Below are 288,358 nucleotides of genomic sequence, written 5' to 3'. Positions count from 1 at the left end.
GTTTGTTTCTTTTGATCTCAACAGGATGGAGGTTGCCATCGGGGAAACTCACAATCTCTAATTGGCTGTCAGATTACATTTCTTTCACTTATTGCCAGGCTGGGCTGACCCTGGAGGGTCATATCAAGGCTCACAATGTGAGATCCATGGCAGTGTTGGTAGACCACTTGCAGTCAGTCTCCATTGAAGAAATTTGCAAGGCTGCATCATGGTCTTCAGTCCACGCATTCACATTGCACTACTGCATTCAGCAGGATACCAGATGCAGCAGTTGGTTTGGACAGACAATACTGCAGAATCTCTTTGGGGTCTAGAATCCAACTGCACCCTCCTAGGCCCGTTTTATTTTGTTCCAGGCTGCACTGTCACTCAGGTTGGTCTATGTTATGTACTCACCATTTCAAGGCCCAGTTGACCAATGCTTGTTTTCGGTGAGCCTGAATGCTAGGGATTCCCCACTTGAGAATTGTGACCTGCTTCCAGGAGAAAGCAAAGATACTTACCTGTAGCAGAAATTATGCAAGGACAGCAGGCCTCATGTTCTCGCAAACCCTCCTGCTTCCCATTGAAGTTACACAGTTGAGTATGGTTCACACTCCACAAAGCTCTTTTAAACTTATCATAAACTACAGACTGGGCAAAGCAGGTCACATTATCCACTTGTGAGACTGCAAGGCCTGCTGTCCTCGGAGAATACCTGCTACAGATAAGTATCTTCACTTTACCAGGTGTACAACAGAATTCACAGATCTGTAAGAATCTGGCAGGTTGTAATGTGAATGCTTCTCATTGTGGCCTCTGGATCTGTACTGAGACCATCAACTCATTTTATGTAGGCCACATTTTCAAGTCCTTAGTGGCCTGTAATATTGTAAGCAGCACATAAGAAGGGACCAAAATACTTAAGAGACTGACTATTTTCCAAGAAAGCAACTTTGCACTTGCCAGGATATTTCTATATATTCATGCATTATCAGAGGTTAAATTGGCAGAGAGTCCCGTACGCAGAATGCCATTCCTAAAGAACTGAAATTAACTGATGACTGATGTTCAGGTAAACTGCAAGATATGGCTCTAAGAAATTTGCTTTTGGATAGGGACACTCTTAATATGCTTAAGAAATGTGTAATCTTAGGTTCTGGTTGACTTCTAGCATTTACACGTCATTGATGGTCTGGCAGTAAATATGAGTCTATTGTTTGCATTCTAGCTTAGTTTGTGTTTTCAGACCAAAAACGTCAGGTTTTTTCGAAGATTGTTCACTACCTGTATCTCCGTATACTGTTTGCCAAGACAAAGTAGAGGTTTTATGTATGTGGAACAAAGATGAAGCAAGTGTGCACCTGAGTTTGCAAACTCTGTTGAATGTATTTTTTTTTATCTATGCTGTTTTTGTTTTGTTTTTTTAATTTTGGTTTTTCCTTGAGTGTTTAAGGGTCATGAGGGGCATCATAAAAATATTAAAACTTATGGGTACCAAAATGGAACCTCTGGGTACTCCACAGACTAGTTGGTAGAAAATAGTTCTGAAATTCAGCCATTGAAATTAACAAATATGCACTATTAGCCAAATATGAGCAAAACCATTTCAAAGCCATATCTTTAATGATGATAGCTTGTAGTTGCTGGAGCAGAATAGAGTGATCCACTAGATCAAAAGTGGTAGACAGGTCCAAGGAAAGAAGTAATACAGAGAGCAGTCCAGAAAAGATTGAACAAAAGTAGAGACATCAAGTAAGGTGGACTCTGTACCACAGTCATCACTACAGAGTGGCAGTGGGAGGCATTCTTCTTTTGCAAGTCCAGCATCACCTCCTTCCCTCCTCATGATTACAACAGACTCTCTCTAGATTTCCTTGGAGTCTTCCCTTTTGTCACAACTTCCTGTTGCCATGTGGGAATGGTGCAGCAAAGGGAAAGCCTCGAGCCACAGGACAGAGCCTGTTGTAATCACTGCTGGCAAACTCTTTTATAGAGCAGGAAGGGAGAGAAGACAGAGGAAGGTAAGGCGGTGGTGCCAGACCTGCAGGGGAAGGGGGAGGAAAAAACTGCCCATGGATCTAGGGAGAGGAGAGGGGGACATGCCCATGGATAGAAGGGGACAAGCTGCACATGGATAGAAGGGAATGGAAGGCAGATGAGAGGGGGACATGCTGCTTATGGACAGAAGTGAGAGGAGACAAGCTGCATATGGACGTAGGGAAAGGAGAGGGGGACATGCCTTTCCATGGAAGGGAGAGGAGAAGGGACAAAGCTGCCCATGGATGTATGGAAGGGAGAGGAGAGGGAGACATGCTGCATTTGGATAGAAGGGAGAGGGGACAAGTTTGTGGTGGTTTATCCTGTATTTGAACAGGGGCTGTCTGTGTTCTGCATATGTGAGCGAGACTAGGATGGGGTACTGTGGAAGAGTATCAGAAAGGAAGGAGATAGGTCCAAAGGGGTAGAATGAGAGTGGAAATTGCGTTAATGTTGTCAAAGAGAAGCAATAGGAAATGGGGTAGAAGGTAAGAGACAATGGCCTGGAGACGGGAAGGAAGAGAGGCTGGGATGGAGCTGGAGGATAGATGAGGATGAGTATAGAGGATGGAAATGGGGGACTAGAGAGTGGGTGAAAGAGGGATTAGCAGAAAAATGTATTGAATGACGCTATCAATTATGCTAATTTAAAGTGTGTGTTGTGGGGGGGGGGGGGGGAAGATTGGTATGATGTGCAAAAATGTCATTGCAACTTGTCCCCCTCCCTGTACCTAGTTTCCACCCCAACCCACCCACGGTGCGACCCCAAATATTTCTCTCTAGAGACACCACTGCTCTATACAATGGCGTCGGCAAAAGCCAGTTTGGTTTGGGTGAAACATATCGGTGCTTTCCATAAAGTCCTTGAGTTGCAAAAGGACAGTATTCTCAGTGAGTTTGGCGCAAATTGGCTATTGGGTGTAGTTCAATGAGAAGGTACTAGAGCCTCTTAGCCTCCATTTGTCCGAAGCTCAAGGATCCATCTTCCAGGCATGAGAGACAAGACCTTGAGAAAGACTAACAGTGACCATGGCATGAAGGTAGGAGCCTAGTATATCAATGTGACACATAAGAACAATAGTGGGGATTGGATCAAAAGTTGCAGTGGTCTGCCTCATACCTTTTAGGGCTGTAACTATTGTGGAGAGAGCTGGAGTAGTGAAACCGCTCAATGAGCTAGTAGATGGACTGTGTGTAGCAGAAGGTAGGATGGGGTAGTTGTATGACTGGAAGGTAAAGAATATCAACGAATAGCTATTTTAGATTTTAAAAAATAGGTGGCTAATGTAAGGGTAGATGGAGGAGAGGTTGAAGCAGTGACTGAGATAGGAATGATAATCCCACTTGGTCTGCATGAATAACATTCAGAAGAAAGGCATTCATTCTCTTTGCCATTATGTTCGCTAATAGCTTCACATCTTGGTGGAGTAGTGATATGGGACTGAACGACCCCACTTGCGACGGGTCATTCCCTGGTTTAGGTAATAGTATAATGTGTACAGCATTTTGGTGAAGTCCCGCCCCCCTCCCTTGCCAAGCTATTATACATGTTAGCCAGCGGGGTTGCTACTATATCTGACAGGATTTTGTAATATTCGAGCCCGTACCCATCTGGTCCTGGGGCTTTTGTCAACTTAAGTGCCTTTATGCCCTGTCTAACCTTCAGGCACAGGCAGCTCCTTGTGACTCTCGGCAAGTCACTTAACCCTCCATTGCCCCAGGTACAAATAAGTACCTGTATACAATATGTAAGCCGCATTGAGCCTGCCATGAGTGGGAAAACGCGGGGTACAAATGGAACTAAAATAAAAAAAATAAAATAGTGTAAAGGGCAGCAGTATTGGGAACCTTATCAATTCGCCCAGAGAAATAATCTGAGTCTGTCTCCTTTCACCTTCGTCCTATGCCCCCTCATTTCAGAGCTCTCACCTCTTGTGCATTTATGCCATGGAGGTATTTCAGTGTCTATCTGATCTCCCCTCTCCTGCCTTTCTTCCAAAGGGGGCCTTATTCTACAAAGTTTATGCGCCTCAATTTACACTACTAATTTTATGAGCATAATTTATGCTTCTAAATGTATGCTAAATCTATGATCGTAATAGGCCATAAATTAGGAGCATAAATTACGCTTGTAAATTAGAATTCTAAATTTAAGAATTTAAATTTAGGAGCATAACATTTACACAATAAGGCCCGTGATGTGATTTTATAAAGGAATCATATCCCTTATATAATCGTGATAAGCGCGATTTCTTTCTGCACCAATTTTATAGATATCCAATATAGAATTTGTCCTTTAGCCACTTCAAATAATACAGTGGGTTTGTGCTGGCAGGGATATAAACTTTATAGGTACATATGAACATCATTGGTGGGATTGTGTGAAAAGTAAGACACTTGGGGATTCAGTTAGGGATAATATAATAAAGTGGACTGGCATATTTTGGCCTAGTGTTTGCTTATTAGGATGCTTCCCATTAGGTCTGGAAAAGGACACTTGAAGCTCCTTAATTATGACATTGCTGTTGGCTGCAAAGATGATAGTATGAGCCTGGAAATCTAAGCAGGGTGTTTGTGAAGAACTTTGCATATAAAACTACCAACAATTCAGAAAAAACCTGACAACACATCTTTTCAAGAAGTCTTTCCCCCCTGGATCTGCCTAATCCCACACCACCATACATCATGAAAAGTTCAGAAATGGAAAACAATATTAACTTCTCTCACAATATACTAATATACAGTGCGTTTTTTACTAGCAAAAAAGATGCTGGTACTCAAATGCTAGGCCAACCTTTCAGGCGTGGGTTGATCATTGAGGGACCCACCCCACGATTCCAGGTCCCCTTGCAACCAGTCACAGAATCTATGACAAGGCAGAATTGGTGTGTAGAGCCTGAGATCTTGTATTAAAACTTGGGGTCCATGGGTCAGTTGTAGCAGACAGTGGGAAAGGTGCTAGTACTCAGTACCCCCTCAAAAAAAGCACTGTTAATATATCAACCTAAGTGTTTATTGTACTTCTGTATTATGTACTAGACTTCTAAAAATCTAAATTTTGTAACCGCCTTTTTAGCAATATGTAAGCCACTTTGAACCTGTCATACGGGGGGAAAATGTGGGCTACAAATGCAATAAATAAAAATATATGAGAAAATTACAGCAGTGCTGCAGGGTAAGAAAGAGAAATATGAGCAGAAAAGGCTCTTGGTTACTTGGTAAATGTTTTACTCTCTTTTCTACAATTTTGGTTCTAATGTCTTTTTTTTTTTTTTTGTAATCTCGGGAATACCAGTTTCCGATATTCATAATTTATAGGGTGAAATATTATAATTATGAGAGAAGATAGCAGTAACCTTCTCTAGGCATTGATTATTGTTTATTAATGTGGAGATGCTCATTTTGGATAGAAATGTCAGACTCCAGTGTTATTTTTATTTTATTTTACTTTATTTTCTTTTCATATTGTTGTCTTTGATCTTTTGATGTATTGGGTGAATTTCTCAAAGGAGTATATGTGGGATGGGGTGAAGGCGTGGCTTATTGGATTTTAAGTTATTTGTTTTTTTTGTTAGAAAGTTATTTAAAATGTACATTCTGGGAACTGTGCCAGCTTGGTATCTTCTAGGTGTGCATTTCTTTTTTTGAATTATGAGGTTTTAATAAAGATTGAATAATAAAAAAACAAATAAAACGTATTTTATTTTATTAGTTTTTTATTATTCAATCTTTATTAAACACCTTGTATTTTAAGATATATAAGTGAAAGAAAAAAGAAAGAACTGGAGATATAACCACAGGAAATAGCAAGAGAATCAAGCAACAGCCAATGGGTGCTTGTACTGCTCTGTGAATTCGACACCTCTAAATGACATTTTCATTTATAATGACCAATCAGAATGCAGTGCCAGCCTTGGCGACCAATCAATAAGCTGTGTGAGCAAGATTTGGCATTTTTATATACTGGCAAGTAGAGAAAAGAAATTAAACTAATGCTTGGGGTTTTGTTTTTTGTTTTTTTTTACTGCTTTTCCATTCTTTTCCCTATAAGTTTTTTTTTGTTTGTTTTTTTTAGCCTTTTTGCTCAAACAAAAGGCATGGAGTTAACATATGATACACATTCTGGCAGTGTGAACTAGATGTTTACAGGATTGCCTGCCAGCTACTGCATGTGAGCAGGTGCTCTGAGAACCCTCTTTGATTCTAAGGTTTTGCTTTCATTTTGTGCCATCCAGGAGATGAAAGCTTTTCTGATGAAGCTTTTATTGGCCAAAACAATTTGAAACTGATTAATGCAAATCCTCCAACATCTAATTTTAATGATGGCTTGCTCCTTCCTTGGTTTAGGTTCATTTAGAAAAACTCTTTCAAATACTCTGCATCTCCTTTCTCTCCTGAAGCTTGATGGTAAGGCACAAAAGGCTCAATGATAGCTGTCAATTTACCCAGTTCAATGAGGGCCATTCCTGGATTTCTAACAACCCTATCTTGGCGCCTTGTGGATTCTGCAGGATTGATTACAATGGGTATAGTCAAGGACTACAAAGACCACAATGCTTTAGAGATATAAGTTCAAAAGCAGGACTAATCAAAACATTTCCCTCCTGGCAACTCTAAGTGAGAGAAGAAAATAACTGAACTTACATATAAAAGTCTCATAGAGTAGACCACAGTTTAGAAACAAATTGTTGAAGTTTCAGTAGGCTAAGCAGGTTTTTGTTTTCATTTAAACATTAAAACAAATTGAAAATATTACAGTTCCATTTTTTGCTGACAGGCAATCTCCCATTCTCTCAACCTTGCCATCCATCCCATGGATGCTCCCCCAAGTGCTCTGGGTGCTAGTACTAAATCAGTTCCTCTTTTCCCACTAATATGATCTGCCTCCCGCCTTGCCCACCCAAATTGAGGCAAACTAGGTCTATGGTTCCCTTCATCAACTTTTACAAACACACCCTCCTTCACCTCCTGTCACTTGATAGTAGGACATGGTTTATTCCAGTTTATAGAAGAGTTATACAAAGACAGACAAATCAACGAACAGGACATAGACACTGATTGTTCTTTCTTTCCTTTTGAGAAAAGAATGCCTGAATAGGAACTATAGTTACTAATATATAAAGAAGCCTGTTATTAAACATTCAAATGCAGAGAGATTTTCTGATGGACCATTAGATAGTAGCATAAACTTCCTTTGGGGATGTATGTTGGGGGTGCCTTCCCCCAGTCGCTCTGGTATTGAACCAGTCCATCTCATCAATATAACCTCCTTACCCCTCGCTCTCCCAAATTAAGCAGGCAAACTAGTCCTATGACCATGGAGTGTGATGTGCTCAGCCTAGCAGGTGTCATTTGTCAAGGCCGGTGCAATGATATTTAGCACCCTAGGTGAATGTTCAGCCTTGTATCCCACTTAGTTAACTATCAGAGTCCTAGAGATTACTACTACTACTACTATTTAGCATTTCTATAGCGCTACAAGGCATACGCAGCGCTGCACAAACATAGAAGAAAGACAGTCCCTGCTCAAAGAGCTTACACTCTAATAGACAAAAAATAAATAAAGTAAGCAAATCAAATCAATGTGAACGGGAAGGAAGAGAGGAGGGTAGGTGGAGGCGAGTGGTTACAAGTGGTTACGAGTCAAAAGCAATGTTAAAGAGGTGGGCTTTCAGTCTAGATTTAAAAGTGGCCAAGGATGGGGCAAGACGTAGGGGCTCAGGAAGTTTATTCCAGGCGTAGGGTGCAGCGAGACAGAAGGCGCGAAGTCTGGAGTTGGCAGTAGTGGAGAAGGGAACAGATAAGAAGGATTTATCCATGGAGCGGAGTGCACGATCCCTGCTTCTTCCTTCAGAGGTTTTCAGGAAAGCCTAGGAAGGGGTGGATGAGTGAAGTTAGTTAATGGAATGGAAGAGGGTTTTAACTTACAGGCTTATTTTTGAAAGTGATCGCCGGCCATCTTCCGACATAAATCGGGAGATGGCCGGTGATCTCGCAAAAGCGGCGAAATCTGTATAATCGAAAGCGGCGTTTTTGACAGCATCGCCGCTTTCCCGTTGCCGTGCCGGCAAAAGTTCAAGGGGGCATGTCAGCGGCTAAGCGAAGGCGGGACATGGGTGGGCATGGACGTGGCTACTAGATGGCCGGCTTTTGCGAATAATGGAAAACAAGCGGCGTTAATCAGTATTTCGCCGGGTTTACTTGGTCCTTTAATTTTCACGACCAAGCCTCAAAAAGGTGCCCCGATTGACCAGATGACCACCGGAGGGAATGGGGGATGACCTCCCCATACTCCCCAAGTGGTCACCAACCCCCTCCCACACTAAACAAATAAAAATAAAACACTTTCTCCGAGGACAAGCAGGCTGCTTGTTCTCACGACTGGGTTGACGTCCATGGCAGCCCCCTTCAACCGGAAGAAAACTTCGCGGGAGGTCCCGCACGTAGGGCACGCCCATCGTGCATGTGCTTGCGCCCCCGGCGCCGTTGATGGAGGCGCCGGTGGGCTCTGGCCCAATGATGAGGCCTCCAACGCCGACGCCGCTTGTGGCACCGGTGTCGACCGCCACTCAGGTGGAGTCCCTGTCGACGTCGATGGAGGGAGCTTCGTCCCCGCCGGCGCGGGAGTCCACCGTCAATGCCATCACCGAGGACGTGGTTCCTCGCAGTCGAGATGGGCCCGGTTGCGGTCTGAGCTGAGAGAACTCATGTCCGACACCGAGGAGGAGGCCTCATAGGGGGAGGAGGAGGACCCCAGATATTTCTCCTCAGAGGAGTCTGTGGGCCTTCCCTCCGACCCCACTCCTTCACCGGAGAGGAAGCTCTCGCCTCCTGAGAGCCTCTCCTTTGCCAGGGATATGTCTATCAGCATTCCCTTCCCAGTGGTTACTGTGGATGAGCCGAGGGCGGAGATGCTTGAAGTCCTCGACTATCCTCGCCACCTAGAGAATCTTCCACGGTACCGCTGCACAATGTCCTTAAGGAGACACTGCTTCAGAACTGGTTGAAGCCACTATCTAATCCCACCATCCCCAAGAAAGCGGAGTCCCAATACAGAATCCACTCAGACCCAGAGTTGATGCGGCCTAAATTGCCTCATGACTCGGCGGTCGTGGACTTGCTCTCAAGAGAGCACGGAGTTTGAGGGATACCCTCGGCGCCCCCTGGGAGGAAGTCTCGCACTCTGGACTCGTTTGGGAGGAAGGCCTACCAATCTTCCATGCTCGTGACCCGCATCCAATCATACCAGCTCTACTCGAGCATCCACATGCGGAATAATGTGTGGCAACTGGCGGACCTGGTCGACAAGCTCCCTCCGGAGCAGTCCAGGCCATTTCAGGAGGTGGTCAGGCAGCTGAAGGCGTGCAGAAAGTTCCTGTCCAGGGGTATCTATGACACCTGTGATGTGGCATCTCGAGCTGCGGCCCAAGGTATAGTGATGCGCAGACTTTCCTGGCTGCGTGCCTCTGACCTGGACAACCATACCCAGCAGCGGCTGGCGGATGTCCCATGCTGGGGGGATAACATTTTCGGCGAGAAGGTCGAGCAGTTGGTGGACCAGCTACACCAGCGGGAAACCGCTCTCGACAAGCTCTCCCACCGGGCGCCTTCAGCATCCACCTCAGCAGGTGGACATTTTTCCTGAGCCCGGCAGGCTACACCCTACGCCTACAGCAAGCGTAGGTACACCCAGCTGGCCCGAAGGCCTCCTCAGGCACAGGGACAGTCCCAGCGCGCTCGTTCCCGTCAACAGTGTGCGCCTAAGCAGCCCCCTGCACCTCCACAGCAAAAGCAGGGGACGAGCTTTTGACTGGATCCATGGGAACATAGCCGCCATCAAAGTATCCGTGCCGGATGGCCTGCCGGTCGGGGGGAGGTTGAAAGTTTTTTTCACCAAAGGTGGCCTCTTATAACCTCCGACCAGTGGGTTCTCCAAATAGTGCGGTGCGGATACACCCTGAATTTGGTCTCCACTCCACCAAATTGCCCACCGGGAGCCCAATCCTTCAGCTCCCATCACAAGCAGGTACTTGCAGAGGAACTCTCCGCCCTTCTCAGCGCCAATGCGGTCGAGCCCGTGCCACCCGGGCAGGAGGGGCAGGGATTCTATTCCAGGTACTTCCTTGTGGAAAAGAAAACGGGGATGCGCCCCATCCTAGACCTGAGAGGCCTGAACAAGTTTCTGGTGCGAGAAAAGTTCAGGATGCTTTCCTTGGGCACCCTTCTCCCCATGATTCAGAAAGACAATTGGCTTTGTTCCCTGGATTTAAAGGATTCTTATACTTGCATCCCGATACTGCCAGCCCACAGACAGTATCTCCGATTCCGTCTGGGGACACGTCACTTTCAGTATTGTGTGCTACCCTTTGGGCTCGCCTCTGCACCACAGGTGTTCACGAAGTGTCTCGTGGTGGTTGCAGCGTACCTACTCAAGCTGGGGGTGCACGTGTTCCCGTATCTCGACGATTGGCTGGTGAGGAGCACCTCAGAGGCGGGAGCTCTTCGGTCCATGCAGTGTACTATTCACCTTCTGGAGCTGCTGGGGTTTGTGATAAATTACCCGAAGTCCCATCTCCAGCCAGTTCAATCTCTGGAATTCATAGGAGCTCTGCTGAATTCACAGACGGCTCAGGCCTATCTTTCCGAGGCGAGGGCTCAGAATCTCCTGTCCCTCACTTCCCAGACCAGAGCGTCTCAGCAGATCACAGCTCGGCAGATGTTGAGACTCCAGGGCCATATGGCCTCTACGGTCCATGTGACTCCTGTATATATATATATATGGCCACCCTTGCTCTCAGTAAAATGCAGGTCAATGGCTCAGGCTAAAGAGCTAGGCCTCTACAAGCAAATGGCTCATAATAAGAGCTAGGCTTCTCTTAAAAATCCACAGTCATCTCTGATGCAAAATACACTTATCTGCAGCACAAGCTGAACTGAGTTCTCAGGGAGCTGGCACGGGAGGGGGTCTTTTGCTCTTATAAAAAAGCCTGGGACTGGCATCGGTGAAGAGTCATGAAAGATGTTTTGGGCTAATGAAAGTAGATAAAGGGGTAGATGTACGTAGTTAGAGAGTACTCAGAGGGAGGGGGAGCTGAGAATAGCTGAGAAGAGCAGAGTGACCGATGAAGTCATCTCGCCAGCTGTGCTTTGCACCCCTTTTGTGTATAGTTAGAACCTGGGACCTAATGAAGTCACCCTTATCGGTTCCTTATCAACTGATAAGGGATAGCAAGTTCTGCTGACAAAGCTGGATCCCATTGGAATCCATTGGGTTGAGACAGTATAAAGGTAGCACCCCGAGAGGTGTAAGATGCCGATGGAGGAGAGAGACAGAGTACCACCAAGAGCTGATGTGTCGTGTGATTCTGTTCCACTGTATGATTGACTGAATTGCTGGTATCCTCATTATTGGGTAATGTATCAATGCTAATTAATACTAATAAACTATATCTCTTTAACTAATTAAAACTGGGTTCCTCTTTAATTACAGACTTAGCTACGGCTGAGCCTGTACCGAACTGCCATGAGCAGATTCAAGGTTGGGAAAGCTAGATATTTGAAGGGCATATGTAACTTTGCCCAGAGAGATGAGATGGGCCACTGCTTCCGCTGCCTGATTAGCAAAGGCAGATTCTGAGAAAATAAACACTCCCATGGCTCGTTTTCACATGATATCTGCTCAATGGACCCTAGCTTCCCAGTGGTGCCAAGCCACCGGGAATCTAGAAGATGCCATCCGCCTGTCCATCAGTTGCCGTGCTTCGCTGCACTGGTGGACAAATCGGACCAATTTGACCCTGGGACGTCCATTCCAAATTCCGCAGCCCACGAAGGTGCTGACAACGGATGCATCCCGCCTGGTGTGGGGAGCTCATGTCGATGGGCTCCACACCCAGGGGGTGTGGTCCCACCAGGAACAAGATCTTCAGATCAATCTCCTGGAGCTCCGAGCGGTCTGGAATGCACTGAAGGCCTTCAGGGATTGGCTGTCCTACTAAATCATCCAAATTCGGACAGACAATCAGGTTGCAATGTATTACATCAACAAGCAGGGGGGCACCGGATCTCGCCCTCTGTGTCAGGAAGCCGTCAGGATGTGGCGTTGGGCCTGCCAGTTTGGCATGCTTCTCCAAGCCACATACCTGGCAGGCGTAAACAACAGTCTGGCCAACAGGCTGAGCAGAGTCATGCAACCGCACGAGTGGTCGCTCCATTCCAGAGTGGTACGCAAGATCTTCCGAGAGTGGGGCACCCCCTTGGTGGACCTTTTCGCCTCTCAGACCAATCTCAAGCTGCCTCTGTTCTGTTCCAGACTACAGGCACACGGCAGACTGGCGTTGGATGCCTTTCTCCTCCATTGGGGGAAAGGCCTCCTGTATGCTTATCCTCCCATACCTTTGGTGGGGAAGACCTTGCTGAAGCTCAAGCAAGACCACGGCACCATGATTCTGATAGCGCCTTTTTGGCCCCGTCAGATCTGGTTCCCTCTTCTTCTGGAGTTGTCCTCCGAAGAACCGTGGAGATTGGAGTGCTTTCCAACTCTCATTTCGCAGAACGAAGGAGCGCTTCTGCACCTCAACCTTCAGTCTCTGGCTCTCATGGCCTGGATGTTGAGGGCGTAGATTTTGCTTCGTTGGGTCTGTCTGAGGGAGTCTCCCATGTCTTGCTTGCTTCTCGAAAGGATTCCACTAAAAAGAGTTACTTCTTCAAGTGGAGGAGGTTTGTCGTTTTGTGTGAGAGCAAGGCCCTAGAACCTCGTTCTTGTCCTGCACAGAACCTGCTTGAATACCTTCTGCACTTATCAGAGTCTGGTCTCAAGACCAACTCAGTAAGGAATCACCTTAGTGCAATTAGTTCTTACCATTATTGTGTAGAGGGTAAAGCCATCTCTGGAGAGCCTTTAGTCGTTCGATTCATGAGAGGCTTGCTTTTGTCAAAGCCCCCTTTCAAGCCTCCTGCAGTGTCATGGGATCTCAACGTCGTCCTCACCCAGCTGATGAAACCTCCTTTTGAGCCACTGAATTCATGCCATCTGAAGTACTTGACCTGGAAGGTCATTTTCTTGGTGGCAGTTACTTCAGCTCGTAGAGTCAGTGAGCTTCAAGCCCTGGTAGCTTATGCTCCTTATACTAAATTTCATCATAACAGAGTAGTACTCCGCACTCACCCTAAGTTCCTGCCAAAGGTGGTGTCGGAGTTCCATCTTAACCAGTCAATTGTCTTGCTAACATTCTTTCCCAGATCGCATACCTGCCCTGCTGAATGTCAGTTGCACACATTGGACTGCAAGCGAGCGTTGGCCTTCTATCTGGAGCGGACACAGCCCCACAGACAGTCCGCCCAATTGTTTATTTCTTTTGACCCCAATAGGAAGGGGGTCACTGTCGGGAAACGCATCATCTCCAATTGGCTAGCAGATTGCATTTCCTTCACTTACGCCCAGGCTGGGCTGACTCTTGAGGGTCATGTCATGGCTCATAGTGTTAGAGCCATGGCAGCGTCAGTGGCCCACTTGAAGTCAGCCACTATTGAAGAGATTTGCAAGGCTGCGACGTGGTCATCGGTCCACACATTCACATCACATTACTGCCTCCAGCAGGATATCCGACGCGCCAGTCGGTTCGGGCAGTCGGTGCTGCAGAATCTGTATGGGGTTTGAATCCAACTCCACCCTCCAGGACCCAATTTATTCTGGTCAGGCTGCACTCTCAGTTAGTTGTTCTTCGTAGGTCAATTTCTGTTATGGCCTCGCCGTTGCGAGGTTCAATTGACCTGGGTTCTTGTTTTGAGTGAGCCTGAGAGCTAGGGATACCCCAGTCGTGAGAACAAGCAGCCTGCTTGTCCTCGGAGAAAGCGAATGATACATACCTGTAGCAGGTGTTCTCAGAGGACAGCAGGCTGATTGTTCTCACCTACCCTCCCTCCTCCCCTTTGGAGTTGCGTTTTTCCTCATTCCTTTGCTTGTCATTCAACTGAGCGGGAACGGTCACGCACGGGCGGGAAGATGGCCGCGCATGCGCGGTGGGCGTGCCCTGCGTGCGGGACCTCCCGCAAAGTTTTCTTCCGGTTGGAGGGGGCTGCCGTGGACGTCAATCCAGTCGTGAGAACAATCAGCCTGCTGTCCTCGGAGAACACCTGCTACAGGTATGTATCATTCGCTTTTTTGCCAGCCTGTATGCCAGCCTCAAATGTCATACCCAGCTCCCTGACAGCAGTATGCAGGTCCCTGGAGCAGTTTTTAATGGGTGCAGTGTACTTCAGGCAGGCAGACCCAGGTCCATCCCCCCCCCCCCACCTGTTACACTTGTGGTGCTAAGTGTTGAGCCCTACAAACCCCCCCCCCAAAAAAACCCACTGTACCCACATGTAGGTGCCCCCCTTCGCTCATAAGGACTGTGGCAATGGTGTAGAGTTGTGGGGAGTGGGTTTTGGGGGGCTCAGCACCCAAGGTAAGGGAGCTGTGGACATGGGAGTTATTTGTATATATTTTTTTAATTTTTAGAAGTGCCCCCTAGGGTATCCGGTTGGTTTCCTGGCATGTCAGGGGGACCAGTGCACTACAAATGCTGGCTCCTCCCATGACCAAATGCTTTGGATTTCGCCGGGTTTGAGATGGCCGGCATTTTTTTCCATTATCGCTGAAAAACAAAACCGGCCATCTCAAACCCGGCGAACTGTGGCATTTGGCCCGGGCTAAACCGTATTATAGAAAAAAAAAGATGGCTGGCCATCTTTTTCGAAAATACGGTTCTGGCCAGCTGTTGTGCCGCCGCCAAAATAGATTGCTGGCGACCTAGTTCACCGGCGACGTTCGATTATGCCCCTCTTAGTAACATAGCAGATGGTGGCAGATAAACACCTGAATGGCCCATCCAGTCTGCCCAACAGTCACTTGAACCTGATCTCTCTGCCATTTTCAGGACACAGACCATATAAGTCTACTTGGCATTGTCCTTATATTCAAACTACTGGAGTTGTCATCAAAGCCCTCTTGTTTTATGGGTTGGTTGATTGGGTTACTGGCTTAATGTGAAGTAAATGTATGTGTTTTTGTTTGTAAATTGTCTTGGGTCAATTGAGAGAGGAAAATCCATAAATTTGTTTAATAATAATAATAATAATAAAACCTCAACAATCATGCTCACCCTGGATCCATCCTATAAAACCACATAATTGGGCATCATACTTTTAAATATTACACTTGTTTCATAGATATATACTATACATGAGAGGAATTTTTGAAACTATTATATATAGGTAAGTGGCTTAATTGGAAACTGCCCATTACACCTGTGGGTAAAAGTACTAACTAATGGTTCTTTGATTTTATGAGTTTGTCAGGACCTTTCATTTTGCTTTGACTGCAGCTGCTGATTGCCATCCCAAAGATGCTACCACCCAAGGCGACTGGCTAGTCTGCCCAATGTATAAGCGGCCCTGACATTTTCTCCCTGCTGATGGTCACACATGTATTCTATGAAGAGCAATATTACACTTCTCTGCAAGCAGGTGGCACCGTTGTACAGAAAAGGTTGCATTGGCACTGATCCTTTTCAAAATCAAAATTGCATAGGGTCACCAAAATTTATCCAGCTCTTTTCAGACATATTGCCAGCAAATTGTACCTTGTATATTAGTTAACCTTCTCATAATGTTATTTTAAAGGTTACTGTGATTTAGTGGTAACACTGACCTATGAGCTTGCAAAATTCTTGGGATATGAGTTTGTATCCTCCTCTCTGACACTGATCTTAGATAAATGAGGTTGTTCCCTCCTGTCTCCGATGCATAAAAGCTCTATTCATTACCCCCTTTGGAAGCTTTAGAACAGTCTGAAGATTTGGGAAGGGGGTGAGGGTTTGTCTGGTTTCTCCTGTACAGCCTGTAACTTTTTTTTTTAACTGTATGAACTGTAAAGATATACCCAAAAATCAAACTCAGATTTTTTGCTTAGAAAAAAGTTATTGATTGGCATCAATTTATTTTTCTCTCCCCACCCCCACCCCTCTCTTTTCTTGCTCAATATTTTTCTGTCTTGTCATGGAAAGTTCTCAGTAATTTTCCTCTGACTTAGGCAATAAAGCAGCCAAAAGAGAAGGCAGCTTCCAGTCTATGGGCCAGCCCTCCTATCCTCTCTGGCCATGGACATATGCACACTACCCTCTCTCACTAAAGAAATCATTGTGCAGGGCAGGATGCCTTTTGTTTCCATCTGTCTTTGAGCACAAAGATAGCACAGGTGAAAGAAACTGCCTGCCTACTTTGCATAGTAAATAGCCATTGAAAAATGACACTTTATGCAGAGCTCACAGATGCAGGTACAATATATAACTTAGATTGTGAGCTCATTAAGGACACTGCAAAGTACCTGTAATATAGCTAGTTGCCTCAGAGATCACTTGTGGTATATTAAGTGCTGAGAAATAAAATAAATAAACAAAATGTTAGTTATCATATTGTTACTGGATAAAATTGAATCCTTGGGCTGGCTTGTTGGTTCAGTGGCCATGTTGTTCCCTGTGGAGGAGTGGCCTAGTAGTTAGGGTGGTGGACTTTGGTCCTGAGGAACTGAGTTCGATTCCCACTTCAGGCACAGGCAGCTCCTTGTGACTCTGGGCAAGTCACTTAACCCTCCATTGCCCCATGTAAGCTGCATTGAGCCTGCCATGAGTGGGAAAGTGTGGGGTACAAATGTAACAAAACAACAACAAAAAAAGGTTCCTGACTGGATGCTTGAGGCAGGCCTTCCTCTGCCCAGGTAGGCTGGGGATGCTGCAGAGATAAAAGGCAAACCTATAAGCTGGAGCCTAGTTTAGTAGCACTTATTTGTGTGATTAGTGGCAGTTATATGCACAAAAGCTAGGTACCATTCTATAAACAGTGTACCTAAGTTGTTTGGGCATACTCATGGGTGGAGCACAGGCATGTCATAGATGTGTCGCCAAGTGATGTGCATAACTTATAGAACACTATCACTGTACAGATTGCATGGTGCACTTAGGTGTGCCAACTTACACCAGCCACTGACTTTGCCGTAAGTAGGCATGCCTACATTTTGGCATGCCAATGCAGCTCTGCTATAGTATTCTACAATGGCTAAGGTGTGCTCTTAAGCTGTTATAGAACTGGCACTAACCCCCAGATTCTATATAGCATGCCTAGAGATTTGCGCTGAAATCCAAGCAAATTCTGTAACAGCGCACATAAACTAATTGACTTAACAAGCAATAATGAGCACTAATTGGCAGTAAAGCGAAGTTACTTACCTGTAGCAGGTATTCTCCGAGGACAGCAGGCTGATTGTTCTCACGTTTGGGTGACGTCCGACGGCAGACCCAGATCAGAAGATCTTCCTAGCAACAAAGTTTGCTAGCCCCCGCATGGACATGCGCGATCCGTGCATGCGCGACCGTCTTCCCACCCGTAGCGCGAGCGTGCTCCTCAGTCACTTTTTTCCGCAGCTCAGGACGGCTGTTTTACGGTGGTTCTGTATCCCAGAGAGGCCCCCGTTGCGTTTTCGCCGCTTTATTTTGTCTTTTCGCCAAGTTTCGGTGCCTTTATCGAGTTCACTCGTGTTCTCCGTTAAAAAAAAAAAGTTTCCTCTTTCTTTAGTTTTTCCCCGTGTTTCCTTTCTTTGTTGTGAGTGGCCATTTTGGCCGCCCGTGCGGGTTTTTCCCCTTTTTTTGGTGTCTTGTTTTTGGCACCATCGCGAATTTTGACCTCGCCGGCGCAATTTTTCCGCCCATGTCCTCAAAGCCTGCCAGCGGCTTCATGAAGTGCACGCGCTGCAGCTGGATGATCTCGCTCACTGATAGGCACGTCTCGTGTCTTCAGTGTTTGGGGGCTGGTCATCGTCCCAACGCCTGCACGCTGTATCTTCAGCTGAAAAAGAGGACCCAGGCGGCGAGATTGGCTCAGTGGAACCTGTTGTTCGGAGCCCAGTCCAGTCCTTCGACGTTGACTGAGCCAGCGGTACCGAGGTCATCGCCGATATCGATGTCCGGAGCGCAGGTGATGGCTGTCCAGAGATCCCACGCTGATAGCAGTGAGCCATTGAGTGGGTCTCCACCTGCCTCGAGGGCTCCTGCGGTACAGACCCCCTGGGACCGTCCTTCAGACCCGGCCCCGAGGCGACTTGTGGATTCCATATCCTCGTCGCTGACGTGCTTTGAGTGAAGGTGAAGAAGCACCGTCATCGGTCACCTTCCCGTCACGGTACCAAGATCTCCGGGGCACTGAGGGAATCGGCACCTGGAAAGTGTTGACGCCGGGAGGACCGCTGACCCTCCATTCAGGAGCTGTCGATGCGCACTTCTCCGGACAGCCCAGTACCACCTCCGTGCCCCAGACAGATTCTGTCCTCGTCGCTGATACCGGCCCCGCAGCCTTGCTTGATGGTCACTCTACACGAGCGCCTCTGAGCCATACTTCCAGGGATTCTGGAAGGACTGCTGCGACCTTCTGCTCCGGTACTGCCAGTGCTTGCGCCATCAGTACCGTCAAGAGATGCGGCGGCTGGTTCCCCGCCTGTGGTGAGGCCTTCGACGTCGGTGCCGGGGGGCCTGTATAGCAGGAGCCTTCGAGGCAGGTGGAGACCCATTCGATGGCTCACTGCTACCAGCGTGGCATCTCTGGACAGCCATCACCTGCGCTCCGGATGTCGATGCACCCTCTGATGCTGACATCGATACCGGCGATGACCTCGGTACCGCTGGCTCGATCGACGTTGAAGGACCGGACTGGGCTCCGAACAACAGGTTCCACTGAGCTGATCTCGCCGCCTGGGTCCTCTTTTTCAGCTGAAGACACAGCGTGCAGGCGTTGGGATGATGACCAGCCCCCAAACACTGAAGATGTGCCTATCAGTGAGCGAGGTCATCCAGCTGCACCGCGTGCACTTCTTGAAGCCACTGGCAGGCTTCGAGGACAAGGGCGGAAAAATCGCACTGGCGAGGTCAAAATTCGTGATGGTGCCGAAAATAAGACACCAAAAAAAGGGGAAAAACCCGCACGGGTGGCCACAATGGCCGCTCACAACAAAGAAAGGAAACTTACAGGGGAAAAGTAAAGAAATAGAGGAAACTTTTTTTTTTTTTAACGGAGAACACGAGCGAACTCAATAAAGACACCGAAACTCGGCGAAAAGGCAAAATAAAGTGGCGAAAACACACGAGGGCCTCTTCCGATCTGGGTCTGCCATCGGACATCACCCAATCATGAGAACAAGCAGCCTGCTTGTCCTCGGAGAATTAGAAATTACGTGCACAACTCTCTAAGCATATTCTATAACACACTGTGCCTAAATTTTAATGTGTGCAGGCAAAAAGGGGCATGGTTATGGGCAGGGAAATGGGTGTTTCTTGAGCGTTTCAAAATGTACACACATTGTTACAGAATATGGCCCTCTAAGCCTAAATCTACACATTGGGATTTATACCACATTTTCGTTGGTGTAAATGGGCATGTAGTTTTAGGCGCTGTAATATCAACTAAGCGTATTCTATATAGTGCGCCTAAATCTAGGTGCTGCTTATGGAATATGCTTAGGTGGAAATGTTTTCAATGTGGATTTTCATGGCACCATATATAGAATGTAGTCCTAAGTGTGCCGCTTTGTGGCACTTAAAATTGCTACCATAGTGTTCACAGTCTGCAGAGGGGGCTGGGGGAATCATGGTCATCACTTAAGAGTAACACCTAGTGGCTGGAGTCAGGGGCCATGCTTACAGAGTTTTGAACAGAGCTCTAGTGCATGGTCTATGACCAGAGACAGTTCCTGCAATGACCATATTAGGTACATTGGTTGGGGTGGAGGGGGCGGGAGTCTAACATAGTTGAAGATCCTTATGTAGTTGGAAATGTAGGCTCACAGTGAAAGGATTCCAGTCTTGGGTCTGATCAAGCTGGAGGCCCAAAAGAGCAGGAAATAAATATAAGGCCACCCCCCCCCCCAAAAAAAAAAAAACCAATGAACTGAGATCCCCATGTTCCAAAACCCAGCTAAGTTATCCTGAGAAGCTTATCTGCATAAATCTACATCAGAATATATTCAGCTAAAGTTATCTGGATAATTTTAAGATAGTATTTTTTGTTGACTATACTGGCCTGCATGATAGCAGCTGGCCATGAGTTCTGAATTCATAGCAGGTTGTAATACTCTTTTTTTGGATCAAAAGATGATACTGTATATAAGATTTCAGTTCCCTATTCAGATGTAATTTTCCAATAAAAATAAATAATGCAGGCCACCAAGTTCGCTTCCCCCAAACACTTCTCTCATGTCTGCGCTCTGCTGTCAGATTTAGTCACGGTAGTCCGCAGTGGAATCATCTGAGACAGGTTAATCCTAAGAAATTGTTTATCTAAACCTCATTATTGTATTTTGGGGCTCACAGTCCTGTTTCTCAATAGGCAAAATCCAAAAATCAGTCTTTTGTTATTCTTATAAGGGCTTTAATTATGAAAGAGTTCTTCCATTACTCCTTCCCATTCATTGTTCATGAGACAGTCAGTAGGGTTGGACTAAAGCATTGTACATACCTAAAATCCAAAATGATGAGAGAACCATAGACCTGTTAGATCTCTGGTGATTGGTGGGAGTCTCCTATACAACAGAGGGAAACTCTTTCCATATAAGGGGACAAAAGAAGAGTTGCCAACTGGTGGTTTTTAATTAAGGGAGGCTGGTGGCTGGCACAATCTTTAAAATGGCAATAAAATTGCTACTTGTCCACTGATCATCTGCCTGCTTCCCAGTATCAGTATCAGTCACCGGCAGGACTAGAACTAGGAGATGTTTGGGGAACCCTTAACCACTGACTTAGTCAGCAACACTAGGTAGACTCAGGATCTAGATAGATGAGTCATGCTTCTCAAAAGGAGTTGATTGGTTATGGCAACAATTACAAGGGTAGGGTGAACTTACAATGTCCGTTTAGGATTTTGCACCTATAGAACTTACTTAGTTTAACACTTGCTATTTCTTTCTTCACTGCATTTTGCTGCCATAATTGTGAAGAGGAAGAAAAAAAAAAGACATTTACCACCTCCCATCCTCAAAGCAGACCATAGCATTTTTTGTCAGTTGTTTTTCTGGGGCTGTAGGGGTTGAGAGTCCCATTGTTGGGTTTGGTATTGGAGCAACATCCCAGCTAGACTTGCATATTTTTGTTAGTCTCCAGAAGCAAGAATCTGCACCTCAGAGTCAATGGGACGATAGCATCTAGCTGATCATCGTTTTCCAGTGATGTGAGTGACAGTTTTAGCTCAGTGTACACCCTGTACCAGTGGTCTTTACTAATTTTTAAGTTGAGGCCACTTTGGATTCAAATGAACAGAAGGAGTGCCATCATGTGGGGCCATGACCCTGCTGAAGAGTGTGTGTAAATGATATCTATCCCTTCCAGGGGGTATGCATTTTTTTCTTCTATTGAGAAATGCCTTATCCTTCAGACATATGGCTATTTCCCCCATTCATTTCCCCCTTTCTGGCACAAGCTTGCGCAAAGCAAAAGCAAAATGATAATGGGGGCCACTCCACAAGTCTCCAGGAGTCACCACTATCCCTTGCATCTTGCATTGAAGAACACTGCTGTATGTAATGCTCTAACTGACCATAGGATTCCACAGGGGGTCTCAACCCAGTCCATAGGGCACACCAAGTCAGTCTGGTTTTCAAGATATCCATAATGAATGTGCATGAGAGAGATGTGCATATAATGTAGGCAGTGCATGCTAATGACTTTGAAAAGTGCAGACGCTGAAAATCTATGTATAATTTTAAAAAGACTCTTTAATCCTTTAAAGTTAGACCTGGGGTTTGGGTGTCAACATTTGAACACAAAGTTATAAAGAGAGCTGCATTTTTTGCTCTCTGTGTAATTTTGCATACCACCTCTGGCCTATCACAAATCAGAGGTCAGAGGCTTGCCTGGAATTATTTAAAGAGTATGCTTTCTGGACCAGCTAGAGGCACAATGATGTGATCAATGCATGCCTGATTTGAAAAGCTAAAAGTTCTGGGAATTAAAGATAGCCTAACTACATCATAAAATTGAGAGTCTGGACAATCAGAATAGAGCAAAAAATAATCTTTATTTGTTTAATTTTTATTTATTTATTTTATTTGTTACATTTGTATCCCACCTTGTGGTAGGCTCAATGTGGCTTACATACCGGTAGTTCCGGAGAGGTTGTTTCTGAGTCCGGTGTGATCAAATACAAAAAGTGGATAGTACAAATTAAAGATTAGGCAGTTTGCTCCATGTGGGTTGCGAGGGTGGAATTGATTTGGCGAGGGATTGGGTGGTATTCATTACTTGGTTAATTGTTATGTTTCATAGTTCGGAGTTTATGTTGGTTTAGTGGGGTATGCCTTTCTGAAAAGGTGACTTTTTAGTTTGTTTTTCGATAATTTAGGTGGTTACTCATGGTTTTCAAGACTTTTGGTAATGTGTTCCAGAGCTGTGTGCCTATGTAGGAGAAACTGGACGCATATGTTGATTTATTCTTCAGTCCTTTGCATCTTGGGAAGTGAAGGTTTAGATACGTTCGTACATATTCAAGTGTGTTTCTGTTTGGTAGGTATATTGATTTTGAGGCTATCTTGAAAGATGAACTGGCCAGGGCATTGGTTTTAAAATTAGTCTTTGGGTCCTTTTTGCCAGTCTGATTTGTAGGCTATTTTAAATGAAGATGCATAAGATACATTTGCATATAGTCAGGTTCTTTGAGGAAAGGAGGGTCTCAAAGTCTGGTTTGCAAATGACTGACCAATAGCGATTTCAGTGACCTGAGGTGAGAAACTCTGCTGCAGAATCTGCTCATTTTGCTTCTATCCAGTTGACAGTTGTGACCAGTTTTGCAGTTCTCAGCACCCACACACCCTCTAGAGTTGATCATCCTGTCTCCCCCCTTCCATTTCCAGTCCATGAAGAAAGAGTCAACAATTTATTCTGATGTACAGATGGTGGAGCCATCAATGCAGTCAATATTCCCAACACCCATTTTCTGTGACTATATTTAGTAGCAGCCATTTACACCAATGAAAACCTGGTATAGATGCTAACACCTAAATTACACGCAGAACGGGCATATTCTATAACAGTGCATATAAATTCTAGGAATGCCCATAACCCACCCATTGCCTCCCATGGCCACACCCTGTTTTCAGATCCACATCTTAGAATTTATTCACGTAAATTCTAATTAATGCCAATTAGTGTCAATAATTGATTGTTAAGTTCAATTATTGGTGCTGATTGGCTTGTTAAGCTAATTAAATTGCATGCACAAATCCAGAAAACGACTGGAATTGCATGTGCAACTCAAGTTGCACTATATAGAATCCAGGGTTTTATGTGCAACATTAAGCTACCAGGTTCTAAGGGGAACAGGTTCCTCTATTTTTTTCTCTTTGAATCACCTTATTAAAGGACTTTTTGTTCACATTTAACCTGTGGTCTGGATGTGTTTGTGAAGGCTTCTCAGCCCACATTTGCTAATATGGAAAATAATGCCAGAATTCATCATATTTTGAAGCAACATTACAAGCAATCTTTGAGGCTTTTTATTTGCTTTGGGGAATTAGACTCAGACAGCTATTGTTGAAAAGCACCCAAAGGCTGAGGAGTGTGATACTCCTGTTTGCTTGTTTTTCCAGCATAGGTAGCTGAGATGTTATTTGCACTATAGAAATACAAATAATGCTGCTGGAAATACATAACACCATTGCAAAAGGGAAAGGATTTGATATACAACCTTTCTATGGTACAATCAAAATGGTTTTCATATTATATACAGGTACTTTTTCTGTCCCTATTGGGCTCATAATCTTATTTTTTTGTACCTGGGGCAATGGAGGGTTAAGGGCTTCTTTTACAAAACCACGCTAGCAATTCCTGTTCAGTAAAAGAGAGGAAGCCCATTCAATTCCTATGGGCTTCCTCTCATTTGCTGTGAGGGAATTGCTAGCACGGCTTTGTAAAAGAAGTCCTAAGTGACTTGCCTGACCTCACAAGGAGTTGCAGTGAGAACTGAACTCAGTTCGCCTGGACCTAAGACCACTGCACTAATCATTAGGTTACTCCTCCAAGTAACAAGTTGACACACTTGTGGTTAAAATACATGTGCATCCATTATTTATATTTTTGGGAATAGCATATTGAAGGTTAGGGCATTACATGTCAAGTCACTGAAGTCACTTGCTATATGGTGAAGTTAGGAAGCAATTACACAAGTGGTTGTAGACCCAGAAAGGTGTAGAAGATACTTAAGAATGTTTGTGTAGGACAAGGGAGAGGATCTAGAGCCTTGCCAGACAGCAAATCTCTTCCACTTAAAAGTATAACACTTCTTGGTAGAATCTTTCCTGAAAACCAGCAGGATCCTGGAGTCACCCTCAGGCAGTTGAAATGATGCAAATTCTATGCTCTCAACATCCAGGCTGTGACGGCCAGGGACTGGAGGTTGAGATGCAGAAGAGACCCCTCATTCTGCATGATGAGGGTGGAAAATGGGTCCAATCTCAACGGTTCTGTGGAGGACAACTCCAGAAGAAGGGGGAACCAGATCTGTCTTGGCAGTAATGAGAATCATGGTTCCCCGTAAGTTTTAGCAAAGTTTTCCATATCAGAGAAATTGGAGGATATGCATACAGAAGGCCCCCCCCCCCAATCCAAGAGGAAGGCATTTGACTCTAGTCTATCATGTGATCTGAGCCTGAGGTAGTACTGAGAGACCTTGTTACTGAGATGAGTGGCAAAAAGATCCACTGAGGGGGTGCCCCACTCTCAAAAGATCTTGTGAGCAATGCCCATGCTAAGAGACCACATGTGCGGTAACATCAGCCTGCTCACTCTCTCCGCAAGACTGTTTTCTCTCCTTAGCAGGTATGTGACTCAGAATACCAAGCCATGGTTGGTAGCCCACTTCCACATTCTGACTTCTCCCTGACACAAGAGGTAGGAAACCGTACTCCTCTGCCTGTTGACATAGTACATAGCAACTTGATTATCAGTTTGGATGAGAACAATTTGGTTCATTAGCCAATCTCTGAAAGCCTAAAGTATTCCAGACTGCCTGAAGCTCTAAGAGATTGATGGAAAGATTAGTCTCCTGAGCAGACCAGTACCCCTGGGTGGGAAGCTCTTGCACATGAGCTCTCCAGCCCAGATAGGATGAATCTGTGGTCAGAATCTGCTGGGGTGGTGGAATTTGGAATGGGAGTCCCATAGTCAAATTGGACCAAATTGTCAACTAGAGAAGTGACTGCCCTAACTCCAGTATGATTGAGATGACATCCACAAGGTTCCCCGTGGCTTGACACCACTGGGAAGAAAGGGTTAATTGAATTACTCTCAAATGGACCCAAGCCATGGGTGTGGCATGCACCTTGGAGGCCATGCGGCTTAACAACCGCAACATCTGCTGAGCTGTGACCTGCTGGCTGTGCTGGATCTGAGTGGCAATGTGAATTACAGCATTTAGTGCACCTCAGGCAGGTAGGCCCAAGCCTCAACCATGTCAAGCAGGGCTCTAATGTACTCCAATCATTGTACAGGGAGTAAGTGGGACTTCGGGTTGATAACAGACTCTCAAATAATTATTCGTATTGATTCTGAAGCACCTTCCTATGAAATGCTCTTGACCAGCCAATCATAAAGGAAGGGAAACACATGAACTCCCAGTCTGCCTAGTGATGCTGTGATTATGGCTAGATATTTTGTGAACATCCTGGGATTGGACACGAGGCCAAACGGCAGGACACAATACTGGTAGTAGCGTGTCCCCACCCAAAATCTGAGATGTTTTCTGTGACTGGGAAGTATCTATGTGGGTGAAAGCATCCCTTAAGTCCAGATAGCATAGCCATTCATTTGCCTGAATCATGGGAAACAGGGTGCCCAGGAAAACCATCCTGAACTTTTCTTTGACCGGGTATTTGTTCAGGATCTTTAGAATTAAGATGGGTTGAAACACCCTCCCCCCCCCCCCCCCCCCCGTCTTTTGGTCATTAAGAAATACTTGGAAATCCTTTCCCTTCTTCCCCTGGTGGAACAGGTTCAATCGCATGGGCCTGTAGAAGGAAGAAGAGTTCCTCTGTAAGCACTGTCTGGTCCTGAGAGCTGTAAAAGGATGCCCTTCTTGATGGACAATTTGAAGGAATCTGATGCCAATTGAAGGTGTAAACCCCTCCCCCTGGACTATTTTGAGAACCCACTGGTCTGCGGTTATAAGGGACCACCTTTCATAGAAAAAGTTGATCCTCTTTCCACTGGTAGGCCATCTAGAATGGTTACTTTTACTGCAGCTATGGTCTCATAGAGCTAGTCAAAAGTTCGACCTCTGCTTCGACTGGGGAGTTGGCTGAGACTTCTGGGGCGTCTGCTGCCAAAGTCAGGAGTCAGCCCCCTAGGACTGCTGGGCAGGTTGGGCCGTAGGAGCATATCTACACCTTTGAGAGTAGTAGGGTCACCTCTGGTTTCAGCCTGAATACCTCTGAGAAGAGCAGGCCACAGAAGGAGTGGGCCGAGAGAGTTTTTTTAATGCTGTCAGTTCTCTTTTTGATAAAGTCAGCAACCTTCTCTATCTTGTCCACAGCAAGGGAAGTATGTCAGCTTTTCCTGAACAGCAGGTTCTAGGTCCAACACACGTAGCCTGGCAAGTCTGCGTATACCAATACCCAATGTGGAAAGCCTGGATTCCACATCAAAGCCATGATAGGTTGCCCGGGCCCGGTGCTTTCAGCACTCCGTCTTCTTGGCTACAAGCTTGTGGAGTTCTGCAGCTTTATCTGCAAACTCCAACACACTGTACACCAAGTCCTCCTGCAAGTAAATGCTCATGTAGAGCTGGAAGGCTTCTATGTGGGACACAAGCATAGAGGCTTGATAACCCTTCCTCCCAAAAGATTCCAAGGTCCTAATATCTCATTCTGGGGGTGCCCAGTGTGAGTCAAACTCTTTGCTCTTTTGAGAACAGATTTGACCACCATAGGAGCCTTCTGGACTCTATACGTGGAGTCTGGCTTCTTGGGAACCGGCTGCACACAGAGAGGGATCTCCAAATTCTTCATCTGTGCTTGCCAAAGGATGTCACGATCATGACCTTCTTAAGGCAATCCTCATAGTCAAGGACTTCCAATAAGCAACCCTGGGCCGATGCACCCCCAGTGTCCAATGCAGCTCCTCCAGCCATGGGGACCGATGCCTCCAATGCCAATGTCGATGTATTGGTCTTAGAAGTGCCAAAACGTTTCTCATGCAGGGCCTCACTGCTTTTTTGAGTTTGTTTCTGTATTTTTAAACAGAGAACACAGAGGCCTCATGGTCAGGGCCTAGGCATGACAGACATCAGTTATTGGGGTCAGTCCCAGAACTGATACTGTTGCACCCACTGGGGATTTTCTGTGACATTGAGGGAAAAACAGCCAATGCAAAAATCAAACAGCTCAATTGTAAGAGATGAAAAGAATCTCACTAAAAAAAATAGAAAAGTTCCCCAACTTGTGCTCGGGCGTATTTAGGCCTCAGGAGCCGTGAAAAAAAAAGAGAAAACGTAAACTTGCCAAAAACTAAAATAAACTAAGGAGCAAGGGAAGAACAAAAAGGTAAGATATTATAAGAAAAAAATTATGTACTGCAAGGGAAGGCAGTCTGAAAAAGAAGAATAAAATTTGATGTACTGAGGAGAGCTCACTAAACCTGAACTCTGTGCTCCACAAAAAAAATGAAGACTGCTGGTCCCACACATTCACTTCAGGCAGGAAGGCACTCATGCATGTGAGGCTTCTTAAAATGATAGAATGCAGGGTAGTGTTCACACCAGGCTCCATTAGATGATGTCATCCATATGCAAGAAACAATGTCCTGCTTGTCCTCCGAGAAAGTAAATTACAGTCAGAGAAATTTTACCTGTCTCTATCTACAAACTCCAAATTATAAAAGACAGATGAACAAAGATAAAATCCCAAAAGCAACAGGATTTGCAGGAAAATATTAGAGAGACCAATTCACTTACAAATCTGCAGAAACAAGAGGCTGAATAGAAAATGTCATCAGTCCGCTTGCACATCCTGATATAAAACTCTTTTTGCCTGCAACAACAGGAAATATAATAAATCCACAGGAAAAACTGGGCAAGCAAAAGACGTAAATATGTACAACTTCCTTATTAATGATGTGTGACACCCCATGTGTTAAAACAAAACTTAAAGAGACTTATAAGCATCAGATACTTTATGTTTCAGTTGTTCCTTTACCTTTCTAGAGTCTGAGCCAGGTGTGACTAAAATAAAGTGCAGAAATAAAGAGATGCTAGCAACTATGTCCCAGAAGGAAGAGAGTAGATGACACCACTTGTTGAGATTATTAAATAGTGCTAGGTGTTTGAGAACTGCATCTTGAGTACTATGGACAGTTCTGGTCACCTCATCTCAAACACAATATAGCAGAATTAGAAACAGTACAGAGAAGGGCAAGAAAAATGATAAAGGGGATTGAATGACTCTCCTATGGCTAAAGAGCTTAGGGCTCTTCAGTTTGGAGAAGATTATAGGGAGATATAACACAGGTCTATAAAATCCTGAGTGGAATGGAACGCAAATTGATAGTTTACTGTTTCAAAAATACAAAGACAGGGGGGCATGTCATGTAGTACATTTACAACAAATAGGAGAAAATACTTTTTTTACTAAGCAGGTTTGGACAAGTTTCTGTAGGTAAGTCTATAAACATTATTAAGGTAGAGCTCAGGAAAGCCAGGGCTTATCCCTGGGGGTAAGTAGCATGGAATCTTGCTACTTTACAATCCTGCCAGGGACTTGTGACCTGGATTTGGCCACTGTTAGAAACAGGATACTGGGCTTCATCGACCTTTGGTCTGACCCAGTATGGTGATCTTAGGTATTGCAGGACTGGTTGAACTGATTCTGATTTTTTCCTCTTAGAAATTAGGGACTTACAGAACCTGCTTTTCGAGAAGAAATCAGAACTACAAGCTCTGGCATGCAATACAACAAATCTCGGCCTGACTCATCCGGTTCTTATAAAATGGCTTGGAGCCATCTGGTAACCCTAATTCCAGCTGGCTGGCCGGCTGGAGATCTAGACTGAAAAAGCTTCAAAGTGAAGTGAGCTCTGTCTTGCACATTCCACACTCTTAGCCCCAGGAAGCCAAGGAGGTGCTTAGCATGACAGCTGTTAAGAAGGAGAGGGGGATGGTAGATTGAAGAAGGCTGGGGAAAGAATCCCCTAGCCTAGGCCATGAATGATGGTTCTGTGCTGCAGTGATTTCAAACTCACCTCCCTTATTGCAAGCTAGTAGCCATCCCTACAGGACTGAAAAGCAGAAGAACCAGGCAGGCTAGAAATGGCCAGAGCAGCAATGTATGGGGTCAGCTGGAGAGATAGTGACCATCACATGGATTTAATTAGAGCAATGAAATAGTGGAAATAAATAGAGGTAAATATATGGAGGGCAATTAAGTGTCCACCTATAAGTAGGTGCATGGAGGGTGCCTGGTAGGAGCCTATTCTATAAGGGGAGACTACTTTCCTTTATAGAATACCGGCGTTTACATATTAGATGACAGCAGATGAAGACTTATACAGTCCATCCAGTCTGCTCAACAAGATAAACTCATAGTGTAAGATATGATGTGAAACGTATACTTGATCTTGATTCGTCCTTGCCAGTTTTGGGGCACAGACCGAAGAAGTCTGCCTGGCAATGGCCTTGTTTTTCAATTACTGAAGCTGAATATGTCCAGCCACAATCAGAGCACAGACTGTAGAAGTCTGGCTTTGCTTCCCAATTACTGGTATTGCCATCTAATCACTGCTAAGCTTGTTTGTTTCCACGCTTTCTATACAGGATTCCTTTGTGTTCCTTACGCCAGCCATATAGCTAATTGCCATACACAAGTAGCATAGTGGAGTACAAGAGTGGCCTAATGGTTAGAGCACTGGTCTGTCTTGAAATCCAGAGGTGGCCGGTTCAATTCCCACTGCTGCCCCTTGTGATCTTGGGCATGTCACTTAACCCTCCATTGCCTCAGGTACAAACTTAGATTGTGAGCCCTCCTGGGACCGAGAAATATCCAGTGTACCTGAATGTAACTCACCTTGAGCTACTACTGAAAAACGTGTGAGCAAAATCCAAATAAATAAATAAATAAATAATAAAGTAAATAGTATTTCCACTCATATGTATGCACTATCCCTCTCATTGTATAACTTGGGCCTACTATTAGGCACCAAGGGCCCAATTCAAGAAAGGGCGCTGGGAGAGATAGCAGCACATGTTGAACGCTGAAGCAGCACATGGTGCCTGACTGTGCCATTAGTCTGCCATGCCCAAACACGTGCGCATTGATATGGGCGCATTGTGCACGATGATGTAATACAAGCGGAGACAGTGTACAAAAAGTCAGCAGCCAAATTTCACTGGTGATGACACTCTGCTGTTGACCAAATTAATGATCAGTCTTGCATCAAAAAAACTGTTCAAGATCCAAGGCCACAAAAGGAGCTATCTGGCCTATAGGAGGGTATGGCACAGGCACCATAAGAGATATAATGAAAAAGCATCCTTCCCAAGGGAGGCAGGTGCAAACAGAAGGGTGCACAGTACAGATTGCATATGCCAGAAAACACAGAGAAAGGAATAGAGGGAGACAGCTCAGAATCTTTGCACAAGACACATGTGATATCAGTACATAAAAGCACTGCTCATGCATTGGTCATCTCACAACTACATAAATTATTTTAATATCTGAATAAAGCCCAAACCTTTGTTAGTAGCCCAAGGTCAGTGACAATCTGGTATATAAATAATTTCCCTGTCCCTGAAGGGCTCACAGTCTAATTTTGTACTAATTGTGAATCAAAAAATGTAGTGTATGTATTTATTGGTCCTTGTGATAATTATATGTGGGACACACTACACGGATGTTTAAAACAAGAGTAATTGAACATTGTGTAACAAAAGGAAAAACTGAAACACCAATAATTCTTCATTTTCAATAGTCGGGACATGCATTTGAACAATTGCGCTGTATGGTCATTAACCAGGTCACGTTGGGTATGGGGGGGGGGGGGGGGGATAATATTAAAAACTGCTTTGGCGTAAAAAACAAGAATGGATTTTCCGGCTCAATACTATTGAGCCTAATGGTATGAATAAGAACATTGAGTAGAATGCATTTTTTTTTAATGTCGGGCCTCTTTAAATCAGGTGGTTAATTTGATTGGTGGATATATAAATTGGCGTCTTTTTAATCCCGCAACCATTTGGGGATTAGTGGTAGAGATTATGTAGTTCATTTGTTGGACTCTTCCTGAAGCAGCAAGCTCCAGCGAAACAGGGCACTCTTGTTGAAGAACATAAGGGCAGCTGGTTTGAGCAGTGCACTGTCGTCTGTGGATCGCTGATTGAATATCGTGGCAGCAACGGACTTTTCTACATAAAGACTTTACTGGAGGGAATCAGAAGGAATCGTGGACTCTGATAAGTATTTGGTTACAAACTATTAGCTCTGTTGTGTTTGGGGGGGATCTGTTGTGGTGACATTTGCCTTCAGCTGAAGTCTCGCAAGGCCGCTGCTGGAAGTCTTGGCAGCCATTTTTAAAGAGCGATGCGGCAACAGGGGGGGGTTAGCACTGGCAGCAGGCATGCCCTAAAGACTCCACTAGACCACCAGTGTGGCTTTGGGTATGTGCCGGGAGAGCACCCTGTGGCTTGGGGGAGGAGAGGCAAGGAGTCAGATCGCGGCGATGGCAGGGAGTGGGAGGGAGCACGCGGGGACCCTGGAGGCGCGGAGCACTGTATGACCTCTCCTGTTGCCCCTGTCTAAGTTCAGCCCTGCATCCCTGTCTCCACATAGATTGAAGATCTGAGGAAACGCGGCCAGTACCTATAAGTACAAAGCTGACTATTTGCAGGGGTGATTATACATAGTAACATAGTAGATGACAGCAGATAAAGACCTGTACAGTCCATCCAGTCTGCCCAACAAGATAAACTTATTACATATGGTATGTGATACTTCATATGTGTACTTGATCTTGGTTTGTCCTTGCCATTTCAGTGCGTAGGCTGTAGATGTCTGCCCAGCACTGTCCTTGTTCTAAAATTTCTGAAGTTAAAGTCGAAGTCCCTGAAAATCTACACTCCAGCCCATCCAGATCTATTCAGCCATGATCAGGGCACAGACTGTAGAAGTCTGCCCAGCACTGGCCTTACTTCCCAACTACCGGTGTTGCCACCGAATCTCCACTAAGCTTCTGTGGATCCATTCTTTCTAAACAGGATTCCTATGTGACTATCCCATGCATTTTTTAATTCCATTCCCTCCTGCGGGAGGGCATTCTAGGTATCTACCATCTTTTCTGCCTCTCTGGGAAAAAGTACTTCCTGATGTTATTCCTGAGTTTGTCCCCTTTCAACCTCAATTCATGTCCTCTAGTTCTACCGACTTCCCATCTCTGGAAAAGGTTTGTTTGCGGATTAATACCTTTCAAATATTTGAATGTCTGTATCATATCACCCCTGTTTCTCCTTTCCTCCATGGTATACATATTTAGGTCAGCAAGTCTCTCCTCGTATGTCTTGCAATGCAAATCTCATACCATTTTCGTCACTTTTCTTTGAACCGCTTCAAGTCTTTTTACATCCTTAGAAATATGTGGCCTCCAAAACTGAACACAATACTCCAAGTGGGGCCTTACCAATGACTTATAGAGGGGACACAACACCTCCTTTCTTCTACTGGTTATACCCCTCTCTATGCAGCCTAGCATCCTTCTTGCTATGGCCAGCACCTTGTTGCATTGTTTATCACTTTCAGAACCTTGGACACCATCACCCCAAGGTCCCTCTCCTGAGCCGAGCTTATCAATCTCTCCCCTCCTATCTGGTATATTTCTTTTGGATTTCTGCACCCCAAGTGCATCAATCTACACTTCTTGTCATTAATTTTTTAACTGCCAGACTCTTGATCATCCGCAAAAAGTCAAAGTTTTCCTTCTAACCCTACATCAATGTCTCTCACAAATATGTTAAACAGAACCAGCCCCAGCACCAACCCCTGAGGCACCCCACTACTCACCTTCCTTTCCTCCAAGTGGATTCCATTTACCACCACCCTCCGTTGCCTGATGCAACAGCTGCTGTAAGAGGCAGGGGAATAAGACTGAAGTATCAATTGCTTACACATTAGCTTCCTCTTCACTTCTCTGTCACTGCTATGGCAGCCACTTGATGGGGTAGTCAGTCATCCATAGTGCCACAATGGTGCCACATGGTGGTCAATAAGGTCCTCTAAAATGGTAAAGGTCCCCGGGCTAGGTGTTGCATAGACAGTACCACAGGTGATTAGTAGGAATAAGGCTTACACTATGGAGGAAGGTATTTTCTGAATGATCTGTTGTTACCATACCTGAACAGTCTGACAGGGTTACCGGAAACAGCAGGTGAAAAGGATATCCAATAGCCAAGGGTCAGTCTCATACCTGCATATAACAAGTGAACACCTAAATTACAACACACTGCTAAGAATGTGTAATGTCCAAATGCACAGATGAAGGAGTACATGAATATAACCTATGTCTATGTTTGCCAGTGAGCAGCTGCAGCACCCCCTGGATGTACTGGCACAGAACATGTCCAGTGACAACAGAGGAGATGGAGGAGAGTGAGAAGGAGGAAGAGGATGAGGAAGATGAGGGAGAGGAACCTGACATGGAGGTGGGCCAGGTGAAGGCCCAGATGGAGGAGGTGGAAGAGCCTCCAAGAAACAGTGTTTTGTCCCCTCCTCACCAAACCCCAGCACAACCTGCCCACTCCAGACCCTGTGAGTCAGATATTCAAAGCGATTTAAGTGGGCAGGAGCCTCTCCTGCCAGCTTAAATTGCTTTCTGCTGCCTAAGTGGGGATATTCAGCAGCACTTAACCAGAGAGTGCCACTGAATATCTTCTCAGACCCCCAACTAAAAAGTGGGCAGGTCAGGGGTGTTGCTGGTGGCAGCACTGGGGAGGAGCTCCAGGTTATGCAGGTGACAGCAGTATTCAGTGCCGGCACCCACACAGCTAAGCAGCTTAATTTAGGACAGCTCCTTAGCTGTGCGGATACTCGACAGAAACAGCACTCTCTAAAGTCTGTAATGACCTGTTCCTTGCCAAATCCAGAGGCCACTACTCCATCCTCATCCTCCTTGATCTATCCGCCGCTTTTGACACTGTCAATCATGACTTCTTGCCACACTGTCCTCATTTGGGTTCCAGGGCTCTGTCCTCTCCTGGTTCTCCTCCTATCTCTCCCACCACACCTTCAGAGTTCACTCTCATGGATCTTCCTCCACCCCTATCCCCCTATCTGTTGGTGTTCCCCAGGGATCGGTCCTTGGACCCCTTCTCGTCTCTATCTACACCTCTTCCCTGGGCGCCCTGATCTCATCTCATGGTTTCCAGTATCATCTCTATGCTGATGATACCAAGCTATATCTGTCCACACCAGACATCACCGCAGAGACCCAGGCAAAGGTATCAGCCTGCCTATCCAACATTGCTGCCTGGATGTCCAACCGCCACCTGAAACTGAACATGTCCAAGACCGAGCTCATCGTCTTTCCACCAAAACCCACATCTCCTCTTCCTCCACTTTCTATCTCAGTTGATAACACCCTCATCCTCTCAGTCTCATCTGCCTGCAACCTCGGAGTCATCTTTGACTCCTCCCTCTCCTTCTCTGCGCATATCCAGCAGACTGCCAAGACCTGCCGCTTCTTCCTCTTTAACATCAGCAAAATTCGCCCTTTCCTCTCTGAACACACCACCCGAACTCTCGTCCATGCTCTCATTACCTCTCGCCTTGACTACTGCAACTTACTCCTCACTGGCCTCCCACTTAGCCATCTATCCCCCCTTCAATCTGTTCAGAACTCTGCGGCACGTCTCATATTCCGCCAAAACCGATTTACTCATATCACCCCTCTCCTCAGGTCACTTCACTGGCTTCCAATCAGATACCGCATTCAATTCAAGCTTCTCCTTCTTACCTACAAATGCATTCAGTCTGCTGCCCCTCACTACCTCTTCTCCCTCATCTCCCCCTATGTTCCCGCCCATAACCTCCGTTCACAGGACAAATCCCTCCTCTCTGTACCCTTCTCCAACACCGCCAACTCCAGGCTCCGCTCATTCTGCTTCGCCTCACCCTATGCTTGGAACAACCTTCCTGAGCCCTTACGCCAAGCCCCCTCCCTGCCCATCTTCAAGTCTTTGCTTAAAACCCACCTCTTCAATGCTGCATTCGGCACCTAACTCTTACCGTTCACTAAATCCAGACTGCCCCAATTTGACCACCCCTATCGGACTGTCCATTCACTTGTCTCTTAGATTGTAAGCTCCTTGAGCAGGGACCGTCCCTCCATGTTAAATTGTACAGCGCTGCGTAACCCTAGTAGCGCTTTAGAAATGTTAAGTAGTAGTAGTAGGTAGGCACAGGGAGAAGGCCTACTTGCATAGCTGTGGGAGCAGGGGTGTTCCAGGGGGTTCTTGATGCGGGATGGGGGTAGGGGGAAGGAAAGAGGGGACATTGGCAGGGGTGACGAGAGGGGGCTTGGGGGCTTTTTTTTAACACAAAAAAAGTTATGCGGGCCTGGCCTGATATTCAGTCAGGGCCACATTACTCTTATGTGGCCCTGCATAAATGCTGGCACCCAGCCTACCAAACATTATCCCCTGATGTTCAGTGCTGGTACTTGGACATGTCCCAGCATTGAATATCGGGAGATACTTTAGCCAGCGACATCAGCATTTTAAAAAATGTTGACCGCTGCTGGCAGGATATCAGAGGGTGTGTGCCACCCCAGAAGTAGCAGGATCAACATCAGGAGGCGACTGTCATCTCCAATGGGGAGGACAATGGCATCCAGCAATGTTCCCTATCTCTCTCACCACAGAGAGCTGAAGCTCACCCATTTCCACAGGCAGGTATAGGTGCAGCCCTACCTTGACCTGCAGATGCCCCTGAAGATGGACTAATTGAAGCAATGCTGGATAATGTGGGATGCCATTGCCCACAAACTGAGGGTCATCGAAGAGGGTCAGGAGAGAATAGGACAAATGTTTGGTACCCTTGTCAACATAACATTTACCCTAGAACATGCTAGGATCCTAGGACCCCACCCCTTCCAGCACCTTTAGTCTGCCCAACCTCCTGATGCAACTCCTGTAGCTCATGGACTCCGTCCCTCTCCTCTGCCCTAACTCTTTCTATTTTTATATAGATGTATGATGAAATATTTTATTTTCATATTGATGATATGTTAGTATATTTATTTATATCCTATATAATAATTCTCACCTCCAACATTCTAATCTTGCTGCCTCAGACCATGGCTCCTTCGGAGTTGGTCTGCTAGGTTCCGTAGATTGCTGATGTCACCGGAAAGGAGACAAAAGGAGAAGAAGCAGGAGGGGTACGTCACCCGCAACACTGACCAACCGCAAGATAGGAGCAAGAGGCCCCGCCTTCGCCGTAACACCACGTCCCCCCCAGGTCTCCCTCCCAGATCCCCAAGTTTCAGGGTCTCCCTCCCACTACCAGGATCCTCCCTCCATCCCAGTTCCAGGATCGTCATAGCCTCCCTCCCTCCCGTCCACTGCCAGCCCTCCTCACGAATTTTTGAAGTCTCACCCAGTCGGAGTTACGGCGTACGGCGGCAGCAGCAGCATCGGTAAACAGCGTACAGGCTCGGGCTGTCTCTGTCTCTCAGCTCTGGTCCTGCCCTCATTTCCTGTTTCCGCAAGGGCGGGACCAGAGCTGAGAGACAGAGATGGCCCGAGCCTGTACGCCGTTTACCGATGCTGCTGCTGCCGGCGTACGCCGTAACCCCGACTGGGTGAGACTTCAAAAATTCGTAAGGAGGGGGGCTGGCAGTGGACAGGAGGAAGGGAAGCTACGACGATCCTGGAACTGTGAGCGAGGGGGGATCCTGGAACTGGGTGGGTGGGATGGAGGGAGGATCCTGGTAGTGGGAGGGGGACCCTGACACTCAGAGGGAGGGAGATACTGGGAAGGTGTGTGAAATATGCATGAGGCAGTTTGGGGGGGAGGGCTGTTGGATCACCTCGGGGGGGTGGAGGGGGGAGTGGTGACGACTTCGGGGGGTGGAGGGGGGAGTGGCAGCGACCTGGGGGAAAACCTTGCTAGCGCCCATTTCATTGTGTTCAGAAACGGGCCTTTTTTACTAGTTTTTTATAATTCGCACTTATCTTTTCAAGGTTGTAAATAGAAGAGTTCAAAGTTTCCCTGGATGTCCTGCTTTAATAATTCAATGGTCATGGTTGCCCTATTCGAAATCCAGATTCTTAAACCACTACACTGACCTCTAGCTCCCTATGAGGAGAAGAAGGGAGAGATAAGGAGCGCTGTCACAGTACCCTGAATGATGCACTATTCACCTGCAGAGTTACCAAGTGGGTACAGATTTTAACCACATGGTGGTTTCAGGACTGGTGTGAACCCATGTCATGTTTCATTTACATTTCCCTTGTCACAGCTAATCTATTAACCATGTCTGGCACCTGGACAGGATCCAGCATTAATTTATTTATTTAGATTTTGCTCACACCTTTTTCAGTAGTACCCCAGGTACACTGGATACTTCTCTGTCCCAGGAGGGCTCACAATCTAAGTTTGTACCCGAGGCAATGTAGGGTCAAGTGGCTTGCCCAAGATCACAAGGAGCAGCAGTGGGATTACTTCCTGTTCCGGGGCAGAGGGAGCTGCAGTGAACGAAGTTTAGCGAACTCGGAGGAGCAGGCACGTGCCGCGGTACCCCCCCCCCCAGCGGCGTGCACCCGGGGGGGTGTCATTTCGCCGGAGGGGGGGAGGTGTCATCTAGTGGGGGGGGGGGGGGGGGGCGCATCGGCGCTCAGCCCCTGGTGCCATCCAGGCCAGGAGCGCCACTGCACACAGTCACTCTCACACACTCTCTCTCAAACATATACACTCCGAGCAAAAACCTTGCTAGCGCCCATTTCATTTGTGTCTGAAACGGGCCTTTTCTACTAGTAAATAAATAAATCAGGCACACTCTAAATAATGAACAAGTATGTTTTTCAAGGAAAACCTTACGTTTAGTTGAAACTTAGAGCTGTTTTCTTAGGTACTGTACTGTATGTAATTTTTAAAATGTTTTTATTATATGTATTGTTTTATGTTTGATGTTTGGTTGATAGTTTATTTTGGGGCTCATTTTCAAAAGAGGAAAAGTCTAAAAAATGAGATAAAGTAGCATTTGGAGTTTTTCTCTGCAAAATGTCCAAATTGCAATTTTCAAAATTCAGATTTGAATGTTTTTCTCTGCAGTGCATACAAATCCCAAGGGGGCGTATTGGGGGTGGGATATGGGCGTTCCCAAAACTTGGACTTTTTTCTGCCATAATGGAACAAAGCAAAAATGTCCAGGACTAAAGGTTAGACGTTTCGGTCTAGACCCGTTTCAATCATGACTAAGTCACAAAAAGGTACCCTAAATGACCAGATGGCCACTGGAGAGATTAAGGCATGACCTCCCTTACTCCCCCAGTGGTCACTGACCCCCTCCCATTCCCCAAAGATGTGAAAGAAACAGTTCATACCAGGTTCTATGACAGCTTCAGATGTTATAGCCAATCCTATTACAGCAGCAAGCAGGTCCCTGGAGTAGCCTAATGGTCAGTGCAGTGCACTGTAGAGAAGGGGACCCAGGCCCATATCCCACTTTAACTGGTACACTTGTGGTGGAACGTGTGAGCCCTCCAAAACCCACCAGAAACCTACTGTATCTACACATAGGTGACACCTGCAGGTATAAGGGCTATTGTAGTAGTGTATAGTTGGGTACAGTAGGTTTTTGGTGAGTTTTGGAGGGCTTCCAAAATTGGATTTAGATGTCATATCAAAAATGCCCTTCTTTATATTAATTATGTTACTTAAGGATGGGTGGGTTATAAGTGAATACATGAAAAAAATATAAATGAGCTAAGAATTTTGATGAAGCTCTCAAGAAAGATGTTTTTTATGCATTGTTGACACAGCTCTAGCTTTAATGAAGTGTTGCTTTAAGCAAATACTTTGGATTCTCAAACAATATAAACCTGCTCAAAGAAATACCATTAGATGATCTCAAGAGATACCTCATGAATCTGGAATGAAATCTTCAGGATAATGGTTCTCCAAATCTAGTTTTCTTTGGGAATGGCCAGTTCTTCTTATTCTAAAGAATTCGAGAGCAACCCAGACTCTTCACCACGGCTGCTCCTTCATAAACATCTCCATTAACCTTTGATGTCTACTTAAAAGTCCAATGTTAGTAGTAGCTAGTCCTGAAAGAAGCTGTTCAAGGCTGAAATGAATGAAGATATACTATGTCTTTGAAACAGCTATATGATAAAGAGCAACTCAATAGTTTGGCCATTCTAGAAATTGTTTTATCTCTGAACTTGAATGGACTCAAACATTTTACATCACAAAAGGAAAGAAAGGTGTCTTTATTTAAATAACACATAAATTATTAGATAGGCCTGGAGGTTATGTAAGTTATGATAGCAGCTAAAGGAGCCATAACAAATTTTGTAATTCATGAGCTTATGAGACCACACTGACTGTTTGACAAACATTATATAGCTTGACATCTTTTTTGGTGGGTCTTTAAACACAATTGATACCATTTTGAAATTCATTTAGAGATACTTTATTCTTTCCAACCCAACAGAATATTGGAATGAAATTATTCATAAGGGCTCAAGAATGTCTGTCTATAGACAAAATAAATCTCCAAAAGATTTAATGAAAGGGACCAAATTTGACACGGAGCAAAAACCAAGGAAAGACACATTGAGTTTCAAAATTGACCATATTAGACTGGAGTATCCAGAGAAGTAAAGTTCCCCAAAAATTAGCCCAATGCATTCCTATGGCAGAAGCAGCTCCAGCTGGGATTGGAAATAATTCCATGAAACACACTCTACATGCTCCCCCCACTACTACATTCCTATCCTGCTGGCCTGGCTCTTAAGCGTCTACAGTTGCCCAACTCACGCCAAAATGGAGTTACTGCCTGGCTACCACATGGCTTTTGCGATAATTTCATTTTTGGTGCGCATTCAATATGCGCATCCAAAAAATATGTTTGTATGTGCATATCGGACATGTGCCAAGTGGCATTTCTGCCCGGTTACCGTCTGAGTCTTTATCACTAGGTCAATGGCTGGCGGTAAGGTCTCAGACCCAAAATGGACGCTCGGCAATTTTGTTGTTGCCACACGTCCACTTTTGGCAAAAATTTTAAAAAGGCCTTTTTTACAGGCACGCTGAAAAATGGATTGGCACGCACCCCAAACCCGCACCTACACTACCGCAAGCCATTTTTCAGCGTACCTTAATAAAAGGACCCTTATTTATTTCATTTTCTTTGTTGTAAATTCTACCCTGAAGCCCAGTGACTGAACCAAATAGATTTCTTAATGGTTGCTATGCATTGTGACACGTAGAGGGTTAATTTTTTATGCCTCCTAAATGCACTGTTTGATTTTATAAAGAAAAGTAAGTACCTACTTTTCTTTATAAATTACTAGCACATGTGCACAAGTGACCAAAAAATGTGCCTTAAATTAGGGAACAGTCACTTATATGTGCCCTATAGCTGAAATGCCCACACCTAGATGTGAGCCAGAATGCACATAAATTAAAGTATTTTATAATTCATGCATATACTTGTGCACTCTGCCCTATGCACCATCATATCATGGCACATATTTTTCCACTAGTTGGTATTATATAAATGGTCATTTATGCGTGAAAGTGGCCACACACACCTAAATGACTAAAATACTGGAATTTATGCATATTCTTTGCACCTAACATTGGGTGCATCCTTATAAAATACTCATCTTTGGAAAAAAACGCTTTGAAAGCGCAAAACCCCTCCTAAGAAGCTTACATTGGCTTCCTATTAACGCTCGCATAACATTCAAAATATGCACAATAGTCCACAGAATCATCTACGGACTCGCACCAGATTACACGACGGAACTTATCGATCTACCATTAAGAAACGTGACGAGAACAACAAAAACCTACCTAACCCTTCACTACCCCAATTGCAAAGGTATAAAATACAAAAGTTCACATGCCACCAGCCTCTCCTTTATAGGCACACAACTTTGGAACTCACTACTCAAAGACCTGAAACTCACAGAAAACTACCTACAATTCAGAAAAAAACCTGAAAACACATCTTTTCAAGAAGTCCTTCCCCCCTGGATCTGCCTAATCCCACACCACCATACATCATGAAAAGTTCAGAAATGGAAAACAATAATATTAACCTCTCTCACAATATGCTAATATATCAACCTAAGCATTTATTGTACTTCTGTATTATGTACTAGACTTCTACAAATCTAAATTTTGTATCCGCCTTTTTAGCAACATGTAAGCCACATTGAACCTGCCATACGGTGGGAAAAATGTGGGATACAAATACAATAAATAAATAAAATTACATCCCTAGTGACTGTACTCTATAGTTTGCTACTGGTTGCTATGCATATTGCCAACTAGTGTTAGAGGTGTTTGTACCTGTTGCCAGAGACAATGGCATTATGTTTTTAAACTGTAAAATCCATCCTTTGAAATCTGACAGTGGCATTTAACAGTTTAATATATTATCACACTTTGTTTCATTTTATTGTTCTTTCCAAACCAAGGGAATGTTTGCATACCGTTTCATTCAAAACACCCTATCCTTCTCTCCTCTAGGTCAGTGGTGTATGTAACACACACACACTCACACACAGCCACATATACACACAGAAGAAAGTTCAGAAGAATTCCATGAGCCATGCTTATTTATTTATTTATTTATTTGTTGCATTTATATCCCACATTTTCCCACCTATTTGCAGGCTCAATGTGGCTTACATAATGCTGTAGTGACAATCGCCACTTCCGGATCTGAGAAATACAAAGTATAGCATGTAAATGATAGAGTATATTACAAAGTGGTATTGCATTAATGTTCATGGATGATAGAGTAAATTACATTATGCCGTAGTGGCAATCACCATTTCCAGATCTGAGAAATACAAAGTGGTACAGCATTGTAATTCGTAGATGATAGAGTAAATTATAGGGTAGTTAGACAGTCAAATATAGAAAGTTCATTTCTGGTATGGGAAATAAGGTGGTGGTGCATAACGCGTTACGCGTGTGCGAGTAAGTGAGGTAGTCCGGTGTAGGGAGTTCGGCTTTGTTTAGTTTTGTTGAATTTTTGTTGTCTGGTATTCAGGATGAATCATTGTGGTATGCCTTTTTGAACAGGTTGGTTTTCAGAAGATTGTTAGGTCGTGCATTGTTTTTATGACATTAGGCAGTGTGTTCCATAGTTGTGCGCTTTTGTAGGAGAAGCTGGATGCATAGATTGATTTATATTTGAGTCTTTTGCAACTGGGGTAATGGAGGTTCAAAAATGTGCATGCTGACCTTTTTGTGTTCCTGGTTGGCAAATCTACGAGGTCTGACATGTAGATCGGGGCTGCACCGTGAATGATTTTGTGGACCAAGGTGCAGACTTTGAACGCAATACGTTCTTTTAGTGGGAGCCTGTGTAGTTTTCCCCACTTGTTTGAATTTATAAAGCCGATATTCAAATAAAGACATACATTCACTGGTGGATGGTGAAAGTACCTGGGACCTTTCAAGTGATATTTGTATGATATTTTCAAATCTTACATGGATAGAATCAGGCTGAAAATTTTTTCAGAGTAGTTTGATACCATCCATATAAGAAGGGGCTAGGTTTGTGGCAGAATAAGGGTGGGCTGGAATTATCCAGATAGCAGTAGTTTAACTGCTGCTGAATAGCAATGAGATTTCTGCGTATTCCATAACAATGGAAATCAAAGCGTATTCCATAACAATGCGTATGTCTTAATTAGTTAATAATCTAATCAGCACTGATATTTGGGTGTTAAGCAATTATTAGCACTAATTGGCATTAATTAGAATTTACATGCACTACTTGCTAAGCGTATTCTGTAATGTGGTGAATGTAAAAGTCGCATAGTGGAAAAGTGGCTGTGGTTATGGGTGTGGATTGGGTAGATCATGGGCGTGCCCTAAAATCTATGCATATTGGGGGAGATTCTATATATGGTGCCTAAAAATCAGCATGGAAATCAATGCCAACTAAACGTATTCTATAAGCAGCGTCTAGATTTAGCTGTGGTATATAGAATATGTTTAGTTGATATATCAGAGCCTAAAACTACGTGCCTCCATTTACACAAACAAAACATAGCGTAAATCCCAGTTCATAGATTTAGGCACACTGTGCCATATTCTATAACTACATGCATAAATTTCAGAACACCAACAAAATGCCCATTTCCCCGCCCATAACTATGCCCCTTTTTGCCTGTGAGTGTTAGAACTTCGGTGCACTGTATTACAGAATGTGCTTAGCAAGTTGTTTGAATAAATTCTATTTATCGCCAACTAGTGCTCATTATTGCTTGTTAAGAGCTGTTATCAACACTGATTAGCTGGTTAGGGCAATTAAGTTATGCATGTTGTTATAGAATATGCATTGATTTTGGCATGGATCTCTAGGCGCACTACATAGAATCTGAGGGATCGTTATAGAATAATCCCACTCCATGCCTAATTTAGGCATCGGGATTTACACAAGATTTTAGTTGGCCGTGACTACATTTAGCCATGTGGACCAGCACTCGGCGTATTCTATAAAGTACGCCTAAATTAAAGCATACTTTATAGAATACGCTTCAATTTCCATGTGGAAATATCGGCGTGATATATAGAATCTAGTCCATAGTGTCACTGATTATATTATAGAGGCTTGATTTGATCTGATATACTGCTTAATACATTAAGGGCCCTGTTTACTAAGGCGCACTAGCATTTTTAGCACACACGCTAAACACTAAAATTGCTAGTGCGCCTTTAGCGCACCTTATTAAACAAAGACCCAAGTTTTAAAGCGGTTTACAACAAAAAGAACAACATACAAAAGCATATTGTGTTACATCTTATAGCTTATCATAAATTCAAATATCTAGGAAAATGTGGGAGAGAGGTTCTGGAAGCTAAATTTAGGCTTTTAGGAAGGAGGCTCAAATCCAGATCCTCTAGGGTAGCATTTTCTGAAATACTACCTGTTCCACGCGCAGGGCCCAAGCGACAGGCAGAGATCCGGAGTCTCAATGCGTGGATGAGACGATGGTTTGGGGAGGAGGGTTTTAGATTTATCAGGAACTGGTCAGCATTCTGGGGAAGGGAGAGCCTATTCCGATCTGATGGGCTTCACCTTAACCAGGGTGGGACCAGGCTGCTGGCGTCAACTTTTAAAAAGGAAATAGAGCAGCTTTTAAACTAGAAACGGGGGGAAGGCTGACAGTCGCTCAAAAGTGCATGGTTCGGGAGAAGGTATCTTCTGAGGATATCACCTAGATAGGGAAAATAGGGTTACTTGTGAGTAAGGATAACAAAGAAATCATAGAGGATCAGATAGCCTTAAATAAAATTAATAATGACCAGACAGAAGACAACATATTAATAATGCCATGTATTAAACGTAATAAAATACAGAACAACACGCATACATTGAAATGTCTACACGCAAATGCCAGGAGCCTGAGGCATAAGATGGGAGAGCTGGAGTACATTGCACACAATTATAGGCATCTCTGAGACCTGGTGGAAGGAAGATAACCAATGGGACACAGTCATACAGGGCTACAAATTATATCGTAGCGATAGGGTGGATAGGATTGGAGGAGGGGTAGCACTGTATGTAAATGAGAACCTTGACTCAGATAGTCTGCAAATATTGCAGGAGACAAAACATCTATTGGAATCCTTGTGGATTGAAATTCCACGTGAAAAGGGGAAAAGGACGGTGATAGGAGTGTACTACCGTCCGCCTGGCCAAGACGAGCAGACAGACGCAGCAATGACAAGGGAAATTAAGGAAGCGAATAAAAAGGGAAATGTAATATTAATGGGTGACTTCAATTATCCAGATATAGACTGGGTGAATGAAACATCGGTACACGCAAGGGAGGTGAAATTTCTTGATGAAATCAAGGACGGCTTCATGGAACAGCTGGTTCAGGAGCCGACAAGAGAAGGAAAAATACTAGACTTAATCATTAGTGGAGCTCATGATCTGGTGCAGGGGGTAAAGGTGCGAGGGCCGCTTGATAACAGTGATCATAATATGATTAGTTTTGATATTGGCTGCGAAGTAAGTGAACTCAGGAAATCAAATACACTAGCGATTAACTTTAGAAAAGGAGATAACGATAAAATGAGAAGAACGGTGAAAAAAAGTCTGAAGGGAGCAGCTGAAAGGGTAAAAAACTTGAATCAGGCGTGGATGCTGTTCAAAAACAACATCCTAGAAGTACAGGACAAACATATTTCGCGTATTAGAAAAAGAGGAAAAAAGACCAAACGTCAGTCGGCGTGGCTAAACGGTAAGGTAAAGGAAGCTATTAGAGCTGAAAAACAATCCTTCAGAAAATGGAGAAGGGAACAGACTGAAGACAATAAGATAAAACATAAGGAATGTCAAACCGAATGCAAAAAGGAGATAAGGAGGGCTAAGAAGGACTTTGAAAAAAAGTTAGCGTTAGAAGTGAAAACATATAACAAAATTTTTTTAGGTATATTAAAAGCAGGAAGCCGGCTAAAGAATTGGTAGGGCCGCTGTACGACTGTGGTGTTAAAGGGGCGATCAGGGAAGACAAAGCTGTAGCGGAGAAATTGAATGAATTCTTTGCTTCGGTCTTCACCGAGGAGGATTTGGGAGGGATACCGGTGCCGGAAAAGGTATTTGAAGCGGATGAGTCAGAAAGACTAAATGATTTCACTGTAAACTTGGAGGATGTAATGGGGCAGTTCTGCAAACTGAAAAGTAGTAAATCACCGGGACCGGATGGTATTCATCCCAGAGTATTAATAGAGCTGAAAAATGAACTTGGGGAGCTACTGTTAGTAATATGCAATTTATCCCTTAAAACAGGTGTGGTACCGGAAGATTGGAGGGTGGCCAATGTAACGCTGATTTTTAAAAAGTGTTCCAGAGGCGATCCGGGAAATTATAGACCAGTGAGTCTGACGTCGGTGCCGGGAAAAATGGTGGAGGCTATTATTAAGAATAAAATTACAGAGCATATACAAAAGCATGGGCTACTGAGACAAAGTCAGCACGGTTTTAGTGAAGGGAAGGCTTGCCTCACAAATCCACTGCATTTTTTCGAGGGGGTGAACAAACATGTGGACAAAGGGGAGCCGGTGCATATTGTATATCTAGATTTTCAGAAGGCGTTTGACAAAGTGCCGCATGAAAGATTCCAAAGGAAAGTGGAGAGTCATGGGATCGGAGGCAGTGTATTATTATGGATTAAGAGCTGGTTAAAGGATAGGAAGCAGAGAGTAGGGTTTAATGGCCATTATTCTCGATGGAGAAGGGTGGTTAGTGGGGTCCCTCAGGGGTCTGTGCTGGGACCGCTGCTTTTTAACATATTTATAAATGACCTCGAGATGGGAGTAACTAGTGAGGTAATTAAATTCGCAGATGACACAAAATTATCCAGGGTCGTCTCGTCGCGGGAGGAGTGTGAAAAATTACAAGAAGACCTCGTGAGACTGGGGGATTGGGCGTCCAAATGGCAGATGAAGTTCAACGTTGACAAGTGCAAAGTGATGCATGTGGGAAGGAGGAACCCGAATTACAGCTATGTTATGTAAGGTTCCGCGTTAGGAGTTACGGACCGAGAAAGGGATCTGGGAGTCATCGTGGATAGGACGTTGAAATCTTTATTTCAATGTGCTGCGGCGGCTAAGAAGGCGGACAGAATGTTGAGTATTATTAGAAAAAGGATGGAAACCAAGCATGAGGATGTTATAATGCCATTATATCGCTCCATGGTGCGACCACACCTGGAGTATTGTGTTCAGTTCTGGTCGCCTCATCTCAAAAAAGATATAAAGGAATTGGAGAAGGTGCAGAGAAGGGCGACAAAAATGATAAAAGGGATGGGACGACTACCCTATGAGGAGAGGTTAAGATGGCTAGGACTCTTTAGCCTGGAGAGAAGGTGGTTGAGAGGTGATATGATAGAGGTTTACAAAATAATGAGCGGGATAGAGTGGACAGATGTGAAGCATTTGTTTACGCTTTCTAACAATAATAGAACCAGGGGACACAAGATGAAATTAGAATGTGGTAGGTTTAAAACAAATCGGAGAAAGTTTTTCTTTACTCAGCGCGTAGTTAGACTCTGGAACTCATTGCCGGAGAAGGTAGTGACGGCAGCTGGCCTTGCTGAGTTTAAAGGGGGTCTGGACAGCTTTCTGAAGGAAAAGTCCATTGATCGTTATTAAATTTTAGGTTTTTTGCCAGGTTCTTGGGGCCTGGATTGGCCGCTGTCGGAGACAGAGTGCTGGGCTTGATGGACCTTTGGTCTTTTCCCAGCGTGGCAGTGCTTATGTGCTTATGTGCTAACTCTTGATACAATCAAGTATGCATCAGTCTTTGGTGAGGGTGACATGCTGTAGAACTTCATTTTATGATTTGATTTTGTATCGTAAACCTCTTTGAATTATTGTCAGGTATATTGGTATAAACATTTTTATAAATAAATACATACATTAGAAAGATCAAATTAGATCTGTAATTTAAGTGATAGTAACAATACTTAAATTACTATGGTCACCACACCAGCTGAATATTGCCACCTGTTTTTTTTTTTTTGAGAATTTTCTAACTTATTCAAACAGATCCGTTATTAGATTTTGTATTTTGTGCTAGTGATCCATTGTTTGGCAAACTGTTATTGCCCTTGCATGTTTTCACTGATAATAGAGAAGGTTGTTTTTATGTTTACTATGATGTCAGCAGAATTTTTTTTGTATAATGAATAGTAAGGAGAAATGTCCTTTGTTCACTGAGTTTCTGTGAACACAGAGGGTTTATTCATAGACTGGCTAATGGGATAGCAAGTGCTTCTTGCACTAGGGAAACAGAAGATTGTGGGATTTAGAACAAGATCAAAAGTTGGCATGCTGCTTCACTGAAGCCCATTTTTGCAGGAAACAGAATATGCCTAGATCACAATATGTACTTTTTCCTTAAAGCAATTGCTGTTGTTAATTCTTTGTATTGTGTTATATGTTCCCAACCCTCATGAGTTATGGCAACAGTGAACAATATTAGAATCTGACATTATTGTTACATAAGTGCTCCATAATTCTATTTGGGATTGGTCTGAGGACTGCTGAATTCCTCAGCCTCCACCAGTTCCTATCATGTGTTCTGAGTACTATTGTGATTTAAGGGCACTGCTAGTTTTGAAGTAAAAAAACACGCCTTACCTCATGTAGAGAATAGCTGCAGTTTGTTCTTGCAGTTTGTTTCAGTATCTGCAGCTGCAAACCTCAAAAAAAATATTTTAATGTAGCTCCAGGGGGCCTAGCACATGGTTTTGGGATCAGATGATTAAATGACTTCATATTCTTTGTAGCAACACCATGCCTCATCGCATGACACAAAGCAAACAGAGTTTTAGAATACAGTTTAAAGCTTCAGATCAGAGAAATTCTATTCTGTATATCCCACCAGTTCATATGCTCAACAAATGGACCCATAACCAGATTTGTGAAACAGAAATTCATCATTTCTCATGAAATGCTGCAATGATTTATTAACTATGGAAATGTTGCACAGCCCATGTACAAACGTGTTCTGAGACAGGGTTTGAGCTGAGCAGAGGTGTTGGTGTGATTTCTGTTCTTTAGTAAACATGCCCCTATATCTTTTAAATGTAAAAGTTCCAAGTTTTTAGGGAGTCCAATCAGTATTGCTCCAAGAGCTCCAACCAGAGTTGGTATTACCATTGATTTCTTTTTCCTCCAAAGTCTTTCTATTTCAATTTGTAAATCACAGTATTTTTTTTCCAGCTGGTTTTCATTAATTCTATTACCAGGTATTGTGACATCTATAAGCCACACATTTTTCTTTTCTCTGGCCATGTGTTCCAAGTCCCTGTCAGTTTGTATTTTAAAATCCCACAAGATCTTGACCTGCTCATTTTCGATGACCTTTTTAATGGTATGATCCCAATAGTTATTTGCTACAGTAAAACTATTTTTTTGTTGCAAAGAGTCCAATGGACTATTTTAGCCACTCAATCATGGCAATGTTTATGGTCAATTTGGGCTGTTTTGCTACAGGCAGTGCTTAGATAGTCTACAGTTTCATGTTTGGTTTTTGTCCACTTATTTAAGATCTTTGAGCCTGTGATCAGTGGGAAAATGTGGGATATAAATGTAATAAATAAATAAATAAATAAATCTGTATTCAGCTAATATGAAGAGGTTTTTTTAATCGTTGTATTCTTGTATTAATATTAAGTGTCTTGTAATGCTTCTTCTTAATTTGTTATGTAAGCTGCATTGAACCCGAGCTTTCTTGGGGAAAAACAGGGTAGAAATGTGATAATAAAATAAATCCAATACTCACTAAGAATAGATTTTTTGAATTTTATTATATTTTATACTAATTGCTACTTCATAGCTTTATGTTACAAGTCTCTTATACATATCAACACTATTACTGGAATAATTGAGTGGCTAATCAACATTAAATCGACCAGATGTCTCTAATTAATCAACATCCCTCGTAATTAGATGATATTGTAATATGGGCCAGAACTCGTGAATAATAGATTGAATCTGAAGAGCATCCAAAGAATATGGTATGACACAAAGTAAACTACACCCAAAAGTAGAAGGAGATGATTTAGGTAGCAGCAACCAGTCCTGGTGCACATATAACGCCCACTTGTATGCTCATTCATTGACTGTGCTTGTTGTTTAAATTTATGAACAGTAGTACATAAATGTCACAAACGTAAAAACTGTCCAGTGAGAATGTTATCCCGCAAGTGTCTCGGATGGAAACTGCGATAATGTAAATTATTACAATCTGCAGGTTTGCTAAAAACTGAAGTAGAGAACACATCAGAATGGAGAAATATATTAATATCCAAAAAAATAAATATTAGTTGTCCTCTTCTCCATGGAAAATTTAATACGTGAATCACAGTTTATTTATTTATTAGGATGTATTTACCACCTTTTTGAAAGAATTAACTCAAGGCAGTGTACAGTAAGAATAAATCAAACATAAGCAATAGACAATTACAGCAGTAAAAATATTCAAATAGCAATGCAAACAAAGTATGGCATAGTACACTACTTACAATATAATAAATGTTTCATTCTTCTATTGAGATTAACCCAGTGCCACATCTTTACCTTATAAGCCATGGAATTCTGTTGCTTTAATGTTATTTGTTTTATATAGCACCACTTCTGCTCTCCTCTGTTTCTTCCTGTTGTCGTTTACATATGTAAAAATTTCTGTTAACTGTAAATCAACTCCCATCCAGATTTTTTTTTTAAATCATCATCAATATAGCATTTCCACACAAAAATTTGTTGATAAAATCTGGAGGGGTAGATGTATTTCCACTCAGATTTATCCATATATAGGCACCCAGTAGATGGAGCAACCGTTTAACCTATTGCCGTGCCCTGTATCTGGAGAAAAAATTCACTCAAATTAAAAATAGTTCTTACTCAAAACCAGCCGAGCAAGTTGTACCAGAAACTGGATTTTGGCCGAAGACAAAGATAATTGTTCCAAATATAATTGTACAATACAGATGGCATCCTTCTGAGGGATACTGGTATACAACAAGGTCACAACCATGGTAACCTGTGAAAGAAAGATGACATCCTTGTAAATATAACAGTAAATCAGTTGAATCACGAACACATGAAGATATAATAGTTTTAATAGGTCTCAAGTATATATCTAGGTATTGTGAGAGTGGCTCTTTTTTTAGAACCTATCTCTGGGATTAAAAAAACATCATCAATATAGTGTATGTTTTTCTGTGTGGAAACACTATATTGCTGCTGTTTTTTTAATCCCTGAGCTTGGCTTTCTATGAGATGGACAATTTAAGTGTGATGATTGAGATAAGGGTGCCTCTATGTGATTGAGCACTTACCACTATTTTTATAATTTATCACTATTGTATATTGGCTAGTAAGTCTGTATTAATTTTCTCACCACAGAGGTTCCCAGCTTCCTTTTTATTTCCACTTTTGTGGAGAATGACTCCTGCCCATCTCTAGTTCTTCAGGACCACTCCTGCCTCTAAAGAAACACTGAATAGAGTTGTTGGAATTTCCTTAAAGTTCCTTCAATACCTTCAGATGTGCTGTTCATCAACTATTCCTGCCACCTGGAGGACAATGCAAGCTTCAGTTTCCATTGTACTCTATAGGATAACCATATATAATGATAGAACAATGTTCGTATGTTTAAAAAACAGAGGGGCATTTTCAAAAGAAATTCTGAGTTGCGATTTGGACATCCTTGCAAAACGGCAAAATCCAGGGGTGGGGAAACCCGTATTTTCGAAACAAGATGGATGTCCATCTTTCATTTTGAAAATACCGTCAGAGACGTCCAAATCCTTAAATTTGGACGTCCCTAGACATAGACGTTTCTGACTGTTGGCGATTTTCGAAACCAAGGACATCCATGTCAAAAACGTCCAAATGCAAGCCATTTGGGCATGGGAGGAGCCAGCATTTGTAGTGCACTGGTCCCCCTGACATGCCAGGACACCAACCGGGCACCCTAGGGGACACAGCAGTGCAGTTCTAAAATGCTCCCAGGAACATAGCTCCCTTACCTTGTGTGCTGACCCCCACAAAACCCACTACCTACAACTGTACACCACTACCATAGCCCTTACAAGTGAAGAGGGGCACCTATATATGGGTACAGTGGGTTTTGGAGAGCTCGCTGTTTCCTCCACAAATGTAACAGATAGGGGGGTTTGGGCCTGGGTCCGCCTGTCTGAAGTGCACTGCAGTACCCACTAAAACTGCTCCTGGGACTTTCATGCGCTGTCATGGACCCGAATATGACATCTTAGGCTGGCACGACATATTTTTAAACATGTTTTTTGAGGGTGGGAGGGGGTTAGTGACCACTGGGGGAGTAACGGGAGGCCATCCCCGATTCTCTCCGGTGGTCATCTGGTCATGTCAGGCACCTTTTTGTGCCTTATTCGTTAAAAAAACACGTCCAGGTGAAAACATAACATACAAAGTAACATAGTAGGTGACGGCAGAAAAAGACCTGTATGGTTCATCCAGTCTACCCAACAAGATATCCTTGTTTTTTTTCGATTATGGGTCAAAGACGTCCAAGTGTTAGGCACACCCAAGTCCTGCCTTCGCTATGCCCCGACATACCCCCTTGAAATTTGGACGTCCTTGCGACGGACTGCAGTTGGAGACGTCCAAAATCGGGTTTCGATTATACCGATTTGGACGTCTCTGGGAGAAGGATGTCCATCTTCCAATTTGTGTCGAAAGATGGATTTCCTTTTTCGAAAATGAGCCCGATGGGTGAACTAGGGGCACAGTTAACCCTTTGGTGGGCCCTAGGCAAATAAGCACACTGGGACCCTCATTAGCTCCCACAACTGGGGTCCTATGTGGTTCTGACTACAGAGGAAGACCAGTAGAATATGAAGCAGAAGGTAAGAAACATACAAACAGAAAATGACTGCAGATAGAAACCATACAGCCTATCCAGTATGCCCATCCATATCAACTACTAAGCTCTACAATTCTTTTCAATTCTTCTCAGATCCTCTGTGCTTGTTCCATGACCCTCCCCCTCCCCCACATACTCTTCTTTCTGCCAGCAGCTGATTTAACAAAGCAAAAATCTGTCTTTTGACAGTCACTGAATTAGTACATCTGAGAAGGTCCCTCCTAAACATTCGGACCTTAGGCATGTATCTACTTTGTCTATGCTTTAATCCTGCCATGGGGAGAGCTATAAAAGCGCAGAGAGACCTAAGATAAAAATGGAAAGCATAAAAGATAATTGTAGTTCTTTTCTTTTAATTTTTTAGTTTGGTTTTTAGAGTGTTCACCGCTGTGATCTGCTAGTTAGCTAATAACAGTATACCAAATTTTAATAAACCATAAACTACCAGTTTGACCACATTACCAGACTCCGGAAGAGGTGAAAATGCACTTTTCAACACTCTAACACTGAGACAGATTTCTGCATGAAAGAGAACATTATTATTGAAAAAGAAAGCAATGTCACTATTAAAAGCTATTAGGATAAAAATCTTGAACTAACTAAAAATGACGTAATCTTATTGTGGCCTTCTGTATAGAATCACCCATGCCATACATCGGAAAAAAGGGAACTAGCACCCATTCGTCTCCTGTTTAAAAAGCCTTGAATTTTCTGCACATTGGTCTTGATTGACAGTATTGGTTTGGTGTCCTTAAACTGTGACTTTTACAAGAATTTGTATGGCTAGTTTATATATTCAAAAACTTTGCAACTTAATCAGTATTGTACCACAGGGCTACTAGTACATTATAAATTTGAAAGACCTTTCTTGCCAGGCAGTTGCACAAAATTGCCCAAACCTGTGTATTAATATAAAAATTCATTTGGCCCAATACAAAGCACTTATCCGCAAAGAGTCAGCTGCTATATGGATAAGTGCCCTATTTGCCAATTCTCAGCAGCATTATCCGGATATTTATGGTGGTGATGATGATGATAATGATGATCCAGCTTATTTTCGAAGGAGATCGCCAGCCATCTTCAAACACAAATCAGGAGATGGCTGGCGATCTCCTGAACCCGGCCAAATCGATATAATCGAAAGCCGATTTTGGCTGGTGCCAACTGCTTTCCGTCGCAGAGCCAGCCAAACTTCAAGGCAGGGTACAGAAGGCGGGATGGGGGCGGGACAGGGGTGGGGCGGGGGCATGGTTACGAGATGGCGGCTTCGCCTGATAATGGAAAAAAGATGGCCGGCTCTGACAAGCATTTCGCTGGCTGCACTTGGTCCATTTATTTTTAGGACCAAGTCTCAAAAAGGTGCCCCCAATTGACCAGATGACCACCGGAGGGAAATAGGGATGACCTCCCCATACTCCCCCAGTGGTCACCAATCCCCTCCCACCCCAAAAAAAAAAAAAAAAAAAATTGGCCAGTCTGAAATGTCATACCCAGCTCCCTGACAGCAGTATGCAAGTCCCTGGAGCAGTATTTAGTGGGTGCAGTGCACTTCAGGCAGGTGGACCCAGGCCCATCTCCCCCTACCTGTTACACTTGTGGTGATAAATGTTGAGCCCTCCAAAAACCCCCAAAACCCACTGTACCCACATCTAGGTGCCCTCCCTTCAGCCCTAAGGGCTATGGTAGTGGTGTAGAGTTGTGGGGAGTGGGTTTTGGGGGGGGATTTGGGGGGCTTAGCACACAAGGTAAGGGCGGTATGCACCTGGGAGCAATTTTTGAAATCCACTGCAATGCCCCCTAGGGTGCCCGGTTGGTGTCCTGGCATGTCAGGGGGACCAGTGCACTACAAATGCTGGCTCCTCCCTCGACCAAAGGGCTTGCATTTCGCCGGGTTTGAGATGGCCGGGCCCAGTTTCCATTGTGGCTGAAAACCGAAGCCGGCCATCTCTAAACCCAGCGATCTCAACATTTGACCTAAATGTTGAGGTTTAGCCGGCCCCAGCCGTATTATCGAAAGAAAAGATGGCCGGCCATCTTTTTCGAAAATACAGTTGGCTCTGCCCCTTTGTGGAGCTGGCCCCGAAGATGGCCACATCTCTTTGAGCTAGTTAGCACATACAGATTATCTTCTGCACTTGTCGGGCTTGAGATCGAGCTCAGTGAGGTCCTTTTTCACTATTTGTTGCCATGTCTGTCTTGGTCTTCCTAGACAGTGCTGACTCGAGGGATAGTGGTGCATCTCCCCCCCCCCCCCCCAACCTCCACCCCTGCTGTGGTTTTGGCATCTCTCCCCCTCCTGTTTCTTTTTGCCCCTCCTCTGTCCTCCTCCCTGTGGTTCCAACATAGGAGGTTGAAGAAAACAGGAGATGAGGTGTTCCTATCTAGTCCATTATACGGGCTGAAGCCAGTAGGCGAAGCTTCAGTGCCGTAGCGGGGGCGGCTGGCACCCGGGGTGGGTCACCGCCGCGCACCCCCCCGGGTGCAGCATGGCGCCACCCCCCCCCCCTCGGCGTGCACCCTCCCCCCCTCGGAGCGCATTTTACCTTACTTTGGCAGCGAGGGGCGGGTGGGAGGACTGATCCGCCCACGTCGCTGGGAGCTGTGTCGGCTCCATTGGTTCCTTGTTCTCTCTGCCCTGGAACAGGAAGTAATCTGTTCCGGGCAGAGGGAGCAAGGAACCAACGGAGACGACACCTCCCCAGCGGCGTGCACCCGGGGCGGACCGCCCCACCGCCCCCCCTTCCTACGCCACTGCGAAGCTTGCCAGTAGGTGGAGCTTGCTGCCGTTTTAGTTCACCCAAAACAATAGCAAATGCTATTGAACAAAATAACAAAAGATTATTAGAAATAACAGACTGCTTATGCATGGTCCATCTGTAAGATGTCTAAACCGATCCAATTGGATAGGCAGTGCCTTAAAAGGTGGAGGACTAAATAATTTTTTTTCTTTTACTTATTTGACACCTTTTTAATTTATTTGAAAGCTTCCCATATGTAGATATAAATATTGTGGAATTAAAAATTGAATATACATATAGTAACATAGTAGATGACGGCAGAAAAAAGACCTGCACGGTCCATCTAGTCTGCCCAACAAGATAAACTCATATGTGCTACTTCTTGTGTATACCTTACCTTGATTTGCATCTGCCATTTTCAGGACACAGACCGTAGAAGTCTTGCCCAGAACTAGCCCCACCACCCAAACACCAGCCCCGCCTCCCAATCTCGGCTAAGCTTCTGAGGATCCATTCCTTCTGCACAGGATTCCTTTATGTTTATCCCACGCATGCTTGAATTCCGCTACCGTTTTCATCTCCACCACCTCCCGCGGGAAGGCATTCACTAGAACAGCTTTAAAAATTATTGTGGCTGGTGGAAACAGTAGTTAGAAACTCTGTATTTTGTGCTCATTTTTCTTCACTGTTCTATACAAATACAGATGGCCAAATTTCAGTGAAAATATCCTCTTCCCTGACTGGTTCATCTTAAATGTTGTTGTAATCTGCATTGGGAAGCCTTGTGTTATAAAGATGGAATAGACTGCAACTAAATGGAAGTAACATTAAACTCTCCTTTCATTTGGACATGGAATCACATCTTCACCTCATCTGTTATGTAGAAGTTTACATTTTAGATAAACAAATGGATTATTCTGTTTTTAGGCATGTTTCAGGGACAAATGGTTTTATAAGTCAAAATAAAAATAAATATTTTGTTTCATGCAGATCTCTTTTGTTTAAACATATCTAAATGGGCTGGCTATCCCTAATGCAGTCTATTGGTTTTCTTATATTTTGTTCTTGTGATGACTTATACTGTGCCAAAACTGAAAACTCTTACCTCTTCTATGTGGTCAATAATAAAAGCAGCTCATTGTGAACACTATCTACCCTAAAAGGTTGTTTTGTGGCTGTACATGAGGAATTGTGATATTGAATAAATAAGTGTATGTTTGTGTCCCTAGTCATGCATCCAAAGGTTATAGAATCCTTTCAAGATTGCCAGTTAATCGTTTAACTTATTAGTAGAAGATAACCACAGAGGCATGGTATGGTCGCATTTTCAATATGGTAATACTAGGGCCCAGCTAAGGAACAGGTTATTTTGAGTTAGTCTCTACTGGATAAATTAAATAAAACAAAGTTTACAGCAAATGCCTTTAATACGTAATACTTGTTATCGATAATGAAACAGTGATGGAATATTCACTTAGCTAGCAGCCTGAGCCAACAGATTTATTTTCCATTGACCATAATTAACTTTGTATGAACATGGCTGTTAATAGTGTGCTGAAATGGACAATGTTGGCACATTTAGACTGCCTCTGGAGAGAACTTCTGCATGAAGGAAGCCCCTACCTCATTATTCAATACATATCTATGAAATTATAGTAAGTAAAAAGAAAAAGCAAGTGCATTTGCATAATATACCACTGCATTCCACAAAACAAAAAGGAGCAAATTTCCACATGCCATCTTTTTCTTGTGATATAGGCACAGGAAAAAAAGATGTTAAATTCTCCCAGTTTCAACCTAATTAATTTGTTTTATTGTAAATAGTAAGTCTGATTGTTAAGTACCTGATTCTCATAACGCAAGCACTTAGACTAGCTAAAGGGCTGGTGTAAATGCTCAGGCCTAAAGCCCATAATGTTTGACAGCACCTCATTGCCACCATGAGCACTGACCTGTGGATTGTTACTGTCACCTGTTCAATATCTACCTCAAGTCACTAGCTGAGATGATTTAGTCGATGGACACTCAGTTCTACATCTACGCGGATGATGTGCAGCTACTCATACCCCTTGAACCTGACTTACCTACAGCCCTGGATAAGCTGATTACCTAACATCAATTCAAGAATGGGCTAAACACAACAAGCTTTGCCTGAACCCAAGTAAAACCAACCTTCTCTGGGTCCCTAACACAAGTGGATACATAACTGACATCAAAATCCCTTTTGGGAAGTATAAACTCCCCCTCAAATCACAAGTCAGGAACCTTGACATCAGGGCTTTTTTTGAGGGGGTACTGAGTACCGGCACCTTTCCATTGCCTGATAAAATTGAGCCATGGTCCCCAAGTTTTAATGAAAGAGCTCAGGCTGTACACACCAATTCTGCCTTGTCATAGATTCTGTGACTGGTTGTAGGGGGCCTGGCTATTGTGGGGTGGGTCCCTCCGTGATCACCCCACCCCTGAAGGGTGGCCTGGCATTTGAGTATCTTTGAGTACCAGCCAGGGGCGTAGCTACGGGTGGGCCCACCCAATTTGGGGTCAGGCCCGCCCAGCAGCACAGCGATACCGGAGGCTCCGGTCCCCATCATCATCCATTCCCCCGTGGCGTGCCGCAACTTTCATCCCCATCTTCCCTCACCCTCACCCTCGCAGACCCGCCCAGCAGCGATTCCGATTGCAGGCAGCTCCTTCGGCTCGCACACGCTGCCTGCCGCTCAAATCTCCTTGCAGCTACTAGCAGCGCTAACCCGGAAGCCTCTCCTCTGAGCTTCCGGGTTAGCGCTGCTAGTAGCTGCAAGGAGATTTGATCGGCAGCCGGCAGGCAGCGTGTGCGAGCCGAAGGAGCTGCCTGCGATCGGAATCGCTGCTGGGCGGGCCTGCGAGGGTGAGGGAAGATGGGGGTGAAAGTTGTGGCACGCAACGGGGCAAGGGATGATGGGGAAAAGATGTTGGAATGGGGGAGGGAAGACGGGGACAGCAGCTGCACGGGGGGGGGGGGGGGGGAGGGAAGAAGATGGAAGGAAAGATGCTGCACAGGGAGGAGGGAAGATGGAATGATGAGGCATGGTGGGTGGGGGAGAAGCTGCATGGGGAAGAAGGGAGAGATCCAGTAAAGGGGTGGAGAGGTCAGGAAGGGAGAAGTCTTGGCTGCATATGAGGTGGAGCAGAGGGAGACATGCTGCATAGAGAGGGGATAGGTGGTGAGAGGGGGAGAAATGTTAAACATAGGGGTGGAGAGGAGGGAAAAATGGTGGGCATAGGGGTGGAGGGAAGGGAGAAATGTTAGACATGCTGGTAGAGGGGAGGAAGGTAGATATGCTGTATGGGAAGGGGAGAGAGACGTTGGACAGTGGGAATGAGAGGGGGAGATAGACATGGAGGTGGATGAGAGGTACACAGTAGGTGGTGAGGGGGAAAATGCTGGGCCATGGGGGAAAGGACTACTACTATTACTATTTAACAGGAATGAAGAGAGAAGGGGCAGGAAAATATAAGGCTACCATGGTGGGGTGGGGAGGGGATCAGATGCTGGTTAGAAGGGTGGAGGGAGAAGATGATGGGAATGGTGGAACCCTGTGGGAGAGGGCAAGAGGGGGAGGAGGGGGTGGCAAGGAAATGAATGAGAGATAGTGATTACAGAGGGTAGAAATATGGTAATGGGGAGTAGATTAAAGATAAAAGAGAAAGTAGGGATGGGGAGGAGTAAGATGGGGAATGGGAGAGCTAGTGGGTGAAAGAAGAAGATGGAAATTTGATAGGTAGTTGAAAAGTAAAAAGGAGACAAAGAAGGGTGAGAGAGAGGCAAAAAAGAGCTACAAAGGAATGACCAACATGTCAGAGGCAGGAATATTGAGGGAACAGACAGGAGAGAGGAGAAAAGACAAATGGACTACAGCCGCTTGAAGAAGAATTAGCAGACGGCAGAGAGTAAAGCAGAAAAGAGAAATTGGAACCAGCAAGATGGAAAAATAAAATGTCCAGACAACAAAGGTAGAAACAAAGCATTTTATTTCAAATGTTTTAAATGGAATATGTTAGCTTTTGGAAATGTGCATAGGAAATGTCTTTGTATTGTGTTCTGTAGAAAAGGAAATGCATGTTTTGTGTCTCCAGTGTTGCAGTAATGCTACGTTTAACTTCTTGGGGTTCCTTTTCAATTTTTGTCTAAATATTTTTTTTTCTAATTTGTGATCCCTTGTTCTGTGTTTGGTGAGGTTCTGTTGGTGTGATAGTAATGGCAGGTGGAAAATTGGAAGGGAGGCAAAGAGGAGAGGGAATCGGGGAGGGGAGCCCTCCTTTATTTTCTGACCTGGGCCAAGTAGGTCTTACAACAGTCCTAACCCTTGCTGTATAGCTGGTGAGGATTCCCAGGCATCCCCAGCTAAGGACCTCCTCCAAAGGCGGCCAGAACTCCCTTCTACCAAGCTCTGGCAACAGCATCCTTGAGCCATCGACAGCTAAGCATGTGTGGGGTGCTGGCATCAGTGGCTTAGGGTCATTGCTGCTGCCTGCCAAGCTTGGTAAAAGAGAGTTCTGGCCATCTTCAGAGAAAGTCTTCAGCTGACTGAGCTTGAGGATCCTCATTAGCTAAAGTATTTATATTTTGAGGTGGAGGTAGGGCGGAGCAGAGAAAATTTTGTGCCCACCCACTTTGGGCTCAGGCCCACCCAAAACTGGCTGTCTGGCTACGCCACTGGTACCAGCACCTTTTTCGTTAGAAAAAACGCACTGCTTGACATACAGTTAGATTCAACACTTACTCTGAAAACCCCAAATCCAAGCAACCTTCAAGAGCTGCTTCTACTATTTGCAACAACTATGCTGCCTCTCTCCTTACACTGAGAAGCCAAATCTTATCCCAGTTGTGCATGCCATAACATCTAAACTAAATTACTGTGTTGCACGCTACACTGGTCTGACTACAAAGGGTCTGCACCAGCTCCAATTGATTCAGAATGCTGCAGCGAGACTAATAGAAAGTTGCAAGCGACCTAAACACATCACACCATTTTTGCAAAAACTTCACTGGCTACCAGTACAATAAATTTAAAACACTATAATAGTCTGATCTTCAAGGCCCTTAAAGGAAATGGCCTCTAGTACTTGAACAGGATCACCCTCTACACACTTCCAAGGACACTAAGGTCCTCCCAAGGAATATCTCTAACCACGCCCTCTCAAAAAGACCTTACACAATATGATACCCACAAGCGAGCTTTCTCCAGAGTAGCACCCACACTTTGGAATGCACTCCCTGAAAGGCTCCGCTTAACATAAGACTATCTCTACTTCAGGAAGCAGGTGAAAGCTTGGCTCTTCAACCAGGCCTTTAATGGAAGAAGTAACTAACATGAGTCTCACACACACACACACACACATACAAGCAGTGACATGGGCTGCACATACTGCAGCAGGACATGATTATCCACTCCTACCCTAGCTGAGATAATATTTAATCACCTCTCTGACCTCATGTGCAACTTTCTTTTAAATTAGTTCCCTTATTTTTTTAACTCCTCTTACTCTCGTGCCTATTTATATGCTTCTTCTTTGCTTATACCCTACGCTGTCTATTAAAATGTTCTATTACGTATTGTGTTGACGTAAGTAGTATACAATGCCATACTTTGTATTGTAATTTGAATATTTTTACTGCTGTGTCAATTGCTTATGTTTGAGTTATTCTTACTGTTCACTGCCTTGAGTGAATTCCTTCAAAAAGGCAGTAAATAAATAAATAACTGCAGGCAATTAAGGGTGTAGCTGAGAGCATTCTAGAACTCACACGTGTAGTGTAGGCATGCTCCTGATCCATTCATGCCCCTCCCAGCTACACACTATGGGTTTTGCATGTACAAGTTTTAGAATTCCAACTATGGGTAGTTATGCACATAACTGCTAAGTATCAGTTAGTACCATTTATAGCTGATTTTGCTTGTTAACACCAATTAGCAACTCATTAAGGGAAAAGGAATGGGACTTGATATACTGCCTTTCTGTGTTTTTTTTGCAACTACATTCAAAGTGGTTTATATAGTATGTAGAGTTACTTATAGGGAGGAGTGGCCTAGTGGTTAGGGTGGTGGACTTTGGTCCTGAGGAACTGAGTTCGATTCCCGGCACAGGCACCTCCTTGTGACTCTGGGCAAGTCACTTAACCCTCCATTGCCTGCCGCATTGAGCCTGCCATGAGTGGGAAAGCATGGGGTACAAATGTAACTAAAATAAATAAATACCTGGGGCAATGGAGGGTTAAGTGACTTGCCCAGAGTCACAGGGACCTACAGTGGGAATCAAACCCAGTTCTCCAGGATCAAAGTCCACTGTACTAACCACTAGGCCACTCCTCCACCTCCATGCATAACTGCTACTGTTCTATAACTTATGTGAACAACTTTATAGAATCATGGCGATAATGGATGATATTCAGCTGCTATCTGGATAGCTATGAGGGTTAATTTAAGTCAGTAAAAAGGCAGTCCTAACTTAAATTGCATAGCTGTATGGACAGTAGCTGAGTATCATTGTTATCCGTAGAGGCTGCAGCGCAGCGGTAACCACTCTCCATGTATATTCACTGCTGCTTGCTCTCCAGATGGTAAATATATAGAATATATTTAAATGCTGCAGCTAGCATTTAAAAAAATGTTGACCATGTTTTTTGAATGTTGACTTAATTGTATTAATTAATTGACTCAATTGTATTAATATTAAAAAATGTTTTGTTTAAACTTTTAAAAGTAATCAATAGAAATAAAACAAAATAAAACATGGAAAAGAAAATAAGATGATACCTTTTTTTATTGGACATAACTTAATACATTTTTTGATTAGCTTTCGAAGGTACCCTTCTTCGTCAGATCGGAAAGAAGCAAATGTTGATCGATGACAGTATATATAAGTGAAACATCAAAGCATTTCAGTGACAGTCTAACAGAATCAGCTACTTGTTAATACAAATTTAGAAGGATTCTTTTTTATTCAATTTCTGATGAGAACTTAGGTGTCAATTCAAGAAAGGTCACCTTCAGCTGGGCTCCAAACTATTTCATGCTAAGTGTGCATTCTAGAACTGCAAGTACGTGTGTACTTACCATTCTAGAATACTACACTAGCGAAAGTTAGCATTTATGCACCAACATTCAGGCGTGAGTGTTTACATCATATCAATAGTAGGTTTCAATACTTATGCCTAAACAAGGTACCATGTGAGTGTAACTGACATGATTCTATAAGTTAACATGTAAGTGATAAGCATGCCTCAGCCCTGCCCATGCCCCTCCCATATGCATGCTCCCCTGCAATTGTGCATGATAGAAATTGCATGCTAACATTACAGAATAGGGACTAAGGGGTCCTTTTACAAAGCTGCGATAAAAGGGGGCTGCACGAGTGCAGCGGCGTACCAAGGACGGGACGGTGGGGGCGGTCCGCCCCAGGTGCACGCCGCTGGAGGGGTGCAGAGAGCAGCCGCGCGCCTGTCGGCTCCGCTGGTTCCCTGCTCCCTCTGCCCTGGAACAGGTTACTTCCTGTTCCGGGGCAGAGGGAGCAGGAAGCTAGCGGAGCCGAGAGCCGCGTGCAGCTGCTCCCAGCAGCTAAGAATGCACCCCAGGGGGGGGAAGGTTTGATGCACCGGGGGGGTGCGCATCGTCACTGCGCTAGTGTCAGCATGTTTTTGACGCATGCTGAGGCCCCCTTTTACCACAGTAGGTAAAAAGCTGGCCATTTTTGGGGAAAAGAAAAGGCCATACGGTTAATGAACCACTTACTGCATGCCCATTTCAGTGGGGAACCCTCACTACCACCCATTGAGATGGCAGTAAGGGCTCCTGCCCTTACCGCATAGCGTGCGGCACTGCCCAACTACCGCTAGTTACATTCCGGTGCTACAAAAATAAAAAAAAATTAATGAAGCAACAGAAATGGCACACGCTAGGGGTGGGAATTACCCCTGGGCTCATGCAATAGCCCAGCGGTAGTTCCAGATTGGCGAGGGCTCCTAAATGCAGTTATGCATGCTTAAGTGTAAATTAGTGTCAATTTAAACCAATCAACAGCAATCAATGCCAATTACTGATTATTAGTGCCAATTATGGCCTAATTAATGGCACCATTTATAGGCATAGCTCCTAGTATTCTATAATCTATGCGTGCAAAATCACGCACAAGGTGCATAAATTTGCACACAAAATTAAAAAATGAGGGGGTTAATGTTTAAAGAGTCCACGATTGTCAGTCTTAGTAAATGGGGACATTGATGTGCCAACTCTGGCTCTTTCTTACAACCTCACTGAGCTGCCACACTTAACATGTGAGCTGATGGGTGGATGCAGAGAAGGGGATTACACAGTAACATTAGAACTGATGGCAGAAAAAGGCCAATGTTTCCCATCCAGTCTGCCCAGTAAGGTGGTTAGGGTTGTACCAGCTGTTCTGTGCCAGTCCCCTCCTTTATGCCTTTGGTTTTAGCATTGTACCTGCTGTTCCATGGGCGTGGCCTAATAAAAGATGTGCCCTTTGTAGTTCAAAAACTGTGCAAAATTATATGACATTTATATATTTATGAAGGTAAAAACAAATCTGGGAATAAATTCACACAAAGATGTAATGAAGTCCAAAAAAAAAAAAAAGAGGGCAAAATGTTCTTCGGAGCAATCCCAGTGGTAGAATGTCCAAATCCAAAATATATATATCTTCACAGACCTTTGAAATGCCATTTGGAACTCTTAAGTCAACTGTGTTGCACAACCATATTGAATCAGATCAAAAGGTTTCTGTATATCTCAGACACAGGGCCCGCCCAACCGTTAGGCAAGACTAGATGGTTGCCTGTTAGGGGCAGTAAACAGCAGCTACAATCAAAACAATAGTTCTTTGAATTAGTGCGACTGTTAGGATATATCTATGCATACTTTAACCTGCTTATTTTTAAGTTGATGCTTATAAATGTTGAGTTTAATTATCAAAGCCTTGGGGGTGCTGCAAGCTAGGGACCTGAAAGTTAATTGAAAGAGGGTGTAAGGCTGACGGTTCTTCTAGGAAGCACACTGTCCTTGCCCTGATTCTGCTTGGACAAACCTTATGGCGCTCACTTTCAAAAGAGAAAAATGTTTCAAAGGTGGTACAAAGTGCAAGGTGAATGTTTTTCTTGTTCAAACATCTATATCGCAATTTCAAAAAGGCAAAATTGGGATTTTTTTCACCAAATTCATCCAAATAGCAAGGGAGCATGTTGGAGGCGTATTTTGCATGGGGCATGGCAGGACTTTGGTGGGCTTACAATCTGGATGAGTTTCTGCTATAATGGAACAGAAAAAAAAGGTCCAGGGCAGAAAAGAAGTACACCTTTATCTAAAACCTGTTTCAGTCACAACTAAGTCAGAAAAAGGTTCCCTAACTGACCAGCTGACCACTGAAGGGATGAAGGTATGACCCCCCCCTTAATCCTCTAGTGGTCACTGACTCCTTCCCACCCCCTAAAGATGTGACAGTGAGAGTAGATACCTGGCTCTATGGGGGTCAGTGACCACTGGGGGATTAAGGGGGAGGGTCATGCCTTTAATGCTTTCATCCCTCCAGAGGTCAGCTGGACAGTTAGGGCACCTTTTTCTGGAGTGGACGAGTAGCCTAGTGATGAGTGCAGTGGACTTTGATCCTGGGGAACTGGGTTCAGTTCCTTCTACAGCTCCTTATGATTCTGGGCAAGTCACTTAACCCTCCATTGCCCTAGGTACAAAATAAGTATTTGTATATAATTTGCAAACTGCTTTGATTGTAACCACAGAAAGGTGGTATATCAAGTCCTATCCCCTTTCCTTTCCCTATGACAGCTCCAGATATGGTCATTCCTAAGAAAGCAGCAAGTAGATGAAGTAAAGTAGACTAGTGGACGTTGAACAATGGGACCCAGGTTCAAATCCCACTATATCTCTTTCATTTCAGTACAAATATGTGAGCCTTCCTAGAACATAGAAGTCCTGTACCTAAATATATAAGTGACCTGAAAGCCTGAGGTCTATTGTAGTGGTTGGCAGTAAGTTTTCTCTGTTCCTGGAGGGCTCACCACACAATCTGAAGGGGTTTACTACTACTACTACTTAACATTTCTAGAGCGCTACTAGGGTTATGCAGCACTGTACAAAATAAAGAAAAAGGACGGTCCCTGCTCAAAGGAGCTTACAATCTAAAAACGAAATGTCAAGTTGGGGCAGTCTAGATTTCTTGGGTAGAGGTGTAGAAGTTAGGTGCCGAAGGCGACCTTGAAGAAGTGGGCTTTAAGCAGAGATTTGAAGATGGGCAGGGAGGGGGCCTGGCGTATGGGCTTGGGGAGTTTGTTCCATGCGTGGGGTGAGGCGAGGCAGAAAGGGCGGAGCCTGGAGTTGGCGGTGGTGGAGAAGGGTACTGAAAGGAGGGATTTGTCTTGAGAGCGGAGGTTACGGGTAGGAACATAAGGGGAGATGAGGGTTGAGAGGTAAGGAGGGGCTGCAGATCCAGTACATTTGTAAGTTAGTAGCAGAAGCTTGAATTGAATGCGGTAACTGATCGGAAGCCAATGAAGTGACTTGAGGAGAGGGGTGATATGAGTGTATCGGTTCAGGCGGAAGATAAGACGTGCAGCAGAGTTCTGAACGAACTGAAGGGGGGATAGGTGGCTAAGTGGGAGACCAGTGAGGAGTAGGTTGCAGTAGTCAAAGCGAGAGGTAACGAGAGAGTGGATGAGAGTTCGGGTGGTGTGCTCAGAGAGGAAAGGGTGGATTTTGCTAATGTTATAGAGGAAGAAGCGACAGGTCTTGGCTATCTGCTGGATATGCACAGAGAAGGAGAGGGAGGAGTCGAAGATGACACCGAGGTTGCAGGCAGAAGAGACGGGGACAATGAGGGTGTTATCAACTGAAATAGAGAGTGGAGATAGAGGAGAAGTGGGTTTGGGTGGGAAGACAAGAAGTTCGGTCTTGGCCATGTTCAGTTTCAGGTGGCGGTTGGACATCCAGGCAGCAATGTCGGATAAGCAGGCCGATACTTTGGCCTGGGTGTCTGCAGTGATGTTAGGTGTGGAGAGATAAAGCTGGGTGTCGTCAGCATAGAGATGATACTGGAAAGCCATGAGACGAGATCAGGGAGCCCAGGGAAGAGGTGTAGATAGAGAAAAGAAGGGGTCCAAGGACAGAACCCTGAGGGACTCCAACAGAGAGTGGGTGGAGGAAGACCATGAGAGTGTACTCTGAAGGTACGATGGGAGAGATAAGAGGAGAACCAGGAGAGAACAGAGCCCTGGAACCCAAAAGAGGACAGTGTGTCAAGAAGTAAGTTGTGATTGACAGTGTCAAAAGCGGCGGATAGGTCGAGGAGAATGAGGATGGAGTAATAACCTTTGGATTTAGCAAGGAACAGGTCATTACAGACTTTGGATAGTGCCGTTTCTGTCGAGTGAAGTGGGCGAAAGCCAGATTGAAGCGGATCGAGGATGGTATGAGAGGCGAGAAAATCAATGCAACGGCTGTGAACGGCGCATTCAAGTATTTTGGAGAGGAAGGGTAGGAGGGAGATGGGGTGGTAGTTGGAGGGACAGATAGGGTCAAGTGAAGGTTTTTTGAGGAGAGGTGTGACAACAGCATGCTTGAAGGTGTCAGGGACAGTTGCGGTGGAGAGAGAGAGGTTGAGGATATGACAGATGGGGGGGGGTGATAGTAGGAGAGATGGTGATAAGTAAGTTGGTGGGGATGGGGTCTGAGGAACAGGTGGTGCATTTCAAGGAGGAGAGAAGATGGGCGGTTTCCTCTTCGGTGATATCAGGAAAAGAGAAGGAGGCCTGGGTTGATTGGATGAGGGAGTGGGTGATAGGATGAAGAGGAGGAGAAGGTTTAGGTGGACTTTGTACCTGGGTCCCTTTATGTGAAGTCCATTGCGTTAACCACTAGGCTGCCACTCTGCACTGCTGGGATGTCTGTTTGGCTAGTTGACTAAGAATGATACTTGTCCTTCTACGTTTTCCCCTGGGACTTTTTTTTCTGAAAATGTTACTTATAGATGGACACGTTTAGCCTGAAAAAGTCTAGCTCAAGCCATAATTGAACCGGAAATGTAGATTTCTTTTCTGGTTTGATTATGGCTGTGTGCTAGATGTTGAAACAAGATGTTTTCTGCAAAACGTCTCAATTCGGCTTTAGATGACATATTGAAAATGTCCCTCCACATTTTCTTTAAAAAAAACCCCCACACACAATACACCCTCAATCCTGGAACAATTACATGAATTGTATCTGAGATTTGGTGGTGGTGGTGGTGGTGGGGGGGGGGGGGGGGTGGGTTGAGTATACCATTGTTTTATTAGAGTTTGGAATAATATCAGAGAGTTGAAGAAGACCACATGGAAGTGTCCCATTCAAAGCTTTTATAAAAATATAATTTGAAGAACACTCAGCAATTCCTGTAGTGACTCTAAACATTGCTGCAAGCAGAACAGCTGTCTTCTGTCCCCTGAAAATGATTTCTCAATGAGACAAACAAACCTCTTTCATCTATTTTGAGTTGCACAAGATAAATCTGGAAAAATGTGGAGGATGCGACCTTCATAGATCGCCAACAGCAGCTTCTTAAACGAAAAGGTCATTATATAAACTTATATCACCTTCTGTCAAGACAGAAAGATAGACAACTTCTCACAAACTTCCAGAACCCATGATCTCTTACAGGAAGTACTTTAATCATTTTTTTTAAACTCTGCCTGACTGCGAAAGGAACATCTTTTCTTAAAAGTGTATCAAAATTTGGTATCCACAATCCCATAGGATTTGTCTACCCCAGACATTTGTTTGAGGGCCTCTTGCAGTGTTTAACCTAAGATATTAGTTCAATTCTCGACTAACCCAACTTCCCCTCCTTTTACAAAGTTGGGCTAGCGTCTGCCTTGCGGCAATACCGACACAGCCCATTCACTTTGAGTGGGCCTTTTACTAAGCCTCAGTAGCATTTTTGACACATGCTAAAAATAAGCTTAGTAAAATACCCCCTGAATGAGCTGTATGGGGGGGGGGGGGGGGGGGGGGGGGGGAGCTAATAAATTGTCTTCAAACCCTCCTTCAGGTCATTCATTTTAATGATTTTGCTTCTAATTTTATTAGCCAGGTTTTTGTTTTGGCTCTGGAATGTGGCATTTGCTGTATAATGTGAAATGATCACAATACTTTTTATAGTCAACTTCTTTATTCTGGAGATGGGAGCATGAAGATGACAAAAATACAAGAAAAGACAGGATGGATAATAAGAAGTGGAGATGAAAACTACAGAAAGAGAGATGTCGAGAAAAAAGAGAAGTAACAAGTCAGATCAAGAAATTATCTCTGTAAGGTCTTAATTGCCCCTTGGACTGTAGCCAGATTTGCCTATGCAGTTCAATGGATTTCCTCAGTGGGATACTCATTGTCATTTATTTTTCAAGCTCATCAAGTAGCTTTTCTGTTCCAAAAGTGGAATGATTCTTAAGTGGAAAGCAGCCAGGCCAGTGCTTTTCTTCTGCCACAGCTGCTTGGGTGAAGTGCATAACGTTGTTACAGCATTCCCAAGAGCTCTGATCGGTCAGGCAGGTTTAGAAATACAAACCAATTTTTCTGACTGCACAGCCCTGAGCTGTCAGCTGACAAATGTTCCAGTTCAATCTGTAAACTCTGACGCATATGAAACCTTTTTGGGAAGGGCTGAGCCCCAGCACAAATATATAGGTGTGTCTCAACCTCCAGCTCACCTGTGGAGCCCAAATAGGTTCTGTCACCATAGATACAGGGTGATCCCCCCTCTAGATCTGTCTGCAAAGTGGCCAAGTCAAAGACAAGAAAAAAAAAAAAAACAACTTCACATATGTTTTCTCTCTTCTGTTTAGATACTGTTTTCTCTGCTTTTTTCCAAGCTGCAGTGTAGTATGGAAGTTATGGAAAGTTTTAAAACGAGCATGCCTGGAACACGGTTCTTGCCTCCAGGGAGATGACTGGGCTCCACACATACCTGTATAAGGAAGGATTACTATGCCAAGGCACTGGCCCAAATTGTGGATAGATTTACATAAAATGTGCTGTCATGTTAGCATGAGTAAGCATGCATTAACGCTTGTTATTTACCACAGACCCCATTTCTGCAAGGAGATCTATTTACCTAATGACATGTTAATAGCATGCGACAAATACAGAAGAGCAAAAACCTCCGCACAGGTAAAAACAAAGCAAACAGTCACAGCGAAGAAGATGAGATAGATGATGACAAAAAACTTCTACTGCACTCAAACAGTTCACGGCAAAAGTTTATTGCTAAAACCTGGACTCGACACGAGTCGTGTTTCGGCCATTCCGGCCTGCCTCAGGAGTCCCTATATTTTATTTCTATGGTGATTTCTGGAAGAAGAAATGGTCCTCAAAAATGTGTAACAGAATGAAACGACAATTCAAAAATCACCTTGCCTCGAAAGTACGTTGTCACAAAATGACGAACACTATCACAAAACGTCCAAAACGTCATTTTGTGACGACATACATTCCACCCCACCATGACAGCTAGGGCTACGGTAAGGCATCTACCAAATCTGAGTCACCTGACCCATCTTCTCTTATTTCTACTTATACACTCATCACCTCATGAGCTGACGCCTGTAGCTTGGGTGTCCTCCCTCCCCAGCTGCAACATTTACAATGTCATCTCCAACCCAAAATCAGGGCAGGCAAAGCCACCTCCAAGGAGGAGGCAGGTGCTATATAAATAGCCCCTCACAAGCCCCCCCCCCCGGGCTATACCGCCTCCAATCCCAATGGAGAACCCCAGCGGAAAAAGGCTTTTCCAAAATAAACCCTGCATCCTGGGGGGTTTTCCTCCCTCCTGCTCCTACCCTTCCCTCCCCCCCCCCCCCCCCCATCCTCATCTGGGACCTTTCGCTTTACTCCAGGAGATGCCGGCCCAGCCCAAGGTTAGGGCTGACAGGCTCTTGAGCTTGTAATTACTGAGCAATAACATGGTAGCACACTTTAGGAAATCCAGCCCTGGGAGGGGAGAGGGTGTGTGTAGTGGTTACTGCATTAATTTACACATTAACTCTGGAGTGGAGAGTAGCCTAATGGTTAGTGCAGTGCCCTGAGAAACTGGGGAGCCCGGTTTGATTCTCGCTGCAGCTTCTTGTGCCTCTGGGCAAGTCACTTTACTTTCCATTGGCCCAGGCACAAAATAAATACCTGTATATGATATGTAAACTGGTTTGATTGTAATCACAGAAAGGTGGTACTGTATATCAAAACCCATCTCCTTTCCTTTTCGTAAAAGACCCTCTATCCAGCTTATTTTCAAAAGAGAAAGACGCCCATATTTCAACCCAAATCGGGAGATGGGCATCTTTCTCCCATGGGCGCCCAAATCGGTATAATCGAAAGCCGATTTTGGGCGTCTCAAACTGCAATCTGTCGCGGGAATGGACAAAGTTGACGGGGGCGTGTCGGAGGCGTGATGAAGGCGGGACTGGGGCGTGTTTATCGGCTGAGGAGAGATGGGCGCGCTCGGCCGATAATGGAAAAAAGGACACCAGAAGCGAGAATTTGGGTCACTTTTTCTGGACCCTTTTTTTTTTCAAGAACAAGTCCCCCAAAAGTGCCCCAACTGCCCAGATGACCACCGGAGGGAATCGGGGATGACCTCCACTGACTCCCCCAGGGCTCACTAACCCCCTCCCACCTAAAAAAAAAAAAGAACTTACAAAATTTTTTTTCCCAGCCTGTATGCTACCCTCAAATGTCATACCTAGCTCCATCACAGCAGTATGCAGGTCCCTGGAGCAGTTTTAGTGGGTGCAGTGGACTTCAGCCAGGTGGACCCAGGCCCATCCCCCCCTACCTGTTACACTTGTGCTGGTAAATGGGAGCGCTTCAAACCGCCCCCAAAACCCACTGTACCCACATCTAGGTGCCCCCCTTCAGCCCTAAGTGTTATGGTAATGGTGTAGATTTGTGGGCAGTGGGTTTTGGGGGGGGGATTTGGCGGGCTCAGCACCCAAGGGAAGGGCGCTATGGACTTGGGAGGTATTTTAATTTTTTTTTGTTACAAGTGCCCCCTAGGGTGCCCGGTTGGTGTCCTGGCATGGCAGGGGGACTAGTGCACTATGAATCCTGGCCCCTCCCATGACCAAATGCCTTGGATTTGTTCGTTTTTGAGCTGGGCGCCTTCGGTTTCCATTATCGCTGAAAAACGATACTGCCCAGCTCAAATCCGCACAAATCCGATGCATTTGCCCGGCACAAACCGTATTATCGACAAAAATGATGGACGCCCATCTTTTTCGAAAATATTGTCTGTCCCGCTCCTTCACGTACCCGTTCTCGGAGATAGGCGCCCATGGAGATGTGCATTCGCGTTCGATTATGCCCCTCTGTGTGTCCTGCAGTGATTTTGGTGGCTAGATCAATCTATGACAAAGTAGTATTCTTTCTCCATCTGTGGCCCACTAACACTCAGTTTTCCATGGGGGGGGGGGGGGGGTCTATGTACAATTTAGAGCACAAATTCTAAATCCCAGTGCTCTGGACATACCCAGCCAGTCAGGTTTTCAAGATACCCAAAATGCATGAGACAGATTTGCATATAATGGAGGTTAGTGCATGCAACTTTATCTCATACATATTCATTATGAACTTCCTCAAAGCGTGTCTGACTGAGTGTGTCCTGAGAACTAATTTAGAGTATTTTGCAGGCCTCCGAACAAGGATCATACTATTCAATATGATTATTGTTTATTTATTTGGGATAACGCTTATGCCTTTTTCAGTAGTAGCTCAAGGTGAATTACATTCAGGCACAGGTGTATTTTCAAAGCACTTAGCCTTACAAAGTTGCATAGTAACCTATGGAACTTTGTAAGTCTAAGTACGTTGAAAATGAGCCCCTAAGTGTTTCCCTGTCCCCAGAGGGCTCACAGTCTACATTTGTATCTGAGGTAATGGAAGATTAAGTGACATACCCAAGATCACAAGGAACAGGAGCAGGATTTGAACTAGGCTTCCCTAGTTGTCAGCCTGATGTTTTAATCACTAGGCTATTCCTCCATAACACTAACAGATATACCATCCTACATGCCCTAGGTTTTGCTGCTAGGGCACCTGTGCACCCTGGATGAGACTGAGATGTCCAATGATCCTTCTGGGGTATAGGACAAAATACGGCATCTCTCAGAAGTCAGGAGTCCCTTAAGCAGCTTCAGGAATGGGAAGTTATGGAGGTTTCCTCTGTAATTCCTTATGAGAGAATCATTCACCACATTTAGAAGGTTAGTAGGTGCTTTGATTTGTTTCCACTTAATGTTTTATTATGATAATGGAATTTTGCATGTTTTGTTTTAGGTGATTTTTATAATTGCAGCTTTTTTTATAGTAAGGCATTTTATTCAGTTGTAACCTACTTGGAAAGGCAGACTATAAATGTATAATAAAAGAAAGAAATCTATAGCCACACCAGGTTAATCAGACCTTTCCTTATTCAAATGTCATGCTGTTCAAAGATACTTGTCTAACATTGACCCTGGGCATTAAGCTTGTCATTTCGTTAACAATACAGTTGCTGGGTGACCTTTCTTTTACTGCAAGCATGCTGTTACTTCTGTTTTAGGCATGTATAGTTTGTGCCAAAGTTTGTGACAGTACAGACTGCTAATGATAGCAATAACAAATGCATTGTGCAGTAGCCATCTACATCAGCCATGGACAAGGGGAGGAGTTTTACAGGCTGGTTGCATGACCATTAGAGGGTACACAAGAGGAGAATTTTCTGAATTTGTCTGCATAAAAAATATTTCAGAGGTCAGCCCGGCAGCGGTAAAAAGACTGAAAAAAAAGAAATGGCCATGCAGTAAGATTGCACTTACCATATGGTCATGTGGGGGGAGCATTTACCACCCACTAGGATGGCGATAAGGGCTCCAAGGTTAACCAAAATATTTTTCAAATATTTCCACTAATGCCAGAAATACCACATGCTGGGGGTGGAATTACCACCAGCACCCGCGTTAGGCCAGCGGTAGTTCCGGATTGCCGCGCAGTAAACCTGCATTGGGCTTACTGCTGCTTAGTAAAAGGACTCCTAAATCTTGGCACTTGTGCACACAACTTACACTATTCTATACATTTTACATGTAATTGTGCAACCCACCGGTGACCCATCCATGCCCCTTTTGCAGTTATGCGCTTACAGCACTTAGGGCCGGATTCAGTACATAGTGTCAAAAAATCCACGCTCAGCGCTATTCTATGAAGAGCACACTGCGCTGAGGGCTCTTTATAAAATAACACTTAGTGTAGATTCCTGTACCCAACTGGGGGTGTGAGGACTTACACAGTAACATACATAGTAGATGACGGCAGATAAAGACCTATACGGTCCATCCAGTCTGCCCAACAAGATAAACTCATTACATATGGTATGATGTGATACATCTTATGTATACCTGATCTTGATTTATCCTTGCCATTTTTAGGGTATGGACCATAGAAGTCTGCCCAGCACTGGTCTTGTTCTAAAATTTTTGAAGTTAATGTCAAAGCCCATCCAAATCTATTCCGCCTCGATCAGGGCACAGACCATCGAAGTCTGCCCAGTACTGGCTTTCCTATCTAATCTCCTCTAAGCATCTTTGGATCCATTCCTTCTAAACAGGATTCCTTTGAATTCCATTACCGTCTGCATCTCTACCACCTCCCATGGGAGGACATTCCAGGTATCTACTGCCCTCTCGGTGAAAAAAATACTACCTGACATTATTCCTGAGTCATTCCCCTTTCAACCTCAATTCATATCCTCTTGAATTGACTTACACCAACCGAAACCTGGTGTAAATCCTGGCGCACACGTTTGGCAGGCATCCTCCCATATTCTACAATACTACACCCAGATATTTGAAACGCCCTGCCCCCTTTTGGATTTCATGCTATGAAAGTTGGGTGCCCATCATATAGAGTTGCTTGCAGGCAGATGCCACACAAACCCTAATTGGTGCCAATTAACAATAATTGGTCTTTCGCACCCAATTGAGTGATAATGGCTTGTTAACCGACTAAGTTGTGTGCACATCTCTGGATTGCGCTCAAATTTGGGCAACCTCTATAGAATCTGAGGGTTAGGCACTACCTTACAGAACAGCACCTTGCCTGGTATTGTTCTTTACCTTTTCTGGAGATGGGAAGAAGGTAGAACGAGAGGACATGAAAGGAGATTGAAGGGGGGCAGACTCAGGAAAAATGTCAGGAAGTATTTTTTCATGGAGAGAGTGGTAGATACTTGGAATGCCCTCCCACGGGAGGTGGTGGAGATGAAAACGGAATTCAAACATGCATGGGATAAACATAAAGGAATCCTGTTCAGAAGGAAGGGATCCTCAGAAGCTTAGCCGAGATTGGGTGGCAGTATAGCGCTGCGTGAGTCTGGTAGCGCTTTGAAAATGTTGAGTAGTAGTAGTAGAGCCGGTGGGGGGAGGCGGGGCTAGTGCTGGGCAGACGTATGGTCTTTGCCCTGACAATGGCAGATACAAATCAAGGTAAGGTATACACAAAACGTAGCACATATGAGTTTATCTTGTTGGGCAGACTGGATGGACCGTGCAGGTCTTTTTCTGCCATCATCTACTATGCAAGTGCAGTTTCACATGTAACTGCTGTTTACCCCTGGTTTGGTGCTTAACTGCCAAAAGTTGTGTGTTGAATTGGTGCCTACTTTGTAGTGCACTAAATAGAATTAGGGGCCATGTACTTACAGTCCTTCTAAAACTGCAGCCTTGCCTATCTCCTGGGTACTCTTCCAAAGGGAATGTGAACATTTGATGACTGCTGCTTCATAGTCTGGTTGTTACATACCCTCCAGGACTCTCTCCTCACGTAAGAAGCAAGTTACAGCTTCCTCCATCCTTTTTAAGCCATAGCAAGTCGCTTCGATTGGTTTCCTTTGATAGGTCTCATGTGTGTGATCTGGGTATTCTATTACTTTTGTTTGTCTTCTGTTACCAACCTTTGCTTGTCCAACCATATGCCTAATCTTTGATCCTGTACTTCTCCAGCATCCTATCATCTGGTGACTGGTGTCTTACCGCTAAAGGAACATCTTGAACTACTACTACTACTTATCATTTCTATAGCGCTACAAGGCATACACAGCGCTGTACACCATACATAAAAGATGCTTAAGTCCCAGTAAGGTCTGCATACTGGAGGTCTCACCCTGAAGGGAAAGGCAGCTTTTATACGTGGTCATGCACAATCTAGGACTAGGGCCCCTTGATGTTCATGGTGCATGGACAATTGCATACATTTAAGAAGTTTGGCAAGTGCAGTATGGCTGGTATAGAGTGCACCTTCAGATACTAATATCAAAAAATCCTTCAGTCTCTGGTACAATAATTGACACTAAATATCCAAACCAGGACACAAGTTGCCCTATCCAAAATTGTTCAAACACAAATTCACAGCAATGGTTTACCAAAAATAATATATACTTTTTTTCAAAAGATTTTTTTGTGACTACCCTCAGACATTCCACCTATCGCTGCATATGATAACAATCGCTGCTTGGTGGGTCAGCACTTCTTTCATCGGGAGATTACCTGATGAAAGAAGTGCTGACCCACCAAGCAGCGATGTTATCATATGCAGCGATAGGTGGAATGTCTGAGGGTAGTCACAAAAAAATCTTTTGAAAAAAAGTATATATTTTGGTAAACCATTGCTGTGAATTTGTGTTTGAACAATTTTGGATAGGGCAACTTGTGTCCTGGTTTGGATATTTAGTGGTATAGAGTGCAGCATCAGTAGCAGTAAAGATCCAGGAAAGGGCAGATTCTGAAATTGGCTGAGATGGCTAAAAACCAAACTGTAGATGCATTGAGGCGGCAACACATCAAGCTCTGGGGAGAATGAGAAGAGGGACCTGCAGGGTATCTCTGTTATCTGAGCATGCTCACTTTGGCAGACATCTGGCAAAAGGAACATGGAGGTGGAGGGAATAAGTTTCAGAAGACTGTATATGGTGAAAAGATTTAAAATTGATCCTCATTAATTAAACTTGACATAGACTTATTAATTCAGAATTTTTTTTATATAGTACATAATATTTGTTCCCTTCAGTGTCCTCAGTGCACAAAGTATAGCAAAGAATGCCACAGCCTGATAGAATGTTACGTAAGTACATAAACATTGCAGTATTGGGACAGACCAAAGGTCTATCAAGCCCCGTAGCCTGTTTTTTTCAACAGTGGTCAATCCAGGTCACAAGTATCTGGCAGGTTCCCAAGAGAACAGTAGATTCAAAGCTGCATACACTAGGAATAAGCAGTGGCTTTTCCCAATTCCACCTTAATAATGGTTTATGAACTTTTCCAAACCGTTTTTAAACCCTTCTATGCTAACCGCTTTTACCACATTCTCTGGTAATGAATTCTGGTGCTTAATTATACATTGAGTGAAGAAATATTTTCTCCGATTGTAAGGAATGAGATCACACCACACCATTCCTGCAAAAACTGCACTGGCTACCAGTACAATACAGGGCTAAATTTAAAACTCTGTCTAATCTTCAAATTCCTTAAAGGAATTGGGACAGAGTACTTGAAGAACAGGACCTCTCTCTATACACCTTCAAGGTCACAGAGAAACTCCCTAACCACACCTTCATCACACAAGGTGACACCCAGCAATGATCCTTCTATACAGTAGCCCCCACACTTTGGAATGCAATCCCAGAAAGGCTTTGCTTAACATCAGACTCTCTCTACTTCAGGGAGCAAGCAAAAACTTGGCTCTTCTCCCAATCCATTACTGGAAAAAGCAACTAATTAGCTAGTCAAAACATAAGAACTAACACCAGCTGCACATACTGTACTGTAGCAGGACTTGCTTATTCAAGCCTGCTCTAGCAGAGATAATTGTCCTGAGCGTTTTCTGACCTCATGTGCAACTTTTTCTTACGTTAATCACTCTTACTTTTCTCTAACTCTTGTTACTCTATCTTATCTGTCTATATATTTCACCAACCACCCTATGCTGTCTATTAAGATGTTCTATTATGTATTATATATGCAATAATGTGTACGTTATTTCAATATGTTTACTGCTGTAATTTTCTATTGCCTATGTCCGGCTTATTCTTGCTGTACACTGCCTTCATAGATTTCTTCAAAAAGGTGCTAAAAAAATCCAAACAAATAAATAAATACTACAGACCTACTAAGATTTCTTAAAGGGGGTATACACTGCTGCATGCACTTCTTATAAAACCAAAACAATTAGGCAATGTAGTTTTAACCCTGGGTGAATACTAGCCACAAACCAGGATGTCTAATATATTTCATAGACTTCCCAACAAACCCAGGTAATCAACACCAATGAAGAGTCGGTCAGTGAACCTCAGTCGTAATGCACTGTGAAAGATGTCCTTACCCATAGAGACTTACATACTTAAATCCTCACTGGTTCTTCGACTGCCTCCTTCCTGTGTTATTTTTTTTTTTTCAAAATCTTATATTGTATAATAAAATGTCTTATTAAATTTTCTTTCATTATTTATATCAAATATCTTCAGATATCTTATAAAACCTTCATTTCGGTGGATGCTGGAAATGATTTCTTGAGGTTCATGCAGCGGGACTATAACTAGAGGTGAGCAAGGGGCAGCCACCCAGTGCACAAAATCCTTAGGATAAAAATAAAAGAATGAAATCCAAGCATAAGCTGGCAGCAGCTGGAAAATAATAGGAAGAGAATTGCTTTACTAATACCACCTTTGTCAAGGAGGGAAAGGATCAGAGAATGGAGGGACAAAGGAACAGGGGCCGACTTTGTTGTGGTGGATGGTGGTGCCCTCCTGCCCCAACTGGTCCTTGCCTCAGTTCTGGGATTGGTTTAATGGAGAAGTGAAAGAAATATATGTAGGTAAGACCTGGACAAACTTTTGGGATACTTTACAACCAGCAGCGAGAAGTAGAATTTTAAATTAGGTGTACATGTGACAAATGACTCAATGATCAGAAAACCTGTGCTTTAGGACAGGAAGGGACGGGGAAGGAGAGGGAGGGAGGGGAGGGGGGTACGGGGTGTAGAGGGGGGAGGGATGAGTTAGCGGGGCAAGGGAGTGGTAGAGAGGGAGGTGGGAGGAAGCAGTCTGGTAAGGGGGGTATCTACTATTAGTAGCATTCATCTGTTGTTTTGCATTTAATCTTTGTTATTTGAATAAAGATGATTTAAACATAAATATATGTAGGTTTTCTCCATACCTGCCTCCCCATATTCTCCTTGGCTTCTATGCAAAATCTCAAACTCTCTCCTCCCTCCTTTGTGCTTTATCATCCAGTACTGTCTTCTGACACACAGCGGGTAAGCTGGGCAGGGATCTGGCTGCAGGTGTGGCTGGTGGCACAGCATCTCAGGCAACCACCCTGCTTGTCCTACTAACGCCAGCAGTGAGTGCAGGGAAAGCACAAGTCTGCCATGGATGCTCTGTTGCTTAGCATCTCCTCTTGACATCAGAACCTATTAACACCCTTTAAAAACTCAGAAGGGCAGAAACAGCAAACAGAAAATTTAGAATGAGTCAATCTGGGTTACAGTCCAGTCGAATCCGCTTTTAACTAAGATGTTATAAGAGCTTTGTTTTGAACCATAACTGCTTACTTCTTCCAATGCTTAATATCAAGGATGTGCATGACAACAATTTTCAGTACAGTTTGTGTTCGGTTCAATCCTCCATTTGGTTTATTTTTGGATTCCAGATTATTTAGATCATTTGAATTCATTAAAATCCATGGAGTAAGACATTGTGCACTCCAACAGTGGGGTTTTCCATTCATTTGTAATCAAATTTGCTTAAAACTTGCTGGTAGGCATTTGTCAGAGGCAACAGAACTACAGGGCACCAAATATGGAATGAAGATCCCACACCATGAGAACAGAATCAAATGACACAAACAGGGCATGAAGACTTTGAGCCATCATGAAAAAGGCAAAGTAGCACAAACAGTGGAATGAAGACCCCCCCCCCCCCCCCCACAAGACATGGGGAAAGAGTTAAAGTAGCATCAACATTAGAGAAACTCTCCAAGGCACTGGGAGAGTGGTAGATTGATTGATTGATTATTTATTTTTCTTTCTTTCTGATATTTATATCCCACATTATCCCAAACAAGTTTGAGTTCAATGTGGCTTACAATAAACATTATAGGATACATAACAAAGAATAATGCATAAGAAAGTTATTTGTTGTAAGAATCCAATTTTACAATACAGTATCATAAACATACTGGGATAGCTATGGATGTTTAACATTTACAAAATCTAATATGAATGAGAAATTGTACATGAAGCAAAGAGAAAGTTAACAGTAATACAGTAATAACCAATTTAGGTAATAATTGTTGAGATATGGTTGTTCTTTGTGAGGGTTTGTTTGAATAGGGACGATTTGAGGATTTTGTGGAATCTAGTATATTCTTGTATATTTCTTATTTTGAGTGGTAAGGAGTTCCACCATTTGGTTCCTAGGTAAGTGAAGTCTGCAGAGTGGACAGTTTTGTAGATCACTTTTTTGTTGTTTGGGAGGTGTAGTCTGAGATAGTTTCTTGCCTCATATTAGTATTTCTTTCAGGTAAGTTTATTAATGGTACCATATAGTCTGGAACTGTGCCGTTCAGTATTTGAAAGATAAAGGCACATAATTTGAAGGTGATTCTTGATTTGATGGGAAGCCAGTGTTATTTGATTAATAAAGGGGAGGCACTTTCAAAATGAGAGATTTTGTATATGAACCTGGCTGCAGTGTTTTGAGCTGTTTGGAGTTTTTTCAACAAGTACTCCTTACAGCCAGCATATATATGGCATTACAATAATCGAATTGGGATAATGTTAATGATTGTACTAATAGTCTGAATGTTTCTGATGAGAAATAGAGTCTGATCCTTTTCAGTTTCCAAAGAGACCTGAAAGATTTTGTGATTACTGAGGAAACTTGAGTATCAAATGTTAAATGTTTGTCTATAATTATACCTAGAATTTTCAGATTATTGTCAATGGGGAATGAAGTGTTAACTGTGAAACTGTTGTAGTCGTTTTGGTCAAATAGGTTGGTAATGACCATGAATTTAGTTTTTTCTTTATTTAGCTTTACTTTAAATTCTGAGGCCCGGTTTCCATCAATTTAAGCCACGTTTAGCCTTGAATGTTCTTTTGAAGGTTATGCATATGGTAACATCGTCAGCATATATGAATGTTTTGAATCCTGCTGTTTCTAGTCTGTTACCTAAGTGGTGACGCACCAATGTTGGCATGGAGGTAAAACAGCACCAACACTGGCATGAAGATCCCAAATCCTCTGGGTTTGGGACAAAGGTCTACCAAGAGGGTAATGTCAAAATCAGAGGTTTTGTGAGAAAATGAGTGTTTGAGGAATCCATGAAAGAGTCCTCCAAGTGCCTCCAGTTGCTGGATTTACAGTATATTGAGCCCTAGGCAAACATTCTTTTATAGGCCTGTACCACAGACCACCTTTACTTATTTCATTATACCCTCAAGTCACATTCATTCTTTCCCTGCCCTAATGCCTCTCCCATAGAATCTTATTTCACAGCCTTCCCCCTACACTTCACCTATCCAAAAGTAGTGAACAGAAAACTGTAGGTCCAAGTTCTGGGTGTGGCATCTGTAGTAGGTTGTGACTGTGCAAATGTTAGTGTTGTCAAAGTAAAATTACTATGAAAAACACTAAAAAATGTACTTTGAGTAAAACTTATTGCCTAATATAACACTTTGATTTAAAGTACTGCAACTGTAATGAGTGCAATTATTGTTAATGTTTTTATCCCAACAACTTTATTGCTCTACAATTAAATCTTTGCTTTTTGTAAAGTGAAATTTTGAAAAATGACTCACTCATGTGGGTGCACTTGTGAGTCATTATTAAACCAGCACAAGCAAAAAAGTGTTCAGCAATTGCACTGGCAGGGAGTGGAGTGTTCAGTCTGATTAAAAAAAAATCATTCAAATCAGATCAAACTGCAGTATTACTGATGTCATTTGACTCGGTCTGCAGGTATTGATCAAGGGAATCCCTGTGTGAATCCCTTGACTTCCTTATAGCAAAGAATGATTTATCATGATCATTGCCATTATCGTCTGCAGCAGAGGTAGTGCTATCTAATCCATCACTTGATCTTCATCTCCATCTTTATTATCATCATCATCATGCTGTCCCAATCACAGAGGCTTCCACAAAGTTGGAAGCACTGTATGTTGTTCTAAAAATTTTTTGTCTAATAGCAAACCCCATATGAATATCTTCAAGAACTGATGCAAGAAAGTCAAATGTATACAACCTTCCATCTTCTTAAGGCCGGTAACATTTATTTATTTGGATTTTGCTCACACTTTTTCAGTAGTAGCTCAAAGTAAGTTACAGTTCAGGTACACTGGGTGTTTCCCTGTCCCTGGAGGGCTCGCAATCTAAGTTTGTACCTGAGGAAATGGAGGGTTAAATGACTTGCCCAAGAGCAGCAGTGGGATTTGACCTGGCCACCTCTGGATATCAGGACCAGTGCTCTAACCACTAGGCCACTCCTAGAACATGAGAGCAGATAAAGACCTGTTCAGTCCACCCACTCTGCCCAACAAGATGAACTCATAGCATAAGGTATGATGAGATACTACATATGCATACTTGATCTTGATTTGTCCTTGCCATTTTCAGAGAACAGACCATAGAAGTCTGCCTGGCACTGGTCTTGTTCTCCAGCTACTGAAACTATCATTGAAGCCCCATTCCAACCCATCCAAATCTGTCTGGCCACGATCAGGGCATAGACTGTAAAAGTGTGCCTGGCACTGGCCTTGTTCTCCAACTACTGAGCTGAATCTGTCCAGCCATGATCAGTGCACAGACCATAGATGTCTGCCCAGCACTGACTTTGTTTCTCAATTACTGGTGTTGCCATCTAGTCACCGCTAAGCTTCTTTGTTTCCATGCCTTCCATACAGATTCTTCTGTGTTTATCCTACACATTTTTGAATTCCATTACTGTTTTCATTTCCACCACTTCCCATGGGAGGACATTCCAGGCATCTATCACCCTCTCTGTGAAAATTACTTCCTAGCATTATTCTGAATCTAAATTCATGTCTTCTAGTTCTACCACATTCTAGAAAGGGTTTGGATATTTTGTATATTAATACCTTTCAAATGTCTGAATGTCTGTATCATATCACCTCTGTCTCTCCTTTCTTCCAGTGTATATATCTTCAACTCATCAAGTCTCTCCTTATACGTCTTGTGGCACAAACCCTATACCATTTTCATTGCTTCTCTCTGAACTGCTTCAAGTCTTTTCACGTTTAGCAAGACACAACCTCCAAAACTGAACACAGTTCTCCAGGTGGGGGCCTCACCAAAGACTTCTACAGGGGCATCAACACTTCCTTTCTTCTGCTGGTTATACCCCTCTCTATCTCTCTGTGCAGTCTAGCATCCTTCTGGCCATGGCCAAAGAAGGAGAATTCCTCTCTAAAGGCCATATCAATCCAGTGGACAATCACCCTACTGTAAAATTTTCCATGTGATGTCCAGCAGTTTAATGTGGTAGATACATATATTTGTTCACCAATAACTGCAGCCAGCTTCAACTTCATCTCCGTTTCAAAGTGACTCAACTTACCACTGGTAACTACTTCAACAAACATAGGCAACTCCACTGTTCTCATCAGGGCCGGTCCAACCCAGTAAGCGAGGTAAACATGGCAGGAGGGCGCCGCCGCGCCATGTTGACCCTCGCCGCTTACCTCAGTTCCCGGACCCCGACAGCAGCCCTGCTTTCGGTTTCCTGCTCTGGTACCCGCGCCGCCCTAGGGCATTTAAATCTTATATTTAAATTTACCTCCAACGTCGCAGCAGCTGCACAGCATCAGTGAAAGCGATGCTGCCCGATGTCTCTAGCTTTCCCTTCGCTCGTTCATTCCCTTCTCAGTGACCCGCCCTCGCAAGGAAATGAAGTCAGAAGAAGGCAGGACACTGAGGGAACGAACGAGCAAAGGGAAGGCTGGGAGACGTCAGCAGCAGCGCTTTCACTGACGCTGCGCAGCTGCTGCGACGTCGGAGGTGAATTTAAACACAAGATTTAAACCAGAGAAGAGGGCAGGCAGGTGGACATGGGAGCGGGAAGGCAGGGGAGAGAGGAGCATTGATCGATGGACATGGATGGGAGGGCAGGGCCCAGGGAGACAGGAGAAATTGCTGGACATGGAGGGGAGGGAGGAGAATTGCTGTAGATGGATGGAGGAGGGAAGGGGAGAGAGGAGCATTGATGGACAAAGATGGACAAGGATGGGAGGGCATGGCCCAGGGAGACAGGAGAAATTGCTAGACATGGAGGGGAGGGGAGGGAGGAGAATTGCTGGATATGGATGGATGGAGAAGGGAAGGGGAGAGAGGAGCATTGGACAAGGATGGACATGGATGGGAAGGCAGGGCCCAGGGAGAGATGAGAAATTGCTGGACATGGAGGGGAGGGGAGGGAGGAGAATTGCTGGATATGGATGGATGGAGGATGGGAAGGGGAGAGAGGAGCATCGATGGACAATGATGGACATGGATGGGAGGGCAGGGCCCAGGGAGAGAGGAGAAATTGCTGGACATGGAGGGGAGGGCAGGGGAGAAAGAGGAGAATTGCTGGATATGGATGGATGGATGGAAGGAAGGGGGCAGCCGGGGAGAGGAGAATTGCTAGATATGGATGGATAGATGGATGGAGGGCAGGTGAGTTGCTGGACATGGGTGGATGGAGGGGAGGGCAGGGAGAGAATTGTTGGACATAGATGGAGGGGAGAGAAGGGAAGACAGGTGTAATATTTTCAATGATGCCATGGCTAGTAAAAGGGGTGTGACTACTGTAGGGGCGGAGCCATAGTGATCCCGCCCCTGGATGGGTAGGGGCGCCGACTAATAGGCTGCAGGAGGGCGCCAGAAACCCTAGGACCGGCCCTGGTTCTCATAGGCTGTATTCTCTGAACAGCAAAATTTTAAATTGAGTTGATCCACTGTTTACCTGACAAGGTTTGCCTTAGCAAAACCCTGTTGCAGTTTTTGCTGCTTCATTGGTTTACCAAGGAATCATTTACATCTCATTTTTACTTTTGACTAGAAACCCCAGATGTAACTAAGTAGTAAAAATTGGTGAAATTATTACTTCAGTAAAGTAACAAATGTTTCCACTACTTCTTTATAAGTAAAAGTTATAAAACTTATACTTAAGTCCAGTAACTAGTTACTTTTACTTAATTACAACACTGGCAAATGCATACCTTAAGTGGAGTGGCCGAGTGGTTAGAACAGTGAACTGAGAACCAAGGAATCTGGCAAGTCATTAACACTCTCCATTGCCTATAGTGCAAACCTGAGGATACCAAGAGTGGACTGCCCCAAAGAAGGAGATTTATGGGCAATGGGGGTAATTCTATATATATCAGACCTAAATTTAAGAACTGTGCTGATGCAAGCTAAGTGCAAATTCTATGACAGCAACTGCATATACAATTGCATTAGAGAATAAGCCCACATTTATGCACTCAACTGTAGGCATGAGCACTTGTGCCAGCCCAATGGTTGGTTAAATGGCCGTGCCTTATTGTAGGCAGTTTGGCACGTAAATGCTAGTCAAACATATGACAAGTGACTGACTCACCTACTACTTAAAATTTCTAGAGCGCTACTAGGGTTACGCAGCGCTGTACAATTTAACAAAGAGAGACAGTTCCTGCTCAAGAGCTTACAATCTAATAGACAAGTGAACGGTCGGTCCGATAGGGGCAGTCAAATTGGGGCAGTCTGGATTCACTGAACGGTAAGGGTTAGGTGCCGAACGCAGCATTGAAGAGGTGGGCTTTAAGCAAAGACTTGAAGACGGGCAGGGAGGGGGCTTGGCGTAAGGGCTCAGGAAGGTTGTTCCAAGCATAGGGTGAGGCGAGGCAGAATGAGCGAGCCTGGAGTTGGCGGTGGTGGAGAAGGGTAATGAGAGGAGGGATTTATCCTGTGAACGGAGGTTACGGGCGGGAACGTAAGGGGAGATGAGGGTAGAAAGATAGTGAGGGGCAGCAGACTGAGTGCATTTGTAGGTAAGAAGGAGAAGCTTGAATTGAATGCAGTATCTGATCGGAAGACAGTGAAGTGACCTGAGGAGAGGGGGTGATATGAGTATATCGGTTCTGGCGGAATATGAGACGTGCAGGCAGAGTTCTGAACAGATTGAAGGGGGGATAGATGCTAAGTGGGAGGCCGGTGAGGAGTAAGTTGCAGTAGTCCAGGCGAGAGGTAATGAGAGCATGGACGAGAGTTTGGGTGGTGTGGTTCAGAGAGGAAAGGGCGAATTTTGCTGATGTTAAAGAGGAAGAAGCGACAGGTCTTGGCTATCTGCTGGATATGCGCTGAGAAGGAGAGAGAGGAGTCAAAGATGACTCCGAGGTTGCGGGCAGATGAGACGGGGAGGATGAGGGTGTTATCAACTGAGATAGAAAGTGGAGGAAGAGGAGAAGTGGGTTTGGTGGAAAGACGATAAGCTCGGTCTTGGACATGTTCAGTTTCAGGTGGCGGTTGGACTCCAGGCAGCAATGTCGGATAAGCAGGCCGATACCTTTGCCTGGGTCTCCGCGGTGATGTCTGGTGTGAAGAGATACAGTTGGGTGTCATCAGCATAGAGATGATACTGGAAAACCATGAGATGAGATCAGGGAGCCCAGGGAAGAGGTGGTAGATTGAGAAGAGAAGGGGTCCAAGGACAGATCCCTGGGGAACACCAACAGATAAGGGGATGGGGTGGAGGAAGATCACATGAGAGTGAACTTTGAAGGTGCGGTGGGAGAGATAGGAGGAGAACCAGGAGAGGACAGAGCCCTGGAACCCAAATGAGGACAGTGTGGCAAGAAGTAAGTCATGATTGACAGTGTCAAAGCGGCAGATAGATCGAGGAAGATGAGGATGGAGTAGTGGCCTCTGGATTTGGCAAGGAACAGTCATTACAGACTTTAGAGAGTGCTGTTTCTGTCGAGTGAAGAGGGCGAAAACCGGATTGAAGCGGATCGAGGATGGCATGAGAGGAGAGAAAATCAAGGCAGCGGCTGTGGACTGCACGCTCAAGTATCTTGGAGAGGAAGGGTAGGAGGGAGATGGGGCGGGTAGTTGGAGGGGCAGGTAGGGTCTAGTGATGGTTTTTTTGAGGAGTGGCGTGACTACGGCATGCTTGAAGGTGTCGGGGACAGTTGCAGTGGAAAGAGAGAGGTTGAGGATATGACAGATGGAGGGGGTGATAGCAGGAGAGATGGTGTTAAGTAAGTTGGTGGGATGGGATCAGAGGAACAAGTGGTGCATTTTGAGGAGGAAGAAGGCGGGCGGTTTCCTCCTCGGAGATATCAGGAAAGGAGGCGAAGGAGGTCTGGGTTGGTTGGTTGAGGGAGAGGGTTGAAGGGTGAAGAGGAGGAGGTGGCTTGGTAGTGAACTCAGGTTGATCTTTTGCACCTTGTCGCGGAAGTAGTCAGCCAGTGATTGAGGAGAGAGTGAGGGGGGGGGGGGTGGGAGCGGAGGGCACTTTGAGGAGGGAGTTAAGGGTGGCGAAGAGATGACGAGGGTTAGAGCTCAGAGAATTAGTCAATTGGGTGTAATAGTCCTGTTTGGCAAGGAATAGTGAGGACTGGAAGGAGGATAGCATGAATTTGTAGTGAAGGAAATCTGAATGGGTGCAAGATTTCCTCCAGAGGCGTTCAGCAGATCGGGCACAGGAGCGAAGGTAATGGATGCAAGGGGTCAGCCAGGGCTGGGGATTAGTACGCCTTGTGGGACGGGAGGTGGATGGTGCAAGGGTGTCCAGAGCAGAGGAGAGAGTGGCATTGTAAGCAGAGACAGCCTCGTCGACAGACTCGGAGGACATGATGGAGGGGAGGAGATTAGAAATACTAGATGATAAGGTGGGAGGTCAATAGCCTGGATACCTGGAAGTAGTGGTTAATGTTGGGCGGGGCGGAGGGGGAGGGTGAAGAAGTGTGAAGGTGATCAGGTGATGATCAGAGAGAGGAAGAGCTGAGGCGTGGAAATTGGAGGGTGAGCCGGAAGAGGAGAGGACGAAGTCAAGGCAATGGCCATCAAGGTGAGTAGGGGTGGTGGAACACAGCTGGAGGTAGAAGGAGGATGTTAGAGTGAGGAACTGAGAAGTGTGAGAGTTGGACGGGTCATCAACGTGTATGTTAAAGTCTCCAAGAATGAGGGACGGAGATGAGGGTTCAAGAAAAACAGAAAGCCAGGCATCGAAGTCGGTGAGGAAGGAAGATAGGGATTTATCAGGGGGGCGGTAAATGACTGCCACTCTGAGTGGCAACGGGTAGAATAGACGGATGGAGTGGACTTCAAAGGATGAGAAGCAGTGAGACTGTGGTAGGAGGAGGGTTGGAAACTATAGGAGGGTGAGAGTAGTAACCAGACGCCTCCTCCGCGGCCAACTAGGCGGGAGTGTGGGAGAAGAGATAGCCTCCATGGCATAGAGCCGCAACTGAGGCAGAGTCATCAGGGGAGAGCCAGGTTTCAATTAGGGCAAGCAGGTGAAGGGAATGAGAGATGAAGAGATCGTGGGTGAAGGGAAGTTTGTTGCAGACCGAGTGGGCATTCCACAGTGCACATGAGAAGGGGAGGGAAGAGGGGGGGGGAGGGGAATAGAGACCGAACGCTGAGAGTGCAGAAGTCCAAGCCCCGCCTCCATCAGCAGTACAGCCCAATAGGGAGGAGCTTGGACATGGGCGTGGAAATCAGAGGAGGAGGAGCAGGGAGGAAGGAGGGGGCGGAACTGAGGGAAACGGACGCACACAGCGATAGAGGAAAACTGACGACATGACAGGAGGAATCACGGGAGATAACGAAAGCAGCTGGAGGACACGACGACGGCGGAAAGAGGGGAGGGCGACGCCGGGGGGGGGGGGTCAAAGGTGGCGGCGGGAGGGGGGAAATGGCGGCGGAGGGGATGGCAGGGCAGAGGAAGTCACAATCGCGGGAGAGGAGGGTTGCTGGACATGGGGGGAGGGCAGGGGAGAGAGCAGGGTTGGTGGACGGGGGGAGGCCATAGGAAAACAAAAAAACTTGCCCGTTGTTATAACGGCTAGTATACTATAACCAGCGCATGTAACTGCCCGACACACCATTGATCCACCCGTGCCCCTCCTAAGTCCATACCTCTTTGCAGTTGCTCACAAAGGATTCTGCAGGCACAACTTACAGAATAGTGACTACTGGCACTTTCATGAGTAATTATTAGTGCCAATGAAGATCCACTGTAACCAATAATTGGTCATTAATACCAATTAGCATCTAATTGTTAAATTATGTGCACAACTGACACTATTATATAAAGTGCACACACAACATTCCATCTCACCGATTTCCTTGTAGCTAGAAGAGTAGGGATTTAACTAACATCATTATTAGCTCACTAATTTAATTTATACATCCTGTATCATGTCAATTTTTCTATTTCTTATTATAATTTTTTTTCTTTTTTATATAATAGTTCCACTTTATGTAATCTTGGATCCAATTATGTGGACTTGAGTATAACTATCTGTTTTCTTCTTTTTTTTTTTTAACATATTTTATTAAAGGTTTTCAAAATACAACAGAAAAGTATACACAAAAGCAAACAACACATAACAAAAACTATCTGTTTTCTAATGATGTATTAGTAAGATATTTTCTTTGGTATTTTGATTATGAATGATAGTGATCCTTTACTGTTCAAGTATTTACATGGCTGTATAATTTAAAATCTAGAATAAATTAAAAATAAAAAGTGCACACAAGTTTATAGAATAAACAAGGTATAGAATAAAAAGGTATCATCTTATTTTCTTTTCCATGTTTTATTTTGTTTGATTTATATTGATAACCTTAAGAGTGGACTAACACGGCTACCACACTCCTCTACTTAGAATAAGGAAGAATGTGTCTGAGGTATAAATTTATAAAGTTTTACATGTGAAAAAAGCTTCTCAAATAGAAGAAGCAAAAGAAAATGATATTTAACTTTCTTTGGTACTTCTGAAGGGAAACAATATTAGGACAATTTTCAAAGGAAGTTGCTCAGGTAGCAATACTTAGCTGGGTAAATTCTCTGTGCTGAAAATTTCCCTTCACTTAATGTGCGCACAGGTACATTTGTACCAGTGGAAATCTGCGCTCCAGTTCAAAATTTCAAAGGGAAACTCTAGTTGGATTGAGCACACACATTAATTCATCCTCCACTCTTCAGTCCCCCACACAGTTCATGCATATACATATATCACACACACGTGCTCCCATTCTTCAGGCACACACACACACTATATACATGCCTGCATTCTCTCTTCAGGCACACATGTACATGCACACATTCTATCACTTTTTACACACACACATATACTGTCTCTTTTCTGGTGCTGTGCTGCTGCCAGTCAGTCAGTACCCCCCACACATACACCCAGGGCCGGCATTAGGGTGTGGAAAACAGGGCAATTGCCCTGGGCTCCCCATACCATAGGGGGTCCCAAACCTGCCTCAAGCTAAAGGAGGTATAGGGTGAAGGCCAGCTTTTGAGCTCCCTCCCTGGTTTCTGCCCTGGGCCCCTGAATGTCTAATACCAGCCCTGCCCCCACCACCACCATCACCCAGTTCTGCACTCATCCTGTAAACGTCTTGCATTTGCTGCCAGCTCTTTTTCTCAGCCTGCAGTAGACCCCTCACACTTCTCCCCATTTCTCTTATATTTCTACCCCTTCTCAACAACCCCCCTTCCCCAATCCGTGGTGTAGCCATGTGTGGGTCTGGGTAGGCACAGGCACTGTTCCCTCTAAGGTGACAGAAGTCCTCCTCCTACAGTCCTGCCAGTGGGTGGTGCTGTTTCACTATCACATTTTTCAATGGTGAGGGTCAGGCAAGCTCTGCAGGCCTCAGGAAACCTGCCTTTCCTAGTGATTGAAACAGAAGCACCACATCCCACTGGCAGCAATACAGTTGGAGGACTTCTACTCAGCTTAGAGGAACAGTGGCCACAGGGCCACCCACTTTGAAACTCGAAGCATGCAATGAGAAGTCCCGGCTTCGGTGGCTGAAGGCATGCTGTGGACTTCTGCAGGAAGGAAGCAACTCACAAAGGAGGGGAATGGCTCGGGCACTGTATTTATTTGGCTGGCTTGTAGGGTTTGGGCATCCCTGCAAGCAAGGTAAAGAGATGCTGTAGTTCTGGAGGGTCCCGAGCCCAAAGTGTGTGTGTGGGGGGGGGGGGGGGGGGGGGGCTAGGCCCCCAAAGCCCCTCCTCATGGCTACATCACTGCTTTGAACAAATGATTGGGTACACTGCAGGAATCTGTGACTGCTTTAGAACAGAGGCAGGAGTCCAAGCTGGGAAGATGGATTGGTTGGAGACTTCCCAGCTTCACATCACACACAGAAATTTAATACTGCTTGGGCATAGAATACCAGCTTGGATACATAGGAAGCTGGAGACACTTGAGAATAGGATGGATGCACTTCAGAAGTCCTCAACCTCCTCCCCTCTTAACCACTAAGTTGCTGAGAGCCTTGTTTAAACATTGTGTGCTAAAGACACAAAGTGGAGAGAGGGAAGATATGATAAAAATAACTACATGGAATAAATGCACAGGAGATGAGTCTCTTTCAATTGAAAGGAAGCTGTGAAATGAGGGGGCATAGGAGGAAGGTGAAAGGAGATAGAGCCAGAAGTAACCAGGGAAATACTTCTTCACGGAAAGGGTAGTAAATTTGTGGATTCAGCCGCCCGGTGGAAATGAAAACTATAACCTGAATTCAAGAAAGCTTGGGACAAGTACATAGGATCTCTAAGAGAGGAAGGGATAGTATATGGCATGGATGGACAGAATGGATAGGCCATATGGTCTTTATCTGCCTTCGTTTTTCTCTGTTTTCTATGCACCACCTGAAGCTGTGCCACCTCTTCATAGTGTTATTATTATTCATAGGAAGCAACATCAAGATCAGCAAGATTTAATTATTCAATTTCTTTTTCACTGCCTGCAAGCCCCAAAACGATTGAAGTGGTAAGGGGTTGAAGGATCTTTCATGGGCAAGTCTCATGTTTCCATAGACAATTTAGATCTCACAGCAATGTAAAGCAATCTGGGAAGGAGGATCAGCAGTGGGCCACCCTCCTGGTTTCTTTGTCTTTGCACTGGACAAAAATTCTGTATTGAAATGTTACTTTAGGTAGGAATGCTTTGTTTCTGGGTCAGTCTTTGCAGCAGGAAAGTTCTTAACCTCGGTGCTTAATTCTTCTTATGTTTTCTATGTTGGAATATTTTTTTTTGCAGAGTAAGATATGTGTTCTTTCACTCTACATAGCTAAGGGATTTTCTTGATAAGAAGATTACTATTTGAAGTTATTTTAACTGTTGTAATACCCAATATTTCCATGGGTTCTGTATTTTTTCTCTCATTTATTTTTTATTTCTCTCTCTTTGATATATGGTATGTTCTTCACCCCCCCCCCCCCCCCAATAAGTGAATTACTAGGGATGTTTCACTTCAAATTATTATTTTGTATTGTTATGTATATTTGTTTTACTTGAAGGATGTGTATAGAAGTTTGTAAGTACCTATTTCCCATTTGCAAGTTTATTTTTTGGTCAGAATTAAAAAAAAAAAAAGTCTATCCATAATCTCTCTTTTAATCACTTTATAACTTCTGCAAAGGTAACAGAAATATCAGTTAAAGTAAAAAGAATGTGAGTTGACATGATGTTAGAGGCAGAGTTTGAGTACAGCATAGGTGGCATTCACAAGTATGAGCTTAGATTATAACATATGCTAATCTAGGCATGGACATTTTCACCAGCTTGAGAGCAGGTATAAATGTCCAAGCCTGCAAGGTAGGCATAATTTCTGCCACTTAATGCTAGTATTTTATAAAGACACACAAGGCACTTATATGTCATTGTAAAACAGGGCCTTAGTAAATGCTACTTGCCCTCTTAAACTAGGTGCCCCTCTTATGCAATTATAGTAACATAGTAGATGACGGCAGAAAAAGACCTGCACGGTCCATCCAGTCTGCCCAACAAGATAACTCATATGTGCTACTTTTTGTGTATACCCTACTTTGATTTGTACCTGTGCTCTTCTGGCACAGACCGTATAAGTCTGCCCAGCACTATCCCCGCCTCCCAACCACCAGTCCCGCTTCCCACCACCGGCTCTGGCACAGACTGTATAAGTCTGCCCAGCACTATCCCATGCTTGTTCAGGTAAACGAAAAATTTTATCTGCTTCTTTTAGGGTATAAGAAGCATTTCCTTTAAATCTGTATATCACTGTCCTTCTTGAGCATACAGGAGAGAAGATGCTGCTCTGCCTGTGCTTTCTTTGTGTTTCCAACTGAGTTGCTGACATCATTAGCCATGGGATTTGGAAGAATGAGCCAAGGATCGGCTTGTTTATGTTTGTCAAAAAATTTCAATGTGATTGGTGAAGTGACTCCTGCTTCTGTCTTCTCTGATTCCCAAAACTTCCCACCCCCATCTGGGTTTCAACCCATAGCTTTTATTGCAATCATGCTGGAAATGAATATGTACAAATGAGGAATTGACTCATTCTACCCCTGTAGTCAATTGGTTTGTTTAAAGGTATATGAACTGAAAATGCCCTTATTTGTTGAGTTTCACCATTCGTCTAAAATAGATGCACATTATTACTTAATATATTTATATCCAAGTATTTTTAAAAGTAAATTTTGCTTCTTTGTTTTATTCTTCAAATCTGAGTTAACATTTAACACTTTTTCTGTTTTATGGATATCAGAACTCAGGTATGATTCTCTCCTGCTTTGCTGCTTCATCACTTATCTGAGGAATCAGGATGTAAAGGGAATATCTGCTGACCCTGGACATATAACATGCCGTTTTTATTTCCATTCATAAGTTAAAAAAAAAACCAAAACTTACATTGTGTTACATAGGACTGAACAGGTCTTGTTTTCAGAGAGGAGCACGGACAGCAATCATACAGATTTTATAGTAAAAGACCCCCTATGCTGAAGGTAAGATTAACCCTTTGGTAATTTCTAGGCACCCAAACACAGTGGATCCCCCCCAAATCCTAATATAAATACATTATAAAAGTCCCAGGGGGAGTGGTCAAGATGGCGCTGGCACGCCGAGAGAAGTGAGACAGACCAATGCTTAGCTGCACAAAAAATTGCCTCATTGAAAAAAATGCCCCATACTAAGAAAAAAGGGGTTGTAAGAGCTATACCTTCTCCAGCTCTTGCTTCTTCTCCAAAACAGTGAACGCTGGATAGTTTCACACTCCGATGCCCACCGATAGAATTTGGAGTTGAGATTCTTTTAGACGCCAGGGAAGGGAACCCGATGTCTCTGGAACATGAAACCACACTCTCTCTCCAAAAGCTGGAACTCCACCGTGCCCCGCCGTAACGCGAGAAGAAAAGCCAGGCCCACAGGACGCGGAAGGTGCGAAGACTGGGACCTGCGGAGAGGGTTCTCTCTCTGAATTGCTATCGGCAACTACTATCAGTTGGGCTGGGAAAGGAGCTTTGAATTCCCCCACGGTGGTGACTCTTGATACCATATGGCAGGTTATGGAAAGTATGAAAGTGTTGATAACAAAATCCACTCAAGAAACGATGAATCTGGTAGTTACGGTGTGGAACAACTTTCTAATCAATGGACGGATTGAAACAGGATTTCAACGATCAGGTACAGTGCTTATTAAGATAATTCAAGCATTCGTCAAAAAGTTGAATAGAGAACTATAACAGACGCTTGAATATGAGGATTTTGAACTTTCCAAGACCAATAGGAATCCTCCATATAGAACTGTTTAAAAAATACCTTGTTGAGATCTTGAAAATTTCCCCTCAAAATATTCCTCCAATAAATAAAATATACTTTCTACCTGAAAATAAAAACTCAGGGAGGGATTCCTGAAGAATTGGAACGAGAGAAATCTGAAGAATTGAAGGACATTTAATTGAGAGGATTCATTGACTGAAGTAACAAATAGAGCTACACTCTTGATTTAATTGTCTTTGAGCAAGACTTTAATGCTATATTGAAATTGTATTTTAAAAATATGCATCAACAGTTTTGTGGTCAAAAATTACGGATTTTTCCTGATGTAACTAAAGAGAGAAGGAAGAAATTCCTAGATATGAGAGAAGAGACAAGGTCCTTAGGGGCAACTTTTCTGCTAGTGTATACCCATGCAAATGTATGGTGAAATATTTGGGAATTAAATATGTCTTTTTCCTACCAGATCAACTGAGATCTTTCATAGACCTTAAAAAAGTAACAAGATTATAATATCAGTATGGCTTAAGAAATAAGAAGGTGGGAGGGCATTGAGCCTTTTCTTTAAAATTTTGATATATTGTTGTTTGATCTCCCTGATTTATTTTCCACTCCCCCCTTGTTTTTGTGGTCTAAGGAAGGGATAAAAGAGAAGTATTTTTGTTTCTTGATTTGAACAAATCTCTATGATAGAGTATATGCTATGTATTTATTTGAACTCTTTAGTTCCCTGTGTTGCATGTAACAAGATGATTACTTGTGTATATAATTATTGCATAAATAAAAAACCCCCAAAACATATAAAAGTCCCACAAACAGGGCTGCATGTGGTCCTCATTGCAGAGAAAGACAAGCAGAGGAGAAATGCACAGGGAGAGGGGAGGAGAAACAGTCAGACCTCTATGGACAGCAACAGATCTGCCCCCCCCCCCCCTTTTTTTTTTTATCTCCAAGCAGTTGACTTACCAAGATAAAAATCTGCTTTGGAAGGCATTATGTTTACACATTTGACAGGGCCCCTTCTAAACATCTGGGTCGTAGGCATTAATCCTGCCCTACCTGTGTTGTTCTTGATGTCATGACAATTAGTAAGGACAAGAGCCAAAGACATTGGAGAAGCCAGAGCGGAGTGCCATAATGTTAGTACATATCAGAGAGAAGGATGTAGAGTATGGGAGGAAGAGAAGGGGACTAGGAAGAACATGTGGGGAGATATAGGACAAAAAGTGGGAAATGAGGCATAGAAAGGAGAGATGCAGAGCTAGATATAGGTACACAGGAAAGGAGATTCAAATTTGGGTAGGAGACAGTGGGGGATGGGAAGCAAGACGGGGAGAAGGAGAGCTGGAAGTACCCAGATGAGAAGATGGGGGTCTAATATGGGGCAAAAAGAGAGTGAGATAGTCTGAGAGGAGACAATGAGGATGACAGACAGAGGGTTTAAGGGTGAAAAAGACTGTCAGTAAGAGATGGCGATGGAATCCATAAAAATAAAGAATGATGGAGAGGAAGAGGAGACATTAAAAGGAAAGAGACAAAAAGAAAGAACTATATTGAACTGAGATAAAAATTAGAGGATGGTAGCAGTAGAAAAGGGATTGGAGACAGGAGATGAAAAACAATAGAACAAATCAGGTAGAAAGAACCATGAAAATAATTTAGAAGCAAGAATGTGGAAGCAAAGAAGAGTAAGATTATCTCTCTATATAAAACGCACCTCCAACATTCTATGAAGCCTCTTTTAGCCAAAAGTGAAGGGGGTGAGATCGCATTGTGTCTGCCCCGCCCACGCGTCAAACGTGATGACGTCGATGGGCGGAGCAATGACACTCACCAATCGCATCGCTCGGCAGCGAAGCGTCAGGGAAGGAGGCTGTGCTCTCGACGTCTAGCCTTCCCTTCGCTGTGTTCCGCCTTCTTCTGACGTCAAGGATGACGTCAAAGAAGGCGGAACACAGCGAAGGGAAAGCTAGACGTCGAGAGCACCGCCTCCTTCCCTGACGCTTCGCTGCCGGAAACCGCCACGAGGTAAATTTTAAAAGAAGAAAAAACAAAAACAAACAAACCGATGCATGGATGCGAAGGGGGGGAGGAGAAGAGGGCGGGCCAGGCTGGGACATGGGAGAGAGAGGAGCATGGATGCGAGGGGGGGTCATGGAAGGGAGAGAGGGGACTTGCTGGAAAAGGATGAATGGAGGCGGCAGGGGACACAGGAGCATGGATTGCAGGGCAGGCCTCAGGCACAGAGGGGAAATGCTGGAAAGGGATGAATGGAGGGGGCAGGAGACAGAGTAACATGGATGGCCATGGATTGGGAGGGCAGGGCTCAGGGAAAGGGGAATTGCTGGATAGGGATGAATGAAGGGGACAGATGGGCATGGATGGATATGGATTGCAGGACAGGCCTCAGGCAGAGAGGGGAAATGCTGGAAAGGGATGGAGGGGGCAGGGGACAGAGGAGCATGGATTGCAGGGCAGGCCTCAGGCAGAGAGGGGAAATGCTGGATAGGGATGAATGGAGGGGGCAGGTGACAGAGTAACATGGATGGCCATGGATTGGGACGGCAGGGCTCAGGGAAAGGGGAATTGCTGGATACGGATTTATGGAGGGGACAGATGGGCATGGATGGATATGGATTGCAGGACAGGCCTCAGGCACAGAGGGGAAATGCTGGAAAGGGATGAATGGAGGGGGCAGGGGACAGAGGAGCATGGATTGCAGGGCAGGCCTCAGGCAGAGAGGGGAAATGCTGCATAGGGATGAATTGAGGGGGCAGGTGACAGAGTAACATGGATGGCCATGGATTGGGACGGCAGAGCTCAGGGAAAGGGGAATTGCTGGATAGGGATCAATGGAGGGGACAGATGGGCATGGATGGATATGGATTGCAGGGCAGGCCTCAGGCAGAGAGGGGAAATGCTGGAAAGGGATGAATGGAGGGGGCAGGAGACAGAGTAACATGGATGGCCATGGATTGGGAGGGCAGGGCTCAGGGAAAGGGTAATTGCTGGATAGGGATGATGAAGGGACAGATGGGCATGGATGGATATGGATTGCAGGACAGGCCTCAGGCAGAGAGGGGAAATGCTGGAAAGGGATGAATGGAGGGGGCAGGGGACAGAGGAGCATGGATTGCAGGGCAGGCCTCAGGCAGAGAGGGGAAATGCTGGATAGGGATGAATGGAGGGGGCAGGTGACAGAGTAACATGGATGGCCATGGATTGGGACGGCAGGGCTCAGGGAAAGGGGAATTGCTGGATACGGATGAATGGAGGGGACAGATGGGCATGGATGGATATGGATTGCAGGGCAGGCCTCAGGCACAGAGGGGAAATGCTGCAAAGGGATGAATGGAGGGGGCAGGGGACAGAGTAACATGGATGGCCATGGATTGGGAGGGCAGGGCTCAGGGAAAGGGGAATTGCTGGATAGGGATGAATGAAGGGGACAGATGGGCATGGATGGATATGGATTGCAGGACAGGCCTCAGGCAGAGAGGGGAAATGCTGGAAAGGGATGAATGGAGGGGCAGGGGACACGAGGAGCATGGATTGCAGGGCAGGCCTCAGGCAGAGAGGGGAAATGCTGCATAGGGATGAATGAGGGGGCAGGTGACAGAGTAACATGGATGGCCATGGATTGGGACGGCAGAGCTCAGGGAAAGGGGAATTGCTGGATAGGGATGAATGGAGGGGACAGATGGGCATGGATGGATATGGATTGCAGGGCAGGCCTCAGGCAAAGAGGGGAAATGCTGGAAAGGGATGATGAAGGAGGGGGCAGGGGACAGAGGAGCATGGATGGCCACACACCACACTCTCTATCACACTGTGTCTCACATACACACTTGCACACACTCTCATTCTCACACACACACTCTCTCACAAACACACTCACACCCAGACTCACTCACTCTCTCTCTCACACACTCACACTTTCACTCTGACTCTCAAACAGTCACTCTCACGTACACTCTCCCAAACATACACACTCCGAGGAAAACCTTGCTAGCGCCCGTTTCATTTGTGTCAGAAACGGGCCTTTTTTACTAGTAGGAAATAATGAACAACAAACTAGGAGGAAATCTTATTTTCAGATTAGCTATTAAAGTATGACTTTGAATTGAATTGTTATATAGGTACACAATTTATTCTAACATTTTTTTAAAGTTATACTGTTCCATTCTTGTTCCCTTGTCTGTCCTGAACATAATATTTACATTCTAAATACTTTTGCACCACCATTTGTTTGGAGGGTACCAGAAGAACTACAATGAGAGCCGCCTCCTACCTATAATCAATCTGGCAACCACGTGCTGTCATTAAATAGCAAACATTACCACATTTATGAGATTTCTGTGCATAACGTTGTGTAACCATGCCTGGAATTAGCTAGGGGAGCACTCGGTATGCAGGATGATTCCTTCTTCCTTTACCTTGTCAAATATATACTCGGTCCTCATGTGGGAATCCTCCAATAGGGAGGTTAGGGAGGGATAGTTATATGCAAAGCCTAGGTATAAATCAGTGATTTTAGGTAAAGTAATGCACCACAACTGGAGGCATTACTGATATTTATTTATTTATTAGGATTTATTTGCAGGGGCTGGTTTTGGATATGGCAGGAAAAGCACGTGAGTGCACATTGATTTAGTCCTTGAACTTATTCACAGCCTGCTGCCACAGTTAGAATCTGCCCTGCAACTGGGTTGCTTTGGAAAGATGAGTTTGGAGGAGGGGGTATTAGGCTGAGGAGAAAGTGGAGGTATGTGTGACTGGAGCCATATAAAGAGCAATACATGTCCACTGCTAGGTTTGCACACCATCGACCGACTATTATATTGCCAATTTGAAATTTCTTCCCGACACTGCTCTCCCTTAAAGTCACTACTTGGCAACCCTCTCCTGGTCATAAGAATTCTAATTCCATCAAGAGGTTACCATTTTCATATAGGAGGTACGCAGGTCTGCTGCCTTTGCGGAGCGCACGCTCTAGTGCCGGTCTCAGAACGAGGCGACGGCGAGCGGTGCGACCGCATAGGGCCCCAGCCCCACGCGGCGCGCCTCAACTCCGCCCCCTCCATCACGCCTCTTTAAGCCTTCCCTTCGCTCTCTCAGCGGTGCACTGTGCCGCCTTCGCGGAAACAGGAAATTGCATCATAGAAAAGCGGCACAGTGCACCGCTAAGAGAGCGAAGGGAAGGCTTAAAGGCTAGAGAGGAGAGCCGGCTTTTTCACTGCGACTTTTTAAACACGGGCCGGCTGGAAGGAGAGCAGCTGAGGAAAACTGAAGGCCATGACGGGGCTGAAAAGGGGGGTAAGTTAAGTTGGGTGCTGGGGTGGGCGAGTCACTGGACATGAAGGGGAGGGCAGAGGAGAATTGTTGGACATGGATGGGATGGGAGGGCAGGAGACAGGAAAATGACTGGATATGGATGAGAGGGGAGGGCAAGGGACAGGAAAATGACTGGATATGGAGGGGAGGACGGGGGGGGGGGGCAAAGGAGAATTGCTGGGCATGGATGGGTGGGGAGGGCAGAGGAGAGTTGCTGGACATGGATGGCGGTGAGGGAAGACAGGAAGGAGATGCACATGGATGGAGGGGATAGGAGAGAAATGCTGGACATGGAGGGGAGGTGACAGGAAAATCACTGGATGTGGATGAGAGGAGAGGACAAGGGGCAAAGGAGAATCACTGGACATAGATGGGAGGGCAGGGCAGAGGAGAATTGCTGGACATGGATGGGTAGGGAGGGCAGAGGAGAGTTGCTATGGATGGAGGGGAGGGCAGGAGAAATGCTGGACATGGAAGTGATGGAAGACAGGAAGGAGACTCGGATGGATGGAGGGGAGAGGAGAAATTCTGAACACGGATGGAGGACGGGAGAGTTGAAATGCTGGATATGGATGGAAGGGAGGGAAGAGAGAGGACATGAGATGAACATGGATGGAGGGGAGGAGAGAAAGGAGAAATGCTGGACATGGATGGAAGAGAGAGGAAGGAGATGCATACTGACAGAGATAAGGGGAAAAGGGGAGAAAAACTGTACATGGCTGGAGAAAATAGGCAAAAGCGGGATCCATTCTATACCTCCTCTGGTCAAGTCCGTGGAGGACTCAGCTTTTACCTATGATGTAGGGCAAGAAATGAAGGAGGAAAGTAAAGAAATAAATGAAAAGGAAGCCCTGGAAGTGGAGTTAAGGGAGCAAATAGAGAGCAGCAGAATCAGAGACTGGGACCAACATGATCAGAAAAACAGTCGCAAGACAACAAAGGTAGAAAAAAATCATTTTATTTTCATTTTAGTGTTTGGAATATGTCCAGTTTGAGAATTTACATCTGCTGTCTTATTTTGCAATGTAGAGCAATGTTCTGTTTTTCTGGTATTGTGCTGCATGCAGAGTCTGTATGCTAATTTGGTTTGTGTCATTTTGGGTATACTGGAGCTGTAACAGCTTACAGAAATTATAATGAAAAAAAAGTTATTTTTCTTCTCCTGTACTGGTGTAATGTTTTCAGTGGTTACTGTTTATATGCGCCTTGGCTGGTAGGGCGTGGCTAAATGTGCTAACATTGTCTAGTTCAGCACACTATTAGCAGCCAAGGTCGTACAAAGTTAATTATGTTCAGTGGAAAATAAATCTGTTGGCTCAGGCTGCTTGCCATCTGAATAGTCAATCACTGTTTCATTATTGCTACCAAGTATTACATATTAAGAGGATTCATTTTAATTCATTTATCTAGTCCTTACTTGCACATGGTTTTGCTTTTTAAACCCAAAGGTTTCATAGTATAGCATTTTTCATGTTTGAATTAGTTTTTGTCTACAAGTTCTGCTTGATGTCTTTATTTGAAATAAAAGAAAATGTTTAAAACTTATCTTGTCAACAAGGGGCGGGGCTGGGGGGCCCCAGTGAACTGGTCTGCACAGGGCCCCACAGTTGCTAAGACCGGCCCTGCTGGGGCTGCTTGATAACAGTGATCATAATATGATCGGATTTGATACTAGCTTTGAAGTAAGAATACATAGGAAATCAAATACATTAGCATTTAACTTTTAAAAAGGAGACTATGATAAAAATGAGAAGAACGGTGGAAAAAAAAACAACTTAGAGGAGCGACGTCGAGGGTCAAAAATTTACATCAGGTGTGGATGCTGTTCAAAAACACCATCCTGGAAGCCCAGGCCAAATATATTCTGCATATTAAAAAAGGAGGATGGAAGACCAAACGACAGCTGGCGTGGTTAAAAAGTGAGATGAAGGAAGCTATTAGAGCTAAAAGAAAATCCTTCAGAAAATGGAAGAAGGAACCGACTGAAAATAATAAGAAATGGCATAAGGAATGTCAAGTCAAATGCAAAGTGCTGATGAGGAAGGCTAAGAGGGACTTCGAGAAAAAGATTGCGTTGGAGGCAAAAACACATAGTAAAAATTTTTTGGGTATATTAAAAGCAGGAAGCCTGCAAAAGTATCTGTTGGACCACTAGATGACTGTGGAGTAAAAGGGGCGATCAGGGAAGACAAAGCTGTAGCGGAGAGATTAATTGAATTTTTTGCTTCGGTCTTCACTGAGGAAGATTTGGGTGGGATTCCGGTGCCAGAAATGGTATTCGAAGCTGACGAGTCGGAGAAACTTAATGAATTCTCTGTAAACCTGGAGGATGTAATGGGGCAGTTCTACAAACTGAAGAGTAGCAAATCTCCTGGACCGGATGGTATTTCATCCCAGAGTACTGATAGAACTGAAAAATGAGCTTGCGGAGCTACTGTTAGAAATATGTAATTTATCCTTAAAATTGAGTGTGGTACCGGAAGATTGGAGGGTGGCCAATGTAACACCGATTTTTAAAAAAGGTTCCAGAGGAGATCCGGGAAATTATAGACCGGTGAGTCTGATGTCGGTGCCGGACAAAATGGTAGAGACTATTAAGAACAAAATTACAGAGCATGTTCAAAAGCATGGATTAATGAGACAAAGTCAACATGGATTTAGTGAAGGGAAATCTTGCCTAACCAATCTACTACATTTCTTTGAAGGGTGAACAAAAATGTGGATAAAGGTGAGCCAGTTGATATTGTGTATCTGGATTTTCAGAAGGCGTTTGACAAAGTACCTCATGAAAGACTCCAGAGGAAATTGGAGAGTCATGGGATGGGAGGTAGTGTTCTATTGTGGATTAAAAACTGGTTAAAAGATAGAAAACAGAGAATAGGGTTAAATGGTCAGTATTCTCAATGGAGATGGGTAGTTAGTGGGGTTCCCCAGGGGTCTTTGCTGGGACCACTGCTTTTTAACATATTTATAAATGACCTAGAGATGGGAGTAATTAGGTAATTAAATTTGCTGATGACACAAAGTTATTCAAAGTTGTTAAATAGCGGGAGGATTGTGAAAAATTATAAGAGGGCCTTACGAGACTGGGCGTCTAAATGGCAGATTACATTTAATGTGAGCATGTAGGAAAGAGGAATCCGAATTATAGCTACGTCGTGCAAAGGTTCCACCTTAGGAGTCACGGACCAAGAAAGGGATCTAGGTGTCGTTGGTTTGATGATACATTGAAACCTTCTGCTCAGTGTGCTGCTGCGGCTAAGAAAGCAAATAGAATGTTAGGTATTATTAGGAAAGGAATGGAAAACAAAAATGAGGATGTTATAATGCCTTTGTATCGCTCCATGGTGCGACTGCACCTCGAATATTGTGTTCCACTATATATTTTTTTTTAGATGTGGCGACCAGAATTGAACAAATTCTGGTCGCCACATCTAAAAAAAATATATAGTGGAATTAGAAAAGGTGCAGAGAAGGGCGACAAAAATGATAAAGGGGATGGGACGACTTCCTTATGAGGAAAGGCTAGGGCTCTTCAGCTTGGAGAAAAGGCGGCTGAGGGGAGATATGATAGAGGTCTATAAAATGAGTGAGTTGAACGGGTAGATGTGAAGTATCTGTTTACACTTTCCAAAAATATTAGGACTAGGGGACATGCGATGAAGCTACAATGTAGTAAATTTAAAACGAATCAGAGAAACCTTTTCTTCACTCAATGTGTAATTAAACTCTGGAATTCGTTGCCAGAGAATGTGGTAAAGGCGGTTAGCTTAGCAGAGTTTAAAAAAGGTTTGGGCGGCTTCCTAAAGGAAAAGTCCATAGACCGTTATTAAATGGACTTGGGGAAAATCCACTATTTCTGGGATAAGCAGTATAAAATGTTTTGTACTTTTTTGGGATCTTGCCAGGTATTTGTGACCTGGGTTGGCCACTGTTGGAAACAGGATGCTGGGCTTGATGGACCTTTGGTCTTTCCCAGTATGGCAATACTTATGTACTTATCTTTGATTTTGGGCTCTAGGCATATGTTTAGCTTGCCTATGCATTAATCCTTCACTGTTCACTACTACTACTATTTAGCATTTCTATAGCGCTACAAGGCATACGCAGCGCTGTACAAACATAGAAGAAAGACAGTCCCTGCTTCCTCTCTTTCCTCCAGACACTCATATCCCCTTTCTCAGCACCCTCTCTGGAGGTTCCTTCCCCTTTCTTACAGCATCCCTCCTGGCACTTTATCCCTTCTCATTCCCTCTCTCCTGAGGATACTCCCCATTCTCCCTCCCTCTAGAAGCTCTTCCTATCCATCTTTCAGCCTCCTCACCCTTTTCAACCTGTCCTTCACAGGCTCTTTCCCATTCCCCTTCCCTGGCTTATCCCTCCCTTCCTTATCCTCCCAGGCTGAGTAGGACCATGAGGTTATCTATCTTCAATGCCCATCACATCCCCTCCCTAGCCAGCAGCAGGTGAAGTGTTTACCCAGATGTCCTCTCCTGCCTGAGGTGGGGGTTGGTCTTGTAATATGATGGCCAGGCAAGCAGCAGAAGAGTTCATCTGAGTAAATCCTTTTTCTGCTATATTGGAGGGGGGGGGGGGGGGGGCAATGAAACTATGGCAGGGAGTGAGATTGGAGCAGGCAAAGAAAGTGCCCAGAAACTCTCTAGCTGCATGATACCCAGGGCAACTGCCCTATATACCTCCCTGCCTCTGTGGGCCCAACTCCAACAGAAATTACCATTGCAGAAAACAACCAAAGGATTGCTGGAGCGCTAACCATTCTCACTTAGGATGACCTCTCTAAAAAGTACATAGTCCTTTAGCAGGTACCTAGGTGCACTCATTGATCAGGGTTGGTACAAAGGGATTAGGTGCTCTAGACAACCCTTCAGCCTTGCACTATTCTCTCCCCCACCCCACTCCAATTAACATTTAGGCCCTTTGGTCCACCCCAATAATCACAATCACCTCAATGCCTCTCTTTGCCTAAGCCTTTACATGGGGTGACTGACTATCCACTCACTCTGCACCTGGACTAGCTTGCTGCACAACCTGTAACTTAGACCAGTTCCTCAAATCTTAACAGCACATATGATTTGCCTCAGTTTAGCCACCCATCTATTTATCCCAGTTGACTTTGTACTACCCAACTTGTCCCTATCTATATATCTGACCTTGCCCCCTTGGCTACATAGTAAGAGGTTTCATTGTATTGTAGGAATAGTATTAGCATCATATATGTGTTATTTGAATGTTCTAATGCAGGCTTATAAGTTGTTTCATTGGTATTATGCTGACATTGTAACATAATTAATGACGGCAGATAAAGACCTGAACTGTCCGTCCAGTCTGCCCAACTGTCACACTCATTATCAATTCATGATTAAGCAGCAATGAATGTGATGTAAAATACTTGTTCATGGTCTGTCTCTCTTTGGCATTTCTGGGACATAGACCATAGAAGTCTGCCCGGCCCTGTCATATCATATCTCTGTTATTTGAATGCACTTCCATGCTATTAAATATCATTTGTATTGTATTCATATTTATCATATTTCTGTTACAAGATTGTTCTTTAGTGCTGTTAAAATTGTATATTTCTGATACTGTTTCCTGTTAGTCTATTACTAGGTTTCAATTTGCTCTTTCCAAATTTACCTCATTGATTATATTTATGCTTTTATTTGGTCATTTTACTATTGTTATGGTGTTAAAATTTGTAGATTTTTATGTTAAACTTTACCTGCTGTATACCACCTAGGGTGCATCTCTACCACTACTATTAAACATTTCTATAGCGCTACTAGACTTACGCAGCGCTGTACAAATTAACATGAAAAAACATCTCTTAATAAATCCCAATAAATAACACGACTCATCCCAGAATAATCTGGGTAAACGTGCTATTTTGAAACTGCCCACTATCAGTACTGGTAAAAGTATCTGTTGTTTTTTCTTTTGAATTTGTATGGCTGTCTGGACTTATTCTTTTGCTTTGACTACAGCTGCTCTTTGTTGCCCCCAGAAACTGCTGCCCTAGATGACCGCCTAGTCCTGCCTATGGTCATTTCATAAGATATTTTTTTAAGAAATGTGCATACAGTGAAACTGTGTGCAGTGCACTCTGGGACTCCCACTTAATCTTACTGCAAAACCTTGCCACTGACAGACCCTTTGCAAAAACACACTCTCCAAACATCAGAATTAGAGTTCTTCCAGATATCTTACTGGCCGAGACCTTTAACCTCTCCCTGTGTCTTCAAGAAGCAATATCCTGATCTTTCTATGCTAACGTATGCATCTTATTTTCTTGTTAATATTCTAAGAAAGTGCAAATATTTGACCTTTGCACAGAACATTTGTTTCTTGGACGTAAACAAAAAAGATGGGTTAGCAGACTGCATCCCAGAGAATTTTGCCTCCAGAGGTATAGTGCAATTTAGTTGCAAGAATGAAATCCTCCATTTTAAGATCAGCTGCAATTTGACCAGCTGACGAGCAGAGTTGCATTTTAGGAAATTAGTCAGCACTTTTGCAAGTGGCAGACTGTGATTTGGAAAGGAGATCCTTCAGGATTTGAGCTGCTCTCCCACCCGCTGACTAGTTACAGAAATCTTATAGCAGCTGGCTGTCAGAGCTGCCCTTAAATGCCACAGGTCAACATGTGATACTCTGAATCATGGCAAGAAGTCACAGAAGTTCAGGCTCAACATATGGTATCAGTCCCAGAGCTGTAGAAGTTAGGGGCTTCAGAGGTCTTAATGGGCCAGAGCTGAGCTCAGACTTTAGCACTGATGTTAAGCGCTGAAATATAAGCAGATAGGCAATTCAGAAGAGCTTGCTTATGCCAATAAATTATGAACACGTAAAGTGCAGAGAACATCAAATACAGAAGCTGAACATGTAAGTTGTTTATGGCACCCAAATCGTATCTTCTTCAACAAGGCCTACAATGAGAACCTATAACCTCACTAAGGCCACTCAATTATGAACACACACCTTCTATAACTACCCTATCAACTCTCTTCCTTCTTCCCTCTCCCCTTCCTTAATCGCTACACATTAATAACTGTATCTGATATCCTGTTATGACAATGTTATCAAATCTATGTAAGCCACATTGAGCCTGCAAATAGGTGGGGGAATGTGGGATACAAATGCAATAAATAAAATAAATAAATATATAGGGCATTACAACCAAGAGACACTTATTACTAGTTAGAGATCTCAATACCAAAGAAGTGAGGGGACAGTCAGGCAACAGGAGGATAATATGACTCACAGAGCTATTTAACTGGTTCTCAGTATTACACTATAAACAGTCAGTAGTTATTTGTGAACATAACCTTGCAGTGTACTTTACAAAAACTCTTCCTCAGGCTATTTTAGCTTTAGTTCACAACACAACACTCCCCTTCCATGCCTAGCCGAACCAGACTCCGGCCCCTGGCCCAGGACAGAACCAGACCCTAAACTCGGATCTGATTATCTGCTTGACTCCTAATCGCAGCCTAAATCAGGCTCCGCCTTTCAATAAGGATCTGCAGCCAGTTCACCTCATTTCTTTCTTCCATACTACCACTACACAGATGGTTTACAAAAGTAGTATCACACCCAATTATAGTGCAAGCTTTATTTCAAATCTTCATTGCAGAGTCACTGTGCTTTTTTACAAATAAGGAAAGGGAGGAAAAGATTTCAGAAGCTCAGCTTCATTGTCAAAATCTTTAGATATAAATCATATTACTGAGCTTCTGAAATCCTTGCCCTCTCTTTCTTTATTTGTAAACTAGTAAAAAAGGCCCGTTTCTCAAACAAATGAAATGGGCGCTAGCAAGGTTATCATGTATTGGTGATTATGTTTTTAAGGGAGCTGTTAGGAGAGAGACTGTGTGAGAGTGAGAGAGTGTGTGTACTTCCTTTGTCTTCCCTGCCCTCCATCCATGTCCAGCATTTCTCCTCACTTCCCTCTATCCATGTGCATCACCTTCCTGACTTCCCTCCCCTCCATCCATCCATGTCCAGGAACTCTGCATTCTCCCCTGCCCTCATCTCCATCCACCCATATCCAGCAAATTTCCTCTCTCCCCTGCCTCCTCCATTCATCCATCCATGTCCAGAAACTCTCCATTCTCCCCTCCATCCATGTCCAGAAACTCTCCATTCACCCCTGCTCTCTCCTCCATCCACCCATATCCAGAAAATTTCCTCTCTCCCATGCCCCTATTCATCCATCCATGTCTAGCAATTCTCCTCTCCCCTGCTCTCCCCTCCATCCATGTCTAGCAATTCTTCTCTCCCCTGCCCTCCCCTCCATCCAAGTCCAGCAACTCTCCATTCTCCCCTGCCCTCACCTCGATCCATCCACGTCCAGCAATTGTCCTCTCCCCTGCCCTCCCTTCCATCCATCCATGTGCAGGCAATTTCCTCTGTCTCCTGCCACCATTCATCCATCCATGTCCAGCAATTCTCCGCTCTCCCCTCCCATCCATGGCCAGAGATTCTCCCTGCCCTCCCTCAGCTTCCTGACAGCCCTCCTCTCTGTTCCTTTCTGCCCCCCACGCATTAAACCGTTTTATTTTCAGGCGCAGCGACGGCAGTGACGAGGAGAACACAGCAGGATCGCCTCTAGCGTCTCCCTTCGCTCACACAGTGTCCCGCCTTCCGCATTGATGTATTTCCTGTTTCCGCAAGGGCGGGACACTGTGTGAGCGAAGGGAGAAGCTGGAGGCGAGGCCGCTGTGTTGTCTTCACTTCCGTGGCTACACAATGAAAGTAAAAAGGTTAAGCGGGGGGGGGGGGGGGGGGGGTTGCGGTTCCTGCCAGTGGGAGCGTGCAGAATGCTGTGACGTCAAGAGGTGTTACAGAACAGAAGGCGACGAACACAGGCATCCAGATGATGGAACGTTGGAGGTGCAAATTATTATATTAGATAAGCACAGTGACTCTGCATTGAAGATTTGAAATAAAGCTTGCACTATAATTGGGGTCGTGATAATATCAAATAGCAAGTTTGGCGCCATTACAGATGATATAAAAGTAGTATAAAATTACAAATTAAAAATACAATAAAATATGCTTCAAAAAGAAAATACAAGGGGCTGGGCCTACGTTTAGCAGGCATTTACATAGGGTGACTGATTATACACCCATTCTGCACCTGGACTAGGTTGCTTATATCTTGATTAACTGTACAAAGAACTTTCCTTGAATTTGGCTAACCATCAAATTATCCCAACTGACTCTGTACCACACATCTTGTTCCTATGGGGCCCTTTTACTAAGCTACGTAGGTGCCTAAGCGCACCCAACGCCTGTCAATTTTGAGTTACCGCTCGGCTACCACGTGGCCCTTGTGGTAATTTCATTTTTGATGCGTGTCCACTAGGCGCACTGGAAAATATTTTTATTTTCTGGCGCGCGGGTGGTAATTGTCATTCTACGTGCGTAGACCATTACTGCCCGGTTACCACGTGAGACCTTACCACTAGGTCAATGGCTGGTGGTAAGGTCTCAGACCCAAAATGGACGCGCGGCAATGTTCATTTTGCTGTACATCCGTTTTCAGCAAATATTCTAAAAAGGCATTTTTTAGAGGTGCACTGAAAAATGATTCTGCGCACGCCCAAAACATTCGACTACCGCAGGCCATTTTTCAGCACGCCTTTGTAAAAGGGCCCCTTTGTATATATCTGCACTTGGCGCCTCAGCTATATGGTAAGCTGTATTGTAAAAAAAAAGAATTAGATTCATAACAATGTTATTTGAATGTTCTAATTGTGTGCTTATTAGATATTCCATTGCTATTATGCTTATATCGTATTATATCTCTGTTATTTGAATTTCAGTGCTCTTTCATGGTAGTCGTATTAGTAGGTCTCAATTTGCTGCTTTCAAGTTTTCCTCTTTCATTCTGTCTGTGTCTTTACTTGTTCATTTTACTATTTATTTATTTGGTACATTTTCCCACATGAGCAGGCACAATGTGGCTTACATTAAATCAAGAGGATACAATACATAGATGGCACAGATTTGGAATGAGTCAGGAGGGGAAGGAACATGGGATGACATGGGGTAAATGTCAGGGGCGAATCGCCAACAAGTAAGAGAGGTTAAACATTGTAGTTGCCAGTGGAATAAGCCTTGTCAAAATAAGAAAGTTTTTAAGGACTTACATAGTAACATAGTAGATGACGGCAGAAAAAGACCTGCATGGTCCATCCAGTCTGCCCAAGATAAACTCATATGTGTATACCTTACCTTGAATTTGTACCTGTCTTTTTCAGGGCACAGACCGTATAAGTCTGCCCAGCAGTATTTCCCGCCTCCCATCACCGGCTCTGGTACAGACCGTATAAGTCTGCCCTCCCCTATCCTAGCCTCCCAACCACCAACCCCTCTTCCCCCTACCTGCTCCGCCACCCAATTTCAGCTAAGCTTCTGAGGATCCATTCCGTCTGCACAGGATTCCTTTATGCATATCCCACGCATGTTTGAATTCCGTTATTGTTTTCATCTCCACCACTTCCCGCGGGAGGGCATTCCAAGCGTCCACCACCCTCTCTGTGAAAAAATACTTCCTGACATCTTTCCTGAGTCTGCCCCCCTTCAATCTCATTTCATGTCCTCTCGTTCTACCGCCGTCCCATCTCCGGAAAAGATTCGTTTGCGGATTAATACCTTTCAAATATTTGAACGTCTGTTCCTCCTTTCCTCCAGGGTATACATGTTCAGGTCAGCAAGTCTCTCTTCATACGTCTTGGAACGCAAATCCCATACCATCCTCGTAGCTTTTCTTTGCACCGCTTCCATTTTTTTAACATCCTTCGCAAGGTACGGCCTCCAAAACTGAACACAATACTCCAGGTGGGGCCTCACCAACGTCTTATACAGGGGCATTAAAACCTCCTTTCTTCTGCTGGACACTCCTCTCTCTATACAGCCTAGCAATCTTCTAGCTACGGCCACCGCCTTGTCGCACTGTTTCGTCGCCTTCAGGTCCTCAGATACTATCACCCCAAGATCCCTCTCCCTGTCCGTGCCTATCAGACTCTCCCCGCCTAACACATACGTCTCCCTTGGATTTCTACTCCCTAAGTGCAACACTTTGCATTTCTTCGCATTGAATTTTAATTGCCAAACGTTAGACCATTCTTCTAGCTTCTTCAGATCTTTTTTCATGTTTTCCACTCCCTCCAGGGTGTCCACTCTGTTGCAAATCTTGGTGTCACCTGCAAAAAGGCAAACTTTACCTTGTAACCCTTCGGCAATGTCACTCACAAATATATTGAACAGAATCGGCCCCAGCACCGATCCCTGAGGCACTCCACTACTCACCTTTCCCTCCTCCGAGCGAACTCCATTCACCACCACCCTCTGGCGTTTGCCTGTCAACCAGTTCCTAATCCAGTTTACCACTTCTTGAACAGTTGGTGATCGACGAGCTCTTTAAGTTGTTTTGGCAGAACAATCCATGATTTTGGACTGATGTAAGGGAAGGATGAAGCATAAAGGGTCTTGTATTTGACATTCCTGCAGGTGGGATAATGTAGATTGAGGTAGGTCCTAGCAGTTCTCAGGGCATTTCTGGATGGTAGATTGATTAGATTGAGCATATATTCAGGGGCTTCTCCATAAATAATGATTTTAAATGTAATACGTTCTCTTACAGGGAGCCAGTGTAGTTGAAAGCGTAGTGGTTGAGCGGGAACAAAGCACGATTTCCCCAGTATTAACCTTTCAGCCGTGTTTTGTGCTGCCAGAAGCCTTTTCAGAATATAATCCCGGCAACCAGCATATATCCCGCTACAGTAGTCTATATGAGATAGGACCAGCCAGTGAACAAGGGTACGGAAAAGCTCCCTTGTTAAGAAATGCCTGATACACTTCAGCCTCCACATTGCGTGGAACATTCTTTTTGTGATGACTTGCACTTGAGTGTCCAGGTGTAAGTGGTTATCCAACACAACTCAAAGGATTCTCAGGCTACTGCAGGTCGAAAGTTTGTGGTCCTTAATGATGAGTGTACTTTGAACTACTTTATTGTACTGGAACATTGTGTTTTGTCTTGATTGGGTTTAAACAGAAACACCTTTGCCCAGGAATCCATGATGGAAAAACTGGTGTGTCTTTTATCGGAGATTTCGGCTAGTGTTGACTTGAAAGGGATGTAGATGGTCACATCGTCCGCATAAATGAATGGGTTAAGGCCAAACTTAGATAATGCTTTTGCTAGTGGAATCAGCATAACATTGAAAAGGGTCAGAGAGAGGGGTGAGCCTTGAGGTACCCCACAATAGGTTTTCCAAGGTGCAGAAATGATGGAATTAGCTTTGACTTGGTAGGTACGGGAGGATAGGAAACATTCCCACTTTATACCAAATGTGTCCAGCAGGTAGATTAGAAGCTCATGTTCCTTGTCATCAAGCAGATGAAGCCATTACGTATGGGTTATGTCCATCAACCAGCAGGGGAGATAGAGAGCACTCAAACCTTCACAGTGCCCTCTTGGCCAGCTAGCTCCACTGCCTCTTCAGTATTCTCTATCTCCCTTAGCAGGGTGGCTGCAGCTTGTTCGAGCTCCAGAAAAATCTGCCGGGAGGTGGTTCCTGGCTTGCCAGTTGTTAACCGGGGTGTTGGAGGCTATAGCAGCTTCACTTTAAAGGCACATAGGTTAGCCCTTTCCCTGCCTTACCCATACCTCTGTGGATGTGGACATATTGCCTTGCTTTCCCTGTCCTTACCCACCAACAGTGGATGCAGGCGTATAGGTTCGCCCTTTCCCTGCCTTTCCCACTCATCTGAGCCTCCGGAGTCTTCAATACCTCTGCTTTCCTCCCAGCTTAAAAAAAAAAAAAAAAAGTTGCGTCGCGTTTTTAAACGCACAGACGCTGGAACAGAGGTTTTTGACCTGATTTTCAGCAGGATCGTAGTTGTACACTAGATCCTTTGAGGTAAGAGTGTTTTCCAACTCCTCCGGGGTGGGCCCGCGATCGGGGCGATTTTGGCGCGAAACCGCCATTTTGGATTTTACCGCCGTTTTTCGGCGATGGCTGCGGACAATGTAAAGCGCTGTTCCACTTGTGGCAAGCGCAAATCAGCAGCAGGGCTCTGTAAATCGTGCTGTATTGGCGTAGGAGCCGGCCTGAGCATGGCGAGCGATGTTTCTTCCCGCTCTGAGCTGGCAGCGGGTGCCATTTTGCTTACACCGCATGGCGCGGCCTCCATGGACACGGAGAGACCTGAGCCGGGTGGGGCACCTCAAGATGAGGTTATTTCAGGAGTGGCTAGCACCGGACAGGATTTGGGTGCCCAGGGTGAGATTTTCTCCCCAGATTTTGTGCTTTTGCTGCATAAAGCGTACATGATGAAAAGAGCCCTTCCTCAAGGGTCGCCTGAGGCTCCTCTGATTGCCCCCCGATGGATTCTGGCCTGGGACTGCCCAGTGAGGCTTTTTTCCCCGGATGCTTGGCCTAAAGATAAGCGCGGAAGGGTTAATTCCCCTTCAGATTGTGGTGCACCTTTTTCCTCCCCGTGGTTGGGGTGTGAGGATTCGGAGAACTCTGACAGACGTTCTTGGTCTGAGGAAACAGAGTCAGGTGCGGATTTACCACAGGATCTGGATGATCCCTCCGCGGTGAGGATTTTCCACCGTGATGAGCTGCCAGCGCTTATTTCAGATACCCTGCAGGCCCTCTCGATTGAAGATCCTGACAGTGGCATGGCCTCCTCGGGTAATCCCAGGATGGCTAGTACCAAGAAAGCTGCTCGGGCCTTCCCTTTGCATGACTCCATCCTAGAGCTTGTTTCGGCTCAGTGGGCTGACCCCGAGGGACCTTTGAGAGTTTCCAGGGATATGGGGCAGTTATACCCTCTGCGTGAGGGACATATGGCTCGTTTTCAAATGCCTACAGTGGATGCTCTAGTCACTGCGGTGACAAAGAGAACTACCCTCCCTGTTGAAGGAGGTGTTGCCCTGAAGGATGTTCAAGACCATAGGCTGGAAACAGCGTTGAAATGGTCCTTTGAAATTGCAGGTCTCACTGTTCGGGCGTCTGCATGCAGCTGTTATGCTGTGAGAGCCTGCCTAGCTTGGCTGCAACAGGCAGTGGCTCAGCCCGGAGATGGAGCGGAGCCCTTCTTGGATGTGGCTCCGCGGATGGAGGTGGCCTTGTCCTTTCTGGCTGATGCCCTTTATGACCTTGTCAGAGCTTCGGCTAAACAAATGGCAGTAGCAGTGGCGGCTCGCCGTCGTCTGTGGCTATGACACTGGGCAGCGGACATGGCCTCTAAGCAAAGGTTGGTGAAGTTGCCTTTTCAAGGACTTCTCCTATTTGGTGAGGAGTTAGAGAAAATTGTGAAAGGCCTGGGTGATCCAAAACCCCAGCGCTTGCCCGAAGATAGGCAGAGGCCTTTCTCTAAGGGCCAGGCGGTCCACTCCTCGTACAGACCTCGCTTCCGTGAAGCTAGAAGGTACCGCCCGGGGCGTTCTGCTGGGTTCACTTCACATGCCCATGGTCAGCAGAGGAACTCCTTTCGCTCGGACAAGCGTTCCGCAGCCGGTGGCTCAAGACCAGGAGTTCAGGGGCGACCCTCTCAATGATGGTGCGCCGGCCCTCTCCTCGATGCCTGTCATCGTAGGACGGCTTTCCCTCTTTGTCGAGGAGTGGGCCAAGATTTCCTCAGATCAGTGGGTTCTGGACCTGATTAGAGATGGATACAGAATAGAATTCAACGCCCCAGTAAGAGACGTGTTTGTGGAGTCCCGATGCGGTTCTGCCGTCAAACGGGCGGCGGTGGAGGAGACTTTACAAGGTCTGATTCAGTTAGGGGCAGTGACCCCGGTGCCTCCCGCCGAGCAAGGCTGCGGCCGATACTCCATCTACTTTGTGGTGCCGCGAAAAGGTGGGTCCTTTCGCCCTATTCTGGACTTAAAAGAAGTGAACAAGTCCCTGAGAGTGCGGCATTTCCACATGGAATCCCTGTGCTCCGTCATTGCGGCGGTTCAGCCAGGAGAGTTTCTCACGTCTCTAGACCTGAAGAAGCTTACTTGCACATACCGATTTGGCCCCTGCACCAGACGTTTCTGAGGTTTGCGGTGTTGGGAAAACTTTTCCAGTTCAGGGCCTTGTCTTTTGGCCTCGCCACAGCTCCCCGAACCTTTTCGAAGGTAATGGTGGTAGTAGCTGCTTTTCTCAGGCGAGAAGGTATCAGGGTTCACCCGTACCTAGACGACTGGCTCATCAGAGCAGACTCTGCAACAGAGAGCTTACAAGCTACAGCCAGAGTGGTCTCAGTACTGCAATCTCTAGGCTGGGTCGTCAATATGGCCAAAAGTCACCTGTCCCCTTCACAATCTCTAGAGTTTTTGGGGGCCAGGTTCGACACAGTCTCGGGCTTTGTGTTCCTACCCGAGCTAAGGCGGTGCAAGCTTCAGAATCATGTCCGTCTGCTCCTGAAGATTCCCCGCCCGCGAGCTTGGGACATTGTCCAGCTGCTGGGATCGATGACAGCCACGATGGAAGTGGTACCCTGGGCGAGAGCGCACCTGAGACCTCTACAGTATTCCCTACTCCAGAGATGGTCTCCTATTTCTCAGGATTACCAATGCAGACTTACTTGGCTCCCTGCGGCCCGTCTCAGCATGGAGTGGTGGCTCTCGGACAGCATGCTGCGGCGAGGAATGCTGCTGACGCTCCCCGTTTGGTGCCTAGTGGTAACAGATGCCAGCCTGAAGGGCTGGGGCGCACACTGCAAGGGGAAGCATGCCCAGGGTCTATGGACACCCGAGGAGTCGGAGTGGTCCATCAACTGCCTAGAGTTGAAAGTGGTGTTTCAGGCGCTTCTGGCCTTTCAAGTGACCCTGGAAGGATTGGCTGTCAGAGTGATGTCGGACAACATGACAACGGTGGCCTATATAAATCGACAAGGCGGAACAAGGTGCAGAGCACTAGCCGCGCAGGTCGAACTGATTTGCCACTGGGCCGAGCTGCATCTTCAGTGTCTGTCAGCAGCTCATATTGCAGGTCAGAGCAATGTGCAGGCTGATTTTCTGAGCAGGCATCAGATCGATCCAGCAGAATGGAATCTGGCAGACGAAGTATTCCTGCAGATCTGTGCCAAATGGGGCAAGCCCGTGATGGATCTAATGACGACAAGTGCCAATACCAAAGTCCCGTGCTTCTTCAGCTGATGGAGAGATCCTCGCTCGACGGGGTTGGATGCCTTGGCTCAACCCTGGCCTCCGGGTCTACTTTATGTGTTTCCCCCATGGCCCTTGATAGGGCGCCTGCTCTTGCGGATTCGGCTGCACCCAGGAGAAGTGGTCCTCATCGCCCCGGATTGGCCAAGGAGACCTTGGTATGCAGACCTCCGACAGATGCTCCTGGAGGCTCCTCTGCCGTTACCTCTGGTACCGAACCTGTTGACTCAGGGACCGGTAGCCATGGAGGACGCCGGCCGCTTTGGTCTTACGGCATGGCTATTGAGAGGGCGCAATTGAGGGATAAAGGTTATTCCAATAAAGTTATTTCCACTCTCCTGCAAGCCCGCAAGCGGTCCACTTCCGTGGCTTATGCCAGGATTTGGTGCCTGTTTGAGTCTTGGTGTACTTCGATTCTGGACTTTTTGCAGGAAGGTGTACAAAAAGGCTTGGCCTATAATTCCCTGCGGGTGCAGGTGGCAGCGTTGGCCTCCCTTCGTGGTGAGGTGGAAGGCGTGTCTTTGGCTGCTCACCCAGATGTGGCACGGTTTCTTAGAGGGGTGCTTCGGCTCCGACCTCCAGTGTGAGCACCCTGTCCAGCTTGGAACCTGGGGCTAGTTTTGAAAACCCTGCAGGCATCTCCTTTTGAGCCGCTTCGGCGAGCATCGGAGAAAGACTTGACACTGAAGGCCGTTTTTCTGGTGGCCATTACCTCGGCGAGACGGGTGTCGGAGCTCCAGGCGCTGTCCTGTAGAGACCCATTTCTGCAATTTTCAGAGTCCGGAGTCACAGTTCGGACCGTGCCTTCCTTTATGCCTAAGGTGGTTTCAGCCTTTCACTTAAACCAGCCTATTTTCTTGCCCTCTTTTTCAGAGGAAGAGTTTCCAGAATCTTTTGGGCAGCTGCACCTTTTGGATGTGGGCAGGACTCTGCTGCAGTATCTGCGAGTTACTAACTCTTTCAGGACTTCTGATCATCTGTTTATTTTGCTATCTGGTTCTCGCAGAGGGTCTCCAGCGTCTAAAGCCACTATTGCCCGCTGGCTCAAAGAAACTATCTTTTCAGCTTATCTGCTGGCCGGCAGGGTTCCGCCTGTAGCCTTTAAGGCACATTCTACTAGAGCGATTTCTTCCTCTTGGGCTGAAACTGGAGCACTCTCTCTTCAAGAGATATGCAGTGCAGCAACATGGGCTTCTAAGCTCTCCTTTGCCCGACATTACAGGCTGGATGTGGCTGCCAGGAGGGATGCACGTTTTGGTGCACAAGTGCTAGCGCATGGTGTGGCTTGTTCCCACCCTATCTAGGGATTGCTTTGTTACATCCCATACGTAATGGCTTCATCTGCTTGATGACAAGGAAGGGAAAATTAGGTTCTTACCTTGGTAATTTTCTTTCCTTTAGTCATAGCAGATGAAGCCATGAGCCCTCCCTGTATGATTGTCTGTATGCTGTGAATCTGTTTTTCAGGTTCTGTTCTAATTTCCTGAAGTTCCTTCCTTGGGAGAAAGTTGGAAAACAATCTTCAGGATTCATGTTCAGTTTAAATTTAGGAGGATGTGTTCATTCCCTCCAGGAGGCGCGTGTGTTCCCCTCCAGTTCTATAAATAGGAGGATGAGTTCATTCCCTCCAGTGTGTTGGGAGGATGTGTGATTCCCTCCAGGAGGCGCGTGTGTTCCCCTCCACTTATACAATAAGGAGGATGAGTTATTCCCTCCAGGAGGATGTGCATTCCCTCCTTTATGAGTTCATGCCCTTGTGATGGGCCATCGTTCGCTGTGAGGAAAGCTCTTGTGATTCCCATTGCGGTTTGCCATACTGCTTTGGAAGCTTCAAATACTGAAGAGGCAGTGGAGCTAGCTGGCCAAGAGGGCACTGTGAAAGTTTGAGTGCTCTCTATCTCCCCTGCTGGTTGATGGACATAACCCATACGTAATGGCTTCATCTGCTATGACTAAAGGAAAGAAAATTACCAAGGTAAGAACCTAATTTTCCCATCCACCATGTCGAACACGCTGGACATGTCAAATTGGAGTAATAAGATTTTTTTCCCCAGTGGCTATTTCTCTTTTGAAATTAGACAGAAGGGTAACCAGAAATATTTCGGTACTGTACTGCTGACGGAACCCCGATTGTGAACAGTGTAGAATGTCGAAATTCTTCATGCAGTCAGTTAGCTGAATGTTGACCAAACTTTCCATGGTTTTAATAAGTAATGGGATGGATGATACTGGCCGATAATTTGAAATGACATTCACATTTATTTTTGGGATCTTGGGAATTGGAGTGAGAAGAATGCTCATAAGGAAAAAGACCCTGTTCGAGCATGAAGTTTAGAAAAGAGGTAAAATCAACGATGAAGCATTCTGGAACAGATTTTAACAGTTGACCAGGGCATATATCAAGACCGCAATACTTCTTAGAGAACTTAGATAGCACTCTTGCTACATTATCAACTGATACTCTGCAAAAGGCGGTCCAGCTGCGGTCTGCTCGGCAGAGGTCTGGGGGTGAGTCCAGTGTTAAGAGAAAGTCCTCGATGACAGCAGTACTGTTGTTATGCTGTTAAAATTGTAAGTTTGATGTTAAATTGTACCTACTGTACACCTCCTTGGGAGAAGCTCTTCATATAAAGGCAGTTAATAAATCCCAATAAATAAATAAAAATGATATGTAAGGATGATTTTTAAAATCCCTGGTGATTACTTTTGATGTAATTTTCCTGGGTTACTTTTATGTTCCTCCCCATGGATGTGGGCTATGTTTTTGCAGTTGTGGTTTAGTTTCATTTTTTTTTCTTTTCCTAATGGGATTAATGTATGATTACTGCAAATATTTTTTGTTGATTTCTGATTTGAAAATTATTCTAAAATGTTAATTAAAAAAAAAGAAAGAAAGAAAATGCAACTTGGGTGGAGGTTGATTTCTTAGAGATCTGTACATGTGGATATACTACATTATCAGAATTTTATGTATTTGTTTTTAATCAACCCAGTTAAGGAAATTTCTGGATAGTAAAAAGACAGGTCCTTCTATTGGTACTTTATTTTATTCACTAATATAAGGGTTAGGGGAGGTTGATTATATAATATACATTTTCCTTGTTTGTTATTTCCTTTTAGCCTTGCTCTCAGCTTTCCATCTCTTGGGGCCCTGTTTACTAAGGCACATTAGCGTTTTTAATGCACCTACAATTAACACATGCGCTAAACGTACATGGTTAACCAGCATTAAAAACACTAATGTGCCTATAACGCAGCTTAGTAAACAGGGCCCTTGATTTCCCACTTGTTACTGTGGACTTGAAACGGGTTTAGACTTATTTCTTTATGTAATGATATTTTTTTCCTTCCATACTTTCTTTTTCATAGACAGTATTGTAATAATATGTATCTGGTCAATATTCAGACCATTTTTTTAAACACTGGCTGCCACAGGCTGATTTAGACCTAGATATTCAGCACTGGATACCAGCACCGACTATCCAGATCTTTGGCAGCCACTGGAAGTTAGTCCGGTGCCACTTATATTAAGTCAGTATCCAGTAGATAAATCCAGGATAATTATTCAGACACTGGTGCTACATGCACGGATAACTTCTGGATCTGCTTTAGCTGCACCCCAGACTGCCCTAGCATTAACTGGATCATGCCAAAGTGGGCAGCAGCAGCACCCAGCCACTACCGCAGCCAAGCAGAGATGTTACGTTATTCATTCTACCCCACACCTATGGAATGGCTGGTGGGGATGCCCAAGCCTTGCCAGCTGAAGTGGTTCACTGCCTGAGCCCCTACCCATGCTGTCTGAGAAGTGAAGAAGTTGACAATGTGCTTTAGCATGCGACACCGGTGCTCCCACACATGATCAATTCAGCAGCATGAATGGAGCATGGGCGGGAGTGCTGACATCAGCAAAGGGCCCCGTTTACTAAGCTGCGCTAGAGGCGCGCTAGTGATTTTAGCACACTCTAACCATTAGCACGCGCTGTGTAGGCGCCCACAATATTCCTATGGGCGCCTACACAGCGCGCGCTAATTTTGTGCTTGTGCTAAAAATGCTAGTGCACCTTAGAAAACAGAGTCCAAAGTATGCTACTACCTTCTTCACTGCTCAGGCAGCACAGGAGAGGGCTTGGGCATCCCCGCCAACAAAGCTAGGATTTAACGCTACTGGGGAAGAGAAGAGAGGAAATGTGTGCCCCCCACCACCAGTCCACTCTCCCTAAAAAAGTGGGGCTCTGCCTATGTCCCTGCTGTACCCCATCAATAATAACCCATGTTACTTTCTCTCTCTCCACTCCCCATCTTTTAACACTTCACTTTCTCACAGATAACCATGTCTTCAACTTTTTCAGGAAGCCCATGTACTGTTTCTCCAGCCTCATGGCAAGCAGCAACAACATTTGTTGTTTTATTTTATTATTTCTAATCAGGAATGACAGAAAAGAAAATTGATTCCATTTTAATGCACGCTAGGACAATTTAGTGCATGTTAAAATGATTCAGTCTCTGTGAAAAAAAAACACAGAAATGATATTAAAATAAAAATGAAAAAAAAAAAACCATCACCAAGGGGAACCCCCCCCCCCCCAAATACAATAAACATTTTTTATAATACACACTACCTTTCAATGGCTTACCCACACTTTAGACTGTAGTTTCAAAGATCTGAAGCAATCTGAACTCTCAATTTGAAGGGGGTTTGAACCTAGCACCTCTTTTACAAACTGCAATAAGCAGTTCATTTGGGAATTAGTGTGTTGACAGCTTATACAGCAGCTTAAAACTTCAGAAGCACCAATTTTTACATCACCAAATAATTGTGGAATGGGGTGGGGAACAGGGAGGGACCGGATGAGGACCTTGTCTTACACTTAACCCTTTCATGTCCCTTGATGTCAGGTGGCAACTGAAATAACATTTATGGGCATGGAAATATTATGGGCACAAAAGGGTTACTGTGTGGTAGGGTAGCATTTATTAACAATTAACATGAGCAGTTAACACCCTGCTAACTGCATTGCAGATAATGTGGATACACAACGAATGGTATGTGTACTGTATTGTCTACATTAACTATATGGGAAGATGCCAGGCGCATCCATGACAATTAACACAGAAGCTGGGCAGTAACTGCACATTAATGAACAGTGATTGTCACAGCTTAGTAAAAGAGGCCCCTAGTTCGAAATGGCTCTACAAGACATCTCCCAATGAAATATCAAACTTGTGCTAATGGATGGTTAGTGGCAGGAGCAAGCTTTTCAATCCAGCTTTACATTAGCTGTACCACATAGGACTATGGCTCTAAAATGATGTCTTAATATTTCCAAACACAAGATAGAAGGCATAGTACTGAGGACACTCAACTTTCCTGAAATCCTCCGATCTAAAGGGTGCCTATGCACAGACTACTCTATTCTTCCTTCCCAATATGATATTTAAAAGAGTATGGTATCGCTTAATGGTTTTTGCAGTTATGAGTGGAGGAGTAGCTTAATGCTTACTGCAGTGGCCTGAGAACCAGGGGAGCCAAGTTCAATTCGCACTGCAGCTCCTTGTCACTCTGGACAAGTCACTTAAGGGTCCTTTTACTAAGCTGTGCTAAAGGTGACCTGTGCTATTATTAGTGCATAGGTTTCCTGCATGCTGAGGCCACATTTAACACGGGGTAAAATGGCTGATTTTTGTATACCAGCAATAATGGCCATGCCCTAATTTTTCCAGTAGCGTGTGAGCCCTTAACTATACCTATTTTCTAGGTGGTAATGGCTCGCACGTTAATCCATTAGCGCTGAACATGTCCACTCTCTGCACCCAGTGCTAAAAAATTTTACTGCATGTAAAGCGTGCATACATGTCAAAACTACCACGAGCTACCCCAGCAGTAGGCATTTTCAACTTGCGGTAAGCACGTATTTGTGCTTACTGTAGCTTTGTAATAACGCCTCTTAACTCTCTATTGCCCCAGATACAAAATAATTACCTGTCTATATTATGTAAAGCACTTTGATTGTAACCACAGAAAGGCAGTATATCAAATCCCATCCCATCCCCTTTCTCTTTCCTTCCTTGAATTTCCCTGTTTGGGTTTAAATGGATTGTCAATAGGTTTTGGGCATAGTAAGTTCCACAAGTAAAAAGCAAGCTGGCAAAATCCAGTTTCCTACAGCAGCACCCAGTCAAATCCTAATTTAGGAAGAGGTTACTGCTGGCTTATTGATGTATGAGAATTACTCTTTAGGATCCCTTTCCCTTTGATTATATTAGCTCTTTCTTTTGCTAACACAACACTTCAGGCAGCTGAAGCAATCCATTATATATATACACTTTTTAAAATTGGATTAACAACTTGACATTATGCTAAATTTATGAAATTATTTTATCTCTTTAAAGAGCTAGAGCAAAATAGGTGAACATAAATTATTGCCAATTTTGCAAATTTATACTAACTCTTGCAGTTTTTCAGAAAACATGAGCTTTATACTTTTTCATTGTGCGACTTTCTGAGAAGAAGAAAAAAAAACCTTAGATATTCTCTTGTAAAAGAGTATGGCTCATGATGCCTTGTTTCCATCACACTACCACTCCATTTCCTGTCTCATGTAAAGAGATCTTGTAAGTGTAATTTTCTGATTCTTGTTTTAGCTATGAACATTTATGGCTGTAAAATCATGTAGGATAGTTCTGTAATTAAAAAAAATCTGGAAAAATGAAAGAATCAGATCTTCATGGGATGTTTTCTTGCAGAATGCCAAGTTTAAAGGTTGTTTGATTTTAAAATAGACTTCGTTTTTCTTAAATTACAATTCAATTTTAAGTACAATAAGCAATGACTGGGTGTAGGCTGGGTGTGTGGTAAGATAAGTATTACCACACCTTTGTTTGGTGCAATATTTGTCTTAAACATCAAGCTGTGACTTTTTGCCTTGCATGTTCCGTCAAGAATTCCACAGACAACGAATGCATTTCTGCTAAATTTTGAACAGACTTCCAATTAAGGCGGAGCTAATCTTTGTAAAGGCTGGTATGTTTAAAAAAATGTTTTTTCCACCACTAATCAATGCCTTTTTGAGTGAGGATTCAGTATGCACTGAGAACATAAGAATAGCCATACTGGTGAGACCAGTGGTCCATCTAGACCAGTATTCTGCTTCCAACAGTGGCTAATTCAGGTCACAAGTACCTGGTAGAAACCCAATAGCAACATTCCATGCTACCAATCCCGGGGCAAGTAGTGGCTTCCCCCTTGTCCATCTCAATAAACAGACTACGGACTTGTCCAAACCTCTTTTAAATCCAGATACACTAACTGCTGTTAGCACATCCTCTGGCAGTGAGTTCCAGAACTATTCTTTGAGTGAAAAAAATATTTCCTCCTATTTTATTTGTTTTAAAAGTATTTCCATGTCATTTTCATTGAGTGTCCCTTGGTCTTTGTACTTTCTGAAAGAGTGAAAAATCGATTCCTATTCTACACCACTCAGGATTTTATAGGCCTCAATCATATCCCACCTTGGCCGTCTCTTTTCCAAGTTGAACAGCCCTAGCTAACCTCTTGCCTTTCCTTATATGGGAAGAGTTCCATCCTCTATCATTTTGGTCGCCTTACCTTTTCTAATTCCGCTATATCTTTTTTGAGATACGGTGACCAGAATTGAATGCAATCCTCAAGGTGCGGTCGCACCATGGAGCAATACAAAGGCATAATATTTTTGGTTTTATTTACCATCACTTTCCTAATGATTCTTAGAATTGCTTTTAGGCCACCGCTGCACACTGGGTGGAAAATTTCAGCGTAATCCCAGAGAATGCTTATTTTCTAGGAGATATGCACAGACCCCCCTCCCCCCACACACACTTTTTACCTGCTTTTCAGACATTATTTTTGGTTTCACATGTTTTTTTAAAGAAAATTTTAACATGCAGTAGAACACTATAATGCACATATTAATTCACAGCTAATGTTCATTGATTTTGCAAATAGTAAAGGCAACTGCTGAACCAATGCATGTGCTCAGAGTTCAAGCATGCTTGGGACAAATATGGAAGTTGGTTATTGGAACAAGAGTAGTTGGCTGCAGTATTGTAGACAACCCCTTCTCACCTCCTTCAATCTTTCAGAGCAGATGCAAGAGAAAAGGTAATACATAAAGAAAGGGCTAAGGGGTTAGAATCAAACTACTGCTCTCCAGAAACAAAATAGCTCAGTATTGGCACTCTACTATCAAAAGTAGAGGCAGACTACATTTCAGGATTAGGCACCCAAACCAACACAAATCTAGATTTGGTGCATTTTCAGCTGAAACTATAAAGGCTGCCACAGGAAATCAGTGCAGCCATGTTAACTGTGGACCCAGCCTGGGCAACAGTGATTGCGGGATCGTTCCTGCCCCGATGAGGTCACTCACCACCAGGATTTCTAAGGTAGCTTTCAGTGGTGGTGGTGGTGGAGGGAAGGGGCCAGGGTGTGCAGCTCGATTTTGGTAGAAGGGGGAGGCCATGCCACTCAGTTTTGGCCCAAACTGTGCAGCAAATTTCAGCTGCAGGTTTGGTTTGAGCCAAAACGTATAACCCTGATTTCTGTTCCCCTCTACTATCAACCAAGTTGATAAACAGAAAACAAGAGCCAAACAAACAGAATACAACTTAGGGGCACTTTTACAGAGAGGTGGTAAGCCCAGTGTGGGTATAGGAGAAAGTGGGATGTTTGACCACGGAAAACCAAAGACTGGAGAGAGAGATTCTTAAAACAGTTGTTTATTGATGGAAAAAAAGAGTTTTTTCATCAATAAACAACTGTTTTAAGAATCAATCTCTCCAGTCTTTGTTTTTCCGTGGTCAAACATCCCACTTTCTCTTATACCTGTATTCTCTTGTGGGGCATTCGAGTTCTCCGCTTGTTGCGGATTATCTGGACATAAGCCCAGTGTGGGCTCACCACTCGCTCTACCGCAGGCGACAGTCTAGCTCCGAGCGAGCACTATATCTGAGGGAAAAAGAAACCCCCCAGAAATGGCTTGTACTGTGATAACCCGATGGTAATTGGGCATCACCGTGCACTGTCTGGTTACTGCTAGGTTAGCGTGGGAGCTCTTATCGCCACCTCGGTGGCGGAAAGGGCTTCCTGCCACATGGCCATGTGTGCTGGGCGCTTTTTTACCGCTGTGGTAAAAAGGGCTCTGGCGCATGGGAAAAACGGCCCATGCTGCTAGCACAGGGCCCTTTTTTCCGCAGCTTGGTAAAAGGACTCCTTAGTGTTGCAGCAGTTCCCAAGTGCCCTCCAGGATATAATTTCCTAGGCCAGCAAATAGTTTCCTGTGAAAATTGGTTTAACTGGTCACTTTTTCAACTTGGTGTGGATTTGGCAGCAAGAGCATCAATACAAATACGTTGCTCCATTAAAAAAAAACTTTATTGAATTTTGAGTGTTTTCACTGAAATTTTATTGCAGTTTCAATGCCTTCACTCTAATTCTGTTTCTTTTGCTTTGTTTTTTTTTTAAATAAATATTTGTAACATAATTACAACACTTGCATGTGAAAAAATACAAAAATAATTGAAAAAGAAACAATCCAAAACGATAACAGACCACAATAAAGTGTGTGCGGGGGGGAGGGGGGAGGAGTGGAACAATATCAAGGCAAAGACCCTAAACTGAACTAAACATCCCGCTAACCATCTATAAGTCATTACTCTTTACCGTCGCACTGGAGATCTTTTTCATATCTAAGAAAGCCCTCAGGTGTTGAGGATCCAAAAATACATATTTTATCCCCAAACCTACTAGGCACTTGCATGGGTATGCCAACAAGAATGATGCATTTCTTTTTTGTGTAGGCTTGCTAACATTGGGATAAACCCATACTTTTTGTCCACAGAACTGTCTGTGAGTTACGAAAATATAGCATAAGCATAGCATTGAGGTCCTGCTCAGAGATGAAGAAGACCAAAAGTATCACTCAGTCACTTCAGATAAAGAGTACTCCAACATAGCTGACAAAAATCATTTAAATAGTCACCACCTTGCTGAACTTAACTCATCAGCAAGGTTGCCCTCCCCTTGTTTTTGTGACGATTGTTATGTAGTAAACCTTATTCAAAGGAGGAATAGGGTAGAGGAATATTTCAACACTTCCATTAAGTATTCTTTAAAGAAATCAGGGGGGGGGGGGGGGGGGGAATCCAGCAGATCTGTGAAAATTTGATACCCAAAGGTTTACCCAAGTTCTTAAATTGTTCAAGTCTCTGATGTATCAAAATACTATTTTTAACAACTGCAGTCACTGAACCTTTTAAGTCTTAATATCCCCATCAGTTTGTTCCAAAGTTCTTAAATACTCCTGCTTATTTGCTTTCAAGGAAGAAGATACCATCTCCACCTTACTCACAAGCAAAGATGTATCCTGGGCAGTAACCGTCAACGCCTGAATAGTGTGAACACTTCCCACGCCGCTTGGCTGTGCTTTGACTTTCCCAGCCCTGAATCCCACAGTCAAATCCTTCCCTCCCAGAGTTCATCAAGTCCACTAATCCTTGGACAAAAGTTCCAGCACTTTCCCCAGCAAAAAGCCCCAAAGTTCTTTCACCCAAATGTTCCCCAAAGTTCATTCAGCAAAAAAGGTTCTGCAGTGTGCTTCACACTCACCCTAGTAAACCCTCACCTCAGAACAACCTGAGGAAAGGGGACCCCCTCCCATTCATACCTGCCATTAACTCCTGGTAGCCTCCTCAAGGGTCATGCTTGAGCCCTGGGCCAGGTGGAAGCTACTTTCTCAGGGAACCCGCTCAGATACTTCTCTGGGCTCTTCTCTCAATGAATTGAATTAACCGATTCATCAAGGTTGCTAACAGGCCCTCAGATTGCCCCTTTTCCACCTGGACTAAGGCAGAAATATCCATGGGCTCTACCTGCATTCCTTCACCAACCTCTTTGGCCTCAGTAATCACCTCCTCAAGCATCCATTCCATAGGCTCTATCTGCCTCTCCCCAGCTGCTCCCAATCTTTATCATGAGCCTGCTGAAAAACCTCCTCCTCCTCCTCCCCCCTGGGAACCTGGGAGTTGTAGTCTGGTTCACCTTCTCTAAGGGAGTCTAGTGGCCTCCTCTGGGAGTCAGGGGGCATTCCAGCCTTTCTAGAGGGTTCAGGTGAGCCTTCCCGAGGATGCTGGGATTGGTAGTCCCTCCATTGTTCCCACCCACGTCTGCCTTTCCAGCGCTCCGGTCTGGAGTTCTGGCTCCTGGATCTACCTGACTGTTCACAAGTGTCACAGTAGCCTTCCATATATTATCCAGGGTCACCACCGTTTCTCCTGGGGAAGCTAGATCTTGAAGTGCTCCATTGTCTTGGCATTCTTACCATCAGGCTTAGCACTGCCATCAGAGTTCCCCTTTCCAGCAGCTTCCACGTGTGTGTGGAGCTCAGATTCGGCCCAATTCCCTGCTGGACACAGTGGAGAGATGACCGCCAGAGGAAATAAAGATGTATCAGTCCCCAGAAGTGCCACCGCTCCCTCGCCTGCAACCGCAGCAGGGTCACAAACTCCAGTTCTACTCTGCGGGTATCTCGCGGCATAATGCTTAAAGTGTCTGCTGTGCTGGGGAGGAGGTATGGGTTGGTGGCAGCTGGACTTTCACTACCCCCTTGCATTTAGTATGAGGCATCTTGATTAAAGGCAACAAAAGTCAAGAGGAAATAAGAAAATGCTTCTCCAGCAAGACCACCTCGAACGGTAAGCACCATGTGGCATTCAGTCTGCCATCTTGTCATGCTCCACAACTCTGCTACACAATTTTTTTTTTTTAAAGAATAGGTTTGTGTAAGGATTAAAAGCTGAGAATTTTTTTCCAACACCTTTTGTGCTGGTTTTCTTTTTACTGTTATGAGCACTTAAGAATTCTTATATTCTATTATTTGTATTTTGTTCGGTGGGGGGGGGGGGGGGGGTGTTTGATGTTAATTTTGTGAAAATACAAAAATATCTGCAATGCAATTTCCCAAATTAAAAAATAAAACACTTTTCAATCCTTATAATCTGGGCATTTTATTTATCAAATCATGATGGTCCCAGATTCTCTTTTCTGCTTGTCTTCTGCTAACACTTTTTCAGTGACTGCTGTCCATTTGTCCTTACTTCTCTCTCCTCCTGTCTTCTATTCCGTCACTGCATCTGTACGTGATATATATTGATCTTTCCCTTTTAATTCGCCTTCCTTTTTTCTTTTCTGTCTGTCAACTCATATTTCTCCCTCTCTCTCTCCAGTCCTCCATCTTTACTTTTAACCTATCAAACTTTCCTCCTCCTTCCTTTCTATCTTACCTACTTCCCATTAAACGTCTACCCTCTGTATTCACCATACTCTTTTCATTCATCTCCTTAAACTCCTATAGCCTCTCCCATATGGTTCCATCATGCCTAATATCATTTCTCCCTCCACCCCTGTAGTCCAGCATCTTATCTCCCTCTCACCACACTTTTAGCCTAGCATCGCCTTGTCCCCTCCATCCAAATAGTGCAGCATCTCCCCCCTTCTGTTTTAATTTCTATTTCCTGTCTTTTTTTTCCCACTGTCTATTAAGTATGAATGAATATCTTTCCTATTATTTAATGGCATTCCTTTCAACAGTCATTAATGTTATTTTAGGAATTTATGTAAACCGCTTTTCTCTGCCTTGGCAGTTATAGTGGTATAACAAGTCTGAATAAATGTAAACAAACATAAACAATGTGGCAGCAGCTATGAGAAGATAACGGCAGCAGAAAGAATGGCCGGGTAGTAGGAGATGCAGCCACGGCAATCTTCTTTGTGATGAGAAGTGCACAGTAATGCACTTATTTTGATTTCAGTTCTGGTGCACAGAGCACGCCAGAAGCAAAAGCATATTATGTGCGGCTTGCTACTGTGACCCAGAGGAGGAATGTGGTTCACCCTATATTAAAGAATAAAGTTGGGAACTTGTGTGGCTGCATCTCTGGCCACTAGGCCATGCTTCTTGCTACTGCTGTCCCTTCAGAGCTGGCTGCCCTGCTTGTACCAGCCCCATCACAAACCTCCTGGGTGCTCACGACACCACGGTTGAGAACTGCTGCCTTAAAGTACAAGGGAAGGGCAGGGAGAATGAGAGAGAATGATTACAGTAGATTAAAAATGTATATGAATTCATCCAAGCTGAAACATAAATGAAAGCTAAAATTCATGTAACTGGAGTAGTTTTTAAAAGAAACAATTTATAATTAATTACATTTGTACCCCGCGCTTTCCCACACATAGCAGGTTCAATGCGGCTTACATAGTAAATAGAATTACAAAATCTTGAAGGAGAATGTTACAAGCTGTAGTAGTGGGGTTTTGAGGATATGTAAATTGAGCATGGAGAGGTAAACAAAGATAGAATGAGGAGTGAAACTGTATTAACTAATGCAGAATTAAGTACTACAATAACAAATGCAGTAGAAGGATGCATAAAGTGTAAACCATAGCAGAATGATTAAAGGGAACCCCTGGGCCAGAGTGTCTGGGAAGGCAAGAGTAACCAGGTGACGCTGTCCCTCCATCACACACTGGTAATGGGTATTTTTTTGATATGACACTGCAAAACATAATTGAAAGGGTGATAGTATATAATCAAGAATGTGGGGACCTAGGGAAAGGTAATCACTTCCCCTAGAATGTTCCTGGATCTCAGAGGGCTGTACAACCAAGCACTGGAGGACAGTGCTGCAAAAACAAAAAAGGGGTATGGGTGGAGGAGTGACAGGAGGGGGTGTGGGCTGAGACCACAGCAATCACAGTACTGGCCTGGCTAGCCCTGGACAGCTAGTTGAGGGCTAGGAATAGGGGTGATACTAGACCTGGCTCAGGACAGATTAGTTGTTGTTTGTACATCTAATAAAGCTACGACTTTGTATGCCAGATTGGTGTTGTATGCTCCATCACCTTCCCAAGTACTCTTAAATAATGGCACAACTGCCTGAGTTACTTCAGCACACCAAGAATAAGTGATAGAGTGAGCCTTGAAGGTCACTTTCCCTTTGCAGGTCCATGACACTGTGGTGCCTAGTAGAACAAGGGAAACAAAGAAGACAAGGGAAGACAGACCACAAACAGCAAATGTGTATGAGTATGGCCTTGGGCACTCTTCCATGGTCAACAAGCCACTCCAAAACAAGCTGTTTACAAATGATCCATATAGGGCAGATTAAGAAAGGCGGCTGAGTCAGCTTCTGATCCAAGGTGTAAAGTACAAGGCATCCTTAGATTAGAGACCTGCATGGGAACCGGGTTCGCGGAAATCCCGCGAGGATGGAAGCAGTTCTGTGGGGTTCCCATGGGGACAAAATCAGTTCCTGTGGGGTTCCTGTGGAAGTGTAAGCTGCACCTGCGCCAGACTCTCATCTACTGAGTACCAAGTTCTTTGATTGCTGTCTCCTCCTCCTTTCTTTAACAGCACAAATGCGGAAAGTCTTCCATTAAGGAGGTGGTAGAGACACAGTTGAAGATGAAATTCAAAAAGGCATGGGATGAACACAGGATCTCTAATTAGAAAATAGAAGTTATAAAAAACCTAAACTTAAATAGCTGCATGTGTGTGGATGTGTCAAGTGACACTTAGATGGCGACTCTGGCTGTGATGAACTAGGGCCAATACCAGGCTGACTTGTATTGACTGTGTCTTATATATGGCAATTTGGTTTAGGATGGACTGGAAAGGGCTTAGACAGCAACCTTAGTGGCTGGAACATGAGGACAGTGCTGGACAGACTTTTACAGTCTGTGTCCTACAAATGAGATGGAGTGAGCTTCGACGGCAACTCCAGCATTTGAAATATAAGGATAGGACTGGATACACTTCTATGGTCTACATCCCAGAAACACCAACGAAAGACCATAATCGAGTATATAATATCACACTCATTGATTTAATCATGAATTGATAATGAATGTGACTATTGGGCAGACTGGATGGACCATTCAGGCCTTTATTTGCCATCACTTACTGTTACTATTAATCCTCTTTGCTCCCGGACTGATGTGCCGACCTCAGCTCTGACACAGGCACGAGCATCAGATGGCACCTGACCTACTGGCGCGTGCATATGACAACCTTTCAGCATAGAGTGCCAGTGAATCAAAGACAAGTCTTACATGTGCGAACCAGAGTGTTCCAAGTTCCAAAGCCTTCCTTGCCTGCAGTGCTGTGGCTCAAATCCAGAGAGAGACTGAGAGTGCTGACCGGAATTTTCTTTTATGTACCATTAAATTCATGCGGGGATGGGTTAAATTCTTGTGGGGACAGGTAAGGTTCCACTGAGGATGGGTGGGGATGGGTAAGATTTCAGCAGGGACAGGCAAGATTTCTGTCCCCATGCAACTCTCAGATGCTTCTAGGACAACAGCAGGAACAAAATATCTCTCTATATAAAAGGCAACCCCAACGTTCTGAAGCCTCCACGGAAGTTGAGGCGCCCGAGATATCCGGTGTGCCCTGGAGTGTCTGCACCGCCCTCGCGTCAAAACGTCATGACGTCGAGGGCGGAGCTATGACACTCGAGGGCCGAAACGGAAACTGTGGCGAACAAGGCAAGTAGCTCGGAGAGACGGAGGGAGGGGGCCCCTTGCTAGCGCCCGTTTCATTACGTTCTGAAACGGGCATTTTTTCCTAGTTTTGAATAATATTCAAAATATAAACCATGATTTCCTAGCAGCAGGAAATATTTCCTACAAGAATAAGAGGTGAATTTTAGAAAAGACATACACATCTGAACTGAAATGTCCAGGTCAGGGATGTCTCATCTTCAAATTCTGCTAGTATTTTAGAATATGATCTGCTGGCGTTGAGCCTGTTGTAAAATATGTGGTGAAATGGACACTTATGTGCCAGTTATGTGCAGCGGAAGCATCCAAACATCTAAAATATCAACAGACCAGCATGGGAATATAAATGTTTGTCAGCCATTGTAAAAAAAAAAAAAACCAAAATAATTTTCCTGAAGCGGTCACAAAGCCCAGTATCCCTTCCCCAAAAAGCAAAGCTGGCAAGACATCAATCACTAGGGGATTAAGTGACGTGCTGCTCAATAGGCGCATTTATCTGAAACTTAGATTTTCTAGGTAGCAGGTGTAAATCCCATCAATCTTTTTGGACACAGAGATGCATACCCCTTCCGAGGTCAGGCATACACTTGTTTTTTCAGTCCTGCCCTAGTCTCACCCAAAATACATCCAGACCACAGCCTCTGGCCATATTCAGATTTTTAGAGTTTTAGATATGTATACCTTGGCTTTGTTAAACTTGGGTTTAGACATTCATGTAATATAAACATCTAAGTGCCAGCTTATGCTCATCTAAAACCCAAATAGTGCTTGTAAAATAAGAACCAAAGCACCTAAATGCTAGAATTAGCAGAAATCCTTCTGGAGCAATGTGCAACAATTTTTTTTTATTTTTATTTTTTTAACAGTGAACAGGTGCCACTGTTACCATAGCTTTCTCACATCATGGGAAGGTAGCCTTGCAGACTATGACACGTTAAAAGACTGCATTATAGGAGTTTGTTTTGAAGAATAATATGAAATAAAGGGCACATGCTTCTTCTTTTAGAGCAGGCGAACCCAGTCATCGGGACACATCCAGCGAGATCAATGTTCAGGATATCCACACTGAATACATGAGAAATTTGCATGCACTAGTTCCACTCTATGCAAGTCCATTTCATGCATATTCATTGTGAGAACCATGAAAATCTGAATGACAAATGGTGTCCTGAGAACTGGGTTGAGAACCACTGTTTTAGAGGAAACTGAATTTGCTGATGCAGGCTCCTGTTAACATTCAATGGAGGGCTTTGTGGTGCTCAAAAATCAAGAAAAAGAACTGAAATGTAAAAAGTATTTATATTTCATGAACTTATGTAATTTCATAAGTCTATGTGCTTTGAACTTGAGCCTCTGCGTGTTCAAAAAAACTTTGTTGGGGAAAAAAAAGAGACTCTAAATTTGTTACCTTTAAGTTAAGGGCGCCTTTTATAAAGCCACGCTACCGATTCCCACGTGGCAAATGTGACGAAGCCCACAAGAACTGAATGGGCTTCGTTACATTTTGCGCAACTTTCTAAAATGAGGCCTAACTGTGCTCATTATTAACCTATAATATAATTTGACTGTACAATGTATACTATGAGAAAGAAATTGCTGCTGGGACACAGTAGTACTGAAAAGGGTTGGTTTGGACTCCTCTCGTCCCCCTCTATCCATCAAATATATCCTAATAAAAAGGATCCCAGCTTGAAAAAAGAAACCATCCTCAAAATGAAAAGATGAGGATTTTATACTGTTTCAGTACAAGCCAAACAGACAAGTATATTAAAAACTATAGAATTTTTTTATTTTGATTACCAAATAAGGCCTTGCTTTCTGGCAGAATTTATAGTTCATGTCTGAAAAATAAGCCTTAAGCAATAGCTTGTTTATTTATGTTTAAAAGGGTGAGAACAACTAAACAGGAGCACTGCCAAGCAGATTCCTGTATGTGCCCTCACAGGAGGCATCACGCTGTTAATGAAACAAAGAGCGAAGATTCTAGAACAAAAAGGACAATACTAACAATAGATACTAATGGTGCTATAATCACAAAAGATAAATATTGGTAAAAATATGCTTCAACTGTAACACAAGGAAAACACATTTTCTAGTCAGCTTTCCTGAAACAATTGCCAGGAGTCCTTCTTGTGTTACAGAGCAGGCCCAAATTTGGCAGATGTGTGAAACCCTGATACTACACTCATCTACAAAGTTCAGACATATCTGTGACCCATCTAGTTAGGCAGACATAGCAAAAGCGCAAAGCATGCCGAATGAAAAAAAAGAGATGAGATCCAGCAACAGAACTAGAAAATTAAAAAAAAAAACAGCTAAGTTGATTGATGAACTATACACTTAGTACTGCTGCTTTAAGAACAAGACATGACATGAGTTTGAACTCAAAGAAAAATCTACAGTAGAAGTGTCTTGGATTAGAGGGGCCCATTGTCAGCTCTCCAGTGGTACACCAGGCATCTAAACAAACCTGGTTTCAATCAATGTTCTTGGTAAACACCCACCCCTAGGATTTTAGAATAAGATCTAAACTAACCATTCCCCTCCCCATTTTAAAAAGATTACCAGTCATCTTAAAATCTGCAAAATCAAGGTAAAGAGGGCTGCCTTTCCAGTAGGTTTCTTCACATTACTGCACTGTATTCTCACTGACACATCTAGAAGCATTTTTGAAACATGGATGGTCTCCCTGCTTTACTTAAAAAGTGTAGTATTCGTTACTTCAAGGACTTTTGAAGCAAGCTACTCAGGCAGCACTTCATCACAGCTGAATTCTGGCAAAAAAAAAAAGCACACAAGTAGAACATTTTAGTCCCATAAAATAGAATTTATTAGCCATGATTGAAAACACTGTCAATGTTATATTTGCAATTACATAACCAGCAACCTTTGCAGCACAGAACACTACTCACATACATAAATGAGGACCACAAAAATGAAGAACACAAATGATGGGCACAAGTGAATTTTTGCAGAAGTCCAATTCTAGCCATTGTGGAGAAGTTTTGTCAATTAAGCAGCCAAAGTGACAGGAATCATTAAGAATTTAGGACACTGAATTTTTAGTAGTTTTATTTGATAAGAACACAACACAAGCTATCAAATTTTGCAGTACTGCAGACTAGCTGCCTCACACATTAAAAATGAGCAGATTTAAGAGAGGAGGAATGCAAAACCTAAAGTGTAAGTGCACCCAGTAAGAGGAGCAAGTGTTGCATACATTTTATTTTAATATATGTGCAATGGGAAACTGCACTGCAACATAAATCTAACCTACAGAAAAGTAAGCAGTGCTCTCAGGAATGTCCTAAACATTTGTTAGCCAGTAAATTATCTTTCTTTTGGCTCAATATGTAAAACTGAATCTAGTTGGCAGGAGACATCCAAACAAAATGGAGCACTGTTTTCCTCACAGTAAGTTAAATCATACAAATTGTCTTCTTTCTTTATTGCCTGGTACTTTCCTTCCTCTTCTTTTGGGCTTCCAGCTTAATAGAAACTCCATAATTATGTGCACATTTTTTGCCCTTACCCTGGGATTCTGTATATGGCACCTTGCAGAAATTGAAGCATGTGCGCACTTAATTGGTTAACTAGCTAATCTGCGCTGTTAATTGGACAAGCAATTATCATCACTAATTGATATTAAGATTTACGCACACAACTCGCTAAGTGTATTCTGTAACATGGTGTACCTAAATTCTAAGTCACATAGTTGAAAAGGGGTGTGGCCACAGGGGGGCATTTCTAAAATCTACGTGCTTTGTTATAGAATACACCCACTCTGCCCCTAATTTAGGTGTTGGGGAGTTCGCCAAGTAAAACATGGCGTAAATGGCCGTGACTACATTTGATTGTGTGCAGAGGTGCTTGGCATTATTCTATATACTGTGCAGAAATTGAAACCTATCCTATAAAATTTAGGCATACTTTACAGAATACGCCTAGGCTTTTTTTTCTGCGCAGAATTTTCAGGCGTCATATACAGACTCTAGCAGTGTGCAAAACTGCATGGGCAGGTTATAGAATTAGGCAGATGTAACTTAGCAAATTAGGCACTAATTGACACAATAGTGATCACTGGTGTTAATTGGAATCAAATTTGCAAATATACATCTTATACCCTTAATTTCTATAGCGTACAACTGCAAGGGGGCATGGACAACAAGTGTTAAGTCTACAGAATACAATCAGTTATGCACATAACTGCCAGCAATTAGGCACGGGCATTTACACTAGCCACTGACATGGCATAAGAGCTCATGACTAAAGTTAGGTGCTCAAATGCTTAGTTACATGCTTAACTGCCATTCTAAAATAGTGTAATTGCCGATACAGAATTTGTGCTTCACGCCCAGCATTTTAGCACCTAATTTTAGGTGACCTCAAGAATTACCTCCCTATTTTGCTGTTATACCATAAGCCTTCATTCAGTTATCTAAGGAATTTTTCCCCTCTTTTAAAGTTTCCCGCCCAGCTTACCTCAGGCATCATGTGTCATCCTTAGCCAGAGTGCTGGGGAGGGGGTGGGGGCTGAATCAGGAACAGGATTTTCTGTATTTTTTTTTTTAATGATTAAGACCCTTTGGCCTCATTGTGTTGAATTTAAAAATTAGCCTTTGCTCCAGTTTTATTTTGTTTTTAATGACTCCCTGTTTTGTTTTGGTTTCTTTTTTTAGCCCACCCCCTTTTTATGAGAAGCTATTTGTGAACCGTGGTAATGTATAGTCCTTAGCCAGAGGCCACAAATTGCAGTTCCTTCCAGAACATGGCTAAGGAAGACCTTACGTGTGGTTACTAGAAACGTTCACGGGAAGCTGTGCAGCAGTCTGCTTACAAGTGTGGCATGTGCTACACTTATTTATTTTGCAGGAGTTGTCTGCCCTGTGCAATTCAAGTCATGAGAGGACTATAACACACTCAGAGTTAAAACCGACTCCTGCCACTAGGGGTTGAGAGAACACACTTCCATAGCAGCCCCCAGACCTAGTCAGCCGGCCCACCCAGGGAGTAATTTTGGCTCAGAAAACAAAACCCAGGTCTTCTGCGTAGTAGTGCACAGCATGAATCTCCCGAAAAAGACAATAACTTGGCCTTCCATGATCTGAACTAAGACACTTAGCAAAACTAATTAGGCACCCCTAAGCCTTATACTAGTTACATATCTCCCAAACTTATCAAGTACAGAAAACCAGCAGAGGAATGCAAATGTCTTAATTCAATAGCATAAAATGTATGCTGCTCCACTTGAGATAGCACATGACCACACAATTTAAAAATTGATTCACCAAGAGATCCTGAGCATTTAAGGCTTGAAACATAACTTTAGGTGCATTGCTTGAAATGTGGATTCTAACAGATGGCATAAAAATATAAAAATGCCCATTTGTGTTTATTGTATATCTTTCATAATGCACCTATGACCAGTGCTGCAGTGTCCCAATTTTGATTCATAGTGGCAGACAATAGACACTGTGAAGAAACACCTTAAGAACAAAGTAAAAATTAGAACAAAAAAATGTCAATAAGGGCATCAACTGCCAAAGGACACAGTTTCCATTAAAAAAAAAAAAAATAAAAGTTGAGGAAACCTAGTCAAAACATAGTGCTAGGCAATTAATATCAATGGATCGAAAAGGTTTAAATTGAATGTGCTTTAAAGTATTCAATGTACGTTTACATCAGGCTGAAATATTTTGGGCCTCTTATCAAGCCGTGCTAGCGGGTCCAGCACTGCAATGCCAACAAACCCAAAGTGGAAGGGCTTTGTCGCCACTACTGCACCGAAGCCCAAGGTGGACGGGCATTCTCGACACTACTGCACCGAAGCCCAAGGTGGACGGGCATTGTCGACACTACTGCACCGAAGCCCAAGGTCGACGGGCTTTGTCGGCACTACTGCACTGAAGCCCAAGGTGGACGGGCTTTGTCGGCATTACCGCACCGGGGACCACTGGCATGGCTTAATAAGCCCTTTGTTTCTTGATTTAAACAAAAAAAATACAAGATGCGATCTACTTAAAATGTAAATAATCTGGGAAAGGTGGAATCCACATTGGCATGAGAGTAAAGAAAATAAGCCCCATCCTCCAAATTCATAACAAAATGCATCAGTTCCAAATTCTATGGATTGTTTCCATCAAAATAAAGGTGTCTAATAGCTTCATTTACTATTTGACACTACATTTATGAAATAAAATTCTGGCAGTCACACCTTCAAATGATTTCAAATTGAAGAAACTAACCAAGATCTAATGTAGATTGTGCACAGATGAACTAAACATTTTAAAAGCCATTAGTTTCAAACAAATATTTTGGGATACATAATCAAGGATTTTTCCTATATTATATATCTATGTAGAAATACCTTGTTTTCTTCAACAGGCACAGAATGGAACAATTTAAAAAAATATATAAGGCCCTATATTTTCTTACAAAAGAAAAACCTTTTATTTCTGGCATGCCTTGTCTAAAAAATTAGTGGCAGTATATGGACCATTCTAATTTAGCAGGAAGAATACATTTGAAAAGAAAAGAAAGGGATATTCTATCAGGTCACTTTTATTTTTAAACAACTGTCGGTGAACAGGTGCTATGAAACTCCTCCAACCATTCAGTGAACACATGCAGACAACCACTAGTACATTCCTTCACAGCCTTCAAAAGCTGGAAGCAAACCCCATTAAGCTATAAAAATAAAGACACCTCTAGCTCACAGCAGAGCTTATACATTTACAAATGAACAGACTTTCTAGACATATTAAATTAGCAGGCAAAAATACACTGTAAGGAATGGACATCACCACACATTCCTTGCTCCAGTTAATAGCTAGGAAGAGTTTTAGAAAGTAATTCTGCATTCTTATATAAACACAATACCTTACACTCCTGTAAACTCTAAGCTAAAATACAGTTGCACCAGTGATTAAATTTCCCCATCCTTAATTACTTTGCCTGATTTGGCAAACATACTGCACTACAAATGGTGCATTTTTAACATGTACTCCTGAAGATGTACATTTTAAATGGGCAGTTTTCTAATCTGGCAGATACACAGAAATCCCTCCCCAAAACAAAAGCAGCTTTCAAGATACAGGACCAACCAAATACCTTGTCAGGAAAGTGCCATGTATTATTAAATCTCACCAGTTTTCAAAAAATGCTCTTTAAAGAGAACTGAAATTTGCTGGTTTATGGACCAATAGTTGTTTTCCCATCTGACAGTAGGAACATATTGCTGGTGAAGAGTCCAAAAAACAACCATTTAAAATAAATGAACAATCAGCTTTTATCTTGATTTCTACTACTGAATATAAAATTTACAGGGAGTTCAGCAAAGGCATTTTTCTAAGTCAAGCACTAGGTTCAATAAGGGCCTATTAAAATGTATTTTTATTTCCCAGTTTCCATTAGACCTTTACCACACATACTTCTATGTATTTTTATTCCAAGCACAAATCTACTAGATCAACTTAAACCTGAACAAAAGCTCCCTTACAATGTGTGTTCTTTTAATGTTAAAAATCATTCACATCAGATTCAAACAAATCTTGTTGACTTTCCACAGTGCTGTGTGTGTGTGTGTATGTATATATATATATATATATATATATATATATATATATATAAATACACACACACAAATCTATTCATCAAGGCTCTAGGGTATATAAACGGGGGGGGGGGGGGGGTTGATAATTTAAAGTGGAATTTTAATTACTTTGCTTGTGCTTTCAATTTGTTGTTGATTCCATGAATTCCTATTCTCTGGTCTAAACTGAGCCAATTATTTGTAGTCCTAATTTGGAAACCCACCAGAAGTATCAAGTACACATTTTCTTCTTTTTAAAGGCACAGAAACCAATATCTACTATATTTAGTTCTTGCTATCTGGGCTGATATGCCAGGATCGTTTTTAACAATCATCACGTAGAAATAGAAGTAATAAAGCAGCTTTTAAAGTTAGACATTCTAATGTGCAGTGAGGTTAATTTGAATAACCAACATTGTACAACTCAAATTTAAAAAACAAATCAAGTACTTTTAAGTTCACAGTGTAAACAAAACAAAAAACATTTAGCCTATCAATCTTATATTAAAAGAGGTATATTTCAGAACTTCATTCCTCTCCATAAGGCAGCAGTTTATAAATACTGTTATTTAGTACCAAAGCTGCAGAAATAATTGTACCTTTCCCTGCATAAAACGTTTATCCAAACACATTGGATTTGGGTCTCAACTTTAACGGGCTTTTTAGAGACCGGTCATCCTCCTCAGCATCTTTGAAAGATGGAGTTGTGTGAATTATTTGTGTCCGGAAGCGTATTCTGTTCAGTCTGGGCTTCACTTTGCTGCTCCCCGATGGTTTTCTGCTGACCTCCTTGGACCTGAGCCAGGTCCCGTCCAGGTGATCGTCAGACAGGAGGGGAAGTTTGTGCACCGTGATAGTGGACGGCAGCACCTTGGATAGCCTCCAACGCCCGCTCCCTAAGTTGCCGGCACTATCCTGCTCCGAGTCGGCCAAGGAGCCCACCAACCCTTTCATGTCCTCAGCGGCGTCCTGGTTTAGGTACTGGCACGCTTTTCTACCACTATAATCCCTGATGTCCACGTCGGCATCGTAGGCGCCCACTAGCAGCTTGACCACCTCCACGTGTCCGTGCATGGCAGCCAGGTGAAGGGCCGTGTAGCCACCGCTGGCCCGAGCGTTGATGTTGAAAGGGAGTTCGTGCTTGTTGGCAAAGTTCACCAGCATAGCGAGCAGCTCCTGTTTGCCCTGCTTGGCAGCCCAGTGGAGGCAGTTGAAGCCCGTAATGAAGTCTCGTTTTGTGAAGAGGCCGGGGTCACAGCTCAGTAACCCCTCCAGGCTTTTCCACTTGCCTTCTGAGGTCGAGAGCATCCAGGCATGCTCCAAAGGGTCCAGAGTCACTGAGCCACTGCCGCCGCTTTCCTCAGCCGAGGAAGAGGCAATGGAAGCCGTGTCCGATTCTCCTCCACTACCTCTGCACCCGGCGAAGAAAGTCCTGCGGAGTTGCGGGGAGCTGCTGATCATCCGCTCCCGGAAGGTCTTCCGGCTGGACCTGGGGGTCGCGAGCCCACCGCCCTCACGTCCCATCGGACCCGGGGAACATGGTGACTCTCCCGGGGACGCGTTCCCTCCGGATCCCTCCTCACACAGGCTGCGCCGGGATCCTCCGCCCGAATCCTCCTCACCGCTTAGCGACGGCAGGGCCTGGGGCGTGAAGCGGTGCCTCGAGCTCTTCCCACCGCTTTCGACAAAGGCGAGGGGTGAGCTGCTTCCTCCGTCCTGCTGTTGCTGGGGATCAGCAGCAGCATCCATGTCCTCTCCCGTGCTCACCTTCGGGTCCTCCCGTGGAGCTGCTTGTTCTTCCTCCATGCATTGCTCCTGTCCACGCTCGGACTGCCCTGTGGTAGTGCTGCCATCTCCGCATTTTTTCTTCTGTTCGTCTAAGAGCTGAAACACCGGCCGCTCCTCCTCAGCTAAAGGCAGCGGGGAAGCCTCGGTCACCGAGATAACGGGGACCTGCTCGGGGGGAGTGGGAGCCAAGGTGGCAACGGGGGACCCGGGCTCCTGGAGGTACTTCTTCCTCAGGCACACATACTTAACACCATTCTCCTGCCGTACGGTGCCCAGCTGGTTGACAATGTCTTTGAAGCGTTGGCGCGCAGTGGCTCGCGACTCCCCTGGCATACTCAGCCAGCTCTTGAAGTGCTCCACCAGCTCCTGATTGGGGGCTCGGCCGCCGCACTCACGCAGGAACTGCAACACCGCATCCGCGCTCAAATCCTCTGCCATGGCTGGTTGGCTTGACTCACTCACTCACGCCCTACATGGTTGCTGCCACTGGCTCCCCATCCTCAGCACGCTGTTGCTAGGCAAGAGACGGAGAGAGGGGTGCTGGATAAGCTGGTACACGTCCAGGGCGCTCTCGCTCCAATCTGTGTTTTTCTCAGAGTTCCACCTGGCCTAGCAGTTCCTCAGCTTTCTTAAAGCATCTAGCTCGCTTTTGCAGATCCCCAGTGGACAAGCTTAGCCTCCGTGGCAATTCCACCCTATCCTCCTCCTTAGCAACAGCTGAGTTCCAGCCGAGCGAGCGTTCATTCTATGATATTCTCTATCAACTACAAGCCACACAAGTTAGGCGATGGGAGGGAGGCGAGCAGAGGGCGGAGCTGCTGCTTTTAAGCTGCCTTTCCCTCATTCCAAACCAAATCACAAGGAGCAGTTTACTGAATGCATGTGAAGAACAGCTACGCCACCTGCCTGCCATTTCAAAACAGTGCAGACACCGAAGTAGAAACATAGAAACAAAGAAACATGACGGCAGATAAAGGCCATATGACCCATCCAGTCTGCCCATCCTCTGTAACTCCTAATTCTTCCTGTTCCTAAGTGATCCCACATGCTTATCCCATGCCTTTTTACATTCTTGAACAGTCCTTGACTCCACAACCTCCACCGGGAGGCCATTCCACACCTCCACCACCCTTTCTGTGAAATAGTACTTCCTTAGATTACTCCTAAGCCTATTCCCTCTTAACTTCGTCATATGCCCCCTCATTCCAGAGCACTCCTTCATTTGAAAAAGGCTCTCTTCCTGTACATAAATGCCTTTGAGATATTTAAACGTCTCTATCATGTCTCCTCTCTCTCTCCTCTCTTCCAGCTTATACATGTTGAGGTTCATAAGCATGTCCCTATAATTTTTGCGTTCAAGACCGCTTACTAATTTCGTAGCCGCCCTCTGGACCGACTCCATCCTGTTTATATCTTTCTGTAGGTGCGGTCTCCAGAACTGCGCACAGTACTCCAAATGAGGCCTCACTAGAGACTTATATAACTGCACTATCACCTCCTTTTTCCTGCTGGTCATGCCTCTCTGTATGCACCCAAGCATTCTTCTGGCTTTGACCGTCGCTTTTTCTACCTGTTTGGAAGCTTTAAGATCATCAGACACAATCACCCCCTTCGCACACTAAAGCACTTCACCCCCTGTACTGTACCGTTCCCTCGGATTCTTGCGACCTTAGTTGCCAAATATCGGTCATTTCCTCCAGTTTCGCTAGGTCCTTCCTTATGTCATTCACACCCTCCAGGGTGTCCACCCTGTTGCAGAGGTTAGTATCATCCGCAAAGAGACAAACCTTACCAGACAGCCCTTCTGCAATATCACTCACAAAGATGTTAAAAAGAGCCGGCCCTAGGACCGATCCCTGTGGTACTCCACTGACGACATCCTTTTCTTCAGAGCAAGCTCCATTTACCACTACCCTCTGTCTCCTACCATTCAACCAATTTTTAACCCAATCCGTTACTCTAGGTCCCATACCGAGGGTACTTATTTTATTTATCAGTCGCCTGTAGGGAACCGTGTCAAAGGCTTTGCTGAAATCCAGGTATACCACATCAAGTGCCCCTCCCACATCCAACTGTTTGGTCACCCAGTCGAAGAAGACAGTCAGATTCGTCTGACATGATATGCCACTAGTGAAGCCATGTTGCCTCGGGTCCCGCATTCCATTTAGTTCAAGAAATCTCACAAACTGTCGCGTCCCTCACCTGTGACGCTCTCCCGTCAGCCGTCTCGCGCCTTAGGTCGGCTGCTGGAGGTGCTGGCCAGGAGGGGCGGTCAGACGCTGGGTTCCTGCGTCGCCCCAGTGGAGTTCTGTCAGCCGTCTGGGCTGCTCCGGCCCTCCGTTCCGCTTCTGTAGCGGCTGGGGAACACCAGCCATGTTGGCAGTGCCAGCGTCCCCAAAGAAAGGGATCCTTTCCGGGCACGGAGCCCAAGAACATTGAGGACACTCCCCACTATACCCGGATTGGCCGCTCGCGGCTGACGCCACCTCCTGCTACTGGCCGGCCAATCCGGGGCTGTTGAGTCACTGTTGAGGTTGCTCCGCCTCCTACCAGCTGTTTCCTGCTTTCCTGATGGGGAGGGCTATTTAGGAGCAGCATTGTGGGGTATTCGTTGCTTCGGCTTCTACCTGTGTGGATTCCGTGGTGCTGTGATTCTTTGTTGGACTGATTCCTGCCTCTCAGAACCTTTGCCTGGACCTGGACTTTGCTTTTGCTTGCCGCCTGCCTCTCAGAACCTTTGCCTGGACCTGGACTTTGCTTTTGCCTGCCGCCTGCCTCTCAGAACCTTTGCCTGGACCTGGACTTTGCTTGTGCCTGCCGTCTGCCTCTCAGAACCTTTACCTGGGCCTTGAACTGGACTGTGTGGGGTGCGTGCTGTCTATCCTGAGATCCACCCGGACCTACGCCGGGGTTCCAGTCATGTTTCCTCAGGTAAGACCGGGATTATCCGGCTGCCGAATGCAGTTTGGCACAGGAGCTCACATCTTAGTACTGCAGGGCTTGACACAATCCTCCTCTTTAGAAGCGTTTCCATTAGCTTACTCACCACCGAGGTCAGACTGACAGGTCTGTAATTCCCAACCTCCTCCTTACTTCCACTCTTGTGCAAAGGAACCACATCCGCCCTTCTCCAGTCCACCGGGACCACTTCAGTTTCTAAGGAAGCATTGAAGAGGTCCGTCAGCGGAGCCGACAGAACTTCTCCGAGTTCCTTAAGCACCCTCGGGTGTATCCCATCTGGCCCCTTCGCTCTGTCTACTTTTAGTTTGGCAAGCTTTTCACGAACACAGTCCTCCGTAAACGTGTCTTGGTCTACCATACATCCATCCCCTTTAGCCTTTGTTTTCTGCAGCCCTACCCCCGAGGACTGAGATGCTCAAGGTCCTCGACTATCCATCACCATCTTGAGAGTCTTCCACGGTACCGTTGCACAGTATCCTAAAGGAGACACTGCTTCGGAACTGGCTGAAGCCCTTATCTAACCCCACCATCCCCAAGAAAGCCGAGTCCCAGTATAGGATCCACAGCGACCCGGAGTTGATGAGGACTCAGTTGCCACACGATTCTGCGGTGGTGGATTCTGCTCTCAAGTGAGCCAAGAGTTCGAGGGATACCGCCTCGGCGCCCATGGGGCGCGAGTCTCGCACTCTGGACTCTTTTGGGAGGAAGGCCTATCATTCTCGTGACCAAGATCCAGTCTTATCAGCTATACACGAGCATCCACATGCGGAACAGTGTGCGGCAGCTGGTGGACCTGGTTGACAAGCTTCCCAGGAGGTGGTCAGGCGTGTCGCAAATTCCTGTCCAGGGGTATTTATGACACTTGTGATGTTGCATCCAGATCCGCTACCCAATGTATAGTGATGCGCAGACTCTCATGGCTGCTGTGAGCACTCTGGAGGGCTGGTACGAGGGAGAGGGGATAGTGGTTCTTTCAGCCGGCATCATCCCCGGTCATTCAGCCCAGCTAGGAGAGCAGGGCGCCCTCTAGGGATCAAACTGCCAGGGAAAGCTGTAATGCAGGAGAAAAACTACACTCCCCAGAAGCCAGTGCAGGGTCAGCTGAACTCTCAGGAGGGGGAGGGTGGAATGACTGATTGGGAGATGAGGTCTGATCCTGGAGATGGGGAACAGCTGGTGGAGCTTGGGGAGGAGGAGGAGATGGAGTGGAATAAAGCAGAGGTAGAAGGAGAAGGTAAAGGGGAATGTATGGAGGTGGGTGGTTTGGCTCTAACCCGTGCAGACAAGGTGAGAGCTTTTGTGGCCTCAGCATTGCCCCGGTTGTGGAGTTGGGGGAAGCTGGGAGCAAAGCAGTGGGGGAGCAACTGGAAAGCACAACTTGCTACCATATTGGCTGTTCCCAAGAGGTAGTGCTGTGGAAGGGGGGGAAGGGCTTTAAGACAGAAAGGCATGTGCATTTTGGGGGAACTTAAACTGTAAGAGGTGAGAGAGGAGGTGGTTCCAGCTAAATCTCCAAAACTATCTGCGGTGAAGATAGTGTGGCTGGAGGTTTGGGAAGAGAGAATTTAAAACAAAAGCCTGTAATTGAAAATGGATTAAAGTTTGCTGATAATTGGAGGTGTTTAGACAAGGCTGACATCTGTAACAATAAAGAACTTGGACTGCTCTTTCTGCTGGAGTGGGACTGATTTTCTCAGCAGCTGGCAAGGTGGAGAGGGAGAGCAAGTGAAAGTGCGGTGGCTGGCTAGGAAAGCAGACGGAAGCCAGTGAAAGCTAAGCAGGGTCCACCCTGGCTCCCACCTGGAAGGGGGACCTGGTTACAAAGTGGTGGCAGTGGTGGGATCATCTGAACAACCCGCCGGATAAAGAAGCGTGTATTACTCCGAGTTCCGGTAAGCATATACGGGACTCGGGTAACCAGGAGGAGGGGGATATAGAGGGCCAGTGGTGGTAATACCGCACTTGGAGAGTGTTCTTTGTCTTTCCCTTTCTCACTGGTACCAGTGGCTAAGACGACATGGAGTCGAAGGAGCTGCTGTCTTTTATGGCCCACCAGTTCCAAAAGCAGCAGGAAATGGCTCAGAGACTTCTAGAGGATTCCTTGGCTGCTTCTCGAGCACAGATACAACCGGTGCTGGAGGTGGTGCAGGAATTGTTACGGGCAGTACCCCTACCGAGGAAGGAGAGTACTTCGTTGGAGGCTACAGCTACTGGAGCTGTGCCTGGAAGCATGGAGCCTGGACGAGTTAATTGGTTGCCTTGGGGCAAATTAACAGAGCAGGACGACATTGAGGATTATCTGGGGACTTTTGAGAGGGTAGCATTGGCGGCTGCCTGGCCTCAAGAGCAATGGACCATTAGACTGGCTCCTGCCCTGTCGGGGGAAGCCCTGGCAGCTTTTCGGAGCCTGTTGCCAGGGGACGTGGTGGATTATCAGAAGCTGAAAACGGCTATTTTGGACCGGTATGGGGTAAGCAGACAAACTTATCGCAGGCGCTTTCGGAGTTGGAGGTGGAGGGAGGGGGAGACTCCGAAGGCCTTGGCTCAGAAGCTGATGGACTTGGCTACCAAATGGCTAGAGCCTGATAAGAGGGCAGTGACTCAGTTGATGCAGGATCTGGTGCTGGAGCAGTTTTTAGAGGCTCTACCGGACAGTATCAGGGTTAATTTGATCAGGAAGGGATGTGAGACTCTGGAAGAAGCTATCAAAGGCTTTGAATACTTCCTGGAGTCACAATACTCAGGGGGGGGAGAGGGGGTCTGGCGGGGTGGTCGGGGTAAAATGTTCAAAGGATCTGGGTGGAGGGAGGACGGTCCTAAGGAGGATGATAGAATGTGCTACCGATGTGGGAAGTCGGGACATGTGAGGAGGGATTGTAGGGCCAAGTTGGGGCTCATATCTCAGGTAACCCCCTCTAAGGAACCCCAGTTTACGCATTGGGTTAAGATAGGAGGGGTCCCGGTGGAAGGACTTTTAGACTCAGGAGCGGACCAGACAATGTGCTCCCAGAAGTTGTGGGGGCAGATTGCCCGGAAAGGGGGTCAGCAGGGTAGGAAGAGAGACCGGTCCGTGGCTATTCAGTGCATACACGGGGCCTCCTCAAGGTATCCGGTCCGGCTAGTAGACATACAGGACCAGGAGGGCCTTCAGTGGGTGTGGGTGGCTGTACTTCCTAGGCTACCTCAGGATCTCATTTTAGGACGGGATTGGGCTCCATTCACATACTGCCTTGGTGGTAAGCAAGCCTTGGTATCTACCCGGGCCCAGGAGAGGCAGGAGAAGGAGCAGGAACTGTCCCTGGCACAAGTATTTCCATTCCAGGGAGAGGTTATGGGGCGGCCGGGGAAGACCAGGAAAGGCTCTCAGCAAAAGAAACGAGGTCAGGAGCAAAGGCGGCAGCATTGTCAAGAGCTCCTTCATCAGGGGAGGTTCCCAGGGGATACGGAACAGGTGTTAGAGAGATTCCCTGATTTTTCCAAAGAGCAAAAAGATGACCAGACATTGCAGTATGCGTGGGAGCGGGTAAATCAAGAGGGAGAAACCAGCTTCCCTCGGTTTGTTAGTGACAAGGGGTTGCTATATCGGCTGTCCTGTTTAGCAGGGGGGAAGGAACCTCAGAAACAGTTAGTAGTACCGAGGGGGTTTAGGGACCTGGTGTTACGGGTATCTCATGATCATATCTTAGGGGGTCACAAGGGGGCTCAGAATACTCTCCGGCAGGTATTAAACAGATTTTACTGGCCCGGGGTGTATAAAGAGGTGGAACAATTTTGCAGCTCCTGTAGTCAGTGTCAGAGGGTATCAGAGCAAACACCGAACAGAGTGCCCCTACGACCCCTTCCCCGTATAGGGACTCCTATTACCCGTATGGCAATGGATATGATCGGGCCCATTGATAAGTCCCGAAGGGGGTATTCCTATATTCTAGTGATCATGGATATGGCCACAAGGTATCCCTGGGCCGTGCCGCTTCGTACCACCTCGGCGAAAGTTATTGCGGCCCAGCTAATTCGGATCTTTTGTGAGGTGGGGTTTCCTAGGGAAATGATTACCGACCGGGGGACCAATTTCATGTCACGAACCCTGGCCCAGGTGTGGGAGGCTTTCGGGATACAGCATATTCGGACCGCAGCTTACCATCCTCAGACTAATGGCCTGGTGGAGAGATTCAATAAAACCTTGAAAATGTTGTTGAGGAAAGGGTTAGGTTCCTCCCATGAGGAATGGGATCTATTGTTACCATTTGTTTTGTATGTGTGTAGGGAGAATGTTCAGGCCTCTCTGGGCGTATCACCATTTGAATTGATGTATGGGAGATCACCCTGGGGAGTGTTGGATGTGTTAAGGGAGCAGTGGGTTCCTCCAGAAGAGGAGGATCGGGATGTAGTGAACTATCTAGTGAAGCTGAAGGAACGGTTGCATAAATTGAGCCGCGGGGCTCAGCAACACTGGGAGAGGAGTCAGAATTATCAGAAAGCCTATTATGACCGGAAAGGGGAGGAGAGGGCATTGGAGGTGGGGGACAAAGTCTTGATCATGGTTTCAGACTCACCTCATAAGTTCACGGGACGCTGGAGGGGTCCTGCTGTCATAGAAAAGAAGTTAGGTCCAGTCACCTACTTAGTAAGGAATGAGCAAGGCCGGGGGCAGACCTATCATATTAATGTGCTTAAACCTTGGCAGGAGAGAAGGGGACTATTTGGTCAGTCTAGGATAGAAGCTGAGGAAGAATTAGGACCACAGATCACGGAGATATTTAAGGCAGGAGAACCGCAGATTGCGACTACATTGCCAGGGAGTCAGCAGAAAGAGGTTCAGGCACTTGTGGAGGAGTTTCGGGATGTCCTGACTCCTTGCCCAGGGGAAACCCACCTTATCATGCATGATATCATCTCGGAGCCGGGCCGGGTGGTCAGACAGAGACCTTACCGTCTCTCACCCCCAAAGAAACAAGAGGTGGTCCGACAGGTACAGGAGATGCTGGATTTTGGGGTCATTGAGGAATCTGTCAGTCCATGGTCGAGTCCTGTGGTGTTAGTGCCCAAGTCCGATGGTACGTGGCGGTTTTGCATCGACTTTAGACAAGTTAATGCGCTGTCAGATTCTGATGCCTATCCGATGCCACGTATCGATGAACTATTGGATCGGTTGGGTACTGCCCGATATCTGTCCACCCTGGACTTGACCAAAGGGTATTGGCAGATCCCTCTGACTCAGGAGGCCAAGCCTAAGACAGCCTTTTCTACACCCATGGGGCTCTATCAATTTAAACGCATGCCGTTTGGTCTTAATTCCGCAGCAGCTTCCTGCCAGCGGTTGTTAGATCAGGTTTTAAGACCACATCAGCAATATGCGGCGGCTTACCTGGACGATGTTATCATTCAGAGTGAGGATTGGCCCTCTCATATGATAAGAGTGAGGGCGGTATTAGAGGCTTTCCGTCAAGCAGGTTTGACTTTGAACCCTCAAAAGTGTTGCTTTGGGCAGGAGAAGGTTAAATATCTGGGATACCGGGTGGGGAATGGTCAGATAACTCCGCTCTGGGATAAGGTAGCGAGTATCCGGGACTTTCCCTGCCCCAAAAATAAGAAACAGTTAAGGAGCTTTTTGGGCCTAGTGGGGTACTATAGGAGGTTCATACCCCACTTTGCCTCCATTGCTACACCCCTCACTAATAAACTTCAGAAGGGGTCCCCCAACAGTCTACGATGGGAGGAGGGAGGGCTTCGGGTGTTCAATGAATTGAGATTGGCCCTGTGTCAGGAACCCCTGCTGAGAGCCGTGGATTTTGATAAGCCCTTTGTACTGCAAGCTGATGCCTCGGGGGTAGGTTTGGGGGCTGTGTTGTCTCAGGTACACGAGGGACAGGAACATCCCCTGATGTATCTGAGCCGGAAACTGCTCCCCCATGAGGTCCGGTACTCGACCATAGAGAGAGAATGTTTAGCGATAAAATGGGCAGTGCAGATGTGCCATTACTATTTAGATGGGCGTAAATTTACTCTGGTTACTGATCATGCGCCTTTGAGGTGGTTAGGCCAGATGAAAAATAGTAATGGTCGTCTCACAAGGTGGTATCTGGCTTTACAGCCCTATCAATTCAAGGTGGAGCATAGATCAGGCAAATTTCTGACAAACGCGGATGTTCTTTCTCGAATTGCCAGTACAGGACAGGAGAAGACTGGCAATCGTTTGAGCCGGGGGGTGTGTGAGCACTCTGGAGGGCTGGTACGAGGGAGAGGGGATAGTGGTTCTTTCAGCCGGCATCATCCCCGGTCATTCAGCCCAGCTAGGAGAGCAGGGCGCCCTCTAGGGATCAAACTGCCAGGGAAAGCTGTAATGCAGGAGAAAAACTACACTCCCCAGAAGCCAGTGCAGGGTCAGCTGAACTCTCAGGAGGGGGAGGGTGGAATGACTGATTGGGAGATGAGGTCTGATCCTGGAGATGGGGAACAGCTGGTGGAGCTTGGGGAGGAGGAGGAGATGGAGTGGAATAAAGCAGAGGTAGAAGGAGAAGGTAAAGGGGAATGTATGGAGGTGGGTGGTTTGGCTCTAACCCGTGCAGACAAGGTGAGAGCTTTTGTGGCCTCAGCATTGCCCCGGTTGTGGAGTTGGGGGAAGCTGGGAGCAAAGCCGTGGGGGAGCAACTGGAAAGCACAACTTGCTACCATATTGGCTGTTCCCAAGAGGTAGTGCTGTGGAAGGGGGGGAAGGGCTTTAAGACAGAAAGGCATGTGCATTTTGGGGGAACTTAAACTGTAAGAGGTGAGAGAGGAGGTGGTTCCAGCTAAATCTCCAAAACTATCTGCGGTGAAGATAGTGTGGCTGGAGGTTTGGGAAGAGAGAATTTAAAACAAAAGCCTGTAATTGAAAATGGATTAAAGTTTGCTGATAATTGGAGGTGTTTAGACAAGGCTGACATCTGTAACAATAAAGAACTTGGACTGCTCTTTCTGCTGGAGTGGGACTGATTTTCTCAGCAGCTGGCAAGGTGGAGAGGGAGAGCAAGTGAAAGTGCGGTGGCTGGCTAGGAAAGCAGACGGAAGCCAGTGAAAGCTAAGCAGGGTCCACCCTGGCTCCCACCTGGAAGGGGGACCTGGTTACACTGCACACCTCTGACCTGGACAATCGGACCCAGCAGCGGCTGGCGGATGTTCCTTGTCAGGGGGATAATATCTTTGGTGAGAAAGTCGAGCAATTGGTCGAACAGCTTCACCAGCAGGAAACCACCCTCGACAACCTCTCCCACCGGGCGCCTTAAGCATCTACCTCATCAGGTAGAAGGTTTTTCAGGGGAAAGAAGACTGCTTCTTACGCTTACCCTAAGCGTAGGTACAATCCTCCTTCCCGACAGCCTGCCCAGGCTCAACCCCAGCGCGCTTGTTCTTGTCAACAGCGTGCGACCAAGCAGGCCCCTGCAGCTCCCCAGCAAAAGCAAGGGACGGGCTTTTGACTGGATCCGGGAGAGTATAGCCACCGTAAAAGTGCCCGTGGCGGTCGGGGAGAGGTTAAAATTTTTTCACCAAAGGTGGCCTCTCGTAACCGACCAGTGGGTTCTCCAAATAGTGCGGTGCGGGTAAACTCTCAATTTGATCTCCACTCTGCCAAATTGTCCACCGGGAGCTCAGTCTTTCAGCTCCCACCACAGGCAGGTACTTGCAGAGGAACTCTCCGCCCTTCTCAGCGCCAATGCGGTCGAGCCCGTAGCACCCGGGCAAGAGGGGCTGGGATTCTATTCCAGGTACTTCCTTGTGGAAAGAAAACAGGGGGGATGCGTCCCATCCTAGTCCTGAGGGGCCTGAACAAATATCTGGTCCGAGAAAAGTTCAGGATGCTTTCCCTGGGCACCCTTCTCCCCCTGATTCAGAAAAACGACTATTCAACTTCTGGAGCTACTGGGGTTTGTGATAAATTACCCAAAGTCCCACCTCCACCCAGTTCAGTGACTTGAATTCATAGGAGCTCTGCTGAATTCACAGACGGCTCATGCCTACCTCCCCGAGGCCAGAGCGCAGAATCTTCTGTCCCTTGCCTCCCAGGTACGAGTGTCCCAGCAGATCACAGCTCGGCAGATGTTGAGACTCCTGGGCCATATGGCATCTACAGTCCACGTGACTCCCATGGCTCGTCTTCACATGAGATCAGCTCAGTGGACCCTAGCTTCCCAGTGGTATCAGGCTACGGGGAACCTAGAGGATGCAATCCGACTGCCCACCAGTTTCCGCAGTTCACTCCACTGGAGGACAATTCGGTCAAATCTGACTTTGGGACGTCCATTCCAAATTCCTCAGCCTCAAAAAGTGCTGACGACAGATGCATCTCTCCTGGGGTTGGGAGCCCATGTCGATGGGCTTCACACTCAAGGACTATGGTCCCTCCAGGATTCAGGTCTGCAGATCAACCGCCTGGAGTTGAGTGGTCTGGAATGGGCTCAAGGCTTTCAGAGATCGGCTGTCCTTTCAAGTTACCCAAATTCGGACAGACAATCAGGTTGCGATGTACTACATCAACAAGCAGGGGGGCACCGGATCTCGCCCCTTGTGTCAGGAAGCCTTCGGGATGTGGCAATGGGCTCGCCAGCATGGCATGCTCCTCCAGGCCACTTACCTGGCAGGCGTAAACAACAGTCTGGCTGACAGGTTGAGCAGAATTATGCAACCGCATGAGTGGTTGCTCAGTTCGAATGTGGTACGCAAGATCTTCCGGGTGTGGGGCACCCCTTCGGTGGATCTTTTCACCATGCAGACCAACCACAAGCTGCCTCAGTTTTGTTCCAGGCTACAGGCTCACGATAGGCTAGCGTCGGACGCCTTCCTCTTGCATTGGGCGACCAGCCTTCTGTACGCGTATCCGCCCATACCTTTGGTGGGGAAGACTTTGCTGAAACTCAAGCAAGACCGCGGCACCATGATTCTGATCGCACCCTTTTGGCCCCGTCAGATCTGGTTCCCTCTTCTTCTGGAGTTACCTTCCGAAGAACCTTGGAGATTGGAGTGTTTTCCAACCCTCATCACTCAGAACGAGGGGGTGCTTCTGCATCCCAACCTCCAGTCTCTGGCCCTCACGGCCTGGATTTTGAGGGCGTAGATTTCGCCGCCTTGGGTCTTTGTGAGGGTGTCTCCTGAGTCTTGCTTGCTTCCAGGAAAGATTCCACTAAGAAGAGTTACTTTTTCAAGTGGAGGAGGTTTGCCATCTGGTGTGACAGCAAGGCCTTAGATCCTCGCTCTTGTCCTACACAGACCCTGCTTGAATACCTTCTACACTTATCGGAGTCTGGTCTCAAAACCAACTCCGTAAGGAACCATCTTAATGCAATTAGTGCTTACCATTTCTGTGTAGAGGGTAAACCTATCTGTGGACAGCCTTTGGTCGTTCATTTCATGAGAGGTTTGCTTTTGTCAAAGCCCCCTGTCAAACCTCCTACGGTGTCATGGGATCTCAACATCGTCCTCACCCAGCTGGTGAAACCTTCTTTTGAGCCACTGGATTCTTGCCATCTGAAGTACTTGACCTGGAAGGTCATTTTCTTGGTGGCAGTTACTTCAGCTCGTAGAGTTAGTGAGCTTCAAGCCTTGGTAGCCCATGCTCCCTATACCAAATTTCATCATAACAAAGTAGTCCTCTGCACACACCCTAAGTTCCTGCCGAAGGTGGTGTCGGAGTTCCATCTTAACCAGTCAATTGTCTTGCCAACATTCTTTCCCCGTCCTCATACCCGCCCTGCTGAACGTCAGTTGCACACATTGGACTGCAAGAGAGCATTGGCCTTCTACCTGGAGCGGACAAGCCCCCACAGACAGTCCGCCCAAATGTTTGTTTCTTTTGACCCCAATAGGAAGGGGGTCACTGTCGGGAAACGCACCATCTCCAATTGGCTAGCAGACTGCATTTCCTTCACTTATGCCCAGGCTGGGCTGATTCTGGAGGGTCATGTCACGGCTCATAGTGTTAGAGCCATGGCAGCGTCAGTGGCCCACTCGAAGTCAGCCACTATTGAAGAGATTTGCAAGACTGCGACGTGGCCATCAGTCCACACATTCACATCACATTACTGCCTCCAGCAGGATACCCGACGCGACAGTCGGTTTGGGCAGTTGGTACTGCAGAATCTGTTCGGGGTTTAGAATCCAACTCCACCCCCCTAGGCCCAGTTTTATTCTGTTCAGGCTGCACTCTCAGTTAGTTGTTCTTCGTAGGTCAATTTTTGTTATGTCCTCGCCGTTGCAAGGCCCAATTGACCCTCTTTGTTGTTTTGAGTGAGCCTGGGAGCTAAGGATACCCCAGTTGAGAACAAGCAGCTTGCTTGTCCTCGGAGAAAGCGAAAGATACATACCTGTAGCAGGTATTCTCCGAGGACAGCAGGCTGATTGTTCTCACCTACCCTCCCTCCTCCCCTTTGGAGTTGTATTTTCTTTTCTTTGCTATTGTATTTAACTGAGCGGGAGCGGTTGCGCACGGGCGGGAAGACGGCTGCGCATGTGCGGTGGGTGTGCCTCGTGCGTAGGACCTCACGCGAGACGTTTTTGACTTTGCTCTGAAACTCTTCCGGTTGGAGGGGGCTGCCGTGGATGTCACCCAGTCGTGAGAACAATCAGCCTGCTGCCCTCGGAGAATACCTGCTACAGGTATGTATCTTTCGCTTTCTCCCCCCCTCCCTCCCCTTCCCCCCCTCCTGTTCCTCGTTACCCAAATACTGCTAGTTCCCCCATCCCCCCCCCTAAAGATTACATCGACATGGAGTTTAAGATTAGACTATGGGCTCTCCCCGACAGTGACTGGATATATGGTTCCCAAATGGCCCCAAATTCTTTCTTGCGCTAATTTGTGCCCCGATCATCTCTCGCCTCCATCACCATCATCCCATGTAATGTATTCCTCCAATGCTAAAAGTTTGGGGGTGTTTCCTGCGTCCAATGCTGTAGTATACACTATTTCCCTATGATCAACGCTTTATATATGAATATATATTCCACCCTCCTGAATATCGTCCTACCCCTCTCCATTCCTAGAACTATTTCTTTAGGCGATAGGTTAACTTCTTTTTTTCAATATAATGCCACAATATCTTCGTATCTTATTCCAGAAATCTTCTATAAATAGGCAGGTGCTTAACATATGCAGCAATGTTGCATCCCTTTCCTCACATTTATAGCATTTTGACTCCTCCAGACGTCCAGCATAGCATGCCTGTTTTGGTGAAAAGTATGCTCTCAGGATAACTCTGAATTGTATTTCTCTGTGCCTTGCACTATATAATTGTGTATGAATCTCTCTCTCAATTTTTGTATTATCTCTCCCTCTCGCACCTCCGCCCTCAGCTCTTCAGTCCATCTTCTTCCTATGTTCCCATAATTCACTTGTGAACTGAGTTCAGTTATGGCCCTACATATTCCAGATACTGTGATCTGCGCTGTCTCTGATGATAAAAAGAAATCTTCCACCGACTTATAGACTCCCCTCGAACAGTTGTCCCCTTTAACTTGAGTTATATATCTCTGAACCTGCATATACGAAAACCAATCCACCCTGTCTCTCCCCACTATATTCTCCAAACTCTCTTTAGTTCTGATCTCTCCTGAATCTTGCAACATATCTGCTACATATACTATACCCTTTCTTGCCCATTCTGCCACCCTCCCCTGTGTTAATCCCGATCCAAATTTCACGTTACCAATTAACGGCAGCATGTCAGTATTATGTGGATTATTCCTCAGCAGCAGCATCAAATATTGCCAAGTGCATCTCATGGGGTAAAGTAATATGTGTTTCTTCCATCTCTTAGGTGTATTTTTATATGAGAGATGTATCAGATAGTGTGGATGCAGCGGCTGAAACAATTCTCTCTACATCCCACTGTGTGAATTCCTCCGTGCCCAATATCCAATCCGCCAAATGTCTCAGTAGGCAAGCCCAGTTATACCATATCATATTAGGTAACCCTAATCCCTCCCTTTTCCCTCCTCCATAGAGTCTCTCTAATTTGAGTTTTGGCTTTTTACCGCCCCCCCCCCCCCCCCCAAGCAATAACTTGAAAGTATCGACTTAAGCCGTTTCAAGTCCTTTTGTAAGATGTACAGTGGTAGTTGCCGCAAGACATATAGCCACTTGGGGAAAACTATCATACTATACAATGCTATCCTTCCACTCAGAGACCGTGGTAGATGTTGCCATTGTTTTAGTTGCTGTCTGGTATCCTGTATTATTCTCTCTACATTTCTTTGATATAATACCCGAGTATCTGCTGTCAGCCTAATCCCCAAATATGTAAATTCTTCTTCTGCCTATCTTAGTGGGATTTCCTCTACCCATCTACCGCGCAACGTTATATTAGTAGGCATTCCCTCTGATTTTTGTGTATTCAATTTGAACCCTGAAAACGTCCCATATTCTGCAAAGCTCTCCATTAATACTGGGAGAGATTGACATGGATTTCAAAGGTGGACCAGTACATCGTCCGCAAATGCTGATATCTTAAATTCCCTATTCCCCGTCCTGATCCCCCCCTATCTCCGTATTCCCCAATATCTCCCGAATCAGCGGGTCCAATGTCAACGCAAATAATAATGGGGACAATGGGCAGCCCTGCCGTGTTCCCCTTCTAATAGGGAAGATTTGTGTACATGTATCATTGACCCATACCCTCGCTACTGGTCTATTGTATAGTGTATGCACTGCCTTTGCAAAAAGCCCTCCAATCCGGTAAGTACCTAATGTCTGGAACATAAAATCCCACTTCACCCTATCGAATGCCTTTTCGGCATCGAAGCTTATTGGTAATGAGTCCAGTCGCTGATGTCGCACACATTCTAGTGATGCTAAGATCAGCCTTATATTTTTGACTGGTTGTCTACCTTTGATGAATCCTACCTGAATCCGAGCTAATCCTCCTTCATCTAGTATAATGGGCTTGGGAGTAATGGGTATAGTCTCTAACTTCCGGATTGAGCAGCTGCCACACATCCACCAGCCCAAAAAGCTCACTTAGCAACGGTATGCCTTTTGTATTGTCACTAGTCAATCCCCGTCTATTATGAGATTTGTCTATGGTTGGGTCCGCCACTATATTAAAGTCTCCTCCTACAATCATCTCCTTATGATTAAAGGATTGCAACTTGTATAAAATGACTGTAAAATTGCTTGCTGTAAGTATTGGGGGCATACACATTCCCGAGGAGATAAGGCACATCATTTATCCTTACCTTGGCCACTATATATCTCCCTTCAGGATCAACAAATATCTGCTGCTTTTCCACCATAAGAGACCTGTGGAATAAGATCACTACCCCTGCCTTTTTCCCCCTTGCTGGGGCTTCTGTCATGTCTCCCACCCACCATGTATGCAGCTTTTGATGTTCTAAAGAGGATAAGTGTGTTTCTTGTAACAGAGCTATCGAGGCACCTTTCTTCTTCAGATTGTGCAATATTTTCTTTCTTTTAATGGGCGATGAGATACCACCTACATTCCATGAGTATATTTTCAGTCCCATTATCCTATACCCTCCCGCTTTCTTGTATTTTGCATGTTCAACCTCATCACACGAGCATGTCGTCCCAGCCCCAACACCCTCGCTTCCTCATTTGTTCCGCCCTCCCTTAGGTTCCTATTCCCACTCCTCCCTCCAGTCATTCTCCACATCTGCATATTTTCATTGTCTCCCATCCCTCTTCTTTACCGTTATCCCTCCACCTCTCCCCCCCCCTCCACTCCCCTCTTCTCCCTCCACATCCCCTTGTTTCTTTGCATGTTCCCCCCCTATACTTCCTCTTTCTCCCTTGGAACCGGTCACCTTCTGCTGCCCACACCTCCCCTCTCATGTTACCGTTCCACCAGCTCCTGACCCAGGTTTCAGTTTCTTATTATACAAGTCCCCCATCTCAGACCCCTCCTCACTGTCCTTTGACTAATGCAATATCTCAGTCTTTCAACATCATATACTGTGTCAAAACCTGGTTTTACATGTTCCTTGTCCTCTCTCTGATCTCCCGGTCGTCTAACTCCCACCCTCTCTGTTAATGAGTCCAACAGCCAGCATATTCCATCCAGTCCTTCCGCTTATGTAATGGCAACCATGCGTTCTCTACTCAACTCGTCTCCCTGCTCAGTTGTTGCACATAAGCTTTGGCTTCCGTCACCTGATCAAAATGTTTTATCACTACATCAACCGTTATTTTCAGCTTAGCCGGGTATAATAATGCAAATCGAATCTTCTTGAACAGATCAGTGCATATTGGCGAGAACTCCTTCCTTAGTTGCTGGACACATTGCGAATAATCCTGAAAGCACAATATATTATGCCCTTGGTAGGTAAGCTGGCGCCCTTTCCGCATCTCCGCCAGTATTGTTTGCTTATGCCGGAAATTCAGGCTTTTGAAAATTACCACCCTTGGGCGATTCACTGATGCTTTGATCAGTCCTATTCTGTGTGCCTGTTCCACACAGAAATGCTGCATTTGATCTCCAGTCTGTAGTTCACGTGGGATCCACTCTTCCAGGAACGAAGGTAAATCTTTGTCCTGAAACGTCTCCGGGATGCCCACCAATCTCAAGTTGTTCCTCCTACTCCGATTCTCTAGATCGTCTACCTTCGCTTCTAGATCTGCCACTTTTTGCTGTAATTTCGAATTAGAGTCTTTTAGTGCTCCTGCATTGTCCTCCATGTCTGAGATACGCTGCAGCCCCAAATCCAATTCCAGGCAAACACTATCAATTCTCTCGTGTGCCTCTTCCGTACAATCATAAATTTGTTGCAACTTTTTGTCCAGCGCTGCTTCAACTGCCGCCGTTACCTCAGCTGTTATTTCCGCTACCCACGCGGAGCTTATGGTTGTCTCTCCCGGGATGTGCGGTTTGGCCATTTTGATTTCAGACGGCCTCAACTTCTCCCGCTCTCTCTTCGCCGTTTTCGTCGCCATTACTCACTATATTCTCTCTCCTTTGTAGCTTATCTCGTTGAGTTACGTTCCTCTTTCACCAACCCATCAACGTTTCCTTGATTCTTTCAATTTTTTCGCTGATATTTCGCCGATTTCTGGGAGGCGCACACGGAGCTCTGCTTTTCAGCGTCCACCCCGTATCATGGCAGCACGTGACCTCCAGAACTGAAGGATTTAAAAGTGCTGGGGGTTAGGGGAGTGAAGAGATCCCCTATTATTGGGGAGGGAGAGATGCTGGGAGTCTTCGACTGGCAGGGAGGATCGCCGCCAGCCAAGTTATGTCACTTCTGGATGGACATGTGACCAGCGAGGCCCACCCATGGCTATGCCACTGGGTGTGAGATTGAAGATTTGCATAGGAATGAGGGAAAAGGGATGGGATTTGATCTACCACCTTGCTGTGGTTACATTTAAGGCAGTTTGGCAGTCATGCACCAACCCTGTCAACACGGGCCATTAGTATGCCTGTTAACAGCTGATGACACAGATGTAATAAAGCTTGGGAAGCTTAGGAGTGATGCAATAAGCTGCATTACTCTTTAGTGCAATGGTTTATGCATGATTTTCCTGTGCAAATCCTAATGCAGGAAGCATGGGCAAATCACTGTAAAACCAGTGCGTTAAAGAGTAAGCTCAGTGGGCATGCAGATCGTTGCATTTAAAATTTTCCCCGGTGTAAAAAGCTGCACAGTTTTTATTCTTTGAAGCCTTGTTCAAACCTGGTGTAAAGATGCAGTGTGGGAGCAGAGGGTGCTGCACCTCACCTCAGATTGCTGATTCTCACTGAAGGCACCTTGGACTCCCTGAACCCAAAAGTGATCTCTCCCCCAATCTTTCCTCCTGTGTACCCAAGACCTTTCCAATCCGTGTCCTAAAAATATCCTCAAACTCAACAAATAACTTCCACTGCTGGGCCCCTCTGATCCTGTACTTGTCCCCCCTACAATACTATTCTGTTCTCTGTATTTTTTAGTTGCCCAATCCCTAATATTAGGTTCTAAGTGATATACAAAATTTTAAAACTGGTGCATACACCAGGAGCCACAAAATTAAAATCAAATACAAAAACAATATGTAGTTATCATTAGTCCAATACTTTGCAAAATAAAATGTTTTCTTAGCCTAGGTAAGAGAAAAGTTGAGGAATGGAGGGGGAAAGCATTCCAAAGCTTGGTTGTTAGGAATAAGAACACGAGAATAGCTATACTGGATCAGACCAACGATCCATCTAGCCCAGTATCCTGCCTCCAACAGTATCCAATCTAGGTCACAAGTACTTGGCAGAAACATTCCATGCTACCAATTCTGGGGCAAGCAGTGACTTCTCCCATTTCAATCTCAACAATAGACTATGGACTTTTCCTACAGGAACTTGGCCAAACATTTTTTTTTAAACCTAGATACACTAACTGCTGTTTCCACATCCTCCAGCAGTGAGTTCCAGAGTTTAACTATTCTTTGAGTGAAAAAATGTTTCCTCTTATTTGTATTAGAAGTATTTCCATATAATTTCATTGCGTGTCCCCTGGTCTTTATACTTTTTAAAAGACTAAAAAATCGATTCACTTCTACCCGTTCTACACCACTCAGGATTTTATAGACCTCAATCATATCCCCCCCTCAGCCTTCTCCTTTCCAAGAGAAGAGCCCTAACCTGCCCAGTCTTTTCCCATAAATTCATTTAAATCAAATTCCTCTACTAGGTGGAAATTCGAGCAAGCAACAGTTTTAATTCCATGAGCGTTTAGTTGCAAGAATTGCTAAGGAGTGTGAACAATACTCTGGACTCAAACCTCAGAGTCTATTAAAAATTATAGAAGTCACTTTAACAAAAAAGAGAGCCTGGAATGGCAGCCAGTGTAAGCTTATCAACAGTGGAGAAATTCTATCATATTTCCTTGCTCTAAAAATCAGTCTGGCAGCAGTATTTTGTAAAAGCTGGAGTTGATTTACTACTGTAACCAGGTGCCTCTAGGTGCAGCCAAGGATAGAACAATCTCCTCCAGCCACAGGCTCCTGGTACAGTCAAGAAATAAATGCCCACCATCAACTTCATTCTTAAGGACTTTATTCCATGCAGGTTTCTAGTAGACCTGATACACAGTTCCAACAGCAGCATTCATCTTCAATCTTAAGCACATGTAAGCTACCTGAAAGTGTCTGGCAAATAGTCCCCTTTAAGCAGTAGGGTATCAGCACATATCAGGATTCAATACAGGCTCACAGTCAGCTCCAGTCTGGGCTCTTTATCCAGGGCACAGTAACAGTAGTTCAACTCCAAATAAAAGCAGTTCATTCAGTTCATCATTACAGTTAAACCACAAAGCAGCAGTTTCTACTTTCTACTCTCTTTACCTTCAGGAGGGGTTCCATACTTTAGGGATTTCTCATACCCCAAGGGATTCCCCTTTACATCGGCTTCACTGGTAGATTCAATACTTTAGGGACCTCTGTTACCCAATGGTTTTCAGCCTGCAAATACATTTGGGACTTTCTCACACCCAAGGGATTTCACCCTGCACCTGCTTCACTCTACCCTCTTCTCTCCTTCTGCTTTTCTCTTCCCTGGGACTCCTTCCCACCTGCCTAATCAATCTCTGGCTTCTGCTCTCACAACCAATCACTCTCCTTCCATTAGCTTCCCCCACACCCATACCAGCTGAGTTAAGCATTAGACTAATGATGAGCTCCTGCACACAGGGTTTCCTATCTCTCTTTCTCCCTAGTGGCAGCCAATCTACACGTCCTGCCAGCTTACACCCATTTCTTCCCCTATTGCGGCTAGGAGTCCAGTCCGGGTTCTTCATATCACCCCCTGGCTCCTTGCCTGCAATGCCTTTTGGGACTTGTATTTCATACTGAAACTGCCTTAACCCAACTATCCTGGATGTGACTCTATCACACTACCTTTATAGAAATTTCCAAATACAAGCGTTGTAGTAGTCAGTATGAGGTAAGATTAGAAACTGGACTAAAAATCTAAAATAATCCATCAGGTTGTGGGGTGGGGGGGGGGGAATCTAATAAAGCGTAGATGCCTCATTTTGAAAAATACAGTCCCGAGAAATTGTTTTCAACTGCCGCTCCATAGTTAGAGCAGATTCTAAAATAACCCTAGAAACCTAGATCAGTGTTTTTCAACCAGTGTGTCACAGTTGCTCCCAAGTATGCTGCAGGAGTTTGATGTCACTCCCGTCCATAGACACCCCTGCTGCAACTGCATCCTTCTTCGCTCATCCACCTGCCCATTTGGTATGGCTCCTTCTCTCTCTCCGACCCACCTGTCACCATGCAACATCTTTCCTCCTTCCTGGTGCATTCTCCATTGGGCTGTCGTATTAAACACAGTAAAGATGCATGGGACCGCAACTCTGCGTGCCGCTACTTCCCCTGGCAGCCCCGACCACTCAGATATCAACTTCCTTTCTCAGAGGGGGTGGGGCTGCCAGGGGAAGTATCAGTATGCAGAGCTGTGGTCCTGCAAGTACAGAACTATGAGTTTAGTATGGCAGCCCGAGGGAGGAAAGATGCTGCTGTAACATATCAGCTGGAAAGGAAGTGCATTTGCTGATGCCGGAGCAACCCAGTCAGGTTGTGAAAACACTAGGGGCTCCAGATCCCTCCTGGGTGCAGCCTCCATCTGAGCCCCTGCTTGCTTTCACCCTGAGATTGGCACTCCTCTCCCATAATGAGCGGCAACTCAGGACTATAATCTCTGTGGCTGATCCTGGTGCAGCTGAAATACACAATCAGCAGCAAGTTAGAGAGAACTGAAGGGAAGATCAGCTCCCTGGAGCTTAGCTCAGTCACCCAGGAGAGGAAAATCTCTGCTAATTGCAAACAGCTGGACGTCCTGGCGAACAAAGTGGGACACGTGTAAGCCATTTAATGGCTGACTAACACTGCTGTTCCTATAGTTCGGCAGAATGCCCTCTTTGCCCTAATTCTGCCCTGCCGGTGTTCAGATGGTCCTAGGACAATTTGGAGAGATTTTGGTGGCACTAATTATATAGTGCTGCTAAAAGTCAATAGATAGTGGTCACCACTAAATGTATATGTCCCCTAAGGGAATAATTCTATAATTGCGCACATCTGTGTAGGTGCCCCAAGGCCATGTGATAGGTGCCTGTTCTAAAAAAAAAAACTGATGGTGTGCTTTGACAATTTTTGCATCTTGTCAGTGTGCTGCGAGATGAAAATGGTTGAAGATCACTGTCATGGACATTCTGTCAGCTGGAAGTTTTATTCCTGAGCAAAGCAACAACTCTTCAAGAGTTAAGTGATATTTCTTGGGAGCTGTGTTGCTGGTTTCTGGTTTCATTGTAAAAAAAAAAAAAGAAAACACAAATTTTATGGTTCAGTATCAGGCTTATTTTCGAAAGAGAAGGGCGCCCATCTTTCGACACAAATAGGGAGATGGGCGTCCTTCTCTCAGGGTCGCCTAAATCGTCATAATTGAAAGCCGATTTTGGGCGTCCCCAACTGCTTCCCGGCGCGGGGATGACCAAAGTTCCCATTTCCAGATCATTAATGAATATGTTAAATAGCATCAGACCCAGTACAGATCCTTAGGGCACTCTACTATTCAACCTTGTCCACTGAGAGGAGTGAGAGAACTGGGATGTCTAAATCCTGAGGAGGAAAAAGGAGGGAATTTCAGGCCTTATGATAGAGAAATTCTGAGCAAAATACCACAAATATTGCAGAATTTTGCAGAATGTTCAAAATTTTGTGCAGAATTACCTCAGGAGTAAACAAATAACAATAGTTTGTAATACCAGATTTGGGTAGTTTGATTTTGCATTGGCAGTGGAGTTTTCTTCTTCTGCCAATTTAACTTTGTTCTTCCTGGCACTGAAGTTGCTTCATTTATTTATTCTTCACTTGACAGCAAATTCCAGATTTGCAGCATTGGATTATAAAAGTGCTTATTCATCCTCAGCTCCTTTCTATATAGGGGTATCTTCTTTCCTTCCTGGGTTGATACTTTACTGGTTCTTTTTGACTGCCAGTTACTCAAGCTTTTACTGACTTTTAGAAGCAATGGACTTCCATTCTTGTAGTGACACTATTTACAGTTCAATGTTTGGCTCTGATTTCCTAATATAGGAGCCCTTTCTAATCTTGTGTTTTTCTTTCATGGTGAAATTCCCTTTTGGGATTTTAATGTACTATATTAGATTTCTTTCAGTCTCCGAAGACAAGCAGGCATAATATTCTCACATGTGGGTGATGTCATCCATGGAACCCGGTGCGGACACTGCCAAGTGCACTGTCACTTTAAATCTTTGAGGCAGTGCCCCCATTACGCATGTAAGAGTGCCTTCCCACCCGATGCTCGAGCATGGGACCAGCAGTACTATCGTTTTCCACGGAGCAGACAGGTTGTTGTTTTAAATCTCTCTTTAGCATGTCAAACTTTTTTGCCTTTTTGGTGCCTTCGCTTTTTCGGGATATTTTTTCTTTATCTTCTCTTTTTCCATACTAATTTCTTGAGTTTACTTGTTTTTTTTCACTTATTTTTCATTTTTCAGTTTTTGGTCTTTGGGGCCTCTGAGCCCATCTTTTGCCCGGAAAGCATTGACCGTTCTCGGGTACTCGACTACTCGAGCTCTCCATGTCATTAAGACTTTTGACCTTGTGCCTGTTATTTTTTCCTCCATGTCAATGAGCATGTCGAGTGGCTTTAAGAAGTGTGTAGCGCTATAGAAATAAGTAGTAGTATTCCATGCAATAGGACTACTTCAGGCACAGACCCCCATAACTGGTGTGTCCAGTACTCAAGTCCATGCATGCAAGCGAGGACCCTTAAAGCCCACAGAGTCCAACCTTAAAAACTTTTTGGTTCTGCATTGACATCGGCATTGCATTGAGCTTTGCAGAAGATTCAACACTTGACGTAGAACCTGCATCAGTGTCGCCGTTCTCTCGTGGAACTCAGGGCAGTGGTTCCTGTTCCAACGTCCGAAATTCGGACCGGTCGCTATTCCATTTACTTCGTGATGCCCCGAAAGGGAGGTTCTTTTCGGCCCATTCTCGATCTCCGAAAAATAAATCAGTTCTTGAGGGTGCAACATTTTCGCATGGAAACGTTGCGGTCAGTGATATCTGCAGTTTAGCCAGGAGAGTTCCTCATGGCTCTGGACCTCAAGGAGGCATATCTTCATATTCCCATTTGGCAGCAACATCAGCGGTACATTCGGTTTGCCATCCAGTTCAGGGTGCTTCTCTTTGGTCTTGCTACAGCTCCTCAAACTTTCTCCAAGGTCATGATGGTGGTGGTGGCGTGCCTAAGAAAGGAAGGGATCAGGGTTAATCCCTACCTCGACAACTGGTTGATTCGAGCGGACTCCATTCTAGAGAGCCGCAAGGCTACCGACCGGGTCATTTGTCTTTTGCAGTCGTTGGGCTGGGTGATCAATTTTTTCAAGAGTCAGTTGGCACCGACTCAGCAGCTGGACTACCTGGGGGTTCGTTTCGACACTGCGTTGGGGGGTGTTTTCCTCCCGGAGGAGTGTGTTCTCAAGCTTTGGTCTCAGATTTCCAGTCTTTTCCGGTTATCCAGTCCTCGAGCGTGGGACTATGTTCAGGTTCTCGGTTCCATGGCTGCGACATTGGAGGTGGTTCCCTGGGCCAGAGCTCATATGTGTCCACTCCAGGCTTTGCTTCTGAGCAGGTGGTCTCCGGTGTCTCAAGATTATCAATGCAGACTCCCTTGGTTCCCCAGTGCAAGGCGCAGTCTGGCGTGGTGGTCCCACAGTCCCCACTTGAGGAAGGGAGTTTCTCTGGCGTTCCCTCAGTGGGTGGTAGTAGTCACGGATGCCAGCCTGTTGAGTTGGGGGGCTCTTTGTTTTCAACGGTGTGCCCAGGGAACGTGGTCGGCGGGCGAGGCCCGTTGGCCGATCAGTCGCTTGAAACTCAGGGCAGTCTACAATGCTCTTCTGCAATTTCAGTCCTTGTTGGAGGGGAAGGAGGTCCGAGTGTTTTCGGACAATACGACAGCGGTGGCTTATATCAATCGACAGGGCGGCACTCGGAGTTCAGCCTTGGCCACAGAAGTGAGCCGTCTTCTCCTGTGGGCGGAGGCTCATCTGCAGTGCCTGTCAGCAGCGCACATTCGGGTATCAACAATGTGCATGCAGATTTCCTCAGCCGACACATCCTGGATCTGGCAGAATGGGAGTTGTCGGTGGAGGTATTTCAGTTGATCTGTCAGAAATGGGGAACGTCGGCGATGGACCTAATGGCGACTCAGAGCAACGCCAAAGTTCCTCTATTCTTCAGCAGAAGAAAGGAGCCCAAGTCTGCAGGGTTGGACGCTCTTCTTCAACCGTGGCCTGTCAGCATTCTTCTGTATGTGTTTCCTCCTTGGCCCTTAATCAGGCGGGTTCTTTTGAGGATCGCGCTTCACCCAGGCAGAGTCATTCTGGTGGCTCCGGATTGGCCTCAGCATCCCTGGTATGCAGATCTGGTACAATTTCTGGAGGAGCCACCCTTGTGGCTTCCAATCCTTCCAGATCTCCTTCATCATGGGCTAGTAAACATGGAGGATCCCTCCCACTTTGGTCTTACGGCCTGGCTATTGAGAGGTCGCGTTTAAGAAAAAAGGGCTATTCTGAGGTCATAGCTACTCTGTTGCAGGCTTGTAAGCGATCCACTTGGACAGCATACGCCTGTGTTTGGCGCACCTTCATCGCCTGGTGTAATGAGCTTGCGTGGTCTCCTTTTCAGGCTTCGGTGACTCAGCTCTTGGCATTTTTGCAAGACGGATTACAGAAAGGTTAGGCCTATAACTCGCTGTGAGTTCAGGTTGCAGCTCTGGCGTGTTTTCGGGGTAGAGTGTCAGGCTCTCATTTGGCGGTGCATCCAGACGTGGTTTGGTTTTTGCGTGGGGCTCTTCATTTACGCCCTCCTTTGCGTCAGCCTTGTCCGGCTTGGAACCTTAATTTAGTTCTTCGAGCATTGCAGAATCCTCCTTTTGAACCTTTACTTAAGGTGTCGGTTAAAGATCTCACCTTAAAGACAATATTTTTGGTGGCTGTAGCCTCTGCGCAGAGGATTTCCGAGATTCAAGACTTTTCATGTCGTGATCCTTTTTTGCAGTTCTGGGAAGCGGGAGTCACGTTGCGAACGGTGCCTTCTTTTTTGCCGAAGGTTGTCTTGGTTTTTCATCTCAATCAGCCTCTTTTTCTTCCTTTCAGGAAGAGGACTTTCCCGGGATATTTCGGAAGCTTCATCTTTTAGATGTGCGTCGCGTCCTCCTCCGCTACTTGGTGATGACTAATGTCTTTAGATGAACAGACCATTTGTTTGTCCTGCTTTCGGGTTCTCGTCGCGGACAAGCGGCTTCAAAACCGACTGTTGCCAGATGGCTAAAAGAAGCTATTTCTTCTGCGTATTTGTTAGCGGGAAGGATGGCGCCTGAACCTTTACGTGGGCATTCTACTAGAGCGCAGTTGGCTTCATGGGCGGAGTCGTCAGTCTTGTGTTTGCAAGAAATTTGTCGGGCGGCTACTTGGGCTTCTGTGCACTCTTTTTCCAAACATTATAGAGTGGACGTGGCAGGTAGATCCGATGCTTCCTTTGGAGCGGCGGTGTTGTCTAGAGCAGCGACGGTGTCCCTCCCTATCTAGAGACTGCTTTGGTACATCCCACCAGTTGATGGATTCATCTTCTGCCTGCGCTAAGGAAGGTGAAATTACGTCTTACCTGATCATTTTCTTTCCTTTAGTTGCAGCAGATGAATCCAACATCCCTCCCTGGTTTACCATCACGTCTTTGATCTATTCAGTCTGGAAGTTTGTTGTTCCTCTCTTTCCCAGTTGTTTGTTGTTTTACAGATTTAAGTGCCAATTTCAGGATTTGGAAACAGTTCATCTTCAGATTGTTATGCTTTGTTTTTATTTGTATTTATTTTATTTATTTTTGTTACATTTGTACCCCGCGCTTTCCCACTCATGGCAGGCTCAATGCGGCTTACATGGGGCAATGGAGGGTTAATTGACTTGCCCAGAGTCACAAGGAGCTGCCTGTGCCTGAAGTGGGTCTGTTTCTCTATTGGTGAGGAAGGTTTCCTGTTTGTCAAGGGCTTCTCTTGCTTTGTGATGAGACATATACTAGCTTACAGAGGGGCTGATTGTCCAATACCACTCATTTAAGTCAGTGATCTGTATCTGCACCTGCTGTTAGACAGATATAACCCACCAGTTCATGGATTCATCTGCTACAGCTAAATGAAAGACATAATTTTACTTTAATTTTGAAGAAGGAGGTTGATTCCCCTGATGCAATGTTTTAGCGAAATAGGGAACCCCTGTTGGGATTGGCATGTTGCAACTGTCTCTTCCATAGCGTCCCACAGATCAATCCAGAGATGAGTGGGTTATGTCCCCCTACCAGCAGGTGGAGATAGAACTTCAGAGATGCACTATATATGGACATGTGCAGCCATCTTAGTCTCAGTATTCTCTCTATCTCAGCAGGTGGATGGACATATCCTGTGCAGCTCTGGTTTGTTGCTGGCTCCTAGCCTGTTCCCTCAGGTTTAGTTGAGCTGGTGGTTATGGCGTGGCGCTACCGTGATGGCCTATTGGGGTACACCTGGTGGTGCCAGGTCCCTCCCCCCCACCCTTCTGTTCTCCTCAGGGGTTCCTGTGTTCTCCTCCTCTTTAAAAAAAAACAAAAACAACCCCCCCCCCCAAAGAAAAAAGAAAAAAAAAAACAGGAAAGCACCACCCTTGACTGTGAATCTGTCTGCTACATTCCTGTAAGATTTGTTATACTTTTCTAATCTTTGCTAGCTGGGGCTCTCCCTGTAGCCTTGTCTGCTATTTTTAGCTTCCCTTCTGTGGAGGCACGGGTGGTATGGCTTTCCCTCTGGGTGCTGTCTTGGTAGCGATTCGGGGAGGCCTTTCTCTTAGTGGCAGTAGTTCTTAACGGGCTCTGTTTTTGTCCCGCACTTTGTTTCTCGTCTGGGTCTCAGTTTTCTGCCGCTGCAGCCGGCATTAGAGGGAGCAACTTCAGGGGAGTTGTGTTTTTTTTCAGCTTTTGTCTTTTTGTTTAGGTGGCGGGCTTTGGAGTTCAGACCGCGGTCGGCAGAGGCCGTGCTCGGTTCGTCATTCCTGCGCTTTTATGTGAAGCGGTTGCCTTCCTAACGGCCCTTCTCGGGTGTTTGGGGAAATGTTTCCAGAACAGGAGAACGATTCTGTTCCTGGTGGGGGCAGTTGGTAGCCATAGGACCTTGGTACCTGGCAGGATGGTATGCCAAGGACAGTTTGTTTGTGGTACCACGCTGTTTGTGGGCAGGTTTCTCTCCTGTTTTGGCAAACCCCATTTCTCTCTCTACTGTCCTACACAGGCAGTCTGAGGCTAGATGTTACTACGGTCTTCGATGCGTGGATAGGAGGATTCGGCGGTGCCAGGTTGTGAAGGGAGCGCGCTTGTCTTTCGGTGGGCTCCGTGGCGGTGGCTCACCGTCAGCTGCCATCTTGTTGGTGCTTCTTGCTTGTTCGGTACAGGTGGTAGCCACAGCCAGAGTTCCTCCGGGTCGCGAGTGAGGCTTGCAGGGTTGCTGTGTGTCTCACTGCCACAGATAACCAGTTCATGAGTGGCTTGAGTTAATTTTTATTCCCTTTGGCTGGGGCCTTTTGGCTTTCAGCTATGCACAATGCGCTGCACTGGGGCACTCGGCTATGCCCAGTATGCTGGTCTGCACCAGGCCTTGCTCTGTTTTTGTTTCTTAGGCACTTCAGAGGGCAGTTTTGCATGTGCTGTAGTGGGCCTCTTAGATGTTGGGGATGGGTCTCCTGCCGTTCCCTGTCTGGGGGGCAGCTCTTCCTGGTCCCTAGCTAATTCTGTGAGCAGGGGTGCTGTGAGGAATGCATCCCTGGTTTTGGGTTTCTCTGCTCTCGCCTCTACCCTGTTGGGATTCTTTTATTGAAGTGTAAGGCTTTTTCCACAGGGTCTGGTGTTCCTGGTATTTTCCTTGGCCCCTTGCTCTCGGGGACAGGTACTCTCTCTTTCCTGGGGTCAGTAGGGCAGGTCCCAGTGCCCGTGCTGTTGCATTGACAGTGCTGACGTGCAAATTCTGGTTAATGGACACTTAGCCACTTGGAGTCTCATGTTTTTGTTTTGCAGACTTGGTTTTTGGCACATTTTCCTATTTATCCCACAGGGGGCGTTCTTTGAGTGTTTTTAAGCTATGTTTCCTGTGCCCTGCAAGGGGTTTTTGGTTGTGCCCTTTACCTTGCAGCCCCAGCTGGTGCAGTTTCTTAGGGGCTGTGCAGGCTTCCTTGGAGGGCTCTAGTCTGCACTGATTTTGTTCCTCAGGGGTTTGGATTTCTTAGGGATGCAGTTGCGTTCCCTTGGCTGCTGGTGGCAGCATCTTAGTTTCCTGGGTTTCGACAGTCTTTGGTCTGTCGGTGCTCCTTTTCCTGGGGCGGATCATCCCGGTAGTGCCATCTGCCACCTTTCTGGTAGTCTGTTTTGTGCAAGGTACATGGTATGCCACGGCTGAGTTGTCTCCAGGAGTCTCCAGCTTCCTTGGTCACCTCGGTGGGTGGCGTCCTGGTGGGATCCACAGGGACAATATTGTTTTATGGGGCGTAGTAGCCCTAGCTGTGCTTGTTCGCCTCCCTGTTCCCAGGTGGCTCTGCCAGACTCCGTCTTTGATCGTGGAGACTTGTGCCTCCCCGTCTTCTGCAGTGTTTGAACTTCACCTTATTTTTTGTTCCTTTGTGGCTGGTAAACAATGCTCTGTCTTTGGATGTCAGGCCTCGCCCAGTCTTGGACTTCGGGCCTCGCCCAGTCTTTGTATTTCCATCCTCGCCCAATCTTTGCATTTCCATCCTCGCCCAATCTTTGGAAGTCCAGTGGTAGTCGGGCCCTGTCTCGTTTTTGGATGTCGGGCCCTGTCCGTTTTTTGGATGTTGGGCCCAGCCCAGTTTTTCAAAAGTCGGGCCTGGCCCCTGACTTTGATTGTTGGGCCTCGCCCCCGTCTTTGGACGTTGGGGCCTTGTCCCATCTTTGGACATCGGACATTGCCTCATCTCAGGACTTGCCCTGTCTTGGGACATTGGGGCTGGCCCTGTCTTTGGTCGTCGGGGTTTGCCCATCTTTGGACATTGGGTCTTGTTCTGTTTTCGGATGTTGGGCCTTTCATGGTTTTTGGACATCCACCTTTGCATGATCAATGGACATTGGGCCCTGCCTGTCTGTGGATGTTGCGCCTTGCCCCGTCTTTGGATGGCGGGACTTACCCGTCCTTGATGTCCTTCTCTCTGCCTTTCGGCGACAGGTTGCTTCCACCTCTGGCCCTCGTGCCTAGCACCCTCTTGACATGGCGTGTCTTGCTCCGATTTTGGACGTTGAGCTTTATTGCATTTTAGGGCATCACGTGTGGCTCTGTCGTAACCTGTTGCACCTCGCGGTTTCTTAGGGTGACTGGCCTCGACGTTTGGGAAGCGAACCTCGACGTGGTTCGGGGAAGCGAACCTTGCTCCTGCTGCGGCTGTCGAGCCTCATTCTGTTGCTGGACATCGAGTTTGACTCAGGCTGTGGCCGTCAAGCTTCTCAGTCTCTGAATGGAGAGCCTTGCTCCGCATGAGGCGTTAGGCTTAACGACCAGAGAAAGACCTTCTCCAGCTGCAGCTGTCGAGCGTAGAGTCATCTCTGGCCTTAGCGCCATGCTCCATCCCTGGACTTCAGGCCTTGTTCAGTCTCTGCCTGGCGGCCTTTCTTCATCCCTGGATGTAGGGCCCTGCTCTGACTGATGTCAAGCTTGTTGCATTTCTGGATATAGAGCTGTGCTCCGTCCCCGGATGTTGAGCCAGTTTTTTGTCTATAGACGACTCTCCTTGCTTATCTTTGGACGGTGAGCCTTATCTCTACTCGAGCAGTCACTCAATTGCCACTCCTTTGCTGGATGTGCAGCATTCCTACTTGCTGAGTGACAGGCCTCGATACTGCACTGAGGCTGACATCGTCTCTGGGTTCCGAGGCAAGTGCAGCCAGATGAGGTCTGCACTACCCGTCTATGGTGCATGGATCGGGCTACGTCTCGGGATGCCCAGCATCACTGTGTTCGGCTGGTCGGCTCTTCCTCTGCCATTGGTTGCCGAGGCTTATCCAGTTGTGATTGCTGGATGAAACCAGGGCACAGAGGAGTTCTCTTGCTGGCCTTGGCTGTATCACGTTCTGCTCTGTTGGATACTTGGTCTTGCTCTGTCTGTCACGTCTAGTCTGACTGTTTGGGAATACGCTCTGGCCCAGTCTCTGGAGGCTTCCATTCTTCTAGCTCCGAGACCAAGCCTTCTCCCTTGTCCAGGCTCTGCTTGTTCACATGTTCCAGGTGCTACTGGCTCATTTTGGTAGGTTGCAATGGCGCTGTGTCCTGGGAGTCTAGTTTTTTTTCTCTCTCTCTCTCTCTCGAGTTTTCCGCTGTTCTTGGTTTCTGGCCTTGTTCGGTCTTTACCAGGTTGGCCAACCTTTGGCTCAGTTTCTCACCTGGATCTATTGTTGGCTGTTCGGCATGGGTCCTCTGTCGGGACTAGCTGTTCTCTGGCGAGTGGGTCTTGCCTTCTTGCCAGACATTGCACTGGAAGCCGCCTATGGCGTTGATTCTGGTTATGGCTCGTGGGCCTTTGATCCTTGTGGAGGACTGTGGGTTCTCTCCCTGTGTTTTGGCTGATTGATGTCCTCGGTTAAACCTCTGGGGAGTGACTTGGGCATTTTCTCAAGCTCTAGATAGTGCTGTTCCTACGGACAATTCAATCCACAGTTCTGGCTGCTGTTCCTGGTATAGTAATGAGTGGGCACGGCAGTAGTCGTTCCTGTTGTTCAGATGGGACCGGTCTTGGGCTCTAGGGCCTTCTGGTTCTTGTCTTTTTCTTTGTCTGTCATAGCTTCTTCCTTTTCGGGATGAGGCATTGGTAGAGGCCATCAGAGGCTGGCCTTTTAACTGCAGCTTTGAGATCTGCGATGCTCTCGACTCGGAAGTTTGGGTTGCCTTCTGAGCTGGTTGTCGCATGTTCTTGGTCCTTGACTTGAGGTATCGAGTCTTGTGGCTTACAGAGCCTTCTTTCAGTCAGTGACTGGATCGGGTTCCCTTCTCATGCCTGTTGTTGAGTTTCCCCTTTTTCCTTATAGAGGATGTTTTTTTGGCTCATTTTGAAGGTCTTTATCCGATTCCTGTCTCGGGGTCCAGTTCCAACAAGGATGTTTGGACTTTGGCCTGTCTTGGGGATCCCACCCTACTTGGGGACTGCTTTTGTACATCCCACTCGTCTCTGGATTGATCTGTGGGACGCTGTGGAAGGTAAAATTAGTTATTACCTGATAATTTTCTTTCCATTAGTCCCAACAGATCAATCCAGAGGCCCACCCTTTCCTGTTCCTGTCTGAGTGTTTCTCGCTGTTTATGGAGGGATATTTTCTTCCTGTTTTTGGTTCCTTTAGGTTCCTATAGTATTTTGAAAATACTATAAATACAAATCACAACAAAACACAGATACAAACAAAAATACATACAGAAAACAATCCTAACGGTTCCTTTAAAAACATAATTGCCATTATATGATAATTTGGCTAGCGCCCGTTTCATTTGTTTGAGAAATGGGCCTTTTTTACTAGTAAAGCAATAATTCTCTCTCCCCTCTCCTCCATCCATGTCCAGCATTTCTCCTCTCCCCGCCAAACCCCTCCATCCTTCCATGTCCAGCAATTCTCCTCTATCTCCTGCTCTCCTCTCCATCCATTTCCAGCACTTCTCCTCTCTCCCCTCCCATCCATGTCCAGCGAATCTCCTCTGCCCCCTGTCCTCCCCTGCCAACCATGTCCAGCGAATCTCTCTTTGCTGACCTCCCCTCCCATCCATGTCCAGTATGTCTCCTCTGCCCGCCGTCCTCCCCTCTCATCCATGTCCAGCGATTGTCCTCTCCTGCCATCCATGTCCAGCGATTCTCCTCTCTCCCCTGCTCTCCCCTCCTATCCATGTCCAGCGATTCTCCTCTTCCCTGTCCTCCCCTCCCATCCATGTCCAGCGATTCTCCTCTCTCCCCTGTCCTCCCCTCCCATCCATGTCCAGCGATTCTCCTCTCTCCCCTGTCCTCCCCTCCCATCCATGTCCAGCGATTCTCCTATCTCCCCTGTCCTCCCCTCCCATCCATGTCCAGCGATTCTCCTATCTCCCCTGTCCTTCCCTGCCATTCATGTCCAGCGATTCTCCTATCTCCCCTGTCCTCCCCTGCCATTCATGTCCAGCGATTCTCCTCTCTCGCCTGTCCTCCCCTGCCATCCATGTCCAGCAATTCTCCTCTCCCCTGTCCTCCCCTCCCATTCATGTCCAGCGATTCTCCTCTCTCCCCTGTCCTCCCCTGCCATTCATGTCCAGCGATTCTTCTCTCTCCCCTGTCCTCCTATCCATGTCCAGCGATTCTCCTCTCTCCCCTGCCCTTTCCTCCTATCCATGTCCAGCGATTCTCCTCTTCCCTGTCCTCCCCTCCCATCCATGTCCAGCGATTCTCCTCTTCCCTGTCCTCCCCTCCCATCCATGTCCAGCGATTCTCCTTTCTCCCCTGCCTTCTCGCTCCCTTCCGTTCATGCACCCATGCTCCCTGAGTTGAAATCTTTTGTTTACCCTAAGTTGCGGCTAACTGGCAGTGAAAGCAGCAGGCAGGCAGGTTCACTTCCTTGTTGCTTCCCTTCTCTCTCAGCGCGTCCCGCCCTTGCAGAAAGGGAATTACATCAGAGGAAGTTGGGATGCACTGAGAGGGAAGGGAAGCGACGAGGATGCCGAACCTGCCTGCCTGCTGCTTTCACTGCAACTTCAGGTAAACAAAAGATTTCAACTCAGGGTGCACGAACGGAAGGGAGCGGGCAGGTGAGCTGGACCTCAGAAAAAAGGTGCCGCAAAAAAAGCACTGGTTATATGATAAAATAATTAGATAAATACATACTTGCAATCCATTTAGATTTAAAGGCTAAAGGGCCCTTTTCCTAAGCCACGCTAAAAAATGGCCATGCGCTGTTTCTAGCGCTTGGGTTTATAGCATGCTGTGGCGGTAAAATGGCTGCGTTTGTATTTTGTCCCGTAATGGCCATGCGCAAATTTCCCAATTAGTATGTGGCCATTACCGTGGAAGTCCTTACTGCCACCTATTTTCTAGGCGGTAAAGGCTCCTGTGCTAATCGGGCAGCACGCGGCAATATACCCATGCTACCCTAGACACGCCTCCCATTAGTATGCACTAATTGACACACTGCTGCGGGATGCCTCAGTGCATCCCACGACAGTGATTTTTGGCACATGGTAGTCACGCACTAGTGCCTACTGTGGCTTGCTAAAAGGGCCCCTAATTCTTTTGGACTATGGGCATAGGTTCTATAAATGGTACTGAAAAATGTAAGCACTGAGCACTATTCTATTAAGGATCCATGTCCTTTATAGAATAGTGCTTGGCGCATAAACGACACCTAACTTTAGATGCCAACAACAGTGAAAGCGGGTGTAAATGCCAATCAAGTCTGTAAGAATGTGAGTAAATTCTGGGAATGCCCCTGTCCATGACCTCTTGAAATTACATGCTATAGGAGTTCCACGCATTATGGAATACAAAGGAATACAATGAGAGCATAACTCCCAATTAATGCAAATAATTGGTTGTTAGGAGCCAATTATTGGTGCTGATCAGCTCATTAATGCAATTAAGTTGTGTGCATAAATCTGCTATGTTAATTGATTTGCACAAGCAACTTTGGTCACCATATATGGAATCTGGGGGATAGTGTGTAAAGGTATATAACTTAATAATATCTCACATATTTAGAGATGATGTGTATATTCATGATGCAAATAGATTTGTAAATAATAGACCGGAAACACCTATTAGTTTTTCTGATGGAAATAATTTCTATAACTATCACCTATAAGAACCTGGCTAAACATTCAGCATATTTTTATAATGAAAATATATAATACTAGTAAAAATGGCCCGTTTCTGGCGCCGATGAAACGGGCGCTAGTGGGCACGGGACTCCCTTCCCCTCCCCTTACGGTACCTGTTCCGTCGGCCCAGGAAAGAAAGAGCCCCCTCTTTCCTCTCGTAGCGGTGGCTTCCTTGCTGCATGGTGTGGGAGTCCGGCTCCCGGCATTTCAAAATGGCCGCCGAGAGTTGAAGTCTCACGAGGTAGCTTGAACTCTCGGTGGCCATTTTGAAACGCCGAGAGCCGGACTCCCACACCATGCAGCAAGGAAGCCACCGCTACGGGAGGAAAAAGGGGGCTCTTTCTTTCCTGGGCCGACGGAACAGGTACCTCTAGACCACCAGGGAGACACGCGTAAGGGGAGGGAGGTTGGTGAGGTTAAGCGTGTGCTACCATGGGCGGGGCTATTTGGCGAAAGGGGCGGGGTTCATGTGCACGTCAGCGGCGGCTGGGATTTGTTGGAAGGGGAGGAGTAGGAAAATACTGCTCTCCGTGCATTAATTTGTTTTCATGTTCCGCCCTCGATGTCATCACGTGTGACGCGAGGGCGGGGCATGAAGATGTGGTGGCTTCACCACCATGAAACCACGAACCGGTGTGTGAGTGACTTCAGTGACATCAGTGTCCTCAGAACGTTGAGGCTGCATTTTATTATGGTAGATATGTAAATTGAAAAAGCATGGAGTGAGATGGACAGAAAAGAAAGAGGGAAAGGGGAAAAGAGGGGATAAGAAATGGGGGAGGGGAGAGGGGAAATAAAATTAGAAGCCACTTTTGTTATGAAAAACAGAGGTAGTTTGTTTCCTTCCTTCCTAAGTTCTAAAGATAGAGCCAATGTAGTTAAACATGTTATCTAGCTGACACCAACTTCAAATGGAGGGGAAAGATGTAACAATCCCATCAGAGATGACTAGAGAGATCTAGCTGATGTATATGGTACTGGAACTTTAAGCTGTCAATTTACTGTCCATATATGTTATATATTTTTTATATGATATTCATGTATTATTATTGTTATTCTTGTTAGACTCCTGATGCAGGCCTGATAAGCCGAAACACAGCTATGTCGAGTCTCACTTACCGATTTTAATTGTTTTTAATTGGATGGCCAATAAAGTAACACCTATGGACCAAACATAGGATTTTAAACCTAATTCTTGCTTCCATAGGAAGCCAGTAGTATTTAATCAACAGAGTACCATAGTTATACTTTTTTTTGGCCAGTAATATGAATGCAGCATTCTGAACACATGCCCCAGCCCGTACTCTGTCTGACTAGACCTTGGACAACATGATGTTATAGGGGCCAATCTTCATATTTTCACCAGTGATCCATTCAGTCCTAGCTATGCTACTGCTCCCATTGTCCACTTTTTGACTCTCCTCCCCTTTCTGTATTCTCCCTCTTCCACACTACTTTCCCCCCTCTTTTCCAACTAGTCGTCTCTCACTTTGCCAACCACTATTTTCTTGTTTGGCTCTGGTGTTTTATATTTTCACGTGTTCCGACTGTTCACAGTTCTAACTTTCACTATCTATAAATCCAGCAGTACATCAGAGATATCATAGATACAGAAAGGGAGTTGCTAAACAGGGTTCATAATGTTTAATGCTAACTAAATAGTAATTGGTTTAAAGTACTTTATTTTCTTTTTATTACTTCTTTACATATTGATGAATAGATAATATTCTTACTGGAAGTAACCACATTTGAATAAAAAAATGATTCATTTTAAGACTGCTAGCTTTGTAGTTTGTTCATCATTCGTTGATTTGAGCAGAAAAGCGATGAGCTAAATATAAATCATACAGTCATTTTACATCACATCTTCCTGCATTAACAGAGGTTTATATTTTTCTCTCTACAGATTGGTGATATCCAAACCTTACCTCTGTCTGGGCATGTAGGCTTTGACAGCTTACCCCAACAGCTGGTCAATAAACGCATCAGTCAAGGATTCTGCTTTAATATTCTCTGTATTGGTAAGTAATGTAGCCAAACTCTCCCAATATCAATCAAAAAGCAAGCTAGACAGGGCCTATTAATTTACCCACATTCACTATTCTCAATTCCACAATGCAGAGACAGCTAAACAGAAAATTAAACACTAAGGGGCCCTTTTATAAAGCCGCAGTAAGGTTACCACGGCAGTGGAGCCCAGCGGTACTCCCAGTGTGTGCCACGCCCCATTTCTGGCTCTCTGAAATTATTTTTATTTTTTTTAGTGCCAGGGGCTTACCCAGCGGTAATCGGGCAGCATCTTTCACTGCCCAGTTACTGCCAGGTTAGCGTGGGAGCCCTTACCACCTCCTAAAGAGGAGGCGGTAAGGGCGCCCCCCAGGAAATGGCCGTTTGGCAAGTACTTAACTTACTGCATGGCCATTTCCTTTTTTATTATTATTTATTTTTTAATCTCCTTTTACCCGTTGCCTATGCCACCACAGGGCTTCTTTTACATCAGCTTGGTAAAAGGACCCCTAAGACAGAGAAAAAAGCCTCAGAGCCCCACCTCTAGCAGTACATTTTAGTGAGGCTTTATAGACAATTACTTCATAGGTATAAAAATCCCCTTGAATGATTTACACTCAGCTCTGTGCAATGCGGAAATAACAGTGAAAAAAAATCACAAGTTATATTTCTGTTTCTGATCTGCTTGAAGACTTGGCCAGCATTTTGCTGAACTGCTTCAAGGATTACAGGGGCCAATCTTAGCAATTACTGCATTCATTGAACAACAGAAAGATAAACTTAATCACTACCTTCTTGCTTAACCTTTTAAATATCTACATGTGCCAAACTTACTGTTACGTGAAAATCGAAATAAACAAAACAGCGAAGATGACTAATAAAAACAACACCAAAAATAAAATATATATATAAAAAATGTATTAAAAAAGATGACACTTCAAATATGAAAACTAAAAATATTTATTATAAAAACAAAGCAAAAGACAGGAGAACAGGACTCGACACAGCTGTGTTTCGGCCGGTAAGGCCTGCGTCAGGAGTCTTCTCACCATATAAAGTGTTTTTCTCTAATTCTATAGCGGATGTTTTTAAATTGATATGTAGAACAGCTTGTAAGTGAATTGTATGAAGAACGTCTGTATGAACAACTCTCCAGTTGTCTCTTCAGGGAACTTGTGGTGCTAAAAAATCACTCGAAACAATATAGACCGGAGCTGCTCAAGTTGGCATCTCGCATCTATGAAATCTTGTTTCGAGTGGGAGGGTCATGGACGTTTTGGGGCAGATCAGCGGCCTCTCTTCTTGCAGTCTCCTTGTTGAAAGGAAACAAAGGTGGTCAAGGTTCAGGCCACCATAGATTCCTTCCTGGCACTGCAAGCCATTAAGGCAGATACTCCTTCTACTTCACTGTAGCATGGAATGTTGCCACGATTTGGGCTTCTGCCAGGTACTTGTGACCTGGCTTAGCCACTGTTGGAAATAGGATACTTGGCTAGGTGGACAATTGGTCTGACCCAGTATGGCTACTCTTATGTAAGAAAGGGACCTTTTGCCCAGTCTTAGATCTCAAAGGTTTAAACCGCTGACTCTGAGTGTCATGCTTTCGCATGGAGACACTATGAGCAGACATAGCCTTGGTTCAAGCGGGAGAATTTCTTGGTCTCAAGGAGGCATACTTGCATATACCTATATGGCTACCGCATCAGAAGTTTTTACATTTTACGTTGCTGGGCCATCACTTCCAGTTCAGGGCTTTGCCCTTTGGTCTTGCCATTGCTCCAAGAACGTTTGCCAAGGTTATGGTGCTGGTGGCAGCCTTCCTTTGGTGCCAGGGAATCAGAGTTACCCGTATTTCAACAATTGGCTCATTCTTGTATCGTCTTATTCGGATAGTGTGGTGGCAACAGACAAAGTTGTCTGTCTTCTGAAGTTGGGTTGTTTGATCAATTTCAAGCAGAGCAGACTAACTCCATTGCAGACCCTGAAGATTCTGGGCGTTCCTCTCCTGTGCTGTGTTAAATAGATCTTCCCCATGGAACACAGGAGGTCAAAGCTGGTTCGACAGATTTGTCATTTCCTCAGTCAGGGCAGGCCCAGGATCTGGGACTGCATTCAGGTTCTGGGGTCAGTGACAGTGGCGATGGAAGTGATGCATTGGCCAAGGGCTCATATGTGGCTATTACAGGAATCTCTTCTCAGCTGCTGGTCTCTGGTGTCACAGAAGTACAATCTTCATCTTTCTTGGATGCTGGTTGCCAGACAGAGTATGTAGTGGTAGTTGTCACCTAGGCAATTGATCGTTGGAGCTCCCTTTCCAATAATACAATGGGAGGTAGTGACAGTGGATGCCAGCAAGTCGGGTTGGGGAGCTCATTGCATGTACCATCTGGCACAGGGCACCTGGATGGAACAGGAGTCTCAGTGGTAGATAAATCACTTGGAACTCAAGGCAGTGTGGAATGCCTTATGCAACATTGCTTCCTTTCTGGCAGGGGCACTGGTCCGAGTTTTCTCTGATAATGCGACAGTGGTGGATTATATCAACAAGCAAGGTGGGACCCATAGCCATCCAGTGGCAGTGGAGTCGGCCTCCCTCATGAGTTGGGCAGAAACAAATCTCTGCTTGTTGGCGGCTCACATCATGGGGTCCTTGAATGTAGAAGTGGACTTTTTCAGCAGGCACTCCTTGGTCCTGGGAGAATGGGAACTATCTAGCAAGGGTTTTCAGCTGATAGGGGACTGATGGGGTTCTCCACTTCTGGACTTGATAGCGATGAAAAGGAATGCCAAAGTGCCCACGTTCTTCAGCCATTGGAAAGAAGTGGGCTCAATGATTGATGTCCTACTGCTGGCTGGAGGCACATCTACTTTGTCTTCATCCTTGGTCCATGGGCCATGTGTTGAAAAGGATCACATTTCACTGGGGTCGAATAATTCTCATAGCCATGGAGGCCATGGGTCATGGACCAGATTTGACTGCTGGATGGGAATTTATTTCAGCCTGTCCTGTGTGCGCCCGCTAGAAACCCTCCCATGCTAGAAACCTTGGACGCACATTGCGATGGATTTAATTATGGATGTCCCCCTCCCTAATGGTTACACTACCATATGGGTGGTGGTGGACTGTGCCTCTTGCTAGGTTACCAACTGCATCCACTTTGGCCCATCAGTTTCTCAAGGATGTCATCTGATTGCACTGCTTACCCATCTCCATTGTCTCTGATCGGGGAGTAAAATTCGCTTCCAAATTCTGATGAAGCCTCAATCACTTCCCACAGGTGAATGAATCAGAGTCTGAATGCCTTCTTGCGAGCCTGTGTGTCTGTCCTATAGGACAACTGGTCTCAGCTGTTACCATGGGCAGAGTTCTGTCATAATAATCATGTGAGTGCGTCCACCGGGGCCTCTCCTTTTTGAATTGTCTTTGACCAACATCCCCAGGTACCTATGCATGTACCCCCTGTCCCAGAAGTCCCTGCGGTTGCAAAGACTATCATCTCACTTTTTCAGATCAGGAAGACCACCTGGGACCTCCTACTAAATACGACCCAGAGATTCAAGCAACAGACCGACTTCCAGTTAGGAGACCTGGTTTGGCTTTCCACACGGAATCTATGCCTTAAAATGCCTTCAGCCCAGTTTCCCCTCGGTTCATTGGGCTGTACCCAGTGACCTGTCAGATTGGCCCTGTCATGTACCAACTAAAACTCCCATCTAACCTGCGGATTCACAACACCTTTCATGTGTCCTTGCTGAAATCTCTGTTATTGAGGAGAATGACTAAGGCTTTCCCTACACTGCAACCAGTTGATACGGACACCAACAAGGAGTATGAAGCGCAGGGTATACTAGACTCATGAAGGGTACAAGGCCTATTGCAGTATCTCATTGCTTGGAAGGTCTTTGGCCCCAAGGACAATTTCTGGGAACTGTTGGATCAAGTCCATGCTCCAGTCCTCATCCGCTGGTTTCACCGTTACCTCACAAACCCAGGCCCAGGTGCAGGGGGGGGGGGGCTGTTGAGGAGGAAGTACTGTCACAGTACTGCCGTGACCCCGACCCTGCTACACTTACTTCTAGAGCAGCTTGTGGGACAGCGTCATTCCACAACTGTGGTCATACACACCACAGCCCGATTATTATAGGGCTAGTGGCGGGACGATGGAGGGGCAAGGTGGAGTGATGGCATGGGTCTGGACACTCTCTTAGGTAAGCCTAGCCCCACCTCGAGTGCCATAGCAACTGGTTCCTGCTACCAAGTCAGCTTGTTTCCTGGTTTCTGCTGCCAAGTCTGCTTGTCTCCTGGTTCTTCTGCCTAGTCTGCTTGTTTACGGTGTTTACAGTGTGCGTCGCCCGTGTGGCCTGTGGTATTTAGGGCAAACCATACGTAAGATTAAGTTGAGGATAGCTTAACATCTTAGTAATCTTCGATTACAGCGCATGGAAGCTCCCCTGGTTGCTCATTGGTTGGAAGCTCGACATCAGGTACAAGATCTATGGTTTATTGTTTTGCAACAGGTGGTGCCCCCCAGGGGTCGGAACAATGTATGATATTTAATTGGGATACGGTGGCCCCATAGGGAAGTTGATTGTGTTTGTGTTTATCTAGTGAAGTATATAAGGAGTGAAGCCCTAGGCACCTTATGCGCATGTGTGGGCGTTATTTGGGTTTTTTAACCCCGCCATGTTGGTATGGTGTGAAAGACATCCCAGAAGCTCGAAAATGACTGGTAAGAGGGTTTGGGTTATTTGTTGTTTGATTGTGGATATTTGTGGTATTAGGATGTATGGGTTATGGGGTTTGTTATTGTATTGTGTAGGTATGACACCTGATGGCGCTTTTGTATATGCGAAACACAGTCTGTGTAGGGTCTGAGGAGCCGAGAGTTTCCAGGCACATGTGGCGTTTTATCATTTGGACTTACATGAAGATGGATCTGTTCTGGTTAGGAAACCATTTGTCTCGCTGTTGCTGGACACTGTTGCATTTTTGTATCTGCATTAATACAAGTAAATTGTGGACAATGGTGGATCATCGATGAACTTGTGTTAACTTGGCAGGAAGACACCAGTGCTTTATAGGAACATTGGTATAGTTGAACATTGCCCTTGTTCACAGACTCAAGTTTAATGAAAGTGTATACCAGTTTTTCTGCTTCTCTCCGTGTGATATTTATAATTATGTGCAACGGTCCTGTTCACTGTAGAGGCTATGTGTGGAATGTAATGGTTTGTTACTGTGGGTAGCATTTACACCAGTATCAGTATTATTATTTGAGTTATGTTTTAAGTGTGGAGTGTATGTGCGTGTGACTGAGGTAATAAGTGGATGTGAAATTTATGTGGGTTTGTAAGTAGTTGTTGTTTAATTAGTTTATAAAAAATTAATAAATAGAATTGAAGCAATAGTTTGTTTGATATATACATAGCGGTTACAACTATTTATAATTAATTAATCCATGAGTTTTTATTATTATTTAGGGTATGGTATATTGTTTTCCGTGCACAAGCTTTCATTAATGGGTAAGTTTACTTTTGATATAATTTAATGAAGGATGAACATAACTGTCCTTGCCTCTGTTCTATATAGTATTAAATACAAGGATTTTGTTTTCCTATTAATTGCAGGTGAAACTGGAATTGGTAAATCAACATTAATAAACACTTTGTTTAACACAAGCTTCGAGAACTATGAGTCAACTCATTTTGAACCTTCTGTAAAACTGATAGCTCAAACATACGATCTTCAAGAAAGCAATGTTCGTTTGAAATTGACTATTGTGAATACTGTAGGATTTGGTGACCAGATCAACAAGGAAGACAGGTTAGTGTCTCTTTATTGGTAACTAGTAAAAAAGGCCCGTTTCCGAAACCAATGAAATGGGCGCTAGCATGTGGTTTTGTGTGTGTGTATGTGTCAGAGTTATTTTGTGTGTGTGAGGGAGCGGTGTGTGTGCAGGTTGTTGATGTGTGTCTTTTTTTTGTTTTGTTTTGTTTTTTGCTTGGGGGTTGGGGGATGTGCTGTGCTGTGCTGGCAAAGTGGGTTGGATTGGTGTGTGGCTTTGAGGGTGTGTTTCTGTTGTATTGTGTGTGTGTGGTTTTGTCTGTCAAGGAGGTTTGTGGAGGGGGTCTTTCTGTTGGTGAAATGTAAATGTGGTTGTAGGGGGGTCAGCCTTTGTTGAGTGTTGTTTTTTTTTATCCATGGTTTTTTTTTTGTGTTGTGCTGAGGCAGCAGTGTTGTTTTAGATGGGCGGAAGGTAGAGGAGCACGTTCTTTGTCTGTTGGTATTTTTTGGCCGTTTCAGGGCTGCTGTAGGGGAATGCTGGAAGAGAAATGTGCTGTTGGAAGCAGCGCCATCTTTTTCAATTGGGCTGGGGTTCTGGGCATCCTGGAGGTTGGTGACGGCTTGCCTGAGGACGGGGATGGTTGTTTTAAGTTGGCGGAAGGGAGAAGAGCACGGTCTCGGGCCGTCGGGGGGTGATCCGGTATGTTTGGTCCATTTCAGGCCGGCTGCAGGGGAATGCTGGAACATTTATGCGCTGCAGGAATCAGTGCCGTCTTTTTCCGGGTGCTCGGGGAATCCTCGAGGTGGGAGACTGCTTGCCTGAGGCTGGGGATGGTTGGGCACAGCCGCTTTGGCAAAAGGAGAAGAGGAAGGGGGTGGGGAGTTACCTGTAGCTGCGTGAGAAAACGGGTATTCTTTGTTTTGTATTAGTTTGCATTTCTGTTGAAGAAAGAGTGGATGCCTTTTGAATGATGGAGGTGGTGCGTCGGTGTGCGGTTGTTTCGTTAGTTTGGCAGCCAGTCTCCAGCGATTCCTAGGCAGGGAAGGAGTACTCCTCTCCCTTCCTTGGTCGCTGTTTGCTGCTGGCTGGGTCGCGGGTAATCCTTCCAGCTGGGCCGCAGCTTGTCCTGTTCGCCCATGTCCCAGATGGTGACGGGCACGTTGTTTTCCGGCTCCTCTGACTCCATGTCAAACGATCCCAAATATAGTCTTTGCTATGGGCCCTCTGGCACTCTTCATACTGGCATTAGGCATTTAAAAATTTCTCCCCCCCTCCCCCGGTCTATTTTTGCACATACCCACAGCAGGAATATTCTTCTCTCGTTCCAGCGGTGGTTCTGTGCTCTCCGTGCTGCACAGATAATGAGCCATTCTGCTGGGGAATGCTCCTCCCTTATTGTCACGTAGTTTCCTCTGATTGGTCCGTCTTACGTTGCCTAGTGTTACCTGGGAACGGTGTTGTGATGGTCCTTTGTGTTTCTGAATGTTCAGGGTGTTTTTTCTGATTGGTCCGTCATGCGAGGGCGGGGCAGAGAGACATGGTCAGTGTTGTGGCTTCACCACCATGAATCCATGAACCCTTCAGTGAGTGACTGAGTGACTTCAGAACGTTGTCTTCAGAACGTTGAGGGTGAGTTTTATTATAGTAGATAATTTAACACAGTAGTGCTACCTACTTGGGACAGAAATCATATTTGATATGCATAGGAGACCTACTTTGCTTAAGAAAAGGAAGTTATCTGTATATTCTAAAATAGTCCTTTATTAGAAAGGAAACGCATTTCTAGCTAGGAGCTAAGAAAATGGTCACAAGCAGGCCTTGTTCCTCTATATTTATGCATCATTACATTGACAATCAACTAATTGAAACTTTAGAATATGTAGGATATATAGTGGGTGGGGGAGTGAGGTAGGTGGGTGGTAGAGGGAGGAATGATCATATGAGGAATAAGGGTAAGAAGACTAGTAAATTAAATTTTAGTTTCTAAACTTGAACTTCATTAGATCACTCTCTTTTTTCTACTCTTATCTGGCTTGTCTACTCTGTTGCAGGTCTTTAGCTTCAAGCAGATAAACCTTTTCTATTAAGTGCACAGCAATACCATTTATAAAAATATTGATCAGAAGTGGAACTACTACTGATTTTGAGACACTTCACGTATGCTTTTGTTCCTTGGAGTAGACTCTATTTACCACTACCTTCTGACTATTGCTCAATTTCTCTGCTGGCGGTGCGGGTCTCTCTGCTGTGGAGGGTGTGGCCAGTTGATATTCCCCCTGCAGTATCTCCTTTGCCTCGCCACCGTTTTAATTTGATGGTGTTTTCCATCCTTGTAGAATGCAAGCCCAAACGGGTACCTCCAACAATATCGGATCTCCAGTTCTCTTAGCTTGTCTGTTACCGGCTTTAACTCAGCTCTTCTCTTCAGGATGGCTGCAGCCAAGTCCTGATATATTTCCACTGAATAAGTGTCCCACTTAAAATCTTTTGCTTGCCTCGCTGCTGTCATAACTCGTTCTTTCAGTTTGAAGTCTTGGAAGCAGGCTATTATGCCTTTAGGTAGGTTCCTTCTGTTGGCCCCTAGGGCCCGATGAGCTGTTTCCAGGATTATTTTTTCTGGTGAAACCGGTTCCTCCATGGCTGCTAGCAGGGAGCTAGCGATTTGTTGAACCACATGCTCACTGTTTTGAAACGTCAGGGTCTCAGGCAGACCGCGGAAACGGAGATTATGGCGCCTGCTTCTATTTTCCAAATCTTCTATTTTGTCATTAATCAGCTGCTGGCCTAGACGCTCATCCGCTATCTGCCGTTCCAAGGAGCCTAGGGATTCCGAGTGCTTGTCGATTCGGCCTTCCACCTCCTCAACTCTGTGTCCCAGCTCTGCTATCTTGCCCCTCATATCGGCTCCTAGGGTCGCATTGCCTTTAGATCCGATCGGATTTCTTGGATCCAGGCACACAGCTCCGGCAGTCCAGCCACCTGGGATTCTCCCTGGGTCTGCGTTACAAACATATTCCCCGAGGGCTGCAGTTCCGCCATGGCCTGTCCCGCCGTAACCTCCTCCTCTTGGGCCGCCATGTTTTTTTCTGGTCGCGTCGTGCTCGTATGCAAACTGGGAGAGATTAGGTGGATCCGCTCGCTTTTGCAAGATCGCTTTGGGTCCTCTCTGTTCTGCTACTTCTCCCGTCGGTTATCTCTATTTTCAGCTCTCAGGTGAGGCTGGGAAATCGCTTTTAATCGCTGTGGGTATTCGGGAGCACGGTGCTTAAGCGGCCATGCTCGCCGATGACGTCACTTTCTCCGACTATTGCTCAATTTCTTACCCTTTTATACTTTCTTAGGACCAACCTTTAGGTTCTCAGCTGTTTTTTAGGAACCCATATATGGATCCATTGATTCCCATTCCCAGCCAAACTGGGAAATGAAAGACCTAAGCTGCGAATCAAACTCAAGTCCTGCAAGATGGCACTGTGGTTTCCAAAAAGATTGGGGTGATTAGAAAATCCTGTATCTGAGGGAGCAGAATCTTTTCCTTTTAAAGAGAAAATTCAGAATGATTTTCCTACTACTACTACTATTTAGCATTTTTATAGCGCTACAAGGCGTACGCAGCGCTGCACAAACATAGAAGAAAGACAGTCCCTGCTCAAAGAGCTTACAATCTAATAGACAAAAATAAAGTAAGCAAATCAAATCAATTAATGTGTACAGGAAGGAGGAGAGGAGGGTAGGTGGAGGCGAGTGGTTACGAGTCAAAAGCAATGTTAAAGAGGTGGGCTTTCAGTCTAGAATTAAAGGTGGCCAAGGATGGGGCAAGACGTAGGCGCTCAGGAAGTTTATTCCAGGCGTAGGGTGCAGCGAGACAGAAGGCGCGAAGTCTGGAATTGCCAGTAGTGGAGAACGGAACAGAGTGGAGCGGAGTGCACGGGAAGGGGTGTAGGGAAAGACGATGTACATTGAACTGGTGGACCCCCAGAGAAACTTTCTCGAACATTGAGATGTATCTCAGCCACTGGTTTTAATCTGGTGTGGGTGTGTAACACTACCAAAATTGTGTTCTACCTTCTGACTGCTTGTCTATACTACTATCTTTACCAGCTACTTGATGTAATATTTCTCCATAAGTAAGTAGGAAAGCGAGTCCAATAAAAAGGTATCACCTACAAATTTGGTTGTTGGCCCTTGTTTCTACATCTTCTATTTAACACATCTAAATTCCTCCTCCCTGCACTATCATCCCACTCACGTGATGTGTCCTGTGCGTAGAACAAGGAGCAGTTTTGAGATGCTACCCTGGATGTTTGGATTTCAGCTTTTCTATTTGAAAGCCTACATTTGGTTTCCAGAGCCTTCTTCCTGCACTTTCTATGTTGTTGGTACCTAGGTGTACTAAGATGGCCAGCACTTTCCCAGAACTGTCTAAAAACCTATCTAGGTAACATATGAGGTCCACCACCTTTGTACCAGGCAGGCAAGCTATCCTGTGATTCTCACACCCATCAGCTGTCCAGCTGTCAACATTCCTAATGATTAAATTGCCAGCTATAACGTCTGTCCCAGCTCTTCCTTCCTGGGCACATGGCTCTGATATCATGTCTTTTGTGTATGAGAGAGTATTTCAACATCCAGAGAAAGTCCTGGCTACAGGATTACTTCCTGCTATACCAATGTGTTGGTATCCTTCCAGGTGGCCTTTCTCCTCCAATGTAGCACAAAGGCTGCCAGACATTGGTGGGTTTGCTCTACTGTGTCCCTGAAGATCTCCTTTGTATACTTCTCTGACTTCTTCAGTACCTCCAGAGATCAGACTTGTTCTCTGGCACTCAGGAGCTCTTTGCACAGAGTGCATGTACACATAGTCTCACCAGCTCTCCAAATTTTAAGATACAGTTTTCTAAGTTAAATATTCACAAGTGTACATTCCTTAGTGTCTAGCTACACTTGTTCTGCACAAGTGGGTGTTATTCACTCCTCCCAGCAGATGGAAGTAGAAAAAAGACTTGTTTTACCAGTGACCTCATCAATATTAGCTGGTGGTGCTCAGTGGAAAGATCTAGTATTTTCTCTACCTCAGCAATTGTTAGGTTGTGCTGACTGGTGTTGCTGGCCATGGCCACACAGCTTGGTTGAGCTTAAGGTCCAGTTCCAGGTTTTCCAATTCTCGGACCAAACCTGCTTGAGCTCGGAGCTTGGCTCTGCTGCCCTCAGTCATGCTTCTTAGTGTCCATTGGGGGAGGCTTATGGCTCAGTCCTACAGGACCTTGCCTGAGGAGTGAGGGTCCGCATCTAGCCCACTCCTTCTTGCCCACTCACTTTGGTTGTAATCCCTCCAGGCTCTCCTGCAGCTCCAAGGCATAGTTAAAAAAAAACAAAAAAACGAATTGGTTTTGCCTGGCTTAACTTTATTCCCTGGTGTAGGGCATAAAGCTATTGCTGAAAAAAAAAACGAAACTAAGGCTCGAATAGCAGAGACACTGGAGCCCCAGGCCTGAGTTGGCTCAAGTGGCAGGGTGGGCCTACACATACCGGCCACGTGGTTGTAGTGTCTGCAAGAGCTGGCAGATCACAATATCTATGTAATATGTAGGGATCTCTTATAATCAAACTGGTGTAGTAATATAATGACATTAACAATTTCACCAGTAAAAATTCTCTCTTATAACTGTTTAAATATTTTTTTGCTTTTTAATATGCAGTGCTCAGACTATTCTAATGTGCCATATACCATATATTGTGGTGTCGGCCCGCAGCATTCACTATCATAGCACCAGCCCTGCCTGCCTCCTAACAAGTGGATCCTTATTGTTGAACCGCTGTAGTCAAAACACTGGTTATATACAGATATGATCACTTATCTGTGAATGGCTTTGAAATGTCAACAGTAGGACCGATGTAAATGCTGCTGGATCTTCACCCATATGTGACAGTGAAGTTAAAAGTAAGATTCCTTCGTTATTCCCAACGTGGGGCCACGTTTCATCATCTTGGCGTTTTCAAGGGAATGTATTTCAACTCTCTACAAAGCTGAAAACATATATTTATTAGTCTATAAAATCATGTGTTGTACAGTCTTATATGATGTTGCTCATTCAAAATATATCATTCTATTTCAACTTATCTCAATAAATGTTCATTTAGATTATTCTATTTCGGCTTACCAGGAGTGGTCACGAGTCAGGCTCATCCCTGCTAGTATTGACCCGGCGCCGACTAATGGCGCTTTTTTATATACGTCAGTCGACAGCTGCCTGCAGTAATCAAGTAATCCATGATTTATGTCATGATTGTGGTTATGTTATTAACCAGTCTATTTCTTTATTTAGACCCTGTGGTTGTATTGTGTTCCATAGATAGATAAATCTTTGTTCATGTTTCATCAGTGTGGCTGTAATATCGCCCCCCCCCCCCCCCCCATCGTAGTTGGATATGCCTGAGAACTACATATTTAAGATCTGATTCTCTATGACCTTTAACCTGCCAATGCACTACTAATGGGGTCTCACTTTTGTTCAACCTGATGTTACTGAGGTGTTCACCAATCTGCTGTTTGATCTTCCGCTTTGTCTGTCTTATATACCATTTTAAACATGGACGACAGTTGGCATATATCACTTTGGCAGTCACAATCCGTTTTAGATCTTAGATCAAAACGTTTGCCCGTGGCTGGATTGATGATATAATTAGTCTCTGTGGCATAAGGGCAGTAAATGCGTTTTTGACATCTGCTGTGACCCATTTCTCTGTGTTGATAGGGAATTATTGTGCCTGAAGATTGATAGATATTCGCCCATGTTCTTGGCCCTATGGAATGCTATTCTGGGTCTGTCCATAAACTGAGAGTGTAATTGTAGAATCAGCCAGTGCTTATGTATAATTCTAGTGATATTTGTATGTGTAGATGAAAATGGTAAAACACATTGAAGGCGTTTCTGCTGTTCCCCGCATCTCTGGTGCAAAAGCCATTCTCTTTGCACATTTTGTGCTCTCTTCCGGGCTTGTTTTGTAACTTTATGAGGGTATCCTCGTTGTTTAAATTTATCGTGCATTTGTTGGGCTTCTTGTTTATATGAGCGATCATCGCTGCAGAGTCTTCTAATCCGGAGAAATTGGCCCACAGGGATACCATTCTTGAGGGGTCTAGGATGGTAATTAGAGTAATGCAATATGGTGTTCCTGTTTGTTGGTTTTACAAATAAAGATGTGGAAATACTGTTCATCCCTAATGATATGTGCACATCTAAAAAATCAATTTCCTGATTGCCGATATTGGTTGTAAATCTGATGTTGTATGTGGTATATGGCACGTTAGTATAGTCTGAGCACTGCATATTAAAAAGCAAAAAAGTATTTAAACAGTTATGAGAGAGAAGTTTTACTGGTGAAATTGTTAATGTCAAGATCAAAATATCTGTCAGCTCTGTCTGTCTCTTCTGTGATAGTCCATTTCCAATCAGAAATGGGCCGGGGGGGGGGGGGGGGGGTGAAAAATTGGGAACCACGGTCCTGATGATGAACTTGGGGGGGGGGGGGGGGGGAGGAATGGTGGCCATTTTGCTCCAGCTGGTCTTATTTTCACATCCCCATTTGGGGGGGGGGGGGGCTTGCCTTCTCATCCACCTCGGGTCCACCTGCATGAGGAGTCCACATGGGCTCCTGGGGTGTTTGGCTCCAGAGCTTGATCCAAATTAAACAAACCATGCAGGAGGAATCTGGCCTCTCAGCCAGTGTTGGGTTTCCTAGAGGACCCGATGTTCTCAGTCAGGTCCTCTTTTGGGGCCAAGCATCATAGGGAGCATCAGGGGGTTGTAAATGTACCAGTCAGCTCCAGGGCATCAGGGGGGGGGGGGGGGAGATCTGGAGGTACACTCAGTCCTTCTTAGGTTCGGATTTAGATGAAGCTTCCCCACAGGAGGAGGAGCTGTGGTCCCATGTGATCCAGCTCTTCAGTTGTGAGGAGCTCTGTTGTCTCATTTTGAGGTTACAGGGACACTAGGGATACTCATATCTCTTGCTGCAGACCCTCTCTCTTGGAGGGCCTTGTGGAGCCCCTGAAGCATTTTCTTTGTAAAGCTCTTGCCTGCAAGTGGAGTGGGAGGCCCCTGATAGGTTTTTCAAGAGGGCTCAGACCCTCGATTGCCTGTATTCCTTCGCCCCTGAGGAGGTGGAGAAGTACTGGGCATACTCTAAGCGTCCCTGTTCAGAGCACTTTGGCCCTTGGGGAGCTCCATCATATGCAGGTGGAACGGCAGTTACACTTAGCCTTTTCAGTAGGGGTATCTAGGGTTCAAGCAGAAATCTGTGGCGGCTATGTGTCAGTGCCATATTGTGCTGGCTGCAGCAGCTGCCGGAATTTACGGAAGTTTCCCTCCTAGAGTCTGGAGTAGCCTTCTTGATGGATGTCCTGTTGATCTGGTCTGCCTGACCTCTGTCAGTGTGCTCTGCTGTAGTGGGCCGTTGCTGGCTATGTCTCTGCTATTCGTTAGCGGAAACAATCTCAAAAAAGCTTCTTAGTCAGCTGCCCTTTCGAGGGCACTTTCTATTTGTGAAGGATATGGGGGAGGCTAGACCTCTTTGTCTCCCTGAGCTGAAGTCTAAGAGCTCGTAGCAGCCCCCCCACTTTGAGGTCACTCCAGGAGGGTGAACCATGTTCGGTCAGGCTGGCGTGCTCTGACCCAGGCTTCCAATTTCAGGAGGCACTTTCAGCCAAGCTCCTTTCAGGGGGTCTAGGCGAACCAGCTCTTCAGCCACCACTGGCAGAGCTTCACCATCCTGTCCTGCTCATTGAGGATGCGCCGGCCTCCTCTGTGGTGCAAATGGGGGGGGGGGGGGGCAGGCTGTTCCTTTTCCACTGTGAGTGGGCCCATATCACCTCGGACGAGTGAGTTCTAGAGGTAGTTGAGAAGGGATACTCCCTGATGCTCACTCACCCCATTCCCATTCCCAATGTCTTCATGCCTTCCCTATGTGGCTCAGATCAAAAGTGATGTTGACCTTACTATCAAGCACCTGTTTGAGCTTGGTGCTGTGAAGCCAGTACCTCACAAAGGGTGTGGTGTGGTGTGGTACGTTATTCCATTTACTTTGTGTTCCCCAGGATGGTGGATCCTTCCATCCCATTGTGGACTTCATAGGAATAAATGCCTGCCTGCAGGTACAGCATTTTCATATGGAAACCCTCAAGTCGGTGATCGCCTCAGTTTGGCAGAGCAAGTTCTTGACATCCCTGGACCTCACGGGTGTTATCTTCGCTTCTGTGTTCTTGGCCGCCATTACCAGTTTCGGGCCTTTCCCAGGCAGCTCCTTGTGACTCTGGGCAAGTCACTTAACCCTCCATTGCCTGCCGCATTGAGCCTGCCATGAGTGGGAAAGCGCGGGGTACAAATGTAACAAAAAAACAAAAAAAAAAACTGACCATGGCCTCTCACACTTATTCCAAGGTTATATTGGTGGTCGCTGCTTATCTGCTACTGTTCCACCAGAGAATTGAGATGAATCTTTATCTGGATGACTGACTGATTCAAGTAGACTCAGCAGCCAATTCTCAGTCATCTCTCAGTTTGAGACCCTAGGCTAGGTCATGAATTGGTGTAAGAATCACCTGGTTCCTTCTTGGCCCTGGAGTACCTGGGAGTCTGCTTCAACACTGTCAGGGGGATGGCGGAGAAGCTTCGTGTGCAGGTGCAGATTGTGCAAGCTTTCAATTCCCACAATATAGGATTACTTGTGGCTCCTGGGCTCCATGGCAACAATTCTGGAGGTGGTGTCTTAGATGAGGGCTCACATATGGCCCTTGCAGTAGGCTGTGTTGTCTCTGTGCACTCCAATCTCTCAAGACTTCCACTGCCTCTTTTGCCCAAGATGAGAACCAATCTGTTCTAGTGGGACAGCAAAATTCATCTGAGGAAGATGCTGCTGGATTTCCCACAGTGGGTTCTTGTCATCATGGATGTGAGTCTTTTTGGCTGGGGAGCTCATTGCCTGGACCGTGCATCTGAGAACCAGGACACTGTAAGAGGCAGCTTGATCCGTCAATCGTCTGGACACCTGAGCAGTTCACCTGACCCTGCCGCACCTTTGGGAGAAAGCGATCAGGGTGATGTCAGACAGCGCCGTTATGGTGGCTTATATCAAGAAACAGGGAGGTACCAGGAGTCAGGCGATAGCCGTGTAAGCCTTCATAGCAGTCCATATGTCAGGCAAGGACAATGTGCAATTGGACTTTCTCACTCTCTCCTGGATCCAGGAGAATGGGAGCTAGGGCAACAGGCCTTTCAGCTCATTGTGGACTGGTGAGGCCCCCCACTGTTCAATGTAATGGCTACTGCAGTCAATATAATAGACACTGCAGTCAATGCAAAAAATGAGCATTTCTTCACTCATCGGAGGCAGCTGGCTGATGGAGGAACCCCTCTATGTCTTCCTCCTTTGGCCTCTGATAGACTGCCTGTTGTGTGGGATTGTTTGTCATCCTCATCTGGTCTTGCTAATATCTTTGGGTTTGCCTCACTGGCCATGGTACACAGACCTCGTGCACCTGTTGGCGGGCGACCCTCTCCCATTGCCCAGAAGTTGGGGCCTTCTCCAGCAAGGGCAGGTAGAAATGGAAGATCTGGATCCCTCCTGGCTTACGGTCTGACTGTTGAGAGGAGGCACTTAGAGAAGCACAGTTTTTCTCCTGAGGTGGTTTCTACATTGCTCCCCTCTCAGAAGTCCTCCATGGCTTACATCAGGGTGTGGAAGGTTTGTGAAACGGTTTCTATCTGCTTAGAGGGCTCAGGTCCCCAATATTCCAGGCTTCCTACAACAGTGACTGGACCAGGCTCTAGCGTTGGGCTACCTGAAGGACCAGGTGGCTGATCTTTCCAGTTTTCTTGGTAAGATGAAGGGCTTCACCTTGGGGAGGTGTCCTATTTCCTGAGAGGCATGGTGCATTTGTGCCTCTCAGTATGTTACTCGTTTCCCTCATGGGATCTTAATCTAGCTCTCTGAGTGCTTGCCGAGGCTCCATTTGAGCCTCTGCGCTTGGCCTCCATTAAAGACCTCACTCTCAAGACAGTTTTTTTCTTGTTGCCATCACCTCAGCTTGAAGAGTTTCCAAGCTAAAGGTTCTGTCTTGTCAGGGCCCATATCTCTTCATTGCGAAGGATTCAGTTTTTCTTTGCATGGTCCCTTCCTTTCTCCCTAAAGTGGTTTCTCCATTCCATGTGAATAGGGAAGTTTGCTTGACCTGCTTTGTGGGGAGGGCTCTATTCCTGTGGACCAGAGGCTCCACAAGCTGGATGTCCTGAGGACACTGCTACAGTACCTAAAGAAGATGAACAATTTTTACCTCTCCTATCACTTCTTTGTTCTTTTTTATGGTCCAAGGAGGGTCCAGGCAGCCTCGAGGCCTCTAAGGTCTCCATTGCGAGATGGATCAAGGTGGCTATTGAGACCGCTTACATTTACAAGAATCATCCAGTGCCTTAGGGCCTTGGAGGCCCAGTCCACTCAAGCTCATGCCACATCTTAGGCAGAGACCTGGTTGGTGGCTTCTGAAGAGATTTGTAGAGTAACGATGTGGTTGTCGCACCATTCATTTGACATGTCGGTCAGGGTCCATTCAGACTTTGGCAGGGTTATCATTCAGGGGGCCTTGTCTCCCCCCACCCAGTGGATCTGCCTCTGTACATCTCATGTGTGCAGAATAGTGTAGCTAAATGCTAAAGAAGGAGAAAATATATCTTACCAGATAATTTTCTTTCCTTTAGTCAGCTACACTTTTCTGCAAACCTCCCTTGGAAGACTTGGGCCTGGGACTCTGGCTGTGCTCTGTGCTTTCCCTTTCAGTGTAAAAACAAACTAACAAAAAAAGTCAAATGAGAAGAGTCAAATCACAAATCACATATGAGTGAATTCTTTCAAAAAGGTGGTAAATAAATCCTAATAAATATATTATAATATATTATAATTTACAGGCTATTGATATATACTGGAGTAATTCAGGGTAGCGAGTGCCAGGGGCGTATCTGAGGTTCGGCGGTAGGGGGGGCAGGGGCTAGAGTGAGGGGGCACATTATAGCCCCCCCTACCGCCGTCAGCCCCCCCCTACCGTCGTCAACCCCCCCTACCGCCGTCAACCCCCCCCTACCCCCGCCTACCGCCGTCACCTACCCCGAGGTCCGCTTCCTCCGGCTTTTTAAAATATTGCTTCAGCTGGTGGGACCCCAACCCCCCCGCCAGCCCAGCCGCGATCTTTAACTTTTTCATCCTCGTCGTGCAGCGCGCTGTGAAAGCTGCATGCATCTTTAGATCCAGTTGGATGGAGTCTGTCTGACGTCGCAGCACGTTGACGTTACAACGTGCTGCGACGTCAGACAGACTCCATCCAACTGGATCTAAAGATGCATGCAGCTTTCACAGCGCGCTGCACGACGAGGATGAAAAAGTTAAAGATCGCGGCTAGGCTGGCGGGGGGGTTGGGGTCCCACCAACTGAAGCAATATTTTAAAAAGCCGGAGGAAGCGGACCTCGGGGTAGGTGACAGCGGTAGGCGGGGGAGGGAGGGTTAACGGCGGTAGGGGGGTCCGGGGCAAAATCTGCGGGGGCCCAGGCCCCTGTGGCCCCACGCAGATACGCCCCTGGCGAGTGCCAATCTGTGGTGTTGTGCTCGCTTGATTATCTTTGCAGCTGCAGTGGTTGATGGGGGCATAGGTGTGTTACAAAAAGGGACCTTCTGCTACTTTGTCAGAAGCATACTGGATCTTTCCAGGGAGCACCACCTTCTGGTAGGAGGGGATAACACTCACTTGTGCAGAACAGTGTAGCTCACCAAATGAAAGAAAATTAATCCGGTAAGACATAATTTCTCCTTTTATGTTTGAACCTCAGGGTACCACTCCACCGAGTTAAGAGGTTTTGCATGCATTTCTGCCGTAAGCAAGCCAAACACATAGCAACCAGTAGGTAACTACAAGGTTCAGTCACTAAGCATCACTGTTAAGAAAGGTATAGTGTTCAGTTACTAGGTTTCACAGTAGAGTTTGAGAAAGAAACATGGCTTAAAGTTAACTGGATAAAGCTGATATTTGGCACTAGCTGTTAACGTTATCTGCTTAAGTCTGATAGGAAAAATACCTGTCCTAATGTTAAGCCAATAAAGTTGTTTGGTTAATTTAAACTAGTTATTTTTAAAAGCCTTGACTTAACTGGATATCTTTCTGAATGTCCAGTTAAAGATTACCAGACAAGTTATCTGCAGCCTCTGAATATTGACTCTCTGCTACTTAACTCAGTATACTAGCCTAGAACCCTGCAGAAGTGTGTCATTTATTGTTTTGTTCCAGCAAGCAGGTGAGTCCTGAAGACAAACAGATTGGTGAGCATTATTCTTAGCTTTCATTATGCTAAAACAGGGACATAAGCTCTAAAAACTGAGAACAAATCAATGAAAATGGAATGCTGAGATCAGTGGCGTAGCCAGACAACCAATTTTGGGTGGGCCTGAGTACAAAGTGGGTGGGCACAAAATTTTCTCTCTCCCCAACTCAAAATATAAATACTTTAGCTGATGAGGATCCCCAATCTACGTCAGCTGGGGACCTCCACCAGAGATGACCAGAACTCCTCCCTGCCAAGCCTAGCAGGCAGTAGCAACTCCTCGAGCCACTGATGCCAGCACCCCATACATGCTTAGTTGTCAGTGGCTCCAGGATGCTGCCCCCATCTGCCAAGCTCAGTGGAAAGCAGCCCCGGAAGAGATCCCCAGCTGGCAAGGCTTGGGGATCCCTACTAGCTTGGCAGCGTACACTCTTCTCCACTATGCAAATTCTCTAGCTGACTTTTGGGGCCACTAAAGAGCAACTAGGCCTAAGGAGCTCAATGGAACATGCCTTCCAGGTCAGGTGGTGGTCTCATCTCTAAGTCAGCAGACTCGCCCATCAGTAAGGGCTACAGGAATGGTATTTGCTGCCTTGGGCCTAAGCAGAAAATTCTCAAGGGTAATGATCAAGGAGAGAGAGCTCGAAAATCACCAAGCTCCACACATTAAAAATGCTAGATTCCCCCCCCCCCCCCCCCACCACCACAAGAATGTTTTGCTAGTTTTAAATAGTATGAAACTAATTTAAAAAATATATTGAGAGTTGTGCTGTCCTCCTTCCCCCCCGCCATGCTGCACCTTTTTCCCCTGCCCCCGCCATGCTGCATGTACCTTTTTCCCCTCTCTCGCCAGCCAGCCAGCCAGTCCAGCTCTTCTCTGCAATGGCGCCGCGTCCGTCAGCAGCAGCACGCTGCTACACAACGACTGCTTCCTTCCCGCTGCTACACGACGACTGCTTCCTTCCGGCTGGCCTCATCTCCAATACTCTTTCTGAAGAGGCGGGGCCAGCGCAGAGGAAGCACTTGTAGCGGACTGCGCCGCGCGGCTCGAGCTACCTAGCACCGCTGCCGGAGTCCGGACGGGGATGACAGGGGAGGAAGGAGGGAGCAGGGAGGGAACAAAACCTACGGTGCGCCAGCGGTTTGGGCATCTAGGTGCACCGTTGCTGGGTGGGCCCAGGCCCACCCGTGGCTACGCCCCGGCTGAGATTTCATCTACCCCTAGATCCCATTGTAACAATATTATACCTGAACTTTTGCTGTTTTTGTTTTTCAGCTTCATTCCTATACTGAACTATGTAGACCGACAGTTTGAAGCCTACCTTCAAGAAGAGATGAAGATAAAACGTGCCTTGTACAGATACCACGATACTAGGATCCATGTCTGCCTGTACTTTATTTCACCTACAGGTCATTCCCTTAAGAGCCTTGATTTATTAACAATGAAGAGCCTTGATAGTAAGGTAAGGTAATTTCAGTAAATGTAAGGATGGGTTTTACCTAAATTAGTGCTAATCAGTTTGAAGAGTTGTGTACATAGTAATGCTTTTGCTAAATTAAATAATTAGAAATAAATGTATGAAGCAGCTAAAGTTTATAGGCATTTTTTTGTTTGACTAGCTTGCATGAATGGTTGATAAGGTCACATCTGCTTACTACTCCAGTTGTGTAAAAGACATTGCATAAGACATGGAAGACTCAAAAGAAAAATCACTGGCACTGTAAATTATAATCTTTGCTAAATGCTAAAAATAAAATATAATTATAGCTTCCGACCCATAAACCCCCGAATTCTACAAAAAGTGTAAACGCCTAAATTTTAATGCCAAGTCAAAAAAGGGGGTGCAGAAATTGGAGGTTCATGGGTGGATCAAGGGCATGCCTTCATTTACATGCATAATTATAGAATAACTAGTAAAAAAGGCCCGTTTCTGACACAAATGAAACGGGCACTAGCAAGGTTTTCTTCGGCTCCCCTGCAGCCACCCATGTCCAGCAACCCTCCTCTCCCCCTGCGCCCACTGCAGCCACCCATGTCCAGCGAACCTCCTCTCTCCCCTGCCCCCCCCTCCAGCCACCCATGTCCAGTGACCCTGCTCTCTCCCCTGCCCCCCCTTCAGCCACCCTCCTCTGGACATGGATCAGCTGTGAGGCATGTTTTTTTTTCCCCCTGGTTCTGAAGTTGACATCACAATGGCTACGGTGATGTCAGCCTGATCTACGGAGCCTAGCAGACCAACTTGGAAGGAGCCATGGTCCCAGGCAAGACAGAACGTTGGAGGTGAGAATTATTATATAGGAAGTGAGATCCAGGCCTAATTTAGCATTTGTGTAAATGGCCGTTCCTAAATGTAGTCATGGTTCCTGGGGGTAGCACTATTCTGTAAACCACACCAAACTTTAAGCGGGGTTTATAGAATAGCGCTGAGTGGGGTTTTTTTTTAGGTGCCATACATAGAATTTAGTCCAAAGTGCTATGAAAGTTTTTTTCAGTGTGGAACTTGCAAAATGTATCAGTTTTCCAAGCTTCTTCTTTCCTCCCAAATAGAGTTTTTGAAACTACCTTAGCTTTGCTTCCTAAAGTTTGTAAGGCCCTAATGCAGAGTTATCTGCCTTGTGTCATAAGCTGTTGTCATTATACATCTTACAAAATATATCCAAGTTCCAAACAGATATCCCCTCTTCCCCACATTCATTTTGTAAAGGAAAGCTTCAGCTGGCTTTCCTAACAAGTGCTTTGAGGATTTCAAAACACTAGATATTCAAAAATACCGATTCTCCAGAAATTCAGTAATCTTACTAGGCTTTCTCCTGCCCCTAAGTTTGTGGAGTTGCTCCTTTGTCCCAGTATCTCACTCATGTGATGCATGAAATGTTGTAAAAACAAGTTTTATTTTTGTCCATTCACCTGTGGATTTATGGCAAGGTGACTATTTTTGGCAGACCTCAGATTCCTGTCCAGATATAAAATCAATACCAGAAGATCTGAAAATTTCCCTTTTGTATTATCAAAATAGATTCTGGCACTTTTAAACTGCAATTCTTCAACTGAAGTACTCAAGACTGTTAGTGTTTACGTATAGTTATTTAAAAGAGCTCATTAGTTCTGTATGAAATGAATTATCCTGCTTTAAGGAATAACATGTATTTTCTCTTAGTATTTCCCCATGGTCTCCCAGGTAAATTTTTCAGATAGCTGCGTAAAGGTGTTAATGCCTTTATTTGGAATGGGCAGTAAGCCTGGAGTGGTGGGATTGACTTTAATCAGGAATAGATATGGAGGAAGCATATTGCAATCAATGACTTTAAAACCTATTTTTTTAGCTCCATTAGATTGTTCTTTCACAGCTTTTCTCACAATTTTCCCTTATATGTGACTTCCTTGTGGAACAGTTCAGACTTCCTCTTAAGTTTGGCAAAAGGAATTTTGGTCAGTGGGGTGATGTTGCGATTCTGTGATTTGGGTCGGTTCTTTCAAGATGTGAAACCTTATGATTTTCTAAAACCTGTCAAACAAATTTGAGCTATGAAACCTTTCGGTCTTTAAATTCCTTCAGATTAAGAGGCTTCTTTCTACACAGTTCCTTAAAGACAGGTGCACGAGACCACTTTTAGGCTTTGAAAAATTAGAGGACACACTACATATAGGAGTTCAGATTTATTTATTTAATTATTAGGATTTATTCGCCGCCTTTTTGAAGGAATTCACTCAAGGCGGTGTACAGTAAGAATAAATCAAACATAAGCAATAGACAATTACAGCAGTAAAATTATTCAAATAACAATAAAAAGTATGTCATAGTATACTACATACAATGTCAACGCAATACGTAATATAACATTCTAATTGACAGTGTAGGGTATAAGCAAAGATGGGACATATAGATAGGTAAGAGAGTAAGAGAGGTTAGAAAGTAAGGAGACTAATTTAAAGAAAGTTGCACGTGAGGTCAGAGAAATGGTTAGCATATAGATATAGATAGGTAAGAGAGTAACATGAGTTAGAAAATAAGGTGACTAATTTAAAGAGAGGTGCACATGAGGTGAGAGAGATTGTATCCTGCTTTAATGAATTTCAAGCAAATAATATGGAAAAACAGGGTATAGAATATCAAAGGGAACTCTGTTATGCTCTGAATGTATTAAGAGTTTTGCACAGACGGCACTGTATTCCAGAGGGATTCTATAAAATGTACTCTCAGGTTTCACTGCATTGTTAAAGATGTAGTCACACAGGTACTTTTTTATTTATTTGGTGCTTTAACTCTATTATCAAAATGTATTGAAAAGAGATCATGTAACTAATAAGATCATGAGGTGAACTGTCTAGTCCTCAACCTCCCCCTCCTCCTGATCCTCCACTATATGTCCCCCCTCCCATCCAATTCCTCCTACTCAGGAACCTTCCTCTCTCCTGATCCCCACACAACTTGGGAACCTCCAGAGGCCATCTATAGTGGTCTAGTGGGAGGGGACAATAGTTGATGAAAATCTTTTAATGTCTCTATTCTCCTCGTGATGGGGGCTAATTTCATCAATTCTCCCATTGTTCTTTCTCCGAGGACAAGTAAGCCTTCTGTAATCTCACATCTGGTTGATGTCATCCGACAGACCCTAATGCAGGCGCTGGCTAGAGAGATGATTGTAGAAATTTCAACAGTGATATCACTTCCATGGCACTTCTCTGTTTGAGAGAGGCCCAGTGGACCCTAGCTTCCCAGTGTCTTAGGTGGCTGGGAATCCAGCAGATGTAATCCAGATTCCTCCAGAGTTGACTCATGCCCTCATGCTTCTCGTGTCAGGAGGCAGTAGGAATGTGTCAGTGGGTCCTTCTTCATGGAATAGTACTCCAAGCCACTTACCTAGCAGGAAAGGACAACTGTCTGGCAGACAATGAGCAGGATTTTGCAACTCACGAGAGGTCTCTCAGCATGGGAGTAGCCCACAAGATTTTCCGAGAGTGGGGCACCCCCTCTTTTTGCCACTCATCTCAACAACAAAGCCCCCCCCCAGTTCTGTTCTAGGCTCAGATCACACAGCAGACTAGCATTGGATGCCTTTCTCTTACATTGGGGGGAGGGTTTTCTGTATGCATATCCTCAATACCTCTCATAGAGAAGACTTTGTGAAACTCAAGCAAGACCAGGGAACTATGATCCTAATCACCCCTTATTGGCTGAGGCAAACTTGGTTTCCTCTTCTTCTGGAGTTATCCTTCAAAGATTCATGAAGATTGGAATGTTTTCCGACCCTCATCATGCAGAATGAAGGATTCTTTCTGCATCCCAACCTCCAATCCCTGAGCCTCATGGCTTGGATTTTGAGAACGATTTGCCAGAGGGTGTCTCTTGCATCTTGCTGGCTTCCAGAAAAGACTCTACTAAGAGGTGTGAGGGTAAGACCTTACATCCTTTCACTTCTTGAATACCTCATGCATCTCTCTGAATCTGGTTTGAAAACCAACTCTGTAAAGGTTCAACTCGGTGCATTTAGTGCTTATCATCACTGTGTAGGAGATAAGCCCATCTCTGTACAGCCTCTAGTAGTTCGCTTCATGAGAGGTTTGATGTTGACAAAGCCCCCCCTGTCAAACTGTGTCCTCTCCCAGCTGATAAAATCTGCTTTTGAGTCGCTTGATGCCTGTCATCTGAAGTATTTACCTGGAAAGTTATATTTTTGTTGGTGGTCACTTCAGCTCGCAGAGTCGGTGAGCTTCAGGCCCTACTAGCTGCTTCACCTTACATTGTTCCACCATAATAGAGTAGTAGTCCCCATGCACCCTAAGTTCCTTCCTAAGGTGGCGGTGGAGTTCTATCTTAATCAGTCAATCGTTCTGCCAACATTTTTCCCAAAACCATATGGAAGTGTGGTGAAAGTGTACTGCATACCTTAGATTGCAAGTGAGCCTTATCCTTCTATTTGGAGCGGGCCATAGACAGTCCACACAGCTTTTTGTTTCTTTTGATCCAAACCAGATGGGGGTAGCCATTGTCAAACACACAGTTTCAAATTGGCTTGCAAATTGCATTTCCTTCACTTATGCCCAGGTTGGGCTGACTCAGGATCATGTCATGGCTCATAATGTCAGAGCTGTGGCGCTGTCAGTAGCCCACTTTGAAGTCAGCCTCCATAGAGGAGATTTGCAAGCTGCAATGTGGTCTTCTGTCTACACATTCACATCTCATTACTGTCTTGAGCAGGATACCCAATGTGACAGCCGGTTTGTCACCTTGTGCTCAACTAAGGCCTATGTCCACATACAGGCCTGAACCTGAATCATCTGTGTGAACAAAAGTAAGATGGTTGTTTGGGCATTTCCTGTTTCTCTATCAGCCTATGGATAACGCTGGCTGTTGAAGGACATTGGTAGCACAAGAACTTCTGCACTTCATCTCTCTAGGGAGTGAAGCTGATTACTGGACAGATTTATAACCCCCAAGTATGTGATTCCATTTGTGGGCCCCTTGCCTAGAGGCCACCAGGCTCAGGGAGAGTGGCTAGACTTCTTTGTCTTAGAAGCCTCGATTCCATCATGCGGACAGCAAAAATGTGTGTCCTGATTGGGCCATAAGAGTCACCTGAGGACTATGGACCGAGGTCTGCTCGAACTTTAGCAAGACAAAAAAAAAGGAGAATGCACTTGGGACAGTGAGAGAGCAGTCAGACTTTCTGAGAGCTCTGGAGATTTTTACCCTGGCACTAAACTGGAGTGGCAGCTCTGCTGACAACTCTGGAAAACACACTGTCTCATTGTGCCAGAGAACTAACTTTCTGCCTTCTACTCTGGCAGGGAAGAAAGCTAATAACTACGGCTGCTTACCAGTGCTCGGTCTAGCTGCCTGGGCTAAGGAAGTGATGAGGATATCTCCTTTCAGATCAGCTCACTGTCCAAACAGCTGTAGCTGAAAGAGCCATACAGCTATCCAAATGCTGGCTTAGATTCAGTTAGCCAAAATATTTGGTTGTGGCTCTCAGGTATAATTCTCAGTAATAATCTTTTGTATTATTCTTTATGAATCTATTATGTGTGTTTGCTTGCTTTTTCCACTAAGTATTATTATTTGTTATCATATAATAAATAATATATTTCACATGTAAGCATAGCGTTTCTTTGGAAATTGCCAGCAGAAAGAACCTGGCAGATCCTGTAGTGCCAACATTACCCCTAGCCAGACGAGTCTAGATAATTGCTATAATATGTGAACACAGTCACATGTTTATCGAATAGAGCAATTAGCTGCTCTTCAAATTCTCACTACAGTCCTGCAGAATTTTGTTTGGTGTGTAGAGTCCAACTCCAACCCCCTAGGGCCAATATTCTTCATTTCCAGGCTGCACCATAACAGCTATTATGTACATAGTTTCAGGTTAAATCACCTTGAGGCCTAAACGTTTTGAATCCCTATTGTCCTAGCATTGTTGTTTTTGGTGAGCCTAATAGCTAGAGATTCCCAGATGTGAGAAAACAGAAGGCTTGCTTGTCCTCAGAGCAGGGGCGTAGCTACGGGTGGGCCTGGCTTGGCTCAGGCCCGCCCAAACGATGACGACTGGAACGGCGACTTTTACCCGAAGTCGCAACGACGAACGGGCAGGCAGCGCTGCGGTAGTAAAAGCAACAAGGAGACTGGTTCGACTCTCCGTCCTTCACTTCCCTCCCTCTGCGTCCCGCCCGAAAGGAAATGACGTCAGAGGAAGGCGGGATGCAGAGGGAGGGAAGTGAAGGACGGAGAGTCGAACCAGTCGACTTGTTGCTTTTACTACCGCAGCGCTGCCTGCCCGTTCGTCGCTGCGACTTCGGGAGTAGAATGGAACGGAAGTTGGCTGGGAGATGCTGTGAAGGGGGAGGGGGGAGACGCTGGATAGAAGGAGGAAGGGGATGGACAGAAACAGGATGGGCAGGGGAGAGAGGAGAATTGCTGGACAATAGGGATGGATGGAGGGGAAAGGGGAGAGAGGAAATTTGCTGGAGATGGATGGAGGAGAGGGCAGGGGAGAATGGAGAGTTGCTGGACATGGAGCGGAGGGCAGGGGAAAGAAGAAAATTGCTGGACATGAATGGATGGAGCAGAAAGGGGAGAGAGGAAATTTGCTGGAGATGGATGGCTGGAGGAGAGGGTAGGGGAGAATGGAGAGTTGCTGGACATGGAGCGGAGGGCAGGGGAAAGAAGAAAATTGCTGGACATGAATGGATGGAGCGGAAAGGGGAGAGAGGAAATTTGCTGGAGATGGATGGATGGAGGAGAGGGCAGGGGAGAACGGAGAGTTGCTGGATATGGAGCGGAGGGCAGGGGAAAGAAGAAAATTGCTGGACATGAATGGATGGAGCGGAAAGGGGAGAGAGGAAATTTGCTGGAGATGGATGGAGGAGAGGGCAGGGGAGACAGGAGAATTGCTGAACATGGATGGATGAATGGAGGGGGCAGGGTACAGAGGACATTTGCTGGATAGGGGAGAATGGAGAGTTGCTGGATGAATGGATGGAGGGAGGGAGGGGAGAGATGTCAGGAAGGAGGTGCACATGGATAGAGGGGATGGAAGAGAGGAGAAATGCTGGACATGGATGGAGTGGAGGGCAGGGAAGAGAGGAGAAATGTTGGACAAGGATGGAGGTAAGGAAAGACAAAGGAAGGAGATGCACATGGATGGAGGGGAAGGGAGAGAGGAGAAATGCTGGACATGGATGGAGGGGAGGGAAGACAGTGGAAGTAGATGCACATGGATGGAGGGGAGTGAGGAGAAATGCTGGATATGGATGGAGGGGAAACTGCTGAGTTTAAGGGCTGGTTTGGAACACGTTGAGGGCAGATACTGAAACTCGAGGAAGGATAGGGGCAGGGCTACAGATGGTAGACAGGACACATAAGGACACAGGAGGATGGTGGACATGGTGAGTGAGAAAAAAAATGGAAAGAAGACACTGCGTAAAACAGAAGACACTGGGACCAAAGCGAATAGATCAGACAACAAAGGTAGAAAAAAGTATTTTATTCAGAATTTATTAATTTGAATATGTCATCTTTTGGAAATGTGCATCTGTGATATTTTGCATGTAAGTTTAAATTTTTCTGGTATTGCTGCATGCTGAGTCTGACTTCTTGAGTTAACTTTCCAGTTCAGTATTTTGCCTTCATATTTTTGATTTCTAGTTCCTTGTGTCATGTCTGTTGTGTCATGTGTTTTTCAAGTGTGATCAAGGTGCAGTATTCTGCTAGCATGTAGTATTCGCAGCCCTTTTTGTTTTGCTTTTTTTCACGAGGTAGTGTATTGGTGTTTTAGAGCCTAGTGTAATTACAGTTCTGCCTTTTCAAGCATAAGGTTGTAGCTCATCCTGTCCTTGGAATTAGTGCTGTTATGGTTTTAAAGAAATGAGTGTGTTTTTGCACAAGTTTGTGTATAACATTTTGCAGTGGAGAGATTGTGGGATAATGTAATTATATTTAAAAATATCAATTTTTCCATTAAGTATGTATGTGGTTATACTGATGCAGGGCAGCTGTTGGGCAGACTACTTAGAAATCCATCATCAAGTGAATTCTTAGGCATTATTTTGTAGGATCCCAAGAGACACTACTCATACTTATATAGACAGTGCGTGCCCACCCATATTAGCTCTGGGCCCACCCAAAATCTCAGGTCTGGCTACGCCACTGCCTCAGAGAAAGCGAAGTTACTCACCCTGTTACAAGTGTTCTCTGAGGACTGCAGGCCAAGTATTCTCACATACCCTTTAAACTCCCCTTGGAGTTGTATATTTTAGCTTTTTTTCATTACTCAGGGACCTGTGCTCGTGCATCAGGCAGGAAGGCACCAGCATGCTGCTAGAAATTTCTATAATCATCTCACTAGTCAGCATCTGCACCGGACTCCATTGGATAATGTCGCCCAGATGTGAGAATACGTGGCCTGCTCTCCTTGCTGTAGGTGAGTAACTTCGCTTTCCTCTCTTATCTGATATTTTTAATGTGGTGTAATTTTTCCTCATTTTGTGTTTTGGAAGTAATACAATAAAGAAAATTCTAAATAAATAAAAATTAAAAAAAAATTGTGAAAATCCCTGGATAGCTCAAGGCACTGTTTATCTTTGTTTGCTGTGAGAGATTGCCAGCATATTCCAGTAATAGTAAATTTTCATTTTCTGCAACATGTACAGCTTTTGGAATTGTAGGAAATTTAGAAAATAGATTTATGTGAGTTCATATCATTGGAGCCGACTCTGTGGGTGCTGTGGGTGCTTGAGCACCCCCAATATTGAGAAAATTCCTTGTATGTGTCTAAGGAGGGGTTATTTTCATTGGGCTTAGCACCCCCAATAATTTTGAAAAGTTGGCTCCTATGGTTCATATGATTTATGTTGTGCAATTCATTTTTATATTTCATCATCTACAGAGCTTTCCAAATTTCCAGCTGGGTTTTTCTCTGCTTGCAGCATCAGCACAAATAAACTGAAAGAGTCAGTATGGCGTGATACATTTTGTCTCTGTAATGTTACCGATTTTTCTATCAGTGTTATTCTGGAATGGAGGAGTAGCCTAGAGCAGCAGGCTGAAAACTAGAGAACTAAGAAGCCATGTTCAAATCCCACTGTGGTCCTTGTGATCTTGGGCAAATCACTTAAAAGCTCAGGGCAAGTACAAACTTAGGGCCTTGTTTACGAAGACACGCTAAAGGTGCGTTAGCATTTTTATTGCGCGGTAACCATGTAGACACCCATAATATTCTTATGGGTGTCTAGCCATCTACACAGTTAGTGTGCTAATTTTTAGCACGCGCTAAAAACACTAGCTCACCTTAGTAAAAAGGGCCCTTAGATTGTAAACTCTTTGAGGACAGAAAATTACCTATTGTACCTGAATGTGTCTCACCTTCAGCTTTTACTGGAAGGCTTGAGCTAAATCTAAAAAATCCCGTCTTACAGTAATTGAAATATTAATATCATCACATGTTCTATACAGCACATGTTTCATCTGGGATTATCTAATGAGAGCTGAGATTGTTTATTTTGAAATGATTGTAATATTTTCTTAAGATCAGGGCTTTTTTTGAGGGGGTACTTGGGGGTACTGAGAACCTGCACCTTTTCCATTGTCTGCAAAAATTGACCCATGCCCCAAGTTTTAATGAAAGAGCTCAGGCTCTACACACCAATTCTGCCTTGTCATAGATTCTGTGACTGGTTGCAGGGGGCCTGGCTATTGTGGGGTGGGTCCCTCAGTGATCACCCCACCCCTGAAGGGTAGCCTGGCATTTGAGTACCAACACCTTTTTTTGCTAGAAAACACGCACTGCTTAAGATACAGATATCTTGGTACTGTATTATGGGGGTATTATACATAGCTATTTCTGTGGGTAAATCTGTGTTTACTTGCAGAAACCAGAGCTTAGAATACTGTCCCCCGGCTTTAACTGAAAAAGGGTGGAGATGGGCTGGCAGAAGTATCCATAGGGATTTCATTTTGAAATCGCCCCACCTGCTTCTCTCTGCTTACTTTCATACCCATAAAGTATGCGAGCTATAGGCTTGCTTACAACTCTGATTAGATGGTAAATTTTTAAAACAGAAACTGTGAGGGTGTTTCCATTAAAACATTAGCTTGCAGCCCTGTGGCTATTTCACAAGCTATGCAAGGAGTTAAGAAATTGCTCTCCTTCCATGCAACCTGTTCCTTATTTATCTGGTACTTCTTATGATAGAAGATACAGTTGATCAGTATTTGCTGTATTTATTTATAGTGCAGTTTACAGATGCTTCACTTTTCCTGATGTCATTCATTAACATTTGCTAACTAATTGGGAGTCTTGCCTGAGCATAGGTGCAAAGTTGTCTTTGCTCTGCCCTTAGCTTCATCCATTTCCTTCCCTCCATCATCCTGAGATGCTGATTTGTTATAAAGGGCCACATGCTTTCTTGTCAAAAGTTTAGAGAAGAAAGAAACAGTAAATGGTCCTCCTCTGGCAATGAATTCATAAAACTCCTCCTCAGCACCTGCAATGGAAATAGCTGTCCACATTAAATTTGGCCCCATGGAAAGTATAAGGAAACTCCCTATGGTGCAAGAATTGAAGCAACAAGTTAGAATTTCTGAAAGAATTAAAAAAAAAATCCCATAATGGATAATAAAATGATTATAATTGGCAGTGTGCTTATTTAGTTCTTCTAAGCAAAAATCTATATGACAGATTGAATAAATCAAGATAATTGTTGCTTTGATAAAGAATATGATAGCGCAACCCGCTGCAGTGGGTGCCAGAACAGTTAAATGCAGAAATTATAGCCACCTTTTTTAGTTTGAGTCTTTCTAACCTGGTTAGTTAAGATGGGCTTCATAGTGTAACTTCTTCAACCTTTGGTTGGAATAAATAAGTTTTGTGAGAAGATTTTTGATAGGTTTTAAGATATTAGGTCCTTATTTTAGAAGCACCTCCATATGCCAGTAGTGGCAGTTGTGTATGTAGATGGGCTATATGTGCAAATAGTGATTTTAGAAAGCTGCTATTTGCACATGGAGATGCACACCACATCCAAAATGCAAAGGGTTGTGGTTTGTGTGGGACCAAAGTTTTATATACAAGTATTTTCCATTAGAAAATGGGAGCATGTGGCTTGCAAAAAATTTGGATGCCAGCCTTTATACCTGACCCAAGGAACATACAAGTGCCAGCCTGAAGGGACAGATGCAAAGGCCAACATGCACAGCCCCTGATTTCCTCCTCTGATTCCTGACACCACCCTGATATCAAACCCCTCATAAGGGTTCTTCCTCGGACGTCAAACCCCTCCACCAAGTAAGCACCCTCCAAGATCCCCACATTGTTCTTACCAGGGGTATCTCAGTGGGCACAGGAGTGATCCCCTGTGTTCCTTTGACTTCAGGTTCAAAATGGTGCCCTTGATTCCTAATGGACCCCTAGTGGTGGTATCTTGAGACTACCACTAGGGATCATGGGTGCCATTCAGAGCTGCAGGAGTGACAGTTGAGGTGGGGCTTTGATATCCAGGGGTCACCGTTGAGTGGACGGAAGGGCTGATGTTGGGATGTGGTGGTGGGTTTTCTGCTGTTGTGGGAGGGATCGTGGGAGTAGCGATTTTACAAAGCTACTCCCATGCACATCGGAGGAAAAGCTGCACATTTCTTTCCTCGAACAAGGCGCTTTCTAAAACCACTGCTCCTGTTAGACATGGGGAGACACTGACATGCAGTCCTGCAAACCCTTACACGTTTGGCAGAACCTTTTTAAAACACAGTGGAAACATTCAATGCCCTGGCCTGGATGTCTTAATTCTCCTCTTGATGTTCTACCTAAAATAGTGTCCCACATCTTCACTGGGGCTATGAGTTGTTTGCTGGATCCATGTCCTCTTTGGTAACAATGTTTGAAAACAGCTCATATTGTAAACTGCTCCTTAAAGACAGGTGAATTTTTCCTTCACCACTTAGGGCTCCTTTTACTAAGGTACGCTAACAAATTAGTGTGTGTTAAATGCCATGCAGTCCATTTATTCCTATGGGCTTCTTAGCATTTAGTGCATGCTAATCATTACTGAGCACTAAATCCGTTGGCCCACCTTTAATAAAAGGAGCCCTTAATCAGGTTGCAGGATTGCCTCGTCATTAGATCCAGAGGATTGTGCCAGCTATCAGTCCATTTTGAATTTACCATCACAAAGTAAAATGCTAGATATGTGTATTCTGGGCCAGCTGGCAGATTACCTTGACAAACATACTTTATGGGACTTTTTTTCAGGGTGGTTTTGGAATTAGCAGTGAGATATTGTTTGACTGTTAGCATGATTCCCTCCATACCAGTGTTGATACAAATGAGTCTCTATTGTGGTACTGCTTTTAAAACTGTAGACCACTCTTGGCAGGTAGATCACCAAAAGTAGTGTGGGGTAATTCAGAGTCCACGTGGCTGCCTACCTAAGGCAACGATGCTCAAAACTCCGGCACTGTCAAAACAGCGCCAGAAAATACTGCCAAACAGCACTGCAAAAGAACTTCTCAGTGCTACTGGCATGCAAGTTTTATACACGCTAGTAGCGTTGGGAAGTAAGAGGGGGGAACTGGCCCTGCACATGCCCTCCCTGTTTGGCTAGGGGGAGGAGGTACCAGTGCAGCAGCCCTGATTCGAAAGAAGCCATTGCACCTCTACCGTACTCCCCGGATGGGCTTCTGAAGAACACTGAAGCCCCTCAACTCCACTTAGCCATAACTCTCTCTCTCACCATCAGCCCTACTTTTGAAATTTTTTGATTCACCTCTTCTGTGTCTGCTTTGTGACATCCTGCTCCTTTCATTGCTTATAATTATTTGCAACACGCAGTTACTGCAGTGAGAAACAAAAAATAAAAAGACCTCCACCAGAGAACTGATGGCTAGAGGGTGGTACTTGACTGACACCAAACTTGACTGATTTATTATAGCCTGCAAAGGAACTTTTAGGTAGCGGGCCTGCATTTGAAAAGGTTTGGGCACAGGCTCTGGCTAGTGTTATTTCTGCAGTGGTAAGGCAGTTTGGGTTTGTGCACTGTTCTTCTGAGCATTGAGAGGGAATAGGAAATTACTTCATTTGACTAGATTAGCATACTATTTGTGCTATCCTTTGGTGAGCTTGTTGTGCCCCATTCTAGAGCCCTCTGAGCATTTTGCACTAGTAAATGCGGGTGCTTGTCCATGAGAATCATGAGAAATCCTGTCCAAACACTGTAACGTCTGCTCCGACCTGGCATTATTTTTGCAGCGGTAAAGCAGCTTTGTTTTGAGCATTCTTTTCTGAACATTGGGAGGAATACAAGATGATCTCATTTACATGAGCTTGACTAATTTGTGTCTGCACTAAATACCTGGCATGCTCGTTTCCCACACTTGACCCCTCTGAACATTCTGTGCAGGTAGATTCGGGTGCTAATACAGTGCTAATGGCCTCTAGCATCCATGTTTATTTTGAGGATCGGGGCCTTAGTGAGCAGGAAAATAGATTCTGAATATTGGTAAACCAGATTTTATAGGTGAGTCGGAGCTCCCACCGTCTGATTTCTTACCTTAAGTACTTAACGCCTATATACCATTGCTTACTTCTGTGAAAACAAAAGTCTGGTACAATTCTTGGCTTATTTTAAAAGAGCAAGTTAAATATTTAGAGTCCAATATTCAGCCTGCAACAGTCAGAAGTTTTTTAAGCCACTGATAACTGCAGGCTGAATTAAGCCCAGATGTTTAATGCCAGACCATGTCCAGGCACCAGCATTGAATATGCAGGTCAGCGCAGCAACCCGGAAGTTACCCAGGCACCGGCTTATATTCAAAGCAGTGCCTGGGTAGCTTATCAGATGAAAGACTTTTTGCTTCCTAATTTTATCTGCTTACCCGGTTAATGGACTGAATATCACTGCTAAGTGCTCTGGCACTGCCTGGACAATGCTTAGAGGAGATATTCAGCAGACTGCCTGGTTAAGTGTAGCTGAATATCACCTTCCCTGTTCACTCAGTGTGGTTTAACTGGTCAGGAGCCTCTCTTGCCTGGTTAAAGCCTTTTGAATATCAGACCCTTAATTGCTGCTGCCTTTTTAAATCTGCTTCTTCTAAGGTGGCTGAGATATTATTCATATTCTAAGGATTTTCAGGAGGTCTTGCAGTCTATAATTTTAAATAGAACAGATTTCTGCAACTTGTTACCTTTACCTCTTCCTGTGGCAATAATAAAAGCTTTACAATGAATGCAACATGCTGCCAGTTGGTTACTTAGAGGATCAGGTTGGAAAGAGCATATTGTGCCCTTGCTTAAGCTCTTACATAGGCGTTCTTTTTCTTATAGGACCTAGTTTAAGATTTGTGTTCTAATATATTTATTAAAATTTCAAGTATATACAAGACTCACTTTGGTTAGGAAAAAGCAATTACAAGTGGTACAGAAATCAATAGGAAAAAAGATTAAAGGATAAAACACAAAAACACTTTCCAGTTTAAAGTACACACACAGTGAGGGGAGAAGCTTATACCACAAAACGAGTAAATTTAGTACTGCAGGTTACACATGTCCACTGTATGTGAATAATGTAGCTTGTAATCAAGCTCACAAGCTGTGCATATTCACAATGCCCAGGAGCATTGGGTGCTAAGCCACAGCCTGATGCTTCTTAAAGGAACCCGTATGTAAATTCCGGGGTTGCTCTCCCCCCACCGCCCAAACACAAACCCTTTCCTGATGACCCCAACATCTGACCCCCCCCCCCCCCCCCCAGTTCTACTTTTAATAATCCCTAGGTTCTAGTGGGGTCAGGGCAGGGGTGATCTCAAGTTGCTCTTGCCCTTCTGGGTTCAAAATAGCACTGGTGATCCCTACTGGTGGTCTTATGGTACTACCTCTAGGAGTCAAGTCGCTGTATAAGCTGGATCCACTGCCAACTTCAGTTGGTTGTGTCACTGCAGGTGTACCTGGGAATCTTGGCTGGGGGGGGGGGGGGGGCAAATTTCACAAATGAGGCTCAGAGAGGTCTGTCTTGTTGGGATGATGGCTCCCTTGCCTTGCCCCACCACAGATTCAAGCCTCTGCCAGCTTGCCAAGAATCTAGAAAACCTTGTGATGGCTAACTAGACGCAGGGAACTGGGAGGACATAGTGGAGTAAGATTTAACTTGCCTCTTCTATTTTCCCATATCAAATGAAACCCAAGGCAAAGGCTGATCTGAAGCACAGCAGCGTGCAGCCATCTTTGTTAGTGTCCAAGCTTCTCCCCTGTGTTCTAAGTTTTTTTTTAAGCTGAAAGTCCCATAGTGTTTGAAAAACATTTTGGTACTTATGCCCCATCTCGACCTCTGCATTTGAGAAGTCATAATTTATCAGAAGTTTCTTTTAACACAGGTCTCAGCTTTTTCTGTAGTGAGTCCTATTTCATGGAATTTTCTAGCCACTGTGTTTGTTTCAGAATGATAGACTTATCAGTTTTATTTTATATTGATTTGTTTTAAGTTATGTATATTTGTGATTATTAATGGATTTAAATGATTTGAGTTACTTAGAACAGTGTATGCTTGTATAGGCAAAATAAACATCCTATATAATAAAAAGCACCTCCAACGTTCTGAAGCTGACTCCGTAAAAGTGAAGCCTTGAAGCATTCGTGCTCTCTGTAAGCCTGAATCCATCTCCTGAATTGCCGTCACGAACTTCCGGGTTCGTCACAAACAGCTGTGACCAATCACTGGAAATGAACGCTGCAGAGTTGCCAGGCAATGGAACACCACGTCACACGCATGAGGGTATCGTTGTCCCTCCCTTCCAGTTCCAGGCCCCCTCCCTCCAAATTTTAGAAGTCATCTTCAATTATCAAGTCGGGATTATGGCGGCCGGCAGCAGCGGTAAACGGCGTGCAGGCTCGGCCCTTCTCTCTCAGCTCTGGTCCCGCCCTTGCGGAAACAGGATATGAGGGCGGGACTAGAGCTGAGAGAGAGAGAAGGGCCGAGCCTGCACGCCTTTTACCACTGCTGATGGCCGCCGTAACCCTGACTTGATCAGTGAAGATGACTTCTAAAATTCGGAGGGAGGGGTGCTGGAACTGGAAGGGAGGGACGACGACCCTGGAGCTGGGAGGGAGGGGGGATCCTGGAACTGGGAGGGAGGGAGGGGGACCCTGAAACTCGGAGAGAAGGAGGGAGGGAGGGAGGGGAGACCCTGAAACTCGGAGGGAGGGAGGGGGGAACCTGAAACTTGGTCCCCTGGAACTTGGAGGGAGGGGATGACCATGGAACTCGGAAGGAGGGAGGGATGACCTGGAACTTGGAGGGAGAGAGGGGACGACCGTGGAACTTGGAGGGAGGGAGGGGGACGACAACCCTGGAACTCAGAGGGAGGGGGGGACGACGACCCTGGAACTCGGAGGGAGGGAATGACCCTGGAACTCGGAGGGAGGGAGGGGATGACCCTGGAACTTGGAGGAAGGGGGGGACGACCCTGTAACTCGGAGGGAGGGAGGTAGGGGACGACCCTGGAACTTGGAGTGAGGGAGGGAGGGGACGGACGACCCTGGAACTCGGAGGGAGGGGGGCCCATGGCACACACTCTCATTCTTACACTCTCTCAAACATACACACTCCGAGGAAAACCTTTTTTACTAGTTTTAAATAAAATACATAAATTGTTTCTAATCTATACAAATACTATTTCTCAGCTCACAAAATTGTTAAATTGTAGATAAATGTTATTGCCAGGGCTTTTTTGAGGGGGTACTTGGGGGTACTGAGTACCGGCACCTTTTCCATTGCCTGCTAAAATTGACCCATGGTCCACAAGTTTTAAAGAAAGAGCTCAGGTTCTACACACCAATTTTGCCTTGTCATAGATTCTGTGACTGGTTGCAGGGGGCCTGGCTATTGTGGGGTGGGTCCCTCAGTGATCACCCCACCCCTGAAGAGTGATCTGGCAATTTCAGTACCGGCACCTTTTTTGCTATAGAATGCACTGGTTATTGCTGTTAACTTGAAAAATCAGGTTTACAAATTACTTGTGAAAATTTTAACAAAAATAGTTCATATATTAATTCATATTAATTCAGCTGTACCCATTATTTACTTGGTTATCTGGCATATTTGTATGTAAGCTCCTTTTGGACACTCAGGACATTGTCTCCTGAAAGGAAGTCTGAGCAGAAGGAACAGGAAGCTCTCTCAGTAAAGCAATGATCAGCCTCAGTGCAGAATGTTATTCACCATGACATTGGTGGTCCTTAAAGCTTTAATTTTCCAGGCAGCCCTCCAAGACTGTGCTGTTCAGGAAGTCCACTATATCCAGAGCTTGTGCAAGCATAGTGGGCACTCTGGGCGAATCTTCAGCCTTATACCCTCTTGTCAATTAACTTTCAGACTCTTAGCCTGTAACCCCCCCCCCCCCCCCAAGGTTTTGATAATTAACAATCATGATCATCGCACAAATATCCTATAAAAGTTCAGGTTAAAGCATTTTCTAATGGTTCTTTGAGTTTAGAACTGTCAGGACCTATTACTTTGGTTTGACTACTTTTGCTTTTTGCTGCCCCCAATAAGCTGCAGCTGTAGGCAATCGCTTAGTCTTACCTAATGGTTGAGCCAGCCCTATTTATGTGGATAAAGGTGAGCCAGTTGATATTGTGTATCTGGATTTTCAGAAGGCGTTTGACAAAGTACCTCATGAAAGACTCCAAAGGAAATTGGAGAGTCATGGGATAGGAGGTAGTGTTCTATTGTGGATTAAAAACTGGTTAAAAGATAGAAAACAGAGAGTAGGGTAAATGCTCAGTATTCTCATTGGAGAAGGGTAGTTAGTGGGGTTCCCCAGGGCTCTGTGCGGGGCAACTTGATATGTGCAACTGGAGAGTGAGCTATAAAACCAGTGCAAGACAATTCCCGAGATTCCAAAAGATTGACGACGCTGAAGGAGAAGAGTGATTGACTAGATCAAAGTCTGAGGAGAGGTCAAGTGAGACAATTACCTCAGAGGTATGATGATCCAACGATGTTCTAATAACATCGTATATAGCTATGGGCAGGGTTTCTGTGCTGTAGTTCTTCCTCAAACCTGCTTGATACTGGTGAAGAGCGAGAGAAATGTACAAAAAATCAGAGATGGCAAAGTAGGATCTTTTCCAAAACTTTAGAAAAAAGACAGGAGATTATAAATAGGTCTACAGTTAGCAGGGTTGGTGAAGTCGAGGTTAGGTTTCTTCAGAAGGGGAGTGAAGAGGGCATGTTTCCAGAGCAGACACTAGGAATCATACCAGAAGCTAGGCTGGCTTGGATCAGAAGAGGGAAAATATGAGGAGTGAAACGTTTAAAGAGATGAGTTGGCCAGGGATCAGAAGCTGAACCAGAAGAATTAGTGGCAGTAAAGGCGTGCTTGAGAGAGACCCAGGGAGGTAGTGCTAGAGGAGGACCAGGAAGAGGAGAAGTAGGATGTCTAGGGATCACTGATGGGAGGAGAAAGACTAGAAGCAGTAAGGGAAAGAATCTAGGGATCAAAAGAGGGCTAGATTGCCCCAAGGGAGCAATGAACTCGATTAGTCGAAGGAGAACTTGGGGCATGCTAGCGGCTTTAGAAATACATGTGAAATAGTCTCTTTGGTTTTGCGCAAAAGGTGCAGTATTACTGATAACGTGACTGAAAAAGGCTTAGTGCAGAGGAAGAGTGATGTTTCCACTAGGTGCATTCTGTGCTATGAAGCTGCAATTTGAGAAACCTAAGGGCTTGAGAGCATGGTTAGTGCGTTTATGGGCAGAGGGTCGGAGGGGAGCAACATTATGTTGTTGACTGATTTCTTTTATTCAGATACACACTTTTAATTTTGATTTGCTATATTTATTTATAATTGTTTTATTACCCATGCTTTTTTCTGTATTGTAATTTTTAAAATTCGTAATAATAAAAAAGTTACAGAAGTTCAAACATATAACTTTTGCAGACTGCGTATGGACCCATGACATGAAAAAAGCTGTCCATTCTCAACATTTTGGATGTGCTGTTTTAGAGGGTCTTTTACTAAGCCGCAGTAGCGTTTTTAACTCGTGGTAGAAATCAGTTGGTGGTAAATGCCAAGACGCCCATAGGAATATAATGGGTGTCTCGGCATTTACCGACAACTGATTTCTACCATGAGCTAAAAATGCTATCGCAGCTTAGTAAAAGGTCTCCTTAGTCACCCTTTGCCAGAGATGATCACAGTTTCACCAAGGAGACTTCTTCAGAGAGATGTAGAAGCATCTTCATAATAATTAAAAAAAAAATCTCAAAACAATTCTTAGCATAAAACAAGAGCATCATAAATTCAAAATCAATAGTTTAAAAATGGACAGATTTCTTGTCACTGATGTTACTTTCAGTAGATAAGGGGGCTAACCACAAATTACAGCTGAAACCACTTCAAGGTTGGAGGTTCAGCATCAAACAGTTATCTTCCATCATTAGTCCTGCTTTTAATAGAAAAAAACATTTTTTAAAACTGTGTAAGGCAGTAAACATTTGTTGTTGTTGGGTTTGTTTGTTTGTCTGTTTAATGAATTCTACCTCCCATTGTATTAGGAGTGGTTGTGACTGGTCTGATCACACCTCTTTCCATTTTTATTTTTTAATATGCTTTTCATTAAGAGAAGTTTTGGGGCCCTGTTTACTAAGGTGCGTTAGTGTTTTTAGCACACCTATATATACTTAGTGCACGCACTAACCATGTAGGCACATACATGGTTAATGCGCGTACATGGTTAATGCACGTTAAAAACATTAACGCGCCTATGACACTGCTTAGTAAACAGGGCCCTTGTTTTGTAGTTTAGTGGTTCCTGTGAATGCCTTTTTACTTTTACTTAGGGACTTCATTGCTTTTGGATTTTTTAAAGTGACATAACCATTCTTTTACAAAATAAAACATTTACTCTACTTGTAAGCAAAACCAAAATATTTTGTTTCAATTTTAGTGAACATACAGATGTGTGTGTTTGTAGAAACTTTAAATAACTAATGTCTGTTAACACCAGGGGCGTATCTGGGGTTCAGCGGTAGGGGGGGGCCAGAGCCAGAGTGGGGGGGGGCACATTATAGCACCCCCCTGCCGCCATTGCCACCCCCCCTGCCGCCGTCACCACCACCCCTTACCGCCGCCAACACCTACCTTTGCTGGTGGGGGACCCCAACCCCCGCCAGCCGAGGTCCGCTTCCTCTAAAAATATTCCTTGAGCTGAGGTCTTTTAAGTTGTTCGTCCTCGCGGCCACTCCTCCGTGCTGCTGTTCAAACTCAGCGGAATCCAGTTTTGGAGTCTGTCTGACGTGATGTCGTAGCACGTTGTACGTCGTCAGACAGACTCTGAAACTGGATTCCCCCGCCAGCAAAGGTAGGTGTTGGGAGCAGTAGGGGGGGGTCCAGGGCGAAATCTGCGGGGGCCCAGGCCCCTATGGCCCCACGCAGATACACCCCTGGTTAACACACACACACACACACACCTTTAGTAAAAAGGCCTGTAAATTCTTTAAGTACAGGACATAGATGAGTGTATACTATTGCAAAGAAGAAAACAAATCGCTTGTAAACTGATGTAATTTGTTTTTCTTTTCCATAGGTAAACATTATCCCAATCATTGCCAAAGCAGATGCGATTTCTAAAACTGAGTTGCAGAAATTTAAGACTAGGCTCCTGAGTGAATTAGTGAAAAATGGAGTGCAGCTCTACCAGTTCCCAACAGATGATGAAACCTTTTCTAAACGAAATGCAGACATGAACGTAAGTAAATTGGATATATTGGATTTGGGAAGTTCAATGAGGGTTTGATTCATCTTGATTAGCATAAATAAGTAGTGACATTTTTTCCCCAAAAGGATTTTCTATTTTCACTTCTACAGATATTAGAATATCAAATAAGCGCTAGAGTGCAAACATTGTACAATTTTTCAAAGTAAAGTAACCTTTTTATGCCATTTTTTTGGTTAATTCATTTGTGCTTGTGAAGTATCCTGGGCAAATTTGTGGTATATCAAGGAGTTCATTTTCAAAGCACATACCCTCCAATATTCAGCAGGTAGCGGTCAGCATTTTTTTTACACACTGATCGTCGCCGGCTAAATTATCCCCCAATATTCAGTGCCGGGCCATGTTCGGGCACCAGCACTGAATATCGGGGGCCAATTTGGAGCAGGCAGGCTGCTGCAGCATATGCGGGCCCGGCTGATATTCGCCGAGCCCACATAGGAGTTATGCATCTCCAGGTAAATATTGGGCCAGGGCTCCATAAGTTAAAAAAAAATATATTTTTAATTGAAATTTCCCCCGAGCCCCCATCGCATCCCCTCCCATGGCCACAAGCCACTCCAACCCACCCGCAAATTTCCCCGTACCCCCCCCACCGTAGTTTGTGCAGGTTTCCTGGGCCTACCTTAATTCTTGGTGATCCAGTGGTGGTTGTCGAGGGCAGGAGTATAGCCCCCTTGTGGCGCCTTTGCAAAATGGCTGCCATGACCTCTCATGGCAGCTTGCAGCAGTGGCGTAGCTACGTGGGGCCCCCGCAGATTCACCCCAGGACCCCCCTCCCGGCGAACCCGCCCCCGCCGCCGCCTACCTTTACTTTTGCTGGCGGGGGATCCCACTCCCCGCCAGCCGACGTCTTCTCAGTCCTTCCTGCTCTTCAATTTGTTTGCTGACGTCCTGCACGTAATTGTACGTGCAGGACGTCAGCAAACAAATTGAAGAGCAGGAAGCGACTGAGAAGAAGACGTCGGCTGGCGGGGAGTGGGATCCCCCGCCAGCAAAAGTAAAGGTAGGCTGCAGCGGCGGCGGGTTTGCGGCGGGAGGGGGGGCGGCAATGTCAGCGGTGGGGGGGGTGGCGCCGGAGGGAGGGCTAAAATGTGCCCTCTCCCCCCGGGCTCTGGACCCCTCCCCCACGGAAGGCTGGCTACGCCCCTGGCTTGCAGTACTATATGAAGTGCTGCGAGAGGTCGGGGCAGCCATTTTGCAAAGGTGCTGAAAGGGGCAGGAGCAAGGGGGCTCTGCTCTTGCCCCCAACAACCACCACTGGTCTACCAGGGATTCAGGTAGGCCCCGGGGGGGGCCTGCATGAATTATTGGGGGATTGGGGTGGGGGCGAAGGATATTTGCAAGAGGGGGGAGTAGCTTATGGCCACAGGTTTTGGAGGGGGAAAGGGAGGGGGATGTGACGCCGGGGAGGGGGGGGGGGGGGGAATTTCAATTTTTAAAAGAACTTATGCGGCACCGGCTCGATATTCAGCTGGGGCCGCGTAAGCTTAAGCTGTCCTACATTCACCCGCTTAAGCTTATGTAGGCATCAGCTGAATATCTCTGGCACCCGCATAAGCTCTGGCTCCTCCCCAACACTGGCCTGCCCCTGACCGGCCCACTTTTTTAGGGGGGCCGGTCAGAGGCGATACTCAGCAGCACTGACTGGTATAGTGCTGCTAAATATCGGCGGTTAGGCGAGGACAGCCGTTTCATATTTTGGCCTTTTAACCGCTGCGGTAAAAGGGGCCCTAGCACGTGGCAAAAATGGCCACTGCCGCTAGCACAGGGCCCCTTTTCCCACAGCTTAGTAAAAGGGCCCCATAGTTACTGTAGCTGCTAGTGCTACTACCTCTTCTGACAGAAAACTTCTCCAATGACAATTGCCTGAATCTTGTCCTCCTGCTCATATTTACTCTGTGGCCTTTAGTAGTCTTCAAGTCTGGTTCTTGGTGGCCTTAAATCAGTCTGAATTTTAGAGTAACCTGAATATGCAAATTAATCTGTTTCTTAGACCAGATGCATGCAAATATGTCATGAATGTTCATTCTGGATATAATAACATTCCTGGTTTTAACTCAGTGTAAGATCTGCATTGTGATGCATCCTTGAGTTGGCTGCCAGCAATAATTATTCCTGCACAGGATATCTGGGTTCAAGTGGGTTTAGGGCTAGCACTGAGGAGATATCCAGGCCCAAACTAGGGTCTGTCACTTCTTGAGCAGTACCAAAGAGTCCAGCCTCTGAGAAGATGTCCTGTTCAACACTCAGCTAGGATTTCAGTTGACTCAGGGTGATTTGAACATATACAGCAGCACTTTACTTTACAAATAGATGCTTATAGAATTGTTCTAGGATATATGTACATAAAATTAGGTGAATAGAATACATAACATCTACTTTTATGTGATATATTTATGAGTGTTCCTGGGAACACAGAATAGGGGGACCAGGATAGGATCAGCTCTTACAAAGTGGTGCCAAGATTTAGGTACTAGGAAAGTGCCTATTTGAAGCCTGTTCCATAAAGAAAAGTAGGTGCCAACTTTTCTTTATAGAATACCAGCCTAAGTGACAGAAAACACCCCTGTATTTAAGGCATGAACATGTATACCAGCTGGTGTAAATGCCTACATTGCAAAAAACTATACATAGATTGGGATTTTGTAATCTGCACCAGTGGTTCTCAACCTTTCTTTAGCTAGGACACATCAGTCTGTCAATACTCGCATATGTGGCACACTGCACCTTCACTGTTTTGAGTGAATCTCTTCATAAAGGTAGTTAATACATCCCAATAAATAAATAAAAATGTCATTTTTGGTCTGACACAATATAGCAATTCTTATGAGTTAAATGCAAACATACTGTGCATCCACAAACCTCCCCCACCTCCAACAGTAGATGCAGGATAGAACATTTCTCCATAGAAGTCACCATACAACAAATATTCTGATTTTCATGTTATCTGAGTTACAGCACCTGTTCACTAAAGGGCACATGGCTGAACCTGTAAAATAATTCCCACTTAACACATGTGTAGCAAACCTACTATACCACAGTGGCACCAATTCCTGTGGTACATCATTTCTACAGATACCTACCTACCAGCGAAATACCTCATGTCAGTCATACACACACAGAAATAGCCATACCTTCAAATACAGACTAGATCCTCACAAATTACAACTGTGGCAACAAAACATGAAATAAAAACACTACATAATCCCCTCTGCATACAGTGCAAAACTGGAGGACCAGTACCAGAAATTAATGTCCATCTATGCACTAAGCAAAGTACAAATACAAGAGATACCACACATTCACAAAACATGTTATGGCTCTTTCACCCAGTTATCCCAGTCCCCACTCTCATCCTGCCACCCTGCCACTAGTGGGGAGTAAAAAATGCAGAAGCAGCACATGTGTAGGAAGGTAGGGCTGAAGGATTGAGCGAATGAGGCAGAAGCAGCGGATCTGCTGTGGGAGAAGCCTCTAGCATGCAGCTACCCATGGCTTTTGTATGCAGCAGTAAAGTAAGATCCAGAAATCTCCTGATACCATTTCACTTCTGCAAATGGGTCTTCCTATAATTTCCACCTTAGTAAGATCACCATAAGAACATAAGAATAGCCATACTGGGTCAGAACAATGGTCTATCTAGCCCAGTATCCTGTTTCTAACAGTGGCCAATTTATTTTATTTATTTATGCATTCTTGTACCCACTATTATCCAAAAAAACAAGTTTCGGTTCAAAGTAGCTTGCAATTTGCAGTACATTTTGGTGGAGTTACAATAGTGTTGTGCAATGTTGAGAAGGCATCTATAGTTCAAATGGTCACAAGTGCCTGGCAGAAACCCAAATAGTGGCAACATTCCATGCTACCAGTCCCAAGGCAAGCAGTAGCTTCCCCATGTCTGTCTCAATAGCAGACTATGGACTTTTCCTCCAGGAACTTGTCAAAACCTTTTTAAAACCCAGATACAGTAACCACTGTTACTATATCCTCCACAAAGAGTTCTAGAGCTTAACTATTCGATGAGTGAAAAAATATTTCAACTTCCTTGAGTGTCCCCTAGTTTTTGTACTTTTGGAACGTGTAAAAAATCAATTCACTTCTACTCATTCTACACCACTCAAGATTTTGTAGACTTCAATCATATCTCCCCTTATCCATCTCTTCCAGGCTGATGAGCCCTATCTTCTTTAGCTTTTCCTCTTATGAGAGGAGTTCTATCCCCTTTATCATTTTGGTTGTTCTACTTTGAACCTTTTCTAATCCTATATATTTTTTGAGATACTGCGACTAGAACTGAATACAGTACTCAAGGTGAGGTCGCAGTATGGGCGATAACAGAGGCATTATGGTATTTTCGGTCTTATTTACCACCCCTTTCCTAATAATTCCTAGCATCCTGTTTGCTTTTTTGGCTGCCGCCCCCTACTGAGCAGAAGATTTCAACGTATTATCTATGATGACACCTAGATCTTTTTCTTGAGTGACCCTCAAGGTGGACCCTAGTATCAGGTAACTGTGATTCAGATTATTCTTCCCAAAGTGCATCACGTTGCATTTGTCCATATTAAATTTTAATCTGCCATTTGGATGCCCAGTCTTCGTTTAATAAGGTCTTCCTGCATTTTTTCACATTCTGCATGCATTGTTACAACTTTGAATAGTTTCGTGTCATCTGCAAATTTAATCACCCCCCTTGTTGTTCTGATTTCCAGATCATTTATAAATATGTTGAATAGCATCGGTCCCAGTACAGATCCCTGTGGCAGTCCACTATTCACTCTCCTCCATTGAGAAAAGTGGCCATTTAACCCTGCCCTCGGTTTTCTGTACAATAACCAATTCTTAATCCACAGAAGGACATTGTCTCCTATCCCATGACTCCATATTTTCTCAGTAGTCTCTCATGAGGTACTTTCTCAAAAGCTTTCTGAAAATCTAGATATAATACATCAAACTGCTCACCTTTGTTGACATGTTGATTAACGCCTTCAAAGAAATGAAGCAAATTGGTAAGGCAGAATCTCCCTTGGCTGAATCCTTGCTGTGACTCTGTCCCATTAAACCATGGTTGTCTACGTGTGCTATGATTTTATTCTTTATAATAGTTTCCACTATTTTGCCTGGCACTGAAGTCAGGCTTACCGGTTTGTAATTTCCCGGATCACCCCTAGAACCCATTTTAAAAATAAGTGTTACATTGGCCACCCTTCAGTCTTCAGGTGCTATGGACGATTTTAACGACAGGTTAAAGATCACAAGCAGCAGATCAGCAATCTCATGTTTCAGTTCTTTCAATACCCTGAACATAAGCATTGTGTAATAAGTAGAGGACATTTCCTGACCTGATCTGACCACCAGAGGGAGTTCTGCTGGTGGTCAGCTCTCAGGCATTGAAGTGACTTGCTTAGTTGTGAAGTGGCCATTAGAGAGCACTCTAATATTGGAGGGGTTTTGTTATCCTATGGAGGCCACTAGAGGGAGCCCTGCCTCAGAGAGAACCCAGACCCAGCTAACTGGGTGGAGAGACATAGGTTACTCTTGCTAAATGGAGAAGGGGAGGGCCCTGGCAGAGGGAAAGAAGTAGTTCCCTGTAGGAGATAAGCACACTGGGGAAGGTTCTGGAAGTTTTCCAGAACCTGTAGGAGGAGCCTAAGAGGAGTGGGGTTAGTAATAGACCACCTTTTAAAGAAGGCACTTTCCCCAGGAGGAGGTCAGAAGGGGAAGGGACCTCTAAGAAGAAAGAAAAAAAAAAAAGGACTGATGCCAGAGAGAGAGAAAGAAATGGATCAAGTCGGGCTGGAAACCCCGGGCCATAAAGAACTGAAAGACAAGGTACTTATATTCCAGAAGAAGAGGGAAGGGTAAAGAAGAGATGGCTCCTTGTGTGAAGGGAACACAGGGCCAGTTGAACTCAGAATAATATCTGGACTAACAGCCGGGGGTGGAGGACAGGACTGTAAAGTTGAGATGAAGTAAAAAGTCCTGTCCAAGGAGTGGAGGCTGTTCTTAACTGAGACCCAGGTCTCTAGGAAGAGGGCTCAGTTGAATAAAGTGTCATGTCCCCTACCTCAATGCAAGTGGCGTCCTCAGGCTGCGCAGGGTCACGTCGACACGCACACTTGACTGGCACAGCCCTGAGCCATGTGTTTGTAGTTCTTCTCTGGCTGCAGGCTCCTTGATTGCTTTGCTTCCATGCACCTGGCTCTGCTTTCTCTTTGCCTGGCTTCCAGGCTCCTTGGTTGCTTTGCTTCCACCCACTTGGGTCTGCTCTTCCCTTGCTTCTCTCCTATTGGTCTTCCGGTTCCTCCCCCTGCTCTTGTCCTATGGCTGTGCCCCTTCTCCCTGCTGATGTCAGACGCCAGCACTTTATCAGCTGAGCTCTCCCTAGACTCCTTGCTTCGGCTTCTACTTTGGTAGGTGTTACTTGCTCAGTATTGTGTTTCTTCTCTACTTTGTTCTTCGTTGCTGACGTAGCCTATACCTGGATTACTCTTGTGTCTGCTGCCTGCCTCCTGACCTTGCTTGTGCCTGGATTACTCTCTTGACCTGCTGCCTGCCTACTGACTCTGCCTGTACCTGGATCACTCTCTTGCCTGCTGCCTATCTGGCCGTCACGTTCATCATCCCGCTTCCTGCTTCGTCTTGTAAGCCCTGCAGGCCGTACACACCTAGGGGCTCAACCTCTGGGGAACGGCGGTCAGCACAGGGGAAACCCGGGGTTTTATGGCCGCCAAACAGAACCTGGTCCAAGTACCGGGCTCGGCAGTGCTCTACTTGGTACAAGAACTCAGAGGTCTGACAGAAAGTTAAATGAACTGCTTGTTAAAAGAAGAATAACCTCTATAGAGTGGGGAGTGCACTGTAGTTGGAAAGTGCTTGCATATTGATTGGATAATTTGCATATCCTATGTAGCCTTCTCGTCGAGTGGTATTCCCCAGACAGAGCACCAGGCGGCGCAAGGAGGGTAACAGAGGTGTGACCTGTTACCAGGAGAAACATCAGAGGGGGGGGGGGGTGTTGGATGGAATAGATGTTATGAAGAAGTCATCCTGTGGGTACAGAGGACCCCTAGCCCTAAGATTGAAGGTGTGAGTTGCCATAATTGCGAGCTATCTCTTAGAGGTGAAGCTTTCTGGATGGTTCTGGGGAATATCCTGACCGAGACCTGAAGCTTTAAGGGCCAGGATACCCCAAATTGGGAGAGGTCTTCTCACAAGTTTGTTTAATGTACTTTCCTACTGACTGTGTGGGTGGAAGGTTCTTGATCTATAACCCTTGTTTAATGTACTTTCCTACTGACTGTGTGGGTGGAAGGTTCTTGATCTATAACACCTCCTACTGGAAAGAAGGAGCATTACAAGTATGTCTCCTACTGAAAAGGGGAGAACATCACAGTTGCCATATTGAGACACTCTAAGGGTCCATCAAGCCCAGCATCCTGTTTCCAATAGTGGCCAATCCAGGTTACACATTCCTGGCAAGATCCCAAAACAGTACAATATATTTTATGCTGCTTATCCTAGAAATAAGCGGTGGATTTTCTCCATCTTAATAATAGCTTATGGACTTTTCTTTTAGGAAGTTATCCAAACCTTTTTTAAACCTCGCTAAGCTAATTTCTTTTACCACATTCTCTGGCAACGAATTCCAGAGTTTAATTACACATGGAGTGAAGAACTATTTTCTCTGATTTGTTTTTCAATTACTACTTCGTAGCTTCATTGCGTGCCCCCTAGTCCTGAGATTTTTTGAAAGAGTAAACAAACGATTCACTTCACTCATTATTTTATAGACCTCTATCATATCTCCCCTATGCTGTCTTTTCCCCAAGCTGAAGAGCATGCATAAACATGTGGGTAAAGATGAGCCGGTTGATACAGTGTATTTAGATTTTCAGAAAGCTTCTGACAAAGGTCCTCATGAGAGACTCCTGAGAAAATTAAAGAGTCATGAGATAGGAGACAATGTTCTGGTGTGGATCAGGAATTGGTTAACAGGGTAGAATTAAGTGGCCATTTTTCTACATGGAGGAAGTTGACTAGTGGAGTACTGCAGCTTTCTGAAAATCTAGATACAGTACATCAATCGGCTCATCTTTATCCATATGTTTATTCACGACTTCAAAGAAATGAAGGAAATTGGTGCGGCAAGACTTCCCTTGGCTGAAACCATGCTGACTCTGTCCCATTAAACCATGTTTATTTATGTGTTCTGTAATATAGTTTTTTCTATTTTATCTGGCACTGATGTCAGGCTTACTGGTCTGTAATTTCCTGGATTACCCCAGAACCATTTTTAAAAATCGGCATCACATTGGTCACAATCCAATCTTCAGGTACTATGGATAATTTTAATGATAGGTTACATATTACTAACAGCAGATCAGCAATTTCATACTTGAGTTCTTTGAGTATCCTTGGATGTATGCCATCTGGTCCAGGTGATTTACTACTCTTTAATTTGTCGATTTGGTTCAGTACGTCTTCCAGGTTCACCGAGATTTCTTTCAGTTCCTCAGCATCATAACCTTTGAAAACCATTTTCAGTACAGGTAGATCTTTTACATCTTCAGTAAAGACTGAAGCAAAGAATTCATTCAGTTTCTCTGCTATGATCTTGTCCTCCCTGAATGCCCCTTTTGCTCCTTTGTGATCTAATGGTCCCACAGCTTCCCTCTCAGGCTGATGTACCTGAAAAAGTTGTTACTGTGAGTTTTAGCCTCTGCTTCCAGAAGCTAGTTTTTGTTTTGTATGCGTTGACTAAGGTAAAATTATGAGATCTGGAGGTTCTGGTTTTTTTACTTTTCTTCTGCCATCCGCATACTGACCCTCTTTCTCCAATAATCCCCTTGCTTCTCCAAGTATTCTCTTTCAATCACCCCTCTCACTCACCCATTCCTGCCCAGGAGCTTCCTGACCCTGTCTATAAACACACTATTCCCTGTGCTCCTTCTCCCCTTTCCCCTTCTCTCCTGCTTCTCTCTGATTAGTAGGCCTCCTCTCTCACTTTCCCTGTAGGTCCCAGACTCTCCCTTCTGCACAGCTAGCTTGCCAGTAGGCAGATGCTGCCCTTTTAAAGGGCCTGTATCCTGAACAGTCTTGGGGATGTTTTATTTTTCCATACCGACCTCTAGGAGAGCTTGGGTTTGCAGTTTTCAACCCATCTCATACCATCCGGAGCACAATGGGGTGCAGAAAAGAACCCCTAAAATTGTGCTGTGCTCTTGGGCATGGAGAGACAAGTATGGGGGCTGGGTAAAAAATGGATCTGCTGGATCTAGTGTGTACCATCTTAAATCCAGAGGATCTGGCTTTTATCCAGTTGGTCACTTCTCTGGATTCATCTCTGCTGGTCCCTATTCTGTCCTGGAATATCAGAAGTTTTGTTCTTTACATTAAAGTTGGATCCAGAGGTTCTGCCCCAACCTGCCTGGAGTTATTCAGAGGCAGGCTGAGGCAGAATCTTAATGACACCTCTGGATGCATTAATCTGAAGGAAAAAAATTTCTAGTGGTAAGAGGCAGAACAAAGTCCAGTCAAGGCAGTGACAGCAGAAAACCTGACCGAGCAGAGCATAGGACCGGGGGATGCTGCTGAGGTACACATTAGATCCAGCAGATCTGGAGGGTCCATTTTTTTACCCAGTCCCCTATATTTTTCTCCATGTCCAAGAGCACGGCACTAGATCCAGCAAATCTTTTTTTTATCGCAGTCCACAAATATAGAGGAGTCTGACCCTAGAAAGCCAGAGACCAAGGACAAGAGAGACAGGGAGTAAAGGAGAGGTGAAGAAGGTCAGGCTACCGTTGCTGTAGGAGGCAATGTAATGAATGAAGTCTCCTAGCTGTGTTCAGGATCTGGACAATACACACACCACCACAAAAAAAGCAATCTTTAAGTAAGACAGTACTGCAAACAGGTCAGTTTTTCTCCTCTATAGTTGATTCTCCCCTACAGCTTTCTTTCTCTAAGCAATGGGTAGGGTGGGTCACCTGAAAGAGCTTTGTTTCTGTACGGTATGTGCCTGTCCCCACAGCTTTTTCTCTCTCTCTCCAGCAACCTTCAATTAATATTCTGACAGCTGCTTTCATTCTGGCCAAGAGCACCCTGATATCTTGCTTTGCTTTTCCAGCCCTGCTGCAGTTTGCATGCTATTCTTGTTTGCTGAACCTTTTTATGCTTCAGGTGCAGCAAAAGGCATAAGAGAAGAGTAGCCTCCTGGTGGTCTTGCGAGGGGATTAAGAATTATGAAAGAGCCTCATTTGTTTACTTGCGACACACCTCCCAGGTTCTTGTGACACATTAGTACAGAGCTTCCCAACCTGTGGGTCATATAACCCAGGATACATCATTATTCTGTACCTCTGGGCGGGAGGGTGACACAATTTTATTTGGCTAATATTATGGGCTCATGGCAAAAAAAGATTGATAAGCACTGCAGTAGTGTGTTGTGACACTTCGGTTGAGAACCACTGATCTACATGCATAATTATGCATCTTGCCCATTCTCCACCCAGATTCCATCCATAGGAATGCCCACTTGCAGTCCGTGCCATTGCATCTAGTTGCGTACTTGCAGAATACCACACGCTGGAAACATGCGTGTGTGTTCCCGTAAGTGCGTAAATGACTGGAAACTGACATTTATATGCATTCTTGCCACCTAAAACTAGGCAGCTTCTTATAGAATTACCCCTTATGTGTACATATGGAATGATTTCTACTAGTATGTGCATGCACAGTGTTGCTTCTGCCTCACACCAGGTGTAACTTAGTAAAGCAGCTTATGGGGAGGCAATTTTCTAAAGGCACATATGGAAAGAGAAAAGAATTCAAAGTATATATAGAGAACTGCACTTATGATGACATAGAGCTAATAGAAAATAGACCATATTCTGTCTATTTCACGAGTGCCCTCTTAGTTTTGATGGTTCACATACTTAAACTCGTGTATTTATATAAGAGATGCATATGCACTTATGGGCCTTTCCTGCCTAAACGCCCTGTTTATGTTTTTTCAGAAATTTGCTATACCACTTTTTGTGATAGCCACTCAAAGCAGTTTACATCTTCATCAATAATGAAATGAAATACAGATAAGCAGTTAGAGCAGGTATAGATGAGGGAGAGAGAAATCAAGTTAAAGCAGTAGGATCCACCATCTCTCATGATCACCCCTGAATAGCAATCCTCAAAATGCTTTAACAAAAAAAAAAAAGTTTTCAGGCCTTTTTAAAAATTATTTTTAGTTTGCCTCAGCCTAGGGATAATGGAGGAGTGCACTCCACAAATCTATTAAAAATTACTCTCAATGTGACTATCTTGTGAGGGGAGGCAGGGACGGATCGCAGAGTTCAGTGATTGTTGTGAAACCCTACATTTGTTTTCCAGGGACACTTACCGTTTGCTGTAGTGGGGAGTATGGAGGAAATAATGATCGGAAACAAAATGGTGAAAGTTCGACAGTATCCTTGGGGCATTGTACAAGGTAAACGGAAGTTCTACAGAAACCAATACAGATGTCTGAATTATTGTATGTGAACTGTAAAACATTCTGATATTGAAAATCTAATATTTATCAGTAGACAGCTCAAAATCAGTAGCTGGTCCTAGGTTGTCTGAACAAATAGAAGAGATTTCTGGCTCATGGCATATGCTAGTTTTATCTAGTAGAATATGCAGAAGATGTTGAACTCATCACAATATGGATGAAACAGAAGCTGTTAAAAGGAATTTAAGAGGGGCATGTTTCTCTCTCTGAAATCTATTTAAGTATGTAGTTATGACTGAGTAAACGAAATGCTTTGTAATATGTTTTGAGAGAACATTAAATTACTTCTGTATACTGTTGTATACTGAGGCATCTGATAATTGCCACTTTACTTTTGAGCCACATATGCATAGTTTGTTGATGACATATTTTACTCTAAGAACCATTCCATTCATTATTTTTGGGCTGCTATAAACTGTTTTCCATACTCCATAGAAAAAAAATGCAATCCTAGAACTCCAAAAAAAAAAGCTGTGATTTTGGAATCTTGAAAACTGAATACTGCTGTGCTGATGGGATAGAGTTGTTCTCAATCTGATTTTTATTATGATGCTATTCAGGGGCGTATCTGAGGTTCGGCGGTAGGGGGGCAGGGGCTAGAGTGAGGGGGCATATTATAACCCCCCTACCACCGCCGTCGTCGTCAACTCTCCCCCCCTACCGCCATTAACCCTCCCCCACCTACCGCCAACCCTTTCCCCGCCTACTGCCGTCACCTACTCCCGAGGTCCGCTCCTGCCGGTTTTTTAAACTATTACTTCAGCTGGCGGGGGACCCCCAACCCCCGCCAGCCCAGCCGAGGTCTTCTTTAACTTCATCCTCGTGCTGTTAAAGCTGCATGATGCACCCTTCCAGTTGGACGGAGTGTGTCAGACCTCTACATCTCTAGCAGTAGAAACCTTATCAGAATAGTTCATCAGCTGCTTAGGATCACAAAAAATGTATAGAAACAGAAAATGATGGGCATTGAAGACCATCCGTGGTATAATCAAAAGAAGGGCGCCCATCTTCGGGAGATGGGAGTCCTTCTACTGAGGGTGCCCAAATCGGTATAATCGAAAGCCGATTTTGGGTGCCCCCAACTGCAGTCCGTCGCGGGGACAAACAAAATTCACGGGGGGGGGGGGGGGGGTGTCGGAGGCGTAGCGAAGGCGGGACTGGGCGTGTTTATCGGCTGAGGAGAGATGGTCGTCCTCGGCCGATAATGGAAAAAAGAAGGGCGTCCCTGGCGAGAATTTGGTCTGCTTTATTTGGTCCCTTTTTTTTTTTTTTTAGGTCCAAGTCCCAAAAAAGTGCCAGATACCCAGATGACCACCAGAGGGAATGGGGGATGACCTTCCCTGACTCCCCCAGTGGTCACTAACCTCTCCCACCCTCAAAAAAATTAAAAACTTTTTTTGCCAGCCTCTATGCCAGCCTCAAATGTCATACTCTGGTCCATCACAGCAGTATGCAGGTCCCTGGAGCAGTTTTAGTGGCTGCAGTGGACTTCAGGCAGGCGGACCCAGGCCCATCCCCCCCCCTGCCTGTTACTCTTATGGTGGAAAATGTGAGCCCTTCAAAACCCACCCGAAACCCACTGTACCCACATGTAGGTGCCCCCCTTCACCCCTTAGGGCTATGGTAGCGATAGATAGTTGTGGGGAGTGGGTTTTGGGGGGGTTGGGGGGTCAGCAGCGAAGGTAAGGGAGCTATGTACCTGGGAGCAATTTGTGAAGTCCACTGCAGTGCCCCCTAGGGTGCCCGGTTGGTGTCCTGGCATGTGAGGGGGACCAGTGCACTATGAATCCTAGCCCCTCCCATGAACAAATGCCTTAGATTTGGTCGTATTTGAGATGGGCGCCCTCGGTTTCCATTATCGGTGAAAACCGAGGGCGCCCATTCTCTGCAGCCGGCGATCTCAGCATTTAGGTCGACCATCTCTAATGTTGACCTAAATGTTGAGATTTGGGCGTCCTCGACCATATTATCAAAATGAAAGATGGACGCCCATCTCGTTTTGGTTATACGGGTTGCCCCGCCTCTTCATGGGACGCCCTCGGAGATGGGCGCCCTTAGAGATGGGCGTCCCCGTTCTAAAATGCCCCTCCACATGGCCTATCCAGTCTGCACAATCATGCCAGCTGCTAAACTCTACAGTCCCCTCTTTTCCATTAGAAATCCTTTCTGCTTTTCCCATGCCTTCTTGAATTAAGACACTAAATCCATTGGGAGGTTGTTTCATGAATCCATCACCTTTTCTGTAGAGAAAGATTCCTACCCCCTTTCACACACATCCTATGACCCATCTTCTAATGCTTCTGTTCCAATGTAAAGAGCTTGCCTCTTGAGCATTTATACCTTGGAGGTATTTAAATCTAATGCTGAAATCCCACCATTCTTCCAATATGCATGTATTTAGATTTTTTAAGTACTACTACTAAACATTTCTAGAGCGCTACTAGGGTTACGCAGCGCTGTACAGTTTAACAAAGAAGGACAGTCCCTGCCCAAAGGAGCTTATAATCTAAAGGATGAAATGTCAAGTTGGGGCAGTCAAGATTTCCTGAATAGAGGTGTAGTGGTTAGGTGCCGAAGGCAACATTGAAGAGGTGGGCTTTGAGCAAGGATTTGAAGATGGGCAGGGAGGGGGCCTGGCGTATGGGCTCAGGGAGTTTATTCCAAGCATGGGGTGAGGCGAGGCAGAAAGGGCGGAGCCTGGAGTTGGCAGTGGTGGAGAAGGGTACTGAGAGGAGGGTCTCTCCCCATACTCTTTATCATGAAGACCACTGACCATTTTAGGAGCTGCCCTCTGAACCAGCACCATCTGGTTTATATTCTTTTGAAGGTGTGGTCTTTACAACTGCACACCATACTCCAAATGAGGTCTCACCAGAGACTTATACAGAGGTACTATCATCTCCTTTTTCTTACAGAGACATTCTTCTCCCTTTGTATCCAGGCATTTTACTGGTTTTTGCTATCACCTTATCAACCAACTTGGCCACCTTAAGATCATTGGATATGATCACTCTGTATACCAGCTCTTATCAAATATGCTGTGTATCTTTTTGCTACTTATTTTAACAAAGTCCCACAGTTTTGTTCCAGGCTCCGGTCACACAGGACTAGTGTAAGATGCTTTTCATCTGGGGGGAGGATCTTCTATATGCGTATCCTCCCATACCTCTTATAAAGAAGACTTTGCTGAAACTCAAGCAAGACCGAGGAACCATGATCCTGATTGCCCTATACTGGCCAAGGCAGATCTGGTTCCCACTTATTCTGTCCTCCAAGAACCATGGAGATTGGATTGTTTTCCAACCATCACTCTCTTCTGCACCCCAACCTGCAGACCCAGGCACTCAAGGCCTGGATGTTGAAAGCATAGAATTTCAGTCCTTGAATCTGCCAGAGTGTGTCTCCAGAATTTCGTTCACTTCCAGGAAAGATTCCACTAAGAGATGTTATTCTTTTAAATGGAGAAGGTTTGCCAACTGATGTGAGGGCATGGCCCTAGATCCTGTTACTTGCCCTACACAAAGACTACTTGAATGCCTTCTGCACCTCTCTTAGTCTGGTTTGAAAACCAAATCTATAAGTGCAGTCAGTGCTTATCACCTTTGTTTAGGGGGGTAGGCCCATCTCTGTACAGTCTCTAGTTGTTCGATTCATGAGAGGTTTGCTGTTGATAAAGCCCCCAGTCAAACCTTCTACAGTGTTGCGGGATCTCCACGTCATTCTCACTCAGCTGATAAAAGTACCTTTTGAGCCACTCGTCTCCTGTCATCTGAAGTATCTGACCTTGAAAGTTGTGAGTTTGGTGGCGGTTACTTCAGCTCGCAGAGTCAGTGAGAGCTTCAGGCCCTAGCAGCTGATCCGCCTTACACAAAATTTCATCACAACAGAATAGTTTTTTGCATGCACCCTAAGTTTGTTCCTAAGATAGTGTCAGCGTTCCATCTTAACCAGTTATCATTCTGCCAACATTTTTCCTCAAACCTTATGCCCATCCTGGCAAAAGTGCACTGTATATCTTAGACTGCAAGTGAGCCTTAGCTTTCTATGTGGAGCAGACTGAAGCCCCTAGACAGTCCACCCACCCTTTTGTTTCTTTTGATCCAAATAGGATGGGAGCAGCCATCGACAAATGCACAATTTTGAGTTGGCTAGCAGATTGTATCTCCTTCGCTTATGCCCAGGCCAGGCTGACTCATTCGGGTCATGTTATGACTCATAATGTCAGAGCCATGGCCACATTGGTAACCCATTTGAGATTAGCCTCCATCGAGGAGATATGCGAGGCTGCAATATAGTCTTCAGTTCACACATTCACATCACATTACTGCCTTGAGCAGAATACCCGACATGACAGCCAGTTCGGTCAGACAGTACTATAGAATTTGTTTGGTGTCTAAAATCCAACTCTGCCCTCCTAGACCCAGTTTTGTTCTGTTGCAGACTGCACCTTCACAACCAGTTTTTATATAATTTCAGGTGAATTGACTTCAAGATCTCAATGTTTCAAGTCCCTATTGTTCTCGCATTGATGTTTTCAGTGAGCCTGGTTGCTAGGGATTCCAACATACGAGAATACAACTGGCATGCTTGTCCTCGGAGAAAGCGAAGTTACTCACCTGTTGCAGGTGTTCAGATAGCAGACCAAGTATTCTCACATACTCTTCCACCTACTACTACTACTACTTGACATTTCTAAAGCGCTACTAGGGTTACGCTGCGCTGTACAATTTAACATAGGACAGTCCCTGCTCAAAGGAGCTTACAATCTAAAGGACAAATGTACAGTCAGTCAAATAGGGGCAGTCTAGATTTCCTGAAAGCTATATCATTTGACGACTGGACCTGTGCTCATGTGTTGTGTGGGAAGGCACCCATGCATGCGCAGTGGGATACTGATAGAACTTTCTTTAGCTACTACATGCTAGGCAGCATCCTCCCTGGGCTCCGTCGTATTACGTCACCTGCATGTGAGAATGCTTGGCCTGCTGTCCTCAAGAATGCTACAGGTAACTTTGTTATATTGTATTCCAAAAACTGCTCTGTCCTATGTTTTAGCAGCAATTCCATTAGTCTGCTAACCACTGAGGTCAAATTCACTAACCTGTTCCTAGCTGCCTCCTTACTTCTGCTTTTGTGAAGACGAATCATATCTGCTTATCTCCAGCCCCCTGGGATCGCTGAGGACGTTAAGAGGTTCTTTTACTAAGCTGCAGTAAGCACTAGCTTGTGTTTAGTGCAGCTTAAAAGGGCTTATTTTAGGAGGTCTTTGGTTAGTCTGAGATTAGCACGTGCAAACCACATGCTAAAAATTATTTTATTTTTATGGTAGAGGGGGCATGTGGGTGTGCAGTTAGCGCATGATTAGCACCTGAGCCCTTGCCACTTACAAAACAGATGTTGGTAAGTGCTTACGTTCTAGTTTGCTTTAATAGCTGCGCGCTAATGGCAAAATTAGTGTGTGGCCATTAATTTTTAAAAATGGGAAATCTGCCATTTTTCTGCTGCGGTAGGAAGTGTCCTTAGCATGCCAGACAAAGGCAAACTATGGCCACTTTTTCCCCCACTTCTTTGTATTATTTATTTATTTTTAAAACATTTACGCTGCCTGAAACCAAGCAGTTCACAATAAAACATACAAAATAATACCACATAAAAATGTTAACAGAGTCATCTCTACAAAACTTGTCCTTAAAAATACACTGCCCATGATGTTCTCAATCTGGCATTTATCAAAACTTCGAAATTACATATCAGAAAATGCCTGTGCAAATAAATAGGCCTATAATACCTTTTTAAATTGTTGAAAGGAGGTGCAAAAATGAATATGCCTGGGAAGCTTATTCCTTAATAATGGTCTAGAAATAGAAGTGTTTCAGCATAGTGTATACTGTTCAAACCTGGCACAGATACCCTTCTTTCAGTATCAGATCTCGGTTGCCATGGTGATATATATAACTGAATCACCTGTTTCAAATGCCAAGGTGCCGATGAAAATAAGTACTGATATATTTGTGTCAAACTCTACCCGATACACAACCGACAACCAGTGTAGCTGTTTTAACATGGGTGTCACAAGTTCACATCACCACCAGTTATTGTTTTAGCTGCTGCATTCTGAATAACCTATAGTGCTCTAAGTCGTGGACAAAACTTAACTCTCTCTCCTTGAATACTTAATATACTCTGTCATCTATGAACATTAACATTAACACTTGACCACTCTGTATTTTATTTATTTCTCCGAGGACAAGCAGGCTGCTTGTTCTCACGACTGGGTGACGTCCGCGGCAGCCCCCACCAACCGGAAAAGCTTCGCGGGACGGTCGGCACGCAGGGCACGCCCACCGCGCATGCGCGGCCGTCTTCCCGCCCGTGCGCGACCGCTCCCGCCAGTTCCTTTTTTTCCGCGTCTGGAGAGAGTCGTGCCTTTGCCGCTCTCTCTGTTTCAGCCGCCGGAAAGCCGATCGCGTTTACGCGGATCGTTTTTTCTATTTAGTTTTTGTACACCGCGTCCTCCGGTTTTTCTTTCTTTAAAAAAAAAAAAAACTGAACGTGTGGAGCACGCGCTCCCTTTTTCCCTCTATTTAGTTTTTGTACACCGCGTCCTCCGGTTTTTCTTTCTTTAAAAAAAAAAAAAACAAAAAACAAACTGAACGTGTGGAGCACGCGCTCCCTTTTTCCCTCGCTTCTAGCGGGGACGCTGCGTTGCGGCCTAGTGGCCGCACGGTCGTTTTCCTTTTTCGAGGTGTGATTTCCGCCACCATCGACGACTTTAACTTCGCCGACGCGATTTTTCCGTCGATGTCCTCGAAGGTCCCGAGTGGATTTAAAAAGTGTGGTCGGTGCGGCCGGCCAATCTCGCAGACCGACACCCACGCTTGGTGCCTCCAGTGCCTCGGGCCGGAGCACAATCTCAAGTCGTGTCCCCTGTGTCTCGGTCTCCGGAAACGGACTCAGGTTGCGAGGCAAGTTCTGCGGGACCGTCTTTTTGGAACTTGCGCCGGCCCCTCGACGTCGACCTCGACGGCATCAGTATCGACGCCCGGTCCTTCGGTACCGGTATCGATGCCCGAGACATCGGCACCGATGGCATCGACCCCAGGAGAACAGGTCCCGTCGGCCCGCCGGTCCTCCGGTGAGGGTAGGGGTGAGAGGCCGCGTGGGCAGTCGGCCCCGGTCACTCCCTCAGCCCGTGGCCCACGGGACCGAACCCTGTCTGACCCGGTTCCTCGTGACCGAGGGGGATCGTCCTCCTCCTCCTCCATACCTCCCGGCGCCGGTGACGTGCATCGCAAGAAGAATAAGAAGCGTCGTCACCGGTCGCCCTCGCATCCGGACATCGGAGAGGAGGCGACGCCGAAGCGTCCACGTCGAGAGGAGAGGTCCCCGTCGGTTGTGGAGGTACCGACGCGACAGGGTCCCGGCACTTCGGTGCCGTCTCCTGGCCCCCACCAGATTCTGGCACCGACACCCCTACCGGCCCCACCGCCTTTCCCGGCAGCGGGCCTGGACGAGTGCCTCAGAGCCATCCTTCCAGGGATCCTGGAAGGGCTGATGCGCCAGGCTGTGCCGGCGCCGGTCTCGACCGCCACGCAGGTGGAGTCCCCGTCGACGTCGATGGAGGGAGCTTCGTCCCCGCCGGCGCGGGAGTCCACCGCTCGACGACACCGAGGCCTCGGTGCCTCGACGTCGAGCCGGGCCCGGTTCAGGACTCAGCTACATGAGCTTATGTCCGATACCGAGGATGAGGCCTCGTGGGGGGAAGAGGAGGACCCTAGATATTTCTCCTCAGAGGAGTCTACGGGCCTTCCCTCGGACCCCACGCCTTCACCGGAGAGGAAGCTCTCACCTCCTGAGAGTCTCTCCTTTGCCTCCTTTGTGCGGGATATGTCTATCAGCATTCCCTTCCCCGTGGTCTCTGTGGAAGAGCCGAGGGCCGAGATGCTCGAGGTCCTCGACTATCCATCACCACCTAGAGAGTCCTCCACGGTACCGCTGCACAATGTCCTCAAGGAGACACTGCTTCGGAACTGGATGCGACCGTTAACTAATCCCACCATTCCCAAGAAAGCAGAGTCCCAGTACAGGATCCACTCTGACCCAGAGTTAATGTGGCCACAATTGCCCCATGACTCGGCGGTCGTGGATTCTGCTCTCAAGAGGGCACGGAGTTCGAGGGATACCGCCTCGGCGCCCCCGGGGCGGGAGTCTCGCACTCTGGACTCGTTTGGGAGGAAGGCCTACCAATCCTCCATGCTCGTGACCCGCATCCAGTCATACCAGCTCTATATGAGCATCCACATGCGGAACAATGTGAAGCAACTGGCGGACCTGGTCGATAAGCTCCCGCCGGAGCAGTCCAGGCCTTATCAGGAGGTGGTCAGGCAGCTGAAGGCGTGCAGAAAGTTCCTGTCCAGGGGTATCTATGACACCTGTGACGTGGCATCTCGTGCTGCGGCCCAAGGTCTATACCTTGATGCGCAGGCTCTCATGGCTGCGTGCCTCTGACCTGGACAACCACACCCAGCAGAGACTGGCCGACGTCCCTTGCCGGGGGGATAACATTTTTGGTGAGAAGGTCGAGCAGCTGGTGGACCAACTGCATCAGCGGGAAACCGCCCTCGACAAGCTCTCCCACCGGGCGCCTTCAGCATCCACCTCAACAGGTGGACGTTTTTCCCGGGCCCGGCAGGCTGCACCCTATTCTTTTGCAAGGCGTAGGTACAACCAGCCGGCCCGAAGGCCTCGTCAGGCACAGGGACAGACCCAGCGCGCTCGTTCTCGTCAACAGCGTGCGCCTAAGCAGCCCCCTGCGCCTCCACAGCAAAAGCCGGGGACGGGCTTTTGACTGGATCCACGGGAACATAGCCGCCCTCAAAGTGTCCGTACCGGTGGGTTCTCCAAATAGTGCGGTGCGGATACGCCCTGAATTTGGCCTCCCTGCCACCAAATTGTCCTCCGGGAGCTCAATCCTTCAGCTCCCATCACAAGCAGGTACTTGCAGAGGAACTCTCCGCCCTTCTCAGCGCCAATGCGGTCGAGCCCGTACCACCCGGGCAGGAAGGGCAGGGATTCTATTCCAGGTACTTCCTTGTGGAAAAGAAAACAGGGGGGATGCGTCCCATCCTAGACCTGAGAGGCCTGAACAAATTCCTGGTCAAAGAAAAGTTCAGGATGCTTTCCTTGGGCACCCTTCTGCCAATGATTCAGAAAAACGATTGGCTATGTTCCCTGGATTTAAAGGACGCATATACTCACATCCCGATACTGCCAGCTCACAGACAGTATCTCAGATTCCGCCTGGGCGCATGGCACTTTCAGTATTGTGTGCTGCCCTTTGGGCTCGCCTCTGCCCCACGAGTGTTTACAAAGTGCCTCGTGGTGGTAGCGGCGTACCTTCGCAAGCTGGGAGTGCACGTGTTCCCATATCTCGACGATTGGCTGGTCAAGAACACCTCGGAGGCAGGAGCCCTCCGGTCCATGAAGTGCACTACTCAACTCCTGGAGCTGCTGGGGTTTGTGATAAATTACCCAAAGTCCCATCTCCAGCCAACTCAGTCTCTGGAATTCATAGGAGCTCTGCTGAATACCCAGACGGCTCAGGCCTTCCTTCCCGAAGCGAGGGCCAACAATCTCCTGTCCCTGGCTTCCCAGACCAGAGCGTCTCAGCAGGTCACAGCTCAGCAGATGTTGAGACTTCTGGGTCATATGGCCTCCACAGTTCATGTGACTCCCATGGCTCGTCTTCACATGAGATCTGCTCAATGGACCCTAGCTTCCCAGTGGTTTCAGGCCACTGGGAATCTAGAAGATGTCATCCGCCTCTCCACCAGTTGCCGCACTTCACTGCTCTGGTGGACCATCCGGACCAATTTGACCCTGGGACATCCATTCCAAATTCCGCAGCCCACGAAAGTGCTGACGATGGATGCATCTCGCCTGGGGTGGGGAGCTCATGTCGATGGGCTTCACACCCAGGGTCTGTGGTCCCTCCAGGAAAAGGATCTGCAGATCAACCTCCTGGAGCTCCGAGCGATCTGGAACGCACTGAAGGCTTTCAGAGATCGGCTGTCCTGCCAAATTATCCAAATTCGGACAGACAATCAGGTTGCAATGTATTACACCAACAAGCAGGGGGGCACCGGATCTCGCCCCTTGTGTCAGGAAGCCATGGGCATGTGGCGCTGGGCTTGCCAGTTCGGCATGCTCCTTCAAGTCACGTACCTGGCAGGTGTAAACAACAGTCTGGCCGACAGACTGAGCAGAGTCATGCAACCGCACGAGTGGTCGCTCCATTCCAGAGTGGTACGCAAGATCTTCCGAGAGTGGGGCACCCCCTCGGTGGACCTTTTCGCCTCTCAGACCAACCACAAGCTGCCTCTGTTCTGTTCCAGACTTCGGGCACACGGCAGACTGGCGTCGGATGCCTTTCTCCTCCATTGGGGGACCGGCCTCCTGTATGCTTATCCTCCCATACCTTTGGTGGGGAAGACCTTACTGAAGCTCAAGCAAGACCACGGCACCATGATTCTGATCGCGCCCTTTTGGCCCCGTCAGATCTGGTTCCCTCTCCTTCTGGAATTGTCCTCAGAAGAACCGTGGAGATTGGAGTGTTTTCCGACTCTCATCTCGCAGAACGACGGAGCATTGCTGCACCCCAACCTTCGGTCCCTGGCTCTCACAGCCTGGATGTTGAGGGCGTAGACTTCACTGCGTTGGGTCTGTCTGAGGGTGTCTCCCGTGTCTTGCTTGCCTCTAGGAAGGATTCCACTAAAAAGAGTTACTTTTTCAAGTGGAGGAGGTTTGTCGTTTGGTGTGAGAGCAAGGCCCTAGAACCTCGTTCTTGCCCTGCACAGAACCTGCTTGAATACCTTCTGCACTTATCGGAGTCTGGCCTCAAGACCAACTCAGTAAGGAATCACCTTAGTGCGATTAGTGCTTACCATTATCGTGTGGAAGGTAAAGCCATCTCTGCAGAGCCTTTAGTCGTTCGATTCATGAGAGGCTTGCTTTTGTCAAAGCCCCCTATCAAGCCTCCTACAGTGTCATGGGATCTCAACGTCGTCCTCACCCAGCTGATGAAACCTCCTTTTGAGCCACTGAATACCTGCCATCTGAAGTATTTGACCTGGAAGGTCATTTTCTTGGTGGCAGTTACTTCAGCTCGTAGGGTCAGTGAGCTTCAAGCCCTAGTAGCTCATGCTCCATATACCAAATTTCATCACAACAGAGTAGTGCTCCGCACCCACCCAAAGTTCCTGCCGAAGGTGGTGTCGGAGTTCCATCTTAACCAGTCAATTGTCTTGCCAACATTCTTCCCCAGGCCGCATACCCGCCCTGCTGAACGTCAGTTGCACACATTGGACTGCAAGAGAGCATTGGCCTTCTACTTGGAGCGGACACAGCCCCACAGACAGTCCGCCCAATTGTTTATTTCTTTCGACCCTAACAGGCTAGGGGTCGCTGTCGGGAAACGCACCATCTCTAATTGGCTAGCAGATTGCATTTCCTTCACTTACGCCCAGGCTGGGCTGGCTCTTGAGGGTCATGTCACGGCTCATAGTGTTAGAGCCATGGCAGCGTCAGTGGCCCACTTGAAGTCAGCCACTATTGAAGAGATTTGCAAGGCTGCGACGTGGTCATCTGTCCACACATTCACATCTCATTACTGCCTCCAGCAGGATACCCGACGCGACAGTCGGTTCGGGCAGTCGGTGCTGCAGAATCTGTTTGGGGTGTAAATCCAACTCCACCCTCCAGGACCCGCATTTATTCTGGTCAGGCTGCACTCTCAGTTAGTTGTTCTTCGTAGGTCAATTTCTGTTGTATCCTCGCCGTTGCGAGGTTCAATTGACCTGGGTTCTTGTTTTGAGTGAGCCTGAGAGCTAGGGATACCCCAGTTGTGAGAACAAGCAGCCTGCTTGTCCTCGGAGAAAGTGAATGATACATACCTGTAGCAGGTGTTCTCCGAGGACAGCAGGCTGATTGTTCTCACCTACCCTCCCTCCTCCCCTTTGGAGTTGCGTTTTCTTCATTTTTGCTAGTCATTCAACTGGCGGGAGCGGTCGCGCACGGGCGGGAAGACGGCCGCGCATGCGCGGTGGGCGTGCCCTGCGTGCCGACCGTCCCGCGAAGCTTTTCCGGTTGGTGGGGGCTGCCGCGGACGTCACCCAGTCGTGAGAACAATCAGCCTGCTGTCCTCGGAGAACACCTGCTACAGGTATGTATCATTCACTTTATTGCATTTGTATCCCACATTCCTCCACCTATTTGCAGGCTCAGTGTGGCTTACATAGATTTGTTAACATTGTCATTGCAGGATATCAGATACAATTAGTAATGTGTAGCGATTAGGAAGGGAAGAAAGAAGAAGGGAGAGAGTGGTTAGGGTAGTTATAGAAGGTAAGCGTTCATAATTGAGTGGATTGGTGAGGTGACTTAGTGAGGTTATAGGTTCTCATTGTAGGCCTTGTTGAAGAAGAATGTCTTTAGAGATTTTCAAAAGATAGTTGTTTCGTTGATTGCTTTGAGGTCTGTAGGTAATGCATTCCATAACTGCGTGCTCATGTAAGAGAAGGTAGTGGCATGCATCAGCTTGTATTTAAGTCCTTTGCAGCTGGGGTAGTGCAGGTTGAGAAATTTGCGGGATGATCTTGTGGCGTTTCTGGGAGGTAGGTGTACGAGGTTTAGCATGTAAGTTGGGGTGTCTGCGTGAATGATTTTGTGTACGATTGTGCAGATCTTGAACACAATGTGTTCCTTACGTGGGAGCTAGTGAAGTTTCTCTCTTAAGGGTTTTGCACTTTCATATTTAGTTTTTCCAAATATGAGTCTGGCGGCCGTATTCTGGGCAGTTTGGAGTTTTTTGATTGTCTGTTATTTCTCTTACCGGAATTGGCGATCGCCATCACGGTACTATGTAAGCCACATTGAGCCTGCAAATAGGTGGGAAAATGTGGGATACAAATGCAACAAATAAATAAATTTCACAAGGCCCAAATGTAGCATATTACAATAATCCAATCTACTCAAAATCAAAGGATTCCTTTTATAAAGCCGCGCTAGTGATTAGCAGTGCACCAAGTGCAACGAAGCCCATTCAGCTCCTATGGGCTGTATCACATTCAGCCCACAGTAATCACTGAGACTTATCTCTTTTAGCATCCTGTCCAGCTCCTCAGTATTTTTTCCATCTCCAGCAAGTGGATGGACATACTTTTCAGCCTCTGATTCTAAGTGATTTCCTCCTAGTTCAGTTAGTCAATGGTGGCTTGTCTGCAGAGTCATATCTGGAGGTCTTCAGATCCCTGTCTGTGGTGCCCTGCAAATTTTGTTCTTCCCTTACGTCACCTCTCCCCTGATTTCTGTGGAGATCTCCTTTCCAGCACAACAACCTTAAAAAAAAAAAAAAAAAGGAGAGGAGAAGGAAAGAGGTTTATTGAAGAGCATGGGACAGAGTATCAATCCTGATTCTATTCATCTGGAGTGAGATGTGTGGAGACTGTGAGCTTGGGGAGAGTAGTTGGCAGTGATAATTCCAACTAAAGTTTGGCTCAGAACCACTTGGAGGGCTGCAAGTTCTACTTGGTGCAGGGGAAGGATCCGGACTCACTGCTTGGGACTGCATGGTACAGTGCGTGTGACAGTCAGGATGAATGGCGACTCCCACAGAGGCAGTTAAACAGTGTTTTCGCTGTAGAATCTGCCGGCCAGCGTTGGGGCATTGCAGTGTGCATAAGCCAGGAATCTTGCAGAACATGGAGGAAACATCAGTGGCAGCATGTCTTCGGATTTGTGAGCCCATATGGGACAGGGAAAATACTGTACTTGAATGCAATTTGCCTTGGAAATGGATTTTAAAAAATTAGAAATTTTAGAAAAGCTGCTACTTACACACTTATATCCATGGCGCATGTGGTTTTCGAGGGAGTATGGTTTGGGCAGTTCTGAAAATTATGCATATATTTTATATTTAGCAAAGGCAGTAAATGTCTACTTCATAAAATCTAGATGTTGGCATTTACACCTACTCTGACACACTTAAGTGACAGCTAAATATTCATTTGGTCCTGGGTTTGGAGAAGTGATGGGGGAGAGGGGTGAATTAAAGCAAAAAAAAAAAAAAAAAAAAGAAATCTCAACACTGTGAAGGTGAACAATTTTGTAGCCCCATTGCTTTTGTGGCTCCTCTTAGATGTCCAGTTTTGTAAAATCTAGTTTGCATTTATTATAACAATTTGCTTGACTGCCATTGAACTGAGAGGGCCATCTAGGCAATTTACAATCTAAAATAACAAGATAAAGATGCTCATTCATAAAACAAACAGAAAACAGACAAAACCACAACCACTCACATAAGTTCCAGACTTGCTACCTACATGTTTTTTATTGTCTTGTTTATTGTATCACCCTTTGTGTGTATGATAGAGCAGTTTACAATGCTTAACAATAGAGTACATGACAAGAGAAGGGAAGAAAAATTAGCCAGGTGTCTGTAACCCATCCTGCCTCATTATGACACTTGCAAACTCACAACAATATAATATACCTACAGGTATGGTACCAGCATTTGCATGTTCAAACTGCTGAGCGGTGCTGCTCTATTGTTTACCAAGTTTTTTTTTTTTTTTTTTTTTTTATCGGGCAGTTCCCACCAGATGTGCTGTAAAATATATGTGTTTTTTGTCCAGCCTTAGAAGTGTTTTACAATAGATTCTACATTGCAAGCCTTTTTGTAAACTACTCTGCAAATTGTGACCATCCCAATTTGCATGTCCTTTTCCCTACCAGTTCAATCTGTGCAAAATCAGGCATCACATACAGATTCTGGCTCTTTGCATATTACTGTTTTCTGTCCAACATGATGTTTACATGTTGTTATGGGTATGAATTTCATATTGTATCTTATGTCATATATTGTATTATTTACATTTGAACTTTTAATAATGAAGACTAACGCACATGCACAAATTATAGTAATTACTTTACATATGGACACTGATAAAATAAGGATCTGATCAGATTATTGGAGGAAGGAAATGTTTTGGGACATTTTAGCATAACTAAAAATACTAGTTCAAAACTAATATTTAAGCAGGCAGGAGAGGCTCATGGTAGTACTCTGCGGGCTGTCCATGCATATTCAGTGGCACTTAACCGGGCAGTGCCTCTGAATATTCCCAGAGACTGCAGATGTGCGGTATAGGCAGAGACTGCATGTTCCAGGGGCAGAGTTGGGGAGGAGCTTGGAGTTATGTGGGTGCCAACAATATTCATTGCCTGTGCTCGCATACCTCCTGGGCAACTAGGACCGCATAAGTAGCAGTCCTAACTTTGCCCGATTTAGCTGTGTGGGTGTTGGTACTATCAGACGCTCATATAACTTCCAGGTACCGGCCTGAAGCTGTCTGTGCCTCTTCTCCTACCCGTCCGAAGAATAGCACCCCTCAGGTAGTCCCCCCACCACTAGTAGTTCCCCCCAGGCCTACCAGTTCAGTCTGTGGTGGTCAAGTCATCTTTAGGGCAGGAGTGATGCCCGGTCACTCCTGCCTTGGCTGACTCCATGCTCTATTGGTGGTTTCATGCTAGTGTGGTAGTATTGCAAGACTGCCATTAGAGGTCGCAGCAGTCATTTTCACTATGGGACCAGCAGGAGTGGGGCAGGAGTGACTGGGCATCACTCTAGCCCCAAAGATCACTTGACCACCAGGGACTGGAACAGTAGGTCTGGGGGGTCTTCTTAGGGTTGAGGGGCTACTAGGAGGGCTTGTTCAGGGGGGAGGGGGAAGAAGGAGAGGAGGAAAAAAGGATGGTAGTCCATCCTTTTATGCGGGTCCCAGTTGATATTCAGCCAGGACCTGCATAAAATATCTTATGCAGGTCCCGAATGAATATTGATCAAGACCCACATAAGTCCCAGTGGCAAAACAGTCTGGTCAGCCCCGTATATTCAGAGCCTTTGGCTGTACACGACCTGGCATTGAATATCGGAGCCTAATTCTGCCAGTGGCGGTCAGCACATAAAACACTCACCGCTGCCTCCTGGATATTGACTGAATTGCTCTCTTCTGCTCATTGGGCAAGCAGTACTGGCAAATGTATCTTCCCAGATCACCATTTTGGAGCATAGGGCTAAATGATGTCTATTGGAGGTAATAGGCAGACATGCACAAAAGTAAAACATCACGATCAGAAAAGACTAAAGAAAAATATTTGTTCTTCTATAACTTCTTAACATTGCAATGCTTTTTGTTATTTTACTTTAACTAACCAGTGAATCAATGTTAATACTTATTTGATAGTGGAAAACGAAAACCACTGTGACTTTGTAAAGCTTCGAGAGATGCTTATTTGCATAAACATGGAAGACCTGAGGGAGCAGACTCATGCAAGACACTATGAGCTGTATAGACGCTGCAAACTGGAAGAGATGGGTTTCAGAGACAATGGCCCCAGTGACAAACTAGTCAGGTATGAATTTATTGAATTTGAACTTGGATATTTCTATTTATTTATTCATATTTGTATCCCACAATTATCCAAAAACGAGTTTCAGTTCAATGTGGCTTACATTTAACAGTTGTTAGAGATTACATTGGTTCAATTACATTTACAAGGTTATATGCTGTGTTTTACAGTGGTTGGCAAGATAACTATTAGTGCATATGGAATACTCATTGGGTTTCTTGAGAAAATATGTCTTAGTTATTTTCTTAAATGGAAAGATGGGTTACATTTAGAGGTTGCGTTGTGTATTGTTCCAGAATGATTAGTGCATATTTTACTCCTAGAATTTCCTGAAGAGGTAGGTCTTTAGGTCTTTTCTGAACTGGAGGTAGTTTGTGATGCTTCTTATGACTATGGGAATTGAGTTCCACCATTTTGGGCCCAGGGAGCTAAATCCCACCATGTAGGTGGACTTGTATAGTATGTTTTTGCAGTTGGGCAAATGAAGTAGTAGGTAACCTCTTGTTCCTGGGTTTGCATTTCTTGGTGATAGTTTGATCATGTTTAACATGTAGTCTGGTGACATGCCAAACAGTATTTTGAAGATGATTATACTAGTTTTGAAAAATAGTCTGGCCTTGATCAGAAACCAATGTAGCATTATGAGTAGTGGAGCTGGTGTATCATATTTTGACTTTTTGAATATCAATCTCGCTGCTGTGTTTTGGACGGTCTGCAACGATCGTAGTAGGTTTTCTTTGCAGCCTACGTATGCTGCATTACAGTAGTCTAGTTGGGACAATATCAGCGTCTGTACTATAAGATGGAATGACTGGGGAAAAAGTTTCTGTTTCTTCTCAGTTTCCATAGTGTTGTGAAGCTTTTTGATGTGATTGCAGCAACTTGGTCTTCAAGGGTCAGATGTTTGTCAAGAATGATTCCTAGTATTTTTATTTGTGTTTCGATTGTATAAGATTGTTGATCTTTTATGAGGTTTTGGTAAGTTGTGGGATTGTGCTGGCTGGATAGAACCAGGATTTTGGTTTTGTCTCAGTTCCAGTGGCGTTCCTAGGGGGGCTGACACCCGGGGCGGATCGCCGATGCGCCCCACCCCCCCGGGTGCAGCAACCCCCCCCCCCCCCCCCCCCGGGGGGGGGGGGTGCCGCGCGCCTGCCAGCTCTTTGTTTTCATGCTCCCTCTGCCCCGGAACAGGAAGTAACCTGTTCCGGGGCAGAGGGAGCATGAAAATGAAGAGCTGACAGGCGCGCGGCACCCCCCCCCAGCGGCGTGCACCCGGGGCGGACCGCCCCCCCCTTGGTACGCCACTGCTCAGTTCAGTTTAAGTTTGACAGTTGTGGCCCAGTTTTCCATGAAGTCGAGTCCTTTTTTGGCCTTATCCAGTATCTCTGTGGTGCTGTTATTGAAAGGTATGTAGATGTTTGCAAGTTGATGACCTCTTCATGAACCTTGTTATAGAAGATATGGAGGCATTCAGTTAGCTGTTTTCATGGGTTTTTTTCCTTATTTGATGTAAATATCTTTTAATTGTATTTGATCCCTTTCCCCCTTGTTTACTAAGCCACACTAATGCCAACACAGCCTATTCACTTTGAATGGGCTGTGTCGGCATTGCCGTGTGGCTTAGTAAACAGGGGGGTGTATATTTGAGGACTTGAGCATTTTCTGTTTAGATGTTTGCTTAATGGATGGATTTCCAGTTGCTAGAATTCATTTTATGTAATGTTGAAACAGCTGTTTATATCCCAATAATTAAAAAGTAACGAAAGGAGTGGCCTTAGTGGTTAGGGTGGTGGACTTTGGTCCTGGGGAACTGAGGAACTGAGTTCGATTCCCACTTCAGGCACAGGCAGCTCCTTGTGACTCTGGGCAAGTCACTTAACCCTCCATTGCCCCATGTAAGCCGCATTGAGCCTGCCATGAGTGGGAAAGCACAGGGTACAAATGTAACAAAAATTAAATTAAATATTACTTTCACAGTAACTTAACATTTTACTTTCATTAAATATATTGCTTTTTCCTTGCAGTAACTAGTAACTTTAATATATTATTTTTACGATTAACTTGTCCAATGCTGCATATAAAATATAGATAGCAGCTGTTTATCACTTCTATCAATATACGTTTATGCTCTGCCCCAAATCCCACTCAGTTTAAACTGTATAAGCTGTGGCTTATAGAAACACTAGTAAAAAAGGCCCGTTTCTGACTGAAATGAAACGGGCGCTAGCAAGGTAATGACCTTCTGCTATTAATGTTTTGTAAAGGATTTGAATATCAGAGGTGGGGGCAGAGTGTGCAAACTCTGAGGCTGCATCAGTCTATTGCTCTGAGAGACAGAGTTGTTTTTCAGCCTTAGCTTCTTTGTTTTTCCTGGCTGTGGTCCTCTCCCTTCCGTTTGCTTCAGCGGGGGGGGGGGGGGGGGTTCTATCACTCATCCTGCCTCAGTGAGTGAGTCGTTGGGGGGGGGGTGGCTTGGTGGGCTAGCTGCTTTGTTTCTCCTCGCTGTCCTCCTCTCCCTTCCCTTTGCGTCAGCTGTTTTTTTTTTGTTTTGTTTTTTTCGATCAGTCAGCCTGCCTCATGCGATTGGTTGAGTGCCGCCCTCGACGTCATCACGTTGTGACGCGAAGGCGGGGCACACAGTAATGGTCAAAAACGGATATCTCTGGCGCCTCACACTTCCGGTTGAGGCTTCGTTTAGAACGTTGGGGTTGCGAATTATGTCCGGGTGTGGCTGAGGGCGGGTCTATGAGTGAGAGTAAATGTTGCTGACAGCCTAGCCTTCAGTGTTTCCCTCCCACAGAGTCAGCTTCAGAATGTTGCAGGTGAGAATTATTTATATGAGATGGGGGGGGGGGGGGAGTCATCAACATGGGCTACCAATAAAATGAGTTATTTTACTATTAATCTGAGTTATTAGTTACTATGTCTCATTGCATAAAATGGCACCTATGCTAAAAAGCAGGTGCTTGTGTTAAAAGAACTTGTCTTAATGGTAGCCCATGTTGATAACTTCCCCTACTAATACAGCTAGTGTTAACTGTTACCTGAGCCATAAAATTCAAAGCCAGCAGTTGTGCCGTCGGTAAATCGCGTATCTGTTTTTGATTATCAGCCTCCAATGAAGTTTGAAAATGAGTGCTTAATACTTGAATCTGTTTAGTGAATGATCTTTAGTTTGCTAAATACAGTAGGTTTAGATGGCTGCAATTGCCATAAATCTACCCACGTTATTTGGGCAAGTGAAGAAAATCATTCTTATGTTGCAAAAATCCCTATTAATAGAATTTGGTCTTCTGTTTCAGTGTTGCTTTCCAAGTGTTGCTAAGCAGATTCAGCAGATTCAATGTGATTAAAATTCTTAAAGTGTACTTACAGTTATTGAGTGCATTCCTAAGCCACCTCCAGGGTTCTTGGTACTTACTGCTGCTGAACATGCATTCCACTGCCTGTATCAAAAGAGGTATCACACTAAGCCTTGGCTATCCTTTTTTACAAAAACTTGTAAAAGAGTTTGTGCTTAGATATTTTAACATTGCCCTGTTCAGTTCTTTTTATTCCCTTCTCCATGATAATTTTATAGAGCATTTTCTGCATGTAAACATGTTTTGCTTATAGGAAGGGTTGTTGTAAAAAATTTTAAGCACACAGAAAAGAAGAATTACATGGTTCATAGGGGCTTATATATTTAGCAGTCACTGTTAAATGTAAAATGCTTTATCCAGCTGTAGAAAATCTATCTAACCACAGCAGTACTACCAGTTAGTACTGGGCAGGGGTAGGATGGAGTGCCCAGCTGTACAGATAATGGTGATATTTAGCCACTATTTTATACTTGGGGTGGCCTAGTGGTTAGGGTGGTGGACTTTGGTCCTGGGGAACTGAGGAACTGAGTTCAATTCCCACTTCAGGCACAGGCAGCTCCTTGTGACTCTGGGCAAGTCACTTAACCCTCCATTGCCCCATGTAAGCCGCATTGAGCCTGCCATGAGTGGGAAAGCGCGGGGTACAAATGTAACAAAAAAAAAAGTTAAGCAGTTTAATTTATGTCCTCAAAAAAGCAGTCCTGAATTAAATTGCGTAACTATACATATGCATATACCACCTTAATTCTTGAAAGTTGCACATCCAAATTTGCACGTTCAAGATACAGAATAAAGCCAGTTACTGGTATAACTAAACTTAATAATGAGCTGATAATTGGTGTTAATGAGCAATAATAGGCTATAATTGGCCCTAATTGGTATCAATTAGCAGTTATGTGCATAACTGCCTTTAGTCGTTATTCTGTAAATTTCGTGCTCAAATTCCAAGTCGTGCAACTTCAAGGAGGGTGTGGACTTGGGAGGGGCATGGGCAGGTCATGGACATGTCCGACAGTTACGCACATGGATTATAGAATGCTAGCTTTGCCTACAGTTAGGCATTGAGCTGGTGTATGTGCTTGTGCCTAAAATTAGGGGCAAAAATGTAGATGTGTGCTATTATTCTATAACGGCAGTTGCATGCACAACTGTCATTATAGATTTGGCGCTTAGGGGGAGATTATATGGCGCCTAAAAAATCAGTGTGGAGATCAGTACTGACTAAGCATATTCTATAAGTGGCGCCTAGATTTAGACGCGGTATATAGAATACACTTAGTTGATATCTCAGCGCCTAAAACTATGTGCCTCCATTTCCACCAGTGAAAACGTGGCGTAAATCTTGGTGCATAGATTTACGCACACTGGGTCATATTCTATAACTACGTACATAAATTTCAGAATGCCCACAAAACAACCATGCCCCTTCTTGCCTGCACATGTTAGAACTTAGGTGCACTGGGTTACAGAATATGCTTAGTGAGTTGTGCGCGCAAACTCTAATTATTGCCAATTCTCGTTTTTGCTTGTTAAGTACTGTTATCAATGCTAGTTAGCCTGTTAAGCTAATTAAGTTACGTGCATTGTTATAGAATATGCTTGGACTTCACTGCAAATCTCTAGGCACACTGTATAGAATCTGGGGGTTAGCTTACATCACTCTAATGCCTAAATTTTGGCAGCCTTTTGAGAATTTACCCCATAGAGGCAGAATATTACAGCTATATATTTAGTCAGTACAGTGAACACAGTGTACATATATTTAGCATCGCATGCTGCATATACATATTTATTAATTGCCATGACCGGCTTTTAAAAGAATTGTTGCCACTGCTGAATATTAAGCCAATAGTAATTGGGATGAGTCAGAACAACTAAGTAAAGAATTATTCTGAAATGATGGCTGGATAAAAATGACTTTAACTAGCAAAAAAGACATAATTTACACAGTAGATAATGATTGTTACTTACTGAAAAAACTCTGCACTTAAGACTTTAAAACAAGAACACAGCAGTGGCCAATCCAGATATCCAATCTGCTCATCCACTAAATTTTGCAGTATTTAACTTGAGTTTGTTCAGATTCTTCCAAATGCCAGAACCTTGATTTTTCACCTAGATTTCTCTTTGACATCATAAGGTTGAGCAGAACCATTGCTTAGTTATGCAAGTGAAAACAGTGGGCTGAGGGGGAAGCAGGGAAGAAAATGGAGTTGGAATGCAGAAACTCAAAGGACTCCTACTTCTGAGCCCGAGGAGTCCAGCAATCAAAACTGACCTATAACCAAGTGGCAATAAAGAGAGAGAGAATTTGTCTTTTTGCACCCTGGAGGTTCCTCTGAAACCAGAGTTGAGCCCATCCCCCAGCCTGAAGCCATATAAATCACAGAGAGATTTCCACAAAGACTCCTTACTAGTAAAACAGTGCAAATCTCACCAAAATTGAGAGGAGAAAGGAACTGCATTTGGAGCCATTCAGCTGAGAACCAAAAAGCCCAGTTCAAATCCCAATGCATTAGCTAAATCCTAATAATAATCCAGATAGTTAATAATGGAAACTCAATTTTATATTTAAAATCTAATCTTTGTAACCCAATGAAAGTTGGAAAGAATTAAACTAAAGGGATGGCTCTTTCTGTCTGTCCAGGGCAAAATACCTTTCCAAACATTTAGCAGATTAGGATAAAACTTGGCACATCAGAAAAACTAGTATAAAGACGTCGAGTTCAAAATGGACAAAACTGAACTAGGGATTAAAAATAAAGAAAGTAGCTACAGGAGGGAGGGCTGTTGCATGGGGGGTGGGGGTGGGGGTACCAATGATGGGAACAGGGCCTTTTACAGAAGGAGCAGAAGTTTTAGAAACTGCTCCTAGGTGTATGTGTGTGGGGGGAGGGGGGGGGCTGGAATTCTAGGGTGTTTTTCCCACATGCACCTTTCTAAAATTGCTGCTCTCTCTGTACATTGAAGTACTTACACATGCAGTCCTGCATCTGCTTTATAAGAGGCTCTACGTTTGCACAGCTTCTTGTAAAATAGTATGGAAATTCTCCTTGTCTTAATCCGGACCTGTGATTTCTCATCTTCACATATGCTGACCCTGGGTCAGTTTGCTGGTTGGAGTAGAAGTGAATTGCTACACCTGTGAACCCAGGCTCTGTGGCCCAGACACTCTGCTGCTGTTCCATGCTGGGAGCAGGATTGCTTTGTTAACCTAGCCTCTGGGGTTCAGCCTCCCTCCCTCCCACTCCATCTCCATGCTTCCTCTAAAACCCAAGAGACCCCCTATTACTGTATGTGCTGCCTGGTCTCCAATCCCTTGCCTTGCTCACCTCCAATAGCCAGTCACAATAGAGCTAGTGAAAAATCAGAACAAATCTATAGTAGATACTTTCAAACAGGTGTGGAGTTTGTTTTTGCCTGAGGCCCCAGCTAGTATTAAATCATTAAATCGAGAATAAACAATAAGACTTTATCTTATTATGCAACTTTACCTAGAAACAATACAAGCTATCACTTTATTTTATTAAATGATGCATTCTAAATGTTTTAGTTAAAAACAAAAAATTAACAAAACTTTTAGATTCTAAGTACTTGTGGTATTAAGTGGAATTGCTGGCTAGATTAGATTTATCTCACAGTCATGTTTGCTCTAGACATTTTATATATATATATATATATATATGTTTTTCTGAAAAGAATCTTTGTACAGAATGAACAGAGACTTAAGGTGGTTACATAATGTTATACTCACTATGTATAAGAAGCTCTTTTGTAAATAGTGCTGCATGAGTGGTTTGTCACAGTGAATTAAAATGATTATGTTGTAGTGCTTGCATAGAGTATAAAAATTCCTTTGTGAACATTGTACCCTGCAGTTAGTCCCTCTGGAAAACATAATAGTTGTTGCAAGGATCTAAGTCTCTTGTGGCATACATGGCTGCACAAATATTGCAAATGTCGCAAATATTACGGTCCATCAAGATACCAGGGATTAAAACCTAGGCAAGTGATGTTAAATTGAAAGCACAACTCTACCAGCAGGAGAGGAGGCGGTTTATTGGTTAGAGCAATGGACTTAGAATCTGGAAAAGCCAGGCATAACATGTATAGAATGTTTGTACGTTTGGGAAGCTTGCCAGGTGCCCTTGGCCTGGATTGGCCGCGGTCGTGGACAGGATGCTGGGCTCGATGGACCCTTGGTCTTTTCCCAGTGTGACATTACTTATGAGTTCACATTCTGTTTCTGCCACTTTTTGTGACTTTAGGCAAGTCAGTTTCTTCTATTGCTCAGGCACCAATTTAGACTGTAAGCTCTTTAAGGCAGGAAATATATTGTACCTGAATACTTTGCACCACTGTACCCCCTCGCCCAGGTTCTATTTTGGGTGCCAATATTTGTGCACCGATCCAAAATATGTGTCCAACTAACTGGGCTAATGGGCCAATTAGTGCCAAAAAATGGGTGCTAATGGCACATCTTGCTACATGCTGTTGTGTGCACCCAAACCCCATAGTGTGCAATCCAAAAGGGGGTGTAGCCATGAGAGGTACATGGGCAGGTCAGGGGTGTTCCTAAAATTTTTGCACAGTGTTATAGAATACCAGGGATGTGTGCCTAAATTGGGCACTGGGAAGTTTTCCTGGTTTCCGCGGGTAAGTCCTGGTGTCCAAATTTGGGCACCAAAATCGGCGCTCAGTGCTGTTCTATAATGGGCACTCATCTTTCACTGCCCATTATAGAATAGCATTGAGCACCGATTTTTGAGTGCAGTTTACTGAATCTAGCTCTACATGACCAGTATGTATTTTTTTAAATCACTTTTATTGCATTGATCCATCAGTCCCCAGTGGATTACAATTCAACATACACAATTCATACGTCAAACAAATTTTTACAACCAACAAAACCAAGTAGCTCATATTAATAACAGCATAACAGTAGTGCTTTAAAAAATAAGCATAATTAAGTTAACAACATTTGTGGCCTCTAAAAGAGCTGAAGGAGTGAAATAATGTTAATGTCAGGTTCTCAGGTTCAGAGCCCGCGGGGCCGGGCTCTGGAGCAAATGTGAGCCCTTGGGCTGCTGCCAAGGAGCGACAGCAGCAGGCAAAACCCACCAACCAACACTGAGCAAGCACACCGGCAGGGACTGCAGGCATTACCCAGTGAACCGGAACACATGGATTAGAATCCCCCGGACTGGAGGACATAGGACTGGAACACTGGACTGCAATCCCCCGGACTGGAGGACACAGGACTGGAACACACACTGGACCGGAACACACTGGACTGGAGCGCACCAGACTGGACACACACCGGACCGGAACACATTGGACTGGAGTGCACCAGACTGGAACACACTGGACTGGTCCTTACAGCTTCACCTGCACTTGGCCACTACCCCCCCCCCCCCCCAAGGGTTGAGCCCTTGGGTTTGAGTGGCCGGCAGGACTTACCGGATACCGGATGACACAGGGACCAGGACTGGAAACAGAAGTACTCTTAAACCTAAACTGACCTAGGTGCTCCCAAGCCCTAAACCAACAGACGTGTTCCTAACAGTAAACTAACAGGGGTGCCCCTACGCCCTACACTAACAGAAGTGCAGGGAAGCCACAAGGGAAAAGCAAGGGAAGCTACACACCTACGCAGAACAGGTGCTTCCTAAGCACTATTCTAACAAGCTAAACACAAAACTAGTAAGCTTCCTAAGCACTCCTCTAGCAAGCTAGATACAAAACTAACAAGGTGCCTCCTAAGCACTCCTCTAGCAAGCTAGACACAAACTATCAAGGTGCTTCCTAAGCACTACCCTAGCAAGCTAGACACAAAACTAACAAGTTGCTTCCAAAACCAAGAGGTAAAAGCAGGGGAACCACAAGGGAAAAGCAGGAAAGCTAAACACACAGACACCAGTGCACACTGCACTAACACTAACCTGGACCTTAGCAAAAGCAAGCAGGGAAACTAGACACAAAGTCAGAAGTGCACACTGCACCACCCTACCTAAAGCAAACACCACCGTTGCAAAAGCTCCGAAGGAAATAACACCACTTCCTTATCAAGGCCCTCCCTGATGATGTCACACTCCCTAGACCCAGGCAGCACACTGAAACACAGAGAGCACACTGAAACCCATAGAGGCCCAACCCACACCAATGCAGCACCGTGAAGCACTTGAAGCCAGTACACCCAAAGAGAGGTAGAGCTAACTGAGTCCACACACACAGCTGTAGTAAAGTGAAACAATTAGAGTCATGCTGCTGGAAGCTGCCAGCATAGAGAGAGAGAGAGCTAGCTCAGAAAGGACAGACAAAGGAAACAGAAGCCAGCAAAGCTGCCCACCAGGAAAAAGGTAAGTTTGAGAGGGGTTATGACCACAATCATAACAGTTAACCTTGCTTAAATTTCTCCTAGATGTTAAATATCCTTAAAAGAAATGTTCCTTTTTATCTTCCTGTATAATGCATATCTATCTCTCGTATAATGTGGACTTGAGTGTTGAAGATGTTAATTGTATTTTCCTTTTTCTTTTTCTTTTCTATTCTTAAAAGTAACACTTTCCAATCAAGTGTAATTCCTTGAAATAATTGTATATGCACAAAAAAAAAAAAAAAAATAAAAAGTATAATTATTATAGCATCTGGCGGGTCTGTGAAAAACGTGAACAAGGGTTGAGGGTGGGCCTTCAGATTATACAGCCAGACAAGGTTACAGTGGTAAAGCAAAACTCTTTATTAACTGAAGGCTGAGGCTTGTTACGTCACTGGTACAGAAAATGAGGAGTAAAGTCTCTTGAGATTTAGAGGAAGTCTGTACATAGGTCTGTGGCTGACAGACCCCAAAGTATAGTTTATACAGTCTCTCTCTCTCTCTCTCTCTCTCTCTCTCTCTCAGCTTGCACAAATGCTGGTCTGCCTCCAACCAGGCCTCAAGAATATACTCCCTGGCAGGCTGTCCTTTTCTTCAATGTCACTTCCTCTTTGGGCAGGACTATGGGGCTTAAGCTGGTTCTGATCCTGAGAGAGGGTATTCTTAAAGGAAAGGGGCAGCATCCTGTAGACTCCCTCAACAGAGTCTAACAAAAATATATTTTTAATTATGGACAACTACAGGCCAGCATTGTACGCCTTTTTAAAGCAAGTTATTGACGGCGGCTGTGACACAACAGTTATTGGAGTATCTTGAAAATAATATGCTGTTAAGTTAACCTAAACCCTGACTGAAACTTAACTTTCAGCACAGAGACACTTTTTTAACATCCCTGTTAGTTTGACTGTGGAGGTAATTCAGTAAGTGGACATATCTTTTTAGGCACCCCGATGCCATGTAATGAGAGTCCTATTTGTATCGCCACTGGTCACCCAGATGCCGTTATAGAATACTAGTGTAACCCAGTGTTGAAGCACCCAAAATATAGGTGCTCGCAATTACACCAGCCATAGAACTGGAGTAACTGCAGACACCTAAATTCAGCAAGGGCACAAGGACTATTCCGCTTACACGTGCCCTTAGAGAATAGCATTTAGCTGATTTGCTGCTGCATACGTGCGTAAGTGGTGCTGAAATGTGGGCACCCAGTTATAGAATTACCTCTTATTGTATCAACAGGGAGACAGAGGCAAGAACTGTGTGGTGATCTTTCTGAGTTTATTGGCTGCTTTTGTGATACAGTCAGTCATAAATTAAGGGCTAAGTGGCATAGAGACAAAAGTGCTGTGTTGGATGACACCATTTTTTTCAGAGGTGAACATAAAAAGCAGTAGAAGAGTGTTGCTGTACATATTAGGATTTAGTGTGTGGAATACCACATTTAGTTTACATCTACACAATGCTTTTGTGCTGTGATGCTAGGGTGACTGGGCTGCAATCTGATTGTTTCATGATGATATCCAACTCTTGCTGTCCATGGTAAATGGAGTAATGGGTGAGCTGTTGAAAATTAATAATGGCCTACATGCCTTTGCTCAATGGCTCAAGGACATTAAGTTTAACCTTAATGCCATTGTATTTGAGGTACTGTAGATTAGGGAGACGTATGCTCACTCTGATTTCAGTCTTATGCTGGATGGATTGTAAATTTCTTTGCAGTCATCCATAAACAACTTAAAAATCTGATTAAATTAGGGTCTGAACTTTGAGTCACTAATTTTAGCTGTAGTGCTAATTTGGTTTTGGCCATCTGCGAATAGTTAGTCAGTTGAGATGTTATTTGAAATCGAAAAATCTGAGAACTGTGTTTTAAGCACTGATAAGTTCTATGTTTTATTACCATGCACTTAGTATGTTTTTTCACTATAATATTGACTTTATCATGAATACTAATGTTGATTGGGTATATGGCCTTTAGCTTCCAGGAAACATATGACGCCAAGAAAAATGAGTACATGAGTGATGTGCATGGGAAAGAAGAGGAAATGAGGCAGACGTTTGTGCAGAAAGTTAGGGAGAAAGAAGCTATATTGAAAGAAGCTGAACGAGAAGTAAGTATGCCACTTAGGTTTTCTTCTAGGTACAACTAATCTGATCTGTGATCCAAGTATATATTTTACTGCTGTGATACTAAAAGGCTTAGAAAATGATTTAGTCACTATAGTTGTGGTGCCTTTGCAGGAAAGGCACATAGGTAAATATGCTACATCAGTTTTTAAAAAAGTAATATATGCACCTGTGTGCCTTTACAAAATTACCCAGGGAAAGTAAGCATACACATTCATGCTTGCTCAGTGGCAAATATAGGGTGTGTACCAGTAAGACACATGTGCATGTATTTTATAAAATTCATACGTAAGTGCCAATTCTGCCCTTGCTTCACCTCTCTGTCCGCCCCCCCCCTCTCCCTGAACCACTGACAAATATATAACTTAAAAGTAAATACTATGGGGGTAACTGTAGAAAGGCTGTTTCTTATGTATATGTACGTATAGGTGTATAAAATACTACTTATAAAAATGGCCCCACATAAATGCATCCACAATGATGATAAGAATGTGCAAAATTGTGTGCAACTTGGGCATAGTCATGAATGGGGATGGATTTTGGGCACTTTAGCCAAAATTTCTGCAGTTTTTATAGGGTGATAAGACACATAGGGACCCTTTTACTAAAGCTTAGCACACGCTAAATGCTAAAAAGCCCATAGGTATAAAATGGGCTTCTTAGCATTTAGCATGTCCTAATTCCATTAGTGCGTGCTAAGCTTTAGTAAAAGGACTGTAAAGGGGCCTGCTTGACCTCTCAACCTAGTGGGCTGATGATCAGAAGCAAACACAGGCGCTGGAGGCTGGTATGCCAAACTAGCTCCTGTGTTTGCTACCGCCCCGTGATCAGAGCCCCTGAGCGCATGAAACAACGTGCTTGTGGGTTCTGAATGCAACTAGCATGCAAATGCATGCAAAACAGGGCTAAATGTATTCCTCCCTAATGATCAGCTTGCAGTGTGCCAAATATTGGCACACTGCCAGCTTGGAGCTGGCATTAGGGTTTGCAGACCATTGGGATGGAATGGTGAGCCCTGTCCAGTATGCATTTGCTTTCTAGCAGTCCCCCTCCCGCCTGCAGGAACCCCGACCCCCCCCTCCCAGCGACACAGGGCTGGAGGTTCAGGGAGCTGGAGATCCGGTGGGTCTCCACCCCTCCAACCCCCCAGCATCCTCTCAAATATCCCTGGTGGCCCAGTGGGCCGTGAGTCAATCCCCCCCCCCCCACACCCCACCTGGTGGTCTAGCGGCCCTTTCCCACCCCTCTATCTTGGTTGGAGGAGGGAGGTGGCGTCCCTCCTCTTCCATTGGCGCCACCTCAAAAATGGTGGTGTCCAGCCCTGCCCGGTGCATCCTGAGATGCGCTGGGTGGGGCTTCACACCATATGTGTCAGGGGGGTCAGGGGGACCGGAAGTCCACTGGACCTCCAGCCCCCTTGGCTCGGGGTGGGGGTACTTGGGGTCTGGTGGTCCCATGGACCTCCTGCCCCTGTGTTTGACAGGTCTGTGCTTTTGACAGCCCAGACCTGTCAAACAAGTGTGGGAGGATGCGCTCAGGCACAATCCTCCTTCACTTCTACCCTATGATCAGAGAGAATAGCATGCTTAAATTTGCATGCTATTCTCTCTGATCATAGGGGCGGTAAAGCCCCGTGCTGTTCCTGCGCTATTTTTAGAGGCGCTATTCAGAACTGCATGGGGCTTTTGATCATCTGCCCACCCGTGCTTTGTTACAAAATTGCTCTCCGTGTGTCTCGCTGTCTACTTTAGTTTAAATACACATATACCCTGGGGCAATTTTACATGGACCTACTTGAACATGTAAAATACTATTTTACATGCTCAAGTCCATTAAAAAATTATCCTCTTAAAATATAGAGATTTTTATTTTATCAACTTTTATTTTTTAAACTTATATATTTGTGTATATAATGTATATCAAGTACCTGTGGTATACAGCACAAACTTTGCATCCTTTCTCTGATTTATTAGGCATTATAATATGATGGTTTCTTTCCAGGCCTTCTTATATGCTATCCACTTTTCCTCTTCCCTTATAGATACATTTTTATTATTGTATCTTGTTTTGATATTCTATTTATTTGCAGTATGTAAAATAAAGTTGAACTATAAATATGTAGATGCTGCAGCCTGGAGGGTAAAAGCTATTTTATGTCCCCATAGCCAGAGACCCAGGATCCAAAACCCTGTTCCCTTTGCTACTTGGTAAATTGACCAGAGATCTGGAATCAAAACAGGACCCCACCCCCACCCTCACCCCACCTGCTTGGGCTGGGTATTTATAAGTACCCCAGGATTTTCCTCCAAGGGATATATCCTCCCACCCTACCGGTCGAAGATATAGCCCCTATTCTAGAAATTGTGAAATTAGAAAAAGGTCAGAACTCTTTGGTAAGGGCTCTAAAGGTTCCAGCACTGCTCTACAGGCAGAACTTTAGTTGTCTCTATATTTACACCAACTCTGTGGCTGGCATAAGTTCTTGCACCTAAATGCTGCACATTTATATACTCAGTATTCTTTAAAGGAAGGAGACACCTAAATTCTTTTATAGAACAGATTTCTATTGGGTGCCCTTTTACAGAATTGCCCTTCTAATGCATGATAACAACCTCTGTTCACGCCCATACCATGTCGTCTAATAAGAATTTTGGCATTCGGTGTTAAATGTAGCAAATACTGTGTATGAACAGTTAACATGCTGCCACACTGTTAAGCATCAGTGTTGTTCAAAGTACTATGAGGCCCTTTTACTAAGGCACAGTAGGCCTAATGCAGGCCTGTTGCGCGGTAAAAGGGCACTACCGCAGCACACACTGAGACATCCTGTGGTAATTTGGCTGACAGCACACACTACATCTACAGTAAAAAGATTTATTTGTATTTTTTGCTACAGGAGGCTTGTCTGGGGGGGGGGGGGGGGGGGGGGCAGAGAGAGACGTGCCTGTGCTAATCAGGTTACCGTAGTAATAGCGCGAGAGCCCTTACCACCTCCTAAGTAGGTGGCAGTAAGGGTTCCCGGTGATAACTGCCACATGCTAATAGGGAAATTAGCACGTAGCAATTCAAAAATATATATACCGACCACGGCCATTTTTCATCCATGCTAGAAAGTGGCCAGAGTGGTGGCAAACCCATGCACTAATCGCAGCGCCAGCTACTTTCTAGCGTGCCTTGTTAAAAGGACCCCTCTGTCAAAATACTTAAGTAAAAGTAAATATAAATGTATATTTTAATACGTAAGTAAAAGTACAGTGAAGAACACATTAAAAAAAAAGTACATAAGAACATAAGAATAGTCAGACCAATGGTCCACTTAGCCCAGTATCCTTTTTCCAACAGTGGCCAATCCAGGTCACAAGTACCTGGCAGAAACCCAGTTAGTAGCAAGATTCCATGCTACCAATCCCATGGCAAGTAATGGTTTCCCCATATTTGTCTCCATAACAGACTATGAACTTGTCCAAATCTTTTTTAAACCCAGATATGCTAACTGCTGTTACTACATCCTCTGGCAACGAGTTCCAAAGCTTAACCATTCTTTGAGTGAAAAAGTATTTCCTCATATTTGTTTTTAAAGTATTTCCATGTAACTTTATTGAGTTTGTACTTTTTGAAAGAGTAAAAAATAGATTCACTTCTGCTCATTCTACACCACTCAGGAGTTTGTAGACCTCAATTGTGTCTCCCCTCAGCCGCCTGTTTTCCAAGCTGAAGAGCCCTAACCTCTTTAGCCTTTTCTCATATGAGAGAGTTCCACCCCCTTTATCATTTTGGTCACTCTTCTTTGAACCTTTACTAATTCTGCTATATCTTTTTTGAGATACGGCGACCTGAACTCAGTGCAGTACTCAAGGTGAGGTCACACCATGGAGCGATACAGAGACATTATAGCAGTTGTTCCCAAACCTGATGCTGGAGGCACCCCAGCCAGACAGGTTTTTGGGATACCCACAATGAATATTCATGAGAGACATTTGCATGCACTACTTCCACTGCATGCAAATCTCTTTCATGAATATTCATTGTGGGTATCTTGAAAACCTGACTGGCTGGGGTGGACCAGTTTTGTGAACCACTGCATTTTGATTTTCGGTCTTACGTACACATACTTTTACTCACATGGGGGGGGGAGTGATCTTTCTAGACCATGTTATGAGTAACATGAGTTTACCTACACAAAATCCTGTGACAGTTGTCCTCCCAATAACATAGTTTGTATAGATAGAAGCTACTATGGGCCAGTATGGTCGTTAAGGTGGTAAGTGCTGTGTACTGCCACACAAAAGGTCCCCAGATTGGGTCTTTCGTTTCCCAGGCCTGCTAGGACAAAGGATGCTACAGAGTAGGGAGGGAGTCATGGTTATTCATGGAGGATAATAGCAGATGGCTGGATTCAAGACCCATGATTGCAGGGTTCCAGAAGGAGCCATGGTACGTGGTCCCTGGCTGAGAACTCTCACTGTAATGATTGTGGTGGAGTGAGAGAACCCCCCCCCCCCCCCCCAGTTGTAATTGAAGGCTATTATGCCAGAATTCTGCTCTTTTCAAGTACAAAAAAGTGTTTTTAGCACTAGTACTTCCTTTGGAAAGGATAGGCTACCACCTTGTGTTTTTAGTGTGAATTGCAGCCTGTACTTTGTGTTTAACAGATAATGAACAGATTTGAACATCTGAAAAGGCTTGACCATGATGAAAGAATGAAGCTAGATGAAAAGAGGCAGCTGCTAGAGGAAGAATGGAATGTATTCAACCAGATGAAAGCTGCAACTGAATTTTATGCTGGACAGGGGTATGGAAATGTAAATGGCAGCTTGAAAAGGGACCGTAAAAAGTAAGTGTAGTATTCAGCCTAGGATAACAGTAGCAAAGAGTTATTTATTTGCCACCAAGTTTATCATTCTTAATCAAATATTGGCACATATGTATGTGCATGTGTGTGTGTTATATATTTAACACTAGCAGTTGAGCCCGTAAAAACGGGCTGGTATTGGGGTTTTCCTTCCTCCCCCTTCCCTCCCTCCCTCCCCACGAGGTCGCCACCGCTACCGTTCCCCCCCCCCCCCCCCGGAGTCGCCGCCGCCGCCGCCATCCCTCCACCCGGCCCGGGCCCTCTCTCTCTCCGCTACTAAACTTACACATCCATTCGCCGGAACGCAGCACGCACATCAGCTGAGCTGCCGTCGGCCCTTCCTTCTCTGCCTATGTCCCGCCTTCCTGTGACGTAACGTCAGCGAGGGTGGGACACAGGCAGGGAAGGAAGGCCGATGGCAGCTCAGCTGATGTGCATGCTGCGTTCCAGCGAATGGATGTGTAAGTTTAGTAGCGGAGAGAGGGCCCGGGCCGGGTGTGTGTGTGTGTGTGTGTGTGGGGGGGGTAACGGTAGCGGCGACCTCGGGTGGGCGGGTGCGGTATCAACCTCGGCGGCGCAGTTTCCCTCTCTGTCCCGCCCTCGTCATCACGTATTGACGCGGGGGCGGGACAGAGAGGGAAGTCTCTACTGCGCATTTGCGAGTGAGTCGGTCACTCGCCGTTTATATGTTTGATGCTTAAGATCTGAGAATAAGATTTTATAATTTATTAAGTTTTCATAAAGTAAAATGTCTCCTTTTTTCTTAGATCATTTACTTCTTCCATAATTGCTCTTTTGTTTGGAACTAAAAAAAGAGCAGTACCCCAAGAAAAACAGGTTTGATACAGTCGTGGAAACACAAGGCCATAGGGCAAAATTAAGCAATAGAAATTATTTTAATAAGATAAAATATTGGTTTTTATTCATTTAAAAGGAAGGGGACCTTGATTAACTGAGAGGGAAATTCTAAACATGTAGGTAGGGTAAAACATGCACCTGATCATTTTGAAGGCAATTTTATAATAGGTTGTCAGTCAAGAGGGCAGGAAGATTCTATGTTTAGTCTACATTAAAGAGACACTTCCATATCATCCTGCTGGACCAGTCCAGACAAATGGAGTATGTTCTCCAACCAGCAGATGGAAGTGGAGACCACTGAGAATTCAGTAACGTTATTCCTAGTATTTAGAGTGGTGCAGCAGGATCTATTCAAAACAGGCCTGTCTCCCCAGGGAGTAGAACAGTCTGCATCTCTTGAGGAGATTGAGCCTTGGCTAAGATTCACTTCCAAGGACCTTCCTCTGGTTGAGCTTGGAGAGTTACGACCCTCCAGGGACTCGAGTTTTAACCCATAGGTTTTAGCTCACAGAGGCTAGTTTGCAAGGGTGAGAGTTGAATTTCCACTGCCCTATGGCACCCCTAAGCTTGCTCCCATGGGACCTTGTCAGATGGGGTAAATAGAAGACGGACTGTATGGGGGCAGCTTGGGGACGCCACAGCAGCCACTTCTTGTACAGCATCGGTTATGGCTAGGGCCAAGTTACCTGAGCTAGTTCTGTGTAGTAGGCATTATTTTGGGTGGGAACAGCGGCCTTGTTAGATGCGATCTGCTTGGTTTACATACCCTGCCCTGCCTTGAGTCTTCTGACAGTGAGAAGTTGGTGGCCTCCCGTTCCTTCTCTTTCAGAAGGCAAGGCAGTGAGTGCTAGAAAGCTCAAGTACTAAATATCCATAGATACCTCAGTTGTTTCCTGTCTTCTCCAGTGCTCTGAGCTGCTACCCTGCTGCCTTGTTCTTAATAGCTCTCCTTTCTTTCATTTGGCTTTGACAGTGGCCATTGGGCAATGGGAAGTGCTCTTTCTAAAGCTTGGAGAGTTGTATACCCCCATTCCAGTCAGGCTCTTCTCTTGAATATGGGGACCTCAGGGCCTCCCTGCCCAGTAAATTCCCCCCCCCCCCCCCCCCCCCACTCACCCAGGGCAGCTCATCTCCTTTGATGGAAAAAAAAAGGTCAAAGAGTAAGAGAGAAAGGAACAATCCGTGCCCTGTGAGGGGGAGAGATGGATACGTGGTCTACCTTGGTTCGAGTTTTATTTATTTTGTCTGCTGTTATCAGGGCTTTTTTTGAGGCGATACTTGGAGGTACTGATACCAGCACCTTTTCCATTGTCTGCTAAAATTGACCCATGGACTCCAAATTTTTATTGAAAGAGCTCAGGTTCAACACACCAATTCTGCCATGTCATAGATTCTATGACCAGTGCAGGGGGCTTGGCTATTGTGGGGTGGGTTCCTCAGTGATCATCCCACCCATGAAGGGTGGCCTAGCATTTGAGTACTAGCACCTTTTTTGCTAGGAAAAACGCACTGGCTGTTATGGATAGTTTTGAGGGGAAGTTGCTAGAAACTTCTCCTTGGCTGATGCTGTCAAACTTAGGACACTAATTTTTGCTTCTTTCCTTCTCCCAGTTGCTTGGTATCGAGGGGCAGGGGAGTTTGAAAACCTGTCTCCTTGTCCCCTCTGTTTTGGGTCTACTTGCTTGGAGCCTAGTAGTTTGCATTGCTAGGGTCTTGCTTAAAATATAACAACAAAAAAAAGTAAAAGATGTGAATCCAAAATTCAGAGATGGCATAGGAGGGAGCTCCTTCAGCAGGGGCCATCCATCCCAGAGCTATCTGATGTGGGGGCTACCCAGTAGCAATTCCTCCCTAAAATGGAAAAGAACAGTGCTTGTGCTCTCCATGACCTTGATTCATACCCTCCGTTAAGATCTCCAAATAGTTCTCTGCAGAGATAGGGAGCTTCGTCCCTCTCTTTTGAGGTTCATTAGGCGTGATTTGGTAGGAGGTATGACACCTCCTTGTTTAAGTGATTACTGCATGGAGGTACAGGGGTAGATGTAGTCTCCCTTTGTTACTGATTAGTTCAAGGTTCTTCTGCATAATTAGTTATGGTGTGCTTCTTACCTTCCCAACTTCTCCTTCCATTCCATTCTAAACTTTGTTTCTTGTTCTGAGCTGTGGGTTTTCCCACTTGGAGGTTAGGCCTCTTGCAGTGTCTCCTACTATCATTCTCAGGATTGATGGTCACCTATTTGACCTGTATATTTTGCTCCACTGGCCCTCCTTATTAGGCAGTTCTAATTTCTGAGCACCTCCTCTGGGATTTACTCTAGCCAACTCCTTGCAGCACTTGACTTGGGATGGGTTCCTACAATTCCACTCAGACATTGGGCAGCCACTGAGGCTTCCCTCTGGATGCAGCCATCTGAGGTCGCCACATCTCAAGAAAGATATAGTGGAATTGGAAAAGGTGCAGCGAAGGGCCACTAAAATGGTAGCGGGGATGGGATGACTTCCATATGAAGAAAGACTAAGGAGGCTAGGGCATTTCAGCTTGGAGAAGAGACGGCTGAGGGGAGACATGATAGAGGTATATAAAGTAATGAGTGGAGTAGAACAGGTGGATGTGAAGCAACTGTTCACGCTTTCCAAAAATACTAGGACTAGGGGGCATGCGATGAAACTACAGTGTAGTAAATTTAAAACAAATCGGAGAAAATTTTTCTTCACCCAACGTGTAATTAAACTCTGGAATTCATTGCCGGAGAACGTGGTGAAGGCGGTTAGCTTGGCAGAGTTTAAAAAGGGGTTAGACGTTTTCCTAAAGGACAAGTCCATAAACCGCTACTAAATGGACTTGGGAAAAATCCACAATTCCGGGAATAACATGTATAGAATGTTTGTACGTTTGGGAAGCTTGCCAGGTGCCCTTGGCCTGGATTGGCCGCTGTTGTGGACAGGATGCTGGGCTCGATGGACATTTGGTCTTTTCCCAGTGTGGCATTACTTATGTACTTATTCTCTTCCCCAGATGCTCCTTTGGCCTTCCATCTATGAAGGTTGGTTTCCCTGAGAGGAGGGAATTTATTCAGTGCTGAGGTTCCTGGAACAGTGGCCTTGATGTGGGCTGCAGTGTCAGTGAGTGTAGCCCTCAGGAACTCCCAACTGGAGACGCTTGGGTTTCTAAAAGTTCAATCCTCCCTCCCTTTTTTTCCTGCAGTCCTAGGACTGCCAAGTGGCCAGAACCTAGTCCACATCTTGCTCCTCCATTGTTGCTTACAGGGTTCTTGGTCTGGAGACAAAAGACCCTCCCTCCAGTTGGCATTTCAGAGGCATTTCTTGGGAGTTTCTGATATTTCTTTGGGATACAACTAATGATTTTGGCCACTGAACCTTTGGCTGATGTAAGGGCTCCTGTGGGGTGTCATTGTAGGGCTGTTCCATTCTTGGCGGTCACCCTGTTTTGGCCATTTTCTTTTCAAGTGATTATGCAGTGTATTCTCAATAGCTGACCCCTGAATCAGGCAATCCGCCAAAATACAGACCATGTCAGGTCTTTGAATAAATATTTCTTCCTACCTTAATGAACAGATCATTGTTTTTGTCTCCTTGTCCCACCTTTGGCCAACTACATTAGCCTTTGTGGCCTTTGTTTGTGTTGTTGATTCCGTTTGTTCTGTGTTCTAAGCTGGAGAAGCTTTCCAACATTATTCATGGTGTGAGAACTTTTATTCTGATCTTCATGGAGAACACCACCTTTGTATTTGTTGATGGATGCTATGCATGATACAGCATAATTGCTTACTTGTAATTGGTAGTCTGACAATAGAAATGCAATGAGCCACCAGATAGGTCATGTTATTTTGTCATTTGTTAGCATAGAGGACTTTTTAAGCACTTTTCTACAAAACATCTGAGGATACGTAATAATTTTCTCTGCAGCATCAAAGCACCAGGACTTGCTTCTGCTACTATTATTAAACATTTAATATAGTGCTACAAAATGTATGCCGCACTTTACAGAAACATAAAAGAGACACTCTGCACTCTATATACTATGTTAATCCAGCTGAACCTGGATCAATGCAGTAAGAACAACTCTCAAAAGGGAGGCAGATGGTGTGTGTGGTTCATTGCACAGCTGGTCATCGGAGAATACTAATTAGAGGTAAACAATTATATATTCTCTGATAAGGAACTGCAGTGAGCCATAGTGATAAAACTACTTAGTTAATTAATTATCTTCGGCACAAAAGAGAAAAGACAAGATGTGGACACATCTAGTAGATGTAAACGATACTTTCCATCAACAAGCAAGATTGAGTCAGGCACATAAATGTTTGACATCATTCGGCAGCGCAGTGATGGAACTGCTCTTCCAGAACTCCGAACTTTAGTTTAAAGTTCTGAGCATGTACTGTTCTTCCAGCTTGTGGCAGTCTCATCAGTCACTCAGTTTTGTTTTGTTTTTTTTCACTCAGGTTAATGGATGAAAAATAAAGCTCTCCCAACACACTGTCAAATTTCATCAAAGTAAATATTCGGACATTAGTATTTTCTCAGTTCTTCAAGGACAAACAGGACATTGTGTTCTCAAATATGGGTGATGTCATCTGATAGAACCCCGGTGCGGACGCTACCCTACGTTCTTTCTCTTTAAGAAGCCTTAAACAGCGTCCCACCACGCATGCGCAAGTGCCTTCCCACCCAGCGTGAGCATGTGGGACCAGCAGTCTCGCTTTCTGCTGAGCAGAGAGGTTGCGTCTGTGAGCTCTTCTCAGCGTATCTGCTTTATTATTTTATTTTTCCTGCCAGTGCCTTCCTTTGCGGTACCTTTCTTTTTCATATTTTTCTGTTTCTCCTCCTTACTTCTGGTTTTTATGGTGTTTCAGCAAGTTTAAGTTTTTGTTATTTTTATCATGTCTCCTGAGGCCCACTTAGGCCTAAGCACAGAATGGGGCAATTTCTCCCTTTTTCTCTCCTTTGGTGAGAAGCTTCTTTCACAAAGCCTCTGACTGTGTTCTTTGAAAATGCAGAAAGGAACCCCGAGAGGCCCAGCATGAGAAACTTTTTGGCGCTTCTAAGACCGGTCCATTGACATCAGACGCATCGATTCTCATGGCTGCTGGAGCTGTGTCTGACACTAGGAGTGCACCAGCATCAAGGAGGTTTCCCCTTGCCTTGATATCAAGCGCTGATATGGGACCAGTCTGCTTTGGACCCAACACCGAGGACATTCCTGGATAAGATATCATCTTTGGCACCCAAGGGTCCTGATGCTGAGCACCGAGTGAAAGTGAAGAAGCATTGGTCCTCCTTGAAGAATAATACCAGGAGCTCCAGGGCATTGGCGTTGCCAGCACCCAAGAAGCATTGATGCTGGGAGAATCGCTCCCCCTCTGTTGAAGCAGTGCCAATGTGTCAGTCTTCCCGCATGTGGGACCCTGCTTCCAATTTGACACCAACATCTTCACAGGCTGCCCCTTCACCAGCACCAGCCCTACCATTACCGATGCCTGCCCTCAAAGAATGGTTCCGGGTAATGCCCAGGAGGAGCTGGGGTATCTCCTAGGGCATTATGATACAGAGGTATCGAGGGCGCTTGCGCTGTCAATTGAACTGCTCCACCTGTTTTGGAGATCCACGCCTTGCCTGTGGGGCGGCCATCAACACTGGTGCCATGCCAGGCATTGGAGCCGGCATCAACTGATGTGGTGACTCCAACCCATTGGGGAGGAAGCTGTCCCTAAGAGTCTCTGGATCTCAGCACCCCCACCCCCACACCCATTCACACACACAATTGGGCCTGGTCAATCTTCCAGTAGGTCGAGGCAGGCACAAATTCAGCCTTCCCATCATGGATATTTTGCTGAGTCTGGAACAGGCCATTCCAGGGTATCTGAGGAGGAGCCAGAGGATTTCTCGGAGAAGAGGTCCCTTGGCGTTCTTTCAAATCCCTCCCCTCCGCAGGAGAGAAGAGAAGACAATTTCCCCCCCAGAGAAACTCTTGTTAAATTTTTTAGGGAAATTTCAGAAGCCATTCCATTTAAGTTGGAGTTGAGGATATGCCCAGGGTAGACCCATTGACCATCCTTAATTATGATCTGCCCCCTAAAGAAGCTGTGATAATGCCTGTCCACAATGTCCTGAATAACACACAAATGAGGAACTGGGAGACTTGCCTTTCTGTGCAGGTAGTACCTAAGCAGACTAACTCCAAGTATAGGATTCAGAAGGCTCCTGGGTTCAAAAAGGTGCAGCTGCTGCACCACTCCATGGTGGTTGAATCCACCCTCAAAAGAGCCAGATGCTCAAGGATCCATGCGTCGGCTCCTCCGGGCAGGGATGCTCGTACTCTTGAGTCCTTTGGTAGGAAGATTTATCAGGGCTTGATGCTTATCTCCTGCATCCAGACCTATCAGCTCTACACGAGCATATACTTGAAATCCTTGATGGGTACTGTGAATGAGATTGCGGATACCAGGCCACATGCCTTCACCAGGTAGCCAATAAGCAGAAGGAATGCAGAAAGCATCTGGCTTGGGCTACTTTTGACATTTTGATGTGGAGCTGTGCAGACGACCCTGCCAAGGTGATAATCTTTTTGGGGACAAGGTAGAAGAGGTGACAGATCTCATTAAAAAGAGAATGGACACCATCAAGTCCCTGTCTCAGCCCTCTTCTTCTGCACCCTCCACATCTTGAAAGTTTTCTAAGGGAAGTTGTAGGGGAACCTACTACTTTCAAAGGCATAGGTTCACCCCTTCCTCCCATCTTCAGCTGCAGGCTCAACCACAGTGCTCCTGCCCTAGGCAGCAGCAGACACAGAAATTCCAGCTGGCTCCCTAGTCTAAGAAAGGGGGGAACTTTTGGCTGGCTCCAAGAGAGCCATAAAAGTAATGGTCCCGGGTGACCTGCTGGTGGAAGGGAGGCTGATTTTTTTTCAAGAAAGGTGGCCCCTGTAACCTCAGACCTGTGGGTTCTCCACATAGTCCGGGTGGGCAGTAGAGACTTCCAGTTTGCCCACTGAGAGTGTTTCAGCTCTAGCACCAGAAAGTGCTCACAGAAGAACTCTCCCACCTTCTAAAGACCCATGAAGTTGAATCCATCTCACCAGGGGAAGAAAGGAAGGGATTCTATTCCAAGTACTTCCTCATGCCCAAAAAGAGAGGATTTCATCCCATCCTAGATCTAAGGGTCCTGAACAAATATCTGGTCAAAAAAAAGTTCATGCTGATTTTCCTGTGCACTCTTCTTCTCATGATTCAGAGAAACGATTGGCTATGCTTTCTGGACTTAAAGGATATTCAGATACATCCAAATCACAGGAAGTATCTTGGATTTTGAGTGGGGAAACACCACTACCAGTATCACATTCTGCCATTTGGTCTCGCGGCTGTTCACAAAATGCGTCACCGTATTCCCTAGTATTACTACGTAGACTGGGAGTTCACATGTTTCCCTACTTGGACGATTGGCTGGTCAAGAGCACATCAAAGAATGGTGCTCAAGAGTCAATGTGGAGAACTATTCAGATGTTGGAACTACTAGGATTTGTGATCAATATCAATTTGTTTACTAGTGAAAAAGGCCCGTTTCTGTCAGAATTGAAACGGGCGCTAGCAAGGTTTTCCTCTGAGTGTATGTTTCAGAAAGAGTGTGTGTGAGAGTGGGAGTGTGTGTGTCAGAGAGAGAATGAGAGAGAGCAATAGAGTGTGTGTAAGACTGTGTGTGACAGAGAGCGACAAAGAGATAGAGACTTTGTGTGTGTGACAGAGAGAGTGTATGTGAGAGACAGAGAGTGAGTGACTGGTCTCAGGACCCCCCTCTTTCCTGCCCCCCCTTGGCGCATCACCCAAGCCCCTCTCCTGCCCCCCCTGCAGCCATCCATTTCCAGCGACCCTCCAGCCACCCATGTCCAGCAACCCCCCTCGGCGCATCACCCAAGCCCCTACCCCCCCTTTCCCTGCCCCCCCTGGAGCCATCCATGTCCAGCGACTCTCCTCTCCCCCTCCAGCCACCCATGTCCAGCGCACCTCCCCTTCCCCCCCCCCCCCGACACATCAACCCCCTCGCCACCCGCAGCCCCCAGTAGTAGTGCTGTCCAGCCGCTGCTGCTTCTCCTGTTGAGCAGCAGCGGCCGGAACAAAAAGACAATGCCTAGGAAACAACTGTCAGTTCCCCCCCCCTCCTCGGAGCATCACCGAAGCCCCTCCCCCCGGCGCATTGCCCAAGCCCCTAGCCCCCCTCTTCCCTGCCCCCCCTGCAGCCAACCATGTCCAGTGACCCTCCTCTCCCCCTCCAGCCACCCATGTCCAGCGACCATCCTCTCCCCCCTGCCCCCCTCGGTGCATCCCAAGCCCCTACCCCCCCCTGGCCACATCAACCCACCCGCAACCCCCAAAAGTAACGCTGACCGGCCACTGCTGCTGCTTCTGTTGAGTGGCAGGAACAAAAAGAAAAAACCCAAAGAAAGATTTAAAACCTGCAAAACGCGGCTCCGTAGACAGCCATCTGGTATTGGCTGTCGTCTGTGCAGCCGCTCCTCCTCTCCTCTCCACGTCACTGCCCCTGGAGGGAGACCCCAGAGGAGCGCAGCGACATCAGAGGGGAGAGGAGGAGCAGCTGCACAGACAGCCAATACCAGATGGCTGTCTATGGAGCCGCGTTTTGCAGGTTTTAAATCTTTTTTGGGTTTTTTTCTTTTTGTTCCTGCTGCTGCTGCTCAACAGGAGAAGCAGCAGCGGCCGGTCAGCGTTACTTTTGAGGGTGGTGAGTGGGTTGATGTAGCCGGGGTGGGGGGGGGGGGAAGGTAGGGGCTTGGGTGATGCACCAAGGGGGGGAGGGGAGGGTCGCTGGACATGGGTGGCTGGAGGGGGAGAGGAGGGTCACTGGACATGGTTGGCTGCAGGGGGAGCAGGGAAGAGGGGGGCTAGGGGCTTGGGTGATGCGCTGGGGGAGGGGCTTGGGTGATGCTCCGAGGGGGGGGGGGGCACTGACAGTTGTTTCCTGCCTGGCTCGCAGCCAATCAGTGGCACTTCATTTGATTCTTCCAGCAGTGATGTCACTCTGATCTACCGACGGAAGCAGACCACCTCCAGGGATCCACGGTCCCAGGCAGCGTCAGAACGTTGGAGGTGAGAATTATTATATAGGATATACTGCTGGCTCCCCAAATGGGTTCACCACGGTTTACAAAAAAAAAAAAAAAAATCAACAAAAAAAGCAAACCTCAGTTAAAATACAAATAAAATACAGAAGTTTGATAAAGCAAAAAACATTAGACATGGCATTAATTATCAAATAAAAAAGTTTCCACTTCTTCCTGAAAACAAAATATGAAGTTTCTAATCTCACAATTTAATAACTTTGTGTCGTCAGCAAATTTAATTACCTCACTAGTTTCTTCCAATCTCTAAATCATTTATAAATATGTTAAAAAGCAGTAGTCCCAGAACAGACACCCTGGCGAACCCCACTATCTACCCTTCTCCATTGAGAAAACTGACCATTTAACCCTACTCTCTGTTTTCTATCTTTTAACCAGTTTTTAATCCACAATAGGACACTACCTCCTATCTCATGACTCTCCAGTTTCCTCTGGAATCTTTCATTCGCAATCCAGTGGCTTTCCTTCCCCTGCTTATGTGTGAGTTAGTCTTTCTCTAACCTATCAGGGTATCACTTGAATGTGGGAAAGACAGAGGCTTTGGGGATTGGCTTCCATTCCAATGAGTGGAGAGGCCCCTTCCCTTTCCAATGGGTAAATGGGAGTTTCAGATACTTAGAGGTCTGACAGTCTGCTGACCCAGGAGATCTTTTTCACCTAAATTATCCTACAGTGCTGCAAAAGGTTCAAGGAGACATGGGTACTTGGGGGAAGCTCACACTGAGTCGGTAGGGGAGAGTGGCAGTGTATAAGGTGGTGATCCTCCCCAGGTTTAATTTTTTATTTTCACAACTTCCTATTCCCATACCAGCAAAATATTTTGTGAAGTGGCAGCATAATATAGAAATGTATTGGGGGGGGGGGGGGGGGGGGGGAGCGCATTATTATCATCACCTTACCCAATCTAGGGTATACAGAACGGTCAATTTGCCTGTTTTAAAGATGTTCTACAGAGGCAGTGTTGAGAACTATAAAATACCATTATGATGATAGGCAGGACATACAGTGGGTTGAGGTAGAGAAGGCTTGCCTGGACTCTTGGTCTGTTTTTGAGGTGGGATGTGCAGAAACTCCGGAAAGGACGAGGGAGTGTGTTTCATAGATCACACCTAGACTTGGGACCTTTGGTAAGAGAGTGGGACCTGCAGAAGAAGAGGGCCAGGGTGAGGGGCCTTGTGTTTCCTGAGAGCAAAATTTTGAAATTTTTTCCCCTTCTCACAGATAAGAGTAGAAAGGAATGAGAGAGGCATTGGGAAGGGATGAATAAATTCAGCATTTAATAGAAATTGGGGTGGTTATTACCAAAAGCAGGTTAGAGCAGTTAGAAGGTATTTTGGTTCCCTTTTTTTTGTATATTTTCAGTTCTCCGAGGACAAGCAGGCTGCTTGTTCTCACGACTGGGTGACGTCCGCGGCAGCCCCCACCAACCGGAAAAGCTTCGCGGGAGGTCGGCACGCAGGGCACGCCCACCTCGCATGCGCGGCCGTCTTCCCGCCCGTGCGCGACCGCTCCCGCCAGTTCCTTTTTTTCCGCGTCTGGAGAGAGTCGTGCCTTTGCCGCTCTCTCTGTTTCAGCCGCCGGAAATCCGATCGCGTTTACGCGGATCGTTTTTTCTATTTAGTTTTTGTACACCGCGTCCTCCGGTTTTTCTTTCTTAAAAAAAAACAAAAAAAAACAAACTGAACGTGTGGAGCACGCGCTCCCTTTTTCCCTCGCTTCTAGCGGGGACGCTGCGTTGCGGCCTAGTGGCCGCACGGTCGTTTTCCTTTTTCGAGGTGTGATTTCCGCCACCATCGACGACTTTAACTTCGCCGACGCGATTTTTCCGTCGATGTCCTCGAAGGTCCCGAGTGGATTTAAAAAGTGTGGTCGGTGCGGCCGGTCAATCTCGCAGACCGACACCCACGCTTGGTGCCTCCAGTGCCTCGGGCCGGAGCACAATCTCAAGTCGTGTCCCCTGTGTCTCGGTCTCCGGAAACGGACTCAGGTTGCGAGGCAAGTTCTGCGGGACCGTCTTTTTGGAACTTGCGCCGGCCCCTCGACGTCGACCTCGACGGCATCGGTATCGACGCCCGGTCCTTCGGTACCGGTATCGATGCCCGAGACATCGGCACCGATGGCATCGACCCCAGGAGATCAGGTCCCGTCGGCCCGCCGGTCCTCCGGTGAGGGTAGGGGTGAGAGGCCGCGTGGGCAGTCGGCCCCGGTCACTCCCTCAGCCCGTGGCCCACGGGACCGAACCCTGTCTGACCCGGTTCCTCGTGACCGAGGGGGATCGTCCTCCTCCTCCTCCATACCTCCCGGCGCCGGTGACGTGCATCGCAAGAAGAATAAGAAGCGTCGTCACCGGTCGCCCTCGCATCCGGACATCGGAGAGGAGGCGACGCCGAAGCGTCCACGTCGAGAGGCGAGGTCCCCGTCGGTTGTGGAGGTACCGACGCAACAGGGTCCCGGCACTTCGGTGCCGTCTCCTGGCCCCCACCAGATTCTGGCACCGACACCCCTACCGGCCCCACCGCCTTTCCCGGCAGCGGGCCTGGACGAGTGCCTCAGAGCCATCCTTCCAGGGATCCTGGAAGGGCTGATGCGCCAGGCTGTGCCGGCGCCGGGGGTGCTTGCGCCCTCGGCGCCGATGACTGTGGCGCCGGCGAGCTCTAGCCCGGCGCCGGGGCCGTCGACACCGCCGCCGCTTGCGGCGCCGGTCTCGACCGCCACGCAGGTGGAGTCCCCGTCGACGTCGATGGAGGGAGCTTCGTCCCCGCCGGCGCGGGAGTCCACCGCTCGACGACACCGAGGCCTCGGTGCCTCGACGTCGAGCCGGGCCCGGTTCAGGACTCAGCTACATGAGCTTATGTCCGATACCGAGGATGAGGCCTCGTGGGGGGAAGAGGAGGACCCTAGATATTTCTCCTCAGAGGAGTCTACGGGCCTTCCCTCGGACCCCACGCCTTCACCGGAGAGGAAGCTCTCACCTCCTGAGAGTCTCTCCTTTGCCTCCTTTGTGCGGGATATGTCTATCAGCATTCCCTTCCCTGTGGTCTCTGTGGAAGAGCCGAGGGCCGAGATGCTCGAGGTCCTCGACTATCCATCACCACCTAGAGAGTCCTCCACGGTACCGCTGCACAATGTCCTCAAGGAGACACTGCTTCGGAACTGGATGCGACCGTTAACTAATCCCACCATTCCCAAGAAAGCAGAGTCCCAGTACAGGATCCACTCTGACCCAGAGTTAATGCGGCCACAATTGCCCCATGACTCGGCGGTCGTGGATTCTGCTCTCAAGAGGGCACGGAGTTCGAGGGATACCGCCTCGGCGCCCCCGGGGCGGGAGTCTCGCACTCTGGACTCGTTTGGGAGGAAGGCCTACCAATCCTCCATGCTCGTGACCCGCATCCAGTCATACCAGCTCTATATGAGCATCCACATGCGGAACAATGTGAAGCAACTGGCGGACCTGGTCGATAAGCTCCCGCCGGAGCAGTCCAGGCCTTATCAGGAGGTGGTCAGGCAGCTGAAGGCGTGCAGAAAGTTCCTGTCCAGGAGTATCTATGACACCTGTGACGTGGCATCTCGTGCTTCGGCCCAAGGTATAGTGATGCGCAGGCTCTCATGGCTGCGTGCCTCTGACCTGGACAACCGCACCCAGCAGAGACTGGCCGACGTCCCTTGCCGGGGGGATAACATTTTTGGTGAGAAGGTCGAGCAGCTGGTGGACCAACTGCATCAGCGGGAAACCGCCCTCGACAAGCTCTCCCACCGGGCGCCTTCAGCATCCACCTCAACAGGTGGACGTTTTTCCCGGGCCCGGCAGGCTGCACCCTATTCTTTTGCAAGGCGTAGGTACAACCAGCCGGCCCGAAGGCCTCGTCAAGCACAGGGACAGACCCAGCGCGCTCGTTCTCGTCAATAGCGTGCGCCTAAGCAGCCCCCTGCGCCTCCACAGCAAAAGCCGGGGACGGGCTTTTGACTGGATCCACGGGAACATAGCCGCCCTCAAAGTGTCCGTACCGGACGATCTGCCGGTCGGGGGGAGGTTAAAATTTTTTCACCAAAGGTGGCCTCTCATAACCTCCGACCAGTGGGTTCTCCAAATAGTGCGGTGCGGATACGCCCTGAATTTGGCCTCCCTGCCACCAAATTGTCCTCCGGGAGCTCAATCCTTCAGCTCCCATCACAAGCAGGTACTTGCAGAGGAACTCTCCGCCCTTCTCAGCGCCAATGCGGTCGAGCCCGTACCACCCGGGCAGGAAGGGCAGGGATTCTATTCCAGGTACTTCCTTGTGGAAAAGAAAACAGGGGGGATGCGTCCCATCCTAGACCTGAAAGGCCTGAACAAATTCCTGGTCAAAGAAAAGTTCAGGATGCTTTCCTTGGGCACCCTTCTGCCAATGATTCAGAAAAACGATTGGCTATGTTCCCTGGATTTAAAGGACGCATATACTCACATCCCGATACTGCCAGCTCACAGACAGTATCTCAGATTCCGCCTGGGCGCACGGCACTTTCAGTATTGTGTGCTGCCCTTTGGGCTCGCCTGTGCCCCACGAGTGTTTACAAAGTGCCTCGTGGTGGTAGCGGCGTACCTTCGCAAGCTGGGAGTGCACGTGTTCCCATATCTCGACGATTGGCTGGTCAAGAACACCTCGGAGGCAGGAGCCCTCCGGTCCATGAAGTGCACTACTCAACTCCTGGAGCTGCTGGGGTTTGTGATAAATTACCCAAAGTCCCATCTCTAGCCAACTCAGTCTCTGGAATTCATAGGAGCTCTGCTGAATACCCAGACGGCTCAGGCCTTCCTTCCCGAAGCGAGGGCCAACAATCTCCTGTCCCTGGCTTCCCAGACCAGAGCGTCTCAGCAGGTCACAGCTCGGCAGATGTTGAGACTTCTGGGTCATATGGCCTCCACAGTTCATGTGACTCCCATGGCTCGTCTTCACATGAGATCAGCTCAATGGACCCTAGCTTCCCAGTGGTTTCAGGCCACTGGGAATCTAGAAGATGTCATCCGCCTCTCCACCAGTTGCCGCACTTCACTGCTCTGGTGGACCATCCGGACCAATTTGACCCTGGGACGTCCATTCCAAATTCCGCAGCCCACGAAAGTGCTGACGACGGATGCATCTCGCCTGGGGTGGGGAGCTCATGTCGATGGGCTTCACACCCAGGGTCTGTGGTCCCTCCAGGAAAAGGATCTGCAGATCAACCTCCTGGAGCTCCGAGCGATCTGGAACGCACTGAAGGCTTTCAGAGATCGGCTGTCCTGCCAAATTATCCAAATTCGGACAGACAATCAGGTTGCAATGTATTACACCAACAAGCAGGGGGGCACCGGATCTCGCCCCTTGTGTCAGGAAGCCATGGGCATGTGGCGCTGGGCTTGCCAGTTCGGCATGCTCCTTCAAGCCACGTACCTGGCAGGTGTAAACAACAGTCTGGCCGACAGACTGAGCAGAGTCATGCAACCGCACGAGTGGTCGCTCCATTCCAGAGTGGTACGCAAGATCTTCCGAGAGTGGGGCACCCCCTCAGTGGACCTTTTCGCCTCTCAGACCAACCACAAGCTGCCTCTGTTCTGTTCCAGACTTCGGGCACACGGCAGACTGGCGTCGGATGCCTTTCTCCTCCATTGGGGGACCGGCCTCCTGTATGCTTATCCTCCCATACCTTTGGTGGGGAAGACCTTACTGAAGCTCAAGCAAGACCACGGCACCATGATTCTGATCGCGCCCTTTTGGCCCCATCAGATCTGGTTCCCTCTCCTTCTGGAATTGTCCTCAGAAGAACCGTGGAGATTGGAGTGTTTTCCGACTCTCATCTCGCAGAACGACGGAGCGTTGCTGCACCCCAACCTTCAGTCCCTGGCTCTCACAGCCTGGATGTTGAGGGCGTAGACTTCACTGCGTTGGGTCTGTCTGAGGGTGTCTCCCGTGTCTTGCTTGCCTCTAGGAAGGATTCCACTAAAAAGAGTTACTTTTTCAAGTGGAGGAGGTTTGTCGTTTGGTGTGAGAGCAAGGCCCTAGAACCTCGTTCTTGCCCTGCACAGAACCTGCTTGAATACCTTCTGCACTTATCGGAGTCTGGCCTCAAGACCAACTCAGTAAGGAATCACCTTAGTGCGATTAGTGCTTACCATTATCGTGTGGAAGGTAAAGCCATCTCTGCAGAGCCTTTAGTCGTTCGATTCATGAGAGGCTTGCTTTTGTCAAAGCCCCCTATCAAGCCTCCTACAGTGTCATGGGATCTCAACGTCGTCCTCACCCAGCTGATGAAACCTCCTTTTGAGCCACTGAATACCTGCCATCTGAAGTATTTGACCTGGAAGGTCATTTTCTTGGTGGCAGTTACTTCAGCTCGTAGGGTCAGTGAGCTTCAAGCCCTAGTAGCTCATGCTCCATATACCAAATTTCATCACAACAGAGTAGTGCTCCGCACCCACCCAAAGTTCCTGCCGAAGGTGGTGTCGGAGTTCCATCTTAACCAGTCAATTGTCTTGCCAACATTCTTCCCCAGGCCGCATACCCGCCCTGCTGAACGTCAGTTGCACACATTGGACTGCAAGAGAGCATTGGCCTTCTACTTGGAGCGGACACAGCCCCACAGACAGTCCGCCCAATTGTTTATTTCTTTCGACCCTAACAGGCTAGGGGTCGCTGTCGGGAAACGCACCATCTCTAATTGGCTAGCAGATTGCATTTCCTTCACTTACGCCCAGGCTGGGCTGGCTCTTGAGGGTCATGTCACGGCTCATAGTGTTAGAGCCATGGCAGCGTCAGTGGCCCACTTGAAGTCAGCCACTATTGAAGAGATTTGCAAGGCTGCGACGTGGTCATCTGTCCACACATTCACATCACATTACTGCCTCCAGCAGGATACCCGACGCGACAGTCGGTTCGGGCAGTCGGTGCTGCAGAATCTGTTTGGGGTGTAAATCCAACTCCACCCTCCAGGACCCGCATTTATTCTGGTCAGGCTACACTCTCAGTTAGTTGTTCTTCGTAGGTCAATTTCTGTTGTATCCTCGCCGTTGCGAGGTTCAATTGACCTGGGTTCTTGTTTTGAGTGAGCCTGAGAGCTAGGGATACCCCAGTCGTGAGAACAAGCAGCCTGCTTGTCCTCGGAGAAAGTGAATGATACATACCTGTAGCAGGTGTTCTCCGAGGACAGCAGGCTGATTGTTCTCACCTACCCTCCCTCCTCCCCTTTGGAGTTGCGTTTTCTTCATTTTTGCTAGTCATTCAACTGGCGGGAGCGGTCGCGCACGGGCGGGAAGACGGCCGCGCATGCGCGGTGGGCGTGCCCTGCGTGCCGACCGTCCCGCGAAGCTTTTCCGGTTGGTGGGGGCTGCCGCGGACGTCACCCAGTCGTGAGAACAATCAGCCTGCTGTCCTCGGAGAACACCTGCTACAGGTATGTATCATTCACTTTACGGTATTTTGTGATTCGAGCCCAAATTATGAGACAGCTAACTAGGTTCACTAAACCCGTAGAAAAAATATTATTCCTGGATAAGACATATAAAAAATTACTATCCAAATTATATCCGCGTCTACAGGAGGGGGATGCGAAAGATTTGAAGGGGCATGAGGTTCAATGGCTTTATTGTCCCTCCCCACTCCTAGCAGAGCAGGTGTGGGGAGATGCTCCTGGGTTATCAAATATTGGCAGCTACAGTATCGAGTGGTGAATAGGCCCAATGCAATTATTCCATATGGATAATCAGCCCACAGGCGATTGCTGGAGGTGGTGTGGGCTCCCTGGTTCCTTTAACCATATGTGGTAGTCCTGTGGGATGGTACAACGATTTCGGTCTGGGGTCTGTGCTTTTATTTCCAGAAGGTGCCTCAGAGCTTACTTTTGGGATCCCGTTTGTTTGTTGGGAGTGGGAATTTTTGAAGAGGGGCAAAGGGAATCTGTTCTTGATATGCTCTTGGCTGCAAAACTTAGTATTGCAAGACAGTGGTGTTCCACAGTAGGACCTCACATTGAAAGGTGGTATTCTATTTCGGTGGATATGGTCAAATATAATAAACTTTCTTGGCTAGTGAGAGGGAAGAGTGAAAAATTTGAAGTAATATAGAGATTGTTGGTCGGGGGGGAGGGGGTTGAAGGGAAACTCCTAGTGGGAAGGTGATTAGTTTAGGGGGAGGATAATCCAAGAGGTGATGGTAATGAGGGAGTTTTTCTGACTTAGGTTTGTATGGGTAGATTGAGTACTGTGGATGGTGAATGACAGTAAAAGGAAAAAGAGCTAGTTTCACTAACATTTGTACTCAGTAGGAATTTGGACTTCCCTAGTATGGGGGAATTGGTTTGCTTAAGATTTATTATTGGCAATTGATAAATGTTCAATATCGGGGACCTATCTTGGGTGTTTGAGTATTTGATAATGGGACAGGGGAAGGGAGGGTTCTATGAATAAGGCTTACAGGATCATATTTGTTTTAGAGGGAGAGGGAGTATTGTGTTTTTGATGGCAATTTATTAGAGAATTGGGGAGGGGAAGGAGGGATGGGTTCTGAGAGAAGAGGACATTTCCCTGGATAAGTAACTTTTTTTTTACTCTGTGCTTGGTGATTTAAAGGTTGGGGTTTAAAAGGGGCATTGTAGGTTTATTGACAAAATAACTTAGAATTTTAAAAAAGCAAACTTTATTAACTAGCCTCCATACCCTTTCCCCCATATTTTTAAAACTTGAACTTTCTGCCATAGCCTACAGCATTAACATATCCTCTAGAAGTCACAGCAAGGCCTAGCTTAGTCTTTATACCCACTCACCCTCCACAGCTCCTGCCAACCCCTAACACATCACTTCATTTATAGTCTTAACTTATAGTCAATTATTCTAATTAGGATAACAAGAAGGGAATTTTTATTAGAGTTTTAATTATATTTAATTACTTTCTGAGAAGCAAATACTAAATAAATCACATAATATACCATATAATCTTAAGGCTCTTTATATTAATCTAATATCCTTAGTACCTTAAGAAGTGGTGGACCTCATGTGTCACCTAGATTGGATTTTAGATAGTGCTGGGGAGGAGTCAACTATCTTGGTACATGTGGGTACCAATGATGTAGGAAAATGTGGGAGGGAGGTTCTGGAAGTCAAAGTTAGTCTCTTAGGTAGAAAGCTAAAATCCAGAACCTCCAGGTAGCATTTTCAGAAATGTTTCCCATTCCACCTGCAGGACTCTAAGCAGACAGAGCTCCGCAGTCTCAATGCATAGTTGAAATGATGGTGCAGGGATGAGGGATTTAGATTTGTTAGGAACTGGGCAACATTCAGGGGGAGCCTATTGCGAAAGGATGGACTCCACCTTAACCGGGATGGGATCAGGCTGCTGGCGCTAACATTTAAAAAAGAAATAAGATCAGCTTTTAAACTAAAATTGGGGGGGAGGGAAGCCGACAGTCACCCAGGAGTGCATGGTTTGGTGAAGAGCATCCTTGAAGGATACTATAGAAACAGGATCTTTAGGGAATCCCAATAGAGAGGTTTCAATAATGGTGAAAGAAAGCCAGGAGTATTTAATGGGAGAATAGGGTAAAGGATGCAAATTATCCCCGTCAACTTCAAAGCAGCTTGTACATGCTAGGAAAAAAGACAATTTGAAGTGTCTATAGACAAATGCTAAAAGCCGGACAAATAAGATGGGAGAGTTGGAGTATATAGCACAAAATGAAAAAGTAGATATAATAGGCATTTCAGAGACCTGGTGGAAGGAGAACAATCAATGGGACACTGTGTTATCGGGGTACAAATTATATCGCAGTGATAGAGTGGATCAAATTGGAAGGAGGGTTGCGCTATACGTTAAAGAAGGAATTTAATCAAATAAAACAAATATTCTACATGAAACAGATAGCAGTGTGGAATCCTTGTGGCTAGAAATTCCATGTGTGAAGGGAATGAGTATACTGGTAGGGCTGTGCTACTGTCCGCCAAGACAGAATGAACAGAAAGATGAAGAAATGATTACAGAAATTAGGAAGGCTGACAGATTGGGCAAGGACCCCTGGTGTTTGCTGATCGGTTGGCTGTTCTTTTGTTCTCTCTGTGGATTAATTTGCATACATAAAGGAATTATTCAAGCCTATCAGCTTCTTCTCAGAGAAAGTTGATTGTGACCCCTGAGGCAGGTGCTTTGGCGCCGAAACACGGACTGTGTCGGGTCCTTGATATGAATATTCTGAATAAACTGATTTTTGATATTATCTCCCTATTGGTTTGCGCATTTGTCAGCCTCTACTTTTGCTGTTCTGGTCAAGAACAGTGGCCTAAGAAAGGAGTGAGTTAGCAGTGAGATGATTAAGATTCAAATGGTGGAGGCAGCAGACTGTCCTTTAATTGCAAAATATAAAACTGAAGAGCAGCAGGTCCACAGGCTGCAGAGGCAGACCCTTACTCAGAAGCTTGCTGGATAAGTATCCCAAAAATGCTCTGACCTGACATTGACAAGTGATCCATCTCTGCCTCATTGTATCTGCTTATCAGAGAACTATTTCTGGGGAAATTAGTTTTTAGCCTAGTGGCTAGTGCAGTGGACTTTGATCCTGGGGAACTGAGTTCAGTTCCCACTGCAGCTCCTTGTGACTCTGAGCAAGTCACTTAACCCTTCATTGCCCCTGGTACAAAATAAGTACCGGAATGTAAACCGCTTTGAATGTAGTTGCAAAAACCTCAGCAAGGCGGTATATTAATTTCCATTTCCATTTTGTATTATTTTATTCTAGCTCTCCTGTTAAATATTAGAGCGTATTATTTTATTCACCACTTTGTTATACAATGAATTAGGTGGTATATTAAGTTTAGAATAAACCATAAAGCATTTATATAGGCAACAAATAATTTGTTTGGGTAACATTGGTTGACTGAAAAATATATTGTTGTCCCCCCCCCCCCCCCCCCCCCCCCGCCAGCACACACACAGATTGGTGGGACAAAATGATATGGATACGTTTGATCTTGTGCTGTTTTTGTTTTCTATGTGGCTGCCCATACAAATAGGGTAAATTATGCAGATGTTGTTAGCTCATATATTTTGTGCTTGCTAATATTTTTAAGGGAAACAATTTGGGTAGTTTTGCTTTGTATAATTGTGTAAAGTATATGCATTAAAGGTGCTTGCTTACCCCCCCCCCCCCCCCCTATTTACTAAGCCGCATGGCAATGCCAACACAGCCCTTTCAAAGTGAAAGGCTATGTCAGCATTAGCACACAGCAGCCGCTAGTACGGCTTAGTAAACGGGGTTAGAAAATTGCTTCCTATAAGAGGATTAGATGACAGAAATGTTAACCCTATTGTATTGCTCTTACAGTCCTCTCACCCAGACCAGTACACACCTATGCTTAAACAATGGAGTAACCCCTATTATCTTATGTGGTAGCATTTGAATGTAAGCTTAATTTATTTAATGTAGATTGTCAGTTCGTATTTTCTGCTTCTGTTTTTAAAAATAAACATAAAATGGATTTTAACTTGCAATAGCAATGTTTCCTTTCTTGGACAAGTCACTAAGGGGCACTTTTACAAAGCGGTGGTAAGCCCAACTCGAACTTACCGCTCGCAAACAGGGAAGTACCACCAGGCTACCGCAACAGCCCGGCGGTAGTTCCTACCCCCAGCATGCTCTTTCCAGTGCTACAAAAATATTTTTATTTTTGTATCGCCAGTGTGTACTCGGTGGTAATTGGTAGTGTCATGTGCTGCCCGGTTACTGCCGGGGTAGCACTGGAGCCCTTTCTGCTACCTCAAGGGTTGGCAGTAAGTGCTCCTACCCGAAATGGGCACGCAGCAAGTGCTTCACGCCAATGCAGGCCCACTTTTGCCACAGCTTCGTAAAACTACCCCTGAGCAGGGTGCTTACTAATGTGTGCTGACGGACTAACATACATTTTTTTGCCAAATAATGGGGTCCTTATACTAAGGTATGCTAATGAATTTAGCATGCGCTAAATGATAAGATGCCCATTGTATTCCTATTAGCAAAATGAATAACAATAACTTCACAAGCTGCATTATTAATGGAAAGAGAACAGTAGCTTTGAGCTGGCGTTATCTTTGCTCTTGGGGAACCTCTTAAAGGGGCTGGTTGTGGGAACAAATAATGCCACTCATCCTCTGGACCTGACCCCACACTTCCTATACCAGAACAGCCCCTTCATCAAAAGCCAACCCTACCTGTCCTCCCAGTACCATACCGGGGGGGTTTCCTGGTGGCTAGTGGGGGGGCAGGATCAATCCCCAGTTGCTCCTGTCCCATCAGCTCCCAAGTTCAAAATGGCAGTGCTTGACCCCAAGCCGTCATCTTGCAGTATTACAGATCAGATTGCCAAAATAGGGGCATTGTGCCCATTCCAGTAAATGACCAGTCCACTGGGGCTATTACTTCATTATTTGCAGTCTTTTTGGTAATCTCAGTACAGTAATACCTCGGTTTTTGTCGATAATCCGACCGAAAACAATCAGCGAAATCCGAAACCGATGAAAACCGAGGCAATTATTTCCATATGAATCAACACTGGAAAGCAATGGAATTGTTTGGTTAGACGCGCGGGGTGATGCTCACACAATGAGAAACGCCACACTGAGCAGGAGAACGCGTGAGTCGCTTTTTATTTTCGCAAAATTAGCAGTGAGGTCACGTGGGCATGCCAATGAAATCCGAGGCAACCGACGAAATCCGAGACAAAGTTTTCACAGAAAAAAATCAACGAAACCCGAACCGACGATAACCAAAGTCAACGAAAACCAAGGTTCTACTGTACATTAATTTTTTATTACAATTTACAGATTACAAAATAGAATGACACAAATTCTTTGTTTTCTTTACAGTTTTATGTAATGTTGAGGACCATTTTACCAGCTGAGCTATTACAAACGATCATTAACTACAATATGATGACTTCCATAATTTTGTGCTTTATGTGTTTGGAAAATGAAGCTTTTCGGTGACAATAAACTATGGAAATTTGTTACTGACCCCCCCCCACCCCTTTAAGTTTGTCTGTATAGTTGGTTACCACGCCTTTTTTTATATTTATCAGTTCTGTATTGGTAATCTAAATGCACATTTTTGTCGAGCTGTTGCCTTGATGTGCACCAAGACCAGTGTTAAGACTAATTGCTCAGGAGCCTCAAAAAGCTTATTGTGGCTCTTTGTGCAAAATAGACAATTTTCAGTGTATCATTAGTTAAAGTGATGTGCATTTTCATCTTTAAAACAAGGAGGCATTTTGAGTGTAGCTCCTTCAAGCAAATCTCATTGAGTGGCAAACGGCTGAAGACTACTGGCTTTATAGGCACTTCAGATTCCACATGCAAAATAAAAAACGTAAACCCCTGCAGAATGTGTCCAGTGGGAAAGGAATGCTGAGCTCTAAACACATTGAGTATTTTCAAGCTGTTGGTCATGTTTTCAATCTGTGGTAACTGCACTGCACAGTTTTATATAGCTGAGTTTCAACTACAGCATCTGATGTTGTAGGAACCACTTAACTTTTATCAACATCTAACAATGGGGCCCTTTTGCTAAGCTGCATTAGGCGCTATCGTGTGTATAAGGTAGCAAAAATGGTCCAAACGCAGGTCGTGCTAAAGTGTTCTGCATTAGTTTTGCCATCTGTGTACACTAAGCATGCGATAATTATTTTTTTTACATTTTGGGGGGGAGGGGGCATGTCAGGGGCAGCGAATGGGCATAGATGCACTAATCATTTATGCCCAGATGATCAAAAGCCCCGCGCTGTTCCAAACAGCGCTCTAAAATAGCGCTGGAACAGTGTGGGGCGCTATTGGACCTATGATCAGAGATAATGCATGCAAATTTAAGCAGCGCAATTATCTCTGATCATGGGGTAGAAGTGCGGGAGAATTGTGCCTGAGCATACGCTCAGCACAATCCTCCCGCACTTGTTTGACAGGTCTGGGCTGTCAAAAGCCCAAACCTGTTAAACACAGGGACTGGAGGTCCATGGGACCACCAGGCCCTGACTACCCCTGCCCCGAGCAACGGGGGCTGGAGGTCTGGCGGACCTCCGGTCCCCCCCGACTATCCACCCCCCCCCCCCCCAGGTTCAGGGAGGGCTGGGTGTGTAGCCCCACCCAGCGCATCCCAGGATGCAGTGGGCTGGGCGCAGCCATTTTGCGGCGATGAAGGAAGAGGAGGGAGGCAGGCTGCGTCCCTCCTCCAACCAAGGTAGGGGGGAGGGCGGGCGGTGGATGGAGTGACAGGTCGATCACACAGGGACCCTTGTCAATGCTGGGGGTTGGGTTGGAGAGGGGGGGACCAGCGGTCCAGCGGACCTCCAGCCCCCCTGTCGCTGGGGGGGGGGGGCTTGGTCGGTGCCCACTGGACCACCAGGGACCATTTGCTGGGGGGTTGGGGGGCTGGAGACCCACCGGATCTCCAGCCCTCTCTGAACATAGGGGCGGGGTGGGATCGTCGGGGGGACCAGAGGTCCGCCGGACCTCAGTCCCCTG

At 45.5% G+C, this 288,358-nt stretch overlaps 2 protein-coding genes across 2 annotated transcripts; one reads left to right on the top strand and one right to left on the bottom strand.

Annotated features, from left to right (window-relative positions):
* Window positions 1-99,533: 99,533 nt before the first annotated feature.
* Window positions 99,534-287,666, top strand: SEPTIN10 (septin 10). Its single transcript, XM_030201482.1, has 10 exons — window positions 99,534-99,681; window positions 177,616-177,730; window positions 183,345-183,540; window positions 198,138-198,324; window positions 218,937-219,098; window positions 230,517-230,613; window positions 246,978-247,146; window positions 258,860-258,992; window positions 263,661-263,842; window positions 286,712-287,666. The coding sequence occupies exons 1-10, from the start codon at window positions 99,661-99,663 to the stop codon at window positions 286,719-286,721; spliced, it is 1,272 nt and encodes a 423-aa protein (XP_030057342.1). The 5' UTR covers window positions 99,534-99,660; the 3' UTR covers window positions 286,722-287,666.
* SOWAHC (sosondowah ankyrin repeat domain family member C) lies at window positions 137,152-141,627 on the bottom strand. The gene has a single exon (XM_030201481.1). The coding sequence runs from the start codon at window positions 141,307-141,309 to the stop codon at window positions 139,702-139,704; it is 1,608 nt and encodes a 535-aa protein (XP_030057341.1). The 5' UTR covers window positions 141,310-141,627; the 3' UTR covers window positions 137,152-139,701.
* Window positions 287,667-288,358: the final 692 nt, after the last annotated feature.

Source organism: Microcaecilia unicolor, chromosome 4 (genome assembly GCF_901765095.1).
Source record: "Microcaecilia unicolor chromosome 4, aMicUni1.1, whole genome shotgun sequence".
Taxonomy (NCBI): Eukaryota; Metazoa; Chordata; class Amphibia; order Gymnophiona; family Siphonopidae; genus Microcaecilia; species Microcaecilia unicolor.
The sequence above is the reverse complement of the archived record's forward strand: the minus strand, read 5'-3'. Positions and strand labels throughout refer to the sequence as shown.

Coding starts and splice junctions, on each gene's coding strand:
- SOWAHC (XM_030201481.1), bottom strand. CDS start 141,309: ATGGCAGAGGATTTGAGCGCGGATGCGGTGTTGCAGTTCCTGCGTGAG.
- SEPTIN10 (XM_030201482.1), top strand. CDS start 99,661: ATGACGGGGCTGAAAAGGGGG. Junction 99,682..177,615: donor TGACGGGGCTGAAAAGGGGG/GTAAGTTAAGTT, acceptor TTCTCTCTACAG/ATTGGTGATATCCAAACCTT. Junction 183,541..198,137: donor CAGATCAACAAGGAAGACAG/GTTAGTGTCTCT, acceptor TTTGTTTTTCAG/CTTCATTCCTATACTGAACT.